This window comes from Periophthalmus magnuspinnatus, chromosome 11 (genome assembly GCF_009829125.3).
Source record: "Periophthalmus magnuspinnatus isolate fPerMag1 chromosome 11, fPerMag1.2.pri, whole genome shotgun sequence".
Classification (NCBI taxonomy): Eukaryota; Metazoa; Chordata; class Actinopteri; order Gobiiformes; family Gobiidae; genus Periophthalmus; species Periophthalmus magnuspinnatus.
The window spans coordinates 9,967,396-10,255,753 of record NC_047136.2 but is presented as its reverse complement, the minus strand read 5'-3'; the positions used below and the strand labels follow the sequence as shown (position 1 = coordinate 10,255,753).

General features: G+C 38.6%; 1 protein-coding gene across 2 annotated transcripts; it reads left to right on the top strand.

The window, feature by feature from the left end:
- The first annotated feature begins 128,683 nt into the window (after positions 1-128,683).
- trps1 (trichorhinophalangeal syndrome I) lies at positions 128,684-269,288 on the top strand. 2 transcript variants are annotated; one of them, XM_033975580.2, is made up of 11 exons: positions 128,684-129,031; positions 152,506-152,799; positions 191,652-192,254; positions 192,677-192,792; positions 198,311-198,881; positions 199,394-199,605; positions 201,203-201,377; positions 201,458-201,692; positions 204,859-205,636; positions 259,672-259,794; positions 263,168-269,288. In XM_033975580.2, the coding sequence occupies exons 2-11, from the start codon at positions 152,787-152,789 to the stop codon at positions 264,560-264,562; spliced, it is 4,221 nt and encodes a 1,406-aa protein (XP_033831471.1). In that variant the 5' UTR covers positions 128,684-129,031; positions 152,506-152,786; the 3' UTR covers positions 264,563-269,288. The 2 variants fall into 2 exon arrangements, with proteins under 2 accessions (XP_033831471.1, XP_055081262.1); XM_055225287.1 differs by lacking the exon at positions 128,684-129,031 and adding an exon at positions 129,409-129,547.
- Positions 269,289-288,358: the final 19,070 nt, after the last annotated feature.

Sequence of the window (288,358 nt, the reverse complement as noted above, 5' to 3'; positions counted from 1 at the left end):
AAACTTAAGCTGGGCGCGTTTCACTGCCTCCTCAGGGCTGTCGGACCAGGGGTGAATTCCCCAAAGGCATTTTAGCAATACAAGCAATAAATCACAGCTAATGCTATTGTGCTGAAGCCTGGCAGTAAGGCAAAATGTACAGGGCGATATTATATATGAGGTGCAGAAACGCCAGAGCTAATTGTATTATATAAAGAAAATGCTTTTGCTGGTATATATTTTTTTGCCAGCCAAGAATACACACTTCTCTAATACTTTACCAAGGTGAGAGTTTGGACACTTGTTTCATTATTCACCAGTTCAGATTGACATAATTGGCAGGTGCATTAACCAATCAGAGTCTGTCCATTAAAAAAAATAAATAAATAAAAAGGCTCCTTATAAGGAAAAAAGAAAGGAAAGAATATCACGCAGGACTGAAAAACTGTAGATTTATGCAGAATCAATGAGCAAAGCAAAAATAATGCAGTTAATCTGAGGTTAGATTGATTTTATTCTAAATGATAAATGACCAATGAGCTCCTCCATTTCCCATGTGCACTGAAATAAACAAACCTGATTGGATGATTTCTGTTGACCTAAAACACAGCGGAGGAGGTGGTAACCATAGATCTTGGAGCATCTTACACACGGTATTGAAAAAATAACAATATCAAAGAAAAAAGTGTTGGATCAGGCAGCTAACCTCTCCTTCCAACCAGGATTCACAAACAGGAACAGTGAATTTTGATAAACAGTGTTTTTATTTGTTGTACGTTTGTGTGGAGTCAGTATTTTTCAGTGTTGTAGGGGCATAGACTGTATGAAGAAGTGGACTAAGGGAGTGTGACGTCACCCATAGCGTTCGGCTCCAGCCAAATGAATCTTATCAAACCTGGTGCTAATGCTAGTGGGAGTGACCTCGGGATCATGTAGAGCGGGTTAATACGAACATGTTAAGACCAAAATGAAGAGGCTCACTGCAGTAGTTAAAGAGAGAGGGGTGACCATTTTGAATTGGAGCCATGGAGTCGATGGAGCTGGAAGCGCTCCCATGAGCACTTCCTATTTGGAATGCAGCGGCTAACACGTTAGCTATGTCTGTTTATATATGGGTGGGAGCAGGAGAGGGGATATTCCAGTAAAAACTTAAATTAACACCTCAAATGCAGAACAAATACAACATGAGAATTCAGCTGGGCTCAAACCAGGAACAAACCAATGTGAAACATACATGCAAAATATAACTTAGAGCAAGCTCTGGAAGACCATTAGCATATTATGGGTTTCATGACAAGACATTTTGACTATTCACCATTCAAAAAATGTAATATTTTGTTTAAATTGCTATAGCAATATTTTGAAACCCATGGATAGCATGATAAAATGCTCACATATAATTCTTCTGTGTATTTTGAGTCTATAGGTCCGGGCTCCTCAGCTTTACCATTATGAGATGCAGAGGACAGAGACAATATGAAAATAGCACAGATTCCAATAAGTATTCTAATATAGACGGAAAACAAGGCACCAGTCCTTGTCTTGGTCTATAAATTTACCAGTGAAATAATGGAGTATGCTGTCCATGAACTTACCAAAGTGCATTGTGGGAAGTCTTTTGAACAAAGAGTGAAGATGTAGCTTTGATGTAATTTGAAGAATTCCTGACTGGCCTTGGATGAAGAGGGCAAAGTGCCAGGTCCTATTGATAATACATGTGTGCAAGACCTCCATCTTTTTCTTTCAGTAGACTTGAAAAGAATAGTTTGGCTTTGTGCTGTTTCAATAAAATTTGTTTATAGCACTTTTCAATACACAAAAATATGAAAAGAGAAGGCCCCAAACTCCACAACATTCAGTTTAGAGCAGTACTCATCCCTGTTAAAATGTTTTCCATAGTGAATCTTTAGCAAAAGTGTCTCTTGTTCACTGTCCTGTGTCACGATCTGTTCGCTCTCTCCTGCTCTTTGCTGTGTGCGCACTGCGTACGCGCTGTCTACAGCACTACAGTGTCATAAGTGGAGTCATCTCACCGCTCCCCCCCGGCATCTCACCAGGGGGGCGCGCCCCACTATTTGAGAACCACTGGTTTAGAGGTGGAGGAATCTTGTAGACAATGATGAGGAGTTTGATCTGCGTGTACTGAGATACAAGAAGCCATAAGTTATTTATTTAATATTTAACAACTATTCACTACAAGATAGCAAAAATCAAAGGTATACAGTCAAAACCAGACACTGAGAGACTTATCCATGCATTTGTCTCCAGTAGGTTAGACTACTGTAACAGCCTGCTCACTGGCCTCTCCAGATGAGCCTTAACACAGCTGCAGTACATCCAGAACGCTGCTGCTCGGGTCCTGACTAGAACCAGGAAGTACGAGCACATAAGTCCTGTACTCAGGTCTCTGCACTGGCTCCTGTGGCTCAGAGATTTTAAAGCAGCTCTGCTTGTGAACAAGTCTCTCCTTGGACCAGCAACACAGTACATCTTTGACATGTTAGTGCCATATGAACCATCTGGTACTCTGAGGACCGTAGAGATCGGCCTCCTGCTGGTGCCCAGAGTCAGGACAAAGCATGGGGAATCAGTGTATCAGTTTTGTGCAGCTAAAACTTGGAGGAGTTTTACTGAAGATATGAGACAGGCCTCTACAATGACAACATTTAAATCCTGGCTGAAAACAGTTCTGTTTAGCTGTGACTATGACTGAAAGGTTTTTATTCTGCTCTCTTCTGTTTTAATGTTCATTTTATGATGATTATTCATGTTTTGATTGGTTATATTGTGATTTGAATGTCTTTCTTATTCTGTAAAGCACTTTGAATTACTTGAACTGTGCTATACAAATAAACCTTGCCAGTATTACTGACACCATGACCAAGCGACAAGTCTTTAAGTCTAAAGCAGGGGTGTCCAAACTTTTCTCATTAAGGGCCACGTATAAAAACATAGACAAAGCTGAGGGCCGATTGAGGGCCATAGACGGGTCACCAATACAGTGAATACTTCAAATCTGTGTGTTTATTACAAGTTAAACTGAACCACTAGAGCTTTATTCATGCTTAAATCCTCAAAGGGATGCATTAAATATTTGATTTTCAAATATATACAGTAAAAAGTACTGTTTAAGGTAATATGGGCCAATTCATGTAGAAGCTTGAGGGCCGAGAAAAATTGGTCTGAGGGCCGCATTTGGCCCCCAGGCCGCAGTTTGGTCACGCCTGGTCTAAAGTCTAATAGATGCCTCTTGTGACGCCCGGTTTGTGAATCAATATTTTGAATGAAAAAGTAACGTGACATAAACAGCTAAATAAAAAAGCACTTTACATATAGATTTTTTATGACTTATTTTGACTTTCTTTTTATCTAAAAGTTTTGCAGTTATTATTACGTCATTACTGATTTATAGTGGTTCTTGGTCACTAAATGTTTCGAAGGAGTCATTATTCATTCATTTTGACACTTGGCGATGGTAAGCTTCTATTGTAGCCACAGCTGCCCTGGTGCAGACTGATGGAAGCCAGGCTGCCAATCTGTGCCATCAGCCCCTCTGCACACCACCTATCATTCGCGCACACTTTCATACTAGGCAATGTGGGTGTCTTGCCTAAGGACACAACGACAGAACTTGGTTCAAGCGGGACTCAATCCTCCACTCTAACCACTGAGCCACTGTCACCCCTAATTATTAGTATTTGAGATGGGAGATGACAAAGTCATGGACAAAGGGAAGAAAACGTTACACTCATTAGTCAATGGTTTGAAATGTCAACTATTTTGGTATCCATAGGGGAAGAACGGATTATGAAAAGGGACTTAAGAATAAAATTTGAACTCAATAGACTGAAAGCCTGCTTCTCCTCTTCTGGAAGAACCTTGATTCTTCTGCTTAAAAATGTTTAGTTGAAACATGAGATGCAGATTAATTTACACTGTAGATTAATATAACAGATTCAGATCCGCCAAAGTAGCTGCAAATTTCTGTATTGACAACCCTGCAAACCCTTGACCTTTTCTCCCTGAAAGCATCTATCCATCCATTTTCCTTCTCTCATCAGGGGCCGGGTCACGGGAGCAGCAGGGACTCCCAGACTTCTCACACCCCAGACACTTCCTCCAGCTTATCCGGCGCGACCCCAAGGTGTTCCCGGGCCAGCTGAGAGACCTGGTTCTTCCCCGGGGTGGCCTCCTCACGGTGGGATATATCTGGAACACCTCCCTCACTGAAAGCATTCGGTGGCTATTTTGAAAAATCTAACAACACATGTGAAACTCCAATGTAAAAAGTCATAAAAGTTAAAAAAACAAAACAAAAAAACCCAAAAAACATTAAATGATAAAATGTGCCCAAAGTTTTGACTGCAGTCTATGTCACCCTCAAACACAAGCAACAAATTCTTAGCACTAAAAGTTATATGTTAGATAATCACCAAACTACCAAGTACACTTAAGAACGTTTGTGTTATACAGTGGGACTGATCCTCCACATTAGAGGCATTATTACAAGTTGGATTCTTTCTTAATGTCCTTGTGTCCAGTGTTAAAGACCCGTGAGTGTTTATCTGTCTCTGATCTGTGATACAACCCACAGACAGGAGCGACCAACCAACACGACCCCTTTAAAATAAGACGAGGTAGAAATAACGCGTGAATACACCTGGGTAAAAGTTGAATGTGTGTTTGAAGTATCTTTTGTGAAGAACAGAACATCTGAAGTGCTCTCTAATCCTCTCCATTTCTCTAGCCTTGGGACTGGCATAATGAAAAAAAAACTCACAGTATTATTTATTATATCTAAAGTTATTATCATCCCTAAAGTATTTCAAAACAACAGTGCTTCCTTTTTACGATTCAAATGTGTGCGGAGGAGATTCTTTCAAAATACACTTACTTGACAGTATATCTGAGTGTACTTCAGCAAGATTTCACTATTTCTACACTGATAAATATATCCTGTACGAAATTTGAACCGTTTTGTAACAGAAAAAACAGGCCAAGTTCATTTAAAACTGTTACCAGAAGTCAAAAAACTAAATTCCTCACATTTTTTACATATTCCTAAAGTCCCTTTTCTTAACAAAAATGCATTTCTTTGGGTGTTTGAACTTTCAGTAGGCAAAGTGCAGTACAGTGGTCGGATTTTACCAGAGGCGTGTAGTATTCAGTTGTATTTACTCTTTTATATTTGCACTTGGGTTCGGCATTTTGGTTCTTTTGGCCATTTCTTTTGGCATTTTGGTTCTTTTGGCCATTTTGAGCAGAAAAAAGCTTTATGTTGACAGTATTAAATGAATTCAACATTGTGTTTTTTGCATCGATTCTTAATATTTAATATTCTCATGGATTATTAACATTTTCTGTATGTTTTGCCATTCAAATTATTAATCAGATGTTACGCCCAGACAGTTACTCTTACATTCAGTCTTATTTGAATAGTAGTTGGTATATGGTCACATTTTTATACAGTGCTTTACCACCTTAAAGACACTAGGGCTGAGGTGGCTTAAGTGTCTTGCCCAAGGACACAACAACAGTATTCACCCGATGGACCAGTGGGTCAGTGGATCTAACTGCTCTGCCAATATTGTTTATGCCGAGAGCGGGACTGGAACTGCCAACTTTCGTATCTATGGACAAACACTCCAATTGCCCCGACAGTGAGTCATTTCTTGCACCATTACTTTGTACTTCTATTCAATATTATTTTGAAGTAGCTGTATTCTTACTTGAGTAGAACGACTACTCTACCCACCTCTGGATTTTATTACATGGGAAAAGTATAGGATCTTTAATTTCCAATGTAAAACTTATTTCATGACAACATCCATGCAGCTCGTACGCAAACGGCTGCACTTTATTTACTGTTATGGCTTGCGGTGAACACAGTTTACATTCACACACATGAAGTTAACTGTAAATTAACCTGGTGCTAAGACGCTAAGACTGCAGAACCAAACACAGCACAAGATTTCCCAGGCCATCTATTGTAGCCGCACAGAGCTGATCAATACACTCACTATTGGAGGCATATATCTTTGGCAACGAGCTGTGCGTGCATGTCAAAGTAATAGCACTGTAGATCAATGACAATAGACTTTATAATGTGAGCCGGAGAGACACCAGTTGTGTTTATGATGTTTTTATTGCCCCATAGTTTTATAAAGCGCAGCTGTGACTAACTATGTTTTCATGCTTGTTTAACTTCCTGATTATTTCACAGATAAATCAGGGTCTTTGCAGAGTCTAAGTGACAATAGCAGAAAGATTTGAGGGAGAATTGTAATAAGTTTTGAGTGAAGACACTGTGGTAATGAGGGGTGATAATGATAATAATATAGACTCAGAGAAGTGTATTTGCCAGTTGCGGACTTGAATCACTAAAAATGGAATCTTTTGAAGGTATTTTTGCTGTTTAAAACAATCAGCATCTCAGCCTGATTTACATAGTTTGAATTTTTGATGTGGATTTCCTGATGTATTTGAGTTTGGGAGTGCTTCTAGTCCTGGCGTAGACTCGGTTTAGTTCTGTTCTAGTCCTGGTTTAGCTCTAATCAAGACATAGTTTAGTTCCAGGTTCAACTTTTACCTCAGTTTCCTCTCTTAACTTTGACTTGGCAAAATTACGCAACCAAAGCAGGACATTGAACCCAGAATCACCGAAGATGCTGCAGCTTAATGCCTATAACCTCGGCTCTGACTCTCTGAGATACGGCCACGAATCAAATACATAAACACCCATCAGAAGTAGTTTCGGTTTTATTATTTTTCTTTGTATCAACCAGCCAGTTCTTTCATTTCACCATTTGCCGTCGATCGACCCCACGGAACGTACCGCGACAGTGAAAAGTGCCATTGTTCCGAGATGCAAAAGTAGATAAATAAAATATACGGTAATGAGATTCTTTATGAGGTGCCTGGACTATGAGCTAGACAGTCTGAGCCGGTGTGCAGAGGGGAGAAGATGAAATATCCTGCAATATCCAGTCATACAGGCAAAGCTACACATCCACCGCTGTGTGTTGCCTGGTTACATTTAGCTTTGTTTATGTCCACAAAGGCCCATTGATAAGATCTATGTTGTGGGGTGGATGTCTCTTTTGTGCCATAATGCATTGCTGTTGACTCCAGAAGTATTTCCCGCTCTTTTTATGGCTCCCTTTTTGCCAAACGATGCACACCTAAAGCTACACGGGAGTTGACCTGCCATTGCTTCTGTTTTCTTTTGTGTGGAGCTGTTCTTTTGTTTATAATACCTCCACTTTGCAGCTGCCTGGACTAGTGGTACCATGAAATTAAATCACCAGTTATAAAGGACCAAGAATGAAGGACTTATTACGTTTAGAAGTCAATATCTTGGGAGGTGCAATGTCATCAGATAGTCTAAATGGTTGATGGTTTTTACTGGAGATGTGTCCTTGGACAAGATGCTTATCTTCCCAATGTTAACATGAAACAGTATGAACGTCTGGGTGCACTGACAAATGGCTATGTAATCTGAAAAACATTTAATTATGACTTTTATTTGAATTAAATCACAGCCAAAACATGAAGAATTTCCCTACTTGTGGCCTACGTTTTTATCTTCAACTGTATACATATGAAGAGGGATATTAAGAGGGATATTATAACAGAATACTTTACCCTTTGCACGCTAAATACAGGTTTATGATTATGACAGTTATAGAGTAATGTGAATGTATGAATGAAAATAAATTAAAGGGCCCATATTACGCTATTTTCTGATCTATGTTATAATCCTCAAATACATGTCTGGAGTTGTGTTTTATTTCACTCACACATGTTTAACACACAAATCCTGCACATTTCGGCTGACAGAAAACACTCTGTTCCACCTTGTGATGTCATGCGGTAATACAGGAAGAGCATCACTGTGCGTCACCAGAAGTATTTTGATAATTTCAGCACTAAAACTGCCAATATCTACTAAACTTAAACTAAAGCTAAAAGGGCACTGTTAACTTGAAAACTACCGCTTCATGACATCACAAGGTGGAACAGAGCATTTTGAGGTTTGGAGATGTAGACAGACTCATAATAGAAGATTACTCAAACATGTGTGAATGAAGCAAAAGACAACTCCAGGTATTTTTTTTTTGAGGAGGTAACAACATTCTAACACGGCTTAAACTTAAACTCACTTTTGTGTATTACAGGACCTTTAAGGACCTTTTCACTGTGGTTTGGTGTCAATAACTGTGCAAAATTATAATGCTTTTTCTCACAGCAATTGTAACATTAGACATATATTGTGACATCCCTACAGAGTAAAATATGCTCTCTCTTAAAATCCATCTCTTAACCATTTTGTGTTGTTATCTATACGTGACAAAGAGATCCTTGTCTACAGCGTATGTGTGTCTGTGTTGCTCGGTAACTATGGCTGATGGTGAAACATGGGCTGCCTCTAATCCCCCCATGTTACCAAGCAGCTGTTCCACTTTCACATTACAGTATAATAACATATGTTTTTTTTTCTTTTTTTTTTTTTTTTGGGGGGGGGGGGGGGGGGGGGGGCTACTTCACAGCTTATACAAGTACTATTTTCATAATACAACCCTCATTGTCTTAAATAAAAAGGCCAGATTTGTTGAGCGTGTGGAAACTATAGTACAGCTGTATTGTTTATGGGTCTTTGCATTGAAGCGTGGACAGTAAGTGATCGTATACAAATTATGGGACACCAAAATGGAGGTGCTATCACGTTTCAGCCCACTAAACTGATGGAAGCCTTGTTGGCCCAAAAGTCAGCCTCTTAAATACTGCTTTGACAACGAGAGCGATTGTGTTCTCTGCTCCCGGGTGAAACCAAACCCTCAACGAAACAAATGTCTGAGTAAAGTTTGCAGTTTATCTTGGACTGCTTTCACCCTGAACTGTGGCTTTTTTTTAATAAGTGCTGCATATAAAGTATAGAAACTGTGAGGTCAGCAAAAAAAGTTAAACATGAAGAGTTTCTCCATGTGGAGTCCCAAGAGATGCATAAAAGTGAATGTGAATTATCATGTTCATTATAGGTGTGTGATGGTACTTCTGCATATTTAAGTTACATTTTGGTCCATTAATCAAAGCGGGGGAGGAAATAACTTGCACGATTAAATTAAACTGGTTGGTTAAAGGATTTTCTTTAATGTAACATGAAAGGTATGTATACAAACCAATAATATTAAGTATTTTTAGCGATTACAACAGTGTTAAAATGCCTTCTATCATTTTAGAATACTTTTGTGACAATTTATTTATCTGGATTTGGGATTGGATCACTATACTTTCATATTCTTACATGTCTTTTCTAATGTTAAAGACACTATGTAGCTTTTCTAATGGGGTCTGACATGGAATCATTCACAATCTATATTCAGTTACAGGTGTTTTACTGCAATAAAACAAAACAAAAAGACCTTGAATCCTTGAAAAACATGCATTCTTTTTGTGAGTAGGTGCACCTCTCCATAGTTCTGACATGGCCTAGTGGCATCTCCACCTTGTATCCTTGTATTTCCCCTTGTCCCCCACCCACCCAGCTTATGATGCAAATTGTATTCACTTAATAAAGCATATGCCAAGGATATGTTTAAACCGCCCACCCGCATCACTACATTACCACAGCATTGCCTTATGATGGTGAGTCACTTTCTCTCGATAAAAAAGCACATCTTTCACTTAGTCTGTTGTGGTTTTTCTCCACCTACACAAGTCCAGCTCATAGCAACAAGTTCATTTCAGATCCTAGCCGCCAATCAGTTAAAGGCATGGGCACAGTAGGAGGAGACAGCTTGAGAGCCAGTGGGGGCATCTAGCAAGTAAATCACAACTGCTAATGACTAAAAATCTGCTGCGTTCCAGGTTGATTCTGTCTGCGCTCGTGCATGGGAGGGCCACTTCTGCAGCTCATGGCTCTGACAGAGGGACATTAATAAAGACAACTGCTAAAACGTGATGAAACACAGACACTACATGCTGTGAGCTAGACCTGTCACGACAACACATTTTCAGCAAATACTGCCATAAACGATAATATTGAAACTTTATGCAGCTGATTAAGATTAAAATAAAGCAAGATAACCCCAGCAAACCATTTTAAATAAACAGTATCATTAAAAGGCTTGAGCTGCAACAACTAAACAGCAGAATGACCCAATAATTAGCCAAAAGAGTGACTTATTCAACCCTCTACAGCTCAAATCTGATCGTATCACAACTAAAAATAGCAACAATCTCCCCACTTCTGCAAAGAAAAAGTACTCACAATAAATATTGAGCCCCAAAATATATTGCTCCAGCTGTTGTATATTGAATGATAAATCGATATAGTACTTATTGTGACAGGTCTACTATGAGCTAGAGGCAGCGTGGAAAACTATTTACCATTTTATTCTCTCAAGATACATATGAGACCACCTGCTTTTCTCCATAGAGATGTTATTACTTTACTTGAAATGATCCACAGCACGACATTAAACAAATTGTAATGATCTGATATGTTGTGTTTGGTTCAGAGTTGACACTTTTTGTTGTTTTTATGACTGCATTTATATGTGACACCCGGTTGCTATGACAACACATTGACGTGAAGGTTTTGTTTGTCAGTTACTGGTTTATTTTGGAGACTGGCTCTCGTGAGATGAGACTGCTCTTGTTTTGTCATGGGTTACGACCTACAGTAGCTATTTTGTTCAGAAAATACACAACCAGAAGGAAAATATATATATAAATGATGATGATGATGATACTATTGTAGTCACATCTGCCCTAGGTAAGACCGATGGAAGTGAGACTCTCCATTTGCATCATCTGACCTCTCTGACCACGCCACACACAGACCGGTTTCATACTAGAAAGTGAAGTGTCTTGCCTGAGGACACAACAACAGAACTTGGTCTCTCGCTGAGTCAATGTTATTTCATTTGCTACAGGTGTTTCTGTTACAAGAAAAGCCTCGAAAAACATGCATTCTTACTCTGAGTTGCGTCACAAATTTGTGTGTGTGTGTCTTCATAGAGATTTTACTTGCCTAGAATGTTCCACAGTATGGTATTAAACCTATCTATGCATTTAATTTATTGTGTATGCGTGCGTGTCTCAATGAAGATGTCATTCCTATAGCTCGTTAAAGTCTCCCAGCGAGTCTTTGAGTTGTAAAGAGAAGCAAGAGACTCTGGGAGAAGGCAGGAGAAGTTTATTTACCATCAGCCTGGGACGCAGTGACTTGTATACTCAACACTACACATTAGTATCGCCTATTCAAGTCTGACTATGCTTCCATACAAGGAGTTTAATGGGAGCTAAGCAGGATAGTCTGGAGATAAGCGGCTGTGATAAAATGAGAAGTACGAGTGACGAAGGAAACTAATAATGTTATAGAAGGTCAAATTCTGTAATGGTTGGAGCAGTTGAGGATGCAAATTTCCATAGCAACAGATGTCAAGGGTTCTATAGCTTTTCCATATTAACATTTGTAAGTCTACGCTTTGGTCAATGTATCTGTGGTGGATGCCTTTGCCATCGCTCCATAGTGCCAGTATTTTTCTTTAATTTCTCTTACATGTAACTTTACACATATACTTTCTAATGTGGTGCACACAGATTAGATAATATCTGTCTAAATATACACTTACACTTGTTTCTTTAGGGTTGCTAGAGAAGAGACCAGGGCGGGAAGAGGGAGGCCCTTAAAAGAACGTGGTAGATCCCACCTGGACCAAGACTAAGAGACGGGACACAATTAAGGTTATTTACAAAGTTAATTTTTGCTAATTTAGTTAGCTTAGTTGTTTTATTAATCACTGTTATTATTTTCTGTATAGTTATGAGTATTTGGCTTTGGCTTTGCTTAAATTAGTAGTTTTAGTTAATCTGTGGTACCTCCCTCTTGTGTTCATTTTGGGTTAATCCTCTTGTATTTAAACCAGAGACAATTCTTGTGTTACTTTTGATTTTGTTCTATTCTGGTTAGTGTTTTGTTAATATTATTTGCAATAATTTGAGCCTTTGTTAAGTTATCTTTTCTGAATTTCTTAAATTTAAACCTATTTTTACACCGTTGTCCCTGCCGGTCTGGTCCACTACAGTATCCATGACTCTACATGTGCAAGAGTAGTAGGTCCATGTGTTAATATTAAACAAAAATAAATACACCACCATAACCATAACCGCAATGTATTTTATTGATTAAATTTGCTTAAATGTGTCAAGGCTAATGCTTTGTCTCCGATCAGTCAGAAGTACAAAACATCCACTGACAGCTTTTTTCTTTAGTGCTCTCCTTCCCGGAAAACCAACTTTATTTGAACAGAAAATGCAAATTAGGATGCGTGCCCAGTCTGTAACTGTATTTTGTATCCAAAGAGTCCACACGTTTAGCTGCCAGAATGCTTCAGATTTCTAACATTTATACAAGTCGATATAGGGCACATTCTTTTTTACCTTGGCCCATCTGTGGCTGGATTCAATAAGTTTAAAAGCATTAGTTTATATATTTTATTATCTAAAGCATTTGTAAAGGTTAGTGTGTACCACGATGTAATGACTTTTCCGTGTGTCTTGGCGTGTTTGTGTTTTGCGAGTGTGTTCTACATGAGTAATATTGCCGTATAGCTGAATTATTGGCACTCATCCATGACTAGGCCTCGCCACAAGGGCCCTTAATGTGCTATACCAATGAGCATGCAGCTTTTATACACTGGCACAAAGTCAAAAACAACACACCCCAAGCTATAGCAGACAAATCTAATCACAAAACGCAGGGGAAAGCAATCAAAAGTCCACACAAGCAGTCGCTTTGTATTCACATGACAAAAGTGGAAAAGTCTAGAGCTGCTTTTTCAGAACGTGTCAACTCACTGGACCATTACTATAGTTCATGAGGAGGTTTGGCCTGTCCTTTTTCCTCAGAGAAATATACCAAGATAAATAATAGAGTTTCCAAAGCGTTACACTGGCATTGATTTAGAAGGAAGGCCAGATTTGTCATAGAACTGTGGAAGAGAGCATCTTTGTTTACGGGTTCATCATTGTGTCTGATGGGAAGATAGTGAGAAACATTTATACACACGATAGTATAAATATCATCTTAAAGGTCCTATATTACGCAAAATGGACTCTTGTGAGATTTAAGTCATGTTATAATGTTGTTACCTCCTCAAAAGCATACCTGGAGTTGTTTTTGTTTCATTCTCATGTTTGAGTAACCCTTCATTATGAGTCTGTCTACATCTCCAAACCTCAAAATACTCTGTTCCACCTTGACATGTCATGAAGCGTTAATTTTCAAGTTAACAGCTACCTTTTACCATTAGTTCAGTAGAAATGGGCAATTCCAGGGCTGAAATCATCCAAATGATTCCAAATGAAGGTGTATGGAGTTTAAAAACACAGCGAAGCACTTTCTGTATCACCACATGACATCACAAAGTGAAACAAAGTGCTTTTTGTTTGAGGATTTGTGTGTTAAACATGTGTGAATGAAACAAAACACAACTCCAGGATGGTTTGTGATGAGGAAACAATATTCTAACATAGATCAGAAAATAGCGTAATATGGGCCCTTTAACACCAAACAGGGGTCTCATGAATAATTTATAGGTTCTGATTGGTTATGTGGACTGCATGAGGCATTGCTGTGTGGACATTAATTTTATTTAATTTTTGTTTTTGTTTTATTTGGATCAGGAGAGCACATGTTAATGAAAATATATGACAGACATGCTGTAAATGCATCAATTTCCATCTGCTGTCTCACTTTCATTCTAACAAACACAGTCCCACTCACACACCAGAGTACATGGACGCTGGAGACAGGGTGGGTGGGTGAAGTGTCTTGCCCAACAACAATATGTATATGACAATATGTATTAGAGCAACGGCTGCCCCAACAGTTACTGGCTCAGTAAGTACTTCACTCCAACATCCTTGCTCATGATTTGGAGATTATCTGGTACCCTATGGTGAGAGCTGCGTGGTTCTTTCTTTCTTTATTCATTTATTTTAAATTTTTCTTTCTTTCTTTCTTTTTAATTTTTCTTTCTTTCTTTCTTTTTAATTTTTCTTTCTTTAATTTAATTTTATTTAATTTAATTTTATTTTATTTTGTATTTATTTATTCATTTATTTAATTTTATTTAGTGTGCAACTCATAGACAAACAGTGATTATGAATACTTCAGATATTTAGTTGAAAATCCATCTCTTAGCCCCTGGCATTTAACACCAACTAGACAGGATATCTTGGTGTTGTATTTTCTGTTTTTATGTTGTTGTTTTTTTCACTTTTTATGTGAAGCGCTTTAAATGCACTATATAAATAAATTAGAATTGAATTAGTTGAAAGGCAGTTGCAGGAGGTCAAGTCTAAAAAAGTTGTATTGCTAAAGTGTTGGAACATCTGGCCACATTTGCATTTGAATTACCAATATTTGACCAAGAAACTTCTATTATGATTTGTTTGCGCTCTTGAGGAAGCATTTTAATTACCAAAAAAGTAGCAGCATGTCTGTGACCACACCATGCATTTGAACAAGGCTCCTCCGGTTCATTCCCCTCTTTATTCGTGATCACACGGCTACGTTCACAACCAGGGCCTTGATGAGAGGCAGCCAGCCGAAATACAACGATACGGCCCGCACGACGCACTCCACATTTTCTTTTTGTATAAAGGAAAAACAAAACCCTGCTCTCGAGTAGCCAACTTTAACAAGGAGACGTGAATGAGAATGTGGGTCGAATACAGCGGAGGCATCCAAAAAGCATCAGAGGATAGTGATAATAAGAAAGTCATCTGGAAATCCAGGGCACAATGGGGCGAGGAGATGAGATTTGAAAGCAAGTATAATAATCTGAAACAATAACATTTCGGGGGAAGATAAAAGAGAAGGTGCAGGCGGAAAACAGGAAGTCGACGTTTGCCGTAAAAAACAACCTATTCATTAGATTCTGTTTTTGGAAAGTGGGTTAACAGAAATAAAGAGTGCATGGTCTATTGGCCCTTCTCACTTTGAATAAACAGCTAAGTGCTTATTAAGATGTGTATGGCAGCGCATGTATTTTTAGATATTAGCGGGCCATGAACTTGGGGTGGGGGCGGTGCTCAGCGGGCCCATTAGCAAACACAACATATTTAAGAGAATTCTGAGTGCTACTTGCTCCGTTTCTTAGAAGTCTGTAGTAACTAGTAACACTATAGTACAGAATATGAATGATGCGTTTATCTAATCTTTCCTCAAGGTTAATTTTTCCACAGACTAACTACTGTTGAGTGTTTAAGGTGTTTTTATAATGATAGCTGGGTGAACGCTGTGGGAACCTTTTGGCGTCCTTAAAGCCTCTCTAGAAGGAGGGAAGGTGACAGATTTTTTTTTTTCAACAGATCATAGAATTATAGTGAAACCACCTTAGAATTTCTTTCTTTCATTTCATTTCATACCATAAAATGCTGCAAAACCTCACTGAAGAACTCAAAGCGTAATTTTTCAGTGAGTCAGAAGTATATTGATTCAATTATTTTTCCTGCTGGAGACTCTACTGCCTGATTCTGTCATATAGATGTTATTGCTTTGCCTGGAATGTTTCACATTATGGCATTAATCTTATGTTTGTTGCATTTGTTTTATTTATTTATGCTCGCTGATTTGAAGGTTAGCGGTTCAAATCGTGCTCTAGACATAAACATCATTGGTTGAGCGGTCAGATCCATTGACCCACAGGTAGGTGGTGTGATTACAGCTCCAACAGATGAATGCTGTCATTGTGTCCTTGGGCAAGACACTTAACCCACCTTGCCCCCAATTTCTGCGTACAGTGGTGTGTGAATGTGTGTGTGAATGGGTGACTGGTTCCTTGATGTAAGGTGCTTTGAGTGCCTTGAATGTGGAAAAGCGCTCTATATAAAAATGTGAATATTTACCATTATCGTGATAGAAACATGGTTACTATGAGCTTGTTCACCTCTCCACAGATCTAACCTGTAAAATTGACCTGGTGGTGTTATTTACTTGTCTGTTTAATACCATATACTTGACACTGTACACAAAGTAATTCTCCATGTTGCATCTTTAAATAAACAAAGTGGGCTAGATGGGCTAAAACATACACAATGATACGTATCGATGAAAGTTTATTCAGTGCTGAGACTTAAAAAACACAAAAGGTGATGGAAAAATTAACCAAAGAATGTCTGTAGTCTTTCGTTTCATCTTATCAATGGAAATGACCTCTGTGCTAGAGAGACGAGTTGCTCAGGGCAAAGTGAAACATGTTCTGCTCATTTTCACATATTTGAATATTATCGACGGCATTCAGTTTAAGTCAGATTGGCCGAAATTTGCGCTCGGGGCTGGTTCCTCAGGTGGGAACGCCTCTGGCCTCATGCTCCGGGCCAGACTTTCTCCCCCGTCTCTCTACCCTGTGAGCTTTGAGCGAGCTGCACATCAGAACTGCTTTTTAGATCAAACTCTCTCATTGTATAAAACTATGCAAAGTACTATGTCTCGCCCTGCTGACATGCGATTAACCTCCAGAATGAAAACGCCGCCCCAGTGCACTTACCGTAAAATTATCCTGCCCTGGGATGTTTTGAAGAGTGGACGGTCCAAACAGACTGCTAAATGCGGGAGTGTGGAGTATGAGCATTCATTTATCAGTTGATTTTTGCCGTAGTGCTACAAGCTAGACTCTAATTTAAGGCTTGTTAAAGAAACACGTGGGACTTGTGGAGTTTGGCCCAGTGATGAACCTGTCTGATGAGTGATGAGAGCACACATCACAATCAGGCGCATTTCTTTTCACACCGCAGCAGAGGGAGAGGGGAAATTATGATTACTTTATGATTAATTACAACTCATACAGAGGCATCCAAGCTATAACCATCTCAGCATCTTGTTTATCCTTGGCCCACTGCTGTGAAACATGTTCTCATTCCAGTCGCTCTATATCAATAGTTAACATAAATGCATAAAAAGATTTAAAATGAGTCAAAAAAAATAAAAAAATAGTGTTGTTCACAAGAAGCCTATGCAGGATCAGGGTTTACACCAGTGTGTTTGCAGGCTACATGTGGCTCACTGTATGTCACATATACATTGAGTCATATATACTATAGGCTCTTGATTCCATTACCTCCTGTGTGTTTCTCACATGCTCAAAGCCCCACCACACATGTACACAGATGCCCGCTGTGACCAGAAGAAAGCCCTATCTCACAAACAAAAGGAAAAACGCAAATCCACTTAAACCCAAAATTAAACATTTTATCATGCTTTAAGCACATTTCGCCTCAGCAATCACATAAACACATAAATATATTCAGAAATATTTTCCCTCTGTGCAACGTTGTAACCATTATCGGATTATCGTTTCATCTTTTGTTTTGGAGGATCTGGACTCGCAATTTCAAATTCTAAACAGATCGGATAAAAGGACACTTTGAAGTCTGGTGACTGTTCTCTTTGGTTCCCCTCTGCCCCCCTCTGCCCCCTTCACGTTTGAATTTCTTGCTGTCATATTCATCGTCTTTGTGCCTCTTTTTGTCTCTGTCTTGAGTTTGGGAATCATTTAGAGCCACAGTGTCACTGTGCTACTGATGCTTCCACTTAACTTCCAACCACTTACGTGACTCTGGCTCATGACAACGTTTTTACTCTGCAAATATTAGAAAGGAAGGACGAGGGATGAGTGAATTATGTTCAATTATGGTTTGTCAATGAATAACCTCACACTTTTAGATATCACTAACATTTTAAGACAATAAAGATGCCATGGATAGCACCAAAGGCCCTTTACAATACATTATTCATTCAGTCCATTAACGCTGGGGCTCTGTTGGCATGCTTCTTGTTGTTGGCAGGCGTGACAACAAAAGTCTGCTCGGGCCTTTCAAAGTTGAGAAATATGCTTACTAATTCATCATGATGAATAATTAGGATGCTAGGAATGTGTTTGGAATGTGAGGAGTAACTTTGGGCTGCTGCAAACAGTTTACAATTGTTCTGTTTTTCATGTTTTTAAGATGGTAAAAATCAGTTACAGCATGTATGACTAACTTCTGTGAAAAGTGCTCTTGTTAATATATATTTAATTTAACTTGATGTTTGCCCCTACTGGCCAGTGCTGGTATTACAAAATCAAAACCACATCAGTTGCATACTCCAGCCCTTACCCCTTTGGCTTCTTGTTGATTCCAGTTTAAACAACACATCATGATAAATACGTCTTTGTTCTCTCTCTGTTCTATTGCTTCATGTTGTGGTGTGTCACTAATTGAGCGTTTTCAAACATCCCGCGGCCTAATCCCTGTTTCTCTGACGACATAATTAAATTCCTCCGTCAGATTAGTTAACAAATTCCTTTTTAAGCTGACTTACATCTGCGCGCCTAGACACACACAGTAACTTTTCCATTGGCCCATTGTAAATAATAGGGAACACCAACAAAGATATCCATGTGTGTATGTGGGACACCAGCGTAGAAGGAAAAATGATGAAACTATTAAGTTCATTAAAGGCCAGATTGAGTAGTCATGCTTTACTGGGACACACAGGCAAACATGCTATAACTGCATACACCCATAAGCTCTATATAAGACTTATTCCAGTCTATAGGAAATATGGAAAAAAGGCCTATTTGCTTTAGTATTTATGGTCTGCTCCTCCAGTGGGAATTATTAGTTTAAGTGCGATGAGTGATTTAGGGTAAGTTGGATGGAAAAGTGATGCATCTCGATGTGAGGTCCTTGGCTGCCTCTCTGTGTGGAGATGGCATGTGTTGTACAGCCTTTACTTTGTTTGCTACAGGTTTCAAGGTAAAAGTTTAAAGCAAGTTTACACAAAACATATTTTCTATATGCAAATGCCTTTTAAATGAGAGAAAAATATATATCTCCTCTTTTAAAAGACATTTTTTTTATTTGGTTGGCTGCAGAGTTGATCAAGAGGTTAAAGATATCCCAATAACAGGAGAGTTGCCAATTTAATTCTTATTCTGAGCCAGTGCATATTACAGTGTCGTTCTATGTTGTTAGGGAAAAAACTTAGTTGTCTTTGAGAAATAGAAAAGACAACATGTATGCAAAATAATGCATTTTTTTCAAGTTATTTTTGAGAAATAAAAACACCTGTAATTGAATAAATGTAACATCCTAGGTAAAACTTTACATTTCCATGGAGACAAAAAGTTACCTAATGAGCCTTTAAACAAGAACTCATTGCCTAGTGAAGAGCAGCCAGACAGTTGTCTTCATTTATAAAACTTCCATATGGTGAAATCAATGTGTATATTTGATATATTTCAAAAACGGGGCGCTCTGTGAGATTTATTAAAATTGACGTTAGCGCACTGTGTGTACAAATCATAGGGCAGGTCTGGAGGTGGTGTACCACAAACACACATGTCAAACAAACACTAAACTGCACAGGAAAACAACTTTTAACTGCATGAAACGTATTGCCCCTAAATGTTATTATTATTATTTTTTTATTGGTTGAGCCAAAACTGTTTATTTTTTAAAGTTTGGTAATCATGCGTGTGTTTAATAGTTAACTATTGTTGAGGCTACACAGTTAAAACTTTAAAATGCATCCCAACTCGCTGCACATCAGCCCGGAAGCACTGAGTTCAGGCAACAGCAGCAGTCAACAGCTGTAAAGACACAGCTGAAGCACTCACCGTAGCGTACTGTCTCTGCAGTGTGGACAGACCTGGGGTTCAGTCTTAAGAGTGCCATCTCTGTGCGCGGGTTCGGGCTGCAGCGCATTGCACTCCAGTCCGGACTGGTTGGTCAGTCAGCTCTTTCCTCCATGTGCTGGTTCCAGGCAGGACAAGCAAGACCAATGCGCAGTGGAGTTCTGTCCCGCCCTCAGGCTCACCTGGTTCCGCGGTCGAAACATCCAGACTGTGGCGTGGATCCAGTCTGGGAAGTCCAGTCTTGTTCTGGGTGGCGGCATCCTCCATGTGCTAATTCCATGTGGGGAACGTGAGACCAGTGCGCAGTGGACAAGCAGTGGAAAAGCAGTGGACAAGCTCCGGGTGGGTTGGCAGCCCTGTCCTCCATGTTGGATCCAAGCACTTAGACTGAAGCACGGGTCCAGTTTGGTCTGTTTTATCTTGTCCTGAGCACCTTGTCCTCCACACACTTGGTTCATCTTGAGGGAAGAGTTGCCAAGGCCGAGACACCTAACACCAGTCCCCACTCTAACTCATCTGAGTGCGGCCTGAACCAGAACTGCTCTCCACTGGATCAGGCGAGGATATGATTAAATAACAATTGTAGGATGTTTTAGGGTTAGGGATTTGTTTTTCTGCAATATCAAGTATTTTCTGCATTTTACAATGAGCCAAAACAACATATTTCTTTATTTTAATGCAGTTATTTATCATTTCCGCAATAAACGCAGCATTTAGCCGCATTCCGCACCTTTATGTTGCATCCCGTGGGTGAGGCCCTGGAAGAATGAAAATATTTTGGGGAGTTTCATTCAAATGACACTGGTTTTCTCCTTACATTTATCACCAGTTGCTTGTGCGCACGGCAGGATCAGAGCTCTGTGCACAGGTTTATAAATACCACGCGCCCTCTGCCGTATGCAAAAATGTACATCAAAATATACACAGTTTTCTCCACAGTGTTAGTAGATGAGGGCCCGTGTGTGCCCATACACTTAAGTATTTGTATTCCTCTTATGAAATACACATACACACTACAACATATTCCCTTACTCAGCCCAGTTATACCAAACTTGCATTTTCTTCTTGTAATACATTTTCTCCTGGCTCACATACCAAAACATTCCGGTAACTCCTGATAAACCCTTGGCTCTGGTGCACTGGAGCCCTGACAAAGCCCACATTCACTGAAACAAAATGAACAAAAGCATAATTAACAGCCTCACGGTGGCACCTGTGGGTGCACACGCCCCCAAACAAACGCACTGATAATAATAAGCAGCATTTGGCCTAACACTGCTCCTGCCTTATCAGTCCTGTCTACATTTCCTGTCTGTGATTTGAATGACGGTGCAACTATGAAAGCCTGCTTGGAGCCCATTGACCTGAAACTTGGTTAATGACAGAGAGGGAGAGAAAGAGAGAGGAAGACTCCCTCTGTAACTGAGAGGGAGAGAGGAGGAGAGAAGTAGGGAAGGGAAAGAGCAAACGCAGGAGGAAAAGAGAGAGGGAGAGTGGAGGTAGGGGAGAGGATGAGTGAGAGGAGCAGACAGATAAAGTATTGAGGATGAGAGAAAAAGAGAGTGAAGAAGAGAGAAAGATATAGCAGAAGTGAGAAAGAGAGAGTGCAACTAGGCCTATAACAGCTGAAATATAGATAAGCTTTTCCCTGTTAAAAGACGTATCTGAATGCCAATAATGTTTTTTCTATTTTCTCGCGGCCTTGCACAGCCGGCCCAAGCGTGAATGAGAGGTACCAGTCACCTGTGTGTGAAAAGAGCTAAAGTGTGCCAATGCCACTGTGCGGTGGCCTGGAAGGACTAGAACTTTTCACATGTGAATAAGAATAAGTAGTGATAAGCAAGGCAAGTTAATTATATATCACAGTTCGTACACAAACTAATACAAAGTGCTTTACAGAATAAAAAAACATTAAGGTCACAATGCAAACAAGTCAAAAGATAAATAATCATCATTACAAGAGAAGTGCAGAGTAAAAACCTTTCAGTCGTATGCACAGCTAAACAGAACCATTTTGAGCGTGGATTTAAACATTGTCAAAGTAGAGGCCTGTCTCACATCTTCAGGAAGACTGTTCCAGGTTTTATCTGCATCTGCAACTGAAACGCTGATTTTCCATGTTTAGTCCTGACTCTGAGCACCAGCAGGAGGCCGGTCCCTGAAGTCCTCAGAGTGTGAGATGGTACTTTGTACTTTGTTGCTAGGCCATGGAGAGACTCGTACACAAGCAGAGTCTATTCTCTGAGCCACAGGAGCCAGTGCAGAGACCTGAGCACAGGACTTATGTGCTCGTACTTTCGGGTTCTAGTCAGGACACGAGCAGTGGACAGTAAAAAGCTGCAGATGATATTGATTTTATGTGGCTGCTGAAGTTCACGTCTCAGTCCATTATTAGAGACTAGACTAGGGCCCGTTAGTTCTGTTTATTTCACTTTTGGGTCAGTTCTTGTTCACAGGCATCACAGATTATTCACCTTAAACACTGCACTATGAGCCACGTGAGAGGCCATCAGTTGACTGCCAAACTTATTTCCGTGACAACATGCTTCAAATGAACAGAGAACAGTGAATGTGCACACACACACTCACTTTCCTGGTGTTATATGCAGTGATCTTTTCTTTCACCTGTGGCTAAATACACCATTGGACTACAGTGCTGGTGACAGCAGAGAGAAAACAGATGCAGGAGGAGACGTGTCGCTGATATTAAGTCGATCCAAATTTCCTCATCAGACAAATGTGTCAAACAGCAGCTCTACAGTGCCCATTCATACAAATATATATGATCTGAATGCTTTTGTATCTAATTCCAAACCCTTTTAATTGCAACGCAGACTGTGGAGGTTGGCCTGAGGTTGGCCGTGTTCACACCGCACTCTTCAGACTGTGAGTGGAGCTGCTCTGAGAGCATTTGAAACAGGTGGTCTCGTTTAATGCCAATCAGAATGTGACTGTTGGGGTCATGCCAAAACGCCCCGCTCTCAGAGAGAAAGCTTTTACATCAGTCTAACTAGTGGCAGTGTGAAAACCTCAGTAAGGTGTTGGTAAGCAACTTTGTCAAGGACTTTGCATAAAAATGACAAATTTGTGATGGGTTGGTAATTGTTCTGTATAGTGGCATCAAGGCTGCTCTTCTTTAGGAGAGGCTTGATAACCACAGTTTTCATGGCTCTTGGGAATGTTCCAGATTGAAGTGAGATGTTAACCATGCAAGTGAGCGGTGACAGCAAACTGTTGAGCACATACGTCAGAAATCTAGTGTGTAACGAGGCAGCATGTAGATGAACTCAGACTGGTGACGATCTCTTGAACAGCTTTGTCAGTTACAGGTGCAAAGTGAGTCACCTCTAAGTGTTTAGGTGGGTGCTGGGCCGTTATTTGCGTTGTGGAAGTGATGGCATTTTTAATGCCCTGAACGTTGTCATTAAAGAATACTGCAAACTCATTGCACTTAGATGTGGAAATTTGTTCTAACGGCAGCGGAGCTGTAGGGTTTGTCAATCTGTTTACTGTTGCAAACAAGACAAAAGTGTTGTTACTAAAATTTCCAATAATATCTGAAAAATACCTCTACCTTGTTCTACATAAAATGTGGTTGTACCTGTACATAATTTCTCTGTAAATCTCATAATGAACCTGGAGCTTTGAACTTGTGTCATTCCCATTTGGCCCTCCGGCACTCCCTTTTCTGTGCCCTGACTGAGTCATCAATCCTCCGTGGTGATTTCTGCTGATCTTTAACCATTTTAACCTTCATCGGGGCAACGGTGTCCAGAACATTCAAAACAATCCTAACATGCTTGAGTTCAACAAATCATCAACATGAGGCATTTTCATGAACAATGCACCTGTGTTATCATTTATGTGTCTCCTGTGTCTACAGGACCAGCTGCTGGTTTGGGAATAACAGACATGTCAAAAAAGACACAGCAACATCCACATCAATGTCATTTAAAATATTTACTCCTTTTGTAATGAACAGGCCCAGAATGTGCTCTCTGTTGTGGGTGGACTCACTGACAAGCCACATCAGACCAAAGGTTTCAAGGACAGAACTGAGCTCTTTTTCTGTCAAACACAGTATCCACATGTACATTAAAATCACCTGTAATGACTAAACCACCAAAGCTTGGGGCTGGGAAAGCGTGGAAAGATTTTAAGGACTGAAAGTGTGAGTAAAATCTGTCATTTTTATTGCTTATCGAGTTTGAATTCTTTATAACTACTTTTATGGATTTTATACAGGAAAGTGATTATTGTGAGACAGAGCCCAAGATACCAACTTTTGCCACAAGGGGCCAGTAATGGTGTGTTGTTACTTTTATTTTGTATTAAGAGCCTTAAAGCATTCACCTAGAAGACAAGATTTATACTAATTGACACTACATTATAGCATTCTGTATGTTTTTATTCATTAATAATTGAAAATAGAGTTTATTTTGTTCTTTCTGTTGCCATGCATTCTTAATTGTAACCCCAAGATTTTACAAAGATTTAGATAAACAACACATCAGATAAATATTAACAAGGAACACCATTTATTACTATTAAAAAACAACACACTGCAATAAGTTCAATACAGAAAAGTTCATTTCTTAGCAGTGCCACCAGAGGAGCTGTGGCTTATTCAAATGCTCAAGGACACAGGAGCGGAGCCTGCATGAATCCATATTTAAGTGTGAGCGAGGCAGGTGTTTGGACACTTGTGCAGCTCAGTGGACACTCTTACCTTGTCCTTTTGGTCATGGTCCATAAAGCTCATCAGCTTGGGACAGCTACACAGAGCATTACATTACAAAGTGCTTGTTCATATAGGAATAACAACACACAGATCGTGTAGTGCAGGGAATGTGGCATCAAGGTTGACAGCTAATGCATTAAAGATATATGCAGCCTGGGCAGACACATTAAAGATGAATAAACTGAATACTGTTTAAGACACTCTTTCTTACTTTTAGTTCCTGGTATTGACATTAGTTACAGCATGGACATTTTTATTAAAATAAATGCAAAATAGGCAATTGTAGAGTCATTTCATTACAAACACACACACACACACAACATTGAACATATGCAGCTAAGCAAGAACATGTCCAAGTTAGCAGACAGCCCAGCATAAAAGTAACACAAATTAGATAACATGCCGTCATATGTAAACACAATTGTTGTACCATCACAATTTCTGTTGTAAAAAGTAAGTTTAAGAGTGACCATGTTTTTAATTATAGTAATCATTGTTTCTGAATAGCATTAGTAATTCAACAGAGCAAAACATGAATATGGCACAAAGTAAGAATCAAGTCAGAATAATCCCTAAATTAATTTTGCAGTCTCCTCATAAGCAGCGTGTCCCAATACATTTTTAGTGCTTTGTTTAGTACCGGTACATATTAAATTAGTTGAGTCTGAATTTTGAGTTTATAGCCTCTGTCAATACAACACAAAAAATAAACAGCAGTTTCTTTCTGAGGTCCAGTTTGGCAAATTTACCCTAATAGGCCTCGTATTCAAATGAGCGCTAATCACTTTCCACACTGTGCTGCAACATTCCTAAAATCTCTGTACAATGTGGCGAGGTCTAATTAAGTCTGGGCTCAGGGCTCATTTCCATATTTTTGGAACCCAAAATAATTTGCATATTTCCAGAGCAACCTGTCCAGACTCCTGATCTGCGGTTTATGAGAAGATCCATGTCAGTTACTTGTAGAAGCAATCATGTACATGTAAGGTCTATATGCAAACAAAATACTTTAAGCAACCACATGTAGTTGTGCCGTTAGTCTTTGAAGAAGTGAACATAGGCCTATCACAATAAGAAGCCGCTTGGATGAGCAGCGTCTTCACTCCTACAACGATTTGTCCAGTTGACAGATTGAACGTTTTTTTGCTACAATAACAAAGTGTCATCAAAAGTGAAACTAGGATCTTCCCAGTAAACCCTTAAAATAACCCTGATAATCCTAAAAAATAGCCCCTAAAAATAACATTTTAGCACGTGGCTGGTATCTATAATTAGTAATAGTCATAAAGTGAATTATTCAACCTTCTGCTAAAATGTTATCATACTACAAAATAAATGCATAAATAAATACATGCATAGATAAATAGCTAAAACAATATAATACAAATAATGAGAAATTCCTCACCAAAGAAAGAGCTCACATGGTAAATATTGTTTCAGCATCAACATGATGAACCTCTATAATATAAATATGAAGTGATCATTTCCAAATAAAAACTGCACATTGTTCCACACAGGTTACATTTGAAATCTGAAGTTTACTTACACTATATAACATGAGTTTAGTCTGATATGAAATCAGATTAAACTTTTCCTGTTTTAGGTTGGTTAGGATTACAAAAATTATTTCTATTTCTTAAATGCCAGAATAAATGGAGAAGGATCTTTAGGCAGCTTTTCATTTCTTTCTTCAAAGTCAGAAGTTTACATACATTTCATGAGTATTTGGTATCACTGCCTTTAAACTGTATGACTTGGATCAAATGGTTTGGGTATCCTCAGACAAACTTCTCACAATAATTGGCACAAACCGTCTCCTTCCTGAGCGTATGTCTGGACATTCCCATGGTGTTTATACTTGTGTATAATTGCTTGAACAGATGAACGTGGCACCTTCAGGCATCTGGAAATCACACCAAGGATGAACCAGGCTTCTCCACAATTCTCTTCCTGATATCTTTGCTGATTTCTTGTAACTCTCCCATGATGTTACACAAAGAAGCAGTGTGTTTCAGGTGTGCCTTCAAATGCATCCACATGTGTGTGTCTAATTAACTCAAATGTTGTCAATAAACCTATCAGAAACTTCCAAAGACATGACATCATCATCTGAGTTTTCCCAAATTGTGTAAATGCATAGTAATCTTACTGTATGTAAACTTCTGACTTTGAAAAAAGTAATGAAAAAAAAAAATTAAAAAATCCTCCTCTCATTATTCTGGCATTTAGCAAATAGAAATAATTTTGGTAATCCTAATTGACCTAAAACAGGACAAGTTTAGTCAGTTCATTTCAGACTGTGGGGGAAAAAAGTGTATGCGTCTTTTTATATAGTGTATGTAAACTTCTGGTTTCAAATGTAGTGTATGTAAACTGTATATATGAAAGGCTCATCAACACACCTAAGCACATGTGTATAATGTAGAACAAGTAAAGAATATTTTTGTATCAGCTGCTATCTTTGGACACAGATACAGAGCTACTTTCTTATCAAATATTGCCCCACTACTTCATGTATATTCATGATCAATCAGCAGTGAGTGCAGCTAAGCATGGCCTATCAGATTTCCTATACTAGCATTTGCATATTTTAATTGCTATCACAACAAGTTCTCAATCTCTGCGTTATTGAGATATAGTCTACACCGTTCTCTTATTTAGCCATTACGGTGCAGACTTCAAAATCCTCTCTGCCTTTCTCTTTTTCTCCTTCGCTTTTACTCATATCAATAATTATTCTGGCCAACAGTTGGATTATTTTTCCTTGCTTGGTGCGTATGTTGTGTGTCCCGGTCTAATTGCTTGTTAAGGCGTTTCAAACAGGTGCAGTTTCCCTGAATGACTTCTCTGTTTTCGGAATAGCGTGGACCTGCCAAACTCTGAGCCCGCGCCGATAATGAGCATGACGTCGGCCATCTTGTGTGACAGCCTTCTTCCTGACCGCGCAGCTATGAAAACACACGTGAGGCAGGGGGGCTTTGACACAGAGGCCCCCATAGAAACACATGGTGGGTTTTTTTTTTTACCTGCTTTGATGAATGTGTACAAGCAAACAGCAGCACAAACAGCAGTAGTGAAAGGCCAGAGCTAGCTTCAAGACATACAAAGTTGCATTTTTCTCGCAGACGAGCTGGAGTTTGAGAAGAAAAACTGATTGATGATGTGTTGTGCATAGGCCGCAACACGCTTCAGTGACAAATGTGGGTAAACTGGAAAATAAAGGCTGCTTTTAAAATGAATGCCTATGTTGTGAGAAATAAAAACCCCATGCAAGTTATTGTCTGTGCACATAACATAACACAGATGCAACTGTATTTTATATTAGGCACTTTAGTGATCGGACTTTGGATCCGTTCATGTCAAAGAGCTGTTTAAAAGGCGCTTTTATTATTTATTTATATGACAGAAGCAAATGTGAGAACTAATTTTATCTACAAACTAATCACAGAGAGAATGACCAAGGCTTAGATGTGTTTAAAATGGTTCAAACTGAGAGTGAGAGTGTTTAACCTTTGGAATGATGAAATTCAAAATAAAATGTTGTACTACAATAATAATCACTTGTGTCGTCTGCTCTGCTTCTGTGCAGGTTCTTGTGTTGGTTCAGTGTTAATCAGTGTAAAAATGCATAGAAATTGTAATAAAAACAATACGGTTCTTTTAAAAAACGACATCCAGATCCAACCATTCACGTTAAGGAGCCATTTAAAAGAGTGGACTCGTTCACAAACATCACATCCATACTCCACATAATAAATAACTAAATGCATGTGAAATTTTAGTTTTTTGAAATAATACTAATGCTACTAGTAACATTAGAACCACTGATTTTACTTATTCTTCATTTCTTCCCATTGCATAGATAAAATACATTTCAACATTAAACATTCTTCAATATTTTTTGCATCATAAAAACTGAAATGACTAAAAAATCCATCTGTACCTAATTGTTGAGCCTGTTTAAAACGCATTAACAGTTGAAACTATGTAAATATAACTCTGGTGTATTATTGTTCACAACACGCTGACCACTTGCACACGGCGTTCTTGTTACCACGGTTATCTCTATCATATTATACTCTCTCGGTAAAAGACATGTAAACGGTTAGCCCTGTTAACCACAGTTTGAGCAGACAGGACCCCGAGCAGCCCAGCCAGTGTGTGCAGCCGGGGTTTCCTCTGCTCCAGCCTTGTCTCATTGTGGATTCACTCATTTCAAAAAATAGTGAAATTCATTTCTCACACAGATGGGAACAGGCAAGGCTGATTTCATTAAAATAGCCCATCTGTTGGTGCAGGAGAGAGAGGGAAAAACAAACAAGGGTGAACCAAACAAAACAGTTCTTCTCGGGTCCTGGAACCGTGCCCTCCCTCCCTCCACCCTCATGCCTCTATATGTGTGCGAGTGTGGTACTGATGGGACGTCCAATGGGAAGGGACAGGCTGCCTCCACTGGGAAGACACAACCAGGGACAACAAATACATATCTACAAATGGGGAAAGATGTGGGGTTTCCAATATGTGGTACGGGTACGACCTCTCAACTTAGTGATGTGGCCTTTGTGAATGAGACGGCTCTTTTGAATGGATCTTTAATGTGAACATCTGGAACCGGATCTCATTTTTAAAAGAACTGAATCTTTTTCTTTCTAAACTGTATGCATTTTGTACTGATTAACACCGAACTAACACAAGAACCAGCACAGAAACAGAGCAGTAAACACGAATGTGCACAAAGAACATATTTTGGATTATAATAACAATTATTATTATTATTATTATTATTATTATTATTATTATTATTATTATTACTTAGTTAGTTAGTTAATTAATTTATTAATTTTATTGTAGTGCCACATTTTATTTGGATTTTCATAATTCCAAAGGCTAAATAAATACTCTGCCACTCTCAATTTAAACCATTTTAAACACATCTGAGCCTTGGTTGTTTCTCTGTGTGATTAGTTTGTAGCTTAAATGAGCGCTCACATTGGTTTCTGTCATATAAATAAATAGTAAAAGAGCCAGTCTTTTGAACGGCTCTTTGAAGGGAACAGATCTAAAAGATTCGGATCCCACAAAGGAGCCGAAAGTCCCATCACTAGTCCAGATTGTTTGAGCCATTTCTGCTTTTTGAGGATTACATGAAGTTAGTGTGCTAGATTTTTGCTTGATTAGGTTTAGTCTTTGTTGAATACTGGTTGATATTTGATTCAGTTTAACTTGTCCAGATTATTGTTGTCTCATTTAGCTCTGAGTCTGGTTATGTTGTGTGTGGCTTGTGATTGAGAATATTTCAGTCTAGGTTTAGCGCCAGTTTAGTTTAGGATGAGTCCACCTTAAACTGCTGTGGTTTAGTCCTGGTTTTATCCTGGTTTAGTCCAAATTAAGAAGTGCTAGCTCCATACATTAAACTTAAATGAATGAGAGTAGATTGTGTAGGTGAGGCGATTTAAGGCAGCACAAACAGAAACAAAGTTATTAAGGGAAGCCAAACAAAGTGCTGTGCTCACTGTGTAAAAGGGAATTGGAAAATGCATCTTCTCTTGTTTTGGGTTGTGTCCAACGCAAGCCCCATCTCCAGAGTGGATAATCTGAAACATATTTATTCTTCTGCAAATGGGACACGACTCAAACACAGCGGTGATGTATTATAGGTCCAGTCTGTAAAGTATGAGCCAGTGGATCTGCTCTGAAAACAACATGTTTTTACCAAATACACCATTGCATAAGAGACTTTCAGGTTTCATCTTTTTGTATTACCTGTGTTGTTTGAAAAGAGATAGTGTTATATTTTGTTTATAGTCACAAAATCCACTAAGGAAAAAACTTCGAAAGTCGAAATGTCATGACTGCTGCAGATGTACAACTGTTCAGAGGTTGATTTGATATATTCTGATTGTTAAGAATAAACAAACAATAAAATACAAAACTACAACTGCTACCATGACTAGTACTACTATACAGTTTCAGCCAGAAGTTTACATGCACTATATGAAAAGACACATATGCTTTCATTTCTCACTAAACGTTTCTTGTTTTAGGTCAATCAGGATTACCAACAATGTCTATTTGCTTAATGCCAGACTAGAGAGAAAGATTTTTTTAAATACAATTGTTCATTACTTTCTTCAAAATCAGAAGTTTACATACATTTCATTAGTATTTGGTACCATTGCCTTTAAACTGTACGATATCCTTCCATGAGCTTCGCACAATTGTTGACAGGAATTTTGGCCCAATCCTCCTGACAGAATTGGTGTAACTGAGCCACATTTATAGACCACCTTGCTCGCACATGCCTTTTCAGGTTTGCCCCATAAATTTTCAATAAAACTGAGATCAGGGCTTTGTGATGGCCTCTCCAAAAAAGTCACTTTGTTATCCTTAAGCCACTTTGTAACCAGTTTGGCTCTATCCTTCGGGTCATTGTCCATTTGAAAGACCTATTTGCACCACAGCTTTAACTTCCTGGCTGATATCTTGAGATGTTGCTTCAGTATTTCAAAATGTTCTTTCCTGATGATGCCATTTATTTTGTGAAATGCACCAGTCCCTTCTGCAGCAAAACAACATGATGCTGCCTCTCCAACGTGAAGCTAACTCTGGTAATCCTAACTAACTTAAAACAGGAAAAGTTTAGTTTGATTTCATGTCAGACAGTGAAAAATAAAGTATGTGTTTTTTATATAGTGTACAGTGTGTAATCTTCTGGTTTCACCTGTATATATAGTTGGCATTTATTTATTTTGAAAGATTAAAGTATGTTCACAATTCACTTATTATTATGACAGCTGCTTAGACAAGACCATTTAAAAACTTCAAACGAACACACATTTTAATTAATGAGTTTATTTTTTCTTCCCATTTTGTTTGTAACATCAGTGTTACAAACAAAACGCACAAATAAACTGTCAGAATAAATGTCTTTGGATTATCACTAGTCACAAGTAATTTGCCCACAAACTGAGAAATAAGCCATTTTTATTTAGTTTTATGAATTTATCTGGCACTCAAATCGTTTAATATCCTTCCTTTATCACTTTTGACCAACCGACGTCTCTTCTACAGCAGCGATTTGTCCTCAGAAAACCGCATCCGCTGTCACTCGCTAATGAGGAGGAGGATGGAGAGATGCTGACAGGGGCGTTATAAACTACTGTCTGTTTGAACCTGAGCACCTCTGAACAGTGTCCGGAAAGTTCCCCAGCTTTTAGGTTACAAACAGCATGGCCTCATTTGTTTTTCCACACCCAATAAAGAAGAGCAGTGCTGTTTAAAGATGTATTAGCCAAAAAAATGATGTGGTTCGAGTATTCACCGGCAACCAGCAGCAAACACATAGCGACTGTTTGGTGGTTAATTCAAGCAACTGCGTCGAAAGGGAAAAAAAGTGGTAAAATATTTGCACCGCTGCCATAGCAATTAACAATTCTAAAAGAAAATATCCTATAATTTTAATGAAAAGTACTCAAAATGGCGGTTATAAACTAAAACAAATAGCTGCGTAACCATTGGGTGCAACCGCAAATGGACAACTGCTGTAAGAAAGTAGCTCAGTTAGTTTGGTAGTTTGTCCACTGATCTGAAGGTTGGCGGTTTGAATCCACAGACCCGCAGGTTGGTAGTGCGATTCCAGGCTCCACAAGATGAACGCTGTTGTTGTTGTTTCCTTGGGCAAGACACTTAACCCATCTCGTCACCTGTGTCTGCGTACATTGATGTATTAATGTGAGTAGTTTCTTGATGTAAAGTGCTTTGAGAATTCAGACGTTCACAATGTTATGTTGGTTATAAAACTTGTATCTTGAACTTGTTTTTATCAGGAATAGCCAACTGGGGCAAAAGGATATTATGATTGTTTTAGGTGAACACTGGAATACTGGGGAAAAAAAGACAAACCAAACACCCAAACACAGGAAAAACATGCAAACTCCACACCATAAGCTCCAAGAGAGGAATAAAACCCAAAAACGAAAGTACTACTAACACTGTAACAAACAATTCATATAATGTTAACCAATGTGGTCATCTCAGTTTCTTTCCAATAACAATTTTAAGGTGAAATTGTGAATGTAATAGAAAAAAAACACACACAACAGATCGCAGTTAGCCTTGCGTGTCTAGTTTTACTAAGCATTTGTATTTACTAGTTGTGGATCTCTATTGTGCGAGATGCTTGTACCCAAAAGCATTCTAAAGCCTTCAGTGCGAGACAGCCGAGCGCTTTAAAAAGTGCTGTGTTGAATAGAGCGCAGTGTGACGGCTGCACCAACTACACAACTACAGACAACTGTTATTGAGCTGTCACACACACACGTACACACACACACACACGTACACACACTCACAGGTAAACTTGGAGGAGCAGGGACAATAACGCTACATTTGGCCGGTTAGAAACTCAAAGCACAGGTGTCCAAAAAGACCTTAACAAAACTGATGGAAAACACACTGAACAATATCGGTTTGTTTATTTCTTTAAATGTAAATAACAGTAGACGTGATACTGTGCAGCGTAATGTTACAAGCAGATAAAGACAAAACGCTCTAACCAACATATTAATTACCACCACTTATCAAGTTCATCTGCACACTTTATTATATAACTGTGATTAGCTACAGTTATTAAAACACACATACAGTTAGTTGTTAGTTAGCTGTTTTGCATTCATTTAATTACAGAAGCAATGTGGCCTCTCAACAGATCCGTAACGTGGCCTCTGTAGAGATGGATAAGTTTAATCTTTTTTTTTTTTATCTTTATTTATTTATACAGGGGGACTCAATGAGGACACCTGTGATATTTTTTCATAGATGCCCAGTTTAAAATGCAATACAAACAGAAAAAAACTAACAAAACAAAGTCCATAAAAATTCAAAATAGGTGCAGGTTTGTGTATAAAAGTTTGTTAATAGATTGTTAAATTGCTATCGTGTCACCAAAGTATCCAGTTTTGCTTGTCTTTGGAGTGGATTTCAGTTTTTGTGAAGCAAAACAGCTAAAAGCCTCTTTCCCGTCTCAATTTTGATAGTCCTCCGCCTTATACAGTCATGTGATCTGGTATTAAATGTTTTGGTATCAATGATTAATAAGCGTAAGGTGAGGTATTGTGGCAGTTTTTTTTTAAGATAGATAAGGCTAATAATATCATACTGTTGAACTTTTCAGACAAAATAATATCAACACACAGGCAGGTGGCGGACCTCCCTCCAGACGAGTTACATAGAGCAGAGTCAATAATCATGAGCTCGATATGATGTAGTTGCAAGATACATTTGGTGAAGTAAAAAAAAAAGGGTTAAATGAAAGGAAAAATAAAAAGGACATGTGTGAGTTTTCCATGTCCTGAGCATGTATGTACAGTGCACGGTCCACTGCTACACACTGACCTTTACACACTGAGAAAGAGCGGCTATTATGGACCTGTGTACTTCCACCAAAGCTGTTCAAACCTGTTTCAAGAATTTACATATTTTTTCTTGTAAAAATAAGTTGTTCAGTGGTGTGTCGTAGCTGTGTTATTCAAATGATATTTTCAGACTTTTTTGTTTTTATTTTGACTTATTATGACTGATTTTCTATTGCGTCACTCTGTCCTGACCTTTACAACCTACAGAAATAGAAACAGTTGTATATAGTTCTATTATAAGGTCAGAGAAAGAACTGTACTGAGGAAGTGTAAGTGTAGAACTTCTCTTTCATAAATCTCACTTTTGTATTTTTTGTTTTGTTTGTTTTTTCCCCCTGTAGTCTCATTTATTATTGAATACATCGTACATAGTGATGTTATATTCTTATTACATAACATAATTTAGTATCAGAGCATCAAGACATCAAGAACAGTACATAAAAAAAGAAAGAACATGAACATTTACTAATATCTACTTGTACTTGTATCTTATTATTACAGCTAAGTGCATTTTCTTTTCGACTAGAATTTTCCAGTGGTGGCTAAAGTACTTAAGTAAAACTACAGATATAGAGGTAAAAAAAAACAAAAACAAAAAAACTCAAGGAAAATGTACTTAAAGAGTAAAAAGTGAAAGTATTTCCCACAAGTCTTATTAATCTGTTAAAGTAGTAGTGAGACTGATTAAGAAATTATTTTGGTCAACAGTAGCAATACAAATCAGTTAATTTTTCTCATTAATTTTGTGTATTTTTGTTTGTTCAAAAAATTAAAAAAAAATCGAAAACTTTTGTCAGGATGTTACCACGAACATGGTAAAAATAACTGCTCGAATCATATGAAAAGTACTTTCTCATTTTCAGCCAGTTCAAAAATGCATTGGAGTAGAAATACAGATATTGCTCTCAAATGTAGTGAAGTAAAAGTAAAAAGTGTTCACTGTAAAATGTACTTAAGTAAATTGCAGTTACCTGAAAATTCTATTTAAGTATAATACTTTACTACTTGTATTTTGTCACCTTCCACCATTACTTATAACCCACACACAGTAATAACCATCAGAGTAAGTTTCCCACAAGCGCTTGCCCACACCCCGGCTGTGCTAAAACACCATTTTGTCTATAAAGTCTATGCATTTCCATGGTTTAGTTGTGATGAATGGGACGTAGCTAAAGTCATTGCGATGGTCCTGCTTCATATTTGTGCTGAGACACAGACACAGCAGCAGAGAGGGGGCAGTAACTCTACACTTGCGCATACACTCATTTAGACCGAATGGGGCCGTCGTGTGTCATAACTCACTCCACAGAAATGCCCCTTGTGCAATATCACACCAAAACTCAGACAAACTACAGAACAGGACGATATTGTGCTGTTTCTACAATTAACACAGTGAAGTTACAACAGGAGCCATGGAGTCTTATAGTTTGCTTTGTTTAGAATTAGCCACTTTTTTTTGCAAATTCCTGTAATAATTTCTAGAAAGTGTACAGTTTCCTTTTAAGCTTCAAACTCTTAAGTTCAAATTTTTTTAAGGAATCTATATTGATTCAAATCATTGTGTCAAGATGAAAGTCAATTTGAGAATTATAATTGTGATAGTCTATTATTAACAGCAAATAGAAAAACAATGTATATGTCAGACTTTATGCTTTTGTATTTATTATGTTTTATATGTCTCGCCACTTGCATTTATTAATTTAATGTGGCTCTTTTTGTACTTGTAGTGTTGTGGAATTTCTACAAGCAAAACAACTGAAGAATAAGATAAGAGAAGTCGTCTTGAATCAAAGAGTCTGATTTATTAAAGCAATTGTGCACATGGAAGAGCAGCCTGTCCCTGGCTCTAAACTGTGTCAGTCTTAGGACATACAGCATCTTTATACCACACAGATGAGAATTACATGAACCAGTTAAGCCTGTTAAAGGAGCATGAGGTCAAAACACTTGTTGGAACATGGGATAAACAGTTGGACTAATGTGCATCGGACAGTGGACACAGAGCTCAGTGTACTGGATCTTAAAGTCAAATGGAAAGATATAATTCAACTAAGAGTAAAGAAACTGGGACTAAGAGGTCTGCACACCAGTCCCCAGTCTATGTGGGGACTGGTGTGCAGTCCTCATATCAACTGTGTTTTAGTGTTTTACCTAAAGTACAAATTAGGTTCAACACTGTAAGTAAAGATTTCCATAACAGAAGTTAAAATGGATTTTCTAACTTATCCAGAAGAGTGAATAAGATTTGTAAAAAAAAAAAAACAACAACTTGAAATTGTCAATAAATAAATAAATAAATACATAAATACGCAAAAATAAATACATAAAAATAAATAAATAAATGTTCATACTAACAAAACAATACCACTGGAAATAGTCCACGAAAAGGGGACTAAAAAAAACAACTTTACAATACAATATTACTGCACATAAAGCACATCATGATCCTTCTCTGGTAAATAGTCACATTTTTATATAGCACTTTTCCACCTTCAAGGCTCAAGCACTTTACATCAAGGAACCACTCACCCATTCACACACACATTCACACACCAGTGTACACAGACACAGAGGGCGAGGTGGGTTAAGTGTCTTGCCCAAGGACACAACGACAACATATCCATCTGTGGGAGCTGGAATCGCACCACCAACCTGAGGGTCAGTGGATCTGACCGCTCAACCGATGATGTTCGTGTCGAGCCGCCAGCCTTCGGAGCAGTGGGCAAATGCTCTACCAACTGAACTACTGTCCTTGAACCTCCCAAGTGACACAAACTTCAACTACTTACTCATACGATTACTTCACAGTACCCATTCATACTTTGTGCTTTCGTAGTTGGACTTAACTGAGTGGAAACAACCTACAGCATCTTCCTGAAATAACTAGAAACAGTGTGAATTGACAGACAGATCATTTCTCGAGTGAAGGTATAGTTCCCATCACTTCATTCGTGTTTTGCTCTTAGGCTAAGAATAACGCTCCAATGCAGAACAACTGTGGTTCTCACTGTGGGCTGTGTGGGTTGCACCTCAAATGTCCCAGGCCAAACCAGTCACTTCCAAACTCTCTAAATTTCAAATAAATTCGATTTTAATGAGGGCTTGAGGGAAGAAAAGTTGACTGAAATTGTCGTAACCCGGGGCAACAGAAGAGGCCTGTAGTTTCCAGTGTGTTTTTATATTCCTCCTATGAGCTGTTTGGAGGTCCCTGGTAGGTTTTTGTGGTTTGTTCTGTCATACAAAGGTTAGGTTTGACAGCTCTGCCTTAAAAAGATGAATTATATTGAAAAAGCAAAATGGCAACCGGGTCTTTAATTCTGACTGGGTTGAATCTCGTCGGTGGACACGGAGGAGAGAGCGAGGGGGAGATGGTGAGTGTTGTTAGCGCATATAAATGGTTTTGGGACAGGATCAGGACGCAGCGATGGGATTGTTATGCAAAGTTTAAAGGCATGCTAATAGGCGAAGTCTTTAATTCTCAAATCTCACTGAAGTTTGAAAGTGCAAAGAGAAAATGGTGAGTAAAACAAAGTACAAGTATGTTTTTTTTTTTTTCCAAAGTGGAATTCGTGCAGCACAAGGCTTTTTGGATTTTAAGTCTATGTAAAACTACTTGTTAAGGGACAACTAGAGCAGAAGAAATAGGCTTAACTTTGAATTTTAAACTAGATAAAACTGGTTAAATATTAGATTTGATATCTATTTTTTATATTATCTTTTTCCTTTTCAAAGTCACGGTATGAAAAGTAGACATCAATATATAAATACTTTAATAAACAAAAAAATATGTGCTTGGTTCTTTCTACGTGACTAAAGGTGCACTGTGTAGTTTTTCTGGTCGAGGGTATACCGCTTGCTCGTCTCCATGGAGATGTTATTGGTTTGCCTCGAATGTTTCGCAGTATTGCAGTATAATTTAACCTGTAACTTGGCCTGGTTGCATCACATACTTGTTCCCATAAAGATAAAATTGTTTGATGACATTTGTGGAACATAAGCAAGACGAGAAAAGTTACACCGTGCACCTTTACATAGCGCTTCAAAATATTAAGACAAGATACCGTCCCCTGTCTAAGTGAAATAACATTACCTTGAAGGTCCTACATTACACAAAATGGATTCTTGCGAACTTTAAGTCAAGTTATAATGTCGTTACCTCCTCAAAAACAGACCTGGAGTTGTGTTTTGTTTCATTCATACATGTTTGAGTAATCCTGAATTATTTGTCTGTCTACATCCCCAAACCTTAAAATGATCTGTTCCACATTGTGATGTCATGAAGTGGTAGTTTTCAAGTTAACAGCTCCTTTTACATTTAGCTCTGTAAAGACTGACAGTTCCAGACATGAAATCATCCAAAACGATATAGTGAATGCGTGTGGAGTTTAAAAACACAATGGCGCACTTCCTGTATTACCACGTGACATCACAAGGTGGGTGTTTCTTGTTTGAGAGAAGAAGTTAGCTTAAATATGCAGGATTTGTGGGTTAATGTGTAAATGAAACAAAACAACACTATGGGTATGTTTTTGACAAGGAAACAACATTATAACATAGATAAGAACATAGCGTAACAGGCCTTTAAATAACATTTTGTGGATCATTAGTAATGCAATAATAGCTCTACAAAGACAAGAAAAGTTCCAGTTTGCAGCTTTAAATACTGCTTCAAAATATTAAGACATGATGACATCCCGTGACTAAGTAAAATAGCGTTGCCTTAAGCTGTTGTACGCATTGGCCCATCCCCTTTGAAATAGGACTGGACACTTTGTAACATTGCAGCCTGCTGGTGCCATCTAACATTACTTTAACTTTGGGCTGCAGTGCCATGAATAATGCAGAGGCAAATCGGAACAGCTTGTAGACACAAATTCATCTTTGGGTTTCGAAATTCTAATGTATTACCATAAATAAGCACAGGCAAAAATGTTTTAAGAACATTTTTCCCATTTTGTTACCTTCAAGAAAATATGTGAGAGTGTACTATTTGGTTTAAAGATGTCCTAGTACAAAATGTGTAAACCAATTAGTAAATACATCAAAGTAATGACTTGTTGGCCTGTTCTGTACTTTAGCTTGACAAAGTTTGCTAATTCACTTTGTGGACGATGTCAGGAGTTGTTATTTCTTCTCTCAAGGCCTGATTCATGACCAAACTTACATAGATGATCTATGGACTGTAAATACTAATGAGAAAAGTCACATAACGATGTTTACATGTTAAAAAAGTGGTTATGGTTATAAATATCTCTCAATATATGCTATTTTATGCCGTTAGATTAGAACAGCGGTGGTTTGTTACTTCTGGAAAATGTATATTATAAAGTCTCTGGGTTAAGAATTTATTAACATATGTGGCATAATAAATGGTAAATAGTCACATTTATATATAGTGCTTTTCCAACTTTAAGGGACTCAGGGCACTTTACATCAAGAAACCAGTCACCCATTCACACACACATTTATATACCAACATACACAGACATTGGGGTGAGGTCTGTTAAGTGTCTTGCTCAAGGACACAACAACATTATTCATTTGACTTATCTATTAATGATGTTTATGTTGAGAGACGGATTCAAACCATCAACCTTTAAGGATTATATTTTGATTTAAATAACTGTCAAGATAAAAAACTGACAAGTGTAATGCAAGAAAATAATTAATAAAGTTGACTTTGAAAAACCAAAGTGCATTTTATTTATGTATTTATTGCTTTTTTTTTTTTTTTTCTCAGTTATGACTATTGCTTTAAATTTTGTATGAACATATGCAATATACCCTATGCTTATTATGTATAAAAGGGTCAAAAGGGTTCCAGAATACAATTAGAACAGTTAGAAGAGGGGCATGGGGTGGAAGAATAAAAAGGATAATGAAAATATCACAAGAAAAAACACTTGTTCATTAAACTTTATACAATAGAAACCTAGAATAGTTTTGCTGTAGAGTCTCAGTATAAAGTCTTGTATATTCACCTTACTTCCCCTGCAGAGTCTCAGCAGACCGTATTAGTCCAGATGAGACGATCAGTCGATGGATCTCACATCTCAATCCAATCTCTTGCTTCTATTTGTCATGCAATTCCACATTCTCATCCCTTTAAGATCATGACTCCTCTGTAGATTACCTTCCAGATGTATCGGCAGACGGTCCCTGGCTACAGCAGTGAGTGAAGCCCGGGTAAGAAGTCAATATTTTTAATAATGTATTCAGTTTGAGGAGACCAGTGCGAAGAGGCACAGCCAAATAATCAGAAGATAAAAATCCAGCAGGGTTAATTGAAAGCAGAATTAATTTGGTTGTCTTGATAAAGTCTTATTTTGTATTTTTGTTGAGTACATGTCTGAGAGAAGGACAGCATCACGAGAAAGGTATCAAAAATGTTTCAGTCATATTTGAACAGTAGGAACTCAGGACCATGCAGCCTAAAGCAAAGTTTGTTCTCATCTCATAAATCTCTCTCCTTTGTACACATATCCTAAAGAAATCAGATTTAACGGTAGTATAATGTTCCTGTTGGGAAAGTAGTCCTAATTTTTGATCACTCTGAAATTCATGGATGCTCACATTTTGCTAAAGTATGTTCCCAAGTGTTGATATTGTAACATGTCTGACAACCAATTCAAAAGCGCATTATGCAACTTGTTTATATACAGATGAAGCTATCTTTGTTTGAAATGTTCCACTGTAATTAAACTTATTTAACTCCAGAGACAAGCACTTGAATGTATGTTTTTGGGCAATAAAAGCACAGGAAATTCGATAAATGCCAGACACAAGTTCGCTGACATACTGTGAACATTCATGAGGCAATAACATGTCCTTGCGGAACACCCTTCACCACAAAAGTTCCATGGTCCACCTTTAACATTTCAATCCTATAAAACCTGCCAAATGAAAAACCTAACCAATATCTAAACGACCTTGCGAATGAAATCTAGTTTGTATTTCTCAAATGTATATCTTGTGTTGTAATATCATCATCTTTTGTGTGTGTGGCTTTTTCTGTTGACTTCACTGCCCTCAATTTACCTGCTCCTGGATTCAACAGCACTTTCACAAACCCTCTTCTTTACTCACAGTGGCTCTCACTACATTCTCCATATGAATTATACATTACTACAGTATATAAGAACCAGGTCCCGGAGTCTTGAGACAGCCAGGCGGTCTGAGGAAGGACTGGGAAAGTTTCAAAAAGTTCTCTTACAAGTGTAGTTTTTTTTTGTTTTTTTTTTCTCGCTGGGTTTCGCCTCTCTGAAAGCTGACAGGTTGTGTATGTCCTTGATTTGTGTGTGTACATTTATGTTTCTAGGTTGGCGATGCTGACTTGTGTTATAACCTCTATACCAACGCTGTTTGCGCCGATGATAGCTCGATTTGTCTTCCACTTGTCAACCTCGATGTCCCGGGAGAGAGATGCAGGCAGGCAGAGCAACAGTCACACACACTCTTTTTAGCATTACAACTTTGACAAAGCAAGAATCTAGTTTTATTTATTTATATTTTATAACCATCATCAGTAAAAATGGATCGAACTTCCTTGGTTGAACTTTAAGAATGTTTAGAAAAAGTGAGCTAAGATGGATTCTTGTGAGCTTTAAGCCTTGTTAAAATGCTGTTAACTCCTCAAAAACATACCCAGAGTTGTATTTTGTCTCATTCACACATGTTTGAGTAAACTTGCTGTATTAGTCTGTCTACATCTCCAAACTGCAGAATGCTCTGTTCCACCTTGTGATGTCATGTAGCGGTAGTTTTCAAGTTCACGGCTAATTTTTTGTTCAGCAGAGTTTGGCAATTCCAGACCAGAAATCATCTAAATGATTCTAGTGAAGGTGTATGGAGTTCAAAACACAGTGGAGCACGCCCTGTATCACCACATGACATCACAAGGTGGAACAGAGTGTTTGCTATTTGAGAGAAGAACTCAGTCTAAATATGCAGGGTGCGTGTGTTAAACATGTGTGAATGAAACAAAACTCTAGGAATGCTTTTGATGAGGAAACAACATTATAACATGGATCAGAAAATGGCGTAATTATGGTACTCTGACACAATTCTATTAAAACCAGCATTACATGGAGTAGCTTTCAATACGCATCACTCGTAACCTTAACCACTGCTTCTTCTTCGTGTGTTTCATGTTAAATGCAACATTCTGAGGGCTTTTTTATATTCAAAAGCATTAATATTTGGTTTTGAAATGTTAATCGCTATGGCAACGTTCAAAATTTCTCATCATTATCATTTTGAAACCCCTGACAAGATATTCTTTTAATAGATTCTAATGCTATTCTGCAGACCCAGGTATTCAGACAGTGGAACATGACCAATGATACAATGTATAAAGTTAGTGCGACAGTAGCTCAGTTTGTAGAGTGTCCAGTGATCCAGAGGTTGGCAGTTTGAATCCCGCTCTTGACACAAACATCATTGGTTGAGCAGTCACATCCCCTCACCCACAGGCTGGAGGTGTGAAACCATCTCCCACAGATGAATGCTGTTGTTGTGTCTTCGGGCAAAGCACTTAACCCATCTTGCCCCCTGTGTCTCTGTACACTGGTGTATGAATGTGTGTGTGAATGAATGAGTGGTTCCTTGATGTAAAGCTCTTTGAATGCTTTGAAGGTGGAAAAGTGCTATATAAAATGGCGACCAGTGCCTTACATTCCAACTATAATGAGTAAGCACCTTGGACAGCTCCATTACCAACATCATTAAAATCATATTGCATGTAATTGGTGTAAAAGGGACATCTTCTGAGAATGTGTGAGTAGATACCTAGTGCTATATGGTTTTTCACTTGATCGATATTATTGATTTAAATATAAAAAGTTACAAAGAAGAAAGAAAGAAACAAACAAACAAACATACAATTCCCTCATATTACTTGTGTCTCATCCCATAATCTACTGTGACAAAAAGAAAAAAAAATTATGTAATGTATGTATTTTAAAGAAATCTATAAAATTAGCAGTTTGCATCCTCCACCCACTGCTTCCTGCTACCATTCTGGCGAGGCTGTCAGAGTTTGAGAAAAGATTAGCGCTGAGACATTAGTCTCCACATCTCTGCCACATCTCTGCCACACTCGGCTGGATTTGTAATTAATGTAGTCTCGACGGGCACACCCGATCCACCGCCCCCCGCATGCTCGCCAGTCCCATCTTCGTCTGCGTGCCCTTTGGTGTCACTTCTCTGTTCTGGCATTTACCAGACAAATGCTAGCGCGTCACACCCTGCCACTCATGGCGTTCTCATACACCCGCTCCGTGCACCGGGCTAAATGCTACAGTGTCAGCCGCCTTGTCAAATTCAGGAAGCACCTCTGGACTTTGGCGGGACATGCAGGCGGGATAGACGCTAGCAAAAATGACAGAAAACTTTGTAGCGATTCATAACATGAACTAAATGAGAAGGAGGAAATGAAAAATCTGCAAAAAGCTAGCCTGCAGATGAGATGTGCATACAGCTAGCCCGCAGATGAGATGCTGAAAAACTGGGTGACACTTAATAATAACTACACCTTAAAGCTGGATACCTGACATTTTTGTAAATGACTAAATTTTGTATTTTCCTCCAAAGAGTTTTATTATATTGTAAAAGCAGCACTTATGACAAATTGAGGCCGCTGTCTACTGTCTGTAGCCAATAATAAAGTATTTTTATTTCTCATCTGTTACAGCTTTTTGGCTCCGGTCTGCCTCGCCTATAGCTGTCCTTGTGTGTGTGTGTGTTTTTCATTAGAGATAATTGGGCTTTTTCTCTTCGGTCAATCTCTATTTTTCATCATGTGCCTTGTTAACATATTGTGATGCTTCCTCTATATACTCTATAATATAATATGGCTCAGTTTGAAAGTATTCTAAGTATTCAGAATGTAGTACTTTGGTTGGACCGTGTATCAAAACAACCGACTCTTCTTTAATACCTGCCCCCTTGTGGTTGGAGTTTGAACCACTGACATGCAGAAATCCCCAGCAGTGCTCAGTGATAGTACAATTAACATTATGCACACAAGTTGCTTACAGATGAGCTGTTGACACCCAAAACAAAACGCAGGCTTCGAAGAGTGCGTACGGGGGATCGGCCCAGATTAAATTCCTCTGGTGTTCACTGGAAGAGGCAGATGGTGACTGGAGCTGGCAGCCTGCGCAGTTTGATGTATTGACAATCGCAGCTATTACTTTATCCCAGACACTTTGAACCATTACTGTGTGACTGATTGTTGTGCCTGCTCGCCCAGCCTCTGTTTTGGGCTGTGTTCATAAGCTTTTTAACAGGCCCATTCTCCTGCAGTGGTCTCCGCTCCATTTACCATAAATCACATACTTTGCATTATACATTACTGCTGACTGTTTTGTGTAAAAAATCACACAAATGTCAAGGATGAATGATCTTGATAGATGTAATGTTTATATCTCAAACAAATATAGAAACTCTTCACACTTTTTCTCCACATGTATTAGTGCGTAAACGTGTATTTGTGTATTTACAAGCAACTTTTGGTTTATTCATTACCCAAACTATATCATTTTCATTACAGCATAACAGTGTAGTGTAGTATAAATTCATTTTTATTGCAAATTCATGGTTCATTTTTAAAAACGAGAGAGTGACAATACAAACCGTAAACATTTATATTTTAAAAAGACAACCACACCAGTGTCTCCACATCTTGGACTGAAGCGTATTGCACTAAATCTTATATTTATAACTGACATTATAATTTCATTTTCTGACTTATTCAGCCTGCAAATAAAACTGTACATTAAAGTTCTCAGTACAGCAAAGGGTTCAGACCGACAAACATCTCGGTCGCATCGCCTCCTCAAGAGCGTCCGTAAAGCATCGTTTTAAGTCTTTTCTGTAATGACTTCAGAGGTGGGCAGTGTTCAACGGTGTAGAATATGATTTAAACACTATCAACTTTGCACCGTCAAACTTGTGTATAACTGTATATGCCTGAGTATACAACATCGTGCATTGTGTATAAACATCATCATCATCTGCCATGTCCGGAGTGAAGATATTTCATTTTAGTTGTGACCCTTAACACATTAAACAGGTAAAATTCAGGATATCTCATGTGCTTGTCCTCTTTGGTCTTCCAGATCAGGAGCTTACTCTTTGCTGCATTATGCGTAATATCATGCTCCACACCATAAATTGAACAGATTTTGAGTAGCTGCTGTAGATCAGCGGTGCACGGACCAAAAACAACCAAATCCTCTGCACACATTAAATGATTCAGGACAAGATTTCCAGCCACACAACCAGTTTTACATATTTAAAGCTTTTGTATTTATCAACTAAATTAATGCATTACATCTTTGGCCCTTTGTTGCAATAATCAGGATTTGGTTCTACATCAGGAAATACTTTATCTGAAGTTATTTTACTTTTCTATAGCCACTCAGTCACTTTGTCAGCCTCTTGGTATTGCACTCTCACAGCAAGAAGGATCCTGGTTCGCCTCTAAAGTCGCTCAGGCCTTTCTGTTTGCATATTTGCACTCCGGTTTCCTCTGTCAACCCAAAACATCCGAAACAGGTCAAATCCTCCAATTATCTAGTCCTGCCCCAATAGCTCAAGATGTTGCGATGTGGGTAAGTACTTCCAAAAGTTTCACAGCTGATAGTAGTTTCGTATATGGTCTACTGTATCTTTGTCGACAAAATTGAATCTAACTTTATCTTGCTGGTGCCCGAGCTCTAGCCAAATCACTGTAGTTTGCCCATTACTCTAATTGACACACAAATCATTACTCATAATGAATTGTTGGCATTCATTCAAGTGCATTTGAAGTTTTCCGTGTGATAAGATATTTCAGAGCACTTTGTAGTTAATATTGAGCGAGTCCTGAGGCTGGGAGTGCTCTTATTCTGTTGCCAGAGACGCATCAATTTTTCAGCTCAAACTAGGGCCAAATTGCAGCAAAGTCACATTGGGTCGGGTTAAACTGGAGCAGGGTGAACATCTGCTGCCACTCACAACTTAAACACAGTAAACGCTGCACCCTGTTATGGCTCACTTCTATTTGAATCATTCAAATGGGCTTAAGTGGACTAGCTCATAATAGTTTAATCGGCTGTCCCGCCTATATCATATTAATACAAAATGCCGCACAGATTTCTGCACTGGACCATGAAAGGCCAATGATATTATGGTCCTATTTTTGGCTTATACCTAAAACAGGACTTTATACGCGTACACGCTCATATGCTAATGATCATGTCCTGTTTTGTCTATGTTATGAGGTTATGTTGTTGCATGCATGGGTCAGATGTTTATTTTAATTGTTTATTTTTTGGAGTGGTTACGTGATGTTGCTGTGATGTGTTCGGTCAGTTAATTTAAATAATAATAAATTGAATAGAGGTAGGACGACAGCGCCATCTGCAGTTCGATTTCTTCAGGGGAGTATCCCAGGTGTGTGAGAGTAAAAAGGCCCCCTCGTCTCGGTTTAAAGTTTGAGGAAGTTGATTAAGGAGGCAATCGAAATATGGGAATGTGCACTCGGGAAGACAGCTGCAAAAACCTATTTAAATCAGATGACCGGACACAGCAGCATCCTGTGACCACACCGCTAGTGAGCAGTAAAAATCTATTAAAATAAATGATCAGAAGACCAGATGAACCTCATTGGACCATGGTCAGATGGTTAGTAAGTTAAATGTAGAATGCAAGAGAACTCAAATAATAAAAATATATGGGAAGCCAATAGAAGTGACTAGTGTGTCCAGGTGGGAACTTACTTTGTCATTGGAAAAAGAGTGTCATAGCAGCACATGAGGTGAAGATAGCAAAACAAAATTATTAAATTACTTCTATGTCTAAGTCTATGTTTTTAGAATTGAAGCTCAATAGTCAAAGATTATACTTTTTTACAGGTTAAATCAGTGGCACTTAGTTTTAATGTGAGTCAAGTGGTTAGAACCTTTGTCCATCGACTCAAAGGTTGGCACAATGGAGCTCAACACTGACCATCCACTCCCACTTCTGGAACAAAAATTTCCGGACTCAATAATTTTTCTCAAAGTCTTTCTGAAAAAATAAATAAATAAATAAATTGATATATATATATATATATATCAAAAGTTTGAAATCTTGCTCAGGGCTAATCAGCTACGTGGTAACTAATGACCACAAGACCTATAATTCTATTTAAAATCTATCGGAAATGTTATAAAGTGCTAAGTTATCAAATCTCCGGCCTCCTGCTGGTCCCAGAGTCAGGACTAAACATGGAGAATCAGCGTTTCAATTTAATGCAGCTAAAATCTGGAACAGTCTTCCTGAAGATGTGAAACAGGCCTCTACTTTGATAATGTTTAAATCCGGGCTCAAAACAGTTCTGTTTAGCTGTGCATAAGACTGAAAGGATTTTATCCTACACTCTCCTCTTTTAATGGTAATTTTTAATATCTCTTAGTGTCTTTTTTTTGCTTTGTATTACTTTGTGTACGAGTTATGCTATACAAATAAACTTGCTTTGCCTTGCCTAAAGCATTTTGCTGAATCTTACGTTTTAAATTAGCTTTTTGGGGCTTAAAATGACTGATATTAGTTAGCACGTTGCTGGTTAGCCTCAGTGATGCTTTTGAACTCTTTATATTTGAATTTTTTTCAATAATTCTATGGGAAAATTAATGGAAAATTTACTTAAAGAATCAGAGCTCCATAGCTTGCCAACACTGAATATAGAAAGTATAAAATGAGTGTAGTACTTTGAGAGACCTGTTCATTTCGTTAAGCTTATAGATATAAGGCTATTACTGCTACTATAGAAGAGGCCAGTGTGTCTTAGATAACAGCAGTGTAGACTTTGGTGTTGTTCGGGCCAGATTGTGTTTTTTAGCCTTATTGACTTGTGCACTCTGCATATTCAGCAGCCATTTAAGGATCTCAGTGAAGCGAAGACCAGAGCTGCAGGACACCTATGGCTATGAGAGCCCCCCACTGTCACTTTAATGAGTCTAAAGTCTGTCTGTATAAGCTCAAATGGGTTTGATTATGCCAGACAACAACTACGTCAATATCCAATACATTTACTACAGTCAAAACACATTGATCTGAAACGCCAGTGAATGTGAAGAAAGGATCTGACAGTTTTATGGATTTTTTCTAGCTTTTTGAACATTTGAAGCAGGAAGTAGAGTTTTACAGTGTATTTTATTATCAAAATTCCCAGAGACCAATTTCATTCAATTATATCGGCACTTGTTTTGAGATTCAATAGGACTAGTAGGAATAGTAGCATCCCTGCATTTTGGAGTTGGTCCGGAAACATTGTAATTCTAGTTCCCAATAGTATGTGTTAAATGTGTCTTTAATGCCTCCCATAGTATCAGCTATTGTGGTAAACCAAACGTGTTTATAGTGAGAGTATGCTATAAGAGCCATATCGCACAGTCTATTTGCAGTGGTAGAATGTAACAAAGTAAACGCAGTAAAGTTCTGTACCTACGTGTAAAATGTAGGTATCTGTACTTTACTTCAGCAGATTTTAAAGTGGATGCGTTTTACTTTTATGTTACTACATTTGAGAGGAAGTAGCTGTACTTTCTGCTCCACTGCATTTTGCACAGGACTGAAAAGTAACGGTATTTTACAGTTTGAGACCTGCTGAAAAGGCTGAGGGGGTTATTTTTAACATATCTGAAGTTTAAGTAAACCAAAATATACAAAGAAAAACAGCTAGGAAAACAAAAAACTATCAATTCAGTTGTTTCTGTTGATCGAAATCACTATCTTTGAAGCTTCATTAGATCTCAAAATCTACACAAAATACCTTTACTTTTTACTCTTTAAGTACATTTTTAAACGGGTACTTTAATACTTTTGCTAAGTAGATTTTTTCATCTGATTCTTTTACTTTAGCAACAAAAATGAGCACTTCTTCCACCACTGTCACCACTTCCACCAAAACACTGAATTGATTTATGTAGTATATTTGTCAGTTATACATATATTCTCATTATTGTACGAATGCTTTCCAGGCTTTTGTGTCTTATTACAGCTATGAACTCCTGCCTGTCGTTGTGTATTGACGAAAAACTTTCACATTACGGCAAAATAAGCAGTTTTATGACACCAAACCGGATGCATTTGTTTGAGATGAATTCCTCATTATCTGTTCGTATGTTGTGCATTCATGTGATTGTAAGGATAAGAATCAGCCTGAGTGCCGCAGAGATTGGGTACCGTGGGACAAAAATGACAAATAGGTTTTTAAACAGGCTGTGACACCCTATAGAAGTGTGTTTGCTGAATGTGAATAGTGATGTGGAAAGCTTGCGTGTTTACATATGTGTGGGACTGTGCTGCAGGGGGAAGGGTCGTACCTGTACCCAGCCCTGTGTGCTTAAATAAAGATGGAAAACTGCATTGACCCACACTGGGAACTTAAAAGGGGCCAGTTTGTTTGTGAAAAGAATGCGCCAGGAGTGGGTCAAGAACACATTCACATCACTGCAGAAGAAGAAGAAGAAGAAGAAGAAAAATAATCTCTGCAGAGGTCATGTGACAGTTCAATTCAATTTCAATTCAATTCATTTATTTTTGTAACACCCAAAATCACAATAACAGTTGTCTCGAAGGGCGTTCATGTTTTAGTTGGCCTTATAGTGGGGCACAGGACAAAAGTTTCATATATTGTAATTTATTCTTTCAAAGTAGGCAAGATCAGATCAGAAAATTTGCCTTGAATGATGCTGCAGGTGCGCTATGTAACTTTACTGGTGGAAGCTCAGCCATCACCTTGTTTCCACGGACATTTTATTGAGCAACATTCCACAACATGCCATAAAATGTGTATGTCTGGCATTTATTCAACTGCAATTGTTTTTATCGCTAGAAAGTCGTGCATTCTTGTAACTTTCATTCTTGGCCTGGTGGCTCAACCCGCTCGTCTCCATGGAGATACATACATTTCATTTCATACTGTGAAGTATTCCAGGAAAAAGCAATAATATCTTCAAGGAGAAAAGCAAGTTGGCAGAAATACCACTTTGTTTGTTGTTGTTTTTTTTTTTTTTGTGCTATCATAAAGTTTGAGCTGAAGAGGGTTGAATAAATAACTTTTATGAGTCATTATAGGTACAAACTAGTATCTAAAGTAGTCAAGGATTTAATTATGTTTATATTTATTGATTGCAGTTTGTGCTTTTTAACCATACAGTATATTGAGAATAGTTTTTTGGGGGGATAGTTCTACTTTAGGGTTGACAGTAACTCAGTTGGGGGCGACAGTAGCCCAGTGGGTAGAGCGTGTCCACGGATCCAAAGGCTGGGGGTTCGACTCCTGCTCTCGATGTGGTGGTATGATGGGAGCTGGAATTGGGCAAGACACTTAACCCACCTCATCCCCAGTGTCTGTGAGTGAATGGATGAGTGGTTCCTTGTTGTAAATCTCTTTAAGTGCCTTGAAGGTGGAAAAGCTCTGTATAAATGCAATGTATAATGTATTATGCAAAAGCTTTTCAAATATGCTGTTCACTTATGCATGTTTGAGTATTTTAGCGATCTCTCCCGCACCCTATTCAAACAGTCTTATGTTTAGCTGTAAGATTCTCTGCAAAGCTCCGCCCACAATCCTACATCACCCACGCTCCCACGCGACAATTCAATTCTCCATAAAAATGTGACCATGATCATTTAGGGTTGTTGTGTCAGTGGCATACATCCTTTTTTCGTCTATATTTTCTTCAGCACTTTCTTCAATATATTGCACTTCAAAATTTGCCATCGTGACAGGCCTAATAAAGCGTTTCTTATATAATAGCATGTAACAAAGTAGACAATTCAAAATCATTCAAGGCATCACATCTTTTGCACCAAGGCATTTAAAGAGTGGATCTGAAAAGGACATTGTGTGGATTATGTGTTTAAATAAGTTGCTGCCACAGACTGTATATGTTGTCTTTTATTGATTTGTTCCTATTGATTTTACTTGCTTGTTTTATCAGATTTTATTGGTAATTGTTATATACATATTTATTATTTTAATTTTTCTATTTGATTTTAGTTTAAATGTTGATTTATTTAACTAGTTGTTTTTATTTATAATGTATTTGTGCAGCACTTTGGAAACTGCATTTGTTTGTGAAATGTGCTATATAAATAAAGTGGATCAGATTGGATTGGATGAAAACGGACACAGCAAACCTGCCAGAATCTACGTTCCAAATAAGAAGTGATCATGGGCGCGCTTCTGGCTCCATTGACTCTGGCTCCAATTCACTTTACATTGAAAAACTGTCGCTCTGCTGTTTGTAACTGCTGCTGTCAGACTCGTCATTTTGGTCTTAAAATGTTCGTATTAACCCGCTCTACATGATTCTAGCATTTTTATTTCACTATTGTGTCCGGAACTCAAGATATGAACATTAATAACAGACAAATCAGTTGCCTTCTTTACCCGAAGTTGACTGAGGTTTGATTGACAGCGTTGCTAAGCGTCTGCCACCTGCCAAACCAGAGATGCTGATGGGAAGGGGCGTTACCTTCAACAGCCTCGCTCCGGATTGGTCCTTTGGTTGCTATGATACTCGTGGTCGGAATTCCAAATATGCAACTCGTCTCTAAATTTGTCTCTATAACCGCTAGCCTCGATGAGCTTCATTTGACTAGAGCTGAACGCTATAGGTGATGTCACACTCACTTAGTCCACTTCTTTACGCAGTCTATGGTTGGTGCTAATGAATTTAAACGGATTACAATTGCTTACATTGTCCCGTCTGATCAGAGTTTGTAGAAATAACAAACGAGCCCTGTAAATAAATCAGTTAACAGACGACTTCAAATGGTTTAATTATAATATTGCAGTGCTAAGAAAACATAGTTGAAGTTTGGGTTCTTCCCTTTTTGTCAACACACAATGAATATGTTTAAACTGACTATCTGTGTTAAAACAAGTCACAAATAACACCAGAACAAAGGGCCCTGTTCTTATCTTCAAACGCTGCAGCTCCTCTCCTCACAGATCAGCGTGGCGCCTCAGCATGTTAAATACACAAGTTTATGTTTTTAATTTCCACAACAGACAATAAAAGACCCGCTCGTGTGTGTGTGTCTGTGTGTGTGCATGTGTGCGTCTGCTACGTGTGCGTGAATGTGCGCTGTGTCATGTGGTTAGCTCAGACAGAAAAACAAGCCTTTAACTTTTACAGACTTCAAAATCCTCAAATCCCCAAATGGATTGATAATTACAAACAGCCATATTCCCATCTCCGAGCTCCGAACATGCTTTATGAGTTTTGAAGGAAAAATCATTACGTGGAGGGAGGGAGAGAGGGAAGCTCAGACTGATAGGGCAAAAGATTTACATGGCGGGACAACAAGGACGCAATAGAAATGAACCGACAAGATGGATGGAGGAGAAGCGAGGTTATGACATATATGCATGGACACAGGCTGGAGTGAAAAAAGTAAATAAATAAATAGTCTAGACAGGTTTATATCACAATTACGACATTTTAAAATATGTATGCTTAAGCTGCTCATCTGTGTTACATCTTATTTTAAACTATTATACGTCTAACTAAAACATTCTCATTATTGATTTCTTAAGTTTGCTAATTTATACCAGGAATAGAAAATTGAAAAAGTCTCATCTCAGAGTATTATCATGTAAAAGTAAAAGTTCACTCTAATACTACAATTAGGCAGTGCTGGAATGTAACAGAGTACAGGTAAAGTAAAGTACCGATACCTAAAATGTATACTTAAGTACATTTTTAAGAAATTTTTTTTACTTTTACTTCATTACATTTGAGCGCAGGTGTCTGTACTTTCCACTCCACTACACTTTTTAACTGGATTGAAAAGTAAAAGTATTTTTTGTTATTGTTTGAGAGCTGCTGAAAAGGCTGAGGGTTTATTTTTAACACGTTTGTAGTTTGAGGAAACGAAAATATAGTCTACAAATAAAAGCAGCTACAAAAAACTGTGCACAGAGCCTATTGTTTCTGCACAAATCTGTATCAAAATCACTACATTTAAAGCTTAATAAGACCTCAAAACGTAAGCAAAAATACTTTTACTTTTTAATCTTTAAGTACATCTATTTTTTCTGATACTTTTACTTTTACCTGAGTAACAAAGCTGAGTTCTCCTTCCACCACTGCAACTAAGTACCTACAACCTGTCCCTAGTTTGGTCGTCCTGTCCACTTTTTCATTGATAACTGCGTAAAAAAGTGAGATTTAAATCGAAAACATGATGATATATTTTTCTCTCGCAAACAAATGGACACTTATGGGTGTGTCGGTTTTCAGGCTTGTAATGTGTTGGCATCAGTTTCTATTCCAGCCTCTTACTGTGTTACAGTTGATAACTACGGCAAGGACGGTGGTTCAAATCCCGCTCTCGACATAAACAGATGGATGAATACCGTCATTGGGCAAGACACTTAACCCCTTCCTTAGTGTCTGCATACACTGGCGTATGAATGTATATGTGAATGGGTGAGTGGCTCCTTGATGTAAAGTGCTTTGAGTCCCTTGAAGATGGAAAAGTGCTGTATAAAAGTGTGTTCCTGCATGTCTTTTTGCCCAACTTGACGTGTTCTCCGTAACAACAAAAAGTACAGTTACTACGGCAACTTATTCTATAGCATGATGAGTGAGTCCAATCTTTTCGAAAGTAAAATATGTGAGTGAAGAGTTCTGGTTAGAAAATGGTCTTCTTCTATCACTAAAACATAATCTCTCTTTCTCAGCTCTTTGTATAACTCTCCGTGCAGTGCATTCAGAACAGCTTAGGACATATTGTTGAGCTTTGACGGTCGTGCCAAAAAAGGATCATGGGAAGTGAAAATTAAGATAACTTTAAAGGAGGAGTCTGAGCAGGAGAGAGAAAGCAATTTGGAGCCAATTGAAGAACAACTATAGAATTTAATTACAAAGTTGTAGACAAATGATTATGAGACCTTGAACTGAGGTGAACAAAGGGGAAAGACTGCACTAATAACACAGGAAAACAAATGAGAAATAGAATTAATCCGATAAAAGCTGCTGAAAGAAACTGATTATTAGTATAATCACCTCTAAAATTGACTTTTTAAGAAGATAGTAGTTCTACCTTTAGGCCACAGTTTTCAAAAGAAACCAGGGCTAGTAGCAATCAAAAATTTAAAAACTAAATATTAATTGAATGGTCAAAACTCCGACAAATTGTGTCCTTAACAGTAATAAGCAAGTGAAATCCAAGAACAACATATTGGTACAAAAAATTTGAACGTTTGGAGTTTTTATATAATTTTTTTTCAAAGTCTTAAGTAACAAAGTCAAACTCTAACGACCAAAATGCAAAACTGTTGAATATATTACAAGGTCCACTTTACAAACCACTGAAAACATGACGCACTTTGAATATAAAAATATCTATATCACGTCTCAACTTGTTCATTTTATTTTTCTGGCGCATTCCAAAACAATTTGAGACATGAGACGCCAGTATTTGATTTTGAATGTCATGCAACAAAATGGTAACATGTAAAACTCCACCTTGAGCAGTGAGTCGAGCTGCAGCAGGATCAGACTGTGAGGCCCGTAGCACCACACACTTAGTTCAATTATAGATAACATGACATTTTAATTGGACGTATACCCAAGCAGGGCATAATATTACACTGTTAGACATGGTAGAATATGAAATTCTGAGTTCTGTTTATTTAATTCGACTTATTTATCAAATGGAACTACAAAGGACAGAATATTGGCCACACGTGTCAATTCTGCACGACTTTCGAACCAATTAACAATTTGAACTTGGATATAAAATGACACTTACACATCTTATAGTGGTTAGACAGCCTTGCTTTTACATAATGAAGATGAAACAAACATTATTGATGAATGGGGCAGTAGAAAGAACACCCACTGCCATATGGAGTATCGAGTACATTGTGTAGTAGTCTGCACGCCCTGTTTTTCTTTATTGTGGTTGATTCAAGCTGAGCTAAAGTTTAGGTCCCTTCTCCACCAGAGGCACCACTCACATAATTCACTGTCACAAGCATCTCTCTCCCTAACATACACACACGCACACACACGCACCCAGACACACACAAAGACACACACATCCAGGCCATTCATCAAAACATGCCTGATCTCACCATCATTACTCTTGTCTGGTGTGACCCAACTTTGGACAACTCTGTACCCTCTGATCCTCTTTGGTTCAGACTAAAGATGTGTTTTATAAATACCAATATATACACACATACTATATTACATAAGAATCAGAAGTAAGAGCTTATAGTAACTGTACGTAAGCTCTTTGCGACTGCCCCCTGTTTACCAATCACAGCCCGCTACTTTTGTCCCTCGACAAAATCACCTCATCGTCCTCTCGTTTATCACATTAAGGATGCAGCTGTCGGGTCAAAACACCATTTCATCTACTCAATAAACTATTATGGGCACGTCACTCATAGGAGTAATCACAAATAAAGTCATTTTTGAACTTTGAACAGAAATAAAAGTAACAGGAGCAGGTATTGCAAGGAGGAATTTGGTTCTCATTAACTTGCTGGAAATTTACAGGGAATAATATTACGACAAAACACTTCTACTCTCTGTAATCTGGTACGTCTCTGCAAAACATGTGGAATTTTAGCAACGTAGCCATACAGGAGCAAACTGCTAGGCAGAGTAGTGAACACAGCTCGATAGTAGAAGCTTTCTTTAAGTGAATATAACCAGCTGCAAAACAAATAAATGAATAACTCACATCATTTTTCTTGGCTCTTTTCCATCAGATGCGATCAAAAACTTAAGAGAATGCAGCCTTGACATTTTTAAGTATATATGCATTGACGGTTACTACACTTGAGCATAAATAGTGGAGCATAAATGAGCCTTTAAAGTTATCATCTGCAAGCTTATTTGATTTTTTCTCACCGGTAAATGGAAGACGTGAACCTGTGCCTCTCCCCCTTTAGACTGACCTGTGCTCTCTGTGCTGGTCCTCTTCTGTCAGACCAAAGCTGGCACATTATCAGACTGCAGTGACTTAGACAGCATCTAGTGGTGACATGTGAGAATGCAAAAAGTGATCAGTCCCGGTCCAGTTACATTAAACAGGTGCTTTTGGGACAATGACATCACTCACACTACATCACTGATAATTTTCTGATTTAAGGCGTATGGACAGGATGAGGGCAGCAGACAGGAGCACGCAGGAGGAGACAGGAGCAGACAGGAGCAGACAGGGAGACGAAAGGCCCATTGGCTTTTGATTAGTTGCTTGGATGATGTCTGGAGTGTAATTACAAAGGAAGACTGACAGTGCGCTCAATAATAGAGTGTGATTGGAAATAGAGGAGCTGAGATTAAGGTGAGGACCCACAGAAATGAATCTATAGATAATACAAAAGACATATTTTATACTTTTAGGGTACTTGTGTAAAGCTGCAGAGCTAAAATGGATTATGACACCGTACAGATTGTTTAAAATCAGAGAGGGCTTAGAGATTAGTGTTGGGTAGAAATAGGAGGAGATGGGAAGGTTGAAAAGGTTCTCAGGTTGTTCTTTTGCTGCAGTAATGACAGTTGACAGGTGAAGAGGAAGAAAAATAGTATCTTTATGGTGTGCAATTTAATAAAAACATATATTCTTGAAATTAAGTAACACATTACGCTTTTTTGGTTTATAGGGCATGTGATTATAGAGTTATATCTATCTAAGGTCTCGCCTATGTATCGCTATGGTTCAATTTGCAGTAAAATTGTTATGCAGTGCTGTGGAGATTTGCTTTTTTAACTTTTATTGTCCGAGTCCTGTATGTGTACGATCTCGTCTACACTCTAACTTCTTCTCTTCTTTAGGGCTAAAGTCTGTGCTCTTAGTCTGCCACTGCCCTCTGGCGTGGACCTTGTAGTTCCAACAGTCTGTAATTTAGTCTTTGAGTGTTTTGAGCCAGTGTCTCTCTTGGACTTGAAAAAAAATGTCAACAGTTAAAGCCTTCACTGTGTCCACTAGATATTATTCCAGGTCGTCTGTTCAACTTGTCTCTGATCTCTGGTTGTTTTCCTACTGCCCTGAAACACACTGTGGTGCAGCCAAATATTCTTTCCAACTTTAAACCCACCTCAAAGTTACTCTTTCTGTCTAGGGTTTTAAAGCACGTCGCATATGACCAACTGCAGTTTTACCTGTACAAATAGGTGATTTTTAACACAATCCCAGCTCTTTTAAAAGTGTTTAATGACCTGGAGACACACGTGAGCACTAAGCGTACATTATCGCCGGCCCTCTTCCCTCTTCGTTTTTAGAAAGCACAATGTTGCGTTTCGTTGTTTTGCAGTTGACATTCAAACATATCTGCCAGTGACCGCCAATGACAGCCAGACCACAATCACAGCTCTACAGGACGGTCTCAGGGATGTACAGAGCTGAGCACAAACTTCCTGAACTTAAATCCAAATAAAACTGAGATTGTGGTGTTTGGCCAAACTAACCCACTGCTTGGGGCTGACAGAGGACAGAGTGACTGGTCCTCTGTTCTCTTATTGTCGCCCTGCAGTGAGGAATCTTGGGCTGACTGTAGACTCTGTGTTGAAACTGGACAAGCACATCAGCTCTGTCATAAAGTCTAGGTTCTTTCAGTTGAGGGTCCTTGCTAAAGTAAAGCCTGACCTTCCACAGGCGAATTATGAAAAAGCAGTCCAAGCATTTGTAACATCTGGATTATTGTTATTCTTTGCATGTGGGGCTGGACCAGGCCTCCCTGCAGCACTTACAGAACGTCCAGAATGCTACAGCTCATCTGCTCACACAAATTAAGAGACCTGCACCCGCCCTGACTCCTATTTCAGGTGCAATTCAAAATGTTGAGTGTGCTGTACGCTATGGGTCTTCTTTATTTGAGTAAGTTACTGTGGCCCTATACTCCACCCAGAGCCCTGAGGTCAGCTGACCGGCTCCTGCTGCTGTGCCCATCGCCAGGCTCAAGACCAGACGTGACAGAGCCTTTTCTATGGCAGTGGCGAGACTATGGAACAGCGCCCTCTGCCTGTCAGATCCTCTCTTTTTAATGCAGTTTAAAAGTAGAAAACCCACCTCTTCTGCCTGGCATTTAATACTAACTAGACAGGATATCTTGTTTTATTTTACTTTTCCTATGTATCGTGTTATCTGTATATTTGGGGTGCTGAAGTTGCTTTAAATGTACTATATAAATACACTTGAACTGTCTGTTACTCCGCTCTCCCTCCTCGTCCTCCACTCTCCTCTCACCTGTACTTTTTCCTATGTGCTGTGACCTCATGTCGGTGATAGTTTAATAAGACCAAACCCATCTGAAAAGACTAACCCACTGCACCATAGACTGAAACTGCGGTGGCAAAGTTCAATCGACATTTGGCAGTGAATTAAAGACAAAGGAGAAAGAAAAATGGCCGCCTCTCTCCCCGTGTGATGAATGCAGCAGTGGCCTGACTGCAGGATGGATGTGGGAGGTCTGGAGCTGCAGACGACATGATGGATTTTCATGAGAACCGTCTGTAAGGATTAGTTACCTTTGATCTCCGGATTAGTTTTAGTTTATGCTTATGAGAAACTTCCACGTGAGAATTGTTGTAGTGCTATTGAAATTGAAGGGTTAATTCAAACATTAGCATCTTTCTCTATGTTACCAAGTACAGTTAATTATTCACATACTATATGGCCTACTGATGTACTTATTGTATTTATAGAATTTGTCTGTGTACTCCCTCAGTCGTTCAGGTAGGATCCATCCAAGAAAATTCAAACTGGACAAAACGTTGTAGGAGTTAAGGACGTTTCTTCAGTTCTGGTCAGATTACTGGTGGACACTGCCTTATATTTATCTGAGAGGAGGCGCTAACTACACTGAAACTGACACACTTATTGTTTACAGTTTCTGTTAGTAGGCTTGGTCTAATGAGCTTTACTAAGTGTGAATCAGAACTGAAGAAGCAGCGAAACGTCTTCACTCCTACAGCGTTTTGCCCAGTTGACAGATTGACTTTTTCCTTTACTATTTGTAGAATTCATTTTCTCCATTAGGAAACATGTCATTTGACCTTTTCTTTAACCAGTGCCATTGGACGACGAGTCAGGAGCAGCGGGCGAACACAGACCCAGTCTAGATCGAGCCTGGGTTTAATGTGGATAATGTGGAAATTGGAGTACCAGTCAGACACAGGGAGAAGATGCAGAATGGACCATGTGACCAGTTCTGTGAGAACAAGCTTGATTTTTTTTTTTTTTTTCAAAACTCATGCTGCAAATGCACTGGTAGAACTCTGCGCTAATTTGTTTTATTCATCTCGTTCCTGTCTGGAAAATGTGTTGAAAAGATTTACAACGCCATCACTTTAACTGCCTCACCAGGCTTGTTCAGTTTCAGAAATGAGCAAAAAACATTAGTAACTCATTTATCAGACATTGACTAACTGCTTTCATTTCATTTTAAAACATTATATCTACCACTAAATCAATAAACCTTCAATATATAATGAAACAGAGCAGTCGAACCGAGCAGACATCTTTCCTAGTCCTTTAACGCTGCTTTAAAATATATATCGAGAAAAGTTGGAGCCAAGATACAAGATAAGTTTCCAACTGTAATGACCACGCGTGTATTGACTGCGGCTGCTCCCACTGTTTATTTGGATATTTGTTTTAGCGGAGCCTGAGTTACATCCCGCCTTGTGGAGCAGAATTGAAACCATTTAAACTGGAGACAGAATATTGACGATATTCAAACCACACAGAGGAACAGTTTGTTTTGTTGTTATTTTTTACAGGAAAGCCACGTTTTAAACCAGTCCTGACGTATTGACCACAGTGCTATCGTTCTGACTGTCATCTGTAAATCTCTTGTTAAACTTTAGCTCTTGTATTAGCATTTTCTTTCTTCATCTCGTCTTTGTGTTTCGTTATAAATGTGTTGGTCGTGCTGGTACATTGTGGTATTTACTGCGGGCATGTCAATGGTTATAGATTTTTGGCACGTGGAGAGACTTCAAAACTAACTTAGTCATTTCGGAACCAGATTTACTCATGTTTGAATTGGCATTTTCATTTCAGGAGTCTGGCAACTTGTTGAGTTTATACATGCTGTGTGATGTGATCTTAAGTAGTGTATATGTATGTGGGTACTGACTCAATGTTATCATTTTAAATTACTGTCTGAATAATGCTTTTCTTCCTCCAATATTCAACTGAACTGTGCACAAATATGTATTCTATAAATTACATATAGTTTTAGAATGAAGTCGTGTTTCATTTTTTGGTATTTTAATAAAAAACACTAAAATGTCCTGAGGTGGGACTAGAGTAGAATGAGTCTCTTGTGACAGTTCATAAAGGTGTCGGCATAAAGAGAACCATGTTTACCTTCATAAAAATAAACCTTTATCTCTACTTTAAATCTATAAAAGATACGTCCAGTTTAAAGCTGTGATCCAGAGGGTGTCCTGTGGTGTGACATGAAAAATCACATATGTAAAAAAACACTTACAAAAAAAAAAAATAGAAGGAGCTCGGCTGATATTTATGTACTAAGAAGAGCAGCTCTGGGGTTAAGGGTTTAAGAAATAGGTTAAAATGAATAATTATAATTTTCATATGTAAAAAAACCAAACCTAAACCGGTCTAATTGTTAAAAAATATTCTTTATGATGGAACAGTTGCATAATTCTTAAACTAGCACTATACACATTTTACATCATTTAACAGAATTTTTTGACATGGCAATTTTTAGTGATGTCCAGCGGTGTAGTGAGGTGACAGCAAAAGTCACACTGCTCATGTTAAAATGCCTCAAGTGAAAAGAGTTACACAAAAATGATGTCGTTTTTTCCTTACAATCGTTGTAGAACTGATTTGTGTCACACTGCAGGACAGAAGAAAAGGCATTACACCCCAAACGTACCCGTGTGCCCAAGTACACATTATTAGTCACATTATTAAAAGCAGTAGTGGAACAAGTGTGGACTTTGTGTTCTACATTCACAATCAGAAAAAAGGAAGGTTTAGAAACATAGCACACTTGACAGACACTAAATATGAATCTCCTAAATTAGCTTTTATATGTCTGTTCCATCGTAAACAAGTTTGCAGAATTGTTAAAGCAGTAATTCTATTTTGCACGCAATCTGTAATTAATTTGGTAGAATAATTTGTAGACAAGACCAAACAAAAACATATTTATACCAGAAATATAATAATGATTTCCTTTGATGTTTTTTGCACATTGTCCAACAAACTAAAGCCATAGCGTCAAAAGCAGCCGTTGACAACACCCCGACCTTCCATCCAGCGTTGCCGTGGCGCCTGAACAGTGTAACTACAGTACAGTACTTGTGTGAGAAATTGCCATTGGGTTGGCATGCCACCTCGTCTAATACCACGTCCCGCCCACTGGGAACCGTGTGTGGAAAATCCATCGCCCCGCTCCATGCACACACCTCCTGACGTCACGCGGCGGCTTTATTTTTACTCTAAATTGCAGACTAAACCCGCTGAACCTAAAGGAGAAGATGCTGGGAAAAAAGTATGGAAGACGGATGACGCAAGAATGAAAGCGAGTTTTGTGGAGATTTAGAGCACACCTAATCGCTCGGCACACGACCACCCCTATCCTTTTCCCCTCATGCATAAAGATCGACCAGTGTGCAGGTACAACAAATCCCCTATTCCAGTGGCTCTCATCGCAGTACCACGGAAACTATTTGACTTTTAATGTATACTGAAAGTCTATGTCAAGCGTTCTCAGCTCAGATCTGCAAATGTAGGTTAAAGGTCCTATATTACACAAAATTGACTCTTGTGAGCTCTTAAGTCATGTTATAATGCTGCTACCTCATCAAAAACATACCCAGAGCTGTGTCTTGTTTCATTCACACATGCTTAAGTAACCCTTTATTACTCGTCTGTCGACATGTCCAAACCTCAAAATGCTCTGTTCCACCTTGTGATGTCATGAAGCTGTAGTTTTTTAGTAAAGATTCAGTAAAGCTCAGTAAAGATTGACATTTTCAGCGCTTCTAATAATCCCGATGATACTAGTGAAGGTGTCTGGAGTTTAAAAACACAGTGGAGCACTTCCTGTAATACCACATGACATCACAAGGTGGTACAGAGTGTTTTCTGTTTGAGAGAAGAACTCAGTCTAAAAATGCATGTGTGAATGAAACAAAACACAACTCCAGGTGTGTTTGTGATGAGGAAACAACATTATAAAATAGAAATAGGGGTCAAATGTTAAAACATGGCAGCATTTTCGGGCTAAACCATGACTAAACCGTGCTTATTTTTATAATGAACTGCAGACTGAACCAAAAGACCGGATGGATGAAACGTTACATGAAGGGAAATGGATGATGCATGAACCAGAGTCAGTTAGTCACCAGAGGCTTACACTGCAGCAAATGAATATGGATCAGCTGCTTTTACTTGAACTCAGGATATTATTCATAACTGTTCTGACAAAGATTTATTTACTTTCAAGATGTTTTTGACTTGTTTTTGGTACATTACTTACTTATTTCAACCCACGTGAAACAGAAAACAACATGTAAAAACAAAAAATCATAGTCAAAAGTACAAATTTTTGTGTCAAGCAAAAGTAAAAGTATCACATAAAAAAAAATCTATTTAAGTAAAAGTATTAAAGTACCGGTTTAAAGAGTAAAAAGTAAAAGTATTTCACGTAGTTTTTGAGATCTAATAAAGTCTGATTTTTGTACAGATTTGTGTTGAAATTTGTCCAACAGAAACAGGTAAAGTGATCATTTTTCAGTAGATACCTAAAATTTATACTTCAGTGCAGTACTTTACTACTTATACTTTGTCATATTCCACCACTCTATAGTAATAGTAATATATATATAAAGTTACTGTAAAAGAGAAAAACGGAGAGAACACTTGGCATATAATGATTGTCCTAAATAGACGTTTGTTTCTGTCCAATTGTAAACAGCTTTGCAAAATAGTATAAAAAAAATATGTCTGTGTTAAGGATGTACAGGAAGTGAGCAAAAATACTATCTTGTATGAAATTTATAGTTTCATATGTACAAGTTACATCAAGAATCGTAAATAGCCTGAATTCATTTGGAAGATTTTTATTGAAGATTGCAACGTTGATATTCCACTATTGCAGGACTAGGACCAACGTTTGAGAACCTGTAGCTTATCTGTACAGTGGTATAGCGGCGTGGGTATACCGGGGGTGCGAGGAGGAGGAGGAGGAGGAGGAGAGAAGGGTGGTGGGGTAGAGTTTTTGGCACTGCAGTAGAGTCATTTCCCCTCTAGACTCAACATCATACAGATACACACATGCGCTTGGAATATCATTAGAACACACAGGCACCTCTTTGTTCAGGCCCGGACCCAGACTGAGCCCGTCCATATCGCCAGTATAATTATCCCTATTATATATGACTCCAATAGAACTTTTACATCAGGATCTCCCATTACTTTCTCACAAACTGATTTTTTTTTTTCTTTTTTTTTCGGATTCGCCGTGGCAGTGGCGTTTTAGAGACATATATTAACAGTGGTAGTGTGTGCGGTGGCATAATGCAAGATAAACATTACCTCAGCTAACGAGCGGTAACTGCTCTGGCCCCTGGTTCTCACGTGGGTGTAAAATTATGGTACGGTCCAGCTTCTCTTCTTCGAGTTTTTACTTTGAAAGGAGGGAACATGTTTTAAGACGTTATTACAATTAGGCCTGTCATGATAATCACTACATCGACTTCTTGTTCAATATATAAACGCTGGAACATATGTATTTTGCGGGTCAGTTTTTATCGTGTGGACTAATTCTTCGCAAAAGTGAGGAGATTTTGGATATTTTGTTGTAATATGATACAATTCGAGCTTATTTCTTGCAGCTCGTGGCTCCTAGACTTCCCTGACGTCCAGCTGTCTTTCCGTGGGACCTTAAGGCGTTCCCAGGCCAACCGAGAGACACAGACATTAATGATACTGTCTATTTAAAAGTGGTTTACTGGGATTATCTTGCATTATTGTTGTTGTGTCAGTGGCGTAGTAGTTTCAGTATTATCCTGTTTCGCAATATCTCTGTGTAGCAATATATCGTAGTTCAAAATTTGTTATAGTAAGAGCCCTGATTATAATAAAGTCAGAGTTTTTTTTTTTTATTTCATTATATCTAAGTCCATATCTTTTGAATGGCGGTCAAATGGGATTACGGGCAGGTGGTCTAGAGCAGCGTTCATTAAAAATTACTCGATAACGCAAAACCCCAATCGCAAAACGCGATTGATGCTAATACTAACGTTAAAACACATATTAGCATAGTTCATTTGACCTCATTTCACGTTTGCATTTTAAAATATATAACAGTATACAGTGTCATAATGTGTTTTTTGTCTGTGTGCTTTTTTTGTTTTATTTCTTCTTCAGACTTGCAGGTGGAGCAACTATGACGTTCCGTGCTGGAGCAGTGTTCTCGCACAGTGCGGCTCACACTGAAGTACTCTATGAATAAATGCGGCACTACCACATATTACTCTAACTAAACATATATATAAGAAAAAAGCCTTCAGAGTGCCGGATAAAAATATGGTAATTGGGAAAAGGTCATATTTATATACTGTACTTTCACACTTTCAAGGCACTCAAAGCGCTTTACATCAAGGAACTACTCACCTCTTCACACACACACACACACACATTCATACACCAGTGTACCCAGACACTGTCCGAGACTCGCCTTGAGAACCCCTGCAGAGTTGATAAATTGGTAGTTTTCAGACTAGTTTTCTACAATGTGATGATGTCATACTCAGAGATGTGGGGCAAGAGCCAGTTTTTCCTATGATTACATTTTACTTGAAATATCCAAAAGGTAAAGGTAAAATTCACAAATGTTTAAAGGTCCTACATTACGCAAAATGGATTCTTGTGTGCTTTAATGTTACAATGTTGTTTCCTCGTCAAAAACATACCAGGAATTGTGTTTTGTTTCATTCACACTTTAATATTAGTCTGTCTACATCTCCAAACCTCAAAATGCTCTGTTCCACCTTGTGATGTCATGAAGTGGTAGTTTTAAAGTTAACAGCTCCTTTTACCTTTAGTTCAGTAGAGACTGGCAGTTGGTGAAGCACTTCCTGTATTGCCACATGACATCACAAGGTGGAACAGAGCGTTTTCTGTTTGAGAGAAGAACTCAGTCTAAATATACAGAGTTTGTGTGTTAAACATGTGTGAATGAAACAAAACACAACTCCAGGTCTGTTTTTGATGAGGAAACAACATTAAAACAGATCAGAAAATAGTGTAATACGGGCCCTCTAATCTGATGCTTTCTATTAGTGACTAGAACTCTTAACTTTTTGTATTAAATATTACTGGTCTATAGAATATTATGACGTCATATGAAACGTAGCAACAGTGGAATGAAAATATAGCTTCTCATTCTCTAACACAATGTATCTTATTATATTAAATGAGTTGACAGTTGATTGTTTGACCACATTCGATAATACATGTAGCTAGCCATCATAGCTCCTAACAGTTCAGTAAATTTCCTCTTTTCGGCCACCCAGCTGTGTCCCAGGACAGGCTAGCGGGTGCTAACGTGGTCAAACACATTGCTAACCTTGTGCCGCTATTGTGTTTTGCGCAGGTGAAAGAGCAGGGGCCATTTCATTTGTTCCAGACGGGCTTAGATCTGCTTCAACAGAATCATAGTTCAGAGCTCACGGTTAACACTGGTCTATGGGACACAGACTGCAGCAGCACCGCCTTCAATAAGCCTAAAGAGAAACGTATGGGCCCAATCCAGCAGATTTTAAACATCTCCCAGGCCTGCAGACCCGAAAGCCCATTTAGTCATCAAAAGGAAGACAGGGATTAAAGGGAAGCCAAGCCGACAACAAGCCTGAAGACAGTGTGCCAACATGGTAGCCTGGACATGTGAGGCTTTAAGCAGACCACCGCACATGTGCACTGGGTTATGGTTCATGTTATAGGTCTTTTGCATGCTATGAGATTGACAGTGATGGTTAAAGGTGGTATGGTTTTACTGGGGTTTATGAAATTGCTTAGCAGAACAATAGACTGGATTAAAGGATTGGTGCATGCCCCTTATAGACCCATATATATCCTTAAATGTGTATTTGGAAGTATATCTTGACATTTTATTTCAACAAAGCTAATTGGCCTAGTTTGAATCTTTTTTTTATTTTTATTTTTTTTATAGCTAAATTAGTCTTGCCCCCGTACAGATATATTGTAAAAGTACCTCTTGTGGTCAAAATATGTCAGTTGTGTATTGTCTGCATCTAATTATAAAGCGTTTTATTGTCCAGTAATCAGGATGTGTGCGATTTGCATGATAGTTGGTGTTAGCATTACCGTGAACAGACACCACTTTGGTCTCTGAAAGTTGTGAAAAGTGCTTATAAGCCCATCTCAGTGAATAATTAGAATGGTACTCATTTTGGACCACTGCAGACCATTAAAATTAATTTGTTGTTTTGCACATTTTCATTTTCACAGCGCCTAATCCTGAATATGTTGCTGGTGTTGTACTTTTCTTTTGCAACCATAGACTACATATATATAAATGGACATAGCTAACCTGCTAGCTGCTGCGTACCAAATAGGAAGTGAGCATGGGGGTGCTTCTGGCTCCATCGACTCCAATTCACTTTCTATTGAAAAACTGTCGCCCCTCTCTCCATAAATGTTGCTCTCAGACTCGTCATTTTGGTCTTAAAATGTTCCTTTTAACCTGCTCTACATGATTCTGGTAGTTTTATTTTGCTATTGTGTCCATAAATCAAGATATGAACATTAATAACAGATAAATCAGGCGCTTTCTTTCCCCGAGGTCACTCCCACTAGCGTTAACAACAAGTTTGATTGACAGATTTGCTAACAACAACAACAACAACTAACAACCTTGCTCTGGATTGGTTCTTTGGTTGCTATGATACTCGTGGTCAGACATACAAATTCGAAACTCGCCTCTAAATTCTCCAATATAACAGTTAGCCTCGATGACCTTCATTTGACTGGAGCTGAACGCTGTGGGTGACATTACACTCACTTCTTTATACAGTCCATGTTTGCAGCACTACAATTTCCACATAAAGTCTCTCTTCTCTCATATCTGATACGTCAAAAACTTTTAGACTCATTGCAGTTTTATTTCCACCTAAACTAGTCTGTGCTTCAGTGTTTAAACACACATGATTAAACCTTCACAGTTAGTATTAATTACAATTTACACCTGTGGATTTGTACGTGTCTAAACAGATTTGATTAAATAAACATGTCTGTATACGGCTCTTAGACTGTTTTAACAAATGAAACAAACAAGGTTTTCATCAGAACAAAAGGTGACAGCAGTAAACATGTGACTTCAGTATTGTAAATTAGCTGTTATCTGGTTCCCTTCTGCGCTGTCATAAATAAAATACCTATTCACACCTGCCGTGGTTTAATATAGGGACATTCACTGATTTAATAGGCACAATGCTCTGAATAGCATTTTCAATTAAAGTAATAGTACTTGAGATATATATATATATAGGTCTGAGCAAACACAATAAGGCAAAATGCTAAAGTGGTTTGATCATAATGTAATGGTGAACTGCACTAATTTCTCTTCTATTGCGGCAGACTGCGTTTATTCATTATGCAGACAACTAATGCCTGTCATATTTGTGAAAGACTACAAAGGCGTTCAAGCACTGGGCGCTACTTTTCAAACGCTTTCATAATGATCTTTTTATTTTTTTCATGAACATAACGGTAAAGCAGGAGTGCAGTTTTGGCCTGTATGGATTCATGTTTGTTTATAACTGTCTCATAGGATACTGGGGTGTTTATGCTGTTTTTGTGCCAATCAGTGACAGTAACACAGTTGAGTGTTCGCCCGCTGATCTGAAGGTTGGCAGTTCAAATCCCATTCTCGACTTAAAACATCTGCGTGTATGAATGTGCTTCCTCGATGTAACTAATGCTTTGAATTATATAAAAATGTGACAAATGACCATTAACCAAAAAGCAGTGCAATCAAATCCGACATAGGTAAGTTTAAATGCATGACTGTGGAACATTACAGGTAAAACGATAACATCTCCATGGTTACTAGCAGGTGGTGTACTCTCCACAAGAACAGTGGAGAGTACACCAGTTGAAGTTGTAGCTTTCATTGAGTCAAAATATAAATTGTGACATAATGAACTCCCCAAATGTGTTTAACAGATTTAACACAGCAGACAATCAATACAATGCCTATGTACACAGATTTTTTTTCAGTTGTTGTTTTTAATATTTTCTGTAATTTCCAATTGCCAACATGACTCCAAACTGTTTTTGGCTTTTTCTCTCCACATGTGTAAATATTTTTAGTGAAGTTCATAGTAGTGTGTAGTAGAGAGTGGAGTCCTGCAGGATCTCATTGTGCTGGTTGAACAGGGATGTGCCTCATGTTTACTGGCTGCGTCAGTGTCACTCTGTAGGGAGCGCTGTTTAACACTTCACCATCTGTGCCAGCACAAACAGGAGTCTCTGTCACTGCAGTCACTGAATTAAACCCACGCTAAACACGGTTTACATGGATCTGTAGTTTAAAGAGCGTAAATGATAATGGTTCCTCCAGGAGTTGTCCCATAGTACATCGGCCCAATTTTGGAAAATGAATAAATACAAAAATACAAAAATAAATACATAAATTATTAGAATAAATAAACAGAGGTGGAAGAAGTACTACTTTTTGTTTTTAAGTAAAAGTACAAATATTGGATCAAAAAAAAAAAAAAAAAATCCAAGGAAAATATCAAATGAAAAAATCAATCGTCAAGTAAAAGTATCAAAGTACCCCTTTAAAAATGTACTTGAAAATGTATTTAAAAGTAAAAAGTATAGTATATACTTTAGTTGCAAGTATTCTGTGCAACTTTTAAAGTCTTATGTGGCTTCCAAACTGTTTTTTGTTTTATATATATATATATATATATATATATATATATATATATATATATATATATATATATATATATATATATATATATATATATATTTATATATTTATATTTATATATATATTTGTTTGCTCAAAAAAATTAAAAATAAACCCCTCAGCCCTTTCAGCAGGTCTCAGACAATCATAAAAAATACTTTCACTTTTCAGTCCAGTTAAACAATGTTGTAGAGTATAAAGTACAGATACCTGCTCTCAAATATAGTGAAGTAAAAGTAAAAAGTATCTACTTAAAATAGACTAGTACAGATACCTGCATTATTTACTTTAGTACAGTACTGAACTTCTTTTACTTTGTTACGTTCCATCACTGTACATAAATGTGATTTTTCTAAGAATTAATGGAATAGAAATTCAATTTGAAATTAATGTTTTCAAATTAGGATTCAGGAGAGTCGTTACAAGACGTTACAGTGCAAGCAAATAATCACCAGTGCCACTTAGCAACGTTAGCAACACAAGTACTGAACTGATGCCCCCTTGTGAATTAGAAAAGCCCTAAATATTTTTATAGTTCAAGAGACAGTCACATGTGGTGAAAGTCACCGCTAAGAGTCACTGCTCAGAGTCACTGCTCAGAGTCACTGCTCAGAGTCACTGCTCAGAGTCACTGCTCAGAGTCACTGCTCAGAGTCACTGCTCAGAGTCACTGCTCAGACTCACTGCTCAGACTGACTGCTCAGAGTCACTGCTCAGAGTCACCGCTCAGAGTCACCGCTAAGAGTCACCGCTAAGAGTCACCGCTAAGAGTCACCGCTAAGAGTCACAGCTCGACACAGAGATGAGCTGTGAGCATCAAATAAGATACCACAGTTAAAGTGGTATCGGCTCTTGGTATCGGCAGCCCATTAACGAGCGTGAGTGCTGGCTCCTGGTACTGAACCAATACCCGATACTGGTACCGGTGCATCTCTACTTATCACAGTGTTGTCATGATTTCTTATGCATTTTGTGGATTTCTCAGTAAATCATGAGAACCCAGCTCAAGCCAGCATGGTAACTAGTGAATCGGCAAACCAGCTAGTCACGCATTTGTCAGTCAACACAGTGAGCAGTGATAACAGCCTGCGAGCCAAGTGTAAACAAACGGGCATAAGCAGCTATACACGGAGCATTAGTGATAGAACCGTTATGGCCCTGTCACCAAGTCATGAACTTTTGACATTGTCCAGATTATCCACAGTTTTTCATGTCTTTATTTTACAGTAAATACCACCACAGAATACAAAAAGGACTCACGATTTAAACTGGTTTATAATCAGATGTGGCAGGGTGAAACCGATGAGGTCAAAACTGGATCAACTCAGACATATTTGGCACTATTTAAGTTAAACAAGAACCAAAATGTTAAACTAAAATAAATGCAAAAATCTGGAATAAACCAAACTTTTTTTTCCTTTTTTTTTTGGCAGATTGTTATTCTTAATTGTGGCCTGACTCATCAACCAAATACAAGCACCAATACACATTTCTACAGGTTTGCTACTTAATGTTTCATGTTTGGTGAATGAATACTAATAAACTAATACATATTTAACCCAAAATCAACCCAATAATCTAATAAGAATGACCAGCTGAAGCCTCCATGTTCCTGGACTAGCCCCTCCCACAACCCGAGAACCGCTTTAGAACTTCTCTTGTTACAAATGACACAAAACAGAAACACAATTAGGATTCGCCTGACTCCTCACACTTAGTGGAGCTGGCACAGTGGATCCATTAACGGCTTAAAAGCACTCAGACTAATTAGGAATAGAAAAATCACGGATGCTGTTTGGACAAAAAGCATGTTGTTTTTCACACAACAAGGAGTTTTACTTGAAGAGCGTTATGTTATTTGAGAGAAAAGTTTGAAATATCCATAATGCAAATATCTAAAAGTTTTCAAAATGGCAGTAATTACTCATAGTGGGATTTGGCATGTGGAGATGAAGTTCCATTTGTTGGTGCTGTTTATCGTCATGATTAAGAGATGTGAGATCCAGCGTCGGTGTTGTTCTGCACAAATACTGATTTAAGGTAAAATTACTGCACCTCGTACTTTTTCTGTTTAATTGTTTAAATGGAAACCTCTGAGAAGAAGGGAAATATTCTAAAGAAATGCAAAAAAGACTGAAACCAACACTAGAAGAAGATATAATATGTTTGTTTGCTTTTGACCTGTTGGTGGCACTTCCGGTTAAGTAGGAATCCCATTCATTTCAATAGAGAATTTAGGGAAAGTTTTGCAGCTACAATGTGATATAAAGTAGGTTAATTTGTGTAAAATGTTCACGATCTGCAGCCACATGCAAAATAATACAACCCAAATGACAATGGCGGCGCTCAAAGCAACTTCCAGAATAAGGTGGACATAGTTCTGTTCAATCACATCTGTGGATTATAATTTTGTTTTATTATTTTATTATATTTTGAAGGTTTAAAGTCACTGCTGGACCAGTTTGTGCTGAATTCTTTGCATATCACCATGTAAGGGAGAATAAAGATGACTCAAACGTGCATGAAATAACTCTAAAATGCTCTTAAAAGTTGATTTTGTTTAATGTATCTCCTAAAAATGTGAAACTACATTCGAAAATACTGTTATTGATTTTGAGACAAGCTATAGAAGAAGTTATCTGGTATATTTGTGTTCAACTGTGGCCCATGTTCATGCTCCTCCTTGAACCACTTCACCCTCACACAAACGAATCTGTACTATTGGATTTCTGTGGCTAATGGCAGATAAAAAAAACATCTGAAAATTGCTTTTTTTTCTATTTGATGTTTTCGTTCAATTTCCTTCCTCTCTTTCGTTCAGTTTTTAATCAAAGGAATGAATAGCAGACACACAATTTGGGATTATGGACCTTTTTTTAAACTGTAGCCTGCAAAAAGAAAACATTTATAAATAAAATACAAGTAGTACCATTTATTTTTGGTTTTTAACGAAATATGAAGTATGATACCATTTGTCCAAAACACCAAAATCAGCCCTTTTTTTCTCTCGGATTTCATCTAATTTCATCCAAATTTTGGTGCTGCTCACTTATTTCAAGATTGTATTTCTATTTGTTTTGACAATAGTGTTATGAGTTCATCTGTTTAAAAAATCACATTAAAAGATAATATATTTTTCATTATTTGAAGTAACGGTTTGAGGGTAAGTGATTTTGTAATAACAGGACCCAGATAAGAAAACAGTGAGCAATTTGTTGACTTGCTGATTGCTAATAGTTTTTTGTCGACAAGAAAAGAGCAAAGATGTGGTAATAACCTTGTTCAAAATATAGATACTGACGATGGTGGATGCTTTCTTCACACAGATGCTCTTCATTCTTTGCAAATAACTGGGTGGATGAAGGCTACATTTTTTCTATGATGGTATTTTTTAATTTACTTTTCAATTAGATCCTATTGATTCTTTTAATATGTCAATAAAGCTCACTATACTATTTTCTCACTATGGTAGAACATGGCGATTATAAAGTCGTATAGTATCATTTCACTGGATAAGAATAATCAAAAATCCAAAGAAATCACCTTATGGATTACAGATCTAAACCTGTACATTTGCGTCTTGAAATTTAAGATCATTTCAGTGTGTTCTTTAGCTGTATGATTTTGGAAATAAATCTAATAAAAAACATTTCTGGCATGTATTGAGATTGAGATAAGACTTGCAAAGAATCAGACGAATTTCAGACATTTTGAGATGTTCTTTGAGAAGGGCATTTTATTATCTCAATAACTGCAGCCTTTGGGACTTGGTAATACCACCTGGAAGAGAGAGAATTCATTGTGCAGTAAAAGTACCTCGAGAACACGGGTGCAGATGGGCTGTGTCAGGAGAGTGGAGGGGCACTGTCGTAACGGGGGAGTAAAGGACACTGTTAGCAGCCAGTGAGCCACGTCGTGTGATGGCTCAGCAGTTCTAGAGACGCACAGCAGCTGTCAATCAAAAAATGTTTAACAGTGTATGTGTATTAAAGGGAGGGTGCCCTGAGCTCATGCTGGTTTAAAAAAAAGGAAAAAAAAGAGAAAAAAAACAACAACATACAAACCAGTAATAAATAAATAAATAATAAACAATTAATAAAATTATCAATGTCTTTATTATTATTATTATTATTATTTACTGGTATTCTTTTCTCACAAGTTATTATTATTACTAGCATTTTCCTCTGCTCTCCCCACCTTACTTCCTCCAAAGTCACGGAAATCACACACACACACGTATCACACACCACTGTCACAACTGTATATGATTGGTCACTATGTTTGTCTGACTTGCATTAAATAAATAAACAAATAATTAATTCACACTATTTGCAATCTTCCCCTTTTGTCATACTGTTAAGTAGTACATCTGCGACCTAAAACTATTGTCCAGGGAGAGTATAGTGAACGTCAGAGCCACTGTTTGGATCACAACCACAAGTGCCTTCCAGCTGCTTTATGTTCTGCACAGTGACATCTTTCAAATACATTTTACAAAATACAAATAGTCTGCTTAAAACAAATCTACAATCTGTTGCAAACTGCCAGTCTTCTTGAATGACAGGTGCAGGTTAAAAAGTCCGTAAGTGTCTGTTCTTTAGCGCTCCTGAAGGTAAAGCCAGGAGGACCCGCTAGAACTGTCAGAAAAGTGCTGGAAATAATGACAGACACACACACAGTACATGCTAAAGTATTCAAAAACTTTGGGAGTGAGGAGTATGGGCAGCACTTTCTGACCTGCCTTGTTTTAGATAAATTATTCATGAACCGGAGTTGTGGCCAAGGGGACTCATTACAGCCTAATGTGGACCTGGCCCGCGTCCCCGTAAGCCCCTCAAGTTGGGAATCTTGTCTCTCACCATACTGGGTTTGATGTAACAAATCCAGCTGGAGCCATATTGGAAGCAGCCATTTTGTATCCCTCTTGGCAAATGTTGCACCTATTTCACTGCAGAGCTGAGGAGGACTGAGCCCCTATGAATATGAATGGGCGAATCAGGGGAGTCCCACAGGGGTCATGATTAAGGCCCTGCTACTTTTGAGGTTTCTGGCAATTACAGTAGATCTGAGACTTCTGCTCTTGGAGGAAATACGTGAATGTGGAACGAACATCTTAATTAATACTCTTACCTAAAATGTAAAATATTCTAAGCTATTCTAAGTTGATTCAAATTTGGTAGTAGTTTTGCATAGTAAATCTTACACAACTACTTAAAAAAAATACAACAATTCAACAATATCTTGCAAGTTTGAGTAATAATCTTATCAATCTACTACCATTGTAGGCTCTTTCCATTTCTACCACAACGTTTCTTTGTTTTTTTGTACATTTTGTTCTACAGATGTGCAATTCATTTCGGCCTGCATATCTCATTGCAAATCTGAATAATTTTCCACTGGGACCATCTCACAACATCATCTCATATTTTTCATTCCTAATCTTGGCTGCTACTTTTACCCTCAATTTGTCGCCCAGAGCCAAAAAGGCAACATGGGATTCTCCAAACGTGCACACGGCACAGAAAACGCGATTATAGCTGTTAGCTTTCTGCTGTGGAAGTCTGTCTCTCTTTGCCCTTTTCCTGGTCTACAGTGAACTCCTCTGTGCTTGGAGGCCATTGTCTTCTTTATCTTTCTCTCTAGAGCATTATTCATCATCATCATCATGATTTTTGCTTGTATGGTATTCCTCTAGTCCGCTTTCTCTCAAATGTGTATGCATGAATTCAATCTGTAGGGGGTTGGGGTAGTCAGAGAAAAACGAGAGGTCAGAGAATGAGGGAACTTTCCACAGTGAAACAGCCAAAAAATTTTATCGTGCAAATACATTCAGTGTTCACTATGTTTTTGAATTTATACAAGGTCTTGAATTGATTAAAAATGAGCAATGTTCCACCCATTTCAGACCAGATCACAGCGAAAATATGGTACAACTTATAGATTTGGTCTATATCATCCATGTAAAACCCTGGATTTGACAATAGCCCTTTGAATGTGGTACACTTTGCATTTTTGTATTTGCATCCTCGAAATATATTGTATTGTATGTGCATTTTGCAGTGGATAGCAATCTTCCGACAGTGAGCGATATCCTGGCTATAGAGTTAAAGTTATAGCATAGCACAAAAGTTTTCTTCAAAGCCCTCTTCTATACGTTCTCCTTCCCTTGTATTTCTGACAAAACAAACTTTGAGAATAATGTTAGAAGAAGAAGAAGCAAGAAAAAGTCCAGACTGTAGACATCAAACAATAAATGAGTTATGTAATGGGAAATATGAATGAGTTGGTTTAGGAGAACTGTATTTGGTTAAAACCGTATGACAGTAGAAGTCTGGCAGAGAGGACCTCGGTGTGGTGGTCATTACTTCCTCCTCAGTGTTTCTCAGGCCAAACAGACAGAGCCGTGCTATTAAGGTCTGTTTATTTCAGTGATACATTGATCTTCTATAATTTAAAGCCAGATCAAAACTCCTCTCACCTTAGATTGACAGTGGTGAGTGTTTGCTGAAGTAAATATAGACAATAAACGGTAATATTGAAACCAACCATAAAGCAGAATTATCCCCAGTAAGTATTCTAAATGCAAAAATTGTTAAAATGTATGAACTGCAATAAATAAATAACAAAATGCATGTCTATAATGAGTCAAAGAAGTTCATTTTTCGACCTTCTACAGCTCAAATTTCAACGTGGTGCAGAAAAATAACCAAAAACGTCCCAGTAGTAAAAAGAAAAAGTACCCGTGATAAATGCTAACCCCCAAAAAGTGTTGTTCCGAAAGTCGATATAGTATTTATCCTAACAGGCCTATTCATGTGTGATATATATGTACCTGTAAACCTCCATGTTTGTTTTGATATGGACAGCTCATACATGAACAAAATATGTACAAAAAACCTCTCACTTTTTGTTTTCCTGAACTTGGCTGCATCACTGGGACTTTTTTCGACATTCTTTGAGTAAACGTTTGTGCTGAAGTGACAGGACGCCAGCGCTGTAATCACTGCTATAATTACAGAGGACGAGATTCTCTGAAGAAATGTTCAGGTTGATTAACGTTGATTGAATCAGTGCAAAAGCTGAAAACATTGTGGTTTTCTCTTTCAATGACAATTTGGTGTCCTGTCTGAGAAAGACTTTTATTTACCACTATACGGGTGCAACTGCATCTTTTAGTATGGCTGTTGAAAAGTTTGCTGATTTTTTTTTTGTCATTCACACGTACACAATGAGATAACTGACCCTTATAATCACTGAACTGGGCTCAATAGAACTGACACAGATATAAACTATAGCAATACACCTCAAAAGAACCCTATAGGAGATTAAAGCAGACGTATTCTGCAAAATCGACTTTGTTTCTGAGCTTTTACCATGTTATAGTTGTTTCCCTCCACCATTTACTCACCTGAAGTTGTATTTGGAGTGATTCATCTTTGAGCAATGTTTAATTTCCTATTTTTAAGACGCTATATTGCTGATCAATCCCCGTTTTCACTCCCACCAGCATACACACGCTGCTCCATAATTACTTTGTTGTCCAATACGCGTCATTTTGGTACAAATTTTTAAAACTCTACTGCTCGCTGGCGTGATGTGTCTCTATCCATCAGAGGTACCAGCTCTTATTTGTGATGACATCTACAACAATGTCAGCTCCCAATGGGCACTGCAGTTTTCTAATGCAAAAAACGTGGACTTGTTTCTTTTATTAACTCGTCTTAGATCAATATTGCAATTTACAACGTCCAAATTATAACATCACGATCCACAACAGGTCCGCTTTAAACCTAAAACCTGCTTGCTTATGGGCTAAAATCTTCAACCGCTGTGCCACCATGCCTCTGAAGTAATAAGTAAACCAAAACCATACAAATATATTTCCTTTGATTGGAAACAACTGGCTGACAATAATAAAGTGGACTCCGAGATGGGGAGTAGATGACGTTACAGAAAGTACACACAAGAGTATATGATAAATGAGCTCGCGGCGTTGTCATAGTTTACCCATGTGACATTAGCCCGATGATGGATGAGTGGTTTAGAGACACAGCACTATGTCTATGCAGTTTGTAGTGGTTTAGGGCTGTGCAGAAATGTGTGATTTTTGTTTTATGGATTTAACATGTTTTCTTTTGAAGCCTGTCATAGATCCTCTCCAGTTTATTTGAGCAAACAAAGCCATATTGTGTGATGAACCCACCAGCTGCAGTTGTGTGGGAGAATAGTAATTTATGATCAAGTTGGCATTGGTAATTACAGAAGGGGTTGAAGATTTTGGAGTGCAACAATGTGTATTTTGGATGCAAAGAATTTCAACTTAATTTGTTTATTAACTGTTATTTTTTGTGTAGCACGAGACTTTGTACAAAACTGCAGAGCGATGAATGCATACAATGTGCCAGTTTACACAAGTGATAGCCTGGAATCTAAAATACACACTTACTTATACTTTCTGAAGATGTGAGTCTGGTCATTGTTAAGTTCAGATGGGTGTGATTGACAGGTGGATTATCCAATCAAGGACACACATGGATCGGCGCAGTGTCTGCAGTGATGTGGTCTCTTTATTGGACTGTTGTGGTGAAGAAAAAGCTGAGCTGAAAGGCAAAGCTCTCGATTTCAATCTTTGTTTCTACCCTCACCTATGGCCATGAGCTTTGGGTAATGACCGAAAGGACACGATCGCGGATACAAGCGATCGAAATGAGTTTCCTCCGCAGGGTGGTTGGGTGCTCCTCTAGAGATAGGGTGAGGAGCTCAGTCACATGGGAGAAGCTCAGAATAGGGCCACTGCTCCTCCACATCGAGAGGAGCCAGCTGGGGTGGCTTGGACATCGGTTCTGGATGCCTCCTGGATGAAGCCCTAGGGAGGCATTGTCCAATAATTAAAAGGCTGTAAAAGGCGCTTTTTGCAGTGCTGAAGGTCTGTGAGCAGGTGTGCCCTGATACACACTTTTAAAAATGTCAGTTTATCAGGGGATACGCAGTTACACAGACATGTAATATTTGCAACTTGAATAAGTAATAAATACAGAAACACTTATTTAATAAGTTAAAAAGTAGTTACATTTATTTTACATGACATTTGGTTACATTTAGTGACATTTATACTGCCGCACAGTGACATCTGGCCCTTGATGGCGACCATTTGGTGATGTGGCCCTCAGTGAAAATGAGTTTGACAGCCCTGCACTAGAGGGACTATGTCTCTCGGCTGGCCTGGGAACGTCTTGGGGTCCCACCAGAGGAGCTGGAGAAAGTGTTTGGTGTGAGGGAAGTCTGGGAGTCCCTGCTTAGACTGCTGCCCCCATGAAAAAAGATGGATGGGACACTCATGGTTCGTCCATATATCAAAACAAATATGGCTGCTGAAGAGGAAAAAGAAAGGAAAAAAATATATATCAAATGGGAGAGAAAAAACATTTCTGCAGAATCAATGAGCGAAGCCCAAAACTAATCTGAGGTGAGATTTTATTTCAAAATGATGGGTAACAGACAGATATCATTCTGGGTTGGCCATGCAAGAACAGACATAAAACAAGCATGAGCAAAAGTCAATATATATGAATGCCTTGGCAGAGGTGTGAGCTGTTACTGTGTTCCAACTGAATGCTTTCTTTCTGTTTTGTCTTGCGCTCTTTCACAGGTCACACATTATAAATAAATGTGGCTTTCAAAGTTGCTTCAGTGGAAAGAAAATCTGAAAATCAACAAGAGGAGTCCTATTTGAGCTCTTCACTGAAATAAATTATATTTCTATGCAGTGCCAAGAGGAAAATGTGTCACTGAAGTCCAGATGTGACACTCAAATAAAAACAGGAAAATGTGGCCATGCTGGTTTAGGGAGAGTGAGCCTTACATCTGGTAATGAAGGTCAAGATGGCCAGTGTCGCCTTTGGATTGTAAATAAAGAGCTCTTTTGAATATTGAAACTGACATGAGAAAAGCTGGGTTTCATTGCAAATTAACTCTTTTGATAGCATTATGTGAAAATTGCAGTGGATGCATCGGCCAACGACACAAACAGCTCACCAAACTTAACCATTGGAGCTGAATATAATAATTATCTAGTTTGATTATTTTCATTTCAATGTTGGGGTCACCAGCAAACCAGATTGATTTGGACGTCCCTCTAACCAGCTGACAACCACACACTGCAAATGGAGTATTTACTGGGAGTGAAATATCTTGCCCAAGGACACAATTATACTACATAACCTTTAAATAATCAAATGGTTGTCACTTTAGCTTAGGGACCGCAGTAGTTTAGTGTGTTTTTGTCCACTGATCCGAAGGTTGGTGTTTCAAATCCAGCTCTCGACATAAACATCATTGGTAGAACTTGGTCATATCCACTGACCCACAGATTGGGGGTGCGATTCTAGCTCTCACAGATGAATACTGTTGTTACATCCTCAGGCAAGACACTTAACACACCTCAGCCCCAGTGTTTGCATACATTGGTGTACGAATGTGTGTGTGAACAGTTCCTAGAGTGCCTTGAAGAAAGAAAAGCGGCATACAAAAATGACTCCTTCTTATTAAATTGAACACTATTTTGAACATAAAAAGCACAAGAAATAAACAAAAAAGCTTTGTTTGATTCTAAGGTAAATAGTTTGATAGCGACGCGTATAAGTAGACCATTGTGGCGTGTAGACGATTGGCACTAAACACAGACAAAGACACTTAGAAAGACCAACACTTTGCCTCAGACTGCGGTCTCTCTTCCCATGGACATATAATCAGTTTAAGAGGAAGTTTTTCCCTCTAGTTTGACTTTGATGCCCAATCACATTTTGCCCCACACTGTAATTCCGCATCTCTCCCTCCTCGGGCCTGCCCCTCTCCGATTGGCTGTCCCGCTGTTTGTCTGATGTGGTGGTACCGTGGCATTGTTCTCACTATTGTGCCAGCTGTGGGATAGGACGGAGGGAGCGAGACAGAGATAGATGAAGGCTTGGTGTTGTGTATTGATGTGGCATTGAGGGCCCCAGTAAAAAGTTGGAAATCTGGATATAATTGACAGCTACGGCGGAGCTGGCAGATCTGGGAATCCCATCAGAACACAGAGGAATGCTCTAGAAGGCTTCGGAATGACCCCAGTACACTTTGGGAAGGGCCGGTCGGCAACGGGACTCATATATCAACATAAGCACTGCAATATGGACCTTCTAATGATAGCCTATAGCCTTATCTTTGGTTCCTTTTCCCTTATCCCGGAACACTGCAAGTTTTACACACAATTAGAGACTGGTTAGTGGCAAGAAAAATATAATAAAAAGTACAAAGGATGAAAGAATGTAGTTGTATGTTTAGACGTGCATCCTGAGGGGCTTAGTTTTGCTTCTCTTTTTGGGTAAACACAACATATATTATTTCTCTTCATCCTAATCTCCTAAAAAGGATAAGGAAAATATCGGAGACATCATAATAGTGTGATTTGTGTATGATGGTCCAGTTATTGTTTCTTCTGTACCTGTAACACCAGTCAAAAGTACTCCTGTAGTTACTGGCAGTGGTGGAGGAAGTATTCAGTTTTGTGGGTAAAAGTACAGATACCAGAGCAAAAAAAAAAAAAAGCAAGTAAACATATCACATGACAGTACCTTTGTGAAAGTACCCATTTAAGAGAGTAAAAGTAAGATATTTCACGTAGATTTTGAGATCTAATGAAATTATTTTGATTTAAAATTTGAGCTGATTTTGTTGAGCAGAAACAATTGAATATTTTATTTTTCTTGCTGTTTTTATTTGTATTTTTGTTAGCTCAAACTATGAATATGTTAAAAATAAACTCCTCAGACTTTTCAGCAGGTCTCAAACTATAATAAAAAATATATTTACTTTTCAGTTCTGTTCAGGAAAAGTACAGATACCTGCTCTCAAATGTAGTGAAGCAAAAATTTAAAAAAGCATTTTAAAAATGTACTCAATTGTATTGGACAGTGGTGTTTGATTGGCCTTGGTTGTTTCATAACCAAACAAATAGGAGGAAAATCATCTGAGTTTAGAAGGACAAAGTACAGGTTTTCACTCTGTAGATACCTTTGGCTGGTCCTAGTACTTTTTTCATGCCTGCTCCTTTTTTCACACTTTGATAAAGAGGAGTAACAGTGAAGGGACTTTTATCAGCCCTGCCCATCAAGATCCCAAGACAATTCTGTGCTATTATCCCATTGTGGTTTACTCTTTATAGAAAGGCTCATTACAGTATGGCTTTTCATAACACTTTAGTACACAACATTTGCCAGTTGATGAAATGTATAAGACAAAATCAAAAGTTAAATCTTAAGTTTAAAGTTTAGGCCCTTTTCTGCTATAATTTGATTTGAATTGATTTCTTTCCAGACCAGTGGGGGTCTTGTATTGTCTGTGAATGTTTCCAGTCTTTGGCAATTGTCCCCACTATCTCTTTACATAATTACATTGTATATTTATTTATTCCAACATTTGGTTTCGCATGAAAGTTGTTTGCAAAACTCTTTGTGGTGGTATAACGCTGCCAGGGCGGGCCTGTTAAGCCACTCAGCCTGTTTTTGTTTTATGCCCATATATTTTGAGACCTCAGCTCAAATGTTTTGTTCAAAAGTACAGGGAATATGTGCAAAATACCACCTGTAACTGGCAATCATAACACTGTTTTGTGGTTTAAAAAAAGATTATAGAGAGCTGTGGTCAAAGATGCTAACCCCTGCCACTAGGGGTCAGTATTGGAACTAATGATTCATTTTGAGTGCATTTGTACCATGGAACGATCAAACACGTTGAGCCTTTAAAGGAGTATGTCAAATTTTACATACTGTGTCCACAAATGAAGATTTTGCAAACTCCATTACAAAAAAATAGATATGATGGCCATGTTGCTTATGTCATAATTTGGTGTTTTGGTTCTCAAGACGAGTATCCAATCAGAAAGCAGAATGAACTTCACATGATTCTCTCATTTGGTTTGCCAGTTTCAAAGCTGAAAACCAGTTGATTTAAACCTAAAACGACTCTCTCTGATTTGAACCCTGGCACCAGCAGCCAATCATTAATTAGTGCCTCTGCTGCTGTAGTATATGCTGTCCAAAAAACTTGTGTGTGTTCTTTCTCTGCAGGTTTAGGCACTGACAACCCAGATTGTGATTGCCGTACCTTTTTAAAAATTTGTCAGAGCACAGGCTTCATATTCCTTTAACTACAGGATAGATCTTCTGTACCATTGCCAGATAGATCCACAACGTACAAGTCAATGCAATATATTTCATCTTTTTGCTCAGTCATCTCCCACATTTACAAATCACACATTACTTTACTTCACCGGTGAGAAGACAAGACTCCGTTTGAAGACAGGAGCTGTAGCGTTTGTCTGAAAAGTCAGTTTTAAAAAGAGCAAAATGCCACCTGTAACTGTCAAGCGTAACAGTTGCTGGGCGTGAGTTTCAATGGCTTAAACGCACTTTGAAAAGAGGAACTAAAGCGTGTGTGGAAAGCGCTTTTAAAGAGGGCGCTCATGAAAAAGAGAGTCCTCCCTGTATAAACAAAGATAAATGAAATAAAGGCATGATGGTACCAAAGCAGGACTGGAAGAGCAGAGGAGAGGAGAGGGGGAGGAGAGAGGGGCGGGTGATTGATGGAGCCAAAAAGCCGATTTCTTGCTCCATCTGATCTGCATTACCACACACGCACGCACACACATGCACACACCTTGCAATCAACACTAAGCCCCTCTGGTCTCCTCACACAGCGTTAGCCCGCAATCAGCTCACAGGTTGGTGATCAGCGAATGTCATCAACGACACACATGCCGCATACACAGAGCCACATATGACATAAAATCAGCGCTCAACCTATTCAATAAAGGTAGAAATAGTAGCAATACAGCTTCAAATCACAGGTACTATATATATGATGATGGTGATATGCCGGCAAATGTGTATCTAGATTGCAAAGTTCACTATATGAAAGTTTTAAAAGTAAAGTAATAGTTTTATGTGGTGGCGATGAGAGTTAAAGGTGCCCGGTTAGAGTTAAAGGTCCCTGGCTATCTGCTCGTCTCCGTGGAGATGCCTTCGCTCGTTCTGTCGTATTACACTTTTTTTTACATGTACACCCATGGAAACAAGCGCATGATGCCAACAGGTATTAGCACTAAAAATATATGTAAATGGAAAAAAAAATAATTAAGGTGGACAATGTCAAACAGTACTTACATACTGACAGTAAGACCATGGAGACGAGCAGGTTGCGAATCGCCTAACTCGAAAGTTACAAAGGTCACTTTTAATATCACAAGACGTTCTAGTTGAACGTTCTTAAAACAGATCTGTTGTGCTTGTGTCTGCTATAATATTATAATCCATGACACCCGTGGATCATTATGGTATAATTTGGACATTTTAAATCACAATATTGACCTAAAATGATTTAATACCAGAAACACACGAGCTTTAGAGTTTTAGAACGTTTTTGAATGTCGGTGGAGGTGAAAACGGATTGATCGGCAATATGGCGTCCTGAAAATAAATGGTTAAAGACTGCTCAAACATGCACAAATCACTCCAAATACAACTTGGAGAGAGTAAATAAGAAGAGGAAACAGCTACAACATGGTTAAACGCTCTGAAAAATCAATTTTGCATAATAGGTTTTCTTTAATAAGTACGAGGTGAATTGTCCCCAGAGAAACAGGTAGACAATAAAACACTTTCCTTACACTATCATACGCAATACCACTGAAATTAGTTCAGCTCCAAGTTTAACAATGATAACGCTATTATGTAGTAATGTTACAGCTATCTTAAACCAGATGTTATTGCTCCAAGGCTAAAACAAAACTGGAATACATCCAAAACCAATACGATTTTGAGCATTTCATTTTCAGCAATTTTCTCCACGTACTTATTCCACATAGGTGAGCACATATGGCCTTGATAACGTTCTTTTATCTGTCTTTCTCCATGAAGTCTCACTGGGTGTCTCCATCTTGTCACTGTTCCAATGGGAAGGTCAAGCTCTCTACTCTTCACTCAACTCAACATTTCAATGCCACAAGAGAGTCTTTTGAGCAATATAACCACGAATGTCCAAAGCAATATCTAATCTTATGTGCAACAGTTAGATGTGTTCAGTACAATGGTAATACAATGGCACCTTGTAGCCATGGTAACAAATCTTTCTGGGATGGCACAGTCTCACAGCAATAAACACTGAAACCACAAACCTTTACCGGGGCATTTCTCTGTGGGTTTATATGGTTATAAGTGACACAATGCTTCCCAATAGGCTTTGCAACAATGTGCAATATTTGACATACTATAGTCATGAAGTCGGATTAAAAATGGATGCAAATTTTAAGGGAAAGTTGTGGGAAAGATGGACTGGCATGGGCAGCGTTTTAGTTTTGGTTTTTCTTTGAGTGAAGCAGAAAAGAGGGAGCCACTGTCTGTGTGAATGGCCATGTATTATCCAAGGACACATTCTCACTTGTACAAACACCACACCAAAATAGTGAGTACACAAGGAGTAACCCAGAGCTAAACGTGGACTTAAGAGGTCCAAACTGCATCAGACCTAAACTGGGCTCAAATCATGACCAAAGCAGGACGAGTGTGAATGCAACTTAAAAACAGTCGAACAAGAGAAGAATTCAAAAACTATATTGTAGCTTTGAAGCAGCCAATTATGAAAATGAAACCGGAACATTCCTGAAATCATAGACTGTAAAAAGAAGAGGATTAAGTGAGCATGAAGTCACAAATAAAGCTTATCAAGACCTAAATGTCTAACCTCGGAGAAAGAAGGTGACTGATTTGTCTGTTATTAATGTTCATATGTTGATTAACAGACAAAATAGCAAAATAAAACCACCAAGATCATGTAGCGCAGATAAATACGAACATTTTAAGACCAAAATGATGAGCTAGACAGCAGCAGTTACAGAAAGAGGGGTGATAGTTTTTCAATGGAAAGTGAACTGAAGCTAGAGCAGATAGCGCCAGTAGATTTGGAGCACGGCAGCTAGCAGCTTAGCTATGCCCATTTATATATACAGTCTATGGTTTATGGTTAGCGTGCAAAAGGTTGGTGACAGTTTTCCTAGCTGATATATCCTTGTTGAAAGAATATTGCTTGCGTCCTGTTAAAATATGAGTTTTGGATTCTTCGTTTGGCGTTCTCTGACTGGTCACTTGAAAGCAGCGGTATGAAAAGTCCCGCGTCACCTGTATCCAACCGTAGCTAGGTCAGTGTCACAGCCTGGTCCACATATGTAAGTGTGCTCATTCTTATTCACAATCCGCACCTGAATATCTATTGAAACAACCTACTGCATATGACAGTGGCCTTTATTCCAGACAGTACACAGTCTATAGGAAAGGCTTTGTTGTCTGCGCCGCTGCAAGTTTAAAGTTACATTGTGTTATATCACTGCTGTGTTCTTTACACTGCAGATAAAAGGGAACGACAACAAAGGCATAAAACACCAGAGATGCTTAGAAATAAAACATCTTCCCCAAATGTCCCATGCCCATTTATATTTTATTTATTTTTATTACTATCTACATTTTAGATACATACAGAAGACATCAAATACTTGAAGTAAGATCATAGACTGTATAAAGAAGTGGACTAAGAGAGTGTGATGTCACCCATAGTGTTCAGCTCCAGTCAAATGAAGCTTTTTGAGGTTAAGAGTTATTCAGCGAGTGTCATAGCAACCAAAGAGCCAATCCAGAGCGAGGCTTTTGAAGGTAATGCCCCCTCCTGCCCACACCTCTGGTTTATACAAAAGGGGTAAATACAAAAATTGACACTAGCAGTTATAGAGAGAGGGGCGACAATTTTTCAATACAAAGCGAATTGGAGCCAGAAACATGCCCACGCTCACTTCCTATTTGGAATGCCCTATAGTCCATGGTATATATGTATATTAACAGGCAAAAATTTGGAACCACCCTCTCATTCACAGTTTTTTTTTTTTTTTTTTTTTTTTTTGGGGGGGGGGGGGGTTCTATATTTTAGATACATACAGAAGATATCAGATATGTGAAGTAAGATATATGGAATTATGTAGTAAAGAAAAAGGTTTAGTAAACCCATAGTAAAAAAAAAAAAAAAAAAAAAATCTATTCTGTCAGCTGAACAAAAAGTTTTCGAGTGAAGACATTTCGCTGCTCACGCAAGCAGCTTCTTCAGTTCTGGTCAGATTGCTGGTGGACAGACAGATACAAAGCAGTGTTCAACAGTAATCTGTCCAGAACTAAAAAAGCTGCTTGGATGAGCAGCGAAACGTCTTCACTCTAAAACATTTGTCCAATTCACAAAATTGAATTTTTCTTTTACTATGGATCACACCTGGATGACTGAGGGATTACACAGACAGTTAAATAACCACAGTAAATATTTTTTGACAAAGCAAAGTGTGGCTATTTTGAGGATATATATTATTATTATTTTTTTTTTTTTTTTTTTTGGCTACATATATCTATCCATATATCTTGCTTCATATACTTGATGTGTTCTATATGTATATAAAATGTAGAAAGTAGTTAAAAAAACATGGTAGTGTATATATGGACATATATATACACTATTTTGTGAGTTGTGAAGTTACTTGTTGATACTAGTATTTCTTTAAAAAAAAACAAAAAAACAACATATACATTTATAAGCATCAGTAAACAACCTGGGAGAAAGAAGAGCATTATTGCTAACAGTATTTATAGCAAACAATAGGCCATAATGATTAGCCTCAGTAACCTCATTGAGAGAAGAGAGGTCCTTCTTCCGTTCCTTCCCCTACACCTTATCGAACATCTGCATGGCTCCATATGCTCGGCTTTGTGTGCTGGGGCTAATTATTTTAGGACTTTGGGTGTGAAACAACATTCTCGCCAACGTATGCAAGAATGCACATAAAAGACCACTGAGTGATAAATGAGCGCTAACATTAGCTAACAGTCTGAGGCCTGAGTACTCCAACACAGTGACAGAGATGACTTAGTGTTGTCCTAATGCTGAAGAAGGCGACACATGCAAACACAGGCCGCTGCATGACTGATTACTGACTTAATGTAACTAAAGCGTCATCATTTCTCAGGCCAGCCACACACATTTGTTGCTGTGAAATATGGGCCTGGTATAAATTTACATCTCTCCTCTTCTCATCCCTTCACCCCCTATCACATTTATCATTCATTTCTGAACATGTTTTCAGCAAAAAAAAAAAAAAAAAAAAAAAAAAAAAAGTCTACATTACTGTGTGTAGGCAAGTAAATATAAGGGACATTATGTAACTCCTTCTTGCCTCAATAAAGATGTTATTTCTTTGCTGGAATGTTACACAGTATGGCATTAGACTTATACATTTTACATTTTATTCAATTACAAGTATTCTGTTGCTTCTTACTGTGAGTGGGCTTGCCCTCTAAAGATCTGATCTGTAACTTGGACTGGAAAGGTTGTAGTGCAACTTTAAACTGGTGTATCTACAGTGATGTAATGTTAAAAAGTGAATTATAGTAGTAACTTGTAGATAAAAAAAAATATTTGAAGTCATAAGTACTAGTAAGTACTACAGCTTAAAGGTCATATATTACAGTGGTCCCCAACCACCGTTGCGCGTTTGCCACCGGGCCGCACAAAAACAGTAAATCATTTATCAATGACCTCATCTTCTCTGACGTAACTTTCACCTGTCCCTCATAACACGTTAAAAAGCTTGTCTGTAGATATATAATGAAAATCCTGATAGGAAATCGCCACAGAAATCTATTTGATATAATGGCAGGTATATAATATTTGTGATAGATCTGCTCTTGTCTCCGCATTGACGTATCACGTGTAATACGTCAATGCGTCACCCAAAAGTAGAGCCACAAGTGATTGAAAATGAGCCAAAAACAAAGGTTTTTGGAGAGTTTTTTTTAAAGGGAAAAGGCCAACTGACCCCCAAGAAGAAGAAAGGTAAATTTAACAAACAATACCAGAAGTCCTGTTTAAAATATGGGTTTGCTGCTCTGCATAATATACGGGGAAAACCTTCAAAACTGCTTCGGCACATGGAGACTAAGCACCCTGGATTAAAAGATAAGCCTTTAGAGTTTTTAGAAAGAAACAACCGTGAACAAGAAAGAAAGAAGAAACAAGCGCAGGGCTTCCACTTCCGCGGTATAGCGAGTTGAGGAAACAACATTATAACACAGATCAGAAAATAGTGCAATAGTGGGCCCTTTAAGTAACCGCTTGTAGAAACGATGGCAGAAATTATGAAGAATTTTGAAGTTTGTTTTCTAAAATATCTTTAAAGTTTTCATGTAAACCACCATAAATACATTTACTAAAGAAATTCATGTTTTTCTATCATTTCTTCTGTAAAATACCCAGGCTGGACTTTAATTAGAGGGCATATTTTGATTAGCACTTCTCCCTGTGCATGTCTCCTCATCATAATCAGATCAGATTTATATCCATATGAAGGCTCACTCACACTCCGCACTCGTTAATCAGATGTTCATAATTCACATAACACATCTTAAACTGCCGTGTGTTACAAGAAGCACTATGACAAATGACCCACCCCAAGCTACACGCATACTTATACTCACATATTTTTTTAAGTAAAACTAGTGTTATGTTTGCAAAATGGTCAGATTCATTCAAGTCGACAGGATGCACACTTAGCCATCCCTCATAAAAGTCATTATTTCCCCATCTTTAGTGCCGAATCTCAGGTATAAGAGCGAATGTATGCTAAATGATGCTACGGCGGCGTTAATAAGATTGATGTAGCGTGCGTGCTAATGATGGCTGCTAGCTGATGTTAAAGGTGTAATCAGTAATATTTCAGCCGTGTGCACAAACCGGGGGTAATTTATGAGGCGAGGAGGAGCGCCGCTGATCGATGGGCCGCTATAGTGTTAGCGCAGCGGCTTTCAAACTTCAGCCGCCACTGTCTTTAAATGGGAAATTAACAGCGGCAAGGGAGAACATTTAGGGCATTTCTGCACTCACTTGAACTTAATTATTTTGTGTTCCCAAATGAGCAACATGGTTATGTAACTTGTTTTTTTTATGGCATAAGAACAGCTTACAGCTGGTATTGTCAGTGGTGGAAGAAGAATTCAATTTTGTTGCTTAAGTAAAAGAAAAAAAAACTAAAACAAAAAAACAAAACAAAAGAACTGAAGTAAAAGTATCGCATTAAAAAAATCAATTTAAGTAAAAGTAAAAAAAAATACGACTTTATAAATGTACTTAAAGTGTAAAAAATACAAGTATTTCATGCAGATTTTGAGGTTTTATACAGCTTGCAATTTAGTGATTTTGATACTGATTTTACTACAGATTTGCACTGAATTTTGTACAACAGAAACAAATAAATCTTTATCCTAGCTGTTTTTGTACGCACAGATACCTGCTCTCAAATGTAGTGAAGTAAAAGTTAAAACAATCCACTTTAAAATGTACTTAAGTAAAGTACAGATACCTAAAGTTTGTTCTTAAGCACAGTACTTTACTACTTTTACTTTGTTATGTTCCACTAAAGGTTATTGCAATGGGAGCAAGTGACTATTTTGGCTTTAATTCATTCATTGTTCTGTTTTGTCTCATTGCGGAGTTGTCGGTATTTGGGGCCTTAGAAGGGATCTGTACAATAAGAAAGACCTAGACCTACTATTTGACTTTTTAAATTCAGTAGTAGATACACATTATAGTCACTGGTTAGTCTAATGAGGTTTATCTGGTCTTCTGATAATTTATTTTAATAGATTCTTTCTTCAAACCGAGATTTAGTTTGTTTTCATACCTGACAGTTTCGACTACTCACTAACGCTGTTCCTCAGAGTGGTCACGTGATGGCGCTGTGTCATGTCCGGTCAGCTGATTTAAACAGTTTTTGGCGCTGTCTTCCTGAGGGCACGTTTCTGTATTTCGATTGCCTCCTTAATCCACTTCCTGGACTTTAAACCGGGACAAGGGGGCCTATTTACTCTCACACACCTGGGATACTGTGGGACGCAGATGGCGCTGTCGTCCTGCCTCCACCTGTAGGAAGACAGCGCCAAAACCGGTCAGGTATGAAAACAAAGTATACCTTGGTCTGAAAGATGAATCTATTAAAATAATTGACTGGATACATTTACATGGCCAGTAAAAATCTACTAGAAAAACCTGATAATCCAATAATGAGACCTGATTTTTGGTGTGTGTTTACATTCACATAATAAATCTCATAATCAAAACCACCTGCTGACTTGTGCCGTTAATCAGTGGAATTCTAGAGGAACAGTTGTATTTGTGAGACAACAAGGAATTTTACAAAAACTTTTTTCAATCTTCAGCATTTTCTCTTTCATAATTGTCTTTGCCACACATTAAATTGCTTTTTTTTGCATCATTTCCCTGGTCTAAACCTGCACAGATGTGAACAATCAGAATAAAATCACATTACTGATTTGCCTGAGGTTCAAAATACACACTTCAATACTTTACGAAGATGTGAGTCTGGTCACGGGGGAATCTCTCTCTTTTCAAATGGCTGTGATTGACAGGTGGGTTAACCAATCAGGGACAGGCATGGTCCATTCATATCTGAGAAAATAAAGATTAAAAATATCACAGAGGGATGGAAAACATGGAGGATTTCAGAATCAATGAGCGAAAGACTAAACACTAAACTCTAAAATCTGAGGTGACAGAAGTTTGTTTTCATTTGTAAATCATAGGTGACCAGTGAACTCCTTTGTTTCACATGTGTCACTGAAAAAAAAAAAAAGAATTTGATTGCAAAATCACATTTCACCAGGTTTGAAAGGCAACAAAAGGTATGGGGACAAGACTGACCAATATCAATCTGTATAAAAAATAAAGAGAGATATCAGTCTGGATCTGTCTGTGTAATCCCTGTCATCCATATATGATCTATAACAAAGAAAATTATTCTGATAATTGAAAGTTTTAGCCACTCTATAAGAGAATGTACCAACACCATTGAGAGAACCTCTCGGGACCCCAATCTGCTGTACATTTCCATCTCAAAGCCACTAACCACTCCTTTGAAAATAGTGAAGTACAGATCTTAGCCAAAGGAAAGAAATGGTTTGAGAGGGGAGTTAAAGAGACACGTTTTATTAGGAAAGACAATCCATCTTAAAACAGGAATGTGGGCCTTAGACATCATTTATCTCCTATTTATAACTCCATCCTTAGACCTAAATCAAAACGAGGAAAACAGTAGGGCTAGCCAGTATGCTAATAGGTGTGAGAGCAGCCATTAGGAGCCTCAACGATTATGCAAAATATAACTTGGGCACAGTTCACACTTCAAGCAGAAACCGTAAGCAAATAGGTATGTTAGTTTCGGAGTAGTTAGCTCCTTTCTTCAGATGGATATAAGGCAGTGTCCACCAGGAATCTGACCAGAACTGAAAGAAGTGAAGAAGTCGATTGGATATGCAGCGAAACATTCTTTATTCTAAAACTTTTGTCCAGTTGACAGAATAACATTTTTCTTTTGATATTCTGAACTTGCCAAACAAATTACTTATATCACAAATGACTTTTTACACAACATTTCAATAATCTTCTAACTCCAGAAAAAAAGATGTGATTTTGTGCGTATACATACAGGTAATATTTTAGGTGTAGGACTTATATAACTTGCATTGTTAGTCAGTATGGTCCCGAGCGCAGTGCAGCTGTGCCAGAGAAAGGTAGATTGATAAAGTAAGAGGAGGCGGTGATGACAGGGACATCCAGATGGAGAGCAGGGTCTGCACTGATGACCATATTGTGTTGATTATCTGCACTGTGTGATCCAAAGCTGAAAGCACGCAGCCGTAACAGCGCACAACAGGCAATGGGTCACTTCATTTTTCTTTCAATGTTAAACTTAGCTACTGTCTGGAGACTGCAGGCATTTTGTACCAGATTCAACAACAGAAATAATGAACTAACATGGGATTAATGACTGAAGACATTTTTCCTCAAGAGACAGCGTTACATGCAGGTCCAAGAGGGAGGAAGCCCAAAAACACAGTTACACATGGGACATACGCAACCTCGACTGTGAGCTGGTAATAGCTGGCCTTTTACACATAATGAGTGGGCACATAAGGGAGTATACTTAAACTACAAACTTCTTTTCTGAGTAAGTGTGTTTCATCGTACCATCATTACTCTTGTCTTCTCCTCTACTTTCTCACAATTTGAGTCAGCAGATTTGTAGACTAATAGTTAGGAGGTGGAGGAAGTACTTTATTTTGTTGCTTAGATAAAAGTACAGATACCAGAGCAAATAAATACTCAAGTATCAACTAAGTTACATATGAAAAAATCGACTTACTGTACTTCAATGTACTTAAAGACTGAAAAGTAAAAGTATTTCATGCAGATTTTGAGGTCGTATAAAGCTTCAAATGTACTGATTTTCATAAAGATTAGTGCTGGGTTTTTTTTTTTCAGCTGAAACAATTAATTAAATTGTGTTTTCTAGCTGTTTTTATTTTGTATATTTTTGTTTGCTCAAACTACAAATATGTTAAAAATAAACCCTTCTGCCTTTTCAGCAGGTCTCACACAATAATAACAAATCCTTTTACTTTTCAGTCCAGTTCAAAAGTGTAGTGTAGTGGAGTGTGTGTGTGTTTGTGCGTCTGTGAATGGTGATTTTTGCACTTGTTTGTGTTGTGCCCAGTGGTGGAAGAAGTACTTGTTACTTAAGTGAAAGTAAAGATACAGGACCAAAAATATTCAAGTAAAAGTGAAAAAATGAACTTAAATAGTAAAAAGTATAATTATTTGGCGTACTCTTTTTCTTGCTGTTTTTATTTGTATACTTTTCTTTGCTCAAAATTGTGTAGTTGATAAAAATAAATCCCTCTTCCTTTCCAGCAGGTCTCAAATGATCATAAAAATACTTTTACTTTTCAGTCCAGTTGAAAAATGTAGTGCAGTACATACATGCTTTCAAATGTAGTGAAGTGAAGTAAAAGTAAAAAGTATCCACTTAAAAATGTATTCAAGTAAGGCAGTGGCCCCCAACCTTTTTATCACCGCGGACCGGCCAACGCTTGAAAATTTTACCGTGGACCGGGGGGGGGTTTACTCATTTTGCTAATTTGTGGGTTAAAACCCCCTTAGCATTCCGGGTCATTTTGGTGAAATTGCCTTTGTTCTGACCTCTCCAAATTAAAATAATCACCACTATTGAACCCTCAGTAGTAAATGCACAAGTTTGGGGTCTTTGTAAAGGTAACACCTTATAGTTTTATATAGTTTTACCCACAGGTGTCAGAATCACTAAGTTTGTCTGCTGAGCATTTATACACTTTGGGGCGCAGATTGGCATTAGCTAATGCTAATGATTACACATGATACACATTTGACCCACGACAGCAGAATAAACCACGCTTACCGATCAGGAACAGCATCCAGTCCTTCAAATCATAAGGTCCTCTGCTCCTCAGTCCACCATGAGATCTTCACTCGGTTCCACGAACCGCTCCGGGTCCGAGATGCCTCTAGTTTAACTTGTACAAACATCCACAGTGTCCTCGGTCGCGTACTTCCTTTGTTTTGTCCGTTTCGTGATGTTTAAAACGCAAAACTGCTGCGTAAAATTACGCAATACGCGCGCGGGCCGTCGGAACGCTAAGTGGTTAAGTTGTCAGCGCTCAAGTGACGGAAATGTAACCGAGAGAATCCGGTCATTTTTCAAAATAAAAGATTTTTCAAAATAAACGATTGTTTAGACTCCGATAGTAAATACAACGGAAATAATTAATTATCTCTTGGACGGCTGGTGGCCCGGTACCAATTGATCCACGGACCGGTACCGGTCCCCGGCCCGGTGGTTGGGGACCACTGAAGTAAGGTACAGATACCCAAAACTTTACTACTTTTTCTTTGTTACTCTCCACCACTGCTGCTAATAGTATAGTGAGCCTCTGTTGCTACACACTAACACATACTTTTGATTACTGTAGAGAAATTTGTCCTTTGCATTTGACCCATCCTTCAATGCCACTGGATCAGGAGCAGTGGGGATCGTAGTGCCACCTCCAGTGACCCGTCTCAGATCTTGAGCTAGGCCCTTCTGGAGTATTTGGCCTGTCGTGCTTGTTTTAGGAGTGTCTGGAGGAAAACTACCCAGACACAGGGTGCACATGCAAGGTCTGCACAAAATGATGTATGTAATATCCACTGCCAAAAAAAAAAAAAAAAAAAGTGGATGACTTTGCTGTATGCGTTAGTATATGCTAATGATTACTTATTGCATATGCCTACAAATCTTCCAGAGACACCAGGGGCAGTAGCTTACACAGTGGATACATACAGAACTAAACATGAATATTAATGCATCTCCAACGCACAGCAGCAGTGGGGAATTACTATAGCGTATTCCTCATGAACACACTGCTCCTCACCCTTATTCTTTACACTATTAATCTGGGACATGATCTCCAGTGTCTTCCTCACTTTTCACACACTTGCTCCGCGTCTGTATGGACTTAGAGTTAGATAAATGTGTGGTTTGTAGTACCTCTTGGAAGGACTTTCTCTGCAGGCTGCGTGACAACTGATCCCGCTCCAGATACTTCCCGTCTCTCTCCCCTTTGGCTTCTCACATTCTCTCCGTCTAATACTCTCCGTCAGTGTATATTAAATCAAAATTACAACTATTACAAAAATCCTTGAGTTTCAGTGGCTTTTGGGAGATAGTCGTGTGAAAGTGAGATCACTATTGGTGCTCTGCGGTTGATCCAAGCGCAGGCCTAGAACTGGTTATTCCTAAGAGTGTCCCACGTTGAACCGGATCTACTACTAGACCCTAAAACGAAACATACTTCAACTAAAATCTGCCTTTTACAATATCCATTTTAGCCGCCCGTCCATCTGTATTCAGTATTAACGTATAGAATGTTGTTGTCTTCCAAAATTGATCAATATTTACTTACACAAGACCAAGATCCTGTTAGTGTTTCTATAATTTTTTCAGATTTATTGTTTAAATGTCCTGTACCCATTTAGGAGCCATAAGTAAAGGACATGTTTTAGTTTGAACCGTTAGCCCCACCCACGACAGAGAAACATATGTCTGCCACAGATAGACACCGACAGTTGTTTCTACATCTTTTTTTTGTTATAATTGTTTTTATTTACATTATACGAGGAATGTACGTCCAGGAGAACTTGGACAGAGTAGACAAATAATAACCACATTTGTACACTCACATATAGATTGGAGAGTAATACAATTGGAGATGTTTAAAATAAGAAAACAAAAGCATGATGAAAAAAGGCAATTTACAATGTATGACACAAAGACAAGACAAGGCAGACAAGAGCAGTGGAACATAACCAAGTAAAAGTAGTGGTAGTAAAGTACTCGACTTAAGTACAAATTATAGATATCTGTATATTTTAAAGTGGATATTTTTTGCTTTTACTTAACTACATTTGAGAGCAGGTATCTGTACTGCATTACATTTTTGAACTGGGCTGAAAAGTAAAAGTATTTTTTATGATTTTTTGAGACCTGCTGAAAAACTCCATAATTTTGAGCAAAGAAAAGTATACAAATAAAAACTGCTAGAAAAAGTACACCAAATAATTTTACACGTCGCTCTTTAAGTACATTTTTAAACATTTTTTATTTTTATTTTTACTTTTTTACTTTTACTTTTTTATTTTATTTTATTTTATTTTGTTTTTTACTATTTTTGCTCCTTTATCTGTACTTTTATTTAAGTAACAAGTACTTCTTCCACCACTGGGCAACAGACAACACAAACAAGTACACACACACACGCACGCACACACTCACCCCTACTCCCACACACACACGCACACACACATTCACGATATAATTCATATATAATTCAGTTCATTTAGTTTTGGATGATTTTTATTATTCTTGTTTTCTGCTGACATTTGCACAAAACTTAAGCACTATTTCATTAACTACTTTCATTTATCTAATCCTGGTGCGACTTTGTTTTCCCAATCCTGCAATAGTAATTTTATATAAACAAGTGAAGAAAAGATTAAGTGCCGTCCTATGGGAGATGTAATCTGACTCACATTTTGAAGTAGTATTTAAATCTTTGCTCACAGACATTTGAGAGTCATCTTTCGATTCTCTGTCCAAGATTTCTGTATTTTTCCACAGTACCAACGGGCATGGACGAGCGAGTCACTTCTACAGCACATTAGACGAGAAGAAGGAGGAGAAGAAGAGTCAGACTTATGCGTTTTATCTCTATATAATAAACTCTTGTCGTTCATTTGTATAGTATCAGCCGTAGTGTCATTCATATTCTTCTCCCAGTCTTCATATATGAATACTTTTGGCTCCTATTCTCTTATTTGTGCTAATTTATTCCAATTCTTTAACTATATATACCTCAATATTTCTGAATATTTAAGTTTGAATTGAGTCTTTATCTCGAGGATAATATTATTTGAAGATGTGATTTCCTATAATACTGCAATTCCACGATACATCCAGGGTTTCCACCTGAAAGTAAAGCCTTGGATTTTAACTGAGGGATTATTCCAGATGTTACTGTGGACAGGGGTACGTGTTTCCAGTCCAAAAAGCAGCTTTGTTTTTTCTTTCCACATATTTAAGGTGCTACTAATAACAAAATGATCTGGCTTAACTTTTTTATTGGAAAATAAGCTGTAAGGTTGTAGTTGGTTTTCAATATCTAGCCTTGGATCTTTATTAGTTGGGTTAATAATACAGTTCATATAAAACAGTCACATTTTAAGGCATTTTACATGAAGGAAACACTCACACATTCATACACCGGTGTACACAGACACTGGGGGCGAGGTGGGTTATGTGTCTTGCCCAAGGACACAACAACAGGGTTCATCTGTGGGAACTACGATCACACCGCCAACCTGTGGGTCAGTGGATTTGACCTCTCTACCTACTCTACTTATGTCAAGAGCGGGATTCAAACCGCTAACCTTCAGATCAGTGGACAAACGCTCTACCAACTGAGCCACTGTTGCCATCTGAGCTGCAGTTTGATACAGTTCCATGTTGGGGAGGTTTAACCCCTGTTTTGGGTAAAATAGATACTTTTTCATTCTTGGAGTTTTCTGAGCCCATATGGAGGACAAAAATATTGAATTTATTTCAGTATTAAGTACATTTTTTTCCTTTTTTTTGTTCTTTCTTTCTTTCTTTCTTTCTTATTTATTAATTTTTTATATATATATTTTGCTCCTGTATCTGTACTTTTATTTAGGTAACAAGTACTTCACTGGGCAAGAGACAACACAAACAAGTACAAAATCACCATTCGCAGACGCACACACACACACACACCTACTCCCACACGCACAAACACACACACACACACACACACACACCCCCACATACTCCCACACGCACAAACACACACACACACACACACACACACACTCATACTCCCATATGCACAAACACCCACACTTGGTTCTCAGATCTTCCTTAAACATGTAAAGACAAAAACAGTTAATAACATTGTTCATATTTGTGCACATCTTCCAGACAGTGTTAGACTAAGTTATATTCACGATATAATTCTTGGAGTTTTTTAGGGTCCATATGAAGGAAGATTGGAGATTTTGGTGGTGTCAATATATACAGTATATGCACATTTGGAAAACCACATCTTTATCAAATTTAATCAACCAATGAGACGTTCAGAGTAGCTTTACATCTTTGTTTTTTGCTTTTTTATCTACACTTTTCTTTTGTATATAGCAACCTAGGTATTTGATCTTACTAGTTTGCACCATAAACAGTTTGAAATTGTGCAGTCTTATTTGACTTTCCAGTTTCAACATGGTTCTCACTCAACAATGTGCTTGATTGGACAAAAATAGGTGTCCCTGTAGTTGCATTCACATAGGAAAAAAAAAAAACTCAGGGCCCTTAAGTCATTTCGTGTATCCATGAGCACTTATCTGAGACTTCCCTGCATATTTCAATTACAATAGATTCATACTAAAACTTAAACTCAATTCAAGTATAACGTTTACTCAGATTTTTGCCCGTCTCCTCGCTCTCTCGCACACGGGTTCCTCCGACAGTTTCTTGCTCAAACACAATGGCGTAGTCCTAATTGATCTGCGTCAGTCAGAGCTGTGATTTCCCTGCGGAGCGACTCCCTGCTGATTCTTGGTGGTGCGCGTTCCAGTTTATTGGCATCTCCAGCAAAAACAAACCCCTCTTTGTTCTGTGTTTCCAATTACAAAAAGATTACCCCTGTTTTTACCTCTGCCACCACTTTTAAGGACACCGCAGCTTTAATTTGTTTTTTATAGGTGTTTCATTCATTACATTTAGTCAACCTGCATCTGTGCTGTAGAAGCTGAAACTTCAATATCGAGGACGTGTGCTCAAAAAGAGTTGTTCTAACTCTCAGGCTATTTCACTTCCAGTACTGATTTTTTTTTTTTTTTTTTTTTTTATAAATCTGAAGATCTCAGCCTCAGAGCAAGGTAAAGTATTTAAAAGCTGTTGGAACTTGGCAGTAGACAGACTGTATAAAGAAGTGGGCTAAGTGAGTGTGACGTCATCCACAGCGTTCGGCTCCAGTCAAATGAAGATCAGCGAGGCTAGCGGTTACAGGGGCGAGATTTCCATATTTGTAATTCCGATTGCGAGTATCATTGCAACCAAAAAGCCAGGATCATGTAGAGCGGGTTGATAAGAACGTTTTAAGACCAAAATGATGAGTAGCAGTAGCAGTCACAGAGCGAGAGGTGACAGTTTTTCATTGTTAAGTCGATGGAGACAGAAGCACGCCCAGGCTCACTTTGTATTTGGAACGCAGCAGCTAGCAGGTTAGCTAAGACCATTTAGATATACAGTCTATGGTAGAGATCAACAAATACTTTATCATTTTTCTGACCACGTCTCCCCGATCCTGGACAAGCCCCAAATCTGTTAGGTGCCACTTGGTCCAGGGGTGGCGGCCTGCAACGAAATTATGTTAAAATAAAACAGGAGCAGGGAGACGTGGTCAAAAAAATGATAAAGTAGATTTTATTCTTACAAAATAATAAAGAAACTGATGACCAATAAGGTCTGTTGAAATCTTTTGGGCGTTATGTAGGGATGATTTCGGTATTTTTTCTACAAATATACAATTTTAATCATTTTAATCTATTGCAAACTCATCTACCACCCTGTTTTTCTACAATCTGGATAAAAGAGCAAACAAACAAAATATCAGCCTCTGTTGGAGATTTCAGGCCAATACCAGAAAAGCTAAAAAGTGGAAATATCGGCTTGATATATCAGCCATCCGATATATCTCTATCTGGCAGTATAATCTTTAATTTAGCACAAAATAAGGTTCACAGTTGATTTTTTCTCATCTAATCCCCTCTCATGTCTCAGCCATAGTGTATTTCTTGTGTCGAGCGTCCTCACATCTGGGAGTGGATTGATTCTGTCTGCTCACATCCTCTTGATGACTTCATCTGCTCATCAGTGTAAGTGGACGCCCAGTGTCCTCTCTTTGCCTCTATAGTTAAAGGAGCAGTTATATCATGACACGTGGAAGACTGTGATGTCTTTGAGAAAGTATCCGTGAAACAGACCTCTGCAGTAAAAATTATCTTTAAAGAAGACATATTGTGCTTGTGTCTGCTATAACGTTAGAATGAAGCCTAAGGGTCATTATGTTATAATTTGCACATTTTAAATTACAGTATTCATCTAAAAGGACTTAATAAAAGAAATGAGTCTGCGGTGCCTAATGGGAGCTGACGTCGCCGTAAACATCATCACAACAATGAGCTACCTAGCTGTCGGCCCCTCCTATGGATGGCTGCAGATTTATTTTTTCATTTGTACCAAAATGACTACATGATGCTGCCAAATCCTGCATGTATCATTGATTAAGAAAACTAAATTGAAGAATGAAGTAAGTACAGAGCACTGAGTTTATGCCGGTGGCGGTGAAAACAGGGTTTGACTGGCAATATGGTTGAAAATAAGATGAAAGATGCCTCAAACATGCACAAATCACTCCAAATACAACTTCGAGTAAATAAGAAGAGTAAATAATTATAACATTGTTAAAGTCAATTTTACATAATAGGTCTGCTTTAAAGGTGCACTACATCACTTTTCTGATGAGGCAATCTGCCACCTGCTCTTCTCTACGGAGATGTTATGGCTTTGCCTGAAATGTTCCACAATACGGGATTAAATTTATCTTCAGCATGTCATTATTTTTTACTGCTTAAAACAAATATCTTGGAAAACAGACATTCTTACTGTAAGTGGACAAGCCTCTCTACGGATCTGACCTTTAAGTTGACCTGGTGGTTTAATGCCATGCTGTGGAACATTTCAGAGAAGGCATCATCTACTAGAAAAGTTACATAGTGCACCTTTAAATGGGAGTTTTTCAGAGTATAGACTGCAAGACCTTTTCACTGTGCTATAATGCATTCTCAGGTTACTGTGTAATTCAAGTTATTTCCCTCAATGAACTATGTCAAAGCGTAAGTTTGAGTAAATTACAAATCGAACCATTTATCAAAGTGTAGTGCAAACATGCGGCTAATTAAAGTGTCACTGTTATGATTAGAGATGAAGTCATGGTAGTAACAACTGCAAAAATTCTCCTGCAGATATAACTTGATCGGACAGCATCAATCCCAAAATGGAGGCCTAACTCAGAATCCTGTCCAGTTTCTCCTCATTGTTTCCATTGTCTATTGAACGTCGGGTGTTGGATGTTTTATGTTTGGAGATAATCCCGGGATTTGCTTTGTAAAACAGAGACTTAGTTTGATCCCATGTGAATGCAGCGGAGTGGGCTCGGAGGGGAGCATGTGCCGTCCAAATCTGGTGCTAAACACTCACAAGTTAACATCTTATATTGACATTTCTCAAGAACGTAGCTGCAGCTGGTCCTCATAACAATGTATGAGGAGTTTAGGACACACAAATGGATAAACTGAGTCCCCTTGATCAGGTAAAGGACTTCTCTGTTCACTATAATTACCACCGTGCTAATAGTTAAGAGATGTGCTAACTTTAACTACACGCGTTCCCAGTCATTTTGCCACTTGCTTGTCTAATGAAATGGTTATTGCTTTGCCCGGAATGTTCCGCAGCCTGGTATAAAGTTATCTATCTTCTATTCTTTAATAAATAGTACTGACAGTAGTTTAGTTGGTCGAGTGTTTGTCCACTGATCTGAAGGTTGGTGGTTCGAATCCCACTCTTGACGGTTTGATCCACTGACCCACAGATTGGCAGTGCGATTCTACCTCCCACAGACGAATGCTGTTCTTGTGTCCTTGGGCAAGACGCTTAACCCAGGTTGTGTGTTTGTGTGCCCTGGTGTATGAGTGTGTGTGTGATTCCTTGATGTAAAGTGCTTTGAGTGTCTTGAAGGTAAAAAAAAAAAAAAAAAAGCGCTACATAAAAAATCTGATCAATTGTCAAAAAAATATTGCTTATCTCCATGGAGATTGCAAAGTTTTGTGCCATTCCGTGGAACATTCCAGTTAAAGCAACAACATCTTCAAGGAGGAAAAGAAGGTTTTGAGCGATCCACCTAAAAACTTGACATATGTAAAGTATATATTGTGTAAAATTAAGTATTCCTTCTTGAAGCTGTTTTATAACTCTGCAAATTGTAAGATTATAGATTAGTATTTATTGTATGATTAACAATAATGTATTTTTTTTTTTTTTTTTTTTTTTTTTACAGGAGCGCACAGATTGTATAAAGAACTGGACTAAGTGAGTATTTGACTGGAGCCCAACGCTGCGGGTAACGTCACAATGATCATCAAGGTTAGCAGTTATGGGGCGAATTTGGAGCCAAGTTTCATATTTGCAAGTATCATAGCAACTAAAGAGCCAATCCACAGCAAGGTGGTAAAGGTAACGCCCCTTCCCATCTGCACTGCTGGTTTAGCAGGGAGCAGGCGCTTAGGAACGCTATCAATCAAACCTGTTGCTAACGCTAGTGGGTGCAACCTCAGGGATAGAAAGTGCCTGATTTGTCTGTTATTAAGGTTCATATCTTTAATCACAGACACAATAGCGAAATCAAAACAGCAGCATCATGTAGCACGGTTTATGAGCATTTTAAGACCAAAATGACGAGGCTCACTGGAGTAATTACAGTGGGAGTGGTGACATTTTTTGAATGTAAAGTGAATTGGAGTCAGATTTGATGGAGCAGGAAGCGTGCCAATGCTCATTTCCTATTTGGATCGTGGCGGCTAGCAAGTTAGCTATGTCCATTTATATATATAGTCTATGCAGGAGCGGTATGATACAATTAGAGTGTAGTTTGATAATGTTTAGGGAATATGCCTTACTATACGAAGGCATATTCCTACTTGTGATTGTTGACATGTTCCTCCTTCATACCGTGTAATAAAAGCACTGACCATAAGCTGTCCCTCCTCTGAACTCACATGGCATCCCTGTAAAAACGCGTAGGCCTCTGCTCTGTGGGTCACGAAGGTTCACAAGGCACGAACGCAACTCAGAAAACAAAAGACCAAAGAGCGACTGAAACCTCATCAAACGGAGGAGAAAAGATCTAGAAAGTTCATAAGAGTTTTATGAAGACGCGAAGCAGCAGACTCCGATTGAACTGGGAAGAGGTAGACGCCCAGACCAAGGCCATCTTTGAAAAACAACAAGAGTCCAAAGAGAGGAGAAGTTACCACAGCCGAGCCAATTGCATGTTCAGATCTGAAACTGTTGGGTCAAAACAACTACACAGTCACTACGCAGTTATTCTCAGCTGTAATGTCTTTAGCAGGCTTTCTCCTCCTCACAATCTGAACTCGGGGCAGGGCAGTTCACAGGCCGTAGGATATCACTGGAGCGTCCATGGAACAGCTGACAATAATAAACACGGCTTTTATTTACCTTCACAAGCACAGGCACGTGGCCGCAATTACAGGTTAACCCGAGGTCCCTTGAACGCACCACAGCAGTTTGTACAAGGGAAGACAAATGGACTCAAATGTCACGGAGAGCAGCCACAGAACTCCAGAGCAAATGGTGTACTGGAATGGGCTTTACTCCAGAATTAACAAGGTTCTGGGATGTATTTAGCTGGAATCTCATCTATGCAACGTGTTTTTTTGTGTGTGAAAAGAATGTATTGGCGGTTTTCAGAGTCTAGAGTGTGATGATGTCATACTCCCAGCTGGGGGCCAAGAGACAAATTCCCCTATTGATTATATTGTACTTATATTGTACTTTGCTGTGAAATTTAAATAGTAAATGCACAAATGTTGAACCTGATCAGTCCAATTACTAACTAGACCATAGAGTAAGCTATGTTGCAACAGTGGAAACGCCAAACATTTTATTTAAACTGTTATTGGCTGGTTGTCATCATGTAGACAGAGATAGCCAAAAATAAGACTTAAAGCATATGTGTCAAACTCAAGGCCCGGGGGCAAAATGCGGCCCACCACGTCATTTAATGTGGCCCGCAACAAGGTAAATTAAAACGTATGACTGTCTTAAAATGTCAGTTTATCAGGAGATACGCAATTACACAGTCATATTTTTTACATCTATGCAAATTTGAGTGCAACCATTTTGCTGATGTGGCCCTCGGTGAAAGTGAGTTGGACACCCCTGACTTAAAGGGTCAATATAATGCTATTTTCTGATCTATGTTATAAGGCTGTTTCCTCATACCGGGATAAAAACATACCTGGAGTTGTTTTTTGTTTCATTCACACAAACTCTGCAAATTTGGGCTGAGTTCTTCTCTCAAATAGAAAACACTCTGTTCCACCTTGTGATGTCATGCGATAATACAGGAAGTGCTCCACTGTGATTTAAAACTAGAATCATTTGGAATTGACTGTCTCTATACAGAACAAAAGCTAAAAGGAGCTGTTAATCTGAAAAGTACCACTTCATGACATCACAAGAGGTGGAACAGAGCATTTTGAGCTTTGGAGATGTAGACAGACTAATAATAATGGGTTACTCAAACATGTGTGAATGCCCCCCATCTGTATTACATATTATTGGCCTACAGAATGTTGTGTTGTCGTCTAAAAGCGATAGAATGCATATCTAAAATCATCAGACACACTTGAAGTATCCTCTAAAAAACAACAAATCACTGTAAGATTTGCATTAGAGGGATAAATGTATTTACCAGAAGTGACCCAGCAGTTTATCTGGTTGTTCCACAGCTCTTTTGTTTACTTTTTTGCATCGCTTTTGCTAATGCATCACTATGGAAATTGGGTACATGTGCCAGTAACACAGAGCATCTGACATTCAATCCCGAGCCCTACTGACTAATAAAACATTTTTTTTCAGCTAGTCACCAACTAACCATGCGTGGAAAAGATTTTTTATGAACTTTTTATACTAATGTTCCGAATAGACCCCACTGGCGGTCCGCGGCCCCCATGTTGAGACGCCCTGCCCTGTTTTTCCGTAAGTCGGGTTTGGAAAGTGCTTTTCAGATGGAGGCCTGTTCTGTGGTCTGCGAGTTCCTTTACTTCGTTTTGTCTGTCTATCAGTCCATCTGTTTGTCTGTTGTGGTCGCTGCTCTTTTTAGCCCTAGGACAACCCAACGTCCCTCTCCCTCACACACACGCACACACACGCACACACACACATGTACTATTGAGTCTTTGGCACCGGACTCAAACAAAACCACACTGGTCCAGCCCTTGGCATCATCAGCGAGATGGACTGACCGCTTTGACGTCTGTCTGGACACACACACGCTCCAAACGACTATGATATTCCCTCAATCATGGCAATTATTAAAACGTCAAACCAATTGGCTAAATATTTTTTTCTCCGTTTAAGTTTATTTACGGTAAACACCAGATCTGAAAATATCACTCAAGTTGTAAGAGACAGGAGATTGGCAAAGCGCTTTCGAAAGAGTGGAAAAATTTCTCCTTGCTTTTGGGAGCGGAGTGGGCATGAGCTTCACCCAAAGAGGGCCCCATCTAAAAGCAGTTTTCCTGTCTGTCCAACCACACCCAGCCAATGCAAACGGTTATGACAAAAATGCTTTATCTAATGCTTCAAACTGCAGCAGTTCACATAGTGGCTCTGAAATGGAAAAGCTAAAATCATTCTATTCAAACTGCTATTGGCTGGTTGTCATCGTGTAGACAGACGTGAGTAGAGGAGCCACATTTTTAAGTAAAAGTTAAGTTTCTTCTAAACTATATTATTACTTAAGTAGAAGGATAAAGAAATGACACCATTAAAAGTAACGAGGACTTGTATCTAATCTATCTGAGGTATTATATGAAGTTAAGGTTATCTGAAGGACTGAACATTAAAGGGCCTACAGGTGAAACCAGACGTTTGCATACACATATAAAAAGACACATCTGAAATTTTTTTGACATTATTTTTTTACTCTGACATGAAATCAGAGTAAGCTTTTCTTTTTTTAGGTCAATTAGGATTACCAAAATTATTTCAATTTGTTAAATGTCAGAATAATGAGAGAAGGATTTTTTCAGACAATTTTTCATTACTTAATTCAAAGTCAGAACTTTACATAGAGTAAGATTACTATGCCTTTAAACAATTTGGTAAAACCCAGATGATGATATCATGTCTTTGGAAGCCTCTGATAAGTTTATAGACAACATTTGAGTTAATTAGGCACACACCTGTGGGTGTATTTGAAGGCACACCCGAAACACAATGTTTCCTTTCGTAACATCATGGGATAGTCAAAAGAAATCAGCCAAGATATCAGGAAGAGAACTACATTCTTGCACAAGTCTGTTTCATCCTTGGTGTGATTTCCAGATGCCTGAAGGTGAGACATTCATTTGCTCAAACAATTACACACAAGTATAAACACCATGGGAATGTCCATCATACTGCTCTGGAAGGAGATGGGTTCTGTGTTCCAGAGGTGGCCATGCTTTAGTCTGAAATATGCATGTCAACACAAGAACAAAAGCAAAAGACCTTGTGAAGATGCTGCTGAAGCTGGTAAGAGTGTGTCATTATCCACAGTGAAAAGACGAGGCCACTCTGCCAGGAAGAAGCCATTACTCCAAAAAGAAACAAAAAAGCCACATTACAGTTTGCAAATGCACACAGGGACAAAGACCTGATTTTTTGGAGACATGTCCTGTGGTCTGATGAAACTAAAATTTAACCATTTGGCCATAATGAGCATTGTCATATTTGGAGGAAAAGCCTGAGAACACCATCCCAACTGTGAAATACGGGGGTGGCAACATCATGTTGTAGTGTTACTGTGCTGAAGGAGGGACTGGTACAGTTCACAAAGTAGATAGCATCATGAGAAAAGAACATTATGTGGAAATACTGGAGCAACATCTTAAGACATCAGCCAGGAAATTAAACCTTTGGCGCAAATGGGTCTTTCAAATGGACAATGACCCGAAGCATAGAGCCAAACTGGTTACAAAGTGACTTAATGATAACAAAGTCAATGTTTTGGAGAGGCCATTACAAAGCCCTGATCTCAATCTTATTGAAAATGTATGGACAGGCCTGAAAAGGCATGTGCGAGCATGCCTTTTTATGCATGCAAATGTGGCTCAGTTACACCAGTTTTATCAGGATAGAATTGTGGAACTATTGTGGAAGCTTGTGGAAGGAGATCAAAAACATTTGACACTAGTCATACAGTTTAAAGGCAATGGTATCAAATACTAATGAAATGTATGCAAACTTGTGGCTTTAAAAAACATCCAAAGTTTGCATAGTAAACTTAGTAAACTTATGAACTTATGTAAAGTAATGAAAAATTGTCCAAAACGTCCTTCTCTCATTATTCTGGCATTTAGCAAATAGAAATAATCTTGATAATCCCAATTGACCTAAAACAGGAAAACTTTAGTCTGATTTCATGTCTGAATGTTTGTATGTGTCTTTTCATATAATGTATGTAAACTTATGGTTTTAACTGTATATTGCACAAAATAGACTTGTGAGTTTTATGCCATATTATAATGTTATTACATAATCAAAAACAAACCTGGAGTTGTGTTTCGTTTCATTCACACATGTTTGAGTAATCCTGCATTATTAGTCTGTTTACATTTCCAAAGCTCATAATGCTCTGTTCCACCTTGTGATGTCCTGAAACGGTAGTTTTCAAATTAACAGGTACCTTATACCGTTTGTTCAGTAAAGATTAACAGTTCCAGGGCTGAAATGATCCAAATGATTTTAGTGAAGGTGTATGGAGTTTAAAAACACAGCGGAGCACTTCCTGTATAACCAGATGACATCACAAGGTGGAACAGGGTGTTTTCTGTTTGAGAGAAGAACTCAGAATATGCAGGATTTATGTGAATGAAACAAAAGCTCCAGGTGTGTTTGTGATGAGAAAACAACATTATAACATAGATCTGAAAATAGCGTAATATGGGCCCTTTAAATAATGCACAAAATCTGGTACACGAAGGTCACAAAACAAAACCACAAAAATGGCACAAACTAAATCATATCTGAAGTAACGGTGCAAGAAAAACAAATGTTCAAATCATTTCATATTATCAACATAAAGCATTTGTCATTGAGATCTTACTCACAGTAGTGACCAAAACTGTCACTCGAGTAAGAGTCCTGTTACATTCTCAAAATGATATTACTAAAGTTACTCAAGTAAACATAATCACCTGTGTAGTTTAGATGAGTGGTAATGTTGTGATGAAAATGTAATCCTAACAGAATTTGGCATAAACTAAACTGGTTGGTCTCACTTGTTTACCTAGTGAATATTATCACCAGGCTCCAGTATCACCTCAGAGGTAAAAGAGTACACACCAAACAAGATTTATTTACTCGTCAACCAAAATGCTGAAAAAATATTGGCAAAAGTAATAGTTTTAGGGTTCTACAAACTTGAGAACTTAAAGTGAATAATGAAAATATAAATGTAATGCAGAACGGCGCAGTTATACAGGAGAAACTCATGTATGGGGTTATTTTAGTACTACCTGTTTAATCTATATAACAACAGGAAGTATTTTAGGTAATATGTAGCAAAGTAAATGCCAGATTTTAAAGTACTCCTCAAAATAATTTAAGCATGAAGTACAAATAGTAAATACTGTACTTAAGTAGAGTTTTTAGGTATCTGTACTTTAGTTAAGTACATTTTACAGTGTGTACTTTTTACTTTTATTTCATTTAAGAGCATGTATCTGTACTTTCTTCTCCTGTACATTTTTGAAGCAGACTGAAAAATAAAAAGTACTTTTCATATCTTTTGAGGGGTTATTTTGACCATGTCCATGGTAACATCATGGCTAAACGTTTCGAGTCCAAAAAGATTTCAAGAACCAAAATAAATACACAAAATTGACCAAAATATGTATCTTTTTTATCTATATAACTACATTTAACACTTTATCAAAATCTGTGTGAAATACTTTTACTTTTTACTCTTTAAGTACCCTTTTTTCAGGTGATACTTTTACTAGAGTAGCTTTTTTCCTTCCGTATCTGTACTTTTACTTTTTTTTTTTTTTTTTTTTTTTACATAACTACATTTTAAACTTTATCAAAATCTATGTGATTTTTTTTTACTTTTTACTTTTTAAGTACCCTTTTTTTCAGGTGATACTTTTACTTGAGTTACTTTTTGCCTTCCAAGTAAATTTTTGCCTTCTGTATCTGTACTTTTACATCATTTTTTTAATCTATATAACTACATTTAAAACTTGATCAAAATCTGTGTGAAATACTTTTACTTTTTACTCTTTAAGTACCCTTTTTTCAAGTGATACTTTTACTAGAGTAGCTTTTCGCCTTCCGTATCTGTACTTTTACTTAAGTTACACAATTAGAGTACCTCACCCTTCACTGGACACAATTAGACCAAAATAATCAAAGTGAACGCTCTTCCTTCTGACATATACTTGTGTCTGGTCACTTGTATCATTTGTGTATCCTTCCACCTGTATATAGACCGATGGCCGCTCACTCAGGTACAGCCTCGGTCCCACAACAGGAGAAAATCTATCCAAGGATAAAATTGTCTTCTCTGGCTGACTGCTCTTATTCACTCAAGCAGCGTGTAGCAAAGACACTCACATCCAAATCACCTTCTCTCCATTTCTGCGACAACCAGCGGAGCGGGCACAGATGGAACTCTGCCCATTTATGAATCAAATTTGTTCCGCGTATACTTTTTCCAGCGGCTGCATTACAGTGTGTTTGGATAAGTCTGTGTGTAAGACGCTTGTATATGTTATGCTGTTCTAACTGTGTACAAAACTATGAATTCCACCCTTGTTTCTCGTACTTTACTCGATACTTTGTGTATAAAATCACAGATGTCCTCGTCTATTAATCTACATGTGACGAACTGGAGTTAGACGCAGCTGTGGAAGAAGTAATCAGTTTTGTTACTTAAGTAGAAGTACAGATACCAGAGAGTAAAAAGTAAAAGTATTTCACACAGGTTTTGAGATATAATTCAGCTTCAAATGTTGCGATTTTGATAAAGATTTGTGCTGAATTTTGTTCAACAGAAAAAAATGAATTGATTGTTCTTCCTAGCTCTTTTTATTTGTATATTTTAGTTTTGCTCAAATTATGAACGTGTTGAAAATAAACCCTCAGACTTTTCAGCGGGTCGCAAACAATCATAAAAAATACTTTCACTTTTCAATCCAGTTAAAAAATGTAGTGGAGTAAAAGTAAAAAGTATCCAGTAAAATGTACTCAAGTAAAGTACAGATACCTCTTTTTTTTATGGAAGTACTTTACTACTTTTACTTCATTACATTACACCATTGATTAGACGTATACTTCCTGATACTTCCTGGATACATTTTTCACAGGTTTAACTTGCTTTAAACAACAAAAAATTCCATTCCATTTACATTTGAATTTTTAAAGTATTTTTTAAAGTATTGTGTGGTCGTAGTGCATGAAAAAATACAGTTTGAATACTTTAGTGTGCCAGTAACCTTTAGTAATAACATGAGCATTTTCACATGATCGCTGATTCACATGTACATGTAGTAAAGAGAATAGTGATGGGACTTTCAGCTCCTTTGTGGGACCGAAATTTTTTGGATTCATTCTCTTCAAAGTGTCATTCAAAACACTGGCTCTTTACTATTTATTTATATGACACAAGCCAGTGTGAGAAATCATTTTATCTACAAACTAATCACAGAGAGAAATGAGTAAGGCTAAGATTTGTCAAACTGAGAGTGGGTGAGTATTTACATAATAATAATAATAATAATAATAATAATAATAGTAATAATAATAATAATAATAATAATAATAATAATAATAGTAATAATAATAATAATAATAATAATAATAATAATAATAATAATAATAATAATAATAATAATAATAATAATAATAATAATAATTGGTATTATAATCTTTTTTTTTTTGTAGTGTGAAGTGTAAAAATTAATACAAATTAGAAAAAAATAGATTTGGTTCTTATATATAACCACAAGACATTTCTGTTATATCTGTTATACTTGTTGATTGCTGCAAAATATTCAAAGGAAACACACCATACTATGTGGACAGTATTTCATCTGATTAGGCCTATTTCTTATCATCATTAAAACTCAAAGCACCTCAAAACCTGCCTCCTTAGCCCAGATTTGTAAAGTTTTGAAGTTGCAGTACATTATTGGCTCCTTGAATCCTTTCATCTAGAGGAGAAAAGCCCTGAGTTTATTTCTTGCTGATTCCTGCTCTTAAACCCACTTAAACGACAAAACTGAGACACCAGGACAGACAAGAGTCATTGAGACGGGACATAGCGTCCTCAAGTACTCTGATGTCTGTCTGATATACTGTATGTTACTTTGAACGGAAACTTTCCCCCAGCTCCCGATAGATATTTGAAATGGATTTGCAAGGCCATCTCTAAATGCCAAGTAACTAAGATATCTTGACTCCTTCCTTCGACATTTAAAAATATATATATATAATTAGTTGATTTTCTAGATTTAGATTAATAATGATTTTTTTTTTTTTTTTTTTTTTTGTGGTTTCCTAAAAATAAGAAAATAAAACTCTACTATAACACTATATTGATAAATTGCCTGAATATCTCACTTGTTTGAGAACTTTTAATACAAGATCTCATTGTCTACGTCTAAAAATTGCCCATACAGGAACTGAAATGGGACAAAAAGCTTTCATTTTTTTTACATTGGTGCTACTAATGCATTTAAAATCACACCTGTTTTAAACTGACTTATGCAGCTATTTCTTTTGTTCATTTTGGGTGGTATTTTTCTGAATTTTAAACATGAAAAGTAGAGTCTGGTTCTCTCAATGGACTCTCTCTTTATAAATAAAGATGAATAAAGAAGAAATATTGCCAATTGCAGCAGTGTTGTACAACTTGGCAACAATTATTCTCTTTTCAACAGTATAATAACAAGTATCAGAAACCCCGACTTCTCACAGATTTCACAAGAAACGGGGTGAGTGCTAAAAGCGCTAAAACTGCTAAGTGTATCTGACATCACATAGCTCAATAATGACTCAATTGAGCAACATCACAGCAGAAACACCCAACAAGTATTTTTAGATTTTCAGTTTAGCAAAATAAAAACACTAGGATCACGTAGAGCGGGGAATTATGAACATTTTAAGACCAAAATAACGAGCCTGACAGCAGCAGTTACACAGAGAGAGGCCGCAGTTTTTCAACGGATAGTGAATTGGAGCCAGAGTTGATGCAGCCGTAAGCTCATTTTCTATTAGCCATGTCCATTTCTATATACAGTCTATGGTTAAGTCTCAGGAGTTGCAGTAGATGAAAGATTTGGTCGTCATTTTCATACTATTGTCAAAATCCTTCAGGACAGTTTCCGTGTATTTTCAGTCTCGTGCCGTTGGCTGTGATTGGCTTTGACAGACAGAGCACGCCGGTGTGATTAAACATGTCTGAGCACATGGTTTGTAAATGAGGCCGCGGGGCGAGACGGAGCACGATCAAACATGAACCAAACTTTAGTCACACAATTGAGTCCAACTTAAGCACATCCAAAAGTCCGCCATTACAATAAACACGTCTGCAGCGGCGCACCAGGCCCAGCTCTTACACTGTGTACTGCATGCATGTGGGATGTTTGGGTTTCATGTTGAGCTTGGCATTTTAAGGGGCATGTATTTAAACAACGTGTCTATATAAAGTACTTCTGAACCGCGCCTGCATTGAAATTACGCTTATACTACTACTACAGTTACCCCTGCGCTGGCAAAAAATGACTATTTATATAAACGCGGCCCACTACTGCAGGTTGTGATACTTAAAAGTGCACTGTGGAACATTTCCAGGGGAGTGTCGGACCACCACTCTTGTCTCCACAGAGAAGTACGTGCTTTGCCTATGCTCCACTGTATGGTATTACACTTATTTCCATAGAGACAAGCCGGTGGAGTTTTTTTTTTTTCTCCATTTTTGTGTTGTTATTTTTTGCAATAGAAACAACCAGGAGGAATACATGTTTTTTTGTTGTTGTTGTTGTTTTGTGTGTGTGTGTGTGTTGTTATTTTTTGCAATAGAAACAAGCAGGTGGAATATGTGTTTTTTGTTTTTTTCATTTTTGTGTTGTTATTTTTTGCAACAGAAACAAGCAGGCAGAATATGTGGGGTTGTTTTTTTTTTTCATTTTTGTGTTGTTATTTTTTGCAATAGAAACAAGTAAGTGGAATATGTGGGGGGTTTTTTTTGGTTTTTTTTTCTTTAATTTTTTCTATTTTTGTGTTGTTATTTTTTGCAATAGAAACAAGCAGATGAAATACATGTTTGTTTTAGTTTTTTTGTTTTGTTTTGTGTTATTTTTTGCAATAGAAACAAGCAGACGGAATACCTGTTTGTTTTTTGGGGGGGGGGGGGGGTTTCGTTTTTTTTCTTCATTTTTTTCATTTTTTCCATTTTTGTGTTGTTATTTTTTGCAATAGAAACAAGCAGGTGTAATACATGTTTTGTTTTTGTTTGTTTTGTTTTTTTCATTTTTTTTTCATTTTTGTGTTGTTATTTTTTGCAATAAAAAACACCTGTTTTTACTGCAAAAAATGGAGTGACAGTCGCTCAGAGTGTGCCCACTGATCCGAAGGTTGACAGTTTGAATCCCTCTCTAGACATAAATAACGTAGAGCGGTCTGATCCACTGCCCCACAGGTAGGAGGTGAGATTCCAGCTTCTGTGGATAAATGTTGTGTCTTTGAGCAACACATTTGCCCCTAGTGTCTGCGCTCACTGGTGCATGAATGGGTGAGTGTTTCCTTGATGTAAAGCGCCTTGAAGATGGAAAAGCGCTATATAAAAACGTGACTATTTACACTTCAATCTCTCCATAGAAACAAGCAGGTGGAATATGCGTTTTTTCATGTTTGTTATTTCTTCCAATAAAAACACTTATCAAACACAATCAAACTACACTTGCCAAAATTGAGTCTGATGAGTACGACATACACTGATACAAACACAGCTGCTTCACTGACACCTCTGTCACTAAGACTTATGTAATGTGTGTAATTATGCAAATGATACAAAGCTACCAAAGGGAAGAGGAAGTCGCACTGTAATATCTGTTTACACATTTGTAACAAAGCAGGGCCTGAGTGATTGCTGTTATCCGTCTCTATGCTCATTTAAATAGATCATCCAAACTACGTCGTTGTTGTTCTAATAAGTACTGCATGCTGTAGTGTACATTCTCCAGTGTTTCTGTTGACCCTGCAGGCCTAAACAAAAGATCATACAGAAATGATTGTTTGATGTTTCAAGTCTCTGGAGCTTTGGAATCACTGCAAGCATTTAAAATAACATATTTTTTCCCCTTATTGTTCATTTCTTTATATATGTTTATGCAGCGCAGGCATTTCTGGTGGTGGACTGTATGGCTCTGTACGCTTAATTATAGGACTATGTTTCAAGAAGGTAATATTTCTTGGTTTTATAGTGCCTCTGTTCATTTAAATGTTATGTTTTGTGTTTCATATTTACTATATTGTATTTAAGCTGTATTTTAAATGAGTTTGGGATTTCAGGCTCAATTTTTATGTCTTAATTCCAGTGGTGGAGGAAGTACTCAATTATGTGCAGATACGCAAAAAATACTCAAGCAAAGTTAAAGTATCACATGAAAAATTCTACTTAAGTAAAAGTATTAAAGTACTGATTTTAAAATGTGCTTAAAGAGTAAAAAGTAAAAGTATTTGACACAGATTTCGAGGTCTTACAAGGCTTCAAATGTAGAAATTTTAGTGATATTATTACTGCTTTTTACATATAATGAGTGGGCACATAAGGGAGTACACTTAAACTACAAACTTTTTTTCTGAGTAAGTGTGTTTCATCGTACCATCATTACTCTTATTTTCTCTTCTGCTCTCTCACAGTTTGAGTCAGCAGGTTTGTAGACTAATAGTCAGTGGTGGAAGAAGTACTATTTTGTTACTTAAAAGAACAGATACTGAAGCAAATAAAAGTAAAAATATCACATGAAAAAATCTACTTAAGTAAAAGTATTAAAGTACCGTTGTGGGTTTAACATACCCCTTTAAAAATGTACTTAAAGAGTAAAAAGTAACAGTATTTTGTGCAGATTTTATATTTGTGCTGATTTTTTTTTTACAGATATAATAGATTTTTTTTTTTTCTGGCTATGCTTTGTTTATTTATTTATTTATTTATTTTTAATTTATTTATTTTTTAAATTGTTTTATTTTATTAATGTGTTTATTTTTTATTGTTTCACTTTTAATTTTTTGTATATTTGTGTTTGCTCAAATTATGAATGTGGTAAAAAAAAAAAAAAAAAAAAAAGCTTTTTAGCAGGTTTCAAACTTTAATAAATACTTTCACTTTTCAGTCAGACAAAAATGTAGGGGAGTGAAAAGTACAGAAACCTGCACTTAAATGTTGTAAAGTAACAAGTATCAAGTTTAAAATGTACTTAAGTAAAGTACAGATACTTAAAATTTGTACTTAAAATCCATCACTTTTACATGTCTGAGCGTTGAATATACAAAGTGCACACTGGTCTATTACATCAGCTGGATACTATGCCGTTTTCTTTGCGTTGCGTTAGCCACTTGTCCTGTACGTTGGGTGACACATGTTGTTAGCGTGTGAGCTCCCAGCTGTGGAAAAACTCCCATGTAAAACAGTAGACATTTGTGTGCGCTAATGCTGGAACAAGGGCCTCTGCGCTTCACTCAGTTTGGCCCAAAGTCACTGTTCACTTCTGGGAAAAGTCCTGTGTCTCCATCAGGTCTGAGGCGTTCTGTTCACCTTATATACGTCACCATAGAACCACACTGTCACTATGAATCAACATGTACACATAACACTGCAGAGAGAGGGAGACGGGCCAGGACAGAGGGAGGACGAGAGGAGGAGAGGAGGAGAGAGGGAGGAGGAGAGGAGGAGACAGGAGAGAGGGAGGAGGAGAGGAGACAGGACCACACTGTCACTATGAATCAACATGTACACGTAACACTGCAGAGAGAGGGAGACGGGCCAGGACAGAGGGAGGACGAGAGGAGGAGAGGAGGAGAGAGGGAGGGAGGAGGAGAGGAGGAGACAGGAGAGAGGGAGGAGGAGAGGAGACAGGACCACACTGTCACTATGAATCAACATGTACACATAACACTGCAGAGAGAGGGAGACGGGCCAGGACAGAGGGAGGACGAGAGGAGGAGGAGAGGAGGAGAGAGGGAGGAGGAGAGGAGGAGACAGGAGAGAGGGAGGAGGAGAGGAGACAGGACCACACTGTCACTATGAATCAACATGTACACGTAACACTGCAGAGAGAGGGAGACGGGCCAGGACAGAGGGAGGACGAGAGGAGGAGAGGAGAGAGGGAGGAGGAGAGGAGGAGGAGACAGGAGAGAGGGAGGAGGAGAGGAGACAGGACCACACTGTCACTATGAATCAACATGTACACGTAACACTGCAGAGAGAGGGAGACGGGCCAGGACAGAGGGAGGACGAGAGGAGGAGAGGAGAGAGGGAGGAGGAGAGGAGGAGGAGACAGGAGAGAGGGAGGAGGAGAGGAGACAGGACCACACTGTCACTATGAATCAACATGTACACATAACACTGCAGAGAGAGGGAGACGGGCCAGGACAGAGGGAGGACGAGAGGAGGAGGAGAGGAGGAGAGAGGGAGGAGGAGAGGAGGAGACAGGAGAGAGGGAGGAGGAGAGGAGACAGGACCACACTGTCACTATGAATCAACATGTACACGTAACACTGCAGAGAGAGGGAGACGGGCCAGGACAGAGGGAGGACAAGAGGAGGAGGAGAGGAGGAGAGAGGGAGGAGGAGAGGAGGAGACAGGAGAGAGGGAGGAGGAGAGGAGACAGGACCACACTGTCACTATGAATCAACATGTACACGTAACACTGCAGAGAGAGGGAGACGGGCCAGGACAGAGGGAGGACGAGAGGAGGAGAGGAGGAGAGAGGGAGGAGGAGAGGAGGAGACAGGAGAGAGGGAGGAGGAGAGGAGACAGGACCACACTGTCACTATGAATCAACATGTACACATAACACTGCAGAGAGAGGGAGACGGGCCAGGACAGAGGGAGGACGAGAGGAGGAGAGGAGGAGAGAGGGAGGAGGAGAGGAGGAGACAGGAGAGAGGGAGGAGGAGAGGAGACAGGACCACACTGTCACTATGAATCAACATGTACACATAACACTGCAGAGAGAGGGAGATGGACCAGGACAGAGGGAGGATGAGAGGAGGAGAGGAGGAGAGAGGGAGGAGGAGAGGAGGAGACAGGAGAGAGGGAGGAGGAGAGGAGACAGGACCACACTGTCACTATGAATCAACATGTACACGTAACACTGCAGAGAGAGGGAGACGGGCCAGGACAGAGGGAGGACGAGAGGAGGAGGAGAGGAGGAGAGAGGGAGGAGGAGAGGAGGAGACAGGAGAGAGGGAGGAGGAGAGGAGACAGGACCACACTGTCACTATGAATCAACATGTACACGTAACACTGCAGAGAGAGGGAGACGGGTCAGGACAGAGGGAGGACGAGAGGAGGAGAGGAGGAGAGAGGGAGGAGGAGAGGAGGAGACAGGAGAGAGGGAGGAGGAGAGGAGACAGGACCACAATGTCACTATGAATCAACATGTACACATAACACTGCAGAGAGAGGGAGACGGGCCAGGACAGAGGGAGGACGAAAGGAGGAGAGGAGGAGGAGAGAGGGAGGAGGAGAGGAGGAGACAGGAGAGAGGGAGGAGGAGAGGAGACAGGACCACACTGTCACTATGAATCAACATGTACACATAACACTGCAGAGAGAGGGAGACGGGCCAGGACAGAGGGAGGACGAGAGGAGGAGGAGAGGAGGAGAGAGGGAGGAGGAGAGGAGGACACAGGAGAGAGGGAGGAGGAGAGGAGACAGGACCACACTGTCAGTATGAATCAACATGTACACATAACACTGCAGAGAGAGGGAGACGGGCCAGGACAGAGGGAGGACGAGAGGAGGAGAGGAGGAGAGGAGGAGAGAGGGAGGAGGAGAGGAGACAGGACCACACTGTCACTATGAATCAACATGTACACGTAACACTGCAGAGAGAGGGAGACGGGCCAGGACAGAGGGAGGATGAGAGGAGGAGAGGAGGAGAGAGGGAGGAGGAGAGGAGGAGACAGGAGAGAGGGAGGAGGAGAGGAGACAGGACCACACTGTCACTATGAATCAACATGTACACGTAACACTGCAGAGAGAGGGAGACGGGCCAGGACAGAGGGAGGACGAGAGGAGGAGAGGAGGAGAGAGGGAGGAGGAGAGGAGGAGACAGGAGAGAGGGAGGAGGAGAGGAGACAGGACCACAATGTCACTATGAATCAACATGTACACGTAACACTGCAGAGAGAGGGAGACGGGCCAGGACAGAGGGAGGACGAGAGGAGGAGAGGAGGAGAGAGGGAGGAGGAGAGGAGGAGAGAGGGAGGAGGAGAGGAGGAGGAGAGAGGAGAGAGGAAGGGGGAGAGGAGGAGAGAGGGAGGAGGAGAGGAGGAAAGAGGAGAGGAGACAGGACAGAGGGAGGAGGAGAGGAGAAGAGGAGGAAAGAGAGGAGAAGAGGCAGTAGAGATGGACGAGGAGAGGAGGAAGGAGAAGAGGGAGGAGAGAGCAGGAGAGGAGAAGAGAGGAGGAAGGAGGAGAGGAGAGAGTAGACAAGAGAGGTAGGAGGAGAGGAAAGAGCAGAGAAGACAGACGAGAAGGAGTAGAGGAGGAGAGGAGACAGGACAGAAGGAGGAGAAGGAGAGAGGGAGGAGGAGAGAAGACAGGACAGAGAGAGGATGATAGGAGAGAGGAGGAGAGGAGAGAAGGAGGAAGAGAGGAGCCAGGAGAGAGGAGGAGAGGAGACAGGACAGAGGTAGGACGAGTGGAGACAGGACAGAGGGAGGACGAGAGGAGGAGACGTGGAGAGGAGAGAGGGAGGAGGAGAGAAGGAAGAGGAGAGGAGCCAGGAGAGAGGGAGGCAGAGAGGAGACAGGAGAAGGTGGAGGAGAGGAGGAAAGAGGAGAGGAGATAGGACAGAGGGAGGAGGAGAGGAGGAGACAGGAGAGAGAGAGAAGGAGAGGAGAGAGGGGCAGGAGACAGGGAGAAGCCAGAAGAGAGGGGCCAGGACACAGAGTGGAGAGGAGGAGCCATGAGAGAGGGAGGAGGACAGGAAAAGAGCCAGGAGAGAGGAGGAGAGAGGAGGAGAGGAGCTGGGACAGAGGGAGGAGAAGAGAGAGGGAGGAGAGGGGCCAGGAGAGAGGGAGGAGATTAGAGGAGAGAGGATGAGAGGAGCCTGGACAGGGAGAGGAGCCAGGAGAGAGGGAGGAGAAGAGGGAAGGAGGAGACAGGAACAGAGGAGCCAGAAGAGAGGGAGGAGAGGAGAGAAGGACGAAAGAGAAGAGGAAGGCCATAAAACAGATAGGAGAGGAGAGAGGAGGAGGAGAGGAGCCAGGAGAAATTGAGGAGAAAAGGAGTTGGAGGAGGAGGAGACTTTGACTTTGAACAATAGACTCATTATATGTAACTTGTCACTTATAAAATCACTTAAAAAAGGAGGAGGCGAGAAAGGAGAAGAGTGGGAAGAGGGAGGAGAGAAGAGGAGGAGATGAAGAAGACGAGTGAAGAGAAGGAGGAGGACAGGAGTTGAGCAGAGAAGGAGAATCAGAAGAGAGCCAAATGAGAGGAGAAGCAAAGAGCAGAGGGGAGAGAGAAGAGATGGAGGAGAGGAGAGGGGGAGAGGGTGGAGAGGGGGAGAGGGTGGAGAGAACGCAAAGAAGAGGCACAGGGGACGACATGTTGATGAATGACATGGGAGCGATCCACGAGTAAACGGGACTGTCCCAGATAAGTGACAGGAGTCGAAACTCTCCTCAAACGCAGCGGCTTTGGGGATTCAGTTTTCTTTTTATACGTAACGAAAATCACTGATGACATTTTGGAGGTCGCGGCGGAGGAGGGATGTTATTCACAATGTTTTATTTTTATGACTCGGCATCAGGGAATTTTCATGATTTCTATAACAGAGAAAAAGAAATGATCATTATTGTGACATTTTAAAAGTGCTCTGTGAATATTTAGCACTTTCACTACAGAGATGTGTTGTTCCACTTTGTGATGTCATGAGGTGATACAGGAAGTGCTCCACTGTGTTTTTTAAGCTTCATAAACGTTCATTAGAATCATTTTGATGATTTCAGACCTGGAATTGTCAATCTCTACTGAACTGGAGTGAAAAGGTGGATGTTCATTTGAAAACTACCACTTCATGACATCACAAGGTGGAACACAGCATTTTGAGGTTTGGAGATGTAGACAGAGGAGAAGAGGAGGAAAGGAGACCGGAGAGAGGGAGGAGGAGCTAGCAGAAAGGGAGGAGAAGAGGAAAGAGAGGAGGAGAAGTAGAGAGAGGAGGAGAGAGGAGGAGAAAGGACAAATGGAGGAGAATAGGAGAAGTAGAGAGAGGAGGAGAGAGGAGGAGAAAAGACAAATGGAGGAGAATAGGAGAAGTAGAGAGAGGAGGAGAGAGGAGGAGAAAGGACAAAGAGAGGAGAAGAGCAGAGAGGAGGAAAAAGAGGAGGAGAAAGGACAAAGGGAGGAGAAGAAGAGAAAAGGAGAGAGGAGGAGAGAGAGGAAGAGAAAGGACAAAGGTTAAAGAAGAAGAGAGAGGAGGAGGAGAAAGGACAAAGAGACGAGAAGATGAGAGAGAAGGGAAGACAGGAGAAGAAAGGACAAAGGGAGAAGAAGAGTAGAGAGGAGGAAAGAGAGGAAGAGAGAGGACAAAGGAGGAGAAAAAGAGGAGAGCGGAGGAGAGAGAGAGAGAAGGGGAAGAGGAGAGGAGGGAAGAAGAGAGGAAAGAGAGGACAGGAGCCAGGAGAGGGAGAGGAGAAGAGGAGGAGCCACTAGAATCATGTGGATGTTTTCAGTTCTCATCTCTATTGAACTAAAGGTAAAACGTATCTTTTCATTTTGAAAACTATCACTTCATGACATCACAAGGTGGAACAGAGCATTTTGAGCTTTTGAGATGCAGACAGACTAATAATATAAGGTTACTCAAACAGGTGTGAATGAAACAAAACACAAGTCTGGGTATGTTTTTGATGAGGTAATAACGTTTGAACACAACTTTAAACTCAGAGGAGACAGTTTTGTGTAATAGAGATAGAGTTACTGCCTGTTACTATTTAAATCGTAAAAAACATGTTTAAATAAATACTTAGAGTACTGTTACAGATATGGTATGACAGATATGCTAAGAAGCTAGACTGAGTTATGCAGATTCTGGCCGTAGATCTCGCCTTTGAACAAATTATCCTCAACACGACACAAAACAAAGCATATTTACCCTCTCCGTCTCCTTCAACCGCAGCAGATTTATAAGTGGACTTTACCAAAAACCTCAAAGTTTCAAAACAACTTTTTAAAATCTCATCAGACTCAACCCAAAAGTCGACGAGTGTGAGAGAAGGAGGGAAAGGGAAAGAGAGACGGGGATGGAAAAAGTGCAGAATAGGATAGGCTGTTGAGCTGTGAGCAGGAGTGTGTATGTAAAATCTATAAATGTCCTGACATATGGAGCGATGGACTGCGCCGCGTTCTGTAAACTAAAACCACATTTACTTTTCACTCCTTCTGCGAGTCGTGTCTCCGTGTTACGAAGGTTCAGCTCTGAGCGACTGCGTGGTCCAGGGTGGTAATAGTCAAAAAGTTCTGCAGGTGAAGAGTGGAGGAGGAAATAACGAGGAGTTTTATGAGAAGTAGAGAACTGTGGTCAAAGGTGGTGCAAGATATTTGAGCAGATACAAACAGGTGAGCGACATACAAAATACAAAATACAGAATACAAAATACAAAATACAATTACAACTATAGTAAGATGTTAAAAAGGCCGGCGTTACTCTTTTTTCTGATCTATGTTATAATGTTGTTTCCTCGTCACAAACAAACCTGGAGTTGAGTTTTGTCTCACACAAATCCTGCAAGTTTAGTCTGAGTTCTTCTCTCAAACTGAAAACACCCCGTTCCACCTTGTGATGTCACTAATACAGGAAGTTCTACACTGTGTTTTTAAACTTCATGCACTTTCGCTAAAATCATTTGGATGATTTCAGACCTGGAATTGCCAATCTCTACTGAACAAAATGTAAATAGTAGCTGTTCATTTGAAAACTATCACTTCATGACATCACAAGGTGGAACAGAGCATTTTAAGGTTTGGAGATGTGGACAGACTAATAATAAAGTGTAACTCAAACATGTGTGAATGAAACAAAATACAACTCCAGGTGTGTTTTTGGTGAGGTAACAACATTATAACATGGATTAAAGCTCACAAGAATCAATTTTGCATAATATAGGACCTTTACATAACCAAGAGTGACACATTTTTGAGAGTTTTTGTTGAAACATACACACAGACACAAATATAACAATGACAACACTCCAATGTGTAACTTGTATCTGTGCCTGAGTATTGTTTAAAACACTGAAGAATACTGCATTCTCAATACTTTGATTTTGAGTCGCACTATATCATCATACCAGTGGTGGAAGAAGTACTCAGTTTTGTTACTTAAGTAAAAGTACAGACTATGGAGCAAAAAATTTACTCAAGTAAAAGTATTAAAGTACCAGTTTGAAAATGTACTTAAAGAGTAAAAAGTAAAAGTATTTCGCAGAGATTTTCAGATGAAATGAAGCTTCAAATGTGGTGATTTTGATCAAAATTTTTGTTGAATTTTGTTCAACAGAAGCAACTGAACTGAATCGTTTTTATTTGTATATTTTTGTTTGCTCAAATTATGAACGTGTTAAAATAAACCCTCAGACTTTTCAGCAGGTCTCAGACAATAACAAAAAATACTTTTACTTTTCAGTCCACTTCAAAATGTAATAGAGTAGAAAGTACAGATACCTGCACTCAAATGTAGTGAAGTAAAAGTAAAAAGTATCCACTATCCACAATGTACCTAAAATGTATACTTAAGGGAGGAAAAGTACTTAGTGGAATGTAACTAAGTAAAAGGAAAAGTATACTTACTACATTTACTTTTACTTTGTGCATAGAACAAAAAAGTGACACAAAATATAAACAACTTTACGCATTGATTTAGACAAGACAAAAATGAACTTCCCAACACTATTAAACATACCAAAACGACATTGCAGTGAAATAGAAGTACAATTTAATACTAAAACACAGACCATCAGCTGTTCACAATTTCTGAGTTGTTTTTTTTTTGTATTTTCAAATTGCAAAATCAAAACAAAAAGTACTGTTAGATAATGGTTTCCAACAAATCTGTAGCTCTTTTGTTTACTTGAACAGGGCGTGCATTGCTGGCGTGGGTGTGTCCTTATCTGTTTATCCTTTATTATCGCTAATAACACATGTTTCTACTCCTCGGTGATCGTCCTGCAGGTCGGTCTCGTGCCGGGGCAGAGGTGGAGCACAGGCCTAACGTGTTGCAGTCAAAAGGGGCCACTCCTGTCTCCACCATGACTCACTATCACTGAGGGAGAGGCCGATAACACGCCTCAGACGCTCAAAGGGACGCACCTAAACAACAACACAGCTTTGTTTTATTCATGTGATTTAACTGCATTGTGCGCGGGCCATGGGAAGAATACATGTAGGTACAGTAACAGTAGTAAAAAAACGAATATAAAAACCTACATACCTAATTTAATCACTTCATTTTATCGCGTTCAACTTCTCAGTGCATGTTATAAGCTATTAAAAAATAAATAAAAGATACCAGTCTTCTTTCAAGCAATAAATACACATATAAAAAGAACTAAGCAGGAACACCCAGACCTCCCTCAACCCAGACACTTCCTCCAGCTGGTCAGCGTTGTTCCCAAGCCAGCTGAGAGTCCCTATAGTCCCTCCAGTGTGTCCTGAGTCTTCCCCGTAGCGTCCTCCTGGTGTGGGACAGAATAGTGTTGCATAAATACAATGCGAAGGGAAGGTGCTGGTAAGTTCAGCTGTTTTTTTTTTTGTTTTTTTTTTCTTGGACTAAAACAGCCTTCAGTCTTGCAGAATCCATAAATACTTAATAAAGATAAGCCAATATATTGTTTTGCTGGCAAATCAAGTTGATATTTACATTTTTTCTAGCATATTGGCCTGTATCGGACTGAAATCTCGAGCACAGTCCGGTTTGTTGTTTGTCACCGATACACACAAAGTTTTCATTTCAAACTTGTGAGATAACTGCACAAAACGTGACTACACAGCTCTCATATAGGTTTGAGGTTAAAAAAAGTACTTTGGGTGCGTTTGTAGTACATTTAAAGTACATAATTTGGGGAAAATAATCAAAATTAACCCTAAAAATATTGGAAGCTTATCGGTATCATCCATGAAATAACACATATCGGTCGATCTCTAATACTTAACGGTTAAACATTTACATGACACAACACGTCACAACGTACATGCATTCTGCGCGGGCTTGCCTCTCCACACATCTGACTCGTAACTCAGCTCTGCATCTTCACCTGCTTGTTCCCATGGTGATAGATAAGTTAAATAAAACATGCCAGATTGTGAGATATTCCAGGTAAAAGCAATAACATCTCCACGGACAATGAGCACGTGGCAGATTCTCCACCAGAAAAGTTCCATAATGCCTCTTTAAATCATTATTAGTCACTTTTACGTCGTTCAAACCTTTATAGACATGAATTGATGGTTTGGTAAATTCACTGTGTTTGCGAATGTGTCCCGTCTGGCCTGTGTTAGGGTCACACAGCTCTGGACCATTCACCTCTGCAGACACAGTAGTTCATCAGGATAGCCTCAAGGGAGAGTTCTGATCCTGCCCCCCCGTTTTCGCTGGACTCCTGAAAGCCCCCCATCCATTTCCTCTGTTCTGTGTCTGTCTGACCACAGGATCACAGCACACACCTTTTTAATCCCCTCGTTTCAGGACAAAGAGGATCAGATTTCTGTGACCTCCAATTTCACACTTTCACAGCACGACTCATAACTGGCTCTATTAGAAATCAATGTCACGTCTGCGTCGTTTCACCGTCAAGTACAGGTACCGGACAAGTACAGGTTTAGCTCATCGTATGTTTTGTTACTTAACGGTGGAGCAAAAGAAACACTCAAGTAAAAGTATCACAGTGAAAAAGTATTAAAGTGAAAGTGTTTTTGCACAGATTTGGATGTCTTGTACAGCGTCGCATGTAATGATCTTGATAGAGATTTGTACTGAATTTTGTTCAGCAGAAACAATTGACTCATTGTTTGCTCATATTATGAATGTGTTAAAAATAAGCCGCGCAGAATTTCAGCAGCTCCTAGACAATAATGAAATGAAACTTACTTTTGAAAACTTTACTTTACAGTTGAAAAATGTAGTACAGTAGAAAGTACAAATGCTTTTTCTCAAATGTAGTAAAAGGAAAAAGTATTCAGTTTTAAAGGTACTTATTACATTTATTTAGTTAGATTCCAGCACTGATTGTTTTAAGTGAAATATATATAATTAAAGTTTATTTCACTAGAGGTTTAGTTGATTAAAATGACATATTACCTGGATTTTTTTTACTATGATGCTGATCTACAGTTACATTATATTTAAATAAGTTTCATTTTGATGCATTTATTTATCTAATGTATTTCTTCTGCTGGTTTGTAACAAAAATAATTTCCCTTTGGATGACGAAAAGTCATTTTGGCACAGTCCAGTATCAGTTTGTGTGTTCATTTGCAGGTGCACAGGTTTTACGAACACAATAAACTCGAGGTCTTGAGGTAAATTAGTTTTTGTTATTGGCCAAGAATATAAGTCTGTGCAAGTTTTTGGTTGATGGTTTTCAAACTTTTCACGCCACCAAGAAAATACTTCGATTTCCAAGCACCAACAGATCTAAACCAGGTCCACGCCAGAGTCCCAAACAAGGGTGGAGCCAAGAGGAAGAGAAAAATGTGGCTAAAATGGACAAATCTGAATAGAACTGCACATTTAGAAACACTGACATAAGAAGAACATGCTGCCTGGGAATGTGGGAATGAAAAATGCTGTCAAACTACTAGACCACTATTAAATTTAAAAACAGGTAACACCCCGATTGGGTAACAGTTTATAATAATTGATACAGGCTCAGTAACTACTTAATTAATACCCAAACACTAAGTCCTAATGCCATCCTTTAATTGAGCAGTTCCTACGTCTGAATCACTCTCAATAAACGTTACTATATGTCAAACTGGATTTTGATTCCAACTGATTTTCTCAGTTTTGCCTGAAATAACACGTTGGCTTGAGTAACAGATTTAAAAACCTAATAAAAGTCATGTCACATGCTTCTGTTGCAACGAGACAATAACTTCTTTGTACTATAATCCACTTTTCAAAAACAGTGAAACTTTAAATACAGCTTTTCTGCGCCATAGTTGGCCATTAATCATCATTTCTATAATAAGGGACTGATGCGTCTTGGACCCAGCGCTGCGTTTCATGCCAATGGGAATCTAGAGTATACGATTATGGATAATTCTTAATACTTCTTAAAAATATAATGAGTTTTCTTTGGCGGACGCAAATATAGTTAAATACTGTACGCCTGACAACAAACAATGAAGCAAATGTGGAAAAATATAAAATGCTGGGTGTAGCGTAGCAGTGACTCAGGCTGGATAAGGCCCTGGCATTGTCCTGCAGCAGAGTCCAAGTTGCAGTTTGGGTTTCTCGAAATTCACATGCAATTAAGAGTGTTGTGAAGGTGACAACATGAAAAATGGAAATGTCTTTATTAAAATTAGCACGTAAAGAACAGAAAGGCAGATTTGTCTTAATTTAACAAGACGTCTGGGCGCCAATGAGCCAAACTGTCTCACACAAAAACTCAAGTGAAGGGCCAATTTACTGTCAAAATAGTGTGTAAAGTACAGGCCATATGGCACTTACTCAGGAAACACAGCAGAGGATCGCAAGCTTTCCATGAGTAATTTTATTTTTGTTATTAGTTGTGCAATTATAGATGAAATCTTTCTTTCATTCAATACATTTTGGATCTTATATTGTTTTGGACCATATTACTAGCGCTCTATAGAAAAGGTTGGCAGTTAAAATCCTGCTTGTGACATAAACATCAGTGGTTGAGCGCGCAGACCCGTTGACTCACAGGTTGGCGGTGCGATTCCAGCTCCCACAGATGAATGAATGGTGTCGTTGTGTCCTTGGGCAAGACGCTTAACCCACTTCGCCCCGGTTTCTGTGTACACTTTTGTATGAATGTGTGAGTGTTTCCTTAATGTAAATCGCTTTGAGTGACTTGAAGGTGGAAAAACGCTATATAAAAATGTGATCATGTGACCTTTTTACTATTAGTACATGTGATCAGCGATTTTTTTTATGCAACCTCTCCAAATATTTTAACTCTGGGTGATTTTTTTTACGTGTCTCTGAAAAAATATTCATCTAACGCTCAGATTTACGCAGTGCCCTTGAACGCCTCATCAACTGAACAGGTATGGAGAGAAGGTAAGCCCTAGTATTTTTAGTACATTTCCATGTCCTTCGTGTATATGCGGATGTACAAAGCACTTTTTTTTCATTTGGAGAAGGTTAGACCAGGCTATTAAACATTTACTGGACTGACCGTGTCTCATCAAGGTACAGTTTAAATGTGTCAAAGTTGAAATATATCAAAAAGAGCATGTTGTTTCATGACTAGATTTCCTGGATCATTAAACGTGTAGAACTGATGATTGTTCTAACATAAAGTAAGGTGCAATGAGGCTCTCGTTTGTTCATGTGCAGTGTTTGCATTTAAATGTGTGTATTAAAACAGCAGCGTCTTCAGATTAACAATGCAATAAAAGCAATCTAGTGTTTTTAGGTCTGACTCCAAACAGGGATTACGCACACTACTGATTACTCGAGCTGTAAATTGCATCTATGCGTTTATACACACTTCCCTTTCTCAGTTATTGTTTTGTGATTAAAGTCAGGCCTGATCTGAAACTTGGTAATAAACATGAAAACTGTATTAATCAAAGGCTGAGTGCTGCTTGTGAGAGTCTGAAAAAGTCCAATGATTTTATAAAGGAGATGACTATATAAATATACAAATACAAAAATGAAGTTTAGGATTAACAGGTAGTAAACAGTCATGTAGAGATGGATCGGTGTATCTCTAGTGAGGAGTATCATATAACTGGTAACGTTATGTTTGGATAGTTTTAAGTCACTGTGCAATGTAGGACAGAGATCATTTCAGTACACATCGTAACCTCTGAAATACAACTGTGACATTAAATAAAATACATTATACGGCATCCTTAATACATACTTAAACATGATGGACATAGTGTTAAAGGAAGAATAAAGCTGAATGTTAAATACTCTTATTTTGGAAATCAATGAAACTTTTATGTAACAGGTGGGTTGATGTGTAGTTATATTCTATTTGTATAAAGTCAGGTGCATTGTGGGAGGCTGTGGTACCAGCAGAGTCGCTTTTGAGAGTAACAAAGCTCTTACCTTAAGCAGAGAGACTTCCAAGTTCACACTGACCCTCTCTGAGTGTGGAAAGGTTAAAGAATCGAGATATGCGAGACAATATATACGATAATTTACATCACATTTGTCAGGTTTTACACAACGCGGTCAGTTACGCAGAGGCTTTTACTGCTTTATTTGATTAAATGTGAAGTATTGTGGACAGTGAACGTTTAGAAATAGGAGTATAACCTATAAAAAGTCAAATAAAAGATGTATTGTTTGGTGTTTTATACATCCATTCACTCCCCACACTCCGCAACTGTACAATACTTATGTAGCCACAACTGCCCCGGGGTGGACTGATGGAAAACATGCCTGCCACAATGCGCCACTGGCCCCTCCAGCCGCCACCGATCCCACAAACTCTCACAAACACAACCATAACCACAAATAAAACACACCGCACAGTCTTAATTTATGACTACATTTGTTTGACTCACTTTGAAGCTGTATCATTATATCTACTCATCATTACTGTCAATATTTACACTTGTATAAAGATTTAAAGTTTGTCTATAACTCTTGACCCAGTACTGAAGTCTTGACAGTCCTCTCTTATCCCTTCCCAACAAAAACTCCCCCATCCCTCACATCTCCACATCTGCGCGTATCTGTCTCTTTAAACGTGCGTCCTCGTGGTATTCTTCGCGCACTTGATCCTGTCCCGTCTCAAACGCGTGTAAATACTCGGGTAAACACGCGTTATCTCACCGACGTGTCGCTTTAAGAGTGAGTCTTCCGATGGCTTCTTGATATTAATAGAGCTGCCGTGTCTTCCTCCTCTGACGTAATGCCAAAGCAAGTCCTGTCACTGCTCTGCGATAACACCAACCCAAATATGATACCAGACCACCAGCTGCTGCGGGCTGCGTTTCCAAACAAACTCAAATCTGTACATCGGAATATATTGCACTGCCAAGCTCCCTGTCCTCACTTTGTTCCCGGTGTCTGTTTGTCTAGTGTGTAGCTTGAAGCCTTAACTAGCCTATCTCTCCTTCCCTCCCAGACCAAAGAAAAAAGCGGCCAAGACACAGTCACCCCGTCCGACATCATCAACAAACAAAAAGCCCACTAAGAGACGAGGCAGCCCGGCCATCAAGCAGCGAACCAGCCATCCACCATCTTACCCTGCTGCAAAGACGCAAATGTACAATCTGATCAACAGGTAAGCGCAACAGAAACAAAACACGGGCACTTTTACGCAGCACACTCCTCTATACCAGTGTTATGAACGTGCTTGGTGCATTGTGTTATCCCAATGTTCAACGGTGTGGAGGTGACGCATATGGCGCGCGAGGAAAAAGGCACGAGAACCAGGGGAAATGAAACGGTGCGTGATCCAGGGCGCGTTTACGCAAAGTATATGGCACTGTTCGCGTCCGATGGGTAGGTTTTTACGACGGACAGCAGTCGGTTTGCGTCCTTATGTAACTAACGGCCCGAGCCCCGTCGCTAAGGAAAAGAGGGATCCGCTGAATGAGAGAGAGAGACACACACACACACACACAAGAGAGGGAGGGAGGGAAAAGAGCAGCACCGCTTTGAATTCACATGGCAATTTACATTTAGGTTAGGACACCCAAACGCAACACAAATACAAATTGGGGGGCTACTGGGGACAGCTAACCCGACTGAGCTGGTCTAACGCAGCTCACAGCGAGGGGACGTGGAGTCAGTGCAAGTAGGTTTGACAAAGTTTTCTTGTTTTTACCATCAATTCGGAAAAGTGGCATCCCGGGTGAGCTAGAGCTACAAGTTGCTAAAAGCCGGAGCACTTTGGAGCGGTGTTGTCACTGCGTAAAGTTGTTTTACCTCAACACTTTGCTTCTTTGCTTTACTTTTCAGTGTTTTTTCATTGATAACTTTAACGCAGACTTCTTATCTAGCTTCCCAAGTTCAGATTTCTCGCTTTGTGGAATTACGCACGCTGTTTCGGGAAAGTTGTCTCGTAACTTTGAGGTTTGGAAGCGCTGGTCCACTTCAAAGGGATGCGTTAATAAAGCGGTTTTGAGTCCGATATGGCGCTGCTTTTTTTAGGAGCTCTTTCATTGTTAGGGGCAGAGCGCGTGGTGGACAGGAATCAGCGTAAAACAACCTCTAAAACTACAGCTACTTGAAACCAGAGGACAGTTACGCACGAGGTTAGGTGTTTGTGAACATTGGTTGGTTGTTATTGAACTTTTCTCGAGTGATGCCGGGAAGACCTAGTTGCGTTTCCACTCAAGTTTGAAAAGTCCCCCCTCCTCTCCTGTGGTGGCAAGAAACTGTGATGTTCTTTTGAGATAAGGGAGCAGGGTAGGCATGACAACTCTGTGGGGAGAGAGGAGTATGTGGATTCAGCACAATAAGGCACACACAGCAAGGAAGTCTTTTACATGCTCCTTCACACTGCCCCAGCTCTGGGACAAACACAAATGCACCCAGTGGACTTCTGTTTCACTGATAACCCCCAGCCTGCCAGGCCCAGGGGACGACTGCACAGCCAGACTGTTTTTAAAACTGATGAAGTTCACTTAGTTTCATGAGAAAGTTTTAAATAAACCAATTCAGAAAGTTATAGCAGTTCATGCGTGATTGTATTGCTATAGACTTTATATAGGACATTATTTTTGACCCAAGTTTGTTAAAATGGCTAAAATATTATTTGTCATAAGCTAAAAGGATTTGGTCAAAGTGCAAGTTGTCAAAATAGTTTTTTTCTTCCTGCCGAAAATATGCTGTAGGTCTATAAACCTGTTGTAAAGTAAAGTAGAGTTCACTAAAGTTTGGAGCAGTGTAGAAATGTGCCTAAAGATACAGATATAATGCCGTCTTATCTTATAGAGTCAAGTTTGGGGTCCGAGTTTTGTCCGAGATTTGTTAACACATTTTTTGTTGTTCTGGAAGTAACTTATAGCTAACCGTGATGATGCTAAAACGTGATGGTAGCTGTGCTCGTTTCACACACAAGTGATTTCCCATTCGGCTCTGAACTCTTATCTAAAAAACTGTAAATGCATTATCAATAGTAAAGTTAATAGGCCTGATCACTTCACTGTAGGAGAATGACAGTGTTTGTTCCTTTTTTTTGCAACATAGAGAAAAATTGCAGAATTAATTTTTACATTTAACAATCTCTAATTTCTTGTAACATTTTCTCTTTGTGCCTGATGGACAGATATTCATGTTTTCGTTATTATTAAAATCACAGCCCTTTTCCACGCTAACTTGTCACTCAAATTTCAAACCCTTTACGTCCAATCAAGTTCTCCTTATACCCTTTTACTACGCATGAAATACACATTAGTTACACATTTCTATCATTTTACCATGTACCTATAAAATAGTGCTTTGTGCATGGGGCCAAACTCGAGCCGTTCTTTCACTTCGCGGACACTGGATATTATTGTATCTAACAGCCTTGTTCACGGACGCTATTAAACGTCAAAAACGGTTGAGGACTTCCTAAAGCGAACATCGGCTTGTAAAACTTTTTTCCCCATAATATGTTGGTCTTTTCCTGTCTGAACGCGGAGACAGCCATGGCTAACTCATATGGCCGCAATATGTTGAGGCTCCGCGGTACAACTGAGGAGAGAAAGTTTTGCGAGTGAGAGTAAGAAAAGCCCCGATGTGAGACGATAGTGGGGACGTTTGGTTTTATTGATGGTTTTGATGCGCTGTAAGATACGAAGGACAATTGCAGTGATTTTGTGGGATTCTCTTCGGTTTCGTCTCGGGTTGTTTGAAAGTAGAGCCGGGTTTCGTGCGGAAAAGTTGAAGTTTAAGCTTATGTGACTATGTTTCTGGTGAAATATTTCATGCTGAATGTTTAAAGGATTTGGAGCATTGTGTTGCATGATTTTTTAGGTTTTTAGAAATTTATTTGTTCACTGACAGCCAACAAATGTTTACCAATATTAATACATGTAATATTTTCAATTTTTTAAGTAACAGTTAGTGCTCGAATCTACCGAAACCGAAATCTGTCTGAATAAGTCTAAATGAATTTGCATCACCCAGCGGCGTTGTGGTGTGGTCTGAAATATAACGTTTGGGTTTGTCCAGTGTGCCGTATTTGATGAATGTCGACAATCAGGAAAAGTCACCTCTGATTGTGGTATTGTTGTTTTAATTCACACATGTAATATCAATCCATAACAAAAAACGTAGTCACGGAATACCTCTTTATGGCATAGGGAGTGTCGCATAATGTCACTACAATCATCATTACATTACGCTTATGATTCTCCCAATTAAAACGTAACCTTATCTTTGAATTAATCTAACCGCAAACTTGGCATTTACACTTGAACGTTTCACAGTTAGAGTAACGTAAACGCAAAGGAATACAACTGAAGACATCTGAACGTGTTTTTGTGCACCCAGATCAAGTGTAGCGTCATGATTCATTTGAACGTCCAGACAAAACACTAAAGTACTCGTTTGTGTTCTCCCCGGTGATGATAACAGGTGTCTAGACTCAGCTGTCCCGCTTTTCCATATTGCGACAGATTTGACTGTTTTATTTGACTTTGGTGTTTGGTTTATTTTTACATGCCACTTAATTACATTAGAAGGAAGGCCTCGCTCAGATAGTTTATATGTGGTCTGTCTGCACGGCTCACCCACGGCTGTCTACTACTACCACTACTTTTACTTCATGCACTGCGTTTTAATCCGCTGCTCTTGTTTATTTACATGCGCCGGTGGCTTAAAATTAAAGTTGCTCAACACTGAAACTAAATCTGATAGGAATTTCTCTGCCATGAGTGTGGTTAGATTCACCATTTATCTGTTCCAATCAGTATTCAGTTCACGGTGCATATTTTAAACATGTCCAGGGGCATTCGTATTTGCAAGAAGATTGACCCATGGATTGCTACACTACACTAACACAAGCGTGACATCTCAGAACTTGTTTGTAGAGGTCTGATCCGCAGTGTTTTGCGAGATTTGCCATAAAATATAGAGATGCAGAGGTTTTATAAGCAGTTTGATACATGCAAAAATGTCTGTTCAGTTGCAATGAATTGTCCAGCCCTACTTCATATTATCTAAACGTACGATGATAGCATCTATTAGTACAATCAGTGGTTTTCAGTTTAAAGTAAACCTGCTGTTCAGATCAAGAAAAACATTCATTTGTCATGGCTAGTTTGTTTGGGGGAAAGGCTCACTGGGCTTCTGGCTCTCACTAACTGTTGTTATTAGTTTTGCCTTATTTCTCGGGGATGTTAGCGACTTCAACTCTCTCGCTGGTTGCTTTATTAGACCCTTGAAATAGACGATTTGAGTGTAGTGCTCTGGTCGAGAAGTTAAGGTTAAATTGAAGTTAAGTTGTGCACGCTAAAAGGCTGCACATAATCCTCTTTCAGACATGTGAAGGTGCGTTTACACTCCCGGTCTGAGTTCAGTTTATTTCTGGTTTGTTTCTGTTACAGTCCTGGTTTAGTCCTGGTTTAGTCCTGGTCTGATTAAGGTTTAACCCAAAGTTTGACCTAGTTTAAACTTAATTTTCATGCGGTTTTGTGTGTGTAAATGTGAAAAGACGCAGTTTTAGCCCTCAAAATCAGCGTATCATCTTTACTTCAAAATACCTTGTAGTGCAGGATTAATATTAGTCAATTAAAAAGGCTACGTAAAATCATAAAAGTACTTCTTGTTTCTACTTGTAGCTTTAATCACTGCCTTTGCTGAGTACAGTAACCCAATGGTTTCCTGCTAAATATAGGCAGTCTTTGTGTCTAATCTGTTCAAATATCTCTCATGTACAGTGTTGTTTCCAGCTTGTCACTGACACTTAATATGGTACTAGCATTTTCACTCATGTTTGAATGCTCCTGTCTTATCAGTACTGAAACTGCCTGGCCTGTTTTGACTCAGCCCTAACTACAATTGCGTTTCCTGTGCAGTCCGATGGCTCTTATCTGCTTCTCCTCATCAGCTGTGACCTTGATAATGCAGTGAGTAATGTCTTTGAGAGATTGTGTGTGTTTTAATACAACTTTCTAAAAGCAATTTCATTCTTCGGAGATGATATTAGCATATTAGTCAGTTTTACCATAACTTTGTGCAACAGGGAAAGCAGCCAAAAGTGGAGTTGATGCCATTTGTCTTTTGTGCAAAGCTAGACGGAGATTTCATTCTTTGTTTCTTTGTTTCTTTTAAATCATTATTATTGAGTTACGGTGGCAGATGCAGTACAAAATAATGTGATATGAGATCTAATGCGTGTGTTTTTCTAGTATAGGTTAGCCACACTGGTCTGGAACGCTGCCTTTACATTTTAATCTAAAAAAACACCCAGATTACAGATGGAGATAGTCATTAAGTAGTTTGCAAGTAAAAATAAATAAATAAATATAGTTTTTCTAATCTAATCTCTCAGCAGAAACCCTGTACGATCAGACTTTTTCTATTAAAACAAATGCATATAGGTTTGAATATTAATTTACAGCACAATATCAAGACAATCTGTGAATTTTAACACAAATAATGTCAATTTATTCAATGTATTAAATCCGAGCTCTACTCCAAAAACCACATGTATGCTTTTACTGGACTGCTGTCTGTGGACTCTCACCAGGCTTATCACAATGATTTCAAACAATTGGATCTTGATTGCATTACTTATCGTTACTCAAACAGGGAATATAGTCGCTGCAGTTCATTTTATAGCCCTGAAATAAACGGATAGACTGAGCTGTAACAGAAAACTGACAGATGAAATCCACATGAATGGGCCTGTTTAGTTAAGAATCAGTAACACTTGACTTTAGTTTAACATTTGAAGCGGTGGTCTCAGTACAGCAGCTGCCCTAAGAGCCACAGAGGACATGCCGGAGGGACATCACTGCAGTCGTTTGGGCTTGAATTATTGGGGATGTGGCCTTTGGAAATTTTTATCCACGAGAAAGTTAAATTAGCTCCAGTATTTCACATTGACCGGATGGCATTTTGGAATTTTTACGACCTTATGATTTGGTCAGTTGACAATTAATGTGCACATATATTTTTATAATTTTTATCTTAATTTATTTTATATACAAAAGCAATTTTCTACTAAAAGGAAAAATTTTAGTGTTGGACAAATCGTAGTTTCACTGTGTATTACCAAAAACACAGATTAACATCTTTTGTAGTATTTTCGTGATATAATTTCTGAAAATACCTGTTACGCATTTCCACTAATAATCCTTAATCCGGACATCTCTATTGCTCCATCTCTGATCACATCTGAAACCCTCCAAAGCTGTTCACAATAAGCAGATTACTGTGGGATTGCTGCGACGTGCTGCAGGCTCTATACCTCCAGTCTCAATCTGGGTTGATTTGTATACAGTTTAAAATGGAAAAAGTGACAGCACTGTAAGTGGCATGAATCGTGATTTGTGCTGTTAAGCTCCTTTGTATTGGCGCTTAAGCGAATGGCAAATGTGAAAGCAGTTTTTCCTCAAGTGCTGTATGTTTTTCTCACCTATGCTGATGGTTTCTTCAGTGGTGCAAATTAATTACATTAGAAGACCTTGTCAAATGTAGTTTTGATCTCTTAAGCTTATTTTCTTATAGCGTCACTAACTTTAAAGGTCCTATATTTTGCTATTTTCTGATCTATGTTATTTCCAAACCTGGAGTTGTGTTTTGCTTAATTCACACATGTTTAACACACAAGCCCTGCATATTAAGGTCGTGTTCTTCTCTCAAACTGAAAACACTTTGCTCCACCTTGTGATGTCATGTAGTAATACAGGAAGTGCTCCACTGTGTGTTTAAACTCCAGACACCTTCAGTAAAATCATTTAAGTGATTTCAACCCTGGAATTGCCTATCTTTACTGAACTAAAGGTAAAAGGAGCTGTTAACTTGAAAACTACCACTTAATGACATCAAAAGGTGGAACGGAGCATTTTGAGCTTGGAGGTGTAGACGGACTAACTAGACAGACTTTACTAATAATAAAGTGTTACTCAAACATGTGTGAATGAAACGCACACAGCTCTGGGTATGTTTTTGGTGAGGTAACAACAAGAGTGAATTTTGTGTAATATAGGATCTTTAATATTGATGAAAAACTAACTTGACACAGAAAAAACATACAGTAAGTGTGTGGAAGAACAGAAAGAAACATTTTGAAATTGACTGCAAATGTTGTCATAACTACCATGTGAAGAAATTCTGGGCTTTTTGGTTTAAATTAAAAATCTGTCAGTCACATAACTCAAGATTATTTTAATGACGTGTTTTTTTTTACGTTATGGTACTTGATACATTATATACACATGACCAGTTCACTAGACCAAATACACACTAACTATACATTTGGAAAGTCAAATCTGCATCTGTGTTTAGAGTTGATGCTATCACGTCCAGTCGTTGTCATTACCACTTCCTGTTAAAACGTTATCTCATTTTCTTAAGATCACTTCTGATTTGCAGGATGCATCGATTCACTGACTCGATTTCGGCCCCATATCTGATTAAGTGCTTTAGTCCCACACACAGTCTAATCCAGGCTTATGATTCCTGTTACTGATGAAAATGTGTGTTTTTTTCCTTCATTTTCCAGCCCTCTCTTGTTCATTATCTCCAAATCTCCTGTAACACTAGACAAGCCTGTTAACGTCATGCTCCATCATACGGTACCCACTGCTAGCTAACGGCTCATTTGGCTGCTCAGCTCTGCAATTACCTTTCACTTCCAGTGTAAATAGACTCTGACAGCTGTTTGTCGTGGAGATGTTTCATAGTCATAATACACCCTACCAAGTTTGATGCGGCACTTTTCTATGTGAGCATTCGGGTAGAAATAACTGGGGTCGTACTGCGCGCAAGTTGTTAACAATTTAGGAAAAGCAAAGGGTGAATCAGTGAGGGAAAGACATTGGATTATTAACTCTAGGTGAGTACTTTTTATAAAGAAGTGGACTAAGCGTGAAGTGTGACATCAGTCGTAGCGTTCGGGTCCGGTCAGACGAAGCTCATCGAGGCTAGAGCAGTTATGGGACGAATTTGGAGTATCATAGCAACCAAAGAGCCAATCAGGAGCAAAGTTGTTGAAGGTAACGCCCCGTCCCGCCCGCACCGCAGGTTTGGCAGGGAGCGGGCATTTAGCAACGCTGTCAATCAAACCTGTTGCGCTACTGGAGTGACCTCAGAGAAAGATTTGTCTGATTTTTCTATTATTAATGTTTATATCTTGATTTACGGACACAATAGCGGAATAAAAACACCAGGATCATGCAGAGCTGGTCAATACGAAAATTTTAAGCTCAAAATGATGAGTCTGACAGCAGCAGTTATGGAGAGAGGGGTGACAGTTTTTCAATGGAAAACGAATTGGAGCCAGAGTTGATGATCACTTCCTGTTTGGAACACGACGGCTAGCAGGTTAGCTATGTCCATTGATATATACACAGGCTATGGTACTTGGTAGGCCTGTCACGATAACACATTTTGAGGTAAACACAGATGATAAATGATAATATTTACACTAATTTATGCAACTGACACAAAAATCCAAGAGCAGATTCAAACCACAAAAACTATTTGAAACGTACAATATTGTTAGAAAATCATGAGCTGCAATAAATAAACAGCAGAATGACCTTAGCATTTAGGTTGCATCTCTTTTTACAGCTTAAATCTCATCATATAATCTGAAAATACCCAAAAAATTCCCAGTAGTGCAAAGAAAATATACACACGATAAATACTGACCCCCCAAAAAATATTGTTCCATCTCACAATAGGATAATATAGTAATTATCATGGCGTGCCTAGTACTTGGTTTCCTCATTTCACTTATACTGTCTTTGTGCTGATGGGCAAGACACTACACCAGCCAGTGTAAATGTGTGTTTAAGCGGGGTTGTGTTTGTGTGCGTTTGGTGAGCACAGAAGTGAGGCCAAGTCTGTCAGCCGGCCTTAGGGAATATGTGGCTATTGGCTTACAACCACTGAATGTGACAGCATGATCGAAAAGAATTTCTCAAATAGTAAAACGTGTTATAAGCTAAGGTCGCTTCTGTTGAGATGTTTTGGTTGACTTAATGTACTACTGCGTAAATTAAAGTTGTCATGGATTTTAAGTAGGGCTTTATAGGCCTGTCATGATAATTACTATATTGACTTAGTGTTCAATACATGACAGATGAAACAGTACTTTTTGGGGGTTAATATTTATCGTGGGTACTTTTACTTTGCAGTCGTGGGAACATTTTGGTTATTTTTCTGTACTACGATGAAAGTTGAGCTGTAGAAAGTTGAATAAATAACTTCTAGGACTCATTATAGGTACAAACCAACTACCTAAGTGTTGTCTTCTGTTATGTATTTTTTGCAGCAGTTTTGTATACGTAGAATACTTTTTGTGGGATAATTCTGCTTTATATTTAGGTTTCAGTATTATCATTTATCATCTATATTTACTTAAGCAATACATCGCACTTCAAACTTTGTGATCATGACAGGACTAGGGCTTTACGGTTCAGATTCGGTGACTTTGTAATCGAGATGTCTACAGCCAGGCCTCTGTCAGTAAAAGTATGTGGTTAAAAGCAGAATTCAGACGTTGGAGGATGAAGTCTGACCGTTTTTTGTTTTAAATGGCAGTGAAGTAAAACAAAATAAAAAATAACGATCAATCAATGTGGGATGTTTTTTGTTTTTTTTGTTTTTTTTGTATTACTTTTTAGTTTAGCCTTTCAAAATGACACATCGTTCCATAAATCAGGCCTTGTACTTCGCAGTAACGTGATTCCACACACTATATTTAATGATTTTGTTAACTAATTTTTCCTTCTACTGAATCTAACGAACTGAAATAACAATTCAGCATCTCGACTTTTGCCTGAGTAGTCCCCTCTCTATAGTTAACACACACCTATAGCCTGTTTCTGCACTGGCCTCACATCTGGCTGTGGAGCGACTGTTCAAAGTGCTCTTTGTCCAGACTGCGAGCGCACATCTGTGGAGGAGAGCCCTGGCGCTGTGGCTGTGTCTGTAATAGAGGCCAGACCATTTACTGCGCCCCATCAAATTAAAAGTATGATTTAAAACAACCAACATGCATGTTCCTTTTTCATTACAGTCTGCACAGGCTGGCTCTGCTCCACTCCACCGACCGTAAAAAAGTTTCAAAGTGAGATTAGAGCTGTGCAGCGTAAATCGTGAATGGCTGCTGCTTTGGTTTTGTATTCAGTGACTCCTGTCTGTAGCTCCGGTCCTACATGAAGAAGCAGTGGGTGATAGGACGCCCCCCGACTCACCCTTTTAAACCTGACTTTAGAGGAACAGAGAGGCTGGTTGGAGGTACTAACCAGCTCACCTGTGCACGGCAGGAGAAGCAAGTGGATCTAGTAGTAAACATTTGTGTCGGGAATATTTTTGGGGATTCATCTGATAGCAGTGATCAAATTATATCTTTTCGCTCAGTTAAAGCATTGCACATTGCACAAAAAGTGTTATAATCTTGTTTTCTTATTATAGACTCTGAAATCTGAATTAAATAAAAAAGATACTACATGTAGACAATTTATTTCTCCCACTTTTGACTAGGCCTGTCACGATAATCACAATAAATCGACTTATCATTCATTATATAAAAGCTGGAACTATATATTTTGGGGTCAGTATTTACCGTTTGTACAGTTTCTTTGCAAAACTGAGGAGATTTTGTGTGTTTTTATTGTAATACAGTAAGATTTGAGCTGCTATTTAGCTATTACCTTGCATTACTGTTGTTGCATCAGTGGCATGAAGTAGTTTCAGTATTATCGTTTATCGCAATATACCGCGCTTTCAATTTTGTTATCGCGACGGACCTACCTCCGACGAATATCACAGAATAACAACACCTTGATAAGTCTACGTTTACTCCGAACATGTATTGTAAATTTAACGAATCGTGTAACCTGAGCGCACAAACCAGTCCATTCCAGAGTCTAGACTTCACTATGAGCTTTATAACACATGCGTTTAAGACTCTTGAGGTTGCATCCTTTTCAAAGAGCCTGCAGCGATATGACTGGTGTGGGCTCACCTGTGGGACATGAACCAGAGATTGAAAACCGCAGACCTGTCACAATCAGCACGTTTCTATGGATAAAGTCTGTTTCATGATTAGCATGCTTTTATGTAGTTAGGAACTCAAACCAGACTACAATAGCGGTGTTGTCCGTAGTATTTTAGGCTGCACACAACATTTTGGGGTTTCAGCTTTCTCGTGGGATCAAAACTATGGTTAAATCACAATACTGCTTCTGACAATAGGCGTAAAAATGTATTCATGACCAGAAATTTTGAAGGAGTAAAGTTAATGTGACGTAAACAGTACATAAAACAACGTACTTTTAAGTTAAGGACCTTTAGGTTTAGGACCTTTAGGATTATATTGCATTGAAATAACCTATTTTTACATGCAAAATCCTCATAATTACTTATTAGTTCTTAAGATTGTATTGCAACTTGAATGATCTCGACATCCGTAATCAGCGGGTTAAGGTCAGGCTATAGATTTGTCGATTTTGGGTGTGTTTGGAAGTTTGGTGGAAAAGTCCAAAAGGGTGCATGTGACAAACAGGGCTTTTTGAAATGGAAATGAGGGGCACACATCTGGGGGTCTTTGTGCTGAGGATGAGGAGGTGGTGTCAGAGGCCCACAGTCACTCAGTTTTATCTAGGGGCGGAGCTTAGGACAGGCTGAGGAGTGGACTGGAAGCTATATATTTAGAATGTTGTTAAACGTATTGATAGGTTTGTGGAAGAGGGTGCCACAGCAGTGATGTTAAAACCGGACGCTTTATGTTGTGTTTAGGCAGTTTTGAGAAGTGGTAAAGTGTAAAAACGCAGTTGGATTGTAAAATATTGAAACTGTGTTGAAAAATACATTGAATTTAAAATGCAAAATAACCTAAATTGGCTCGTTCATATGGTTTCGAGCCATGGTAACAGTGAGACGTAACATCTTAAACCTTCAAATTAAGTGAAAACCTTCAAATTAAGAATGAATTTTTTGCCGGAAACCCATAAATAGGCTACAATGTCAGGTCTGGTCAAACTTTTAAAGCTAGTCTATGTACGTTTAAAGGGGCAATCGTGCTCTATAAACAAGAATACAAACGTTAAATGACCCTCTTATATTATTTGTTCGAAGTGACGATAAACTTGTGTCTCCTCTACTTTGCATAGAGCGGAGAAAAGGAGGTGGAGAAGTGAGAAGGGGCCAAAAGATCACGGGCCATAGTCAGAAGCTTTACGGCTGACAGTTAAATTTACTCTGGGCGCTCTGTAGTTTGCGCGTGTGCTTGTGTGTGTGTGTGCGTGAGTGTGGGAGAGAGTGGGGTGGTGGGAGGAAAGGCACAGCAGGGGGCACGGCGTTTGTTCTGGGACATGGCTTTTGGGCTTTTTAGTGGCTCACAAACTCAAGCTGTCCCGGGACATTCACTACAGAGTCACATTCACCTATAGATGGGAGACGCTTTTTCAGACAAGTCAGTAAAATTAGTTGATTAGATTCTCCGTTCTTGTATAAAAGGCTCCCAAACCAGTGATCATTTCTCATTTCTTTATATTACACGATGAGAATGGAGTTTTATGTAGGCCTGTCACGATAACGATTTTGCAATTTGATGTATAACGTTGAAGAAAGTATAGACGATAAATGATAATATTGAAACTCATTTATGCCACTTGGGCCAATTCGTGTCATTTTTTGGTTGAGCCCAGCCATAAATAGATGCAAATGAATAGACCAAAATTGCCGTTACGCCTGTCACGATAATGCGTTTGAAGTTCTATATATTGAGTAAGTTAACACAGACAATAAACGATAATATTGAAATTCATTTATGCCACTTAAGTCAAATCTAATCAAAGAACAGAAGAAAAAGTTACCCACTAGTACAAAGAATGCACCCACGATAAATATTGACCTCCAAAAATAATTGTTCTGTCATTTATAGACGACCGAAACAGAAACAGAAACAGAAAGTTGCCAGTTTAAAGCCAAGGGGGTACAAATTCGTGTAATTTTTTTGTGGAGCCCAGCCAAAAATAGATGCAAATGAATAGACCAAAATTGCCGTCACGCCTGTCACCATAACACATTTGAAATTCGATATATTGAGTAAGTAAATATAGACGATAAACGATAATATTGAAAGTCATTTATACCACTGACACAATAAACCGAGAGCAGATTTAAACCATGAAAACTATTCGAAATGTACAATATTGTAAAGAAAGTCATGAGCTGCCATAAAGAAACAGCAGAATGAAACACTTTATTAAAGAGTTTGCGTCTGTAATGAGGCATAGAAATGAGTAATTAAACCTCAGATCTTATCATACAGCCAAAAACAAGCCAAAATTTCCCACCCCAAAAATATTGTTCAAACTTTCATATACTGACCGATTAGTCGATATAGTGATTATCATGATAATGCTAACTGCTGTTAAAACATTTGAACATTTTAATGTGCATGTTATGAGCTGGAAAATTGTCACTGCAGTTACAATTTGCCTGGGTAAAAAAAATGTGCTAACTACTTGTTGAACTTGGATGTCTTGCAGGAGGATGATGTCATTTAAGTAATTAAAAAGCAGAGCAGATGTGGCCTGAAATATAACATGTGGTACATATGTGAGAATTGTGTTTTATAACTCGCTGCCAATTTGTAAACTCACTGTGAAGGCGGCTGATAAGAATCTAGTAGTAGTAGTAGAAGTAGTAGTATTCAGTATAGTTGCATGTGGTAAAACAGCTCAAGAATTACACAAAGAACAGGTCACAAAACAAAATGTAAAAATATACTTCCTTTAGTCTGTTTTATTTCTATGGGCTGTAATAACCTCACTGTATAAATCTATATTTTAATACCCATCGTTTTGCTGCAAACAAAGAAATGAAACTAGACAAAGTTAACTTGTTTTCCAAATGACAATGTTTTTTTTTCCTCTGGGGGAAAAAAATGTCATTGTTTTGTGTCAATCTGTACAATCTGTGGCCTATATTTGCATGTCAAATGTCTCCTATGCTTTGACATCACGAGGCCTTGAAACCTATAGCAACCGCTTCTGCTCCTCCACACAACGGGATGACTGAATCTCTGAGATAGACGACTCGAGCCCCTCTAGCAAATATAAAGTCAACATTGTGGCTTGAAAATATTCCGCCGTGTGCGTTAAGTTTGTCCAGACATTTTTTTCCCCCCGTCAAACCTGAGGCGCTCGCAGGAAGCGTCCGACAGTGGAAAGTTATGTGCGTAAATAGATGTGCAAGGTAGTGTTGATTTGGCAGCGGGACTGACGTAATGTTTGAGCGAACCCAGGCAAGCTAGCTACTGCACATATAGTAGGAGCATATGGGCGTGAACATGCATTTATGCTAGACAGAAAAATGGCATTTGCGTTAAGTTTGTGTGCTTTTCTGGCAGACCCCCAGTTTGCTTTCCGTAGCGTTTGAGGGAAAAAAGACAGCTAGGCAGAGAGTCAACAATAAACATGTTGATTTATGCTAGCTACCAGTTCCTTCCATTACGCCGACAACCACCACTGAAGCCCAGTTTGTTGTCCATTATTTTTGATCTATGGGAGTCTTAGCAGCGGAGGGCAAGGTCAGAATCAACAGCCCTATGTTGATTTATGCAGAGCTTGCTTCCTGCTACTAGCGTACATCAAGGTAACACCATGCACCAGCGAGTATATAGGTTCTACAATGTGGTTAGTGAGTTTATCTGCTCATGCAACTGCTGTTCTATCAGCTATGACATCGCACTCAGTCATTGTTGGATATCAGTCAAAATGTGATTCTCATTTAGCGTCAAATATGCATAATAGGTAAGTAGATTCATGGTGGAATAACAGTTAAGTGTGCACTTTGTCGGAGGGTCTAGGATTGTCAAAAGTATCGAAATGCTGATAGTAAGTTAAATATATTAAAAGTATATATATTAAATAGTATGGAATAATAGTATCAATACTAAAAAAAAGTAGCTTTGTTGCAGAATATCAATTAAGTGTACTTTTTTAGAGGGTCTTGGGTTGTTGAAACACTGATACTAAATTAAAAGTATTACTAGATACTAAGAAATGCACATTCACAGGACAGAAATGAACCTTGTATGTAAACAAGTATAAGACCACAAAGACTATTATTTGTCCCTGTAGAACTATGAAACCTACTTGTACGACTGAGGCTTTGCACAGATTTCAGACTGGCTGGTTCTATTGTCTTAGTATCAAAATGGAAGTTGAAATTTTAGTGTAATGACAGCACTAGGGGGGTCTGCTTCCTGCTATAACTATCTTGCACGTGTTTACTGCTCAAACCTAGCAAAAAATGCATTCTTATTGGCAGCAGGCTTTCCTCTCCACTGATCTGACCAGTAACTTGATCTGGAGATAGATGAGTTTAATGTCATACTGTGAAACTGTGTTGCATCTCCACTTAGACAAAAAGGCTGACCCGCCACCAAAGAAGTTGCATAGTGAACCTTTAACCTGCCCATGTACAGTGAAACAGAACAATAACAGAATTACTACTGTCTGGCCCATTCTGTTTTTAATACCCAGTGAACCTCTCTAGATTCTGTAGAATTACACCATATATTGTACTAATACTATTCCTTTCATTCTTTATCAGCAAACAGACATTTTGTTATTCAAGGATGTTGCTCATGCATCTTTTTCAATGCAGCATAAAAGCTTTGGGTGTAGCACACACACAAATGAATAGACCACTCCTTCGCCTTTAATCTCATGGCTCAAACATCTGGTTGATCAAGGTTATCAACTGATTATATTTGCAATATCACTGGGATGACTCTAGTAGCACAACATGTTCTTGGCACATACTGGCCTCATTCAGAGCAGCGTATTTATTTGTGTTCCAACTATTGAGAGAATAAGACACAGTAAATAGAGACACACAATCTAGCCAGTACATCAATCTAAGGTCGCTAAGTAGAACATATTTTTAATACGCTTTATACAGAGCTTTTCACAGTAACTCAAAGACGCTTCACAGTAGTTTAATACAAAACAAGGGCAAGACAAAAGTGAGGAAGCAAGCATTGTTGGGGGTTATAACGGTGAGTTTTGAGCTGTTTTTTGAAGGTGTTTAGTGAGTGCGACGGTCTGATGTGGAGTGAGTTCCAGAGGGTTGGGGCACTGATGGCGAAGGCTCAGTCCCCCGAGGTCTGGTGCTTTGATTTGACCGTGAGAGTGAGGAGGTTGGAGTCAGCTGATCGGAACCCGCGGGACGGGCGGTGGGGCTGGGCGAGGTCAGTGAGGTTTGGGGAGCTTTGGAGATGATCAGGATGCGCTGTTGAAAGTGGAGTGGCCAGTGGAGTTCTTGCAAGACGGGGGTGATATGGTGATTACTTCTACTACTGCTGTTTCTGCTATTTCTATTATGGACGCAGCAGTGAGTAAAAGAGCAATTACAGAGTTCAAGTAGAAGGTTCAGTCCTGGTTACTATCTGTTTATTATACTAACATTGTGTCACTGGGCAAGAAAATCCACATATCTCATGTTAGTGCATTTTTAAACTTTTTTTTTTCTTTTTTAATAAACTAGCTACAGCTACTTCTGCTACCACAATCACCACTTCTTCTTTTTTCCGGGGTCAGTACAGAAAATGATTTGTGTCAGTGATTTGTGCATTGACTCCACTTGTGTAATAGCAGACTTCCTGACCGGGCGCCCTCCCTCTGGATCATTACATTTAGAGAAAGTCATAACAATAGCATATTCCTATTGGGAGCCTGGATAAAGACGATATTTAGTAAACTAGTTAAGACAGAATCAATTGGATATGGTGATACTGTGATGGGGATGTATGTAATTCTAAGCACTGCTCAGCGTTTAATGTCAACGTCTTTTTGAGGTGAGGTTTCTGACAGCTTTTCCACTGGGACATATCATTGCACCATTTTGAAGCCAAGGTATAAAAAGCTGATTGTTTTGTCTTTTTAGGCTTTCCATCAAACCCCATTCAGAGGAACAGTTCTAACGCAAGCTGTCAGTTATTGTCTTAAAGTGGCAAGAGGCTTCACACCTGAGGGACCCCAGAAATACTAGTGTTTCCTCTGATGAAGTTGGGGATAAACTATACAGGGTGTGGTTGCAGAGTTGCTATTGATAATATTTAGGGTTTATTTAGGACATGTAAAGTTTGGATTACGCTCTGATTCTGACAGTGTTTTTTGTTGGTATTGGGTAAAGTAGCGTAGATAAGATACTAAAATGCCAATCTGGATTTCAGTAGTGAGAAAAAGGCTCCATTTTAGATACAGATTTGAATACCACAATGCTAAAAATACACTTAGAATGTAATTTTAAACACATAATAGTAATATCGGCATGTGTTCTTACTCTAGTTCTCATACATATAGACCAAATGTAAAATGTTGCTCTATTTTAGTATCTTATTTCTTTTATTATTTCATCAACTAGCCTCAATCAAAAAGACAGGTGTTAAAAAAACAAAACAAAACAAAAAACTACAAAAAAACATTTCCGACTACTACCGGTTTCATTTTGAGTACAAACTGAAAAGCAGACACATCTGTGGAGTCATCTGTACCCATCTGCACCGCTTTGACGTTAAACTATGAGTCAACATTAGACAAGGGGAAAAAAAGTTTCCTTTCTTTGTGTATTTTTTCAGTAAGTCTGGGTGCTCCTTTGAATCAGCTGTTTTTGAGAGTAAGCTACACAATGGAATCAGCTTTTGACATGTGTAATCAAACAAAGATAGAAGAGTAGTATTAAGTGAAATCCAAGTAACAGGCACACCCCACAACACACAGGATATCGTTTACAGTTACACTATACTGAAATTGCATTTGGAGCAGTAATTAGTCAAAGATAGCTTGAAAACTATAACATCTTCTTGTCAGTTGTGTGTCAGGCCAGTCTAAACTATTTGTCACATTTTCCCTTTTGCCAAACAATAAAAACAACTGAAAAAAGGCTATAATTTGGTGAAAAAGCTCTGCGGTTTCCTGCCTGTCTGATGTGTAATTGATGGAATGTAAAATTAAACAGTCTCTAAAATACTTTCAAAAACAAACGCCTTCACTACGATAAATGAAGAAGTACTGAGAGAAAACAAAGTACTACTACTACTACTACTAAAATAATGCTACATTTAAGTAAAAGTTTACCAATCAATCAATCTTTATTTATAGACCCCTTTACAGCACTGAAGGTTACCAAAGTGCTTTCCAATAAAATCGACAGTACAAAAGCAGGCAAAACATTAAACAGTGAAATAAAACAAATTGTTCAAAGTGTCACTGCATTACTGAGTGTTGAAAGCCAGTCGGAAAAGATTTGAGCCTGGATTTAAACAGGCCAAAGTCTGTGATAGTGCGCGTATCAGGGGAGGTTTGTTCCAGAGTCTGAGGCGACAGAAAAAGCCCCATAACCCTGAGCCTGGCTCTGGGGGCTTTCAGTAGCTGTCTGTTTGACCTTAAGGCCCTGTTTGATTGTGAAGACAGACAGAAGTTCAGTCCAATAAGGAGGAGCAATGCCATTAAGAGCTTCAAAAACAAATTTAAAATCAATTCTAAAAGAAACAGGAAGCCAATGGAGTGCTAAAAGGACAGAGGTGATGTGCTGACGTCTGGGTGTGTTGGTCAAAAACAACCTGCAGCATTCTGCACGAGCTGGAGGCAACTGAGGGCAGACTGGGACGCACCAACATTAAGTGCATTACAGTAATCCATTCTTGAGCTAACAAAAGTGTGAATAGTTTTGTCAAGGTCGGTGTGATTTAAAAAAGGCTTTACTTTTGGTACAAGACATAACTGATAAAAATTTGATCTCACCACACTCGATCTGTGGATTAAATTTAAAATTGTTGTCAAAAATGACCCCAAGGTTCCTCATAGTCAATTTTAACTTGGATGATAACCAACCAAAATTCAGAAATGCAGAATCATCAAATAAAATGTTTTCAGTTTTATCCTCATTTAAGTGAAGGAAAATCTGCCCCAGCCATATCTTTATATCTGCAATACAGTATATCAGGAAACACAGGTAAGTAAGTCTGCAGAATGGAGCCCTGGGGCACTCCACAGAACAGTTGATAGTTAAAGGTGCACTACAAAACTTTTCTGGTGGAGGATCTAGTACCTGCTTGCCTCATGGAGTTGTTATTGCTTTACAGAGAATAGTCCATTCAATCAAACCTATCTTGTATTTATTCAAATACAGATTTTTTTTATTGCTGAAAAAATAGGAATTCTTACTTTGATCGAAGTTGTCTCTCCATAGATCCGACTGATAACTTTGGCTGGTGTAACCTACTTGTCTCCAAGGACTAGATAGATAGAGTTTAATGCCATATTTTCAATAAGAAAAACTATAAGTTAAGCAAAATACTTTAGTAAAACTAAAACGACCTCACTTTGCAGTGCTGATAAATCCTTTCATTTTTCTCCTTGTCATATTCTTGGTTTGTTCTGATTGAAGATTAATGTAATTGGTGAAGATGTCAAGAACAGCTTTAGACTGTAGCTGGAATCCAAACAATAAAACCGACCCAATAATTCAACTCAGATGGAGTGGAGACAATGCTCCTCTGTGTAAAACATGATGGCTAAGCCTCTGATCTAACTATACAGAAAAGCTTCACAAAGGCACTCATTTTCTGCAGACGAATGCTAGAAATACAACTGAAAGACCAGGAAGAAACTGTAGTAATTTGTTTGACCGCCGTGTCATTGGAAGCGGCATTAGCAATAACATATCACAAAACAATACAAGATGAAGACTGGGATGAATGAAAAGCCTTGAGTTTCATGGTAGAAATGACAGAAAATCAATTAGCATGTTTATAAGTCCTCCCCAGCTACGATACATGCTTTGTGCAGAATCACTGCATCGTCATGAATGGTGTGTTTGAGTGTGTGGAGGTTCCTCGGCCCGGACCAAATTGGAAACAGAAAAACAAACATCGACGGTCGGAACCCCCCTCCTCACACTCTAACCCCCCCGCCGTCTGCTAGCCAGTGGTGCAGTCCAACCTGTCTGGGACAATGTAACGGTCTATAGTCGGAATGGACCACACACGAACTTCCAGAGGGGGGATAAAAAAAATAAAAAAAAAAACGCAGGAGGAGGTATCTGAAGCTGACCACAATGACAGTTGGAAAAACAGGGAAGGAGAAGAAAAAGTGATGGATTGATGGAAAAGACAGCTATGCAAAAAGAAAAACAAGGGAGAACAAACTTGATGGAAGTGATGTGTAAAGAGCAGTGATTCACAAACCCTTCAGACCGCCGAAGAAATGAAACTTACACTACCAAAAGGACAAAAGGCTACGAGGATGAAAAATTACTTTTAAGGCAAGACTAAAACAGGATGAATCTACCAGTTTCATATAGATTGCATCATGTCTAAACCAGGACTAAACTATAACACTGGACTAAAATCAGACAAAGAAATCAGTCAAAAAAATCTATACCCACAAACTAATCAAAACTAAAACTAATCTCGATGCTCATTTGAACAAATATTGACAAAATTGGATCTTTCCTGAATTATTTTTTCACATTAGTCCACTAGGAATGTCACAATATCACATTTTTGAGTTACAGATTCAGATACATTTTGTAATTCATATTATAAAGGCCATTTTTTCATAATTCAAAAATATACATGTCTTTGATACCACAAGGAGTGAAATAATAGTCCTTAATATAAAAGAAATTTGTATTATTTTTTATTAAATTATGACACTGCCAAAAAATTGAACGTTTTTTTTTGTTTTTTGTTTTTTTGTTGTTGTTTTTTTTATTGCAGAATCACAATTGGTATTGAGCCTTTGCCTTAGTATCAAAATCAAGTCTGAAATTTTACTATTATTTTAAAACCAGGACTAAATCAGTTTCAAACCAGCACCTAAGAACCAGCAAATATTCCAAAGTACCATGTAAGTCTGCGTAATACTTTTCATCCTCGACAGTTTGAGAATCACTGGAGATACTGTTTAAGTCATTGAATAATCTGAGGAGCTAGACTGAGTCAGAGTTCTGCTGGTAAAATATTTACATTTTAAAAACTCTTGTGCTTTCACTAATGAACAAGCCTCTCTCCACTTTCTGGCTTTTCTTTGTTCTGCTTTGTCAGCTCCGATGGCAGCGTTTTATTGTGCGATCAATCATACAACAACTAGGTGCAAGTGCGAGTCTGGTAATTTGACTGTGTAGATTTTATGGCCCGGGGGAAAATAATGGCTTCCCTCTCACTCTGTGTGGAGATATGAGCCTTAAATAGACTCTGTGTAACTGTGAGTCAGTTGGATTCGAGGAAGTTATCCCGGGACAAATGTACCTCCTCAATCCCAAATCGTACACACTGATTTTAACTAATTTGGATGGTCTTACTTTTGTTTGAGCTTTCCCATTTGAGGGTTTACAGTTGCCAGAGAAAATCTTCTGAATTCTTTGCATATGTAAGCGTGATAGATGATATATTGGTTGATCGATATTTTTGGCCAATATTTACGCTTTTTAAATCACCAGATATTTTGTTTGGCCAACCTGCTGCCTAAAGAATACACATAAAGTTTTATTAAAGCAGTTCAGTGCAAAGAGATAACTACAGAAAACGTGAGTCCCCAGCTCTCTTATAGGTTTGTGGTAAAAAAAAGAGGCTATGGTTGAGTTTGTAGTAACTCTAAATTGCATAAAAATAATCCAAATCTGACCCACACATACCCACATATCGGCATAGGGCATGAAAAAAAAAACCATGTTGGTCAATCTGTACTATGTATTACAGCAGAGATTTGTTGTCAGATGCAATTCCTAACACACTACTGCTATTATTTATATTAATCATGGTCAACATAACCATCATTGATGCCTCATTGCTGGGAATTACACCATTGACCGTTCATAGTTCTTAGGTTCTTAGGAATAGGATGAAATGTTCAAAATGTGTCACAAAAAAAACACATTTAAAAAAGCTAACGAAAGAGATGAGAGTGGGTCAATTTGTACTTCTAGTTAAAAATCTGGTGCTCCTCAAGAACTAGAAGCACGAAATGCCATAATAAGCCTCTTATTGCGTGCCCTAGGGAGAAATACTGTCCAAGGGCTTAAAAAGGTCATCCAAGGCACACCGATTTCTTGATAATAAAAAGCAATATTTCTGTCAAAAGTGTACCGTTTACCATAGCAACCATGGAACATAAAGTGCGTGCCCCTGCGTTACTCTAAACTGACTTAACTAAATATCAGGTCTAGAAAAGATGAGTCATAGGGTTCAAACATCTGCAAATACCTTGATATCATGTGATGTAACCAAACTGATTATTTCATTTTTTTAAAACTTTTTCAGTAATGATGTCCACAGACACCTATTAGACATGCACAGTGCACACGCCCAGACCAGTGCAAGTGACCTGAGGAAATTGGCTTCATCTAAATACAGACTCGGATTTAGATTTGCGGTAAGAGGGCAAAGATGGATGGAATAAGCAGAAAGAGGAGAAGAAGGGAAGGAGAGAGGGATGGCTGGACGAGGGGGTGGCGCTGCTCAGACACTGGGTGGAGTGAGTTTGTGGTTGGGGCAACAAAAGGGGGAACTGAAGGCAGTGGTACAACTGATATGTAAGACTGGAATTACTGAATCAAGTCGTTCTGATTACCAGCGGTTCAAACCACACAGAAAAAAATATACCAGCTTGAGATTGAGATGTCTATAGTAATACAGTTATTATCAATATTCAAATGGGACTGGTTTAAAGGGGATGCATCCTGATTGTCACCGCAGATGAATTATAATTAAAGTGCTGTATAATCAGTGAGTAAGTGCTGTTAATTTACTTGCAGCAGAAGATTATCCTGTCATAGTATTTTTTGTCTTAATCTCATGTATGTCTCAAAAAAAAAAAAAAAAGAACAAGGAATTATTGCCACCGCAAGCCTCTTTCAACCACATTAAAAAGCAGTTTCTTGCTTGTTTTCTGCTGTTTTGTTTCACACATGTTTAATTCATTTCTTCTTCTCTGCTGCTGCTGTAAAAAAAACATAATTGTTCTGCATACTTCTGCCCTGTTTGTATCCCCTCCTATTCCAGGAAGCACGTATTTAACCAGACTTGGGACTGGCTCAAAGGGCAGTGGCTTGAAAGTGTTTTTATAGCTGTAAGAGAGAAAAGTTTACAGTGTTTTGGTTGATGAAGAGATGTTTTGGGATCATTTTGTGTATGTTACGAAATTGATTCTCACGGCAAAACATACTAAAGCAACTATCTTGTTCTTGAAAATGAAAAAAAAAAAGTTTATAAGCTCAATTTTGTTGTGTTTGTATGTATCTTGAGTGAATCTAGTCCGGGCAGGTTTGTGTTTTGTGTATTAGTCCGTCTAAACCGCTCCTCACATGTGGAAGACGTTGTCCTCTGTCAGCCTCAGCGATAAAACAAAATTGGGGCTATTACCGAGTTTGACCCCCGCTCTCTCTGCAGGGCACTAAATATTATTGCATATTGCACGGCTTTGATCAGGAACTCAATTCAGACGTCTAAGTTAAAATTGGTTCCCGAAAATGCGATATTTAGCCTTTTGAAATCTGGCTTGAATTGGAAAAGCAGTAAATGTTGAACAATCTCTAATGTGATTTGTCTGTAATTTCTTTCAGGTGCCTTTGCCAATGATCTGAGGAAGCCAGGACGAGATGAGCATCGAGCTTCACTGTATCTGCTTGGATGTACAAAAGTGACAACTATAAGAGAGATTTCTGAGCCGTTGGAGTTACACGTGCACCTGGTTAAGAAAATGAAGGGATAACGCCCGACACGCGGCAGTGCTTTGCTTTTTAGCGAGAGGAGGGCAGAGCTGCGGCGGTGGTGTGGCGAGGAGGAGCGTTACCATAGAGCTGAGACAAACATCTGAGGGTGTCCACGATGTGCTGATAACCTCATGAACGCAAGAGGTAAGGAGATACTACTCAGAAACAAATACTTTTAATAATCATTTTCAGCTCTGTATGTGTGTCACGGGGCTGCAACAAATAATCATTATAATCAAGATTTGTCTCATTATTAAAGTGTAATCAGATTTTGATCATTTTCAAACAGCTAAACACATGTCAAATGACTGTTTATAACAAAGACAGGGGCATTTTTATACCAAAATGCATTGTACCAAAAATAATAATAATAATAATAAAAAAAACAAACAGATTTTCATGATGAGAAATATATTTTAAAAAGTTAAATGTACAAGAGAAGTAATGAAAAAAATGGAAAAAAACAAAAATAATAATAATGCTGACTTGTTGACTAAAATAATAAAATTGTTAGCTGTGGCCCTAGTATGTAGTGAACATTTTGACTCATAAACTAAAAGTGGTAGGTTTACATTTGCAGAAAAGCCCATTAAGTTATCAGACGTTTAGTGCTTGCATAGACATACATTTGAGGTTGTCGAGGAAGCAGATACAAAGCTGTGGTGGTTTGTGGTTCAGCTGCCTGACAATAAAAGTTAAATAGTGAAAAAGTCTGTTGATTGTGCAAAGACCATCTCCCCTTTTACTTCATCATTTGCAGTGTTTATTTCAGTTTTAAAATTACATTGAGTTCTAATAGTGTACTGTAGCGCGTAGAGTGGCATTTTGTACGACATTATTGCAGTTTTGCTGTGATTACTGAAGATGTGGATATAAATTTGTATAAAGTTCTGGTCGTACTTTTACCTGTGTCATCAAATGTACATCACAGTTACAATCTGCCGTGCGTTCCTCTCCCCTGCCTTCTGTTGCAGAGTCTCATTGGTTTCCTCTTTTTTGTCACAGCTCACTGCATGTTTTATCTTGCTGCCTCGGCACTTTTCACACAGACCACTTTTAAACCACATGAAGAAAAAAAGTCATTGTTTCAGGAGCGGGACATTTCCGCTTTCATTTTCAATGTCATTCTTTACGGCTTAAAAGTGCACTTCTGCTCACTGACTTTCTTTTGTGCGGCAGGTTTAAGTTTGATAAATATCACAGAGATGTGTTGGAAATGATCCTGCCAGAAAAACCTCTGGGATTATTTCTGGTCCTTTTTATTCTGTTTGCAATTTTAGTCAATTGCTTTAGCACATTTTTCAAATCAAAACCACTTTTGAAAAACAATTCACTCAACAAATCCAAACTGTGGTTTTCACTCTCAAAATAGACATTTTTTTAATGTTCAAAATACTTGCCCCAAAGCATTTTGCATCAGAAACATTCATCCACTTCACTGTCACTGTGAAAATAGAAGGGAATTTATAACTGAACATTTATGTTACATTTATTAATCTTAAGACTACATAAATACTGCAGCAGGCTTTGAAATTTGACATGATTTGTTGTGATATTTTATAGGCCAGTGCAGTATCAAATGGGGCAGAGAGCAGAGAGAGACATTCAGCTAATTGTCAGATCCAGTGCTTGTACTTTTACAGCCCTGTTGCCCTATAGATTATGACCTAACCTGCATCCAGCCAACAAACCAAGCCACACAGGATCAATATATGGTTCATTGTACATTTGCTCTTTCAGTTTTACAACAGAACTTGCACATATCAGTGCTCACATGAACAGAATGATATCAATAGCTCACACAGACATAAAGCCGTAGGTTCACTGTCACTGCTGAGCCCATCGGAGGCCTCTGTAAAAGTCCTTTAGTGTCTGTTTGTGCATGGTTCTCATTATGTGGTGCGCGGCTTTGCTCCTCACATTGCTTTGAGCTGCCTGATGCTTTTAGCTGTGGTCGCTGTAGGCCTAACCATCTCCTCCTGTATGTTTGCATGCTCCGGAGCGCTATCCACGCGCGTGTTACTGAGTGCATGTTGCGGTCGGCAGGGGGCTTTGATCTGCCGGTTCCAGTCAGATTTGGCAAATTTTGGAGTTTTTTTTGGGGAATATGAAGTGGAGACGGTTCAGACAGGCCCAGGAGGAGTCGATGGAGACATGATGAGATTAGAGCTGTGACGCAGATCTGTTGCACTTCTCTGGGCTCTTTTGCTGGGATAGATGCTCATCTATACACCAAGCCCTGACAACAGCCTATGTTTTATTTATTTATCTTTCTTTCTGTTTCCTGCAAACTCCACCATGATGTAAATGATTAGAGGGAGCAATGGAGCTGGACCTCCCCGTCACTGTGCAATACTGTATTTGCTTTTTTTCTCTCAAATTGCAAGACAAATAATCTTAATATATAATTTCACTTTACACATAGCACTAAGCAATATACTTGTTCCCATATGTAAGATTATTTATCTCTGGCTTAGTAAAACCAGATGTTCCATACACTGTCAAACCTGCGCATTGCACTTGTGAAATGTAATGCCTTTGCAGGAGTAACAAACCAGTGGCCCCTCCCACCTGCTGCCGCACATGTCTCCTGTGCTAAACATGACAACAACATGACATAACAGTGTCATACGAGCCACTGAGAAACTAAAGCATTTTACAAGCTGGTCTTCAAGTCCATTAAACAGTACTGTAAGTATTATAAGTAGCGGATAATTCTAGATAGTGCAGAGACAGTACTGTACAACTCAAATTCCACCAACACCACAAAATTATGTAAAAGTGACAAGGTAGAAATCATAAGAGAAATGCTACAGAAACTGAAAAATGTAATAGAGCAACACATGCAGAGAAATAGACATTGTAGTGATATTATTAAAAAAAGCCTTTTGTAAGTAAAGTGTGGGTAAATATGAGAGACGTCACTCTGTGCTATATGATGCTTGTTACCTGTTGGCCTATTTACACTAAATGGGTCAGCAGCTGCTGCTTTGTTTGTGCGATGAGCTCATGTTTTACAGCGTGACACCACGACACACATATATACGTCCTATGACAGGTTTATGTTTCAGCCTCTATGCATTTAACAACAGGGGCTTTCTGGACTGTTTCTCATTGATCATGTCACTGATTCCTCTCATACACATGGACACTGCCTTCTCAAACACAAAATATATAATACTTCAAATTAGAAGTACTTAATTTTGTTCCCAAAGATTAATAAAGGAAGTATTACCAGCTGTCAGTATAATCAATGAATGTGTTTGAGTGGATGGACTTGTTTAAAGGACACAGAATCAATCACTGATCAATGTGACATTTGTAACACACGTGCTCAGATAGTAGCACCTTTCTCATTGAGGTCCACCACAGCCACACAGGCCCACACATAAGAACTGAAAGAATCTCTCAATGCCTGGTGCTTTTCAGACTGTGGTGAAGTTCTTCTCTCAGACGGGGGGCAACAGTCAGTTTTCTCTTATTGAACCTCATCGTTTCTATTAGCGAGACCCAGCAGTCACTATATCTCAGTAAAATTCAGCATTTTAACTATATTCAGTTTATTTGTTCTCATCTGTGTTAAATATTATTGGCCTATAAAATGTCATCTGAAACTCAGCATTATTGGCTGTTCAGTCGGATCTTGGTTCATAAAATCAAGACGAGGGAATCTGTTATTTTGATAGCTGTTCCGTATTGAAACTGTATTTTCTTTGTCTTGATTATAATATTGTATAAAACTAATAATCTAATCATACTAGCAGTGAAAAGGAGCAAAGTACCACGCCTGTCTCAGCATCCTCTGTTTCTGTGTTTACAGTTGAGCGGAGGTTGAAAATCCATTAATCAGATTAGGTTAGAAACTGGCCACACTGTGAGAGCAGACCACTGCATGTTACTGGATTACACCACACTATTACAATCTGGTGTGTGTTACTCCGAGCTACATTCAAGTTCAATGATAATTTAATGATATTTTTGCCGTTACTGCTAAACCCAGATCTGTGCAATTAATCAAATCATTGGGATTCAGTCATTTCTAATCAGCAGTGTTATGTTTAAGTCCCTTTAGTCGAGAAATGTGCAGGCAGTGCTATCAGTGAGCTGGTTTGTGGTTTGAAGCAGAGTTCAGACTTCAGAGAAAGACATTTGACTATATATTATATGAGAAGAAAGTGATTCCTTCCTGGGTCTGTTGATTTTCTGCCTTTGACACTTCCCTTTCAGTCATTATGTGTTATGCATAAAGTACTTTCAATATTACCGTTTATTATTATATTTCCTGTAGCAATATATCCTGCAAGCGTGACAGGCCTAGTTGCACATTTGCTACCAACACTATCTACTTCTCGCGTGGACCTCTCCCCCCGGTTCATCTCTTTGTGCCCTAACAGTGTATTATTGTGGGTGTGCGGGGCCGAGGGTGTGTTTTCGTTCAGTTTGGCTGCAGCGTGGAGCCGTGGCCAACAGAACAAGTGTTAACAAGCTGAGCACAGACTGTATTTATTTAATCCATATGCCGGGGAACCATACAGCTGTGTCTGCGAGGAAAATCACTCTCCCAGACTGTCTGAGGTACAGAGACCTCTGCCAAGTCAGCGTGAATGAGGCTCCTGTTGAGCTAAAGGAACACTGCAGCCAGTCAGCCATTTCTTATCACTCATAACTTCTTTGAATCAGAAAACGCACAAACTCTATGATGTCAGATGGTTAAATGCTAGAAGGGCCCGAGGCGGTGTAATATGAGAGTTGAGAAAGAAAGTGGTAAACAGATAATACTTGATACTAAAACTGGACTTGAACATATTGATACTGAAGTTAATCACATAAAAAATGATCCTAGAGCATAGACCACTATTATTTTGTGTTGAAAAGTACATTGTAAAAGTACATGCAATAGGGTTTTTTATAATCATTGCAGTATCGAAATTGATATCAAATAACAATTAGGATAACACATTTTGAAGTTCGATATATTGCTGAAGAAAATATAGACGATAAACAATAATATTGAAATTCATTTTTACCAATGACATAACAACCCAAGAACGTAATAACCACAAAAACTTCTCAATCTACAATATTGTAAAAAAAAATCATGAGCTGCAATAAATAAACAGTAGAATGAAACACTTTAGTACAATTTGCATCTGTAATGAGTCACAGAAGTTATTAATTCAACCTTTTATGGATTAAATCTTAATCTTAATCAATATAGCCAAATAAATTCCCATTAGTGCAAAAAAATACGTGATAAATACTGATCCTCCCCCCAAAAAATATTGTTCCAGCTTTCAAAATATATAGAACGATAGATTGATATAGTAATTCTCGCAACACTTCTAGATACAAGGTTATTTTTTTGCATAAAAATCAAGTTTGAAATTGTGGTGTCTTGGCAAGACTTTAAGATTTACATGAAAATTTTGAAAAAAGTTTTGAAAAATTTAAATAATTGATCAAATACTCTTTCATTTAAGGAACGGAGCGATGCAGAGTAATCTCCCAAACATATGATCTTAAAAATATGATCTTATTGTTGTTATTGGGAGTAAAAAAAAAATACAACAAAAAACAACATTGTCAATATAATTCCTCCACAGTTTGTTGGAATTTGTCCGATTCGTCAGAGCCTTTTTGAGTTCTGTGGCGAGTCAGAGTCGTGCTTCAGGTCGTCGCTGATACGGCAGTGCCAGGCCGGCTGCACGCGACCCGCTGATAAAGACCGAGCATGCTGGGAACTGACAGGACTGTGGCTAACTCCTCTGCTAACGCTAAAACAGCCAACTCCCGCAGCCAGCACCAGTGAGTACATATGCCAGGGCTCCAGACAGACACAAAACAGAACGCACATAAGCGGCACATAGACAGGGCACGCGGAGGGGAGCTGTGGGACCAGATAGTTCCAAATTCTGCTCCTTTAGCTCCAGGTGCCGCGTACTTGGTCTGTGCCGCATCGAGCTTCACTGCTTTCGGCTTGGTTTGGTTTAGCTGCCAATGCGAGCGCGCGGGGAGGCAGAGGATGAGACTGCCACTGTGTTTGTCTCTGCAAAAAAACAAGAACAGGCTCTGGCAATAAGTGTCAAACAACTCAGGTCAACCAAGGAAAATGTGTAAACTTTAACTGAGACTACATCCCAGAGGAGGTGATACTGAAGCGCAGAACAACACTGTAGTTTGTTGTTACTAGAAATATGTCGTCAAAAGTGTCCTGTAAGTCAAGGTTCAATTCTGCAGGGTTTTTCAATAGGGTTTTTACGATAATTACTATATCAACATGGAAGAACTGGAAGAAGTACTCAATTTTGGTACTTAAGTAAAAGCACAGCTACCGAAGCCAAAAAATATTCAAGTAAAAGTAAAAGTATCACATGAAAAAATCAACTTAAGTAAAAGTATTAAAGTGATTTTGATAAAGGTTTGTTGTTAATTTTGTTCAACAGAAACAATTGTGCAAGTCTTTTCAGTTTAAAAAAAATTTTTATTTATGTATTTATTTTTTGGCTGTTTTTATTTGTATATTTTTATTTGCTCAAACTGTGAACATGTTAAAAATAAACCTCTCACACTTTTCAGCAGGTCTCAAACTACTTTTTAATCCTGGAAAATGTACTGGAGTAGAAATTATGATACCTTTTCTCAAATGTAGTGAAGTAAAAATATTCATGTAAAAAGTACAGTACTTCTACTTTGTTACGTTCCACCACTGCATTTACCTTTATTTCCACTAGAGGGGAACTTGAAATATGTGAAAATTTTAGTTATAGAGTGAATAATTTACATATCTCTGACTCAAGAATGACACTGATCACTTTTTTTTTTTAAACTTTTTTTTACTTAATGCTACTTTAAGATGTGTTTAGGTTCATCTAGAAAAAAAAGTTTACTTTGAAAAACTATACATGCTGTTAACCTGGTCGCTTTTACTAACCAGTGACGTTCTGTGGGTTAAATCAACAGTTTTGTGAACCCCTGCGAGGCGCCTGCAGTTGTGATTTTGGGATCTACGAAAATAAATCAAATTGAACTGAATCCTGCGCAATGATTCCAGCATATTCAAGTCATGTTTTTGTAACCAGCCAACTTACGCCAACTTTCAGCAGCTTCAGAATGATGTTTAGCCGTGCAATTTCTTTATTGTTTGGTTGTTTATTTCAGTGTGCGTTATTTTTTTTTACCTCATATTAAAGTGATTCTAATGTGCCATTCCGAGTGTCGGCCGTGTGCAGCTCTGTGCAGACTCGGCTCAGCTGCTTATAACCTGAGATTTATGGCGTCCTCTGTAGGAATATTAAATTGAAAACTACTTTTAGACTTGGAGAAAATAAGTAACCTCTCTGAATGCCTTATCCTGAGTGTGTGTACGTTTATGTGTATGTGAGAGAGGGGAGTGCATGTGCTAATCTCAATGGCAGGTTCCTTGCCATTAGAGCTCCACTGAACAAGGCAGCGATTCATTCTGCAGGTTTAAGTGTGTGTGTGTGTGTGTGTGTGCGCGCGTGTGTGTAGCAGGTTTCTAAGCGAGGCGAGTGTTGTTTTTGGAGAATTGTTTCCGTGCGCCTGTCTGCACCATATGGCCTGATGTGGAAAAGGGCCCCTTTAGGGTCTGAGTGTGTACGGGAATTTACATGTGCGAGTGTGCAACAGAATATCACTGTGTGGATGTGCACTGTATGGCCAGCTACGAAAACAAAAAAGTCCTTAAAAAAGAAACTACTTCGGCTAGTGCAATATCATTATCTTTACTGTGTTAATGCAGCTGCTCCTGTAATCACAATCAGAAAGGATTTGCTGGAATTGTCTGGTTAATGAGATTCACCAACTTGGAATGTGCTTTGGCAATTTTGGTGCGAGCATAGAACTAAGATTTATACTTTTAGACGTCCACCCACACCTGTTTTTAATGTTTTATCTGAACGTCTGTACTGTTTGTATTGTACAAGGTACCCATGAAAAAGCGTGCTCTCATTGGGTTCCTGTTATAAATAAAGATAAAAGAAAGAAGTATCACGATAATAAGGATAAAAGTGGAGATCGGTATCGGTATATCAAATTTTTTCTGCTGCTTCTGTTAATTATACACTAATTTAGCTGATACTTTGCACATGTATTTTCTAATAAAGTATAATGAGCTCCTTACTTTGGGTTGCCAGTTCCTATGACTAAAACTAGATGGAAACTCAAAAGGATTCAAAAGATAAACATCGGTATCAGCTGAAATGTCTATTGGACCATCCCTCGATATAATACTAGGTGTGCACGGTAAAACTAAAGTTGCAGATCAAAGATGACATACAGACTGTAGTGGACAGTGTGCAGTAGTGCAGTAATCAGAGCAAATCAGTGATAAAGTCATGCAGTTTTTTGTTTAATCTTGTGTTAATCTTTGTGTATTTTGCAGATCACGTACCTATTATATAATATACATCTCCTTATGATTGTTTTGATTTCACTGAATTTTCCAAATATTATGTCCTAACGAAGAACAAATTGGCAATCAGTAGCCGGCTGCTTTTCATCACAGCACTTTCCGTTGCCATAATCTACAGATTTCAAATGAGTAAAAGTCTTGATGAGTACACGGCTTGCTAGTACAACCACTATTGTCTTTAGCCAATTGTTTGCTGTTATTTATACATCAGTAGCCTACTTTCTCGCCTCCTTCTCACAAATGACTCCAAATAATCCCTTTGAAATCCAGCTCGAACCTTACTTCTCGTTCTCCATTTGTCTATGTTGTTTTTCACTTTGTCTAATTGGATAAACCTTGAGGCCGCACTAACGACTCCCGAGGTTAACGAGCTTCTGTTAACAATCTGTAACTCACAACCAAACGCGCTTTTTGCAGACTTCACTGTATACGCGTGGACTCCTATAGAATTATTAGCATGCTCATACACACGAGCTCTTCTGAAATCTGCAGAGTTGACATTATCGCTCGAGACCTGTCACGTTTGATTCATGACGGCTGTTTACTGCATCACTGCCTAATCTGATGTTTAAAGGGAATTACCAGAAAAATAGTAATTACATTGAGATGCCAACCTTTTATGGTATGTAAAAGAAATGAATAATGCACGATAACTTTATACAACTTTGAGAAACTACTTATAATGGAGGTATAGTACAACCAGACTTCGGCCTTTGCTTTGAAACCTTTGGATCCTTCGTAGACCTGTCTCCGTAATTACTATATTGACTTATCGTTTAGTATATGATGAAGAGAACAGTACTTTTTACTTTCTCGTTAATATCGCGTATACCTCTTCTTTGCACTAGCACAGAGTTTTTTTTAGTTAAGCCTATTTGATAATATTTGAGCTGTAGTTCATCAAATATTTCTTATCTGTGATACTTTACAAACACAAGAACTATTTACTAAAGTGTTAATTGTGCTATTTATTCACTGATGGTTACATTTTTACAATTTGATTTGCTTATAAAAAGGTGTATGGGATTGTATATTTCAGAGTTGTTGCGTCAGTGGTAGAAAGTAGCTTCAATATTATCATTTATCAGTATATTTTTTTGCTCTCTGGCTATCACTGTCTGTTAGAAGAGAGCAACACTGTACGAGATGTATTTATAAGGGACTACTTCATAGACTGCCAGAATACTGTACCTCACTTGCTTGTTAATCATTGATACGGAAACATTTTATACAAGATCCCATGATTGTATAAGTCTTAAGGAGTAGCTGCACCAGAACTGAGATGGGAAAAAGGGTTTTTGGCTGTTTTGATTCACAAAAATGGAATATAGTTCAAGGACAAGCAAAATTGGATTCTTTGGTGCCACAAATGCAATTTAATAAAGTGGTAACAAACGTTTACACACATACACACACACACCTGCACATATTTTTAATGTTTTAAATGTACTTGTATAGTTTTGTTTGTATTTTATATATATTTTTTGAACAAGGCACCCAACAAAAAGAGTCTTAAGTGCTGTCATTGGTTCTTCCTGTATAAATAAAGATTAAAAATAAAAATAAACATAATTGGTGAAGATCGAGCTGAGGGGATGATTAGGTACTCAACAAAAGTCTAACACTACTACTGCCACTAATATGATGTACTTGTGTGATTGTACTGCATGTGTCAATGTACTACACCTATAACGAAAATTTGAAACCCACAGATACAGATATATCAATAATCTGAATAAATGAATGACTTTTGTTATTGCGAAATTCCAATTATAGGCAAGTGACACAGAACCAGTCATTCCATGGATGTTTTGCCCTAAACTTGTGAAACGTTCCTCCCATACAGAGGCATCATGGGACCCCTTTGAGATGCTAAATCCCTCTAAGCTGTTATTGATGGCTCGATTCTGCCTGGACTGTCCTGGTAGTTCTCCTGGTGTGAACTCGACTTGGATCTCCTCCACCCCGCTGCTCCGTCTGGTATCTTGATATGGTCTTGTGTTCTGCAGGCACTTCCAAACATTTACATTTGGGCTTTCAAGTGCTGTTTATAGATGGCTCTTATCTGCTATCTCACACACACACACGCACACACCAGCGACAGACGGTGAATCAAACCGTTGGACGTTCTGTTGCTATGTCCATAATAGGAATAGAAGAAGAGGGGAGAGAGGACAGCGCTGATAAAAGTGTGCCACATGGACAGAGGAGTGCAGATAACTTGACATGGCATTTTATGGGTTTGGGGGATGGGCTGAACAAATTTGGAAAAATGTAATTGTGTCTAGGCCTGATTATCATGTCCAAAATAATTGCGATTAATGATTATATCATGATAACGATTAAAGCTGCTGACAGTTTAAAAATGTTATGGATATGAATAATCATTTAAGATGGAAGGAGGCCCCGGGGAAGACCCAGGACACGCTGGAGTGACTGTGTCTCTCGGCTGGCCTGGGAACACCTTGGGGTCCCACCGCAGGAGCTGGAGGATGTGTCCAGGGTGAGTCTGGGAGTCCCTGCTTAGACAGCTCCCCCGTGACCCGGCCCCAGATAAGCGGCTGGATAATTGTAATGTTATGAATAAGTCCCATGTTTTAACAACTTTTATATGATTGGACTTTGTTATCAGTGAAAACAACTTCAATCTAGCGGAAAACATAATGGATAAGCAGGGCCATCGACAGAAATTTGTGCCCCCTAAGACCCTGGGGTCCTGGACAACAGAGACCTTTGTCTTCCCCCGTCGACTCCCCTGTGGTTAAGTAGCTTTGTTCTGCACATTCTTGTGATTCAATGGTGATTATCTTTGTTAGTGATCATCACGATTATATAAAATGTCCCACAAATGATTATTGTGCACCTTTTTATCACGATAAACAGGATTATTGGTTATCATCCCATCTCAAATGTTTTCATTGTTGCGATCTGAAGAAGTGGGCTAACGAGATTTGTACTTGATAAAACTGTTGTAGAAAGGATAATTTGTTCTCTGCAGAAGAGAATTTATCCATCCATCCATCCATTTTCTTCTGCTTATCTGGAACCGGGTCGCAGGGGCAGCAGTCCAAGCAGGGACTCCTAGACTTCCCTCACTCCGGACATGTCCTCCAGCTCCTCAGGTGGGACCCCAAGGCGCGTCCAGGCCAGCCGAGAGACATACTCCCTCCAGTCTGTCCTGGGTCTCCCCCGGATTAGCAGATTTATTTCAAGAATAATTGCATTCTTTGTGATATTTCAGATTATTCAACTAAGGAGCTGATTTCTCACTTCCCCTTTACACATATGTTAGCTTAAACGTCATTGCAACAAAGGCCACATGAATAGCTAAAGTTCATCCACATGTGTCACTGTTTCAAGCGCAAGAGGAAAACAGAACCAAGGCTGAAACTGAGAATTTTCAAAAGAACGTCTGCATAATCTCTCAGTTGTCCAGGGTAGGTCTCATCACAAAAAGATCACACAAAATATGACAGATAACAGCTCAGACCTTAGAGCTGTTCAACGGATTTAACTAGTGACTCACCGGTCTCCTGTCAGACCTGAAGAAGCCTCTTAGAATGGCGAAACGTATGCACTCCAAAACGTAAAGATCTTAAAAGCTGAATTTGCATAAGAAGTCTCCTTTAATTGTATCCGTAATTCTAAATGAAATCAACCAAGAAAGCGTGACAAAACTATAAAAGAAAGTTACTAAAAATAAGACCAACGCAACACATCTCGACCCACCTCTGGGCTCTGCTTTTAGTTATACTTTATCGATCGCCTCTTGTGAAATCTCACCGTTTAATCTTCAGCCCTTAGACCGCCGCCTCTGCCACAGAACAGCGCCCTCGGGATGTTAGGGATTCTGCGTCTTGCTCAAGGACACGTAGGCAGGTCGTATCCTCACGCTCACATGGGAGTCAAAATGTCCTTTTAGCTGAGCAATGCTTTGCTCTTCTGTCATTACAAGCCAGCGCGCTCAGCTCATGTGCTTAAATCTTAACCTGTCTGGATTACGTGACAGTTTCCCAGTGTAGGAAATAGGCTGTGGGGAGAAGAGCAACCAGAGCAGGAGGTGCATACAAAGAGCTATAGATTGAAGTGTCCAGTGGTGATGACAGGACAAGGACTACATCATGAACAATTAAATACTGACCTCTGAGAAGGAGGAACGACCTTGGCTGGAAATCTAGTTTATCAATAAGTCTTTCAGTTAGTTAGTTCTAATGATATGGACTGGTATGTACTGTCTACAGGCTGCAGGGAAAAACTGGGATTCTGAAATCAATTGGTGAAACAGACTTCTTTCCAGACTACACTTGTAAGGTTATTTGATTTTTTGACCAGTAGATGGCACATGTGAACCCTTCTCTGTACCTTCTTCACACCTGGTGTTTGTTCAGACTCACCTGTGCTCTCTGCTCTTCTTCTGTCTAGGCAAAGCCACCACACAATCAGTAGCAATGAAGATAGCCTCTACTGGTGATATGTGAGAATGCTGCAGGTCCGGGTCGGCCAGTGTAATTACAGATGGTTGATTTAAAGCTGCATTATGTACTTGATTATCTTATAAATTAGCTTTTTTTTCTCCCATCGCTTTATGACACTTTGAGAAGAGAGTTTTTTATATGTAAGCGGTCATGTTTGTTTTTCACTCTAACGGACCATGCGTCTCTCTGATTGGTTAATCCACCTGTCAATCTAAGACCTCCCTCTGAAATCTGGAAGACAGGATGAAGCCCCAGTTGCTCTCAAATTGTGTGGTTCCGGCAGGTCCAGTATGAAAATGTATGCAAGTGAAGCATGCAGAAACAAGTTGGACAGAAACAAGTTGGACAGATTTAATCCATTAATTAATACTTATTCTCTTTACAGTTGGAAAATCAGGTACTCCCTCTTTAAGTTCATTCCATAATGAGGATACAGACTTACATTCACACAATAGAACAGGCAACAGAAAGACTACAGCAGAGTAAAGCTTGACAACTTAGTTTGAATATCTTTTTAATGGTTAAGTGTCAAACAATTAGCAAGAACATATGTCCATAAATACCGGACATGCTCCAGTTTATGTTTTGATTGTCTCATTGTGTCAAATATACATGACGTTTTGGCTAATTAGAATGTTTTAGAAACCTTTGCAAAGGTCACCCTGGTAATTAGCATTGGGTTGGGTTGTCTTTTTGGAAAACAGTGTGCGAGATTCACATAGTTACAGCTATTGATACTGATGTGATGACTTTATGAGTATCACCTGAGGACTTCACTTGTGTTTGACAGCAGATATATCTCCTCTTCTATGGAAAAGATGTCATGTTTTGCTTTAACGAAAAAAATATGTCATAGAAAAAAGACAGAAAAAGAAAGTTACTAGGTGAGGCAATACAAACAAACACAAAAACTGTAGTGTAGTGCGCGGGGGTTAGCTATCACCACAACATTTTGTATTTTAAGCAATATTTTCACTTCATTTTTATACCTTTATCTGTCACTTTTGTAGCATTGACTCACTAGTACAGATTAGGCATGCACCGATCCAGCTTTTTCTGTTCCAATACCGATGCCAATACTTTGGTTTTAAGTATCTGCCAATGCCCGATATCAACAGGTATCTGGACAGAGCCTCAAAATATAATTTATTTCCTTTAATCACAAACAGCGTATGGTAAAAACTGTTATTTATCATTTACACTACAGAACAGCTTTGAAAAATACACAAGCAGTATTACAAGGCCATCAAATCCTTCTATTACATTAATTTAAAGACTAAAATAGGATATCGACTGAACCGATATCTTGGAACCAATATCCAATCCATACAAATGTTCAATATTGGCGAAAAGACTGGGCTTAAATTATGTATTGGTAGTGGCCATAAACATTTTCTATTAAACTATACAGTCACAAGTATTACTTTTTGAGTATTTTATATATTTTTGATGATTACTTCCATTCTGAGCAGTTCTGACATTAAAGAATTAACCGTGACGGAAATGATATATATTTTTTGCACCATTCTGGTACGTCACACTAAAATTGAAAAGTAATTGTACCCTTCTTATCTGCTCTTGTGTCCAGAGAAGTTCAGTCTATATAAACACAGACTTGCTTGCCTTGTTCCTGCGCACTCATGATTCTTATCACACACTTGGACTCAGAACGGCTTTTAAGGCATTGCATTCACATCTCATCCTCTCTCTGTTTTCCCCCGGCCCATCTTCTATTACAACTTGTCTCTAAATCTTTTCTTGTGTTTTAATCGCTTTTCTAACTAAATCTTTGGTGCTTTGTTTCCAGAAAAAGTAACTGACAAATACAGAGTAGTAATAATAGCTGTTTAATTGGGGAACACTTGTCATGGGTGAGCGCCGTATTTAAACATGTTAAAGAACGGGTTTGACGAGTTACCCAGATAATTGTGCTGTACGTCTAAGCAGCCAAATCCATCTGTTGATTTGATACTGTGACTGTCAAAAGATTCTGGTGAAAGATTATTATGTTTATGAATGAGTCATCTGCTTAAAAGTCTGGACGAACTAAAACCATGACCATTTATAAATTTAATATAGTCTGCAACCTCTAGTACAACTACTTAATGTTGCATAAACCAGGATTTAATCAACGTCCTTCTTGACCAATCCTGTTTTTTTTCAGACGATCACTTTTTCCTCTAGATTTTACAGTGTTTTTGTTGTTGTTTAAAATCACCTAGCCAAAAGTAAGTATAATTATCTTGTCACTTTCCATCTTGTGTCAGAACACATCTGCACAGCTGCTCGATGCTTACATTTTTGAACCCTCGCCAGGATTGTGGTTTACGGAGTCGTAGTGATACACAAGTAATTCATAATGAAGCAACGCTAAAGTGGAAAGGACAGTGAGTGACAGAGGGAGACGACAGCCAAAAGGCAGTTGGAGGAGCAGTTTTCTGTGGTAAAACTTTCACTGAAAAACTATGTACATTTTGACTACACTGTTGTACTGTGTCCCTGGAGGTGTGTAATCCGACAGCCACCCACACAACGAGAATACACACCGATACAGATTTTAGTGTTAGGATTTCATTATTATTCACAGTTATTGATCGAAACTATAGCTTTATCCATATCTACTTTTCTGGCAAAGTTAATGTGGCAGGTAAAAGGCAGCTTATGTTTAGGCTTTATTATTTTGGACCATTGATTGAACTGAAATTGCTCAATTTTGCTTGGAAAATATATAGTTCTTATGAGATTCTCACCTGAAAACACAATTATTATCTCACATACAACGCAGTTAGACTCTCAGTCGCAGTTTAAGACCAAAAAACCCACCTCCACCCTGGCATTTAATAATATACCCCTACTATACCTCTATATCTTGGTGTTTTATTGAACTTTTTGTATATATATTGCTTGTTTTTTGGTCATCTGAAGTTGTTTAACACTTGAATTGAATTGATAAATGATGACATACCTCTGACAGTGTAGTCCAATCCAACAGATAAATAACGAAGCTCTGAATGAGTGACGTCAGGCTACACCACGGCCGTATGTTGTTGTCAGGTTGTCATAATATTATGTTTCATTATATTACAGAACAACTGATAATTAGCGTTTTTTATTGTTTTACGTCATGGACATTGCGATCAGGCAGCTTAGTGCGGTGAATATAAAGATAAAAGCTGTCGATTGGGCGTAGTGGAGATGAAAGGGGTGAGGGTGTAGATAGTTGCACTGTTTGTGAGTACCTGTTGGATTTCTGCAGGGTGTACCACTCTGACATGGGCGTGTGAAGTTAAGATTACATACCATCGCTCTTGTTACTGATCCACACCTGAATCTGTCTAAGTCTCTGCCCTACTTAACTTGTTCAGAGCGGCTGAGGTCAGGTGACGTAGACTTCAGACAAAAGGAGATAAACACTGACAGGACAGCACTGATAGTGTGGGGAGGAGGAGTCTGCGTGATGAAGCAGATGTGTGTAGCTTTATGCGTTTTGGGAAAATGTATTAAACATATGGGAACTCTATTAAACTGGGCAGGGGTTGTGCCAAAAAAGGGACCTCAGGTGTCTGGCTGCTGGAAAAATTGTGTTTGCAAAAAAGAGAGATGGCAGTTTTAATGTAGAGTTACGTATAATGGCTAATTCAACCTTGAGAATCACCAATTTCAATAGAATCTGGATTTGGTCTGGTTTATGCTGGAATGGACGAGCGTATTGTTATAGTGTCCTTAGGCAAGACACTTAACTTCACCCAACTTCCTATGTATGAATCTGGCATGTGTGTGAATGAGGGCTGGGGATTGGAGGGGTTACAATAAAAACAAATCAAATAAAACTCCATATTAAGTTGTATAAATCACTACAGGGTGCTAACTACATTTAAACATTAGGATTTTAAACAGCGTGCGCACTTACATGTTACGGGCCAACACAACACACGGGCCACAATTGGTTTTAAAATTTGACAGAGGGACCGGGCCAGGATGGATGGGGATATATATATATATATATATATATATATATATATATATATATATATATATATATATATATATATATATATATATATATATATTTTTTTTTTTAATACATACATTCTTTTTAAAAATATTTAGTTGTCCACTCCGTATTAAACACAGCGCTCACTATCCACTTTTCTTTTCTTTAATAAGCTCATAGTGGGCCGTAGTTTGCCCACCCCTGCCTTAGCACCTACTTAGCACCTCCAATCAAAAATGCCTGGTGCCACCTCTGACCAGGTGCGTGGAGTGTCCAAATATTATACTCTATACACACTATATAAACTATGAGGAAAAAGATGAGCAAAGTTGAGAGAACAGATTAACACAGAACTATTCACAGTATTTACAAGTGAGTAAGATGTAATTATATGGTCAGTTTAAAGTATATTTTATCTCCGGTCTAATATCTGTTTGTTGATGGTAAAAGTGACCACCGCTGGTTTCACAGTTAAAAGACACACCATTGGAGGTTTCTGATTAGCTTTTAAGCTGTGTTTACATGGCACGACTTCCCTCTGTTTTGGTTGTTATGGAGTTGGTTTTTCAAATAGTAAACCGCTGGTCAGTAGAATCCTGTGGAGGAGGTCCTGGGTCTGGACAACCCTTTGATTCATTTCCTCCACACAGAATATTTACTTTTCTTCTTCTGTCTTTTCTTCTTCTGTGCCTGCAGCAGCTTGAGATGCACTGTCAGGTATCGATTCAAGTTTGTGAGTCGGGAATTAGATCAAATGAGGTCAACGTAAAATACCGTCACCTCCTGGATAACGTGGAGCCGCTTTTTGTGGGAACATGGGTTTTGTAGTAAAGTCCTTTCGTATATTTCATTCAGACAGTTGCATACTTTACTTTACTGCACAATAAGTCCATGGTAATATGATGGAAACCGCTAAAATAACTGATTACGGGAAAAACTTAAAGTGTAATTATGGCTTTTACAAGATTAATAGTTACATATGCAATTCTTCTTGGTAAAGTCCTAACCCTGTATGGTGAGTGAATAATGAATAATACTATGGAAAAATGGGCTGTAAAATCCATTATAACAATTAGCATGCTATTTCCAACCTATCACTCTTATGGCTGAAAAGGTAATTGAACTAACTGGAAAATCAACTTCATTTTAACTTAGAGATTTACTATGTCGATTAATAATAGTTGGAACAGTCATTTTTGGGGGAGTATTTATCAAGGGTGTGTTTTTTCATTGTATTAGTGGAAATGTGTGCTATTATTCTGTAATGTGATGGAGTTAGGGTTATTGCATCAGTCAAACACATCGTCTGTATATACTTCAGCAATATATCGCTCTCGTTATCGTGCTAGGCCTATTTTAACTTGCACTTTTGCACTTTCTAAATCTAAAGTAGACTGGAGTCAATGCAAAAATTACATAGGATTGTACAAGAGAGTGACCTTGGCTTGCTATACTCTTGATAATGCAGTTGGTGAAAATAAATAGCTCTTTTAAACGTGATAGGACAGTAAACTGGAGAAGGAGCCCGCCTCTGCATCCATAATATATTTTGGGCTCAGGAAGTGTATGCGAGTCTTAAGAAGTTTTTTTTTCCTTTTTTCAAACTGTGATGTTGCAACGAACTGCAACTTCCCCTCACGCAGGAAAAACTCACTGTCGGCGAGTTTGTCAGAATGAAAAAAGCAAGTTGGGAAGGCAACATGTAGCGCTGAAGACACAACTCCCAAGAAACCCCAAAATTACTTGCAAAAAATTCACCATCAATTTAATTAGGGAGGAAATGTGACGATACACAAACAGTAGAAGTTTTGGGGGTATGTGCGTGTCAACTTAAGCCCTTTTGCAGAGGATATGATTGGTTGGATGTTGGGGGACTCTCGCTCCAATTAAGATGCTGCCTTTACCTGCAAGCTATTCTAGTGACTGCCAATGCTTGTAAAACCACTGCTGGGGCTGTGAAGGTTACTCACCAGAAGATCAAAAAAATCCTTTGTGTAGTGTAATATTAAATAGACTTTGCAGACACGGGTAGAATTTAATTTTCTCTGAGATAATTGTTGCCAAGTAAGCCAGCGCTCATCTCATCTAAGAAAGAAAAGCCTGAAGCCACCAGACTACAGGTCAGATCTGTGGAGAGGTCACCCCGCTCACAGTAAGAGCTAGAGATAGACCGATATTAGGACGTTTTTAGCGTATCGGCTATCGGCCTTAAATCTTCAGCACGGGCCGATACTTTGTTTTGGTTAGATTTGCTGCCTAGAACATACACAATCTATCCCATCCATTTTCTTTCGCTTATCTGAGGTCGCGGGGGCAGCAGTCTAAGCAGGGACTCCCAGACTTCCCTCACCCCAGACACGTCCTTCAGCTCCTCTGGTTGGGACAGACATAGACACACATAAAGCTTTATTTTAACACTTTAATACAAAGAGAACTGCAATAAAGGTGGTACAAAAAAGGGCTGTGGTTAGTTTCTTGTACATTTAAATAGCATAAATTGAGTTGAAAAGTTACGCAGTGCACTTAATATTAAATAGCAACACATACAAAAACTTCATTACTTAGTTAAGAAATCATATCATATTAGTATACTTAGGCAAGACATTCCTCAGTAGCTGTAGCCCTAAAATCTTATGAAGTTGGTAAATTAGAGTTGCATCCTAATTGTTGTCTTCTGCCTATGGGCAGGGCACTTGTCTCTTCACTGTGCATCCGTATCTTTGTGTTTTGTGAGTTGTTTTGCAGAATAGAGGAAATGAAAGCTCAGACAGGCCCTGAAGGCTTCCTAAACCGTCTCTGTGTCCTCCTCGTGCATGTGCTCTCAAAAACGCATTAACCTCCATAATGAGATAATGGACTAATACATGATGCATTACTGGTTACTGGGCACAGTAAAGTACTCAGTTTGCTATTAAAAGTGTGAGGAAGTCATTCAATCTCGGCTGTTATTGTGAAACACTGGGCAGCGCTGTAACTAAGGCTGCAAGATTAACAGCAATTGAACCAAAATAGCAGTTTCGATGGTCATAATTAGCTAATCACAAATTAATTAGTTAATATAATGGCTTTTATAAATGACTAAATATGCTGTATCTTTAAGGGTTCTCAAAAGTAATGATACAGCTACTACTACCACTATACTGATAATAGATTTGGTGACTAGAAACTCATTAGAGCAGACATTGCTACTGAAAGAAATCACATGTGGCACAGATTTGGGCCTTTTATCAGTAGTTAAAGAATGGTTCATCTATTTATGGGTTTCATCGCAATGGCAACAGTCTTATTTTTCCACCATTCTGAAACCGAAGGATGTGAGAACTAGTAAAATAACACATGGAAATATAAGTGTTTTTGCTTAGTTTCAAAAATGAGTTTTATAATTTATTATGATGCTAACTCTAGTAAAGTTTAGACTTCTCCAAATGTAAAAACTTGCACAATAGTTATGTTCAGGCCATAGACTGTATAAAGAAGTGGACTAAGGGAGTGTGACGTCGCGTTATAGGGGTGATTTTTGGAGCTGAGTTTCAGGTATCATAGCAACCAAAGAGTCAATCCGGAGCGAGGTTGTTGAAGGTAAAGCCACTTCCCGCCCGCACCACTGTTTTAGCAGGGAGCAGGCGTTTAGCAACACTGTCAATCAAACCTCGGGGAAATACGAACATTTTAGCAGCAGTTACAGTTTTTCAATGTAAAGTGAACTGGAGCCAGAGTCGATGAAGCCGGAAGTACACCCATGCTCACTTCCTATTTGTAACACGGCAACTAGCAGATTTGCTACGTTCATTTATATATATGTAGCCTATAATTCAGACTAGTAAAAATAGACTTTGTGATTCTTAATTGTATTGGTCAGCAGTTCATATTTTCATCTTTTGATTTCTGAAATGTCTTATTCAGTAAACAGTACATCAGCTAGAATGCAAATAACACAAAATATTTAAAACATCCTACAGAACTTAATCAAAAGCTTAAGTGTAAACCTATTTAAACTATATTAGAGGATCACTACCATATGTTTTCACTGCATTACTTTCCTCAGTGTAAAGCAGCAGCCTTGAGCGGTGGTAAAATTGCTCATTACTGTAATACTTGTACTATTAAAGCCCACTAAAATGTCAAATACATGCTTTCCAGAGAATCCTACTCAATACTTTCATCCAGGCTTTGCCTCGTCAGCCGGCGCGTGTATGTGTGTGTTTGTGTGTCTAATTTCCTGGTTGTCCCTGCGCAGCCCCCAGCTCTGATCACAGGAAGCTCAGAGGAAGTCGTCGGCTCCCTGTTACATGACAAAACACACAACTGACACACACACACATAATACTTTATACAATCTCTGCTTATATTTTCACACCAGCCCGAGTGTGACATTAAAGGTACAAGAATAGCTGTATATGAGAACGTGATATTTTTGGAGACAGAGATCTCACGATGTATAATTATTCTTTTAAATATGAATGTTAGCAAGTCAACACCTCAATATGCATTATATGTAGGTTTGGGCGACACTGATTGAAATATCTCAGTATTTTTTGCAATATTCAAACACTATTTTAACAATGCATCAGGAATGTGTTAGAATGTCTCTGCAAATGTGTTGGTTGAGGTTGAAGTCTAGCACAAAACATAAAAGAAATATGTGCAGAAATATGCGTAAATTTATACCACTGTTTGGGAGATTACACTATATTGTATGCTTCTATTAATGGGGGGAAAAAAATCAACATGGCTTCTGGATGGGACACGTCTTGATTGGAAAAACAGTGTCTAGATGAATATTGCTGAAACTTTCTCCACACTGAGCCAATCCTGGATGGATGAGGGATTACACCGCCTGTTTTTTGTTAGATCATTTTAATTTGTTTTAATAATAGGCAATAAACTCCATATTCTAATTTTCCACATCTCCAAAACAACATTTGAATTTTTTTTATGTATCTCCCACCTCTACATATCCCATTAGTTGTAAGGAGATGCAGGATGTCTCAGTTTATGTCCCATCAGAACAGGATCTGGAGACATGAACACTCCACACTCTTTGGTTGTATCGGTCAATTCAAGTCTGACTTTCCATTGTAGGGATTATTATAACTCCTGAAGATGTAAGGAAAATAAAGCTCAAGCTAAAGTGAACAGGGACCAAGCTGGAGGAGTGAATGGAGGCCGAGCTGATGGAGTGAACGGGGACCGGAGTGAACAGGGGCCGGGCTGGATGAATGAACAGGGACCAGAGTGAACAGGACGTGAGCTGGAGGAGAGAACAGGAAGTGAGCTGGAGGAGAGAACAGGAAGTGAGCTGGAGGAGTGAACAGGAAGTGAGTTGGAGGAGTGAACAGGGTCCAAGATGGAGGAGTGAAAGTGGACTGAGCTGGAGGAGTGAACAGGGATCGAACTTGAGGAGTGAACATGGAGTGAGCTGGAGGAGTGAACAGGGACCAAGCTTGAGGAGTGAACATGGAGTGAGCTGGAGGAGTGAACAGGGACCAAGCTTGAGGAGTGAACATGGAGTGACCTGGAGGAGTGAACAGGGACCAAGCTTGAGGAGTGAACATGGAGTGAGCTGGAGGAGTGAACAGGGACCAAGCTTGAGGAGTGAACAGGGAGTGAGCGGGAGGAGTGAACAGGGACCGAGCTTGAGTAGTGAACAGGGGCCAAGCTGGAGGAGTGAACAGGGTCCAAGATGGAGGAGTGAAAGGGGACTGAGCTGGAGGAGTGAACCGGGGCCGAGCTGGAGGAGTGAACAGGGACCAAGATGGAGGAGTGAAAGGGGACTGAGCTGGAGGAGTGAACCGTGGCCGAGCAGGAGATGTCCTTGCAGTAGTGTAATTTCCCCATCGCAGGGAGTCGAGCTGCATGTGGCCAATGTGCAGAAGCAGGAATCAGCGATAATAGTTTAATACAGATTGTCGAGCTGCACAATTAATCAAATTATAATCATGATCGCAAGTCTTGTCTCAATCAATTACTATTACTTTTCCTTTTTCCTCTGTGATTCTACTCTGCAAACCCTAAACTACTGCAGAATGTAAAAAAAACAAAACATGATGTATTGTTTTTTTGTGTTTTTGTGTTTCATTTCACAGCTGAGCAAACTGTGGTTAAGACTGCATTTTGACATTTTAGAGAAAAACAAACAAAAAAAAACAAAAAACAGAAGCTTACCCTTTCGTAGATATTGAAACAAATGACCATTGGAAAATGCCTCTTCCTCCACGGTTCGGTTTTGCTCAGTTATTTAGGGAAACAGTAAAATTTTCAAGTGTTTTTCTCTTCCCTGGAACATTTCAAAGCCGACAGCTCTTTATAACAATATGTCTATAATGTTCAAATATTCATCACACGTTTTTTGATGTTTTTGGTTGCGTTGTGTGTTTTCTGTCTTGAATCATGGTTTCTTCAGATCTTAAAAAGACTGTGGAGTTAACGCTACGAGAGAGAGACCCATATATCGGTTGGCCTATACACATCCGGCCGATATTTGGACTTTTTAGCTTATCGGCTATCGGCCTTACACACAGAGCTTAAATAAATGCACTAAATGTAAGTTTTTAGTGAATATAAATGACATAATTTGAGGAAAATAATCAAAATTGGCCCAAAATCAGCGCAAAAACATCGACAGAGCTAATCGGCCATTGGTTGCTCTGTATTCTAAACAATCGGTATCAGTATCGCCCATGAAAAAACCCATATCGGTTGCTTTCTGAACACTACACCATTTTGTTGTCATGTCTTATGTTGCAAGATTCAAAATTAATTTTACCTGAGAACACCTTTCGTTTTCAGTTACAGTCACAGCTTGTCAGAATTAGCGTATAATGAAGTTGGAGGACTTTCTGAATAATATAAATGATTACGTGCAAATGGTGGAACTAATGTCATAATGTTTCTGTATTATTGTGGCTTTATTACAATCATGCTAATTGCAAACCGCTCAATCAACCCTTATTGCTAAACTGTATATTTGTTTGCTCCATTTCCTTCATAGTGAACAATATTAATTTGTTTGTGTTAGCATTAATGTAAAATAGATTCATATGTCCAGCCAGTGTGGACAGTATGCAAATATCAGTCTAGGTCACTTTACTTTGAATGGAAAAATTGATGGGTGAGATCATTGTTGTCTTTGTTTGGTTTGTTCTGGTTTGAGCTGTGTTTAGTCCTGATGATGGTTTGGTCCAGGTTTAGTCCCAGTTTTGGTGTGTGTGTGTGTGTGTGCGTGTGTGTGTGTGAGAGTGTGTGTAAAACCATAGCATCCTACCAATCCTTTTTAATTATACAGAAACAAGCTTTGAGAATTATCACCAGCCGTCGTCATAGAGAGTCATCTAACCCATTATATGTCAAACTTAAAGTATTGAAAATACATGATATTGTTGACTTAAGTATCCTCAAAGTAACGTATAAAGCAAAGTGCAGTATATTACCTGTAAACAAGACTATTTGAGATAAAAACAAGTCACTACAATCTGAAAGGAATAGTACAAAAAGCCCAGATTCAGAACCAAGGTAATGGAACGAGGCGTTTGTGTGAAAGGAGTTCAGTCTTAACAAAAAACAAAACAAAACAAAACAAAAGAAAAAACAAAGAATCGAGAACCATAATGGCATTAAAGAAATACATAAAAAACAGCTCATTAACCTCCTGAGACCCGAGCTCTTGCATGACTTATTAATGCTTTATTAATTTCTCTTTGTTATTTGGGCTGATTGGACCTGATGAGTCTAAATACAAAGAATTATCTTTTTACATTATGTAGTTTCTGAGAAAAAAAATATGTAAATCAAATGTCCTCATATGTGGACATTTTACTCATTTTGATAAAACATTTGAATAATGATTTGCAAAAACTATTTATTGAGACCCTGAACACAGCAACATTTGTCCTGAGTAAAAACAAAATGAGAAACAACAATTGTGCCTCTTGGAACAATGAGTCTCGAGTGAAGATCTGCTGACAGGAGCAGGAAGAAAAACAAAATATTAAAATTAAATATTCTAAACTGTTAAAAATGAATATATATAATACATTTACATTGTTGCTGTTATCCTTCATCTAATAATTTGCACTGTGGCCTAGACAAGCCAAAAACGTGTTGTCCACATATGAGGACGCCAGGTCTCAGGAGTATGAAAAAGAACATAAGGTTGTAACGAATAGTTTGGATATCTGTTTGCAAAGGATTGTTTGTGATATTAATGAAATGTACTGAAATGTTTTAAAGTAACTCTCAATATTAAAGGTCCTATATTACACAAAATGGACTCTTGTGAGCTTTAAGTCATGTTATAATGTTGTTACCTCATCAAAAACATACCCAGACTTGTGTTTTGTTTCATCAACACATGTTTGAGCAACCTTTTATTATTAGTCTACTTCTCCAAAGCCCAAAATGCTCTGTTCCACCTTGTGATGTCATGAAGTGGCAGTTTTCAAGTTAACAGCTACCTTTTACCTTTAGAGTCAGTAGAGATTGGAAATTCCAGGGCTGAAATCATCCAAATGATTCTAGTGAAGGTGTATGGAGTTTAAAAATTGGAGCTTTTCCTGTATCAACACATGACATCACAAGGTGGAACAGAGTGTTTTCTGTTTGAGAGAAGAACTCAGCCTAAATATGCAGAGTTTGTGTGTTTGTGTGAATAAAACAAAACACAACTCCAGGTCTGTTTGTGATGAGGAAACATCATTATAACAGAAAATAATAAATATTCATGATTTGAGATGACACTGCCTCTACAGTAAAATACATGTGTAAAAAGTACGACAAATGTCCGATAATAACACATTTTAGATACAAACTCAAAGCCTGTAGCCTGTGAAGTACTTTATATCGATCAGTACTTAATGAACAGTGTATCATCAGTAAACTATTACCTCTTTTATACGAACTAACGACAAAAGAGTTAATCTCCCTTCTATTGATGCCATTATTGTAACGGTCCCGGTGCCAAAACTCGGGTGGTTTCTTGGACAAAGACTTGACATGTTTGTTGACGTTTGCGTGCTTCAACCATAAACATAATTTTGTGCGCGTCTTTTGGCAGCTACTTCAGTCACAAATTATACCCTCTCGGCTCACGGCTCGTCGCTCCCAACGCGTGAAGCTTTACGCACTTATGACAGCTGTATGATTCATTCTCATAGGCCTCAAGACTAATTCAGACCAAAACATTAATGCACACAACCCAGACTGGCCACGGGCGGCTCACGGTGACGACATGCCGATGATGAAAAACACAGAAAGAGGAGAATTCATATTTAAAGTGCGTACGGCAGTTTTTTTTTTTTTTTCTTATCATTCTCCAATTTGTACTAAATTTGGTGGAATGATACCTGTTGTAAATATAAATTAGGTTTACACCAATGAAGAAGTAATTTGCGAAGAAAAGTTGAAAAATATGTTATTAGTGGAGGGCAAGAGGCAGTTTTCCCCATTGATTACATTGTACTTTTTGTTGAAATATCTAAAAAGTTAATTCACAAATGCTTTCTATTGTGCTGAACCCTAAATTCTGTTATATTACGACAAAAATCTGTAATTTAACAATACTCATTTATCTCTATTAAATACTATTGGCCTTTATAATGTGGTGACGTCATCTGAAACCCTGCACTTTACACGTAAGAAACTTTTTTTCTGATATTTTACACATTATCTCAACAAAATAAAGGTGTCGCCTTATAATTAATTCGTTAAATAATTATTTCTGTGTACATCAGAGGAATTTTGTCTCATTGCACGACATGGTTGCTCGGCCTGTATTGTTCTAGTGAGATGCGATGTCATCATTTCAAATCAGGAAGTAACATTTCAAACCTAAAAATGGGTAAACAGGACGAAAAAGCGTGATTTTTTTTTTTTGCAAAATCTTAACTATAATGAAAAAGAATGAGTACTCTAACCTGTCATAAGCAGTGTTTCGTAGACATGACCACACACACATGGTATTCTAGGCTCTGAGGACCATAGTAGGGGATCTGTCTGCTGGTGCGGAGTCGAGCTAAAATCCAGACGGTCCATTCCTGAGGCCAGACTATTGAGTCTTATAAACTCTCCGCTTGCACATTATTGAAATAGCAGAAGAGATATACGGCTGTCTAAGAGGGGCTCGGGGTTAAACGCTTCACTTTTGCTAGATCTGATGTCAGGTTGTCATAGCAATCAGTACCCGGATACTAATTGATACTTTGATATTCTCAGCGTGATGTTGTAGGTTCTCGCGTGTGCACTAGGGATGGACTTGACTGGAGACATGCCCTGCGGCGTGAAATTAGCAAAGCTTTCAAAATGTAGAAACAAAAACAGACTGATGCAGGTATCGTATCATTAGGATATCACACAAAAACAGTAGTGCAAACAGCATCTTCTGAAGTGAAAACTGTCCAGTCACTCCTAAAACTCCACTTAATTTACTCATATGCTTTCTCCTTTCTGCTCTGTAAATATATAATAATAAAATAACGTCAAGGCAGTGAAAAAAATTATCAACTAAGACACTATCCAACAAGAGTACACATTCAAAACATCCTACATTTCCATCATATTATCAGTGGTGGAATGTAATGTCGAAGTAGTAAAGTACTTTTTAGATTTCTGTACTTTACTTTTAACTTTTACTTCACTACATTTGAGAGCAGGTATTTGTACTTTCTATTCCACTACATTTTTGAACTGGACTAAAAAGTAAAAGTCATTTGTATTATTGTTTGCCTGCTGCTGCTTGGGCAAACTAAAATATACAAAGAAAAACTGCTAGAAAAAACTATTGATTGAGTTGTTTCTGTTGAACAAAATTCAGCACACATCTTTATCAAAATCACTACATCTGAAGCCCTCAAGATATACTTTTTACTCTTTAAGTACATTTTTAAACAAGCACTTTAATACTTTTAATGAAATCGATGTTTTCATGTGATACTTTAACTTTGTTTTGCTCCAGGATCTGTGCTTTTACTTAAGTAACAAAACGGAGCGCTTCTTCCACTGTTACACATTATGCGCCTAAATATCCACTTTTCTGTGAGGTCAGGCCTGTGCTTCTTATTTTTCTTTTGTCAAACCAGCCGTGTGCACCTCTATGTGGGTCATAATAGTGATTTATCAGACTTTCATTTATAGCTCTTTTGGGAACAGAACCGGCAACCCATCGGCTGCTATTTCACAGACAAGTTCTCCCCGCAGCCGTGGTAGTCCATTTGTAGAGGCTAATCTAACAAGATGTGTCTGCTTTTAACCTCTGGACCTTGCTCCCTTTTCTGTGTGCCCATCTGGTTTCACAGCATCTCCACATGATCCCGCTCATACCTGTTTTTTATTCTCGACTGACTTCACCCCATGCAGCCAGCACGCTCTGCAAAATACAGTTTAGGAGCGCCGAGCCCCATGGAGTTCTGCGCGGAGCGGATGAAACCAGCCTGCGTCGTGCTGCGGAAGTCACAGTTTGGAAAGTGGATTTGTAACACTTTCTTTTATGTGTGTTGTAAATTTAGTTTTTAGTTATGTTTTTTTCTTTCAAGAAGCCCCACTTGTTTCCATTTGCACACTGTTAGGGACATGCTTTCTCAGTTCTGAGTCTTTTGAGTCTTGTAGCCCTCGGTAATCCGTGTGTGTTAACTCTATTTTGACTTTCTGCAACACTTTTAGCTTAAGTACGGTGTTATTTTGAGGAAGAATACGCTTCCTCATAACCCTGCAAAATGCTCCACAGTCAAAATGAAATCAAAATATTACTGGCAGCAATTAGCAAATTAAATCCTGAAGTTATTTTGGTAAGATTATGTCCGCTGCAAAGTATCTGCTCATGTTCAGAGACATGTTGACTTTGCTCTTGCTTCATAACGTCAACAAAGATATAAATGTAATTGCAATCAAAATAATCATCAGTGAATGTCGATACGATTTCAAAATTGTTCAGCTTTACTTCCTGTTTCCTGTCCAATGTAACAGCAGTGTCTGAAGTTACAAAGTGTTTGACATTTGGAAGTTTGAAAGACTAGTGGGTTGTTATGCTGCCCTTGACAACAGGAGTCATATTGTGCGTATATTATGGTAATGCTGTTTACTGTTTGTAGCATTAAGTCGCTCTTGTACTAGACCAGACAGTAATGCATATCTAGTGTTAACCTCCTAATTCCCTACTGGCCTGAAGAGCCCTCCTGCAGCGTGCGAGACACAGACCGCCCTGTGCTTCCCAGACCCTGTGTGGCCACTAATCCATCGTAGACTGCTCTAATAGACTTTAATAAAGTTTGAGCACTGGAGATGGGACTGTGAGTTTGTTTGTGCGTACTATTACAGGTCCTATATTATGCAAAATTGACTATTGGGAGCTTTAGCCATGTTCATGTTGTTGTTTGAGTAATTTATTATTAATCTATCTGCATCCCCAAAGCTCAAAATGCTCTGCTCCACCTTGTGATGTCATATAGTAATACAGGAAGTGCTTCATTGTGTTTTTAAACTCCACACACCTTCACTAGAATGAACTAAATGAACTAAAGCCAAATCCAAATGATTCTAGTGAAGTTGCATGGAGTTTAAAGACACAGTGGAGCACTTCCTGTATTACCACATGACATCACAAGGTGGAACAGTGTGTTTTCTGTTTGAGAGAAGAACTCAAAGTCTAAATAAGCAGGATTATTGTGTTAAACATGTGTGAATGAAACAAAACACAACTCCAGGTCTGTTTTTGATGAGGAAACAACATTATAACATAGAGAAAATGGGGTAATATGGGCCCTTTAAGTTTGCTGTGTTGATATCCAACATATCCGCACTAGAGCTTTAACAGTGATACAATCTTTTTTAGCTCGCTATCTGTTTTGACTAAGGATTAGCGTTTATCTATTTTTGTTGTAAATATGATGGAGACGTTATGTAAATGCTATATGCAATTTGGTGTAATATTTCCCGTAAAGGTGTGGTAGTTGATAATGTCATTGGGTTGGGTCCAGTAATGGATATAGGGACTTTCTGTCTACTGTGCTATAAGTAGGCCTAGTTCCAGCTACATTATTCATTGCATTATAGTGGGTGCGACCCTCTCCAAAAAGTGAGGTACTTACGAGAAGGCACTGCGTTTACAGTTTAAATATTACTTTAGATCAGTATCGCTTTTGTGTTCTTTTTTTTTTTTTTTTTTTTTATAGACATGCGATAATAAGAGAAAAACATGGCAGTCTTTTGAATAAACATATTGCGTTAACTGACTTTAATAGAGACATTTTAAGCGTAGTTACATGTAAATTGGTTTATGGAATCAAAACAAAAGAACTATAATTACATGTGTCATATTAAATGAGCTATTAAATCAATTTGTGTCATCTGTATTCTCTTCTTTTTTTTTTTTTAGTCTATATAAAACTCTGACATGGTAATTAGGTCTAAAAAGTACAGACTGTGCCGAAGAAATGCAGTGTTGGTTGACTTAGTGACATTTTTAAGACGACAACATGAGAGAAAAACATGTACTAGTTTTAATGAATGGAGTGAAAGTAAAGTAGACGCGTCGGCTTGTGTTTGGTGGAGAATGTAAATGAATCAAATGGCAGTTTTCAGGACTCCAGCTCGGTCTATTCACTTTAATGAACAGACAGCTGAGTCACAGTGAAGGTGAACATAACGCCGTGTCCCGTCTAGGCGCGGTTCTGGCTCCAATTCACTTTCTACTGAAAAACTGTCACCCGTTCTCTGCCAGACTTGTCATTTTGGTCTTAAAATGTTTGTATTAACCCACTCTATATGATTCTTGTATTTTTATGTGTCCGTGAATCAAGATATGAATCAGGTGCCTTATTTCCCACTAGCAACAGGTTTGACTGACAGGCGAGAAGGGGCGTTACCTTCAACAGCCTGGCTCCTGATTGGCTGTTTGGTTGCTATGATACTTGATGAGCTTCATTTGGCTGGAGCTGAACGCTATGGGTGACGTCTCACTCACTTAATCCACTTCTTTCTACAGTCTTATGGGTTTAATTAGCGATTGTACACCTCTATGTCACGTTTCAGGTAGCGATATAGCAAAAATAATCAAGAGTTTAAAATTAAAAGAAAATTTTTTAAAGCAGAAGTAGCAATTGACCACAAATGTTTTTTGTTATGTTGTCTGGGTATCATTTTTGACAACCCTTTTGCCCTCTGAGAAACTTAAGACACAGCTGCTCATTATTTGTAGTTATAATTTGCATAACACTGTTTGTTTGTTAAGGGTGATGTTCTGTGTCTTGTTCTAGTTTAGAAAAGAGGAAATGGATATGGGAGGGGGAGGCGGTATGACTGGAGATTAATTGAAAGAGGAAAAAAAAAAAAAATCTGGATAAAAGATGAACCGATAAGCGGAGGGAGAGCAGGGGATTATGGGAGGAGGAGGAAGCCTTAGGGAGGTATAGTGCAAAGTGATTAAGTTTGACATTTAAGATGACATATTTTGCATGCTTTTGCCCCATTACAAATGAGTGCTACACGGTATATGTGCTGTGTGATTGTGTGGGGCTGTGGCAGGGCTGAGCTGGGCCCCTCTCCACTCAGACAGACAGACGGGGCAGTTCTGGAATTGATTAGGGAACCGCAACCAAGAGCTTTTCATCTTCAAAATGGCAGGTGTAGTTTCTCCCAAGCTTTGTTCACAATACAGCCCGAATTCACCTTTCTCTGATCAATGCCACTTCAATGGTTGTTGATGGTAAATTGGCTTTTCAATAAGGCACTATCAGCATCTGTGGAGCTCACTTGGATGATACGAGAGTGATCCAACAGAGGCTTTATACAATGAATGCCAGAATTCTTTCATTATATTCTAGCAATGGAAATAGTTTATATTTTAAAACTGTAAAGTGTGGCTGGAGGGTCTGCTACCTGCTTGTCTAGAACATTTATTCCTTTACCCTTGAAAAAAACTGACCTAAACTGGCTTGTTGATGTCACCTGCTGGTCTCTATGGAAACGTTTTGTTAAATGTCACACCATGGAACATTCCAGGCAAAGCAACAGGGGCGGCGCCAGACATTTTTTGGTAAAAGGAGCTAAAGGGGTGCTTAGGTCTTCAATGCGGGTACTCACTTCACATGTTAATTTAGTCTTTTAACAAGCGAGCGTGCCCCCACCCCCTACCATGTTCGCATCACTGTTTTGGAGTTTAAATGTGCGATTTATAAAAGCTAATAAGGATTTTTTTTTTAAATTAGAGTCTCATTTTGAACAACATTTTGAACCAAGTTTGGATGTGCGTCCCCCAGGAACGCCCCTGCAACGCAATAACATCTCCATGGAAACACACCAAGGGTCTGTCTCGAAGCATTTAAATACGGTTTTGCTTTATCAACATTTGCAATTTCGCAATGAATTTAAAATGAAATCTTTGACCTCACCACCCTAGCTCCCCTCCCTATTTTGCGCTTAACTTCTGCAAAATCAATTCCCCGACCAACGCTGTAACTATGTCTCCTAAAACAGACGCTCCCAAGCCCCGTTTTCAGTCAGAAGCCAGACACCGCCACCCAATCCCACGTTCGAACAGCCCAGCCGTGTGCACTTGTAGCCAATTCCTATTATTATCCCACTGCTCAGAATAGGCCAGGTTTCTCAGACTGATCTGTTTTGTCTGTGAGTGTTTTTTTGTTTTTTTTTTCAGTAGTCATATGTGTGGAGGTTTTCATTAATATTTTCTTCAGCTGTGTCTCATTCACTGACACGTAACCTGAAGCTACGGGGTGGCCCAGCGTGACTGCCATTTTGTGCATGGGTGCCTTTAATAACCTGTGACATTTCCACATAAATAAATGAACAACAACTACTTCATCCTGAGGAAAAATGGCTGAAAACACAAAAGAAATACGAGTGGATTATACAGTTTGGAGACAGAATTTGACAAGTGTTTCTATGGAATGATGTTGAAATGTCACTTACTCACTCTGACAAACGTGTCTAGGCTTAGACATAACGCCATGACGAATTTTTTAAATGTTCTGGGATTTGGGACAATGAGTCTTACAATTTGCATATTATTTTCTTGAAGTAGTAAAAGTAGTTATAAAAGTTCTTGTTTAGAGAAGATATAGTGCTTGAAAATGTAACACCGAGGACCACTTTAGATAATGTTTAGCTGTGTCCATCCGCAGAATAGCACTATAGGGCCTAAGCGTAAAGCGAGACAACATAAGGATAAATCAACAAAATGAAACTGAATTGGCTTTTGCAGTTATATGCCGTAATGATTCCGTCTGATGGTGCTTGAGTCACCCCCACACGTACACTTTAGCACTTCTTTAAGTATGATTTATGATAGTGTACAAGTCTAATCCTATTGTCAGACATACAGATATAACAACTAAGATAAAGTTTTCAAGGTTTGTCCATCTATAGGTTCCTGGAAACTTTTTACTCATTATTTGCACTCTAAATACAATGAAATGAATAGATCAGGCCTGTCAGGATAACACATTTTGAAGTAAGATATATCGCTAAAGTAAATACAGATGACATTGAAACAAATTTATGCCACTGACACAATAACCCAAGAGCAGATTTAAACTACAAAAACTACTCGAAATGTGCAGTATTGTTAAAGAGCCATGAGCTGCGATAAATACATATCAGAATGAAACGCTTTAGCACTTGGTTTGCATCTGTAATGAGTCATATAAGTTATTTATTCAGACATATATTGAATAAGTCAATATAGGGATTACCGTGACAGGCCTTGAATAAATAAAATACCTGAAAGATGACTTGGGTTCACTTCAAAGATGAGCACACATGTTGTCATTATATATTTACTGCCCAAACAACCAGAGGTGGACAGTAACTATGCAATTTACATATCTCTTTAAATAAGTATTAGTAACTGTATGATTGACAGTTATAGCAGCAGAGTTGTCATTAGCGCATGGTTCAGGTTCAGGTTTTCTTTTAGAATTAAAGTACAGTGTAAGGTGATAGCTGCTAGTTATCACGACTTCCTTATTTGCTCACATTTTCAACACAGACTATGTAATCTGACTAAAGATCGACAGATACTTTGTGTTGTTTTTGGCCAGTGTCCGATACAAAAAGCTGCATTGGTGTTGGGGTTAATTGCAGTTGATGGAAATGATTAGCGGTCGCTAAGCCTCGATACTGTGGTATTGAGGCTATTGCGGCGTATAGGGGCTAATTGTAGCTAGTAGCGCAGTCGTTATGTGGTAGGTTGTGGTGGGTTGCACCTAATTGTACTTGATAGTAATGGTTCCAGTCTGTGTATACAGCCTGGAGCGGACAGGGCTGTGCTTCTAACCCTGATGCAAACAAACACATGTAAACAGCAGATAATGTATGCAGATAGTGACAACTGGAAGAACTGTCTGATTCAGCTGTACAGTCATATCAGTAAGAATAGGTGTGGCTTCAAACTAGGGCTGGGCGATATGCTGATAATAATAATCAAATGCACATTTTCCCACCCATGTTTCCTATTGGTCAGCTGTGACATGTGGATTTCAATTGCAGTGAAGTATGTATTTCAAAAGAATCTGGTGACGTAAGTGACCTCTTCAAGGCAATATAAATATGCCAAGTCTACATGAATCGTGATAAAAAAAAATAATAATAATGTTCCGCACCAAGAAAATGGTGAAATTTGGAGCATATTGCCATCCTCAAGTAAAGGTGACATAGTGAAGCATTAATGTCCTCTTTGATTGCATCTTTCATTGTCACAAAAGATCACAAGGTCCAAATATTAGTCCATGTCACTAACAGCAATGGCTCTAATCTAATATGGATTTTTACATTTATGGGAGGTTATATCTTTGCCTCGTTGCTTGTTACAAAATTATTTGGAGGAATAAGAAGTAGTAAGTTTTCATTTTCGTTCGCAAGATTGCACCTGAGAGACCAGTAAAAGTCATTTTGCAGCAAATACTGTTGTCATAAACACAGAACGACATGATATTGCCCAATGTTTATAAAGAATTACACAGAATTCCTGAAAGCAACAATTGTTTTTTTAATTGTTCAAATCTTTGACGTGTCATAGGGGCACATGGAACCACACTGGGGTCAGTCATGTCAGCCTGTTGCTTCATCACTTGGATCAGTAGTTTTCCACACACACACGCACGCACGCACGCACACACACGCACACACATGCACACACACACACACAGTGAATGATGAATCCTGATGGGTGTGGTGAGCATCTGATGAGATTTTCCTCTGCTCCGTCTCCAGACCCAGTGCCAGGGCTGGGCTCAAGGCGTGGGCCCCACCAGACACAGAAATCACTTTATTTTAATAGATGTGGCAATGGTCAAGCATAAAAAGAAGAGGTAAAGTGCTATCTAGGGATCTCACTATCAAATTTTAGTGTTATAGTTATTGTATGAAGAGAAATTGATACTTAGTTGTAGGACAGCAACATTAATCGTGACTGAATCAATATCTCAATTTGAATGGACGCAATTAACAAATCGCAAAGGCTAACACTTTTGAAGTACCATAATTTCCTCCAAAAACAGCAAAAAATATTCTGTTATTCTCATAGACTGTATAAAGAAGTGGACTAAGGGAGTGTGACGTCACCCACAGCGTTCGGCTCCAGTCAAATGAAGCTCATCGAGGTGAGCAGTTGTAGGATTTGGAGCCTAATTCCATGTTTGGAATTACGACTGCGTGTATCATAGCAACCAAAGAGCCAATCAGGAGCGAAACAGTTGAAGGTAGCGTCTCACTTAGCAACGCTGTCAATCAAACCTGTTGCTAAGGGTAGTGGGAGCGACCTCGGGGAAAGAAGGCGCCTGATTTGTCTGTTATTAATGTTCATATCTTGAGTTACGGACACAATAGCAGAATAAAAATACTAGGATCATGTAGAGTGGGTCAGTACGAATATTTTAAGACGAAAATGACGAGCCTGACAGCAGCAGTTACGGACAGAGGGGCGACAGTTTTATAATGTAAAGTGAATTCGAGCCAGAGTTGATGTAGCTGGAAGCGCGCCCATGCTCACTTCCTGTTTGTAACGCGTCGGTTAGCACGTTGGATATGTCCGTTTATATGTTGAGTCTATGGTTATTCTGCATAAAGCTGCTAACCCTGTTCAAACATGTCTAAAAATAAAATTCTCATTAGTTTGTCACTTCATATTTTTGTCTTTTTGTCAATTATTTAGAATCTGTTTAAAATGTGAACTTTGAACAGAATCTCATTTAAAAAAAAAAACAATTGCAGTGCTTGTAAGAAGAATTCGATTTTTTTTTTTTTCAAAATCGTTCTACTTCTTTGCAATAATTGAGGCAGAAACAAACAGTGAAATCCTTCATTTACTTCCATCCACGTTGCCTAATAGATCTGCATTCCTTTAGTATGTGGCCATCTTTATGAAATCAAACTCATATCATTTTGCTTTCCCATACCCATCGCATTTAATCATTTTAGTTACACAAACCTCCATGAGTCATTCCATCAGTGAATCAAAGATGAGAGAAAACAGTTTTTATTTTATCATTTCAAGAGGACAATGGGGAGACAGTGATGGCTTTAATGTAAATGCTCGGTTCTTGATTTGCATTGGTTTGATTGGGATCAGATTGTGCATCTGGCTTTCTTTTGGTGGGGCCTTTGAACGCTCACTATCAGTAAATAACAATAGCCCTTTATCTCTCACAGTTCCACAATAAATCGTGATGTCTCGCATGCTATCTTTTTATTCAACTCATCAAGAATCACAAATATAAACAAAACGTCTGCGCCCTCATCTTGAATTGATCTAAAAGTGATCGGTTTGTTGCATTGTGCGGATACTTCACACACACAGTAATGGCATGTGGGCGACTGTATTTATGACCAAATATGAACCAAATGACCACAGATAAACACACACAGCATCTTTGGCACGACCGCTGTGAACAATAAGACCACAAATGTTCTCTTTTCAAACAAAGGAAAGATTATGGTTCAACATAAAACATGTGTATTTGATAATTTGGTGTAGTGATTAGAAAAAAAGACAGAACAAATAGAAAAATAAATGAAAATTATGACAACGAGTTAAGCCTTTGACTTGTGGATAATTAGTTCTCACAGTTTGAAAGTTTATTGTTTATGTGTAGTGATTATAACAACAAATCAGACCAAAAAAATGGAAATAAATGAGATTATTATGACAGTTACGTGGATAATTCATTTTAACATTTGAAAAGTTGAAGGTTATATAATGCCCCGCAAAGGAAAAACGTTAATCATTTGACATGGCCAACAAATTGAAATATGAAGTAGACGTGTACATACCTCTGCCTTGCTAATTTAGAATGATTTCAAATAATGTTGCAATAAATGTGAGATGTGGCCTTTAGTAGTTTAGCAGATTCCTCCGTTGCGAAGTATGAGATCAGAGAGGATGAAAGCCAAACTGAAGAGCAGAAGGTGACACAGATTAAGTGCTGAGGGGAAGCACGGGGAATGTGGGAGCCAGGAAACCAGTGGCGAAGAAGACATTTTTGGTTTGAGTTATAGGGAGCAAACTGCATTTATCCATCCAACTCATACATCATCAACATATGGATTGCTGGTTGATGATAGTAATGCATTGGGCATCTATAGCCTGCTTTTTTTTTTTTTTTTTTTTTTTTACCAGATGCCCTGCTGATAGTGACTTTCCAAAACCTCAGTTGCAATTCTGTATTGGTTATGTGTTATTAAGCTGATTTACCTAGTCATCTATGGTTGAAACTTGATACTTTATGCCATTAATTATCATGACAGGCCTAGTTGAAAAGTTACATAGAGCTTTAAATGATTCATATCTCTGTACTGTCAATGTTGCCACTGATTTGTTCTGTTCCTAATTCTAAATGAGCCAGGGTTTTATGTCAAATGCCCTTTCTGCACTTGCTTGCGTAGACATGGTGAAAAGAATAGGAATGTATGAGACGTTTTGGGAGCATTGCAGAGAATGAATAGCAGTCTGCCGCCTGGCTCATCCATCTTTGTGATATGGGGCACTGGGTTTGATGTGGTCGTGTTGGACATCTTCTGCGTTTTCCTCGGAGCATCTCTACCCCCTCCCTTCAGTTTCTGTGATATGGTTTAGGTTTTGATGTGGTTATGTGCTGGAGGATTCTCACGCATGGATTCCATAACGATAAAACGATTCCCAGTTTCTAAGAGTTGCCCTTAAAGATACAATGAGCCTGGCAGCTTCCACACAAAATATTTCTCCGAATTCTGTCAAATGTTTTTGATTTATCCAAATGATTTTTCTTTGACGAGGTTTGTGGTTAAAAATTGTTGCAGTGTTTTCAAAGGGGTTTGTAAAGTGGATTAAAGCTGCATTGTACAAATACATCATTGTCAAACAATTGGGCATGTAATTCTGCATTGTTGGCTCAGGCATTGCTCTTTTTGGGGGCTTTTTATTGAACCACAGTTTACAGGGAGGGCTTCCACTGAACGTATTGCTGTTACAGTGTACATACATTTTTAACATGGGCCATTTATAATCTGACTTAGTTTCATTTGAAGAAGGGGCCAGTATTCATGGGTTTCAGACAAAGAATTCCTTCCTGATTTGAAGGGTTTTGCATGGCTACAGTCCCTCATTGTTATAGCAATAACTCAATTCAAATCAAAACATTATATCTTTTGGATGGGGAAACGTCCTAACAAAATCCTTCAAACCAGGAAGGAATCATTTTCCTGAAACCCACAAATAGGAGCAAGTTTAGGAATAAGAATTGTGTGTTTCTACATTTCCCATTTCACAATATTAACATGCCAATTAGGACATGAATGAACATAAATGAACAAAAAGTATATTTTTTACCACAGCAACAATTTCTTTCTTTTGGAATTTCTTTGTATTTTCTATTTCTATATTTGTTTGGTAGGTTTTCATGTTAATTTATGTATCTTAGTTCTTCCTACATATTTTCCTATAGACGTAAACCAGTCTGCATTCAATGGGAGTGTGCCTTGTTGGAAAATAACTAGATCACGTCATGATCCTATTTTTTCCACACAATTTATATTACAATATATTAAACATTGCACAAAACAATCTCAAACTTTTTATACTTGCCACGTCAATAATTAGTTTACTTTTATTTTGCAGAGATGGTGAGGAAGAAGAATCCCCCTATCAGGAGTGTGGGAGGAGAGGAGGAAGAGGAGGAGGAGGGAAAGAGAAAGACGACAGGAGAGGAAGAAGATGAAGGAGACGAGGAGGGCAGAGTGGGAGCAGAGGCCGACCGGATATCCCATCCATCCGAACCGGAATCCTCGGAACACCTCAGGACCGGCCCAAACGAGGATCAGGAAGAGGAGGAGAGAGAGAGCGAATGTGTATCTTCGTCCGTATCGCCGTCATCTATTGGTTATGAAGACAGGCGATCGGCAGGGTCACGATCCAAAGTTAGCGCTGAAGACAGGGACAAAGCGGACCGGAGCGAGGGAGATGTCCGACAGGAAGTAGCAGGAGTTTTAGTGGGGGAGGAGGTCATGAGAGATACGCCTCCTCTGTCCGGCAGCCCCTCTCCCAAACTCCAGGACTTCAAATGCAACGTGTGCGGTTACGGTTACTATGGAAACGACCCCGCCGACCTGGTGAAGCACTTCAGGAAGTACCACCTGGGTCTGCACAACCGCACCAGACAGGACGCCGCGCTGGACTCGCACATCCTCGCCCTGCACAATATGGCACCCCACACACCTCTAGGTAACAAAATCAGGCAAAAATAATGAAATACAGTGTATCTACTCATTGTTTTTACACCAAAAACAATCGGATGTGTCAAAATATTTCAATAAGTCAACCAAAATGAATTATTAGTTACTTATTAAAGACATATACATGTAATAGATCAGTTCTGACAAAAATTATGGACAACATATCTGCCATCAGCCTTTTTATTAAGGCTTCAAAAGTATCCAGATGCATTTCATTTATCTCTTTTCTTAACTGCAAAATGAATACTGCACTGACTTACCTCCAACAATATTAGTTCAGCTGTCTTAAACAGTGTGGTCATTTATTTTATACTTAAGAAAACTAAACTGCCACGATCACCCAGGACGTTTCTATCTTCACACTACTGTTACTTTAGCATGTGTTAAACTTCTCGTTGCTCATGTCCCCAGACATCCAGGTGGGACCGGGGCAGAGGAACCAAGCCAAAGATTTGGGGAAGATCCGACAAGAGCTCCTCAACCAGCAGCAGAGGACTGTGTTGTTGAACGGCACATACGACGTACAGGTGCGTTCACACTTTAACTGCTGCCATTTTGGGTGCTTTAAAATACCCTCCAAATGTTTTTCTTGGTTATTAATGATAAAATCTATTTTCCTAAACACATATTTTCCCATTGTCATTGTCAGGAGTCAATCAAAGCTCATCATTTATTTGTACAAGCAGGATATATTTTTATTTTTCATACGTGCACAGTGTTGTTGCCTATTTCTTTTCTTTTGCTGCTTTTAAACTGTGCGTTGCAACCCTAGAGTTTCCCCATTGTTTTTTCTTACCTTATCTTATAAAATAAATTCTGACCCATACGTATCTGTCAACAACTTTCCATATGATTCTGATTGTATTACACAGTTAAATGATGAAAAAAGCTGCAATATGTAACTTTTCTAGTGCAGGTCCTCTCGCTTACTTGTCACCATGGAGATGTTTTATTTTTGCTCAGAATATTGCACAATATCACATTTAACACATCTATCTCCATGGAGGCAAGCAGGTGACGCCACTAGGTCGAATTACAGCTCAGATCTGTGGAGAGGCGTGCCCACTCACTGTAAAAAGACATGTTTTTCAAGGTATTTTTAATAAATAAAAACAACTGTATCTGTATAAATGTAAGATAGATATGTTTATTGCTATACTGTGGAACATCCGAGGCAAAGCAATAACATCTTCACGGGGACAAGCAGGTGGCAGAAAAGTTACATTGTGCGTCTTTAAAGAAAGCAGATAATGTACCTTATAACGGCAACGCCTATTTACTTTTACAACCAAAGGAGAGCTATTACAACAATATAAAAACAAATAAAACATCTGATGAACCGTAACGCAGCGCAGTGCATCTTGGTAGTGTCTATTGACTTACACTGAAGGGAAGTGAAGGTGTTTAGAGGTTTGTTTACTGTAACCATAAAGCTTTTTGTTAATGGCCAAGTCCTTTTCCTACCTCCACATCTATAAAGCTCTGTCCCCGAATGGCTGTCAAACTTGTGTTGCTTTTTATTACCTCTCTGAAAGACTTCCACAAAACTGTCTATGAGGACAAGCAGGTATTTGGAAAGTAAATTCGAAGAACAACACTAGCCTATTTTCCTCCAATAAATTTCAGAAAGTAAGTGAGCCTAGAGTACGAAAGAAAATAGAATGTTTAAATATGAAGCGCAGTGTGGATGTAGGGCTGGGTGATTATATCGTGCATTTTTGGGTGAAATGGCTTATCAGATCTACAGTATTCTCCCAGGATAGTATTGTATTATAGCGGAAACTATTATTGGCACGCAGCACTAGTTGGATGGTCATATAGTCATACAGGCCAGATTGAGATGTTTTTGGACAGGTACAAAGAAGCAGGATAGTGAATCTACTGAAAAATCAATTTCGAAGTTTAGGGCGAAAGGAAGACCAAAGAGGAGATCTATAGTTGCAGTGAAAGAGCCAGATGAAGGAGGCTGGTGTGGGCAGGGCATGTAGAGGGTGAGGTGAGATGGAGGATTTGCTGCGGTGAAGCCTGAGGAAAACAGCACAAAAGATAAAACAAAGTTGACTTTTTTTATTGTTGGTCCCAAACAAATAAGACATTATATGCAAATGTATACCCTGATACTGATGCTTGTGTGCCTTTGGGGGGGTATGGTAGGGAATATAAAATAGTCAATACAAACTGTACAAATTCACTTAAGAAACCAGACATTCTCTATAAAAATACAGTGTGTAACTTTTTTGGCATGGCACGACACCTGCAGAAAGTACAAACCATACTTCGGAACATTATCCATGGAGATAGACATGTTTTATGCCATACGGTGAACGATTTTGCCAACATTGACATTTAAACAAGTAGCAGCATGCCCCCCTCATCAATAAGAGTCAAGTTTGTGGAGATGCAAGCTCACTTCGAGTAAGGACACATGTTTTTCTGTGCTCTAAACATAACAAAAAATGGGAAAAAAACTTTTATTTTAGTCTATTTTTGGCTAAAATGTTACATGCTGTTGCTTTAACTATTGTTTAATTCTATCTCAAACACAACTCCAAGTCATTCTTCCCTCAGAGGGTCATTATTTAAACCTGATCAATATAAAATTATGTGAAACTTGGGTGTGTCATGAGCAGCAGAAATTTGCTGAGCTTCCAAAACTACGATCCAAGATTCAAGTGAGAGGAAATCTGAAAAAGCAGAAAGAGCACAAAAGTCAAAAAGGTTTTTATTCAAACCAGGGCCTGGTATGGTCCGAGTCATATCCAGTAAACGCCACAGCAGCACACACACTTACACACACTCACACACACTCACACACACACACGCAGTCAGAAATAGAAAATCCAGTGGGCTTAAATCGTCATTACGCTGAAAAAGTGAAAGTCGATGAAAAAAACCAATGAAAGAGCTCTCTATTCTCTCGCCTTCTCTGTCTCCCGCCCACGTTTGGAAAATTCCATGTTGTCATTTGCTGAGACGGGAACCCGCGCTAACCAATGAGATTGCGAGAAAAGTGAGAAAGGGGGCGAGGAGCAGAGGAGATAGAGATGGAGAGAAAGAAATGGAGACGCAGAGAAAAGATTTGTGAACAGTGGTTGTAATGGGCAGTTTAATAAAACAGCTGTCAGACACATGAATGTACTTTTGTATTCCCTGTCTGTCTGATCCAGTTGTGTCCCTCATCATGTCTCTTTTAGTGGGACTCCTTTCAAACAATCTAACTCCCCTCTCTCCCTATCCTCTGTTTCTCTGTTTATCTTTATTTTGTGTATTTATATCTGCACCGATCATAATATTACTAGGCCTGTCACGATAAATACTATATCCACTTATTGTTGGGTGAGTACTTTTTCTTTGTACTACTAGTTTGTATGTTTGGTTACTTTTCTGTTCTACGGTGAGATTTGAGCTGTAGATGGTTGAATTATGAACTTCTATGACTCAATATAGACGCAAGCTACTCTGCTTTATGTTTTGGTTTCAATATTTTCGTTTATTGTCTATATTTACTTCAGCAATATATCACACTTCAAAATTGTTGTCCTGATCATCATGTAATGTGCAGTTGAATTTTAATGTATATCACTCATCTACACAACTTAATAAAAAAATAAGTATATGTATATATATATATTTTTTGGTCAGGGTTCAATTTATCCAATATATTGAAGTGCCATATATTGCTGAAAAAATATCGAGGATTAATGATAATATTTATATGGATTATGTGAAAACACTATTCTAAATTTACAATATTATGAGCTACAACAACTTAACAAAAAAAAAAAAAAATGAACATGTATATTTATTTTTTTGGTCAGGGTTCAGTATATATAATATATTGAAGTGCGATATATTGCTGAAAAAATATCAATGATAAATGATAATATTGACATGGATTATGTGAAAAAAACACTACTAAATTTACAATATTATGAGCTCCAATAAATCTTTTGTATTTAGTTTGCATCTATAATGATTCATAGAAGTAATTTATTCAACCCTGTACAGCTCAAACCTTATTGTAGTACATAAAAATAGCAAAGGATTCCCCACTTGCTCAAAGAAAAAGTACTCTTGATAAGTACTGCCCCCCAAAATGTCTTGTTCCATTTATCATATATTGAACGATAAGTCGATATAGGAATTATAGTGACATGCCTATTTGAAAGTACTTGAATTATGACATTGCAACGGTTAAACAATGGAAAGTTTGCTTTAGCTCCACTGATCAGTTAAAGTCTTGTCGATAAGTAGTTTGAATCACATACAATTATTCCTGTGATAACACATTTTGAAGTCCGATATATCACTGAAGTAAATATAGATGATAACCGATAATATTGAAACCCATTTATGCTACTGACACAATAACCCAAGAGCAGATTTAAACCACAAAAACTATTCTAAATCTATTTGCTGCAGCTCATGTTCTTGTCACAATATTGTAAACAACAGAGAGAAATACTTTAGTTCTTAGACTGCATGTGTAATGAGCCATAGAAGTTATTAATTCAACCTTTTACAGCTTAAATCTTATCATATAGCCAAAAAATAACCACAAATTTCTCAGTGTTGCAAAGAAAAAGTACTACTGAATAATACTGACCCCAAAAAATATCGTTGCCGCTTTCATATATTGAACGATAATTCGATAAAGTAATGATCATGACAGGCCTACATACAATTTTTTAAAAAGTAAGATAGAAATTGTGAGTAAAAATGAATTATGGAAATAATAGAATAACACAGACAGTCATAAATGCCGCAGGTGACAAATGCCGTCGTAAAAATCACTGCAAGATCATAAAAATAAGAGTCCATGATTAACAGCTCCAGAGGTCCTCTTTGGAATACATTCATTTTACCAGTGAACCAGTATGCACGGAATACTTGTACTAAGTCAACTCAGGCCAATTGGAGTGCGTAAGAATGCTACAGATACATGGAGATATATATAATGTTGTCTTCTAAACCTCCTGGGCCATTATTCACACACAGTAATGCCGAAAACGTGAAGAACACAGTGGTATCTAGTTGCATAGTTTGGAAAAATAAGCCATTTTCCTGACTCCGTGTGAGTTCAACAGGCACTTTTGTAATTTGTGGCGTCTTGTCTCGTTATCAGTTTCTACAGTGAATTAAAAAGGTCAGATTTGTTGAATGCATCACTTTTAATAAGCACTTAAAATAGTAAACCTGCTGGGATAATAAGAGAGCTTTTGTTTGAACCCAAATAAAGCCAACTGACAGTAATTGTTGGACTAATTATCAACACTGACTTATACTTTCCTGCCTGAGGTTGCCAAAACAAATTGTCTCCTTCCAAGTTTGCAGCTCCTTATATATTTACAGATTCATAAGGTAACTTTTCTCATATTTAATGCCATACTGTGTAAGATTCCAGGCAAAGCAATAGCTATATCTTATGCCTGTCATGATAATTACTATATTGACTTGATCTGAATATATTTTTTATATTTATCGTGAGTACTTTGTGTTTGCAAAAGTGGGGAGATTTGGGGTATTTTTGTTGTAATATGATAAGATTTGAGCTGTGGACGGTCAAATAATCCCTTTTATGGCTAATTAGTGGTACATTTTGCTATTTATTCGTTGCAGCTCATGTCTTTTAACAAAAATGGTTCTTTGGGATTATCTTGCATCATTTCAATTTTAATTAATGGCATAAAGTAGTTTCAATATTATCATTTATCGCGATATTTCTCTGTAGCAATATATCGTGCTGCAAAACTTGTTATTGTGAAAGGTCTAATTCAACTACAAGTTTGTTTTATTGCTCAGAAATACCTTAAAAAAAAACATGTATTCTAACTTTAAGCGGTGTCGCCTCTCCGCCGATCTGACCTGTAACTTGGAGTTGCGTTGTCTCCATGAAGATAAATAAATGTAATGCCATATTGTGCAACATCACCAGAAAAAAGGTTACATAGTGCACCTGAAACGTTCATGACGGCTCGGCACTTCACAGACTGGTCAATATAAACAAACTATTTATTGAACTTATTTTTTTCTTCCTACCAACAGGTGACGCTCGGTGGAACGCTGATCGGGATTGGCCGGAAGACGTCAGATTGCCAGGGCAACACTAAGTACTTTCGCTGCAAGTTCTGCAACTTCACATATATGGGCAGCAACTCCATTGAACTTGAACAGCACTTCCTCTCCTCACATCCAAATAAGGTCAAAACCCCGCCCCCGACACCTTTAATGTCAAACAACAACAACAACAACATGGCAGCTCATGATGGCCTGACAAAGGGGCGGGGTCAGATCGTTGAGGGGGCGGAGCGAGTGGCTGTGAGGTCCGAGGATGATTCTTTGGTGGGATACTCTGTTCCAGTTACGGCGTGTAGCGACTCCCCGGGCTGGACAGGGGAGGTGGGCCGCGGAGGGGGGCAGGCGTATTATTGGTGTAAGTCTTGCAGTTGGAGTTGTGAGTGGGCGGGCGGATCGTCGAAGCTGATCGAGCATTACGAGCAAAGACACAAGAACTGTAGCCCCTCTGGGACAGAGCGAGACAGGAGGAGGGACGGAGAACATGTGGCATCCAAAACTCGCAAAGATGGGTCATCCAATCCAACCAGCACCAGCCAAGGTAATGAAACACGAGAATGAATAGGAAACTGTTATGGCTCCTGATGTGGGACTCGTCTAAGATCAATGGACCGTTGCTTATCCCAAAATGACTATTGTTAAAGTGATATGCAGTTATGACAAATGATGATTAGTCATACGAGTGTGCAGTCATAATGTCTGGACCACCTACCATTTGCATTTCTGCTTTTAACTAACTGTGGTTAATTCTTTAGAATTAAATCCATTCAGAATTATAACTATGTTTGGATTGGACCACACAAACCAGCCTATTGTCAAAGGTAACTGTGATACACTGAATTGAAATATAGTTGCATAGCTTCCTCTAAACACTCATTTTGAAGACTATGAGGCTGGTTTTAGTCCTAGCTTAGGTCTTGTCTAATAATCCATCACATTTTATTGTTTTAATGACAATCTGTAGTATTATTTTCACTTCTCAGCATTTCGTGTTCAGTAATATAATTCTGGTTTATTTATTATCCTTCATTCTTGTTCGCTTCTTCCCATCAGACCCAAACAGCAGTGACCCCGACGCCGTGGTAACCAGCTACAACTGTCAGCTATGTGACTTCCGGTACTCCATGGCTCACAGCGCGGATGTGATCGTGGTAGCACCTTTACTGCTCCACTACCAGCACAACCACTCCATCCACCGCTGCTGCATTCAACACTGCATGTACTGTCCTCAGGGCCTGTGTCAGCCGCAAAAGCACCTGGGGGAGGTGAGATTACTGCAAATACACTGGAAAATAAATAATATTGGCTTGCTAACTACATGGAAGGAAACTCATAGCTTTTCTGTTGGGGGAAATGGAAATGCAATGTAGTAATATGAGCAAGTGTTAAGTTAATTACTCAAATTTCCAGTTTTGTTTAGAGTCCCTTGCTTCCTCAAATACTGCCACAGACTTCCCACTCGCCTCTGTACCAGCTGCCAAGTGTTGTGGTTGTAGCTGTTGAAAATACACAGTTAACAGGAAAAACCAAGCCTGTTAACAGCTAATGATGCACATCCATATTATAAATATCGGCCACTTCTTTGATGGACCCGCTGGATACAACCCTCATTTTAACATAAAACTATCTTGAGATGGTTTGTAAATAGTATCCAAAGTAAAATACAGTGAATTTCAAATAAAATTGACAAATGAAGCAAAAACAACAGTAATATTATTATTTCATGTAACAATAGTATCAATAGGCCTGTCACGATAATTACTGTATAGACTCAATGTATGAAAACTGGAAAAATATATTTGGGGCTAAATTTTTATCATGAGTACTTTTTCTTTGTAAAAGTGGGGTTTGATTTGGGGTATTTTTATTGTCCGTTTGCTATTTACTTGTTGCAGCTAATGTCTTTTAATGAAACTGTCTATTTAAAAATTGTTTACAGTTGTCCCTCACTATATCGTGGTTCACCTTTCGCGGTCTCACTATTTCGCGGATTTTTTTTTTTTTTACAGTCTATGAACGTGCATTGTGTTCTGCGTCCTGATTGGCTGAGAGCCTGTAGACCATTGTACATCAGTCTCCTCCGTGCCGTGTTTCCTGTACAGTACAGAATGTGTTCAGACAAACTGACATAAATATTCGATCGTAGTGTGACTCTGAAGTGCTGTATATTTGCACGTTTTCTCCCCGACAAAACCAATAATGTTGATGAAACATTCTGCCCCGACAAAGGCGCCTCCGAATAGAGAAATGTGAGAAAATGTTAATGCCTGTCTGAGAAAAGTGTATAAAGTGTGTGGTGAGGGGTTTTACAGCTGCAAAACATATAGAATAACTGTAAAAAATAAAGCTGATACTTCGCAGATTTGCAGGTTATTTTTAGAACGTAACCTGAAAGATAAACAAGGGACCACTGTACTGTGATTATCCTGCATTATTTGAGTCTTAATTAGTGGCATAAAGTAGTTTCAATATTATCGTTTATCGCAATATTTCTCTGTAGCGATATATCGGCTTCAAAATTTGTTATCGTGACAGGTCTAAGCGTCACCGTTTTGCCTTGATGACACCCAAACATCTCCAAAGCAGACGGCCAACAACGTTTAAGAAGTGAGCTCGACCCTGAAAGATATCGTTGAAATCGTGTAACTCGTGGCCATTAATATACTGTTGATATAGTTGCATTATTATTGAAAACTCAGAATATCTCAGCATCTAAATGTCTTATAGAGATCATTATTTTATTACAGAGTTGCTTAAGATCTCCACAGACATGATGACATACATTTTAAGCACTGTTTTCTTTTCCCAAACTAAAGCATGAGAACGATCCACTCACACCACAAATGTTATCTCTCCCATTAGGTGTCCCATCCTTTTGCTTGTCGGAAGCCCACCTGCTCTAAATGCTGCTCTAAGTTTCCCCAGTCCACCAAACCCCAGGACACTGCTGGTTCAAAGCCTGCCACTTCACCGAGCTTGACCCCTCCTAACCCCCGAAACGACCCCACTAACACAGCACATCCCATGGTCACACAAGGTACTAAAAGTTAAACCAATACATGCCAGTCTGTTATTTCCTGCTATAACGTGTGTTCCCATGATTCTCTGTGCTCCCAGGAGTAACGCACTTATGTGACCAGTGCGCTTTTGCCACCACCGACATTGACGTGCTGCTGCAACACTACGAGAGCTGCCATACTGTCACCAGCCTGAAGGGGGTGTCGCCTCATGTCAAAGCAGAGGAGGATGTCGGGGGAGAGAAGGAGGGAGGGAGAGGGGGAGAGAGGGAGTACTCCTGCACAAAATGTCACTTCATCACAGAGGTGGAGGAGGAGATTTTTAGACACTACAGGTGGGTAGCAATTAGAATAAATCATAGAACTGAGTAGAGCTGAGTGACTTTACACAACTAATAGAGTTTTACAGTGTTTACAGCCTATAAACGCCGCATATTTTAAACTATATTAGACTGAATTTCTATAATAATAATAAGAACTCATTTGTCCCTATTGCTACTGCGCTAAATATGACCTATTCATATGTAGCTTGCTTTAAGTGTTGTTTTTTTTATGCCACGTACGTGATGAAAAGTACATTTTTTATCACATAGTCGTTATGTAATTATTGACTTTTCTCATTCTCAAATGTAATTAAACTGGAAACTTGGAGTCAAAGGCATAAGAGTTGACAAGTAACTTTGTATTCTAACTTTTTATAGTCTGAAATTCATACAGTATTGATTGAACATGCATTATGAAAGAAAATGCTGAAACTATTGCCTGACAAAGTGAAGGATTTCAGCTTTGAATCAATCAGAAATTTAATGTTGTTTTCAAGAAGTTGAGAATGAGGCAGAACCAGAAAATGGTGGAGCGAAAAGACATGAAGGGAATGTGAACAAAAGCAGGGATGGGCCGGTTTTTAAGTCCATTCACGCCCTCATTAGGACACACTCATTAAGCTTTGCCACAACACAAATGCAAAATGCCAAAATTGATTCCCTATATTTGATTATTCATGGTAAAAAATACAAATAAATCTTAAATAAGTCAAAATAAGTCAATTGTAACTTATTTTTCTTTTAACTTTTCATTGAGTTTGAGGATAATTACATGTGAGCTGTGCAATTGTCTGTAATGAACACATAACTAAGACAAATGGATATCTCTATGGGCAATTCTACATGAAATGATTAACATGACATTACTGCACTACTTTAATAAGTAGCACCCACTCTGCCCCCGAGACAAAACGAGATTAGATGAAATCCAATCAGAGGTGATAAGGCCAGATATGAGCTGATCAGATTGGATAGAATAAGACATATAGATTTCAGATAATCCTTTAATCCTAAGTAGCAAGTTTCAAAAGAGGATTTAAAGGTCCTATATTACACAAAATTGACTCTTGTGTTGTTACCTCATCAAAAACATATCCGGAGTTGTGTTTCGTTTCGTTCACACATGTTTGAGTGTTTTTAGTTCAAATGTTTTTGATGAGGAAACAACATTATAACATAGATCAGAAAATAGTGTACCGTAAATTTCGGACTATAGAGCGCACCTGAATATAAGCTGCACCAGCTAAATTTGAAAAGAAAATCTATTTTGTACATATATAAGCCGCACCTGAATATAAGCCGCAGGTTTTTGTGCTGTAACATGTGATATTTACACAGAAAGATGGTACACAGAAGGTTTTTTTAGTTTTAATTTAGGAAACGCTTTTTTCTTTTCTTTTTTTTAAACCGTGCCTGAAAAGCATCAGTTCATAATCTTTCCCCATGTCTCACTTTTGCATTTACTGTTAGAGTGTCCCCCAGTGGCCGTTAGGCAGTAAAAATCTATAAATTAGCCGCACTGTTGTATAAGCCGCAGGGTTCAAAGCGTGGGAAAAAAGTAGCGGCTTATAGTCCGAAATTTACGGTAATATGGGCCCTTTAACTTTATTATACTGCAGAGTAGAAGTATGTAAAAAAAGAAAAAAAGAAAAGAAACAATAAAATAATAATAATAATGTGAGATATAATTATATTTAAGAATGCAAACAAAATATATAAATTTAGTGGCTAATATTTTGAGATACATACTGTACTTACTATTAGCTATCCAGTATTCCTCTTTCCACTTACATCTAAATAATCTCTTTTTGTCTAGGGCATTTTCTGTAAGACAAAGCAGTTACATCGAGCAAATGATAAGAATGTATTCATAGACAGCTTTGAATATGCAAATCTTTTGTGTCATTTGTTGAAATTTGTTTTGTCATTTCTAAACAAAACTGTCAAACAAAATGGCTGCTGAAAATAGAAAGATGTCAGCACTGGGCTTCATGTGTAGAAGTTATCTTGTTTATTTTGTTTTGTTATCGAGTGTTCCTGCTGTCACAAAACTGCAAAGGATAAGAAGGAAAAATAGGAGCCATTTTTCTCACTCTGAGAAGAATACTAAATAATAATAATCATCCAAAAGAGGGATTAAATAGGCTTTCTTTCACATGCGGAGTCACTTTTGAATTTTGCATCTACAAACGTGTCGCTATATGGACCAAAATAGCTCAAAGCTCCATAGACACGGCTAGTTTGATATTAACGATGATTCATTTCTTGCTTTTCAGATTAATGTACATTCTCCACTTTTTGTCTAACTCAGTGTGATTTAACAGAACGTGAGTCACAGTTTGGCAACGCTTTTGGCTTACCTGAATAGTTAGAACAAATCGAGTGTAGTCCTCAGAGAAAAATAAGTCTCTATAATTCTCTTATGCAGCAATAACCATAAAGAGCATTAAAAGTCATTATTAAGTTTTAAATTGTAGTGTTTATTGCCCGTGCTACAACAGCTCCTTCATTTTATAATAACTGTTCATACTGTGTAGGTGTGTAGTCTGTCATAAGGATGATGCACGGTTGGCGCTTGAGAAGTTACAACTTAGATCTATGGAAAGGCGATCCTACTCATTGTACAAATTACGAGTTTTTTAGCTGTAATTGTCAGGTGAGACTGTACATACGTTTAATGCCATACTGTGGAAAATTCTAGGCAAAATTCCAGGTAAAGCATGGACATAAGTAGGTCTGTGGGTATTTATCGTGCGTATTTTCTTTGCACGACTAGGACATTTTGCATAATTTTTTGGATGTACGATATGATTTAAGCCACAAAAAGTTGAATTAATAACTTCTATAATTCATTACAGATGCAAACTAAGGACTAAAATGTTTTGTTCTGCTTTTTATTTATTGGAGATCATTATTCTAAATCTACAATATTGTTAAAACATGTTTTTTGTGGCTTAAATCTGCTCTTGGGTTATTGTGTCATTGGCCTAAATTAGTTTCAATATTTTCGTTTATCATCTATATTTACTTCAGCAATATATCGAACTTCAAAATGTATTATTGTCACAGGCCTAGAGACAAACCTCCTTTCAGAAAAGTTACATAGTGTACCTTTACAACAGAAATTAAATACACTGACAATTTTGTAATGATTGCTCTCTTTTTTATGTCCCCCTAGACGTGTCCATGCGTGTTGCCGTTGCCGACGCTGCGACTTCACTGCCCCCGACTCGACGGCTCTCCTCGACCATTTTAACTCCGCCCACTGCCACGACTCCGCCCGCTCCCTAAACTCCTCCCCCTTAGCCACTTCCCTCACGCCTTTTCTAACTCTCTCAGCCAACGGGTGTTCGGCCCCCTCTACATTAGCCATTAAAGAGGAGAGTAAGGGCGATATCCGGCTGCTTTACTCTCTAGCGCCCCCCGAGGGAAGGCTGGCAGAGGGGGGCAGAGAGGAGAGCATGGTCAAAAGCGAAAGTGGTGAGGAGAAGGAGAGAGAGAAAGGATGGGTGATAGCGGACACGAGGGGGACAGGGGAGAGAGGTGGGGAGCAGGCACACGGTCTGCTTTGGGTGCCCAAGGACCGAATAGGGCCCGAAACTCGACCGGGAAGCGGCAGCCCGTCCCTCTTCCCAAGCAGCCTATCGCTGTCGTTTGTCTCGCCCAATCACGATTCACCACAATCCAAAAGAGGCTCACCTAGTATGGTCTACCTGAGCGACACAAAGGCATTCATGGGAGATTCTAAGGTGTTTTTGGGAGAAGCCAAACTGTACGGAGGAGGAAGGTCGGGAGGTGGAGGAGGGGCAGGCGGAGGTGCAGGAGAGAAGCAAATGACCAATCAGCAGTTCTCGACGGCGGCTGGAGGCGGGGCTGCAGGAGGAGGCGGAACCGGAGGGAGTGGCGGACAAGAGGGCAAGACCGCAGCGAAAGAGGAGTCCCAGTCACTGCTACGGGTAGGACATTTTGAAAAACATACTCCCCCTGTACACTTCTTTCATATTTTGTCCAGCCTATCACTCTGATGTGACAAATGTAGGTTTATTTGATTAGATTAATAGCTTAATACTGTTGAAATGTTTATGAAAATGGAATGTTTCTTCATGAGTTGTTCCACTTAGCTTTAAAAAAAAAAAATCTAATATATAACAATTAGTGTCCTCTTCAGTCTATTGAATCAGGGCCTTTGTACTACCTTATATTCGGTGTACCCGTCGAGAGCATTAGCCATCAAAGCGTCGCTATTATTACGCCTTGATCATCTTTTCTTTGAATCAGATGTGAGGATGGGGCGTCATGTAGCGAGCTTTCACAGCCCACTCAAAGCACTGATCAACACAGATCAAGATCAGTCCTGGGTGGCCCCTTTGTCCGTGGGTACAATTTACAGACATCATTTCCTTTCCCACAAGTATCGCTGGTCACTTTTAGTATATTTGGCTCCTTTTTTTAATGCAAAACCCGCCCGTTGTCATGCCAGCGGTGTCGCAAATACAGAAACAGCCACCTGTCATTCAGCCATCACCCACAATACTTTGCACTTTAGTGATGTCATGACACGACGCACAGGGATAGACTGTGGTTACCCAGTTCTTCATACTTATTGGCTATTATTACATTAGATCAGATTAGACCTATAAAATGCCAGGGCAGCAACTCGCGCTCGTATTAAGTGTGAGCGGTTAGTTTGCAGTGTGCCATATGAGTCTCTATAGTGGATTTATACATTTCTGCTGTTTGTGGTGGTGGCAGTGTCTTGGCAGAGCGCGCTGGGTGGGGCTACAAGAGGTTAACTCATTATGGAGGGTGGGGCAGTGCGTGTCTGTAGTCGGGAGGAATGCGTGAGAACAAAAAATCGAAAAATGATATGAAGAGGTGCAGTGACTCACACACAGATAAAAGACCAAATAGAAAGAACGACGGATTCGGAGCTGGAGTTTTGAGCATAATGATGATAATGAAGGGTCTACTACTTTTATTCAAGCGTCGCAGTATGTGGGCTGCAGACGAGAATAACGGCGAAAGATTTTCAGCCCGTTTTTCTCTGAATGATCAACTTCGCAGAGTTTTTGGGTGTAGAATGAAGTTACGCAAGGTAGCAATTGCGTAATTAAAAGAGCTAATTGCGCCGTATGCAGATGACACATCCAGTGATAAAAATGTTACTGTTGCCATAGCTGTTGTCATTTCAAAACATAATATCTTCATTTTGGCTTGTATAAAGTCATCAAATGGCATTTATAACAAGAAACAGCCCTGTGACTCACCCATCCCATGAATACTAAGAATACTAACATTTGATTTGATCTGCAAAATTTCATTGTGATCTTAAAATAACAGTTATAAACTTTGACAGTTTGCTTTTCGCTGGCTTTTTCTGTGCAGTGGTACAATAGCATCATCATAAAGTTTCAGATGCATACCGCCTGATTTATTTGTTGTCCCGTCATAAAAATCTAGCTATTTTTAAAACAATTACTCAACTAATAATTCAAAGTGTTTTCTGCAGTGCTTTACGGTTTTATAAGATTCGATTTTTTTTATTTTTCTCTTCAACTAATGCATCCGTAAAGTCGTATATTGAGAGTGTGTGTGCGTAGGGGGGAGGAAGGCACAAACACTTTTATAACTCATCCGAGGACCACAAACTAGACAAGACTTATTACTCTAATGGCTTCATAAGATATGGCCTTTGCTTCCTCTTTTTCTTCACAACACAATATTTATTCCCCACAGCTCCCACTGACACGAGCTACACACTCCGATCCTACGAGCATTCATTTTACTGTCGGCCCATTCATTATCATAATACATTCCCAAGCACCCGGCTCTTACCCTGACCATCGCAGATACAAGTTAAGTTAATTGTAAGCCTAAACCTTAAGACCTTAACACAAGAAAAAGAGTACAAGACACGCGCTTAGGCTGACTCATTTCAGGGAGGGGAGCTAAAAGGATCATCGATATTTAAAGCCACACACGCAGGCAAAGAGAGATAGGAGCTTGGTTCAATTTAAATTCAGCCTTTGACGCAACCCAAACACGAGACTGAATTCTAAGAGGTGAACCCGCCCATGATACATATCGACTCTTCGGAAATAACAAGTCGGAAATCATGTGGTAGTAGGTGAAAGGTTGAAGATCCAAGATGGAGGAACACAGGGAGTGAAAAAGATGAGGTGTGTAAGTGTGACAATAGAAAATCTGAAATATCCTTTTTGAAATTGTGTTAGGCACCTACAGTTCTTCCAGTTCTTCCAACGATTACTTTTCTTTTTCATTTTGCAATCCCAAGTGGATACCCTACCGTTTGATATGCTTTTAGTATTCTGCTCGAGTAGTACTTGAAATCAGAAGAAATCGCCAAAAAACTGATTTTGACTTTGGGATATTTTGGACTTTGTGAATAGGAAAATCAGAAATCCTCTTGAAGCTAAAATATCTGATAAACTCCTTTCGTCTGATATAAAGTAAACACGCAAATACAACTTAACATGACAATAATTGCAATGTCAAGTTATTAGCTATTACAAAACACACCACTTCAACAGAAACACCTTTATACCGAACATTGACCCTCGCATATTTCCCTTTCCCTTCTCGTCTTTCCCAAAGGATGTCTCACCTGATTCGTCGAGATCGATACATAACTGCACCACACACACGATCACATCTTTAGTATTCTGGTTAGGGCATCACTTTGTAGCGAGAGGAATATTTTCTTTTGAAAGGCCTGATCTATAATTGCCGCATAGTGTTGGCGCGTTGAGACATTGCGTTGCTATTGGCTTTGTTTTTATAGTGATTTATTACATTGAGGACATGTTTGCCATCTGAAATGTTATTTACGGGCCATTTGACTGAGGACGAGGACAGAAAGCTTATGAGGTTTAGAAAAGAAATTGAACTAAAAGCCGGGTTGATGTTGGAGTTTATAAATGAGACGGGATACGTTTTGAGTAATAGTGGTTTTCTGGGTCTGAAAAGGTCCCACAATGAAACATGTGGACATATGTGATTCAACTCAGAGTTTAGCTCATCTAACAAAGTCCAGATTGAGATTTCAAAGTGAATTCCAGCTCAAGGATCTTATAGTTACGCAGATAAACGGACATGAGCGAAAGGGGTTTGCAGGTTTTTACGTGAAATGCAATCAGTTTTGGGAACAGTATCAGATTTCAGCATATCATAAAACTGGAAAATATTTCATCACTTAATTGATGTTTTTAGGGGGGTTATATAATGAAATTTGAACATAACTTAGTCCGCTTTGTTCTTCATAGCATAGCAACTTTTTAGTATGGATTTGTCATTGTTTTTCCTCTTATGTGGTCATATTGCCACAGTTAAAACCACAGGGCTTTTACGACAGCCCCATGCGTGACATTGGGATCCATTTGAGAGACGACTCTGGGAGATAAACTCAATGTGGGCTAAGGCAGATCACAGAGACTTTCATTTAAGTTCCCCTCGTTTACATTTGTGCCCGACGGAGCTAATTATGTTTAAGACTCGCACAACACAGTCACACACACACACACACACACACACACATAGCTGTATTTCCATAAAGTTCTCATTACTTTGCTTTCTATTTCCTCTCCACTGCGATCGCCGTTCTCATTGGCATTCGCTGGATGTGTGAGGGAGTGTGTGCGAGGGAGTGTGTGTGAGGAAGTGTGTGTGTGTATGTGTGTGTGCTTTGTAAGGAAATTAAAGCATGAATTGAACTTATTTTCACTGCTGATAATTTTACATTGCGTTATATCCGCTACAGGAAATTATAGAGCTGATGAAGCACAACCAAAGCATTTGTGTGTGTGTGTGTGTGACCAACATAGACACTTAAATAGGAGTTTCTATCATATATCGAGGCTTGTAATTTTACATTTTATATATATTGAAAGACTGTTGTATGTTATATTGCAGCAGTTTTTGGTTTTCCTGGAATCCAAAATACACATTTTTCTATACATTACGAAGATGTGAGTCTGGTCACCGGTGAATCTGCCTGTTTTCAAATGGGCGTGATTGACAGATGGATTAACCAATCAGAGACATGCATGGTCTTCCTGTATCGGAAAAAATAAAGGAAAAAATATATATATCACAGGGGGCTGAAAAACATTGCGGATTTCTGCAGAATCAATGAGCGAAACACTAAACTCTGTTAATCTGAGGTGAGATAAATTAGATTTTATTTGTAAATCATAGGTGACCAATGATCTCCTTCGTTTCTCTTGTGTCGCTGAAAAATCAAATCTGATTGCATGATCTCGTTTGACTGGGCTTAAGGGCGGGGTCACCAGACTGATATCTGTGTGTAAAAAATACAGAGATATGTCTTTCTGGATTTGCCAGGCAAGTGTTTGGTACTACTGTAGACTTTTCATTCAGTTTTTGAGTGGAAAAGAAAATATACAGACCAACAGTTTCTCAACAGATGGATAAAGAACCAAAAGTAGGTCTAATGTACATTCTGTTTCAGTAAATTCAGAATATTGCTTTAGTTTAAAAAAAAAAAAAAAAAAAAAAAATGAAAGAAATAAAGATGGTCATAAATATTGAGAAAATTAATGAAATAAATGATTTATTGGAAATTGTATTACACACTTGATATGCATTATTATTATTATTATTTTTTAATGTATTTATTTAAGATTTTTTGCCCCGAAGACAGCTGCAGTGTGAAATGTGGAGAGAGTTGGCAGAGACATTCGGTAAATGATCAGAAGCAGGAGAAAAACCCAGTCTCTCCATTGAACTTTAACTGTTCCTCATTATCGAAATGAAGTGTAGTTATTTTTAATTTATTTTCAGTCACACCTCAGTCTAATAGTAAGTAGTTAAAAGAAATGACTTAAAATATGCACAGTTTAACACTACACTACATATCCGACATCAAAGATCAGTCCTCCTACATGTTGAATAAGGTCCACCAGCCTGTCCCCACCTCTTCTGCCTCACACAGACACTGTTGTCCATTGCGGGCCGCTCGGTTTGTTTGTGCAGCAGTCACATTTCCCATCAGCACAGACACTCAAATAAACAGCGCCCTCCTGGAAAAAGCCTGCCTCTCCATAATGTGACCAGCGCATGAAATGGTGGCTGTGTTTAGTGTAACAGGAACATAATCGGACAACCTGTTTGCTGTCGTAGTGCCCTGTGTGTATTTGAGTCCCGGGACATTTGTCGGTGGAAACACAGATGTGGTTAAAGCTAATGGGAGTATGCGACAGTTATGGTCTGTCCATGGCTTTACGCAGAGTGACAGTCCACAAGCAGGCTCATTGTCTGCTATGGGGATATATTACGTTTGGCTTGAAAATCAAATGACAGCATTATGCCACATCGAGGCTGCTTTGAGACGCCTGTTACCGCGACGACGTGTGCAGCGGCGAAGGTGGCAGCCTGGCATTTTCCGCTCACGCAAATTCAGAAAGTGAGTTGGCTGGAGACGTTTAGGATCAAAGTTGGTTATTAGAGTGTGTCTTAATGTGTTTAATATGTTTTGTGACTGGCTCATTCAGAGTCAAATTAAAGAAAATATTAAAGCTGCACTATATCGCTTTTCTGGTGGTTGGTTGCTTGTCTTCATTGCCTGGAAGTTCCTCAATATGGCATTAAACCTATCTATAAAACATTGATTTACTTAAAGAAGTCTTTGTTCCTTGAAAAGCATGAATTCTTACTGTGACTTGGCTCGCTTCTGCACAGATCTGGCCTGATACTTGGCTTGGTGGTGTCATCTGCTTGTCTCCGTAGCGACAGACACATTCATTCACACCTGAAAAGTTACACAGTGCACTTTTACGAACAAGCCATCCAGCAAACTTCTTATTTAACTACGAACTATCCTGTTTACACCACTCTTATAAGTTTGTTCAAGTTAAAATATTATGTACTACGTGATTAGCTGAGCCAGACCAAATGTTTTACACAACTCAAAACAATATCTCCTGTGGTTACATTTCTAATTGGTATTTCTAGACCAATTAAGTTTTCTCCCTTCGCTTTTCTTTCTGTATAATGGCTCTACTTCTCACTGTGTTTTGTATATATCACCTGTGACTCACTACTCAGTCCTATTTTCAGGCACAGTTTGGGTACAGAGTATGAAAACATGTTTGCTGCAAATGTATATAACTCTACACAATGACCATGGAAAAAAACAAACCCAATTTGTAATTATGTGTTTAGTTTTAAGCAGGTGTGGGCGATTTGCCAAAAGAATGCAGCTTATAATGCAAAAAACTCAATTTAGAGTTTTGATTGAGCTACATCTATCTGCTTTTTTCACACTTCTCTGATTGGTTAGTTCCACCTGTCACTCATTTGTGGCGTAGGCTGACCTATTGGAGAAGTGGTGAAAAGTGTTTTTAAGCATAGAGTTATACTGCCAGATTCATTTTTTGTACATCATCCAGTCCTAGCTTTATCTATTTAGCTTTTTTCGTTGGGAAAAACAATCAAGTACACGGCACGCAGTACTTCTATTAAAAATACTTTCCCTCCATTGTCTAAATTGCTCTCAGTCCTACTTATGACAAACCACAACTATCTGGCACTAATGCTTAAACAGACCTGCCTATTCAAATGCCTATAGATTAAGTAGAGGAACTTACTGGCATTTTCCCTCCTTTTCCCAGTAGTCTGTATCTCCTAATATGATGTAATCTGATATAACGACTATGACTTGAGACTAACATGCCGTCTCTTTAGATATCTGCTCTCTTTTCTGATGTTTTGATTGGTCCAGACACACGTCGCTTCCACACACGCAGCCGTTCCATTGGCCCGATCTGGCAACCCGTGACTCGCTTGTTCTACCCACACCGTCTCCGAGCCAACCAGCTGTTTTTCATCACGTCGACATGGCAACGCTCAAACACAGCGGTTATTTTAGCTCCTAGCGGTAATTTAGACGTTTACATCAATTACTGTTACAATCAGCTCACACACACACACACACGGCTATAGGAGAAAGAACGGAGTCTACAGTAAAAGGCAATTTTGTATTTATTTATTAAGACCTGGTTTACTTAGACTTTAGGTCAGTTTTCTCAGGATGCAGTTGCACTTACAGCACATAAAAACTGGGACAAAACTGGGACTAAACTTGGAACTAAACCTGGACCAGAGCAGGACTAAACCAGGACTAGAACAAGGCCAAACTAGGTCTACATGTGGACTTAGTCTTGATTTAGACCTGGTGCATTTACACTTATAATACACAAAAAAATGGGAATAAACCGGGACTAAACTTGGAACTAAACCTGAACCAGAGAAGAACCTAACCAGGATTAGAACAGGGCCAAACTAGGTCTACATGTGGACTTAGTCTTGACTTAGACCTGGTGCATTTACACTTATAATACACAAAAATTGTGACTAAACTGGGACTAAACTTGGAACTAAACCTGGGCCAGAGTAGGACTAAACCCACGATTAGAACAAGACCAAACTAGGTCTATATGTGGACTCAGTCTTGATTTAGACCTGGTGCATTTACACTTATCATACATAAAAAATGTGACTAAACTGGGACTCAACTTGGAACTAAACCTGCACCACAACAGGACTAAACTTGGAACTAAACCTGGACCAGAGCAGGACTAAACCAGGACTAGAACAAGGCCAAACTAGGTCTACATGTGGACTTAGTCTTGATTTAGACCTGGTGCATTTACACTTATAATACACAAAAAAATGGGAATAAACTGGGACTAAACTTGGAACTAAACCTGGACCAGAGAAGAACCTAACCAGGATTAGAACAGGGCCAAACTAGGTCTACATGTGGACTTAGTCTTGACTTAGACCTGGTGCATTTACACTTATAATACACAAAAATTGTGACTAAACTGGGACTAAACTTGGAACTAAACCTGGGCCAGAGTAGGACTAAACCCACGATTAGAACAAGACCAAACTAGGTCTATATGTGGACTCAGTCTTGATTTAGACCTGGTGCATTTACACTTATCATACATAAAAAATGTGACTAAACTGGGACTCAACTTGGAACTAAACTTGCACCACAACAGGACTAAACCTGGAACTAAACCTGGACCAGAGCAGGACTAAACCAGGACTAGAACAAGGCCAAACTAGGTCTACATGTGGACTTAGTCTTGATTTAGACCTGGTGCATTTACACTTATAATACACAAAAAAATGGGAATAAACTGGGACTAAACTTGGACCTAAACCTGGACCAGAGAAGAACCTAACCAGGATTAGAACAAGGCCAAACTAGGTCTACATGTGGACTTAGTCTTGACTTAGACCTGGTGCATTTACACTTATAATACACAAAAATTGTGACTAAACTGGGACTAAACTTGGAACTAAACCTGGGCCAGAGTAGGACTAAACCCACGATTAGAACAAGACCAAACTAGGTCTATTTGTGGACTTAGTCTTGATTTAGACCTGGTGCATTTACACTTATCATACATAAAAAAAATGTGACTAAACTGGGACTCAACTTGGAACTAAACCTGCACCACAACAGGACTAAACTTGGAACTAAACCTGGACCAGAGCAGGACTAAACCAGGACTAGAACAAGGCCAAACGAGGTCTACATGTGGACTTAGTCTTGATTTAGACCTGGTGCATTTACATTTATAATACACAAAAAAATGGGAATAAACTGGGACTAAACTTGGAACTAAACCTGGACCAGAGAAAAACCTAACCAGGATTAGAACAGGGCCAAACTAGGTCTACATGTGGACTTAGTCTTGACTTAGACCTGGTGCATTTACACTTATAATACACAAAAATTGTGACTAAACTGGGACTAAACTTGGAACTAAACCTGGACCACAACAGGACTAAACTTGGAACTAAACCTGGACCAGAGCAGGACTAAACCAGGATTAGAACAGGGCCAAACTAGGTCTACATCTGGACTCAGTCTTGATTTAGACATGGTTTAGTCCTGGCTTAGTCCTGGTTTAGTCCTGGTTTAGTCCTGGCTTAGTCCTAGTTTAGTCCTGATTTAGTCCTGATTTAGCCCTGTTATGTTCATTCCACTTTTTATCATGATTTAATACAAGTTTCTGGTATTATTCTTACCAAGAGCTGGTTAAAATTAAGACAATAGACTATTTGTCACATGCAAAGTCTGTCTTTCTGGGTAAATCCACATTTAATAAATGTGGTTTTCGTTACGGATTTAGTCCTGGTTAGATCAGCTTAGCGGTTGTACTTTGGACCTGGCGACGTCCCGGTCTAGTCTCGGTTAGTCCTGTTCCATGCATTAGTTATGTGATGGTTTAGTCCCGTCTTCTGTGTAGTTTATCCCTGATTTAGTGTAGTCACTTGTCAAGTCTTAGTTTCATGTTTGTTTAGATTTTTGCCTTTTTCTTACCACAACTTATCTCTCCATTCATTCAGTCTGGCTTTGTATCAGTCAGGACCAATTCACCAGTCTATATGTGTATGTGTTTTAGCTGTCCACACATGGTACTAATATTAAGGCCAGATGTTCATTTTGCTAAAACAAGACCTCTACACGCAACACTGGCTGCACAGACTACACATGGACCCAGCGCTCTGGCAGCACTCGTGTAATTAGGAAGCTGATTGGTTAGATTAAATGTCCATCTGACCCCTGACCAATAGTTAATTTAAGGACTGTGCCGGCCTGCCTCCATGCCTCCCTCTCTCTGTTGTCGATTTTGGCTCTGTTCCCCTTTTCAATCTTTACACAATCAGGCGTTTTGCAGTGGAGTCTGATGTCATTTGACAAAGAGTGTAAAGAGGTTGTAGAACATAATGTTATTTAATAGAATGTGCCAAAACTTTACCAGGAAATGACTAAAACTAATAGCCAATGGGAAACTTTCTTTTTTTTTAACTTGATAGTCTGTTCTATGTTTCAAAGTTATTAAAAAATGTGAGCATAACTGGTTATTAGAATTTAAGAAAATACGTCGGTGGCTTGTTACTGAAATGTTAGTTCTGTTGTAAATTTGATGGAAAAAGAGAAGGAGAATAATTAATTTGTAGATAAAATTGGCAACGTAAGTGATTATTAACTAATGTGGTGAGCTTGCACATCACAGCTCCTTTTTGTCTCGACAACCACAAACTACCATAGTGTATACACTCACTCTCGGCCTTTAAAGAGGTGCAAAGAACATTATGTGCCAAACCACAACTAGCAAACAAGTTACAGCCCGAAAGGTCAATTAGGTCCTCCCACATTTGAATTGCTGTCAGCTGTCGAACGCCGTGTTAGTCATATCTGTGTAAAGAAGAACATATTGGTTTCTGTGGTTTTAAAATTAGAATTGGCCAAGTTTTGGTGACTACAGAGTGTTTTCTCTTCGTGAATACATGATGATATACTGAAGACAGTGCCGCGTGTGTGATCAAGAAATGTATGTTTATGAATGGGTACATTTTTCAACAAAACCATTCCGGAGATGTATTATGAGGTATTCTGTGTTTTTACATCAATTATGCACAATTTCAGCTTAATTCATTAACGGAAATTTTGTTTAATTCTAGTTCATTCTCAACTTGTGGTTTAATATTGTTATAACTGGAAGTCCTGTGTCTTAGTTTTGACGTTTTTTCTTCCATTATTGTTGCTTTACCTTCTCAGAATTTTCTTTGTCCTTATTCTTAAAACAGAACTGTCTGGGACTTTTACCCAGTACTGTATATATAGCTGCTCATTTTGAGTCCAGATCACACCCTGTATAGATGATTATGTGAGAAGGAGCCAGGGACAGTGTGTTTTTGAGCGAGCACCATGGCAACCTTGGCGGTCGGAGGCCCTGTTTTGGCACAGGTACCAGCACGACTGCCCTGGGGCAGGAGCACATGGAGCAGCCTGTGCCATCCATGAGTGTGCACGTCTGAGAGAGGACACTAGAGGGCACAAGGGAGGCACAGTATATCATACGTGTATGGTTTTCACTGTAAGGATTTACATGGCGTCCAAATAACAAGCTGCTTTTTACAATAAACCTTAAATAAACTATAAAAAACATATTGTGTTAGTGTATTTAGCCTTGGTTCTGACTTGGTTTAGATTAACACTAGCACTTTAGACTAAGTACTGGCTTTGGGTCAGTCGTGACTATGGGTTCTGAGTTCAGGTCAGGTCTAGTTGGAGTCTAGTCCTGGTTTCATACAGGTTCCATTTATTTGCTGTTGTTGTTGCATATTGTGCATTCAGTCTCTCCAAAGAAATCCATCCTCAAACACATAATGTAGCTTTTCAGCGGTACTGTCATGAATACTTGATACTGCAGTAACATACGTCAGAGTCTGTCTCTATCTCCCCAGACACTTCCCTCCTCCTTCTTCTTCTTGTCTGTCTCCCCCTTTGTGTCCCCGGCGAGGTTTTCACTCATTTGGCATTCTCCTCCAGTGGATGTGTGAGTGTTTATGAATTCAGTTCCACTGGCATCATGCATCTTGTATACTCAATTTCCCTAGAGACACTTCCTCTTTTATTCTCTTTCCTTTTCTGGATCCACAACACAGCTCGGACAGTTCAAGCCTTGTATGCTCATTCTCTGTTGACTTGTATAGTGCTGTTTGGTCGTGTTGGTGTTCAGTACAGAGACAAGGCTAAGTTTATACCTGTGTTCTTATAACGGTCCATTTAACACCTAAAAGTTGTATGAGAGACCCAGAGAGCAAGTCTGTTTTACTTTTCGCTTTCATTGCTGATGTTTGAGCAGAACAGACAAAGCTTTTGTGCAGAATGCTCAACTATTTAACAGCATCTTTGACCACACCGTCTGAACGCTCCATGGAAACTGTGACCGGCGTATGTGAGAGTGAGAACTGGCAGTGCTGATGGAATATAAGTAAAGCTACATAATATGGGACTTTGGACACACCTAATTTCACTGGATGTGAATTAGCCTTGTGAAATGTACTTATAATAAATAGTCAAATGTGCCCCAAAGGCCATTTTAAAGGCCTCCAGTATGATGAGAAAAAGAGCAAAAGAGGGAAAATAGGATACAACTGTTACATGTTTGGCTTGTAGCTTTGCAGTCAAATTCAAATTTTAAAATGCCATTGATTTAACCTCGTAAGAAACCAGTGTGTTTTCGTAGTCATGCATTGCAAGACATGGCATCTAAAAATACATGTTTAAAAATCTTTTTTTACTAGAGAAATTACTTGTTATGCCTGGTATTTTATTCAGCTGTGTCGTATAAGTCTTTGACAATAACAGTTGAGTTTTTTTCAGTACCTGTACACCTTCCCATAGTCTCACCCATAGACTGTTGAATATATGAAAGCTGGAACAATATATTTTAGGGCTCAAAATGTATCGTGTGTACAGTTTTGTGACAGGCACAGACGTGGACTAAGTGAGTGTGACGTCACCCACAGCTCATCGAGGCTAGAGCAGTTATAACTGACCGTGAGTATCATGGCAACCAAAGAGCCAATCTGGAGCGAAGCTGTTAAAGGTAACGCCCCTCCCCGTCTGCACTGCTGGTTTAACAGGGAACGTGCGCTAAGCCTTAAAGAAGACAGATGATTTGTCTCTTAATGTTCATATCTTGAGTTACAGACACAATAGTGAAATAAAAACACCAGGATCACGTAGAGCGGGTCAATACAAACATTTTAAGACCAAAATGACAAGTCTGACCGCAGCAGTTACAGAGAGACAGTTTTCTAATGTAATCTGAATTGACCCCGGAGTCGAGGGAGCAGGAAGCGCGCTAGCTATGTCCATTTATATACACAATCTATGGCTTCACCCTTTTTTACACCTTTTATTTCAATCCAAAAACATCCTAGATTGAGTTTTTGTTTTGACTTGTAATTTGCTTCGAATAAATCTCCCTATCTTATCCAAACCTTAAGTACATGTGACAAGTGGAGTCAAGTTGAACTGGCCAAATTATCTAATAAGACCTTGTACTTCTAGTGTAATTTGTGCGTTGTTGTTGTTGTGCGTGTGTTGCAGATGTTTGGCTCGTACTCTGCCTCTCACATTCACAGAGCCGGTCCCCTGCTCCCCTCTGTCCTCTTCTCAAGCGGCCCAGGTGCAGGCAGACAATAGCAGGAGCACAGGCTTGGAGCTCTCCGCCTCACTTGGCCTTGGGCATTGTTTTACAGTGTAGTTCCCCCATAAACATCCACAATGGAACAGAGATAGACTCACAGGAGGGTTCTGGATGTGTCATGATTTTCAAGGAAATCTGTTCATGTTTGAGACAGCTGGAAGCAATCAAAAGTGCAGTAGTTTTATGCTGTAACAAAAAAAAAAAAAAAAAAAAAAAAAAAAAAAGACTGGAAACTATTTTGTTCTTTATTCACCCATCACAATCAAACGTGACCTAGTTGTTTTCTTATATTGGAAAAAAGTATTAAGGGGCTTGTTTTATTTGTAGGATTCTCTTTAAGTTCACAATGTCAAATTTCTAAATAATTTAAAACAATTCCAGTAGCATTAGCACTTTAGAGAACACTGAAATACGAAGTTACATGTTTTGGAGCATGTTTGGTTTGCATGTTTTATAATAGGCAAAGGGAGACGTTTATTTGTTTATTTGTATGGCACAATAAAAAGAATAAAAAAGACATTAAAATCGCAATATAACAAATCAAAACATAAATAATCATCATAAAATTTACATAAAAGAGAAAAAGTGCAGAATAAAAACCTTTCAGTCGTATGCGCAGCTAAACAGAACCGTTTTGAGCCTGGATTTAAACATTGTCAAAGTAGAGGCCTGTTTCACATCTTCAGGAAGAATGTTTCAGATTTTAGCTGCATAAAACTGAAACACTGATTGCTCATGTTTAGTCCTGACTCTGGGCACCAGCAGGAGGCCGATCCCTGAAGTATCTTATCAATGCAACAATAATAAGATAAGGATATTTTGGTTTTTGTAAAGGAAATAATTGTACAGTATTTCAAAAATTAAATGGGATTACTCTTCCAGTCCTTTAAAAATGATAATAATAATAATTAAAAAAAATAATCTAATCTAAAAATATGCTATGTTGAAAGTCAATTTTGAGGTCTGCTATGCCTTCAATCCAAGATAACGCACAACAGCAGGTCAAATCTATCGCCCTGTGAACTGCAGCTTTTTACATAGAAGTTAGGAAAAGGCACTGTTGATAGCGCCCGTCTGTTGCTTCTTGTGTAGAAAAGGATATCTACAGTCGTCACCTAGCTCGAAACATATGTTAAAGATTACACCTAAAGCCTTCGAGTAGCACATCAGCCCGGGAAACAAGTGTACCATTATGGTCAGACCACCAGGAGAGGCAGCTGTGGACAGGCTGAAGACACAGCGAGGAAAAACTTCAGTTTCAACAAAGATTCAACAAAGACAGAAAAGAAAAGGAGCAGCTGCCAGTGCCCGAGTGGGGTTAAGAATCACCGCGAGTACAGCCAAATATGGTCGGAGAGAATACACATACACGTTTACAGAAAGAGAGTGCACCTACGAGAGTGCGCCTCTGATGCATAATGCTACTGAGAAATAACTCCAGACCACAGTGACTGAAAACAAGAGTGTACTAGGTGGTGGTGAAAAAGACAGGAAGCTTAAAGGTAAAACTGTGATCGATTCTGTGGGGAAAGCGAAACTAATTCAAATCTTGTAACAGTAGCGTGCAAGGTTAGGTTATTTGGTTACAAAATATAGTGATTATACAGGCCACACAATATATATACATACATCTAAGTGTCATATTCATTATACTTTGTCATTCATATAGTTTGAATCCACAAAGATTTACTAGTATTTTTTGGTTATGGTGTAAATAACAGTGAATAAAAGTAAAATCATCACGTTTCTTCTCTTGAAAATTATAATTCACAGTCATAATTCATGAATATAGATTTGCAAGGAATAAAATCTTAGCTCTAATGTGTGGTTTTTCATCTCCGGTGTATTAACTTGTATTATAATATACCTAGAACTACTCTCTTACCTTGAAGTACAGCACACGAGGCCTATCTTAAGTGCGCCCCTATCTCCGAGTCGAACCTGAGCAGTAGATCACTATCTCTCTGTCTTTCCCGTCACTGCTGTGGTTGTCTGTGTATATGTGCAGTTTTTCAGCACTGATGCATTAGACTCTTTCTGTGGGTAGATGACCTTTTGTCTTGTTTTTTTGTGTCAATGAAGAAAAGTACACAGTGAAAAGCCAAGATAAGGATTACATAACTTGATGCAGCGCTTGTTAGTGTCCAGCATCTTCGTATCTAGGGACGTTATTTACTACTTCGTACATACAGTTCCACCCACAGCTTTCGTTCTAACTTAAATCTTTGCCATATGGTTTGCCTGATGTTCCACTTTTAGTATTAAACTGTTTTTTTTTACTGTGAGCAGGGTCGCCTCTCCACAGATCTGACGTGTAACTCAGCTTGACCTGCTTCTCTCTCCGTGGATGTGGATATGTTTGATTGTACAAACAAAGCAATAACATCATCGTGGAGACAAGCAGGAGGCAGACCTTACGCTAGAAAAGTTACATAGTGTATCTTTAGCGTGAGGGTGAAAATAAAAAGAAAAAAAAAAGAAAATAAATAAGTAAAAATAGTACAGTATGTTTAGAAATTTTATCCGTGGACAGATATGGACGGATATGTTTGATGGCATATTTAAAACATTTCAAATAAAACAATAACATCACCATGGAGACAAGCAGGTGGCAGACACTACACTTGAAAAGTTTCACACTGCATCTTTTACGTGAAGGTGATCCATGCATCAGTCAAATCTTCAGTCTTAATTATTTCTTCTTGCTCTGTTGAAAAAATTAAATAGATAGTACAACATGTTTAGACGTTGTAACCATGAGCGTTAACAAAAACTGATACAATAAAACAGCTTTTAGCGCTGGTCCTATCAGTGATTCATCGTGGTCTATTCTTGCTCTATCTGCCTCTATGTTTTGCATGTTATTCCATCATTTAAGAAGTGTCAGGCCAAAAAAGGACTTTAAACAAACACAGTTGTCACTGGAGCCGATCGGACAACGACAACAAAACTGTGCGAGGTCTAAACAAACTGAACAATCTGAACAAGGCTCACTGCTCCAAACTAAATAATAACTGTTGAGTCCCGGCACAGGGCTAAGTGAGAAATGAATGTTGACTTTGGTCTTGGCTTCACAGGCCGAACAGAAACTGAAGAGACCGGAGTCAAAACGCTCAACTCCCACAACGTCCAGACAATAAAAGTGGAACCCGACACCCCGCCCACGTGCCCATGTAAAGCAGAGGGGCAAGCGCTGCTGGACAAAGCTGCTATGGTTAATATTACACTGTCCCTCTATTTAGAGAATGGACCAACTTGACCAAATCACTTCCTTTTTATTATATGCATTCATCTTTCTGCCTTTTTTGCATATAGCACCACTGAAAGTATGAAGGCATCTGTACTTTGCTTTTTACAGTGGATACTTTGGACTTTTACTTCAGTTATCAGTATTTTCTGCTACGTTTTTGATCTGGACTAAAAAGTACAAATTCCTTTCCATAGCATTGACATCCTGCCTATGGTTCAAGCCCCAACTTTGAGCAGACAAAAGATCTTGACTGCTACTGTTGACCAAAAACCTGCACAATGCTTTAGTAACGCTCTCAAAATCTGTCTTTACATTTTTAGATTGGCAACTCAACACTTTTAGTTAAGAAGTTTATTTTTGTTTTGTGAACACTGGTGTATATTTCGACATCAGGAAGCAAAGACGGTTATTTACTCATTTCTTATTAAAATTGCAAAGTCCTTATACTTTATTATATTTTCAAAAGTGTATTTTACTGCAGTTAAGAGCAGTGGTGGATGAAGTACTCAATTTAAGTTAAAGCACAAATACAGAGGTCAAAAGTTACTCAAGTAAATGTATCATGTGAAAAAAATCTGCTTAAGTAAAAGTATTTGTGTGTTTAAAAATGGACTTAAAGAGTAAAAACTAAAGTGTTGTTCATTTGTTAAAGTGTTAAATGCAGTTATATTGATTAAAACCGATACATATTTTAGTAAACAGGAGCCAAATGAATCAATTTCTTAATTTTTTCTTATGAATATTGTGTATTTATTTTGTTTGCTCAAAGCCGAAGCTTGAACTCGAAAACTTTAGTCAGGATATTAACACGAACATGTTCAAAATAACTCCTCAAATCATATTAAAAGTACTTTTTACTTTTTAGTCCTGTTCAAAAATGTAGTGGAGTAGAATGTTCAGATACTGCTGTCAACTGTAGTGTAAGTGTAGTGTAAAGTAAAAAGTATCCACTGTAAAATGTACGCAAGCAAAAAATTCGACTTCAGTACACTACTTTACTACTTAAACTTCTTTACGTTCCAACGCTGGTTTAAGAGTGACTTTTGGTGCCAGTTGCCTGTCATATCTGAAAATGGATTTGCGATTGATCATAAAATAAATTGGCTCCCTTGTGAAATCGGCGGTAGAACTGTCAACTCGTATTTATTTTCACATCTTGTTAAGCAGATCCAAACTGCCCTCCAAGTCCCTTAATGAGTACAGCGAAATGTACTTTTGCTTTTATAATTATTAATAATATGGAAACTTAGAAAGAAACTTTGCACATTCCTACGCTCTACATTCCCAGGATAAACTCAAACATAAAAATCGGCGCGTTTGACGTAACTTTGTGATTAGCTCAAAGAGGAAAAAAAACGGGTCGGTCCCAGCTCCGCACACAGGGCCATAGTCCTGACTCTCCCCTCCCTCCGCTCTGTGAATGAATCGTCTCTTGTCTGCAAACTGATGGAGCGATAAAGTTGGTTTAAACAGCCGTACACACACCGACGCACACTGCCGCGGCTGGAACATATGTTTTACATCAGGAGCTGCTAGCTAGACACGGGCTAACGTTACCCCGTCCCTATGTGTGTGTATGTGGACTGGAACAGGAGTGCGACATGTCTGAGCGATCTCCTATCAGCTTTTAATCTGCACACAGGGAGAGACGCAGCAGAAGGAACAGCCACTCAAAGAAAGTGGTAAAGTTGATAAAGAGGGCAGAAAGGTAACCCGTATCCCCCGCTATTATGGCAATATATTTTTAGGGGATTCAATTCGCCAGTGTGTTAACTGCAGCCTGTAATGCATGAAGAATGAATAAAGCATGTTGATCTAGTACCAGCCCACTGTTTATTTTGCTGTTTCTTTTTATGCAGCAGTGTCATGTAATAACTTTTTCAGTTCAACACATTTTCAGATGAGACGAGTAAAAAATTAATTTGAAAATAACTTGTTTTTCAGCTATTAGTTATTTTAAAAATTCACTACTTCTTGATAGACATCTGGTGATAAGTGTTGGTCTACACATATCCCTGTCTGCAGTGGTTGATGAAGTACTGAAGTAGTTTTGTTACTTGAGTAAAAGTACAGATCCCGGAGCAAAAAAAACCAAAAAAAAAACACTCAAGTAACAAAACTGAGTACTTCATCAATCACTGCAAACAGAGATATGTGTATACCTGTCTGCAATGGTTGATGAAGTACTCAGTTTTGTTACTTGAGTAAAAGTACAGATCCTGGAGCAAAAAAAAAAAAACTTAAGTAAAAGTATTACATGAAAAAATCTACTTAAGTAAAAATATTAAAGTACCTGTTTAAAATTACTTAAAATTACTTATTTAAAGAGTAAAAAGTACAAGTATTTAGCTTCAAATGAAGTGAGAAATAATTTTTTTTTTTATTTATTTATTTTTCTTACTGTTTTTATTTGTATATTTCTGTTTGCTCAAACTATGAACATGTTAAAATAAACCCTGAGCCTTTGTAGCAGGTCTCAAATAATAAAAAGTCCTGTTCAAAAATGTAGTGGAATAGAAAGTACAGGTAAGGTACCTGCTCTCAAATGTAATGAAGTAAAAGTACCCACTTTAAAATTCACTTAAGTAAAGTACAGATACCTAAAATGTATACTTAAGTACAGTACTTTATTACTTTTACTCCACCACTGCTTATTTGCTAGGCTACTTCAGTGTCAGTGCCATATAGAAGACAAGACAAAGCCTCCAAAACGGCATTTAATAATCCACATAAAAAATAAAATAAAAATAAATGAAAACATGAATTCTTTATGTATATTAATAAAGATTCTCTCATCAACCTGATGTCACTTCTCATTAACACCACATATTCTCTCTAGTATACAAGAAAACTGGTGATAATTTGTTGTTTTCGTAAACTCCAGAAGCATTAAAACTGTTAGTCCAGTTTTAACTCCAGTTTTAACTCATTTTCACATTATTCTCTGAAACTGAAGCTGGGCCATACCATTCTGTTGAACCTATTGACAGCCTGGTGAACCGTAGGGATCCAAATAAAACCAAACAAACAGATGCTTGATAAAGGTTTCTTGTTGTCGCCTGTGGTTCTAGAGGAGCGAACTCATCTACATTTAAATGCAGCGGTCAATGTGTGTGTGGTCATCCGAGCCTCTGTTTCCGTGTGTCCTCCGTTTGTGTATTTTTTACCTTACGTGTTTGAGAGAGTTATTGACCGGCAGATGTAGAGCGTGTGATGAGAAGCAGGCCACCGCACGGACTTATGGGAAATAAAAAGCCCTTATTTATTTATACGATTTGATTAAATGGCATTTGTTTCTGTCTCTGGTGTGTATGTGTGCTTGTATTTAATGACAAATAGAATAGAGGATCAGAGCAATCAGGTTTGAATGATTACTATGGGAACGAGGGAAAAGGCTAATATGGGGAGAGCGAATGGGAAGGAGAAGTCCGATTACAGACTTGGCTAATTCTTTCTATGTGTCAACACAGCTCCTGTTTTTTAGGACGTTCCATTTTGACAGACAGGATATTGTCGAAAGTAAACCTGGAATTAAGCCTGTTGCGATAACACATTTTAGAGTGCGATATATTGACAATAAACGGTAACATATTGACCATAAATGGTAATATATTGACGATAAATGGCAATATATTGACGATAAACGTAATATACTGATGATAAACGGTAATATATTGATGATAAACCGTAATATATTGGCGATAAATGGTAATATATTGACGATAAATGGTAATATTGAAACTATCGATTATGCCAAAAAAAAAATCTAAATTTACAATATTATTTAAAAAAGTTGACAAAAGATCCTGCGCTTGCTCAAAGAAAAAGTACTCAGAATAAATACTTCCCCCCAAAAAGTACTGTTCCATTTATCACGTACTGAACAATAAGTTGATATAGTAATTATCGTGATACACCTACCCGATTTTTGATTCTGATTACTTCAAAACGATCAACTTTTTGGGGAATAGAACATAACTTACACAATATCTATCTACAAGAAGACAAGCAGGTGACCCACGACCCCAAATGACAGGTCAGATCTGTGGAGAGGCGACCCACTCATAATAAAACGCAGTTCTTCAAGCCGATAAAAACAACTGTAATTGAATGGAAGATATAAAAGTTTAATGCTATATGATGGAACATATAGCATTAATATAGCAGGTTTTTGAATCCCTATGCCTCTCACGATAACAAATTTTGAAGTGCGATATATTGCTGAAGTAAATAAAACCATAAAAGATAATACTGAAACCAAGTGGAGCTTTAACCGCAACTAAAATGCGGGCTGCCTCTCCCTTTTCTCCTCCATTTTATATCAATATCTGTCTCTGCGTCGTTGCGTCTATAATAACGCCATTAATTAGAGCTGTTTACAGTGTTTCCCCGGGATATTTTTGTCTATTTTCATTTTTAATACCTGAATGTTATGAACTGTTACTGCTGAGGTTTGAAGAAAATCCAGCCCACAGAAGACAGGAATGCTCCTTCATTTTTATTTATAAGAGCGGTAGGATTTAATATAACAGCTTAAATTTTTTCTCTCAAGTGAATGGTAAAAATGTGCCACTGTCTAGAATAATTCATGTAGCACAGACTTTTTTTTCCTAAATTAATTATACATTTTGTTTTGATAAATAAAAATAATAGTTCCACTTGTATTGTTCACTATTTATACTTTCTGCCCTCTTTTAAACATAAGATTTATTTTAACCACCGCATGGGAAATGTGACCAGTTTCTCAATTATCTTCCCTGAAACTGAGATTTAGCAAAATTCCACCATTTAATTGTTTTATCTAGTATAAATAACACTGAAAAATTGTGTTTACTGCACAAATCTGAGCATGTGGGAGCTGCAGTTGAAAATCTAATGGAGAGGAATGGCTGTGTATAAACAGCTTGTAATATAATAAAACATTCGCTACCAGAAAACACAAAAGAACTCTACTTCCAATTTAGATGATAGCTGCATTCCCCAAAGAACTCAGTGTAATTTTAAATAAGAGCTCGGCACTTTTGTCTTGTATGATTTTTCTCATTAGTACAATTTCCTCCCTTTGTAGATGAGAACTTTTTGGATAGTAACTCCGATGCTTGGAAATAGGGCTCCCCAGAGGACCTTGAGTGCAGACTTCCCTGCCAGTTCAACATGTGTGTGAATATGTGGGCTGTACTGCATGAGAGAGACAAGAATGACACAATATTTGTATCCGATTACAGCCCACAATGAGCGAGACGGTTTGAATGAGTGTGGAAATAAAAAAGCTAACCAAAGACAAGTCTACATGTGCTGCAGACAGCTTCCAACCTCGTAAATCACCTCAACTCTGTTCAACAGTCAGTCGCTTTCTTTCAGAGCAGACCCAAGGCTTTTTCCTTCGCCAACAGGAAGATTTGTGTGCTGAGTCTCTGTCATATGGGATTACCGAGAAGACTACAAGACTTGGACAGACTAGCAAAAATGTGTTATAGAAGAAAGTATTGTCACAGAAGTTCAGCTATTGATAAATGGCGATTACAAGTGAACACACTAGTAGCTATACTCCAGCAAAAACAAATATTATTACAGGATTAGAGGGATTGTACTTGTACCTGATTTTGAACCATAAGGGAGATGTTTCAGAACTGATATCTCCACCCACTTAATCCCGTCTCCATGGCACCGTGACAGACAAACAAATGCCTGAGTCTGAGATAGTCTCAAGGATACAATTTAGCTGGATGATAAGCATAAGAAAGCATTTGCCAGGTGCATATCCACAAATGGGAGCTTTTACACTGAGTAAAGGGAATTTTATGAACTACAAAAATAATAATAATAATAATAGGCACATTAATGACACTCAAAATTGACTCTTGTGAGCTTTTAGCCATGTTATAATGTTGTTACCTCATCAAAAACATACCTGTACTTGTGTTTTGTTTCATTCACACATGTTTAAGTAACATTTTATTATTAGCCTGTCTACATCTGCAAAGCTCAAAATGCTCTGTTCCACCTTGTGATGTTATGAAGCGGTAGTTTTCAGTTTATCAGCTCCTTTTACCTTTTGTTCAGTAGATATTGGCTATTCCAGGGCAGAAATAATCAAAATTATTCTAATGAAGGTGTATGGAGTTTAAAAACATAGTGGAGCACTTCCTGTATTACCATATGACATCACAAGGTGGAACAGAGTGTTTTCTCTTTCAGAGAAGAACTCAGCCTAAATATGCAGGGTTTGTGTGTTAAATGTATGAATGAAACAAAACACAACACAACTCCAGGTCTGTTTTTGATGAGTAAACAAAACATATATATAGATCAGAAAATTGCGTAATATGGGCCCTTTAAATGAAAATAAATCTATCTTCACCTCATCTGTCTCCAACTGGTTATATCAAAATACTAGCTCTTGTAAATGAACCAGTTGCAAATAGTTTCCTGCCAGGCTGAATTTAGACACTAGAACATCTATTTTCTAACAAATACGTCAAACTAGTGCAGTAAACAAGTCCTAAAATTTGCACACACAGATCGAACTAATTATCATGTTTTGAGAAGTTATAATTTGTTTATTCCACCTCTGCTAAGAATTGAAGGAAATATTGGACTAAAATGTGCGAAAAGGCCTTAGTTCTTGGCTGTATGTTTGCACTCTCTCGTCGGCCATCTTGGAACTGGACTGCCCCGTGCTGATGGCCTCCAGATGTGCGGCTACAGTGAGCGGAGCATTGTCAAAACATTGTTGCTCACTGTCTGCCTGGGAGTGTGGGAGGATGAGTGGGTTACTGTGGCGACTGCAGTTTCCTGTCTTATCCTGGCACTTTGTTACCGAGCTGAAATATGTAGCCACAGTAAGGTCTAATCACACCTTGGAGGCAAATATGTTTTAGTAGCCTATAACTGTTGCACAAAGGTATAAATGAATGATGATAAACATGATTTAATGGAAGTAATAGGCCAGACTCACAAGGTCAGGTATGAAATGTTTAAAAGCCTGACTTTACAAGCTGTAAATCGGTCTATTGAAACATCGTATGAAATGCTTTATTAAGGCAAATTTAGTTATTTTAAAGCGATACCGAAACTTTGACTCTTTAATATGTTGAAAAGTTATGTTTGAGTGGAAAAAGCACAGACATTGCTATCAAATCTGCACTCAAAATATTCAGTTTTTTTTGTGTCTGATGATGTTTTGTTATTGTCAGAAGGTGCTTGGTTTAGACCTCGGTGAAAGTGGTTATATAATCGCTGGTTTCATCTGTGTTGAAACAGTGGAACTTTTCTGGTGGACGGTCTGCCCAATGTTCCACAGTATAGAATTACACGTGTCTATCTTATGGAGACAAACATATGATACCAACAGGTCAATTTACAGTTTGAGTCTGTGGTACATACAGGGCTATTTGTTCTTTCTCTATTTCTACACTTCATTTGTGCAGCTGAGCCTTGGGTACTGTCATCCATCTAATTATTATTATGCATCTAGAAACAGTATGAGTGACATATGGCAGCTCTACACATACATAATGTCCTGCACAAAATATACATTCATGAACAGATACTCACAATAACACTGGCTAGACAAGTGCACTGATGAGACAGGTGCATGTAGGCTATAATATAATCCCCATATAGTCCCCATGTGTCACAAACGTCCCTTTAAACACAGCCCTGCATTAGAACACCGCGCTCACCTCTCACAGATGCAAACCAAAACCACGTTCTGTATTTCCCAGAAGCAGAGTTGCTCCAGAACAGCCACATGTTCCTCCACACATGTGTAATAGTTCCGTTAATCCACCAGCACTGTCGCTTCTTCATAAACACACAGGTCACAGACCAAACAGGCTCCTCTCCAGCTGCTGTCACTCCACTGCTCCGCCCAGATCCTCCATTTCATACAAACTAGCCATAAAACTCAATGTTTGATTAAATGACTGCCTGTATTTCTCTAACTAACATCTAATCACTACAAACTCGAAGCTAAAAGTGAGTTATTTTAGTCACTGGCGTCTCCTGCTGCATATGCGCACTCACCAGAACTCTCCTCTGATGATTCCCATGGATCTATAATATGGGTTTATTCAGCACTGTTTGAGTCGGCTGTAGTCGTCAGTACACATGCTCCGGCCTCTAAAACACCTGGCTGGCTCTTTGTTTGTAAAGGCACATGTAAAAAGGTTTTTATTCTGCACTTTTCTCCTTTAATGTTAATTTGATGATGATTATTTGTGATTATTTATTTTAATGTGTTTCTTTTTCTAAAGCACTTTGAATTGCCTTGTGTATGAATTGTGCTACACAAATAAACTTGCCTTGTCTTGAGAGTGTGTCATGGCGTTTGTAGCACAGGACACAAGTTAAGGACTCACAAACAACCACAGTTGATGCAGTCAACTCAGTGACCAGTAGGGTGTACTAAAGGGACACCATGACTTCACCCATGCTTTAACAGGCAAGTGAAGTGTGCGACCAGAATATACATTTTATTTACCCTCACGTGACAAATGCATGCACCAAATTTCTTGGTTTTACATCAAACTTTGCGGCAGGATGACTCCCACTGAAGTAATGTATTTTGACTCTTGCAGGTGGTGCTGTCGCGCCATTTTATTTATTTCTATTCATGCAACATATATCATGGTAACAACACATATGTTTTTCAAAAGCTCTTGACATTCCCCATGTCACCGTAGGGTCCGTGGTGAATGACAAGCACGTCATCTCATCAGGTTCTTATAGGATTTGCCCATGTATAATAAATTATGCATTTTCTAAATGCACTCACACATTCCTACATCAGGGTGAGGATCCCTGCTCACTGAAGGGAAGTTCAGCACTTCAATTTAAGGACAAGGTTATTATTATTATTATTCATTTAGTAATTATTAATTCACATATTATGACTTAAATACGTCAGTTTTTGGTGCACCCAAATGAAAATCATAGACACACTGGTGCACCCAACTCAAATCATCAGTCTGGAGCCCTGGACTATGTATTTGGGAAAATGGGGCCTTGAGAATCATTAAATCTATTCTGGTCTTTTTGTGATGACTAATCTTGCACCATGAAGTTTTTGAGTTTCTGTTTCTTTCTGTCTGTCAACCACACACTGCCCTAAGGAGAGGCACACTGCCTTATGCCAGAAAACAATGCTTCCTAACTTTATATGCATATAGTACCAAAAAGAAGAACATGTCTTTACTTCAGAATATTGAACTGTAAAGATATCGTAAGGTAAAATGATGTAGTATTTAGTTTGATTATTGGACTGGCTAGTGTTTTTACTTTGGTCTTTCATTATCAACACAGAGCAGCTGAATCGTCTATACATGAAATAATGCCAGAATGTACCAGAATGTGCAGGCTTCAAGTGGACACTGTTATCCTCACCACCAGATGGCGTTCCCAGCCTTGGCGCTGTAGACACATCTAAAATGAATCTCCCAATCTAGTATTATTGTGTGTTCATATTTGCAATGCTCGCCATGCGTTTTATCTTTCCCGACACCCTGAGGGACAGCCTTTGACCACCTGCTCTAACATTCAGCCTGTGGAACAAACAAATGCTAAACTCTATGGGAGCGCCATTACAGCTAATTTCACTTTGTCTGTCAATGTGATATTTTGGAGGGCACAGGCTGGCATTGGAAGCCATCACTATCTGTCCAGCCTTTTCTGTGCGCCTCTTTCAAACTTGTAGTGTTGTTGTATTGTTTTGTTTTTCTATCGGGGAAACGATGGGAGAGGAGATGGAGCTGGTGATAAGATCGCAAAGGAACAAATCTAAGGCTGGGAGAGAGTTCAGGAGCATCTGGTCTTTTTAACGTCTTTCTATGTGTAGGTCTTGTCCAATCAGTGATTTTTGTTTCTTTGTGGGTCCTGTAGGGTTGGGCAATATATTTTATTTCCTTATATTGATGGATTACAATTTTAACTTAACTTAACCTAATATAAACTAACATATAATAACACTTTTACTCATGCCACACACAAAAACAATCAAATTTCTTCTTTCAAAGCCTGAACTCTGCTCCAAACCACATGCTTTAGCTGATAAAGGATTGCCCTGTAGACGTCTTGATTAAAAAGACCTAACTTGATTATTGACGATTCAATTCAATTAATTGTGCTTCCCAGGATCCAGGATGTTAATGGGCTGGCTATTATTTTAAAAAGGGGAAAAAAAGTAATTTTTCTTCCTCTTGTTGCTCTAATCTAGTGTTACATACTGTTGTGGTGTCCTTAGGCAAGACACTTCACCCAATTTGACTAGTATGAATGTGTGAGTGAATGATTGGTGGAAGTCGGAGAGAACGGTGGAGCAGATAGGCAGCGTCACCCCTGTCAGTCCACCCGTAAGGCAACTGCGGCTATAGTAGTAACTTACCACGACTGAGGTAACTTATAATAGTAACTTACCGCCATTGAGGTAACTTATAATAGTAACTTACCACCACTGAAGTAACTTATAATAGTAACTTACCGCCATTGAGGCAACTTATAATAGTAACTTACCGCCATTGAGGTAACTTAACACCACTGAGGTAACTTATAATAGTAACTTACCACGACTGAGGTAACTTATAATAGTAACTTACCACGACTGAGGTAACTTATAATAGTAACTTACCACGACTGAGGTAACTTATAATAGTAACTTACCATGACTGAGGTAACTTATAATAGTAACTTACCCCCATTGAGGCAACTTATAATAGTAACTTACCGCCATTGAGGCAACTTATAATAGTAACTTACCACCACTGAGGTAACTTATAATAGTAACTTACCGCCATTGAGGTAACTTATAATAGTAACTTACCACGACTGAGGTAACTTATAATAGTAACTTACCGCCATTGAGGCAACTTATAATAGTAACTTACCGCCATTGAGGTAACTTATAATAGTAACTTACCGCCATTGAGGAAGTTTATATACAACACTGTAAATCAAAGTAATTGTAAACTGACTTAGTTGTTGCTGTTCTTTTTGTTTTTTTCTATTTCTCCATTTGTGTTAAGATGCTATACACCATCCTAGACGATAGAGTGGTTTGCAAAGTTTTTAATCCTTCGTTAGCTTGTCTTGTGCCTCAAAACCAGCGGCGAGGGCATTACGACGTGGGATTGGTTGACCCCGTGGCTATTTTTGGGCTGTGCTTGTCTGTGTTGTGGTGGATATGATCAAGCCCTTAGCACCAGATTTTGTTCACTCAGTCACTATCATTTGCTCTCCCTCTCTCCTCTCCTCCGCTGTATCAGTGTCTTTCTTAAACAGATTGTTTTCTGCAGGGGTGGCACACGAGAGCAGATAGACGCACACAGAAAAAAATGAGAATCTTTGTCCTTGGCTGACCCAGTTCCATTTTTTTGCTGCAAATGAAAAAAACTGCTTTGTGATTTTTTTATTTTTTTATTTTTTTCTCTGAGCCACAGTTTCTATCTGAATGTTTCACATATTGCCTGTGTGAACATAATACATGTTGTTCGATTTTTCTTTTAACCTTCTGGGAACCATCTAAAAGCGAGCCATTGTTTTGTTTCACAAGACATTAACCTCCCATATTTTACACAGTTGGAAAGCAGCTGTGTGGGGTATTTTTAATTCTGTTATAATTATCAGGGAGCTGCTCATAGAGATATAATGTACTTTTTGATTTGCACTTGTACTACAGTGTCTAAAGTTTGTCCCATGGGGGTAATGATGGCCTCAGCTGAACTTGCGTGGCCCTTGGCACATAATAAAATGTTTTATTCATGACATTTTTGCATTTTGATACTCAGAGAACTTATGCAAATTAACCTGCTTCATTGCAACGCTGAGAACACATCAGATGGTTATGATGCTGTCGTTCATTTACTTTCCAGGGTTTCAATGTGGTGAACTTAATCAAGGAGAATGAACTATTTTTTAAAACAGGTTGCATCATTTTATAGCAGAAATCTGAGGAATACAAATTTATATAAAACATTTTATCTCTTACTGACCAAAAATACAAAAAATATAACGTCGCTATCAAATCAACCAGGATATAGAGGCCTTAACTTTCAAGCAGCACCTAACTAAATGTTTGTCCTTTGTTTTACCAGCTCATAGTTGCACGTCCTTGCTACATTTCACAGCACAGCTCTTCCCAGTTCTACACCTCTACACAATTTAAATTAACATAGTAAGTTAATAAGTACAAGTCCGCCCCTCTATAAAACCAGTGTGGCTGACTCTTTACCGTGCATAAGAGCTGTTTTGGAGGCTCCAGGCAGGACGCAGCGGTGCGTAAACCACAGTTTGTTTACACTTTGTCATTGAAAGACACTACAAAGTACTAACACCCTGGAAGTTAAATATAGCTGTGAGTTAAGTGGGGCCTGTAGACCTGCCTTTGCCTGCAGCTCCAGCACACTGCCTGTGGAGCGGCACAATGAAGGCTTGGGAAAAGGCCAGAGCTCAAACCTGTTGCTAGAAGTGACTTTTTGGCACGAGCTGCAGGCCATATGTGAGAGAAACAAGTTTGAGAGTATAATTAAAGCACAGATACAAATACAACTTCAGTTCCTCCAAAAATTGACATGTGCGACAGTAGCTCAGTTGGTAAAAATGTTTATTCATATAACAATATTCGATTAAGCAAAATAATCCATAAATGTAGTGTAATGTAGTGTAAATATGATTGATGGAAAAGAAAAAAAAAAACATGCTGTTAACAAATTTCACGTCAGGTGATATTCCCTAAGCAACCATCCCTCTCCCCTTTCACTGATAACGCAAGGGTTATCATACATGGGGCTGTCTGGAGCAAATGGAACAAAGATGAGACTTCGATTACACACACACACACACACACACACCCCTACACACACGCACACAAACGCACATATATAGAGCAGTCCAGGGAGGATAGCTGATCTGTTTGGTTCCTCTTGACAGCCAGAGCATGGCCATCACCACCCGGGAGTGCCCCTGTCTTCAAGCCCAAACGTCTATGTGTGTGTGGCTGTGTCTATGTGTGTGCTCGTGTGTCTATGTGTGTGTGTGTGTGTCTGAATGTGTGTGCGTGCGTGGCCCCAGCGCCGCAAAAGGACTTTAAGAAAGAGACAGGGATGAAGGGCTGGAGAGGGGTTATAGTAATTCAGATATTGATGTTTTTGAGGCTCTAACTCCACCCGGAGGGGCTGTCTAGGTGGAAAATGTCAAACAGGCCTGGGGCGGGTTTATACCACTTAGCAATGCTGCAGCTTTGGTTGTGACACCTGAAACACTCAAGAAAGATTCAAAAAATAAGAAAATCTGTGGGCTTGTTTAAAAATGTGCGCAAGCTGAACTTTTTTTGGATTTCGTGGAGTGCGCTGTGCCAAAGTTGAGTCTTATTCTATGATAACCCAGCCTTTTTCATACCATTCATAGAAAATCTACACTGTGATGTGTAACGGGCCATTGTTAAAATTGTGAGCAAAGTAGATGGAGGAGAAAATGTGAATCTGAACAATTGTATGAGATATTGAGTTGAAACGCACAATGGCAAAGTGATGCCTTATACCTTGCGTTACATACATTTCAATTTAATCTTTAAATATAGAGTAGTTTACAAGAACAAACCCAGAAGCACTAGTTTCTTTAAAATATGCAGTAATGATATATATACTTTTTTTTTTTCAATATTTCCCTGTGCCTATAAAATATTAAGTTGTGGAATGATTGACTCTGCCTGCGTAGTACAGCATGTAAGCAGCATAATAGACTTGTTTTTCTGCTGAATTAAAGATTTTCTTTTAAACGAACACCCCCTCAAGTCACTGATGAACTTTGTTGTAGCAAAAACACAGAAAAAATAATGTTTAGTTTGTATTTCCTTTTGAAGAATATTCACTTATAAACGGCTGTGTTCCTTGTAGGAGTGTTGCAGCCCACTCAGACATGCACTGTGTTCCACTATGATGCCTGTCAACATTGTGTCATATCTTTCAGCATGCAGCCCTTCCCTCACATAAATATTATTAAAGCTGTTGACTGTATTAAGAGCGCATAGCCAAGGGGGTTTCCCGCATAGTCCAGTGAAAAGAACGGATTACGTGTTTGGTTTCTGTGTTATTATTAATATTATTAGTGTTTTGTGGTTAGAGTAGGGCTGTAGGTAGGTTTGTAATGGTATGGTATGGTACGCTTTTATTTGGACAGTAAAAAAAAAACAAAAAAAAAAAACAGGAAAGATGTCTGGTGCCAGGTTATAGCAAAAATACAAATTTCCACCTGTAGTCCCTGGATAGGCTGATGTTAAGTAACAAATAATAAAATGCACAACCTACGTCATCAAGTAATACAGATAGATGTTAGCCACTACAAATGCTACATCCCAAATAGGACTGTTCAAATTTGAAAAAATAAAATAAATAATAATAATAATAATAGAAAGATTCAGTTTCACATAAAAACAAAAAAAAAAATCCAGGACCATTAACATTTGAGTGAAGACTGAAATATTAACTGCTAAATATATACAAAAATCACATGAATTTCAGAATATATTTGCCGAGCTCTAAACTATAGGGTTGTTTTTTACATAATTATGATGGATATCTTGTTGTTAGCAGACAAAGTTATGTCACTTGAATAATTACAGCCCTTGTGATTTCTTAATTGCAACTCTTCTGATCCTGGGGTTTACTGATATATTTGTTTTTTCAGTTCTGAACTCAAGAAGCCGCCTGGATGAGCAGAAAAACGTCCCCACTCTAAAGCTTTTGTCCAGTTGACAGAATTGAATTTTTCTTTTGCTCTTTGTACATAGAATCACTGAACCTAATGATCACCCTGAATGTATTGTACAATTGTAACTTCAAACCAAATTAGTCTTGTGAAAGAATTTTCTTTTCATCCATTATCTCCCATCTGTCATCTGTCTGATGCCTCCATCGCTGTCTCCGAGTGCCAGCCCACTTTTCCCTTTTGTATTCACCACGTATTAGAAGCAATTCACACGGAGAGGAGAGTCCTACCGCCGGTGATAAAGAGTCCCTGAAATTAATGAAATTCTCTGACCTTTCACCATCATTACTGTGGAGCTGGCAGCGCTGTAGCATTTCGTTATGCTAACCCCGATATGACTGTGTGCTTATGGCGTTGGGCCCTTCACTTTTCTGCAGAGGGATGTTGACTGGAGCTTGTCTTTGTCTCAGGGCAGTGTCAGTGATGGAGGCGCCTGAATACCAGAACTGCCATTAAGAGATGTTAGAATATCGTTTTAGGTGTTGTTGAGAAGACGGAGGTTGATGTTGCATTACACTAGTTTGTTTTCATTTGATGGAAACTCAATTGAGAGTTTGGAAAGGAACAGGCATGGTGGATATACTTGGTTCTCTCCTTCCAAAAACAGAGAGAGAGAGAAATAAACAACATGAAACATAAGATAAAGCGAAAAGGACGTAATTCAAATAGGGTCAACATTTACTCTGTTGGCACCTTTGTCCTTTATTTTGTGTTGATCTATAGCAAATACATTGAAATGATTATGATGATTATCTTTCATAAATATAGATTTTCATTTACCATTAACAATTTAAACTGAATAAAGTGACACTATACACCAGGGGGAGGATCGGTTTGCCACTGGGGCTTTACTGAGTTTGTTCTGGGTGGGTAAAAATAAATAAATAAATTAATTAATTAATAATAATAATAACAATAATAATAATAATAATAATAATAATAATAGTAATAATAATAAATACATAAATAATAATACATAAATAAAGTACAGTACAATAGGTTAATTGTCGAGCTAGGACTTTGTTTCTCACTAATGATCTAGCTCAAAGGGTTGTGCTTTTTAAAACTGTTCAATGTCTCCACAAAATATCCCATTATAGTTATTATAATGTGCTACTTTTTCTTTTTAACAAAACAAAAATGAACTTAAATGAAAAGAAAGAAAAAAAACATACTCAAACCCACTGTCGATTCTTCCTCTATTTAACCATTTGTCATTTTGACCCCAATTCACCAGTGCTTTATCATTCTTATTGCCTTCCCTGAGCATGAACTTTACATGAACTAAATTAGCCTCTTAGAAGTGACCTTTCAGGAAGTAATCCTGAATTTCCACCCATTTCAGCCACGTTTTTAGACAATAAATTCTCCAACAGTGTGTGCATCTGTCTTTGTGTGCTGGGCATGTTCCCTGTCGTTCTCTACCCACACCTCACCTTGACCCCCGTGCCCTTTTGGTGTTGCTCATTTCCTACTTTCTTGAACTTTGACCCCGACACATATGTACTGAAGCGGCAAGGGAAAAAACCCACTATTTAGCTGTCTGGCCGAGGAAGAATGACGCTCTGAAAATACTCGACATTATCGATAATATGAACTCTTTAACCTCGTCTTTCTATGGCTATAAAATCCTGCTGCTGTCGATATGTGTATAGACAGCACACAGAGGAATGGACGCGGGGTGAAGAGGTGAACAAATAGCTAAACTGGGTGAAAGGCATGCTGGGATATCGGCAGAGGAAAGTACAGAGTGTAATTCATCCCTCAGCATGAGCATACATTTTAAAAGATTTTTGTATCTGTGCAGTGTTGTGTGTGACTTAGTGTCAAAGAGATGAGAAAAATATGGGAAAAGCATCAGAGATGGAACTAAACAGTTAGATTTGATGTATTTATATTTTTGTAAGTACTTTTTACATAATGGTATTAGTAGTAGAAGTAGTAGTAGTAGTTGCAGAAGTCCAAGCTGTAACTTCCTGTTTAGATTTCCATTTATTCCACTAGAAAAGGGGGTCAATTCCAGCTACGTCAAACTGCTGTTGCGTCTTTGGGCAACGCATTTCACCCACCTTGCCTGTATGAATTTTTAGAGAGTGATTGTTGGTGGTTGGATGCAAAAGTACTCCGTGTAATCCTGTGTAATACTCATCCAAGCCGCTTTTTCCATTCTGGTCAGATTCTTTATAGACACTGCCTTTTGTTATACATTTAAGCTACTGTACTATTATTATTACTCATTTATCTTGCACAAATTTATATCTAAAATCTTATGGGCTTTGTAATTGTGTTTTTCATTTGATTATTTATCCAAGCTTGGCGAACACAAATTATATAACCCATCTAGCGTTAATTACGAGAAAAGTGCCATTCTTTACAGCTTCAACCATCCTTACCCACTTCTTCCCTACAAACCAGGGCTAATTGTGAGATAAAGTCATTTGGCAGACATGTGCGATCATTAAGAGGTGTAATAGTCTAAAGTGCAATCCATTATGCAGTTTGCTTGGGAATTCCATCCTCCATGTTGTGCATCTGCATCCATTCACTTCAGATGAGCGTATTTACTCCTCTTTGTCAGTCTTCATTGTTACATCTTTCTCTCCGTGTAATTAGGGGAAATCGGCTCTGTCCAAGGGCGTTTCACAATTAAGATGTATCACTGTCATGTGGGAACATTACAGCAAATTCCTACCTTGTTTGAATGGAAAGCATATCAAACAATTAGCGCCACAGATGTTACATTCATCAGAAATGGAAATCAGGACTGGGATTAAGATGGCGGTCCTCACTTGGTTTTTGGAAGGATGTGTGGATGAGTTGTGCATTGACGGAGGCTGTAGATCTACCAAATCAAGTCCATTGGAAGTATAGGTCTACTCAAAATATTGCTTTTAAAGTATTAATTAAGTGCTGCTCATTGACTTTTCTTTAAGAGTAGGGCACTAGGATTATGTCAATACCACTTCAAAGAGGTTCATTTCAGTCTTGCAGTGTTTTTTCCAAGTAAAAATTTGATTTAACAGACCAATGTGCTGTGTACACATACCTTGACATGTTATGATGTTATAGTGACGTGTTTTGCCAGCTGATTTACATGGATTTTGGCAATATTCATCTAACTGCATTGGTAAGGGAAAGGTGCCATCTGCAATCCAACTTCTCCAGGACAGTATCCAAGGTACCAACACCTTTTTGTCCAATGATATCTCCACATAAAGGTTCTATTTAACAGACCAGAGTGTTGTTTACACGTACCTTGACATGTTATGAAGTTATGGTGATGTGTTTTGCCAGCTTTTTTACACACATTTTGGCACCTGCATTGGTAGAGGAATAACACCATCTGCAGTCCGACTTTTCCAGGACAGCACTCCAAGTACCTACCACTTTTTGTCCAGTTGACGGATTTGATTTTTTATTTTGTTTTTACTATGGATCGACTGATAGTTAATAGGCCCCCTCATCCCTGTGTACTGCCCTGTCCGTTCCCAGATCTCCGTAGTCTCCTTAATCCAAAGTTTGTATTTGTTGTCCTCCATCCCAATTATTTTTGCACTTTCCCAGTTCACGATGTCTTTCTTCTTTCTTCTGCAGCGATCTGTGATCTGCGTTGGCCGATTTGAAGTTCTCCCGTTGTTTTTTTCCCGTCCTTTTTTCTGTGTCACTCTTGTACTTGCCCCGATTGTTTCTTTCTCGCACTCTGTTTTGTGTTCTTTGATGCGTATGCTGAAAGCTCTCCCCGGAATATTCCACCGTATGACATGAAACGCATCTATCTAGACATCATTTAATTACAGATGTTTCTAAATACCTTCAAACACATGCATTCTTATTGCGAGCGGGGGCGCCTCTCCACGGACCTTGTGGCGTCACCTGCTTGTCTCCATGGAGATATATGAGTTTAATGTCATACTCCACGTCACGTACCCTCCAGAAAAAGAAAAAAAAGCTTTTATCTGTAAACAAAATATGCCGTCAAGCAGACAAACTTCCATCTCATTCATTTCTTATAGAGATAAAGCCTTTTGAAGATATAAGATGCATATTAACAATTGTATTTCTAGAAAAAGCCATTCACAAAATATTACTTTAATTCATTTGACTATTTCCACTGTTTTGTGTATGATCTGGTGACATTCACAACAGACCTGAATGTATTGTTATGTTGCTAATAATTTGCCATGCCATATTTTAACCTAGCACATAGCACATTCAGCTGTCTTGAATGGCCCTTGTGAGACGGTCTTGTGTGGGAATGAGCCCTCTGAAGCATTCTCAGAACAAACAATAAAACAGAGACACAGACAGTTAATAAGTCACTTAATACCAGTGGATAAGAACACAGGTATTAAGCATGCACATTATTATAGCTCCTTTCAGCTCTCTTTCCTCCCTCCTTCCTCACTTGTCTCCTTTTCTTTGCGCTAAGGGGGTGAGTTAAGGTTTCACTGCCTTGCTTCCACACTAGATTATGTACAGCTATGTGCGTTAGAGGCTATGTTAGCGCGTAGGGTATTCATACGGAGAAAGACGTGCGCGTTTAGCCTCGGTCCGTTTCTATCTCTTGCTGTTATGACAAGTCTCTATAGATTTACAACTGGCTAATGTAGACAGTGTAAAGTGGGTCATGGTTCACCGGGCAGGGGTGAAGAGGGATAACTTTTTAACATTGTGGATAAGAAAAAAATAATCTGGAGCTTGGTGGAGTACGTTTTTAGTGAAATAGTTTTACGCACTGCAGGTTTGTTTGTGAAAATCCGTGTCATTTGTAAGGCACCTGGGTTACTCTAGCATTTATAGTATACACATTTAATAGCCCATTAGGAAGAAGCGGACGCTAGGTAATATAAGCAACAGAAGAATTTTATCAGACAAAAGAAGTACAGTAGTTTTTCAGTGCTTCCTGTTTACTGCCTACTGTTTGCTAAGTAGCCCAAAGCAGTATAAATCTTCTACCCTGTTGTCCCCACTTTGTGCCCGTGTTGTGGTTGTTTATCAAAGTAAAATATTTAAAATACTTCGCTCTTTCCTCTTCGCTTACAAGGACTTCCTTTCTACCGGTCTCTCCATTAGACTAGTTATCTGGCTATCACCTTAAGCCCATATCAGAATTGGATTGCCCGGGGATGATTCAGCCTCAGTAGAATAAATGGAATATTCTGACTGAGAGCACTGCAATAAAACATGTTATTTGAAATTGCTTCTAAAATGATCAAATCACAGGAAAAAAACACAATTACATTTTTTGATCTGGAAATATTCCTACTGTGGAGCTGTAAAAAGGTGAAATAAATTGCCAATTTCAAACGTGACAAGTTAAACAAGGTTCCAGTAATATTTTGCTCAGATTTTGAACTTGTCTCTTAGGAATTTTTTTTCTTTCCTTGCTTAAAATATTCCACGGTACGGCATTTAATGTATCTATTTCAATGGAGACAAGCTGTGGTAATGCCAGAGAATCATAAGAATCATAGACTGCATATGTAAATGGACATAGTTATTCTGCTAGCCACATCCAAATAGGAAGTGATCATGGGAACGCTTCCAGCTCCATCAGTTCTGGCTCCAATTCACTTTACACTGAAAAATTGTCGCCCCTCTCTCTGTAACTGCTGCAGTGAACCTCCTCATTTTGGTATTAACATGTTTGTATTAACCCGCTCTACGTGATGCTGGTGTTTTTATTTCACTTTTGTATCCGTAACTCAAGATATGAACATTAATAACAGACAAATCAGGTGTCTTCTTTCTCCAAGGACAGTGTTGTTAAGCGCTCACTCCCTTCTAAACCAGTGGTGCGGGCAGGAAGGGGTGTAACTTTCAACAGCCTCACTCCAGATTGGCTCTTTGGTTGCTATGATACTCACGGTCGAAAGTCCAAATATGGAAGTCAGCTCCAAATTCGCACCTATAACTGCTCTAGCCTCGATGAGCTTTGTTTAACTGAACGCTATGGGTGACGTCACACTGTCCACTTCTTTACACAGTCTATGGTAAGAATGAAAGTTTTAGCAGGTTTTTTATAGGTGTTTTTTTTTTTTTTTTTTTTGCAGTCTGTGAAACATTCCAGGCAAAGCAATAACACCCCAACCAGAAAAGTCACAATGTCCATCTTTAAGTAGAGTCCAAAGTCTACATTAGGATTCAAGTAGCAAGTGATACTGCAAACTGTGCATTTCTAGTCATCCAGGCAAGATCATGTGTTGTATTTCCTGTTTGTTCCATTTACTTCTTAAGACTTTTTTCTCTCTTTCTTTGACAAGGTTTCAGTAAAAGTGCAATTTCTGAAATACATGTGTGCACGCTTTTATGAGTGCACTGGGGAAGTGTTAAACTACAGCGTTAAGTATCTCGGTTGTTCTGTTTTCCTTTCAGCCCCACCGCTGTGCTGAGACTCGCTGCTTGTTAGCTCGTTACATCTGTGTTATCAGTTCAATAATCACTACAGTGCACAAAAACCAACGATGTTTTTATGATATAATTTACCACGGAAGTTATTTAGTTTTTAAAATGTGCCCTTATTTTGTTTGGATGCAGTAAAAAAAAAACCTTCTCCAAATGCAATAATGGCATACTTTTCCTTGAACATCATTAAAGGATTAGTTGAATGAAATGTGACCTGAAATAGCTTTCTTTTTTGTTTTGTACTGGCAAGCTACCAGCGGTAACTTTAGGATATAGTGTTACTTAGCTTTCCGTCCTTTGTCTATATGAGCACACACAATACGGATACAGCTAGGCTAGGCTAGGTCACAAGATATATGGCGATAAATGATAATATTGAAACTTCTTTATGTCACTGATACAAAAAAATCTCAAATATTATCGCATTACAACAGTATAGGCAAAAATAAATGGGACAGGAGTTATCATTGGCAGTATGCAATGATGTTTTGGCACAGTTTGTATACCCTTAATAACCCATAGTGTCTACTGCGTGTAACCTATACATCGATTTATAACACAAGCTACATTATGGCATCATCACAGTCTTAACATCTCCAACACTAATCAACGCTATAGACAATAATGGCATCCTTGGTTCTTAAAACTACACGTAAGATTGGCCCATTCCCACTGATCGCTTTGGCACCAATGAAATCTTTCTCTCACTTTTACGGCATGCTTCTCACAACTTTACAACCTTCTCACCGCCGCGCCACTCGTAGTCTTGTTACTAGGGAGTGGTGGTGTTTTCGATGCGGGCTGTGTCAGGACTTGCTCAGCCTCAAAGATTTTAGAAGCAATTAAATGTTAACTCTTAATAGAATGAGGTGCCATTAGAAAAGTGTCGCAACGGAGACGAACGCGCTAAGCTATGGAAGAGGAGTTATCGCACAGTTAGGGTTCAGTTCATTGGTCAGAACTAGAGATGTCACAATAATAAATTTAAGTGTTATGGTTATTGTGATAAGACAACTCTTAATTGGACAATCCTTTAGTAACTATTGTGAAATCCTTTCTTTTTTTTCATCCCTAATGTATAATAGATCACCAATCCTTACAGTATGTCATCAACTTTATGAAATCAAACTTTCTGAAAGGTCAAATTAATTAGGTTTACTTCTACAGAGTAAAAATGCCATGTTTTAGTGTATTCAGAGCTTCCAATTATTGCACATTGTAGACTGAATTATCATGATTATGAATTAACTGAATAATCACGTCAAGCCAAGTCAAATTTATTTATAAAGCACATTTAAAAACAAGCACAGCTGCCCAAACTGCTGTATAAAGGCAATAAAGTGAAATCTTATAAAACAAAACAAGCCAAAACACAATAAAACAATAGAATACAATTGTCACACTCAGCCTGTGTTCAAAGCCAGTGTAAATAAATGAGTTTTCAACAAAGATTCTAAAATATTTAAAGATTGGGCTGTTTTAATACACAGAGGAAGACCAGATTGTTCCAGATCGTTTCAGACCAGCTACCACGTTAGAACATCCAAAATCATCTGGTAATCTTGACATCCGTAATCTTAAAACTATTTAAAAACTCACCCACAACTCTTTTTTTTTACCACTGGCTGTGTATCACTTTTGGTGCAGTTATCTTTTTATATTAAAGTGTTAAAATAAAGCTTTGTGTATGTTCTAGGCAGCAAATTCGACCAAAACAAACACTTAAGGCCGATAGCTGATATGCTAAAATTTTTTTCCAAATATCCACACGATATATCGGCCAACTTATACATCGGTCAACTTATACATCGTTCTGTTTCTACTTTTAATGATACATCTATTAAAAATTGTTTATTGGGATTATCCTGCATTATTGTTATTGTATTAGTGGCATAAAGTATTTTCAATATTATCATTTTATCATGGTATTTTCTCTGAACTAATATATTGTGATTCAAAATTTGCTATCGTGACAAGCCTATTTCAAATACTCCAATCCATACCCAAACGACTCTCATGGGCCACGGCTCATTACCGGCCTGACCGAACAGTCCCATACTGTAGGTCGGTGACAGTTTGAAAACTTCCTGCTAACTTCTGTGATTGTAGCTTCCCAAAAAAAGAGCTTCTGTGCAGGGGCAAACACAGAGGAGAAGAGCTGCAGGCGATGGCTCAAAAAAAAGTCCAACCCAGCTGAGCCTAAGACCCTTCTCACTGTGAGGGGCAGTGGTCCCACACAGGCAGGACAAGTCCGAGGGCTATCTATAACTCTTTGCATAGAGTAGAACAGTTGTAAGTGCTCAAAGAAAACCAAGGCACAGTGACAGAGTGGATAGTACCTGGTATACGGTGGTTCTGGTCAGTGGTTCATTTTTCATTATCCATTGTTTTATGTTGAACCGTATCGCCAAAGTAAGTTCATAGTTTGTAAGTTTTGTTCACTGAGCATGGTAATACGTCAGATTTATAACTTTTATTGCCGGTTCTGTCTGACTGCGTCTTACCATTCAAAGATTAGGGCTGTGCGATACTGGCAAACATGTGTAACGCTCTACAAATAGGATTATTCCAATGCAGAGAATCAAAAAATAGTTAAGCAATCCATCCAAAATGAGCTCAAATGCACCTGAAAATATGCTTGAAGTTCAAATATTAAAAGTTAATAGCCTGCAAAATGAACTACAAAACAAAAGTTGAAGATAACACTGCAACTTTGCTATGAAGGAATTTGGAAAACACCCTTAGTAAATAAAAGAGAATGCAAAACAGAATGATATCTCTGCATTTTTTCTATAGATTGATATCAGTCTGGTCCCCACATCCTCTGTTGCATCAAACACTATCGTACAATCAGATTAGGTTTTTTTTGTTGTTGTTTTTTTCAGTGACACGTGTGAAACAAAGACGCTCATTGGTCTCCTCTGATTTACAGATAAAATGTATCTAATTTATCTCACCTCAAATCAACAGTTTAGTGCTTCAGCCAAAGATTCTGCAAAAATCTGACGTTTTTCAGCCTTTGTAATATTTTTTTCTTCTATTTTTTCCAATACGGATAGACCATGTGTGTCCCTGATTGGCTAATCCAGCTGTCAATCACGCCCATTTGAAAACGAGATTCACCAGTGCCCAGACTCACACCTTCATAAAGTATTAAAGAAGTGTGTATTCTGGATCCCGGGCAAGTATATGTCTCCACTGGGTGATAAAAGTTTTCTTAGAGCCTTGGTCCCTATGTCTAACTGGCAACAATCCAGTGTTTGCCAAAGTTTGTTTTGTTTTTTTCCAATTCTCTTATTCGTCTTTAAAACTAACAGACCTCATAGAGTGGATTTATTGCGAGATTGTTGATATTTGTTCTCAATTATGAAAAAAAAAAAAACAGTATTGCATTCTCAGCATTGGTTTAAACTGTTACAGATACCAGGATAATTACTTCCTGTGCTTCACTGTCGACTGGGCACATAATCGGTAGTGCCGTTCCTATTGTTAGCTGTAGTGTGTTTATTGCGCTATTCTTCCATCTAAAAACCTGAGCACTTGAGTCAGATTTTAATTATTTCCTCGCCTTAAACCACTGACATTTCACAATCTATAACAGTGGTTATTATTATTCTAAGTGCTGCTGTTTTGTTTCCTCCTCATTGCGAAGATTGAATCCAGTCAGTTTGGCTTAAATTCATTGGAGTCTTAAGCTAATTATGGTATTAGGGGATGTTTTTTGAATGCACACAGTAACCTGGCCGGCGAAGTGCACAGATGGGCCTGGACACTGGAATGCACTGCACGTACAGGCCTACGCACGAGATACACGTGTAGTTTATGATACAGAGCAGCTAAAGAGGTAGAGTCTGATTGGTCCCAGATGCCCTAGTGTTTGCGCATAAGAGGTTGGATATACACACAAATATATATATATATATATATACATCTTACTCAAGTACTGTGTGTGTGCAATGTTGTTTCCTCATCAAAACCATCCCTGGAGTTGTGTTTTGTTTCATTCATATATGTTTAACTCACAAACCCTGAATATTTAGGCTGTGTTCTTCTCTGTTCCACCTTGTGCCTTGTGTTTTTAAACTCCAAACACCTTCATCAGAATCACTTGGATCATTGAACTTGACAATCTTAACTGAACAAAAGGTAAAAAGTAGCTGTTAAACTACCCCTTTATTACATCACAATATGGAACAGAGCATTTTGAGCTTTGGAGATGTAGACAGATGAATTATAAAGGGTTACTCAAACATGTGTGAATGAAAAAAAAAACACAACTCCAGGTATGTTTTTGATGAGGTAACAACATTATAACATGGTTTAAAGTCAATTTTGGACCTTTAAGTAGAAACAATTTTGTATTTAAATGTTTTAAATACATTCCCAATACTTATAATAATACTTTTCTTTTAGTTTAGCTCGTCCTGCACCTCCAAATGCAGGGTTATTCAGGGAACGTGCATCTGTATGTGTGTGTATGTGTGTGTGTGTGTGATCCAGTGTATAGGATATTGGACTTGGCAGTATAGAATCCACTTAATTCTGCCGCTGGTCTTTGGCTTGATTAAATAATTGCTGATTTAATGCAGGTCGGAGCATGCATCAGTGTGAGTGTGCAGCATGTGCCTCCTCTGCCTGTGTCAAAGCCAGGGCCTGACTTAAGTGAATTACATTTAATTTCATTTTAAAAGACTTTGTTTAGACGTGCCATGTTTTCAATGTGTTTTAGACCACGATGCGCCGCTATCCACTTCCTCTGGTTCTTCGCTCAGCAGCAGCAGCAGTCGTCTCATGTTAAGGGGTTTCTGAAGCACTTTGACATTTTGTTGTCTTTGTGAGGGATGTGAACCTGGTTAGCGTTTTCCTCCTTTTTTCTCAATTTGCAGCATTCTTGTTATAAAAAAGCACTCTTCTCTAAGCAGTACTTGGGTTCAAAGTGGTAAATAAATAGACAGTTATAACACTTACTGTCAGCATTTTGAAGAGGGCACTAGAAGGGCGCAAATGTTGAAAATTCAAACCATTTTATTGTAATTCACATGTATAACAAGCTCAGACAGTAGATGCATCTCAGGAAGGGTACCAATGGCAAATGGTAAATAGTCACATTTTTATATAGCTTTTTCCACCTTCAAGGCACTCGAAGTGTTTTACATCAAGGAAATATTCACCCATTCACACACATATTCATACAGGAGTGTACGCAGACACTCAACCAGTGATATTCGGTGTAACTAGTCACCGTCCCGTTGTTTTGGATCGGATCTGTGTAGACTCAAGTATTTACAACAGCCGGCTCGTTTGAATCTTTTTTCTTCACACAGCGTTTTTATTAATGACTACAGGAGCAGAACTCTAAACAGTTTGCTGAACATCTGTAAAGTTATGGCTTGGGGAGCATCGCTGAGTGTCCTCACACCAGCAGCTGTTGGGTTCACCGCCATGTTCTCCGGCCATATGCTTGTGCTGTTAATCAAACACATTCGATAAAGTTAGATTTTATTTTAATAAGAAAAGTCTCCAAAAGTCACCAACAAGTCTGTCTAATGCCAAAAAGATAAGCTCCGTTTTTAGGGTTATAATGGAAAGCCGCAGAGTGAAGGGAAAAGACAAAAAACACGATGTAATATACAATTTCTTCTTATTTTGAAAGTGCGTATTTTCCCAAACAAACAGTATCCAATTCAGTATAAGCATAGCATTCACACCGCAGGGAAAAAAAGAGGCTTCCTGTTGGATTTGTGTACCAGAGCAGAGGTGTTGGCTCAAATCATTGTGCAAGTTATTGAAATAATAATCGTTCTTTTATGCGTGCTCGGCTGTCCCATAGTACACCTTATATGTAATGCTTTTAATTTCGAGTGCCCCCTTCACGAGCGCTGTGAGTCCAGTTATAATGTTGTCACGTTGTCCAGAGTCTAAGTCCCAAGTCTGTACTAGAACTCCTTACTAACTTGATTGTGTCTCTCCATCATAACTTCTTAAACTGTGCATAGGCAACATTTATTAATTTTGTATTTTAACGCAGATATTTGGCATTGATGAGCCGCTTACACAGTGACCTCATGCTACTCAGAATAAGTAGAGTTGGATAATAAGAAAAAGTGACATAATTAGGTGAAATCTAGCTGAAAAAACTAGAGGAATGATAGATTATTAAACCGTATTCCACCATATGGCATTAAACTTATCTATTTATCAAACATTTACTTAAAGTACAGTACTATACCAGCTGTTTAAACATGGAACTTTTGTCTATAATATTAAAATTATCCATCCATCCATTTTCTTCCACTTATACGGGCCGGGTCACGGGGGCAGCAGTCTAAGCAGGGACTCCCAGACTTCCCTCACTCTGCACACGTCCTCCAGCTCCTTCAGTGGGACCCCAAGGCGTTCCCAGGCCAGCCGAGAGACATGGTCCCTCCAGCGTGTCCTGGGTTTTCCCCGGGGCCTTATAGTTACCCATATCCATAACATTTTAAACTGTCAGCAGCTATATAATTATCGTGATATAATCGTTAATCTCAGTTATTTTGTCCATGATAATCTTGACGCCAAACTTCAGTATCCCTCCACTGATTTTGAACTGTAACTTGGCATAGTCTTAGCTTCACTCCTTTTCCTTAACTGTTGTGCTCGAGTTAAGTTAAGTTGAAGTTAATGTTAAGGATGTCCTCTGAGCCCAGCGATAACACAGCCCACCTGATCTGCTGCACATATGGCAGATGGCCTAACAGTGCGACCACAGAACTTTCATCTCCCCACAGTCAAATCATCGGTACAAAATGTAACATCACGCCAGGCTCATTTAGGACCCTGTGTGGCAATCAACTAAATGTCTCATAGATTATCACTGCAACCATTACTACTGCATGTGGCCAAATGTTCTTCTAAGCATGGAGGTTTGTGCCAGTAGTGCACGTTTGGGCTTTTTTATGCCATAGACGTGTACATTGGCCTTTATAGTTTCTATATACTGCACAAAATGGATTCTTGGGAGCTTTAAGCCATGTTATAATGTTGTTACCTTGTCGAAAACATACCTGGAGTTGTGTTTGGTTTCATTCACACATGTTTGAGTAATCCTGCATTATTAGTCTGTCTAAATCTCCAAAACTCAAAATCCTCTGTTCCACCTTGTGATGTCATGAAGTGGTAGTTCAGTGAACAGCTCCTTTTACCTTTTGTTCAGTAGAGATTGTCTGAGCGAGTCTAGTGAAAGTGTATGGAGTTCAAAAAAACAGTGGGACCAGCAGGGACTTGACATATATAGCTGTACGAGGAGTTGGAGGCCTGGGGCTGTAACCGAGCACTTACTGTATTACCACATGACATCACAAGGTGGAACAGAGTGTTTTCCATTTGAGAGAAGAACTCAGCCTAAATGTACAGGGTTTGTGTGTTGTGATGAGGAAACAACATTACAACATAGATCAGAAAATACTCAAATGTGGGGTCTGCATATCTCCTTGTCTCCGTAGACTTTGCTTTACTTTACTAGAATATTTCACAGTACGGCATTATGGAGACAAAACTGGGGCTCTACCAGGTTAAGTTACAGATCAGATATGTGGAAAAGCGACACCACCCAGAGTAAGAAAGCATTTTCAGTGTAATTTTTAACAAAAAGCATACTGTGCAACACTCCAAGCGAAGCAGTTAAGACAAGCTGGTGACAGGCCCTTTCAAAAACAAACATATTTTAGTTATTTTGAAACGGGGAATAGATTTTTATCCTGATCCTTCCCCGTCCCCAGTACATGACTTCTGTTCACATGTAGTTCTTCATTTCACAACTACACCTGTTCACATAAACTGTTTGTAAGGTGTTCTTTGAAACTTTTTTCCTGGTTTTCCTCGATCTCTGTGCCAAATGAACCCATTAGAGCTGGCACTGCCCACAGTATAAGTGTGTGTGCGGCTGTGTGCGGCTGTGTGCTGGGGGGCGGTGGGCCGTGCTAATTGAATGGTATGATAGGCCTCAGATAAATTGGTGCCATTAAGACCCCGTGCTCTAATTACCAGTGGCCCTCCTCTCTGGGCCGAGGCGAGTGGGAGAGGCCAGGTACGAGCCATCCATCAGCTGAACCTGTGCACACAACATGACACTCAGCTCATAAAACAACCGCAATGTCACGAGAGAGAGAAAAAGACACAGAGAGAGAGAGAGAAACAGAGAGAGACAGAGACACACACAGAGAGAGAGAGAGGTTTAGGGACCACATATTATTTGTAAGGACAATTGGTATGCTAATTAGTGTGTTTCATTTAATAGTACAGTACTTACTAATGCTCATTAAGATGATATGTTATGTATAATAGAGTCCATAGCTAATAATGAACAGTAACTAAACATTTTAATGGGATGGAAAATGTCAAGGGCTAAATATGCACAGAAAAAAGACTTGAAAAGCACCATCAAAAACCACTATGCTTTTACTTCGCGTTAGCTGCTGCTACTACTACTACTACTACTACTACTACTACTACTACTACTACTACTCCATTTTATGATGAATTTAGAAATCCTTTATTTGATGAAATGTTCACCCAATGCCCTGATATGTTCTGGTGTAAAGACGACAGCAAGATGAAATGGTTGTTTCACTGTACTGTTTATAAATTAGCATCTTTTCTATGTAAAGCCTTGAAAAAGCAGCAAATGAGTTTGTTTAAATGAGTTAACTGGTATTTGTAACACACGTCTGGCAACTGGCAACTGACGTTAATGAGACGTTATAAAGGACTCGCCATGTCTTTGTATGCAAGCCACAATAATAAAAATAGATGCATTCATTCATTCACTACTAGTTATGTGCAATTGTAATATGTAATTTCTAATCAAAAGTCTAGAGATTTGTGCGAGTGACTGTTTTTGATTCAGTGGCTGCGGTTATTATTGGGATATTTCCATTACTGGGGTATTAATCTTTCTGTGAATTCCTCTTAAGAGCATATTTCAGGTAAATAATACAAATAGTTTTAAATGTCAACTTAATACAGTATAATTATATTCAGTGTTTCTCCATTTCTATAATCAAAGATGCCCTGGGGCAGACTGACAGAAGTGTGGAAAGTTTACACTCATCACCTGAGGCTTCACTAAGACAATGCTCCATTTTGCAATGTTTATGAGATATTGCCCAGATCTGCACACGGGCATTTTCTAGTTCTTAAGTACATTGCTGTGTTCACTGTTGTAGATCTCATTCTGACAACAACTAAAACAGATGGTTGTTGACTTTGCTGACCCCTGGTGGCGGTGTGAAACGTTAGGACATGATCAAAACTGCTCAATGAATGCAGTAGTTGTAACTCACTAATCAAAAGCAATAGCAGATATTTTACTTGTAATACATTCAAACAGGTTGGGTTTTCGTGCTTCACTTACATTCTTAACCATCGTCTCTACTTGCCTAAACCCACAACTTAAATATCTGCCCACAGAGTCTCCATATTGTACCAGGTGTCGGTCCATGAGTCCGTGGTTGTGCGTGTGGAGAATCTGACAGGCCACAGGGTGCTGTCATCCCCATCCGAAGCTGCTCACCCAACCACAGCCTCATTAAGCTCACCTCCGCCTCTGTCAGGGTTCCCCTCCGCCGCTCATTTACTCATGTACAGGCGGATATAGTATATAGACCCTGATGAAGACAATCACAGGGAGAGCTGCTCTGCTCCATCTCTACGTCACCAGAGCTTCTCAGAGGAGTGCAAGCCAAATTAGTAATCTTATCTGTTAAATAGCTATCAAATGTATTAGACTGGGACTTCATACCTAGGATAAACTGGGATCTTTTATATAGTTTGACCAGTAGTGGACAATAAAAACTAAATGTACTTTTTCACATTAAAAGTGAAATAATCATTTGTCAGAAACTGCATATGACGACTACTAATACCCACAAAGAGGTTGCGTTACCCTCATAGCTAAAGATTATCCTCGAGCAAGAGTAGTGTTATTTCAGAATAACATTACTCTAGTAAAAGTACAAAGTTTTGGTCCAAGAAATAACTCAAGTAAGTGTATGGGGAAACTGTAACTCAAGCAGGAGTATTTGTAAGATTAACTGTCTGGACCTAACATCTGAATTCGAACAACAATGTAATACAAAGGACGAATTGTGAAATAATGCACAGAGTATTTTCAAAGAATAGACCACAGACTTGAGAAGAACAAGATCATATCTGAAAGAGCGATGCAAGAAACACATTGTTAAAACCAACATAAATCTTTTGTCAGACTTGACTTGCTCACAGTGGTAAGCGTGACCAAAACTTTTACTCAAGTATGATCGCTGTCAAAGATAAGTACGCTGCCTGAAAACTACTCCACGAAGTACAGTTATTTTTAAAAATGATTCAATTAGATGTACTTGAATAAATGTAACTCCTATGCCTCCTACTACAATACCAGCTTTTATTAACGAATATTCCAGGTGCGTGCATTACTCCTCCTCCTCCTGTGTGCCTGTGCGATGAGGGGCAGCTGCAGGGCCATATGTGAGTGATTTGGGCGCTCGAGGGGAAGCCGAATTCTGATGACAGACGCACTGTTTGGCTTGCAACACAAGACACACACACACACATGCACGCACGCACACACACTCACACACACAAGACGAAACAGGAAATGTACATCAATCAATCACCTGGCTCTGGCTCCCCACATGTGGCGACCGTATGGCGAGGCTAATAGACACTTCATACAATCTGCACACAAAGGAGCAGTAACTCAGGCGGGAGGATTCACCGGGCTGTTTGCACATCGAGAAAAAAAAACATGTGTACCAGAACACTAAACTCTTAATGATATTTACCAATTTGGTCACATTGTTATGTTGCTTTAAACAAATATAATAGATTTTAAATAGAGACAGGATTCGAGGCATAATAAATTCAGTGTGTTATCTATCCATCTGTCTATCTATTCATCCATCTATAGGCAAGGCAAGTTTATTTGTATAGGACAATTTGTACACAAGGTAATTCAAAGTGCTACAGAATAAGAAAGATATTAAAATCACACAAACCAAAACATAAATAATCACAAATAATCATCATAAAATTGCTATTAAAACAGAAGAGTGCAGAATAAAAACCTTTATGCGTCTATCTGTCTGTCTATCTATCTATCTATCTATCTGTATCTATGTATCTATCCATCTATCTATCTGTCTATCCATCCATCATCCATCCATCTATGTATGTATCTATCTATCTATGTATCTATCTGTCCATCTATGTATATATATATATACTTATTTGTGTATCCATCCATCCATCCATCTATGTATCTATCTATCTGCCTATCTGTCTATCCATCTATGTATCTATCTGTCTATCATCCATCTATGTATCTATCTATCTATATAGCCATCATCCATCCATCCATTCATCTATCCATCTATCTAACTATCTGTCTATCCATCCATCTATGTATCTACCTATCTATCTAGCCAAATCATATATATATATATATATATATATAAAAACCTTTACAGAGCTCTTCACATACTTATATGTGAAAGAATGTCCTGCTCTGAAGTATTGACATTTGTACTGAGCATAGACTGTATATATAAACGGCCATATCAAACCCTCAAGCCGCCACATTCCAAATAGGAAGTGAGCACGGGCGCGCTTCCAGCTCCATCGACTCTGGCTCCAGTTCACTTTACATTGAAAAACTGTCGCTTCTCTCCATAACTGTTGCTCGTCATTTTTTATCTTAAAATGTTTGTATTAACCCGCTCTACGTGACCCTGGTATTTTCATTTTGCTATTGTGTCCGTAAATCAAGATATGAACATTAATAACAGACAAATGAGGCGTCTTCTTTCACAGAGGTTGTTTCCGCTAGCGTTAGCAACAGGTTTATGGGTGGGAAGGAGCGTTACCTTAAAAAACCTCGCTCCGGATTGGCTCATTGGTTGTTATGATACTCCAAATTCACCCTATAACTGCTCCTTGACGAGTTTCATTTGACTCGAGCTAAACACTATGGGTGATGTCACACTCTCTTAGTCCACTTCTTTATACAGTCACACATGTATTATTGTGAGGATTGCATTGAAGGATTTGAAACTATTATGATATTGGTTGGTTCTGTACACCATCTGTGACTGAGCCTAAAATGGCTTTTCATCTTGAACCATGGCTACCAACTATTTTGTGACCCGGAATAACAGGGAAACCATAGTGCCCAAATCATAATCTCTGGAACATAGTCAGGAATACACAACTGAATTATTAAACTTTTTAGGAGGACAGCATACCCCATAGTTGGTGAATTCTTATCACTTTGTCAAAACCAGGTCTCCTCTGCTTTAGCTCGTGTCACTTTTGTAGGTTTTGTGGGACGTGCTTGTTCCCAGAGAAATACAGGGTTCTTAATTGTGCTGTGATCTCTGGCACAGTGCGTTGGATTGCTTAAAATCAACTGCAAAATGAACAGGGACTGGTTCTTGTGTCTTTAAACTGGCAGCCCAAAAAGATGACGCGTAGTGCAAGTGCTGGGAGACAACGCACACGAGCCTTCAAGTGAGGACGTCTTTTGTGAAAAGTTGAAATGTTGTTTTTTTTTTACTCCTACCACTCCGCGCTGGGAGACCTGAAAGATATGCTAAGCTCTCAGCACTGTCACCAACATAAAACAACAAGAAGTGCACGCTGCAAAAGAGAAGGGTCCCTGGGCTCGCGATGGAAGTGCGGGACAAACACAAGAAAAATGTGACGCAAGAAAGACTGATGTGTTTTCTGAGTTAACAAGGTGGAATGAAAATGCAGCAATTAAAATGTGCAGTAGTTAGACTGGCTCATATTTATTGCTGCTAACATGATTCATTAATAGGTTGAATGGTTTTCTTAATTAGATTTTTTTTATTTGGACATTAATTCTTGTAAGTAGGGACGCACCGATCCAGCCTTTTGATACCAATATCAATACTTTGGTTTTAAGTATGTGCCAATACCCAAATAGCCAGTGTAGGGTCAGAAAATGGCACTTATTTCCTTAAAACCCAATGAACTTTTTACACAAGAGATATACAGTTATGTTATTCGGCTGTTGTTTATCCTTCAAATCAGTACAGCTTCATATGAATAAAAGTTCAATCAGCCTGTAAATAGTCTTATTACATCTAATAAAAGGACCAACAGGGATATCGTCTTAACCAATATCCTGGAAACGATACCCAATCCTGATCATTTTTTAGTATCTGCACCAATATTTGACAGCAGCATCGGTATCAGTGCATCTCTACTCGTAAGTAAAGTTAGTTATAGTCTGTGTACTTGGTGTGGATTCAGTTTTTGTTTCAAGGTTTTCTGTACCATTGTGATATCTCCAGCCACAAGGGGTCAGCGAAGAAACAAATATATATTTTTTTTGTGATTGGATATTTAGTTTTCCCTGTGTTCCTAAAATCTAAGGCCTGCAGTTGGAATCCAGCTCTTCCATAAATACCACTAACCTGAGGCTAAGCTCAACATTTTTATCAAGCTATTACAGAAATACATTGAGCATGTTCCTCAGTTTTTGTGCTGTTCTGTCCTTGGGCAAGACACTTAATCTAAATTATGGGAAACTTGACCATTTACAAATTGTGATATTTAAGCAAGAAAAGAACACCATTTGAAGAAGACAATTTCACATCTGACAGCCGCTTTGCTCTTTACTCATTACTCATTTTAAACTGACTGATTGACTTTTATTGATAACAGTTTTGAAATGTCCTCTGTCTTCTTTATATGCAAATAACATCATATACATCTAGTCATGTCATCCCAGTTTGGCAACTAATTGTCTGAGCTCATGACATTTGAGCCAAAAGCATCAGAGAAGCAGTGAGAAGTCTTGGTGTCACTGTGACCTACATATCCACAGCCTGCTCCCATTCCATCAGTTATTTGTGTACTTGGGTGATTTGTGAAACAGGACCAGATTTGTAAAAAGTGTCACTTATTCTGCAGTGAATCAAAGTGATGACTGACAAATAAAGGTCTGAGTCAGCAACCTGTCATGAGCTGAAACAAGATGGTCACCCACCAGCAACAAACGTCCTGAACAAGAAAGTCAGAAACCTTGCCTTACATTGACTAGAGCCTTGTATGTGTGAAGTATATCACTATTAGTATATTACAATAAAGACATTATTGTGAGCTTGATGATTTTAGAGATTAAAACACTAGTTTAGCCTTGTTTTGGTTAGACTGCATGTAAAAAAAAAAAAAAAAAACATTTTATGAGAGATTCATGATATTTTTAAAATGAAAGTGAAACAAGAATTCATAATTTATCTTTGTGTCCAAGTTGAATCATGGGTCATATACAGAGGATGAAGCTCCCTATAGAAGTCCATGAAGTACTGTATACTGTACCATAGTAAGAAGTGCAGATATTGTTTGAAAGCTGAGCTTGTCCCCTGGAGGGTTGGATGATGTGTATATGTTTTGATTTGAAGAAACATAATATAGCTTTAATAAGGCTGTCTCTTGCTCTAACCCAAAAGAAGAACTAATTTGTTGCAACAGAAAAATCTCAAATAAAAAATATACTTGCTTTTTTAGTTGGCCTATTAGTACTCACGGAAGCTCTTGCTCCCCCACACGTACAGTAGCTCCACAGAGGCCACACACATTTAACCTCTTCTTCCTTCTACAGTTTTGAAACTGCCTTCTGCAGTTTCAGAACTGCAGAGGCTCTTGCATAATGGCTCTCACCGCGAAACAAACCGAACAAACAAACTCCGGTGATTGCAATACATGGTCCGTGCTGATGGTAATAATGGGAACGATGAGGTACGGTGTCCTCTCGGGGTCATAAAGGTGTCGGATAGGGCCACAGACTTAATGGGATGGAGAAATGTTGTGATTGGCTCATTACCGTGATGGAGCACGTTGCCACCACAATTGGCCTTTTGCACCCCAAACCATCCCCTCCATTTGCATTAGTTGTGAATGCATCAGGGCTATGTGTACGGACGGAACGGGGTTGTATTGAAGAGTATGCAATGAGTGGAAGAAGTTAAACATTTTTGCAGAAGTTTTGCAGTAACCAGTTGGCAATAGGGAAAGTGACGTGACTGCTGGAAGCTTTATAGGAGAAGTAAAAACTGTTTGGTCTGTTGCTTTAATCTAATATTGTCTAATTGTTGGGTTTTAGATGACATCACACATTATGTAGACTTAACAGTTTGAGACTTTGGCAGTTCAAATATGGTCATTATTGCATATTGTTAATGTGTTGGTTATTTCCAATCCATTACACCTTTATTTATCCTCAAATTGATGTAGCGACCAGAACCAAATTCTTTTTTTTTTTTTTTTTTTCTTAACGTGATTGGATAAATAGATTTGAACATTTTCTGTAAGTGACCGTTTCTAACATTTGTGACTTTTCCTTTTGGATAATACACTGATGTAGCCATAATTTTTGCCACCAGCCTTCATCTAAGAGTGACCTGATCAGTACTTTTTGAATTAAGTTCCAAGTTAAAAAAAAACAAAAAACTTGCACTTTAAGTTTATAGAGTTCCTAGATTGTGGTTTCAATTTGGTATTTTCACTTATCTAAAATCAGATATTAATCGATACTGAGATACTAAGGACGTATCAATACTAAAAAAGTCAAATTCACAGGATAGAAATGAAACTTGAATAGTTTTAGAATGATTTTGAGCTGTATCAGAACAAGGAGAAGACACATAGACGAATATACACCCATGGACGACTATGAAACTTACCTGGACGACTGAGGTATAATGACACCACATGGTAATATAAACGAAAGTACTACTATTTAATATTGAAAATCACATTCTATTGCCTAAATAAATCATGTTTTTTATCATCATCATCATCATGGTATCAGAATCGGCATTGCGTATCACTTCTATTCCTTAGTATCAATATTAAATTTGACATTTTCCTATCCTGACACTAATCCTATTGCCTATCACCAGTTTGCGCCAATCCAAACTCTCAAATAGACATAATATCGTGACATTATGACACTAAAAGCTGTGAACTATTCATTTTAAAACTTACCTCTAAATTCCGCCCACTCTCTCCCTTTCGATCGTCACCCCCTCAATAAACACTTTGGCCTTTTATATTCCAAGGTGAAAGAATCTCTCCAATTTTGTTGAGTGTACTCGACAAAATTACCTGAGTTTCTCTATGCGGAGTCCCTGTGTACTTAACCATTCGCGTCACACACCACATTCAGCGCCATCATGTTCTTTGCTCTAAGTATAGTTGGTGTTTTTATTAACCTTGGTTCATACAGTGAAGACAGAACAGATTAAAACTATGCTCTCAATTCAGCCCCCAATTAGGCATGATAAATGAGCGGACATCATCTTTCTGTCACAAAGCCAATCTGTTCTCCTGCCTCTGTCCTAACCTTAATACCAAATCATGTTCGTGAGTGATGGGAAAATTAAAGTAAAGTTGAATGACTCAGCGTTTTCGTGATACTGATTTGTTATGTGTCTTTTTTTAGCGCCGGAGAGGAAGCGGGGTTTTTTGCGCGAACTGCCTGACCACCAAGACATCGTTGTGGAGGAAGAATGCAAACGGAGGCTACGTGTGCAACGCATGTGGACTGTACCAGAAATTACATTCGGTAAGGCAATAGCAAAGCACGTTCTTGTGTCCAGGTAACTTGACTTTAGGGCTGTAATAATAATAATTCAATGTATGTATTCTATAAAGCCTTTTAAATGATCCTCATATTTTCATTCAAACACCGTGCATCTGTTGTGCAGTCAGCGTATGACTTATTCTGGGTGTTTTTTTGTTTTTTTTTTCCAAGCTGTCATGTCATCTTGACTTTGGACTGAACGAAACCCGCTTGCACAAAAACACTTTGCATTTCAAAGATTGTAAAAGCAAAGTGTATCCATAAATAGACCACCAAGTAAAACTGAACAAACTCTGACTCTTCTACTGTTGAACCTGTGATCTCTTTGGTGCACTATGTAACTTTTCTGGTAGGGGGGTTCTGCCACCTGCTTATGGAGATTTTTTTTTTTTTTTCTTGCTTTGCCAGGAATGTTCCCCAGTATGGCTTTATGTATATGTTGCTTTTTTTCAATTCTACAACATTTTCCTGCATAGAAATACCTTAAAAAATATGCTTTCACACTGTGCGCAGAGTTGCTTCTTCATAGACCTGACGCGTAATTTACTCGTGGGACCTGCATAACAAAAAATATATTTAATGCCATACTGTGGAACATGTTAGGTAAAGCAACAACATCTTCACTGGGGACAGGCAGATGGAGGAAAGTGACACCGTGCACCAAATTGATCATAGGTTGAACACCGGTAGCAGAAGTCATAGTTTATTCATTTTTACTTTACCCCAAGCAGTGATATTCATGATTCATTTTCTTTTTACTTCAATTCAAAGGTCCTCTCACATCTCAGTCTCAGAGCCCAAGCCACCTGACCACCACTCATCCTTCTATCTGTTTCGCAATTTAAAATAAGGTGCAAATTAAATAGAGCGTAGTGAAGCTAAGTTCCTGTATATATTCTAAGTCCCACTGTGAGGAATAATATTGTGGAAAGAGTATATTTGATTAGGTGCGTGCAGATCCATGGAGTGAGAAATACGACGAAATGAATCTACTTTACCGTCTAAAGCCTGAGGAGTCGGTCTATGGAAATCCCAAATTTAATTAAACTGCATGAATTACATACGAGATAAAGATCAGAGCTGAACTGAGATGACTAAAGCATACCAAGATTGCTCACCTTTGATATGTTTTTAAGGGGTTTAAGCTAATTTCACACTTACTAACTCGCTAAATGGTTTACAAATGTAACAAATGTTAAACAGGCCTTTTGGGGTGCTATTTTTCGAATTGTGTTCTTGTATCGACTTATTTTAAAAACAGCGTGTAAATGGTTGCAGTAAATATCCTACCGTGTTACAACCCAAAGCAATTACAAAATGGATCTTTAAAGACCTTTTAGGCGACTCGCTGTCAGCTGTTACCCCAACCCTGCCCCTGCTCATGTCCTTGGTCCAACCCGTTCATCTCATCTGCTCCTCCAATCACGTCCCTTCACTACTTCTTCCAGTCTTGGCAATCTTCACGACAACCATATTTTATATCCCATAATAAAAGTTTTATACGCTCTACACACATTATTAGAGAGGATAGCAGCTAGTAAAACACTTGAGACCGAGAGAGCGAGATGGGAATTATGGATAAGGAGGCAGGCTGAGGCGAATGGCAAGACAAAAAAAAGTACTGCAGATTAAAGTAAGAAGAACGCTAATGATTGGGGTGTATTACAAAAGGTTAAGAGGGTGAGAGAAGGCAGACGAGACAGGAGATGGAGGAAATGGATAAATGAGTTATAGGCTGCAGCAGGACAGAGCCGCTCCTGTGTCAGAGCAACATAAAGTGCTGGGATCACTGGTACAATCTGTGACCCGGGGCACAGAACAACACACTGTAAATCATGTGACTGCTGTTTTATGTTTTGTTAAGGCTAACTAAAGTCATACAAGTTTTGCCGGATAAATAAATTAACTTAGGTTGACACGGTAAGGGCAAGTTTATATTAAGACATTATTTTTTTTAGGAAGGATCATATTGGTTAAATATCTCAGATTTTTTACTTTTATATATTTATTTTTTTTATTTCGGAAAGGGCAAAGTAGTTAGACACAGACGTGATGCAGTGTTTCAACTCATTACAAGTGGATATAAAGACCGTAAAATAGGTTATAGGGGACAGGACCTGTACTCTCAAGTTAATCATAAAAGTATTACTGAAGAATTAGCTGAAGGCATATTAAGGTTATTAACATTTAGACCAAAATGAATGTATTAACTACAGTTTTATTCCTTCAATATGATAGACACACACATAGTTATTTCAATATATATGACTCGTGAGTATATGTGTTATGCTGTTTGAAAGTTGACTTCAAAATGCTGTAATATATGATAAAAATTGAAACACATGCACAAACTGGGATCACCCTAAAGCAGACCTGAGCATCTCCATTCTTCCTCCCTTGGGTGTTACTCCTCCTCCTCCTCAGCGCAGGTCACTCTCTGATTGATGCAGCCTACATGAGAGATGACAGGGGCTTTTCCTGTGCATACATTTATCTAAACATACCCTCTGCTCATGTGACAGTTTCACAAGTAGCATATAGGGCTTACTTGTAGAAAGGTCTAGCAGGCTTCATTTTCAACATTTTAATCTAATACTATCAAAAAATGAAAGGATTTTGTGAAAGGTCTTTGTTTTTAGCAGGAAAAATATAGATTGCAGTGCAGCTGAAGTACCACATTTGTCTTCTCCTTATAAGTTCAATTTACCTAAGATGTAGGAGCTCCCCCTAGTGATGAGGGTAGAAACCACACTCAAACTATTATCTCTACTACCACATCACCCTTTTACATAGATGTTACTTCATATTTGCAGTTTTCAGTCAATAATATAGCCTTCATTTTATGCCTCCCTTACTTGTAAATAAGTGAAGAAGTGAAAAGTTTGAAAAGTATTATTGTAGGTCACCTTTTATTCTGTTTAATGGCTACATAAATTTACTCTGTCAAAGAAAAGAAATTAGGCGGAACCAGGGCTAGAGGCTGAGCAATGGGTCATAACAATGAATGTACAGAGGGACTGCTGACCAACCCAGAAGAAGAAAAGAAGTCATTCACCCATTTTAAACAATGCGTTGAGTTTTTACTATTGAATAAAACAGCATTAAAATAATTACCATAGAGCGATTTTTTTGGGGTTTAAATTAGAGAAGATTAGCATTGCCCTATAATGACTTGGAAATATGTATTTTGATATGAATGTTTGATTTGTATAATTAGTTTTATGATCTGGTAGGTAAATGAATGAAAAAGTGTACAAATTAGTCATAAATTAGTACTTTAAAATACTTTAACGGTCTAATTAAATTGCGATTATTCCAAAGCATCTATTTACTTAACTTTCCTCTTGCATTTCAGACACCCAGACCTCTGAACATCATCAAGCAGAACAACGGAGAGCAGATAATTCGACGTCGAACTCGCAAACGCCTCAACCCCGATTCACTGCCTTCCGAAAACCCCGCCCCCAAACGACAACAGGTGCCCAGCGAGGAGCGCATCAACGGTGATGAAACTGACCGAAGCTCAGTGAAGAACCAGCAGCCCTCCCCTCGCTCTCGCTCGCCGCGCTCCACACAGGCTTTCCTCGCCAATCAAACTCTGGAGATCCACCGACGAATGCCTCCTCTTCTGCTGCCATCCCATCCATCGCCGCTAGAGGGCAACGGCGGGCTCCCTGATTCCGGGTTAATCTCCAAAATTGAGGGAGGAAAAGGAGGCGGTTCGGAAAGAGGAAGTCCAATTGAAAAGTACATGCGGCCATCGAAACCGTCAAGCTACTCGCCGCCAGGTTCACCGATTGAGAAGTATCAGTATCCGCTCTTCTCTTTGCCGCTACCTTTAACCATATCACCGGATTTGGCTCCCGAGTCTGACTGGCTTAGATTCTGGACCAAATACAAGATGGCAGCCACGTCTGGTGTCACCGGTGGCATCAGTAACCTTAGCAATGCAGCTAGCCTCGGAAACAGTTACTTAGGAATGGTTAGCCCGGTAACGCAGCATCATCAGCAAAGCTACACGGTGCCTTATTGCGCATCTCCATACTCTCCTCTACCTCCTCCACCAGCAACCCCGCACTACCCACCCCCACCTATCCAACCGCAAACATCATCGGCATCTTTGGAGAACGAAGCGCCTTTAGATCTCGCAATAAAGCAAAGAAATACCAAGTCTCCGTCAACTGAGAAAAACTGGAAAGAAGACGACTCAAAGATGGAAGAAGAGGCAATCCATAACGAAGAGAAAGAAGTAAAAATTCCAATGGATGTTTCTGTCAAATGTTCGACAGTTGAAGTGTCCACCCAAGACGATCTGACCAATCGGTGCGCACACTGTGGGATCTACTTCCTGGATGAGGTTATGTACGCCTTGCACATGAGTTGTCACGGTGACCAGGCTCCGTACCAGTGCAGCTTTTGTCTTCACGTTTGCGCTGATAAGTACGATTTTACCACGCATATACAAAGAGGGCTTCACCGGTACTCGGATAAGGCGTTACAGCAAAAATCTGAAATCACTGTGAGTTCAGAAAATGCAAATAAAGATGAGAAAAACGGTGATCAAATTAATGACACTAATGGTAACGAGGAAGAAGAAAAAGAAAGTACAGGAAGTGATGTAGAGGAGAAGCAAGGTCCTGAAGGCTTTGAGGAACAAGGTAGCAAGATGGCGCCGGATTGTATCACAACATCTCCAAGTGTCGCTGTTAGCAAGTCTAAAAACGGTGATGAGAACTCGGACAGTAATTAACGTAATTGATTAAGTGGCCTAAAACGAACTTAACGGTTGCCTTTAATTTGGGAAGTATAAGCTGTAACCTCACGTTTCTTGAGGCTAGCACATGTCAGAAGGGGCCTATACCTTGGGAACTATACTGAACACATCCTTATGCTGGAAGCGCTTGCTTGTCAAATGGTCAGAAATCATTGCCAAATCGGGACAAAGTGCTGCATGGACCGTCAGGACTCATGAGACATAGCCCGAATCTGGAGTTTGATTGACAGTCGCTACTTGACATTTCTGGACAACGGGCAAGCAGCTGAAATCACCTATCAAACTCAGTAAGCAGCCATTTGCAACTCTGTAACTGGGCTTAAAGTGTTGGGAAGCAAAAAGATTCAGCTCATTTGTTATGCATCGTGTTAACCCAAATTCCATTGGGTTTAAGCTTTTCCAAACTGGGCTATTGCATTTTCAGACCTTTTTTATCTGGGTACACCTATCTGATTTGGCGAGGAAAATAACGACAGCGCAAATACATTCAAATACCAAAACTTTCTATAACTACGAAGGGTTACATTGAAACCATCTTGAACTGCCCTGATTCGCTGTTCACTTGTACTCAAAATGACTGCATTCTCCAACGATGCAAAGTGCCATTGTGCAAAGTGGCAAGAAATGTAATGAACTATGTAACAGCCATTTTTATATGGTTTCAAAGTGTTTTCAGCTTTGATGGAACCAAGAGATGTCTTTTCTACCTTCCTCTGTGCCATGAAAGCAATGTGCCTGGCTGCCTGCCTAATAGAACAAACTATTAACCTGCTTAACAACTATATTAATATTTACAAAAATAATAATAATGATTTTAGTACAGACTTGTTACATTTTCTTATATATGTGCTTTTTGTACATGCTTGGTATGGTACTTTTTAAATAAGCCTTTTTATTTGTTTGTCTAGCAGCAGTTGAACAAAAAGGTACAGCTAAATAGGGTTATTCTGCTTGTTCTGAAAGTATATGTACAGCATACTGTATGTCCGTCCCCTAATGATGATGTAAGCAAAATGAAGGTCAGTCCTCAGGGGTCACACGTGTTGCACCTGTTCTAATGCATTTTCACTGCTACTTTGTTACATACATAAACATTCTTTAACCTTGATATCTTAGTGAGGGAGTAGGGCATTAAACCCCAGATTAGTCAATCATTATACACTCCACCAGAGCCCGGCCCCTGCAGTGAGGAACTGTTACATGTATTGTGTTTTATTTACAGTTTATTATTTCTCAAACACCAGTGGTTTAAAGACTAGCAAAATCGTTTTGTTGTTACCATAATGTCCCACGGTTGCATTATTTATTTTTCTCAGGCCTTTTTATACTTTATGCATGTCTTGTCAGGCGTAACATTACAAAGACTTTAACATTTTGCACCAACCCCCTGGGAACAAGTTGCCATCATCTAGTCTAGTCATCATGATGGTTTTAGTCAAACTCACCAAATATGTCTGTCTAATACTACCCTCCAGACTCATTAACAGATGCACTGTTCACTGTCAGTGATGTTATGCCAGATAAGTATTACAGGTCACATAGAGATGTTCGTGTTTAATAAGCCAAAAACCCAGGTGTCGCCCTCTAGTGGATGGCTCATTATGGTTCATGGGTTCGCTGTATATTTATTTATATATACACCTAACTAAAAGCAAAAAAAAATCCCCTCAACCTTATCCAAAGTGTAACCGCCCATATGTGACCTTGTCCTATTAATGTTCAACCAAAAGTTCTCAAACTGTAATAACTTACAGAATGTATTGTTGAAATATATTTTTGGCCGTATTATAATTATTATGATTTCTTAAGGATTGCCTTGTTGCCTTAGTTGCTAAAAGTTAATCCAATGCAGACTCCTTTGAAGTAAATTGACAATAGGGATACTTTGAAAAACTTCCAAGTATTCTGACTAGTGCCTGTAAACGTGTTGTTTGTCACAAGTCATTGAATATAGTAAGTGAACCACAACATTTTATTATAATGTTTATGATACTTGAGTGACATGCCTTAAGCTGTCTGGGTGTCTGTGCACACCCAAAATATTTCAACCCTTTTACATTTTGTGAACAGGTGCGTGGCATTAAATTAGAATATTGTGGTGATAATACGACAAGTAGTCAATTTTTAGTTCATTATTTAGAATCTAAGCAATACATTCAGTTTTAGTAATGGTAATAATTAAAAAAGAATATGCTTGGAGATTTCAGCTACACTTTTGTCTAGTAAATAATGTGCCAGTAGTATACAGTGACATGCACACTGCTCGACTTCCTTAATGAAACAATCCTCCACAGTTACCTTGGTTTGCGATCAGTGAAACCATAAATCTTAACCTAGAAACAAAATTTTTAAATTTGACTAAAATACCACTGAATGAAAAGTACTATAATCACCATATCCACATCTTCTATTTTTTGACATGCACCTTGTAATGCACTACTTTGTGAATTGGACATTTGCCTTGGTTCTATTTGCCCGAGAGATGCAAAACCAGATAATCCTGTGTGTGGGAGCTGTATATGCATGAATATATGAATACAAATGTATATGTATGTATGTTATATCAGTACATGGCCCATACCGCTGTAAAGGTAAATGTCAAAGTACCTGCTTCTGTGTGGGAGTCACAAACACCAGGGGGAGACCAATTTGTCAATTTCATCAAAACATGACAGATCTGGTTCTGAAATGTAAACCTGTGTGTTGAGGGCAGTTCTTATAAAAATAGACCACACATGGCATTATGTAAGAAATAAGAATTGGATGTGTACTACCCAGTGGAAAACACCATAGTTAAAGGTGCACTATGTAACTTTTTTTGGTTGAGGGTCTCTGCCATGTGCTTGCCTTTTAAATGTATTGCTTTGCCTTGGATGCTCCACACATGGCATTAACAATCCAATTTGCATTTGTTCAATTACAAGTGTTTGTACAGCTGGTGAAAAAAGAATCCCTGTTACGAGCGGAGTCGCCTCTACACAGATTCAAACTGTAATTTGGTTGTGTTGCCTGCTTGATTCCATGGACGTTTAACACTGAAACATTCCACGCAAAGCAATGACATCTCCATGGAGGCAAGCAGGGGGTGGATCATCCATCAAAAATAAAATAAAAAATAAACACATAGTGCACCTTTTATGTTCAAGGGACTTTGAATACCAGAACAGTTTCAACATGCTTAAATATATTGCTAGGATCAGGGGTTACGGGGGCTGATAGGTTCATTATCTGTTTACATTTGCACATGTAAAAAACACCGAGGATCGAAGCAGAAAGGAGAGAGGGTGGAGGGTTAAACACATCTGTATATGAAGGGAAGGACAATAGCACTCACACATTTAGAGGTTTACACTTGTTATTTGCACCTATCTGTAGTTCTGCCTTACTCATTTCTCTGTAACATTGGGGTATTGAAGGTAAAAACTCACTGTGCCGTGCCATAGGCAAATCTGCAAATGCTGACTTCAGATTTTCTGGTGGAGAGCCTGCCACCTGCTTATCTTCACGGACATGTTATTCACTTGTCTGGAATGTTCTAGAGTGTGGCATTAAACATTTCTACATTACATTTATTTCATCACCTGTGTTTTTATTGCTCAAACTACCTAAAAGAATCATTTAATGTGAGCAGGCTCACCTCTTCATAAATACTCACCTGTAAACTGGTGCCCCCCTCCTGCTTGTCTCTATGACGACAATTGTGTTTAATGTAATATTGTGGAACATTACAGGCACAGCAATAATATATCTGTGAAGACAAGCAGGTGGCTGTCCTTCCACCAGAAAACCTCCACCAGAAAACTCCAGTGCAGCTTGATTTATTGTGACCCCCCCAAATCCAAAAAGTTCATACATTTTGTTTGTTCAGGACTTTTATAAAACATCTTCCATACTCATGTCTATGTTTCATGTCCATACTCATGTTTATGTTTCATTTCCATACTCATGTTTGTGTTTCATAGGATTTTAAAGGTCGCTCATTCTTCATTATTTTAGCTGTTGTAATTGTGAACATCACACATTCAGTTAGTTCATATTTTCAACTGTTACCATTATGGCCTCAGCAAATGTATTGCACATTTATATGCTTATGGATGCCCTCGAAAACAAGAAAAATGGGCCTACAACTGAATTTTTGTTTTTATTTTGAAGTTGATTTACAAAATGCCTTGATGACGGAAGATGTTACCAATGTCAAACTTATCATGCTATATTTTATTCAGCTCAAATGTGTATTAAACATGTTATGAGGTGGTCTGGGATGAGTGCGTTTACATAGAACATGGAGGGAGAGTCGACAAGTATTTTGATTTGTGTCTTTGTCTGAATTGTATGTACAATGCTGTTGCTTGCACTCATGTATATTATTATTGCCAAGGAAGGGACATAACTCACACATGACACATGTTAGGGATGTACAGTATTAACATGGGAGATGAGGGAGCTTAAGGCCAGTTTAAAATTGGCTCAGTACATCAGCTATGTACATTTATCTATATATTTTAGTAGTTTCTATTCAGTTAAAAGGCTTTTATAGAAGAATTGGGTTTTTTCTAGATATTGTTTTCTCTCCTGTTGTATTTTAATCTGCTTTCTTTGTTATCATTTTTAGATTTATCTCATTCAAAACTATTTCTGCTACATAATTTTTGACAGCCAAGAAACATTTGTTACACAGCTAAACTTGAAGAATAATGTTGATGATGATAATAATTAATAAAAATAATAACATAATTAGAATTGAGTGATGTGTGTGCTTATTTATAATTACCACTCGTGAAGATGTTTTGCTCTGATTCTTTTGTATTTTTAGTTTTTTGCAGCCAGTGTTGCAGCCAAAGCTAATTTCACACAACCCACAATTCCTAAAACACTTCATAAATGTTCTCCTGATCAAGACTATGACTCAAGATATGGGTAACTGCCCTACCGCTATGTCCCAGCTCTAGTAAAAGGTGAACCAATTGCAAAGGCCATATTTATATTTATCTACATACAATACACCAGACATGTCCAAACTGTGGCCCAGGGGCCAAATGCAGCACTCAGACCAATTTTTCTTAGCCCTCAAGCTTCCAGGTGAATTGGCCCATAGTACCTTAAACAGTACTTTTTACTGTACATTTCTGAAAATCTACTTTAACAAGCCCATATCAAATATTTAATGTATCCCATTGAGGGTATAAGCATGAATAAAGGTCTAGTGGTTCAGTCTAACATGTAATAAACATACAGATTTGAAGTCTTCACTGTATTGGTGACCAGTCTATGGCCCTCAATCGGCCCTCAACTTTGTCTGTGTTTTTATATGTGGCCCTTAATGAGAAATGTTTGGACACCCCTGCAATAGATTATATATTTTGAAAGCTACTGGAGAGCTACTGGTTGCAGTTTTAGAGATGTTCATCCATCTATTTATTTATTTGGATGGATGGATGGATGGATGGATGGATGGATGACTTCATTGTCCCATGTCACACTCCAAATCCTGATCCACCAAACACTTTCTTACTTTATAACACAACAGGCTAGCCATTCAGCCAGATCTTGACCAATATCTCAAGGTCAGGAGATGGGTCCCAAGGTGCAGCACTGCCACTGCTCCTGACAGCTGGTCCTACTAGCAAAGAATTGGAGGTCAAATGCAAACACAGTTTAAAGATTATAGTTGTACCTCTTTGGTAGTATTCTGACATCACAAAAGGACTTCCTGATTACAGCCAGGTGTTTGTGATTACGGAGGTTGAAGTGTGCAAATCTGTTAGACCAATCACACTGTTCCTCATATGTCTTTTCCCCTCGTTTTTTTCCAATGCTCTGCTTGTTAACCTGATCAACATGAGGTTTGACAAGATTGACAAGGTGGATGTTCTGACTGACAACATGGAGACAGTTGGCACGAAGATGGCTAAGCTCGAGGAAAAAGTCAGCGAGCTAGAGAAGCCTGTCAAACACGTGCAATGGAGAGTAGATGAGCTTGAGATGTGCTCAAGAAGGTGAAATCTTAAGCTAGTGGGTGTCCCTGAAACTGAGAAGGAAAACGCACATCTTGTTGTGATAAAGATTTGTCAGATGTTCCTCCCGTCAGTGAAAGACAAACTTGTTGACCTCATAGATGGAGTTCATCAGCTCGGCAGCAGGAGGCAGGCTATCAGCAACACATGACCCAGAGCTATCGTTCTACTGTTCTCCCATGAAGGAACACGGGCTGCAGTTTAAGGACTTTGCCAAAGGGGACAGAGGGAGAAGACAGGACTTATGGCCAGAAGTGCAGAAGGTTTACATGGTGGGAAAAGTGGAATACTACGCTGCAGCAAGAGCTTTTGTTCAAGGAGAAGGCGAAAACATCCATAATCACTCGTAATGATGTCATCTCCAACCGTAGGAAAGATTTAGAAGAAGTTTGTTCTAGTTGTACCCTTAATATTGTAAAGAGAGTGTTCCATCATTGCAAGTTCATAGTGTGGTTTATTTTCACATTATTAAAGAGGTGTGGCTGCGTTTGCTGTCGACCTACTTTCTCTGGACTAATCTATATACGGCTTTATGAAAAGGTTATATTTGTATACTGCTTCATCATATTTTTATGTGTTATTGTTAAATGCCAGTGGGTTGAGAAGTAAGGTAAAACGTAAAGCTTTATTTTTATTTCCAAAACAGTATAAAACTGATTTTGTTTTCTTCTTCTTTCAAGAAACTCATTCACTTGCCAAAGATGTACATTTGTGGAAAGCTCAGCAGGCAATGATCTTCGGTTGTCACATGGTACAGAATATTCTGCTGGAGTATGTTGCTTGAAAAATGACTTCAAAGATAATACAGGTTGCTAATTGTGTAAGTTCATATTAGTGAACATATATATGGGTTCAGTTCTAATTCTGATAACAATGAGCTGCTGGACATTTTAGATGAGAGAGTAGGATTGTGGACATCCACATGTCCAAATGCTGATGTACTATTTGGATGGACTTTTAATGTGGTAATGCATGAAGGTACTGATAGATGGCACCTGGTCCCCGTCCAAAATCCACTTCCAAATAGAACATTTTAATGAGTAAATTTGAATTATCTGATATAGAGAGAGATAAATTTCAACATAATAAATAATTTACTTGGAGCGATTAAGGTGGAAACAAAAGGTCACAAATAGATTTTTGGCTTATTACCAAATTAAGAGCAAAACAAATGGTAGATGCCAGTATTTTAACGATGCCACTGAGTGACCACAAAGCAATAATAATTAAAATACATTTCCTTAAAAATGACAGTGTACACAGGATTGGATATCAGAAAACAAAATGTTCATTATTAAATCACCAGTATGTACAAGCAGAACTTGAGAAGACTGTTGAAAAGCATTGGGGCAAAGCACAAAAAGAAAATGTTTATGGTTCTAACTGGGATATGTAAATATGTAAATATTGAAGGTGTTATGGCTGCCTCCATGCTAAGTTCAAATGACTGATAGAAGAGGAAGTCTTCAGAAATAACTGAAATAACAAAGTCAAGGCAGAAGGAGCCTTCATAAGGTCATGACACAGATGGCTGGAACAGGACTTACTTTTTTTTGTACCTTGAAAAGTCACAAGGAACATTCAATTTCATTTCACAATTAAACATAGAAGAAACTGTTACCAATGTCTGTATTTGACCTTACCAAGACAACTTAGATCAAATAAGTGAAAATGACAACATTTTATGTGGCTCTTTTATTACTTTACAAGAAGTAGTAGATGCATTAATCATCAACACGTTGCCTAGGCAACGGCATCACAACTGAGAAATTTGCAGAAATATGTTTAATCAGTGTTTACACAGAGAGCTTTACTAACATAGCTCTTTGTGATATTATGAATACAAGTGAAATCTCTGTAATGCCTAAACCCCAAAAAGATACTCTACTTATACATGATTGGCGGCCAATAAGCTTACAGAATAACAATTATAACATTTTTGCTGTAGTTTTAGCTGATCATTTAAAGAAGGTTCTGGTTTCATGAAAAACAGACGCATTTACAATAAAATTCATTTTTAATTTGATTGATTATTCTCAACTTATTGAGGAAGAAAGTTTATATTTTTTCTTGACTTCTATAAGGCTTTTAACACTGCTGAAGGAAACAGCTCTGTAAAACTAAGCAACGGCACCACCCATGGGTGCTTTCTGAAGAGAGGAACATGTCAAGGATGCCATGTATCTGTGTATCTTTTTGTCAATATATGAAGTCCAGAACCAGTGAAGGCATCTTTATAGTGGGCAAAAATATCCATAAAAATATCCAGCTGGCAAACGATACTGCAATGTTCCTAAAAGACTCTGTCAACGCATGTCAAATTATTGAAATGGACAAATGGACTAATGAGCATAATGATAAATTGCATATTTTCAAAATCATAAATATTATGGCAAAGTAGTTTATACATAAATGTACAACTGCAAAAAAGAAACCTACATTCAAAGTATTTTACAAATAAATTGAATTGTAAATTAAAATGATTTGACCTTGAAATAAACCATAGGTTTTAAAAACAGAAGTAGCCGGTCATTGTTTGTAGGTTTTTATGTATATGTATATGTATATGTATATGTATATGTATATGTATATGTATATGTATATGTATATGTATATGTATATGTGCATGCATATATGTATATGTATATGTGCATGTATATGTGGATGTAGATGTAGATAAAAATAAATAAATAAATAAAAAAACTCGAGATTTAAAGCTGTCTCTCCTCCCCTCAAGCATTTTTCCCACAGAGCACATTGTAATCACAAACTGCCCGTGTTTGGCTGATGGGCATCTACAGCTTCCAGAAAGGTCAGATTTTGTGTACATTTTTTATCCATTTTCAGACCATAAACTTTTTCTCAGCTCAAAATTCTTTAATTGTCTTAAAAACAGCTTTTTAATTGTTAGCTTCATCTTGCTCTGCTCTATCCCTCTATTAGCTGCTCTCCCTTTGTTTGTTCACAGTGGTTACGCAGTATGCAAGTCCGTTCTTCTTGCACGTGTTTGCATGCGCCCGTGTGGCACTACTATTGTACTACTGCACATGGTTGGTGGGCAGGAGAGCCACTGGATGTACCTAGCCATAAAGGTTAATCTAGAGACATGTGCTTGGCCCAGTGGGCGGCAATCTATAGGCTCCAGGGCTTTGGCACTGCCCAGTTTAGCAGCTCTGTTTGAAATGTGTCTGTAGGTGGTGTTTAGGTGTTTAGTCCCACTTTAACTTTGTGCCTCAAACTTCTCTCCTCAATAGCTACCATGAAAATCTGCTGTTCATTTTTGCAGTCATCAATAGTACATCCCAGCCTCTAGTATGGTGCAGTCTTGTTACATTACGACTTTGATTATAGAGGAGATTAAAGTGTAGCGCCTCCTGCTGGGTGAGTGACTTCTCCTCCACTCTGACTGATGTTCTGTTGTTTTTTATTAAATCTTAATGTGTTACGTGACAGGGCGGGGCTTCACATGCTGCTGATGGGTCTGTGGTACCACGCTCAAATGATTTTATACATCATGCAGCACCTTAGCTAAAATGTGGCTTTCTGGGTAACATATCAAACAACAATACGAATGGGTTTGTGAGTATGTCGTAATCAGTAGTGTAATGCAGTGTATGTGAAAGCTGCATTACTGGCGGAGGAGCAGGGTGGAGCGAGGAGAAGAGGCAGCAGAGGAACAAACACCTGCGCAGAGGAGAGGTGCAGAGCAGCAGGAGGTCGAAGCAACATCATATGGCGAGGCCTGTAATAATATATGGATCTATGCATCACTAGTTGGCAGCATGGCAGCTTAATGATTAGCACTTTCACCTCACAGTGAGAAGGCAGCGTAGAGCTTTTCTGTGTAGAGATTACATGTGTAAATACGATTCCATATCTCAGTGGGACGTTTTCCTTGGTAACATGTATTGATTTTCAGTTTAAAAGGGGGTGGCTCTGCAGTTTTGAACAGGAAAACAGTGAAAGACTTTGCTATTTATTATTTATCTATAAACCATTTTAGATTAACATTGTGGTTTATAACAAATGATGATCTATGTATGTTGAAGTTTAAAAGTACCCGAACAAATACTGAATTTTTTCCTACAAAAAGAAAAAAAAAAGCTTAAAGACTATTGACTATTATTCTATTACAATTATAGTAGCAGAAGGTCAAAGGTCACACATGTACATTTCAGTGTTATTAGTTAGCTGTGAGGTGTCGAAAGCTAATTTCTCATTAACACACCTGATGATTTGAAATCCTCTCACAGCTCTGTCGCAGGTCACACACTTCTGTCGCCTTAATCAACTCCACAGAAGTCTGCATCAGAAGACACTGTGTAATCTGCGATGCATGTGATGTTTAGCATTATCAGTTTGCGTTTGTAATATGAGCTTTTGATTAGCGTTGATTAGCTTGGCTTTAAAGACGGCTGGAATTACATGGCAGGAGGTCTCTGGTCTAATGCGGCTGTGTCTGTGGAATGTACAAGTGTGAGATGATTGGACGCACAGAGCCGGAGCTGGACCAGAATACAGAGCAGCCGCGAGTCGCCTGGAGAGGTCAACGTCCGCAAATATATATACGCACACACGCTCGCACACACATATACGCACAAACACACACAGCAGTTTCAATGTGTGTGTGTGAAGAAATTGTCTTGCACATTGTAACTTTTCTGGTACAGGTGGTTAGTTCCGCTGCCTGTTTGTCTCAATGGAGCTGCGTGTGCTTTACCAGGAATGTTCCACACTTGGGCATTAAACGCATCTATCTCCTGGACCAGCAGGCGACGCCACCGAGTTATAGGTCGGGTCTGTGGAGAGGAGATCCCGCTCTGAGTAATAATGTCTGTTTTTTAAGGTATTTTTGAGTAACACCTGCAACTGAATAAATGCAATATAGATGCATTTAATGCCATTCTGTGGAACATTTCAGACAAAGCAACGATATTACCATGGAGAAATGCAGGTGACATAGCCCACAACACAAAGGTTACATAGTGAGGCTTTAATTTGAGGTGTAAAAGAATGAGCTAACCAAAAAAGCACATTTCCTCAGCTCTGTTTTTAAACTGCTTAAAATGAGTTGGTGTCACAAACATTGTATTTGTGTTGCAGCACAGCTCTCCCGGGAATTCTTTTCTCTTAATAAACACAATAGTTCCCTTGCCCTGTCCTTCACATCGAGATCTATTTTCTCTTAATACTATAGCACCAATAACGTGCAGTTCTTGTATGTTTGAGAAATACTTTAGATTTCTGTTTATGACCTTTCCCACGTTTCTTCACTTAACTGTCGTGTAAAGAGATTATTTTATTAATCATATTTGATCCTGACCCGCACAGACACACAGTTTTGAACGATACCAATTATGTTTAACTGCTGGTTTTCAGATTTTAGAATGTAATGATGTCCTGCTCCCTGATGGGGGGCAAGAGACACATTTCCCTACTGAATATATTGTAGTTTTCCATAAAATATTTAAAAATTAATTCACAAATGTTGAACTTTATGATTTCTATTAGTGACAACAAAGAAATGCATTTGGACAATATTCATTTTAACTGCACTCAGCCATGTCTGCATTAAACATTACTGGTCTATAGAATGTTGTGTTTCTTACTGCCAGTTTGGGAGATTTACATGAAATTGCTGACATATTCTGCAGCACATGTAAAAGTACAATGTTTATCAAAGTCATGCAAGCCTGGCTAAGTAAGAATTTCCCCCGTTTATGCTAATTCTAACATAATTTTCCAGTTATGAGCTCAGGCAGTTAGGTAACGTAATGCATTTATCGTATTAAAAAGTAAATAGAAGTGCTTGCCGGCAGTTAATAATATGCAATAACTGAATCAGCATCATTACTCCGCCGGTTACTTTCTGTGTATGCAAAGAAAACATGAGTTAGGCATTTTGTGTTATTATTATGCCTTTCGGTGGTCATATGAGCAGGGCCGGGCCTAGTTTTCAGTTGGCCCTAAGCTGAATATGTCTCTGGGGCCCCCCGACAGCGGATGTATCCTGGCTCAAGTGTAGGTGATTCACATTTGTCAACATTATGACTCAGCTCTCATCACCTTGACCATTTGTATTTGTGTTTAAATCACCAACATCAGACTGAAAACATCCAGAATGTCACAACTACGATAGTCACAAGAACAGTAAATAAACATATAAGGGGGGACCAAGAATTCTAGACAAGTTTCTGGTGGATTTTAATGTGTTCCAGTTGGCGACAGTGGGCTTACATTTACATTATAAAGGGTCCTTGCAGCAGTGTAAATTCATAGCTGCCCTCACCTCTGCCCAACTCAAAAATAAATGTAGGCAACAGCAGATATTTTACCACTATAGATATAAAACAAATGTAATTGTTTGAGAGGGATATGTAGGCTGCTATAAACACAGAACCCCTGTGTCCAATTAAACTTGATATATTATTTTTAATCTAAATGCATGGGCTCTTAGGGGCCCTCTCAAGGCCTCGGGGCCCTAAGAAGCTGCTTAGTCCTTTTATAGTCTAGGCCGGCCCTGCATGTAAGTTTATATTGTTGAAAGCAAGATGGAGTGCAGTCTTAAATCTACAGTACAAATGTGGGTCTCCTAATGGTGGTTTTCAGATATTAGACTGTGATCATGTTATACTTCCAGATGGGGGCAACAGTCAGTTTTTCACATTGATTACGTTGTACTTTACCATGAAATATCCAAAAGGTAAATGCACAAATGTTGAACCTGATCATTTGCAACCTGCATTTCTGTATTGCAACACAAATCTACATAACTATATATATTTTAGCTGCTCTCCATCTGTATTAAATATTGTTGGCCTATAGAATGTTGTGACGTCATCTGAAACCCAGTTATTACAAAAAGTTGTGGTAGTTATAGAGCTAGTGTATGTTTTTCAGGTGCAAATTTAGGATTTCCAATTAGAGTACGTTAACTTTGTGTTACATTCTCACTCTTTTCTTTAGCCCTCCAGGCACTGCCCAGTTTAGCAGCTCTATTTAGGGGCAGAGTTTAGGTGTTTAGTCCCACTTTCACCCTGTGCCTAAAAATCTCCTCTTCATTTTACCAGTCATCACAACCTCCAGTATGTCATAGTTTTGTAACATTACGACTTTTATGATGGAGGAAACTTTGGGATTATGACGTACAAGATAAGCAGTGGAATAAATGTAGCGCCTCCTGCTGGGTGAGTGACTTCTCCTCTCCTCTGTCTGGAGGTCTGTTGGCTCTTATTAAAACTCAGCGTGTTACGTGCACAGACATGCTGCTGATGGGTCTGTGGTACCACGCTCAAATGACTTTATCCACGTGAACAGACACTAAACAAACAGAAGCTGTTTATTTCTCTCAACAAAACTCTAGCAATGATAACCAAGTGTGATACTTTACATCGCCTTAGATAATATTTGAGTCAAGACAATATAATACAATATATCTGTGCATTGTTAGTTCAATTACGCAGCGTGGAGGTTTAGCGCTAACAGCCTCACAGCAAGAAGGTCCTGGGTTTGACTCCCAAGCGGCGTGTGAAAATATGATCTCAGTGGAACTTTCTTTCTTGATTTTTACAACAATGTTCTGTTTGGGAATGGCAGCAATGGCTAGAATTACGAATATGTGAATCTCAGGGACAACTGATGTTATAATATGCAATGCAAGAAAATTAATACCTGGCTAAAAATATAACAAGTTTGTACTATATTTTATTTATTTTTTTGTCCTTTTGGGATATCTTTTCCAAGGGAGCCTATTGTACATGTTTTTTAAGGGTATAGGGAAACCGGGGCTTACGGAGAACACCTACCAGCACAGGGAGAACATGCAAACTCCACATAGAAAGAGCCTTGTGCCGCCCTTAAGTCCAGGACCTTTTTGTTGTGAGGCAAGAGAGGCAGAGAATTCTAACTGCTGCAATATCACTCCACCCTGGCTGCTGTATAAGAAGAGAGACAAAGTTTTAATGCAAAGCTCTGGATCAAGTGCTTGTCATTAAGGATGCAGGGGTATACACTGGTGGTTGACAACAGGTGTGAGCGCGCAACAAGCAAAGAGACCAACTTTTCAGGAAACAACTGGTGATGCAAAAAGTACAAGAACAGATGGCTGCAATGATTCTCAGACTTTTCACAACAAGAACTGCTTAAGAAAATAGTTAGCTCTCAGAATACCACCAGATCTAAACCAATTCTGCAACAGGACTATTTCCAGGTAGTCCAAATCAAGTCATTTTAAACACGAGGACACACATCAGAATAAAGTTGAGTCTAAATAAAAAATATGACAACAGTAAAGAGCCTAATTTACCATCAGAATCAACCCGCGTACCACAGTTTGAGAAACACTGGCCTATCGTGGGTCCATAAAACATCAAGAGTAAAGATGACAGGCTTTAAGACATTGGGTAGCTTTGTCAATTGTTCTAACGCAAACGTCTACATGCAACAATCTATTTTATACAGTGCGTAACAGACCTTAATTACAAAAGCACTGAACCTTGTCTTTTTGGTTTCCATTTTCTCTTCAATGCCATTCCATTAAAAGTTATGAAGCTTTAACTTTTTTTTTTTTAACTGGAGGATGGATTAGTGTTTGCCCTACAGGCTGTCGTTGGTTTATTGCCGGGTACGAGCCACAAATACAGTAGTGAGTGACTTATTGGGTGATTAAATCTTGTATCCATGCTTATCGAACTGTTCACTCCACTGACAGCCTAAATTTGCTGGTTTCAAAATCACAGCCCGAAGCAATTTCCCGTGGACTCTTCATGATCCAGTTAGTTCCTCTGCGATGAGTCTAATAGTATGTATACATCTTCATTTCGCTTTTGGCAACTGATATTTCAACCAAAGGCCAGAGCATCCAAATTAAAGAGAAGTTTGTTACGGGAGATTTAAGTCGAAGAAAGCTAAAAAGCAAACATTGAGTACAGTACAGAACATGTCAAATATAATCATCTTTAGGTTGAATTCCAGGTAGCGAAAGAGGATTTGCCAACCTATAGCTCAGGAGCCACAGTGAGCTCTCCGCCCACTTCCAAGTAGCTCCCAAAGGATTTAGGAATTCTACATGTGACACTGAATAATTCAAATTCGCTTCCTCACATTCTTCTTACAGTAGTAGAGGTATACTTTAACTTTGTGTGCTGGTAAATGGATGATGGTTTAGGGCGACTAGCTAGGCTGACAATAGCTCAGTTGGTAGTGTTCGTCCTCTGATCAATTCAATTTTTTTTTTACAATGGTCAACGTTATATAAGGCGCATACATACACACACGTAACATATACACAGGCACATTTACACACTCAAGCTCCCAAACGTTGGCAGTTTGAACCCGCTCTCAACATTAACATCATTGAAAGAGAGGTCAAATCCAGTGACCCACAGGTTAGCGATGTGATTCAAGCTCCCACAGATTAATACTCTTGTTGAGTCCTTGCAAGACACTTAATCCACCTTGTACACTGTTGTGAATGTGTGTGTGAATGGGTGAGTGGTTTCCTGATGTAAATGTGCTTTGAGTGCCTTGAAGGTGGGAAAGTGCTATATAAAAATGTGGCCATTTACCATTTACCAAGGTTTAAGTTTTATAGGCATCTAACTGTACCCGTCACTGTTATCAACTAAATTTTGTGCGGCCAATAACTATTTTACACTCAGCATTTAATATACCTCATTTTGAGGTGCTCTTTTTACACTCTCCATTTACACTCAACTTTTAAAGCTGAATTCTTACTGGTTCAGAATCAACTTGGTATCCTGAGTGAAAATGGACTTTTTAGGGAATACAATTTGGTGCTCAATAAACCAGTCCTGAGCAGTGCCCAGGAACCCATGACCTTGTTACTAGGCCTGGTCAGGACTACCTCAGCTAAAGTTGAGCATGTTTTGGGTTGGTGTAGGAAACTGGAATGCCTGGAGGAAACCAACCCAAACACTAGGGATGGGACAATATTAAAATTTAGACTCACGATTATTGTGACCAAAATAAACGCAATTTATGATAATATCTTGATAATTATTGACTTGTTAACGTTCCGACGGTGTGGTTAAAAAAATGCCATTAACATAACCATAATCCATGACAAAGAAAACACCTGAACTGTATGAGGTAAAGTGACAGTGCTGCTATCTGTTCAACTGCTGGAAATATGAAACTCAATATGCAAGAACCAGTGGACTTCAAAGTTTGACCGGAAAAAATGTTGCAATAAATGCATGTGTATGATATGACATGTTGAGTCTCCTGTGGTTATTTAACTGTATTTTGAATACTTTTTGTTTATGTTATAGAAAATTACCATCATAATGTGAAATTGGATGAGGCCAATATAAATAAATGGACAATTCACTTTATTTTAAATTTTTTAAATTTTATTTATTTATTTTATGTTTTTTTTATTGATGCTTTTGTGATGAGCTCAGGTAGGTGGGTGTAAATGAGGTGCTGGGAAGAAACCCAAACTTGTGCCCTCAGGAAAGGACTGTATTTAGGACTAGTTTAATATCCACAATCTCCCCAGGTTGTTCGGCAAGAACAAAGTGACCAGATGCCAGTCCACACTCTACCACTCTTTATTGAAGTTGTGTTTACGGTTTATGCTCATGTACATGATTCATGTTCATAGTTGTTCATGGTTGTTCATGGTTTCTAAAAGGCAGAAAATAAATGCTATGAATGTGATGAATGATACAACCAATTAAATATCAGATATGTGGTATTAATAAACATAACAAACATGTAAATACACAATATAGAATACAGAACACATTAGAAAAAAGCTACAGATATAATACAAAGCAATAATGAACTAAGAGTCAGAGAATGGCACTTTCTCGCCTAAAGTACAAAATTCCAACTGTCCTTGAATGCATCACAGACGGCAGCAGAGAGCAGTGAAAATACAAAGGTCTGCCGGTCCGTGAATGCATCACTGACGCAAGTTGCGTAACAGCAACGCGAACTAAGGAAACAGACCTAATTAAGGCTGGATTGACGGCATATGAACTACAAATACTTATAATACTGAGATTTATTTACGTTCTCAAGGACACATGAACAATTGTAGATGAAGTAAAGGAAAAACATTTAAAGTTGGGAAGGAGAGCTGGTGCGACTGTCCCGAACACAACACTGACTACTACTAAAAAGTTCCGCTGGTGGCTGCTGAATCGTGATTGGTTGAGGAGTGAGAAGGGGTGGTTACTGATTGGTTGAGATGGTTGCTGGGCTGGATTATCTGAATAATAATGATAAAAAAAACTGTGAAAACCTAATGCCTAAACCAGGAACGTCATAAACAAATTAAAACAACACAGATAAAACAGATAAAATTACACTCTTGTTAACAGTGGGAAAGGGTCTAAAGCAGTGGTTCTTAACCTTGTTGGAGGTACTGAACCCCACCGGTTCCATATGCACATTCACCGAACCCTTCTTTATTGAAAAATAAAATATATATTTTTTTCAAATTCAAGACATATGTGTGTTTTACTGGTGCACAAAATAAACCATGCATTAACATCACTGTGTTCAAAGAATAAAACCAATACAATGCATGAACTCACAACAAACTACATACATACCTTTTAACAAAAACATGACCTTTTTTAATACTACCACACTGAAATTATTAAAATTTTGTATTGTATTATGTATTCCAATAATGAACTTACTGTATTTATGCTTTTTATTATTTTTTACATTTTAACACACACCCATCATCTAATTTCCATTAGGCTACAATAATGAATATTTACTGCAAATCAGTGTGACTTCTGCTGTTGCCTTTGAGAGACCAGGTCAGAAATGCAGGGCTTCACCTTGGCCACTCTCATGTCATTTTCACAGCAAAGTCTGTTCCTTTTCTTCGTTTTTATGTCGTATGTTTTTATGCCGTTCGAAGTGACAGTATTCAATGACCAATACACACTGAGAGGAATCTGTATCTGCACACCCAGCTGCTCTATTACTGCAGATTGGCATTAGCTAACGCTAATGATTACACGTAATACACATTTGACCCACAATTAAGTCAATAGCAGAATAAACCACGCTTACTGATCAGGAACAGCATCCAGTCCATCAAATCATAAGGTCCTCTGCTCCTCAGTCCACCATGAGATCTTCACTTGGTTCCACGAACCGCTCCAGGTCCGAGATGCCTCTAGTTTAACTTGTACAAACATCCACAGTGTCCTCGGTCGCGTACTTCCTTTGTTTTGTCTGTTTCGTCATGTTTAAAATGCAAAACTGCCGCAAAACAGTGCGTAAAACGCAATTACGCGCGCGTAATTTTACGCGCACATCTTTGCCCGAGGGCGGGCCGTCGGAACATTAAGGGGTTAAACAGCACTTAGAATCTTCAGCGAGTTTTCACTCCACGTCGGCCACATCGGCTAAAACTCTGGGAGCGGGACATGAGGAGCCTGTCAATGAAGTTGATAAGCTGCGCAAATACGTACGTGAATCACATAATTGGCTGGAGCAGCTCGTCCCCGGTCACACTCACTGACTCGCACTGAAAAATAGCGCAGAATGAATTGTTGTGTGCTTATTTTATTTTCAACTCCGGTTCGATTTTTTTGTGCGCAGCACAGATTTTCTGTGCGCGGAGACCGTGTCAGCAGTGCGCAACTGAGCACGCGCGCAGCTTAGAGGGAGCAGTGTTCGATAGGCACAGCAAAGGGTGCATTTGTCGAATTAGGACACGGCCAGAGTCTGGAGACGCTCGCAGTCCGCGAATCATATGAGTCGGGTGCGTGTCTTGACCTCCGCCGAACCCCTGAGACTGACTCACCGAACCCCCAGGGTTCGATCGAACCCAGGTTAAGAACCACTGGTCTAAAGGCAGATGAGCCTTCTGTACCACTTTCTCCTACATTTTTTTAACAGCTTCTCTTCCAGTGTCTTCCTTAAGTGCAGCTCAAGCTCATTCAGTCTTCACTTCCTGCAGGGTGCGCTGTTCCTCTGCCTTCTTCAGGTCTTGTTCAAGTGCACTTCTCCTTTCCTCCTGCAGGGTGCACTGTTCTTTGGTCTTTTTCAGCTCGAACTCAAGCTGTCTACACTTCTCCTCCTGCAGGTGGTGCTGTTCATTTTCCTTCTTCAAGTCTCGTTCAAGTGCATTACACTTTTCTTCCTGCAGGGAACACTGTTTTTGGGCCATTTTCATTTTCAGCTCAAGCACTGTACTCTTTTTCACCAGGAGGGTGTGCTGTTCCTCTGCCTTCTTCAGGAGACGCTCAAGTGCACTACTCCTTTCCTTCTGTAGGATGCACTGTTCTCTGGCATTTTTCAGCTGAATATGTTGTAACTGCAGGTTCATGGATTTGTCTATGGCCTCCTCCAACTGATGAACCTGTTTTTCCTTGTCCTGCAGTTGTTGCACCATCAGGACCTTTTGCTGAGCGCACACTTGCAGCTTTAGGTCCTGTTCTTGAGACAGTTTTACAAATGTAGACATCTCTTATTTAATGTCTGCCAGTGCAGTCTCCAGTTGAGTATTTTTCTCAATAAGAGCTGCATTTGTTGTCTCTTTTTGTTGCACGATCGACTTGTAACCCTGAGCTTGCTTCCACAGTGACAGCTTTGTTTTGTCGACAGTGTGTTTTAGCTGGTCATTCTCCTCTTTTGCGAGTTTGATCACTTTAGCCGACTCCTCCCTCTCTCTTTCTCTTAGCGTCTTAAGCTCGTCCAGCTCTTTCACTAGACTTTCCTCTCTAGTTTTGCCCTTTTCAGCTTTTGACGCCATCTCCTTTTTCAAAAAAAAAAACTAGAGTCATCCCCATCTCGTCTGCTTCTTTCTGCCTCTGTTGGCTGTCAGATTCAGCAGAGCTTTCCTCGTGGAGTTTCCTAAGTTGTCCTCTGCTTTTTGTCTTCTCTGTTGTTCTTGGACGACCTGCTGTTGTAGCCGCTCTACCTCCTGCTGCATGGTTTCACCAGTTGGTGTTTTTTGCGGCAGGTTTTCCGTGAAGCCCAAACGCTCAAACTCCTCCTTTTCCAACTCCTCCACAGTTATAAAAGTTTGGACCTCCTTTTCGACTGTGGTCTGGTCCACATTTTCTGGCATGGGGGATGTTTTTGCCAATTCCTCCATGAGGCTGAACTCCTCGGTGTAGAGGAGTTCGTTCTCTTCCGGAGTAAAGTTGGCCCAGTTCTTTGTCAACATTATTGTCTCTGTGTTCGCTCTGCTCAGTTCGATCGCTGCTTGTCGGTGCAAGTGCTAATGTGAAATGAGGTTGATAAAGACCTGTGCTCCTCTTATAAACTTTAGAATGGAATCCTCCATGTCCCCCTCCATGTCCCCCTCCATGTCCCTGACATGTTTACATATGTTTATTTAATTCATGTAAGTTACCTTCAGTTAAATTAAATATTAATCCCAAATTAATATGTGATTTTCAAGTGCAATGACTAGGGCAGTGAGATAAATATCAGCCCAATCAAAATCACAGTTTGAATGGTCACGAAAAGGAAAGTATATAGTAAAAAACAATGTTTTTTTAGAGTAGTGGCTCAAACCGTTCACACTAACAAACCCATGGTGATTTAAAAGAAAATATGATATATTTTGAATGAAAACACTAAAGCCCATCTGTTGTGTATTGGCGTCCAAACGTTAAATTCACAAATGCTGAGAATTTAGTTAGAGTTGGGTTCACAAATGTACTCAATAATATCTCATGGCTCATACTACTGATATTACTGTGAGAAATGATTTCACTTCAGTTCATGTGTCCTGACAGAGCTTTTTGTTTTCATGTAATATGTACAGTAATTACAGGTATTAAACACAGGACAAATTCAAAAGCCGTCTCTCTTAAATACTGTAATCTAGTGTTAAATGAAGAATGTACAGTTAATGAATGATGGCTCTACTTTTTATCAAAGAAAACACGCTCATTTACTCCAGATAAGTGAAGGTTTCATTTTGTTTTTAGAGAGGTGCATTTGTACAGATGTCAAATACATACACCAACAGGGATTCTCCAGTGCTCTAAAGCAAAGGGGTGGTGAGACACAGGGACTTGGTGAGTACAATATAGTACAAACACATTGGCTAGAAGCTGCTGTGAGCGCCTCCTGCTGGCCACACTGTCTCTGCTCGCGTGTTGCTTAGTCCAGTCCAGTGTCCGCAGCACAGCCTTCAAAGCTGAGCGTTCACAATGAGGAACCCATCCACGTGAACTCATCCGAAACATAAGTCCCACCCATTTTGTGGCAGTGGGCGGGGTCAAAGGTCACAATGGCTGTCGTCCTTGCAGAGTGGCAGGCCCAGAGTTTAATGTTCACTGAAAAGCGATCCGAGCCTTCTCCAGCATAATACAGAGAGTATTATAATAATAATAATAATAATAACAATAATAATAATAATAATAATAATAATTAAAACTGCAAGCAGTGATAAAGGCCCTTGCCATCCCTTGCGACCGCGGGGTATATGCCACCATGGAGTTCTTGCCTCTTGTTCCCGCTTACATTGCCCCTCCCCGCAAAATCAGCGACTGAGTAATACTATTGCATTCATTCCAATGAGAGCATTTCTGAAATTTTTCATGTGTAGCAAATTTCAAGAGTCTATGACAAAGTAATTTTTTTCATCCCAGTTAACAAAAAAACCCATGTATTTCAATGAGAAATGTCAGACGTTGCCATGGCAACGCACTTTTAAATGGAGCTATGTTCTCATTGGATTTTTTGTATGGGAATGTCAAAATGTATATTAATGCCGGTTTACAGGGCACAGCATGTTTGAGTTAAGTGCAAGTAAATATGAAACGCCATTTTTGTTTGCATGTTGGCCACACCCACATTTAATGGCATAGCAAAATCCAAAGAGTAGTCAATAATCCCACATGGGTCTAGTTCATTTTGACCAATTTGCAAGTTTCGTGACTGAACATCCATGGCGTAAAAAATTCAAACGTGACAGTTAAAATTTTGAAAAAAATTTGTTCCACCCACAATGGCTGACTTCCTGTAGGGTTTAGGGTGGGGTCATAATATAATTTTTTACTTGCCTTGACATGTTCTATGTTTGTGTCAAATTTCATTTGTCTACGATGAAAAAGGTCTCTCATTGCCATAATGTATTTTGATTTTTGATGTGGCGCTAGTGAGTCATTTTGCAACATTAATTTTGTTTCACATGAAAATACAAAATTTGTCACCAATCTTGAATTTTAGGTCATAGTTGAGTTAGTGTCGCGCATCTATTTAGTCTACAACAAAGTGCAGTACTCTGAACCGCATGTATTTCAATGACATATTTATTATGTTACCACGGTAACATGGTTGCAAATAGAGGTATGTTCTCATTAACTTTTTTGTTCAGTATGTCAGTAGGGATGTTCATGCCGAATTTCAAATGGTTTTGACAAAATCATTTTTTTGGGACTCATTCAAAAATTCAAGGGAGCGCTGTGGAGCAATATAATGTCTGACCTATGTAAATTGTATATCATTACGTTCAGATCAACATTTTAAACAAAATGTACATTAATACTGGGAAATAGGACACTGCGAGTTTGAGTGATGCACAATTTAAAACTTAAAAAATAGCTTTTTTACTTTAGGCTGGCCACATCCACATTTTTTGATGTAGAAAATTCCAAATGAGTTGCCTACAATCCCGCATGGGTCTAGTTAATTTTGTCCAGTTTGCAAGTTTCTTGAATTAAAATTCACAGTGTAAAAAAATTAAAATGTGAGATGTAAAATTTTGAAAAAATGGGGCTCCGCCCACAATGCTTCCTGTAGGGTTTAGGGTGGGGTCATAATATAATTTTTTACTTGTCTTGACATGTTCTATGTTTGTACCAAATTTCATTTGTCTACGATGAAAAAGGTCTCTCATTGCCATAATGTATTTTTATTTTTGAGGTGGCGCTATTGAGTCATTTTGAAAGAATAATTTTTGTGAACATCAAAAAAAAATTTCACCAAACTTGAATTTTGGGTCCAGTAAAATTGACTTTTTGTTAACATTTAGGGGGGTCAAAAATGGCCTCAAATTGGTAATAATGGAATTTTTTTTCTCCTAAGCAATAAAAGCTACAGTCATGTAACTTTCTCAGGTTGTGCTCCATCACAAATAAGATATGATATGATTTCCATATCATTATGTTGAGTTTTCAAATGTGCATAAACGCTGTATTAGTGTGTCAACAAAGTGTCAAAAGAACACATTGTTTTTGCTAAAAGTGAAGTACAAACATCAAGAGCGCACATGCTTTTTTCTGATTCAAAAAGTCCAAAGCTCACACACCACATTCATTTCTCAAGTTTGCACAAGAAGCCAATTATATAAAAGAACATTAGCAGTGTTTCCTATAACTCAAGAGTGACACATTGTTGAGTTATAGACATATCCCTACGAGACACAGGGAGAACATGCAAACTACGCATAGAAAGGCTCTGACAACCTGGGAATTGAACCTGAAACCTTCTTGCTTATAGTAAGTTTATAGTATACGGCAACAAATCACACAATGCATTTTCCATGGATGAATTTGCATCAGGTAATTTGGATTTATCAGAGAGTTTTGGCGTCTGAAACTATTGTGCAACGTAACTAACATCAGCATCATTTAAACTTTTAGGTTTTAAGTTACTTTTGCAGAACGTTGCTGCGTAAAAGACACAAACAGTTAATTCGTAGAAGTAGAAGCATTCATTTGTGCGGAATAAAACATGTGTAATGACTGTAATTACTCACTTGAAGAAAAAAACGGACAGGTAAGGCAGTGCCGTAATGAGT

Excerpts from the sequence above, each read along its gene's own strand:
- trps1 (XM_033975580.2), top strand. Across the intron at positions 192,793-198,310 it reads ACGGCACATACGACGTACAG|GTGACGCTCGGTGGAACGCT; the intron begins GTGCGTTCACAC and ends TCCTACCAACAG. Across the intron at positions 205,637-259,671 it reads AGTCCCAGTCACTGCTACGG|CGCCGGAGAGGAAGCGGGGT; the intron begins GTAGGACATTTT and ends GTCTTTTTTTAG.